The sequence below is a fragment of the Eptesicus fuscus genome, chromosome 19 (assembly GCF_027574615.1).
Source record: "Eptesicus fuscus isolate TK198812 chromosome 19, DD_ASM_mEF_20220401, whole genome shotgun sequence".
In the NCBI taxonomy this organism is placed as follows: Eukaryota; Metazoa; Chordata; class Mammalia; order Chiroptera; family Vespertilionidae; genus Eptesicus; species Eptesicus fuscus.
Genome location: NC_072491.1, coordinates 32,952,501 through 33,158,595, shown reverse-complemented (window position 1 = coordinate 33,158,595; position 206,095 = coordinate 32,952,501). Strand labels below are relative to the sequence as shown.

General features: G+C 42.7%; 1 protein-coding gene across 1 annotated transcript; it reads right to left on the bottom strand.

Annotated features, from left to right (window-relative positions):
• Positions 1–414: 414 nt before the first annotated feature.
• On the bottom strand, positions 415–123,807 carry CLVS1 (clavesin 1). Its single transcript, XM_008143307.3, has 5 exons — positions 123,353–123,807; positions 73,792–73,966; positions 19,914–20,024; positions 18,878–19,113; positions 415–598 (listed from the first exon to the last, which is right to left on the bottom strand). Exons 1-5 carry the CDS (start codon positions 123,805–123,807, stop codon positions 511–513), a joined length of 1,065 nt encoding a protein of 354 aa, XP_008141529.2. The 3' UTR covers positions 415–510.
• Positions 123,808–206,095: the final 82,288 nt, after the last annotated feature.

Below are 206,095 nucleotides of genomic sequence, written 5' to 3'. Positions count from 1 at the left end.
TTGATGCTGGTGATGAGGTCAAAGAAAGCAATTCAATAAGAATGGAAATTACTGGTGATACCATTGTCTCAGGGCTCTGCACTACATTAAACTGGACAACTGTGATGGATCTACTCAGAAATGCACTTAATCTTAAATTGCAAAAACGGGAGAAGGTCTCTGGGCGATGCCTCAGAAAAAGCCTTGATCTAATGCAGTGTGTGCATCAAATTTAGTAATTCATTTAATCCCATAAATGTGGGGGAGGAGAATCTTGATTACATAACTGCCTTGCTTTATCCTCTACCCAATGCCCTCACTGAAAAAGGAAAAAAAAAAAAAAGCATCTCTCAAGTCTTTGTTCAACTTTGGCTGCTCCGACCAATGGCTGGTGACAGTCATTACTGGGTGGCAGGAGTGGAGAGCCTTGGGTCAAGCCGTACCTGTCTGGGGTCATTTGCGCATGTGCTTCCTAGGTGGCTGATACCACCGGCGGCTGGCGATATGCGGGAACCTGGAGTGACTCGGGGTTCAGTCCAGAGCCAGGAGTGGCTGAGTGTTCTCATTCTCTCCCTTCTCCTCATGTTTCAGGGTCCCAGCTTCTACCACAGACTGAGATCTAATAAGATGGGAAGGAAGGGAAAAAGATTCGGTTACAAACAATTCATGATGACAACATTTTGGAACGTTAGAGGGCATTCAGATTTTATATTCCCCTTATTAAGACATTCAAAATAACACTTTAACCCCTCTCCCCCACTTTTGTAGCTCTGCTTTCCTTGCTTCCGGGTCTTCTACACCACATTTTATGGGGAGAGGCATCTTGGAATCTTCTTTGCAGAACACTCATCTCTTTATATTTGCTTCTGTGTATTAAATAGAACTGCTTTGCCTCAGTCTTTGTGGGATGGCCTTATGTAGAAAGTGTCTTGAGGGGTCCAGTGGTATAGTCTCTGTTCACCTGAGCTGGATGCTCTAGGAATGTCTATTGTGTGCGTTATTTGGGCTCTCCTGTTGTAATTGAGACTTCATTGTGTGTGTTTTATATATATATTTTTAATTGATTTTAGAAAGAGAGAAGAAGGGGAGAAAGAGGGAAAAACATTGATTTTTGTTGTTCCACTTACTTGTGCATTCATTAGTTGATTCTTGTATGTGCCCTGACCGGGGATCGAGACTTCATTGTTGATGTCCTGTGTGTGGGAGGGATCTCCCCTCCAACTTATTGCCAGTGAGGTTCAACCCCAATGTCATCGTGCCAGCTGTCCAGTGGTCGGGGACTCCTTAGCCCAGAGTGGGTCTGTCTTGAGTCTCACACCTTGATTGACCCTGTTCTGAGCTGTACTTCCTTCTCCCACAGAGCTGGTCCCACAGGTAGCAGCTGCAGGCATTTAGTGGCGTCCTGCTGGCTTTTGCTTCACTGCACAGTCCGGGATGGGGACCCAAACTGCTGTTTCTGACTAACCAGACCTGGCAAAGACTCCAGACTGACTGGATTCAGCCTGGAGTAGCCACAAGCAGTTGTCCACAGGTGGGGTGAGAGGTTTTCCAACAGCGTGGGCCAGTTGCTTCTGCTTGGAGGCTAATTGTTATTCTCCCTCTCTTAATGGGCATCAGAAACTCTACAGGGTGGGTGAACTGTCATCCCCCAAGGCAAAAACAGCAGGATAGCAAAAGTTTGCCTGAGAAAGATGACCTCCGCAGCATGAGGGAATGATTCAGCACAGGAAACAGGGGTGTCTGCCTAATGAGCTCTAATCCCAGACCCCCCAACCCTGACTCACAGCTCCAGTTCACTCTGCCCTCCCTCTGCTGGAGCCCAAGGTGAGTGGCTGCACTCAAAATGTTGTGTGTTGGCCTTTTAAGAAGGTGTCTGCATTTCTAGCCATTTCTCCCTGGCAGACAGCAACCCTGCTGTTTTTCACAGACGGATGTTATGTGGACACCTTTCTCAGTTCTGGTGCTCTCAGCTAGTGGGCCCAGTTTGGATCAAGTGGGATTTATTACAGCAGTGGTTCTCAACCTTTCTCATGCCGCGACCCTTGAATACAGTTCCTCATGTTGTGGTGACCCCCAACCATAAAATTATTTTCGTTGCTACTTCATAACTGTAATTTTGCTACTGTTATGAATCATAATGTAAATATCTGTGTTTTCCGATGGTCTTAGGCGACCCAGCTAGCGGTTCTCAACCTGTGGGTCCAAAAATCAACCCAAGCCATTACACTCAATACTTGACAAAGGAGGCAAAACATACAATGGAGTAAAGACAGCCTCTTCAACAAAGGGTTCTGGGAAAACTGGACAGACACATGCAAAAAGATGAAACTAGAGCACTAATTTACACCAAATAAGAATAAATTTAAGGTGGATAAAAGACTTAAATGTAAGACATGAAACCATAAAAATCTTAGAGAACATAGGCAATGAAATCTCAGACATCTCATGTAGCAATATGTTTACGGATACATCTCCTAGGGCCGTGGTCGGCAAACCGTGGCTCACGAGCCATATGCGGCTCTTTGGCCCCTTGAGTGTGGCTCTTCCACAAAAACCATGGCCTGGGCGAGTCTATTTTGAAGAAGTGGCGTTAGAAGAAGTTTAAAAAATTTGGCTCTCAAAAGAAATTTCAATCGTTGTAGTGTTGATATTTGGCTCTGTTGACTAATGAGTTTGCCGACCACTGTCCTAGGGCAAAGGAAACTAAGAAAATAAACAAATGGGACTACATCAAAATGAAAAGCTTCTGCACAGCAAAAGAAACCATCAGATTGAAAAGGGAACCCACTGAATAGGAGAACATATTTGCCAATGATACATCTAATAAGGGATTAATATCCAAAATATATAAAGCACTCATACAACTCAACAACAAAAAGACAATCCAATTGAAAAATGGAGAGATCTGAATAGACATTTCTCCCAAGAGGACATACAAATGGTCAAGAGACACATGAAAAAAATGCTCAAAGTCACTAATCATCAGAGAAATACAAATTAAAACCACAATGAGATATCACCTCACACCTGTCAGAATGGGATCATCAAAAAATAAAACAAGTGCTGGAGAGGATGAGGAGAAAAGGGAACACTCGTTTGCTGCTGATGGGAATGCAGACTGTGCAGCCACTCTGGAAAACAGTATGGAGTTTTCTCAAAAAATTAAAAATGGAGCTCCCATTTGATCCAGTGATCCCACTTCTGAGAATATATCCTAAAAACCCCAAACAAACAATATATGCACCCCTATGTTCATAGCAGCGTTATTTACAATAGCTGGGAAACAGCCCAAGTGCCCATCAGTAGATGAATGGATAAAAATGCTGTGGGACATTTACACTATGGAATACTATACAGCTGTTAAAAAGAGGGATCTCTTGCCTTTTGGGACAGCATGGATGGGCCTGGAAAATATTATGCTAAGTGAAATAAGCCAAACTGAGAAAGACAAATGTCACAGGATCTCACTCACTAGTATTTGTGGAATCTAATGAACAAAATGAATTGACCAACAAAATAAGACCTGAAGCAGGGAGGCATAGAACAGACTAAAATACCTTGATGTGGGGTTGGGGGGACGAGAAGAGATAAACCAAAGAACTTATATACTTAGATGCATAGCCTATGGTCAAGGGTAATAGGGTAGTGAAGACCTGGGGGGGGGGGGGTAGGGACTGGGAAGAAGAGGGGAAAATGGGAAATATCTGTAATACTATCAACAGTAAAATGTAAACTTAAAAAATGGTTGAACTAGGCTGGTCCGAGTGCAGTGGTGTCTTACAACTAATTGATCACAGCCAGTTACAGATTTCTTTGTTCCTTCTCCACTCCCACTGCTTCACTTGACTAGCCTTAAAAAAAAAAAAAAAATGGTTGAACTAGATTGTTTAAACAAACAAAAATTTACAAATATGTGTGATAAATGGATAATTCAGGAGGCCCGAGTTGCCCAAAACCTCCACCTTCCAAAGGTCTCAGAAAGGTCTCTTACCTTCCTCCTCTAAACCCTCGGGGCATCCTGCCCTGCCTGGTAAAAGGGTCTCAGACTTTGGGCCATGCCATATAGTATGCTAACAGTGTGATTTATACTGAATGCCTGGGGCTTTGGGTCACACTCTATCAGTTTGACCTCTTGGGATGGAGAGGGGGAGGCACTGAAGACCCAGTAGCTAAGGTCAATCTCACACATACACTGTATGCCTATGTGACGGACCTCTCCTCCGCCCCCTATAAAAGCCCTGGGCACCAAGACATTGGTGAGTTTCCGTGGCCAGTGACACTTTATACACATTGTCACACATCATCACCGAGAGGATTAAGCTCTGTTCGTGTGACTGCACTGGAAGGACAGCTGGGAGCGTGGAACTGGTTCAGTGCAGCCGGACTCCACCCAATGCACCTTTTTCCTTTGCCTGTTTTAACCTGTATTCTTTTGCTGGGACAAACCATAACTGTGAGTATAACAGCTCTTCTGGGTCCTGTGAGTCCTGGCAAATCATTAACCCTGAGGGTGGCCTAAAAGATCCCAAACACAAGCTATAATAACACTAACATTTGTATGTATGCACCTGGCATTACTGTACATTCTTCACATGTATTAACTCATTTTCATGCCCCTAAGAAGTGGTGCTATTGTCTCCATTTTGGGAAAAAACTAAGGAACAACAACAAAAGATCAGGTAGCATAGGAAAAGCAACAAAAATAGTGAGGAACAGGACGGTTTATCACCATCACACCACTCCAGGGTATATCTATGCCTGCAGAGCTATTTAGCTGAAATGTTTAATATTCCACCTCACTGTAAAAATAATTTTCTGCTTAAGATTCTTATCTCCATTCAGGATATGCATGTGCTGTAGAAAGCAAAATAAAGTCAGAAAGCAAATCCGTACAATTGTCCTAAAACAATGGGTTTTCTACTCTAAATATCAATCCAGTCAAACAGTCTAACTTTAAGTATGAAGCCAAACCTTTGGAAATAAAATGGATTCATGTTTTCCTGGGACAGGGAAGAGGAAGCCCCAGGTAGCACTATATATTTTCTGTGCATTTCTCTCTGCTTTAGTTAAAGCTCTGATGTGGGTGGGAGTGGGGGAGGGTGTTAATAGAAAAGCCAAACATCCAGAGGACATTAAAACATACCCAAACAAGCATGGAGAAAACCAGAGCACAGCTGCCTACTCCGGGCAACTCCCTCCAGCACCGCAGACAGCTGCCTAGCTCCTTTCCCCACAGGCCCTGGTGAAAATGAGATGGATGGCCATTCCACTTTAGAGACTTGACACTGTTTTTCTCTTTGGTGCTAGGTGGCTTTATTTTACAACATAGCAAGTGAATCACAGCCACAGAGTTAAAAGGGACTTTTATCTAGAGTAACTCAACAGAAACTATTCACTAAGGGGTCTTGCAGCCTCTTAATTATATCCAAGGTGAGAAACACACTCCTCCAGCTCCTAGAGGGGCAACTCTGCTAGAAGGTTCTTCCTTACATTGAGCTTGCTGTAGACAGACAGACATGAGCAGAGCAAGGACAATGGGCCAGGTACAGGAGGTCATCAGGATGGAAAGCCCCGGGTGCCTAGCAACGGACAACCAGTTGGAGGGTGGGACCTTGCCCCCAGGGTGGCTTTTCCTTCCCCTAGCATATCCCTGGCATGAGCTTTGGACCCCCTGACCTTTCCTCCCTAGAGATAACATCTAGGTCTCAGTTGTATTCTAGCTCCAGGCCCAGAAAAGCAACAAAACCAGCCACTGCTGACAACAGGACCAGCTGCATGGAATAATGACCCCCAGCCCTGGTGCCAGCCAATCAATCAGTGGAGACCACAACCCTGAATGGACACACCTGGAAAACTGTTGAATATTCTATTAAGATCTTTCCCTGGGATCTCCCCTGAAATCTCTGCCCTTAGGATGGAGGACCCAGTGTGCTCTCCCTCCAGGGAGCACACCCGTCCCTGTCCCTTTCCCTTTCCCCTCTTCTCCTCACTCCCCAGGCACATTACCACTAACTTCCCCACTCCCAAGCTCCAAGGGCCCTTCCCTTCCCTCCATAACTTGTTTCCTAAGCCCGTTTCTTCTAGAGATTACTTTTTAACCTCTGTAATTTACCCAATAAATGTTCTCTTACCATTTGGGTCTTGCTCTCAATTATTTCCCAGCAAGAACCCAAGTACTGAGGGTTCTGAACCCAGGTTTGGTCTGGGTACATGAAATCCATCTGGTCCACATAACAGCCCTTTAAGTATGTATCTAGTGCCCTTCAGCCCTCTCCTCACCCTCACCAAGGCTAACCAGATTCCTCTAGTGCCCAGGTTTCCTCTTTTAAGGTTTTAATTTTTTTTTTATTGATTCTTAGAAAGGGAGAGAGAGAGGAAAGAGAAAAAGAAATATGGATGTGAGAGTGGGACATCGATCAGCTGCAGGTCCGCAGACCCAAGCATATACCCTGACTGGGAATCAAACCACTCACTCCTCAGTGCACGGGATGATGCCCAACCTACTGAGCCACATGGGCCAGGACTCTTGCCAAAGTTTCTAAAGCTCACTACTCTGGCACTCTCTGACATCTCTTTATCAACTGGTTGCCCACAGGGTATCATCTCAAAATAGATAAAATTATTGCTTCCTCCCTCCCTCCCCCCTTTTGTATGCTTCTGTTGAATCACAGAAAATACACCTAGAATTGCATTAGTCTTTCTGGCGCTCATATAACACAGCTGAGGGAAAATTTAGCTATATTTCCACGTGCTGCTATTAGACCATTTCTCTCCCATCTTGAAGGTGCTTGGTTGAGTATTAAATTTCATCTTTTAAATTTTGTTTCACATTTCCACTTTATCTCCATTATTTTGAACCTTGAAATTTGTGGTTTTAATGAGTATTGGATTTGTTTCCAAACATCCTCTGCCTCTATTTTCAGGGTTATTATGAAAAAAACAACAACAATCCCACAACAAATGCTCAAATATTGAATCTTCACACAGTCATCTTTTTACATTCACTCATGACAGAAATGTTGGTGAATGTTTCCTGCTGTATTCCAGGGACTGAGCAAATGTTGAGAAACATTTGTTCTTTTGTGAAATTATTGCCCATAGACCCACAAATATGTGTCACTACTCTGATAGTACCCAGAGGAGAGGGTTTTTTTTTTGGGGGGGGGGCGGGGAGGGAGACATTAGCTCTAGGAAGGAAGGGAAAAGCTATCATGCACACAATGACCTCATTCACAGACCCTGTTCAGATGACTCCCTGGCGCCTCCACCTGGAGTCAAATTGGACCTATGGAATTTCTCTCAATACCTGTACTGACAGCAGGCGCAGAATGCAGGCTGTCCTAGCCAATACACTGGATGTCTTGGTTGATGGCAGGGAACAATCAAACAATTCTGAGGAACTGAGCGTGCGGAACTAAACATAACTTTCCCGTCCACTTTTTCCCTGACGGAGAAGATGACTATGGCCTCTGTACTTTCAGCAGGGCATAATTCCATTAACCTGGTCACACAATGAGCATTTTGAGTAAGTAACCCTATATTATGAAGTATTTGAAATTCACTGGGAAACTATAAAGCAAATATTGCTTTTTTTAAAAAAAAAAAAATCTAGTACAAATAAATGAAGCCGAGAAAAACTCTCTTAAATCTTGCCCTCAGTCCATTTAGCTGAGCCAAAGTGCTCTCTGGGAGGATTGATCAACTGCGGGCTGATAAAAATGCCTCCACCCCTTGTAAACAGAGCGCTCAGGACCTGTGCGGTTCGAGTATTAACCAAGGAGGAGCCCTGGCCTGGGGGCCAGCTCCCTCTTGGTGGTAATCTCCCCATTCAGGGACTTGGCCTTCTCACAAGAAGCTTAACACTTTGGCTAAAATAAACATTTTGACTTTTCTCTTGGGTCCTCTTTCCAACACTGAAAGCCAACTTAACCCCAAGGGTAGGCAGGGGAGTGATTTGAGCTATTCAGCCATCATTATCGCAGTGGTGTAGCAGACTACTCTAACAAAGGCTTCATTCTAGCCCTGATAGCCACATTTTGTTTTCCTGCTATGGTCTCATTCTCCCTTTCTCCCTCCCTCTGCCACATTCCTCCCTCCCTGCCTGCTTTTCTCTCTCCCTTTCTACCTTCTCCCTTCCCCTTTTCCTCTCCAAACTTTTTAACATTCCCCACTTCATATCAAAGATCTGTAGCCATAAACTAATTTTTCCTGATTCTAAAGACAAGTAAATTCCAGGGAGAACAGGTGAAAGAGGAAAACATTCACCATGAGTGAGTACATTCTGCAGAATAGCAGTTAAGACAGACATGAGCAGAGCAAGGACAATGGGCCAGGTACAGAAGGTCACCAGGATGGAAAGTCCCAGGTGCCTAGCAATGGACAATCCATTGGAGAGTGAGACCTTGCCCCCAGGGTGACTTTTCCTCCCCTAGCTTATCCCTGGGCACCACAGTTTGGACCCCCTGACCTTTCCTCCCTAGAGATAACATCTAGGCCTCAGTTGTATTTCAGCTCCAGGCCCAGAAAAGCAACAAAACCAGCCACTGCTGACAACAAGACCAGCTGCATGGAATAATGACCCCTGCCCTGGTGCCCGCCAATCAATCAGTGGAGACCACGACCTTGAATGAACACACCTGGAAAACTACTGAATATTCTATTAAAATCTTTCCCTGGGGCCTCCCCTAAAATCTCCGCCTTTAAAACCCTTAGTTAGGATGGAGGACCCAGCTCCCCGCCTTTGCCTTTGCCTTTGCCTTTGCCTTCTCCTTCCCTCCTCCCTCCTCCTCCTCCCGAGGCACCTTACCATTAGCTTCCTCACTCCCAAGCTCCAAGGGCCCTTTCTTTACCTCTATAACTTATTTCCTAAGCCCATTTTTTTCTAGGAATTAATTTTTTCACCTCTGTCATTTTATAAGTAAATGTTCTCTTACAGTATGGGGTCTTGCTCTGAATTCTTTCCTAACCAGAAATCAATTACTGAGGTTGCTGAACCCAGGTTTGGTCTGACCCCACTGGTCAGACACCTGGTACCATTCCCGCCGTCTGGGAGTTCTGCTCTCAGCCAGAGGTTTATTTTCAAAACGTTATTTAGCTACCATACCTCAACAGCTAACACCATGTGTTCTTCTTACTAATGAATTGCCATTGCCTGGCTTGAGCTGTGTGGACTCCAAATCAGGGCACAAGAACTCTGCCCTTCAACCCCAGGCATTCCACGAGAGTGATCAAAGAAGAAAGGCGAGAGCTGTGAGGAGTTTCAGAGTGATTCCATGAGACCCCCATTGAATCAGGTCCCGGAGATCAGCCCCATTACTTCATCAGGTAGCATTCCACAGCCCTGGCTCTGTTCCCCAAAGTCAGCAATCGGCTTGGCTTTGTGGAATGGCACTAAACTTCTAAAAAGACTTGGGCAATGACACAGGAAAAGAGTTAAGCAGCCCCTGGCAGCTTTGAATAAACATTTACTAGTAGAAACATTGGAAGTGAAAAATGTTTTTAAAAGGTAAATTTGTTTGGCTCCTGAAACTAACTGTATTAGGCACATACCGACTTCAGGAAGGACTTCCCGTGTCTTGCCAACTTTTGTCCTTTTTAGTATTTTTATGCTTTTCTAGGAGGAGGTAAAAAACAGTGCTGAGGTAGAGAGATAGGGTATTTCATGATACTTCAAGATCCTTTCTTTTAAATGTATAACATTCAGCCAAATACCTGGGAACACCTCTACAGAACCGCAGTCAGGCAACATGGGACGCTGACTAGTGTGGAGTGAGCAGATTAGACCTCATTGAGGACAGAGCTCGGCTGCCAGAGACAAACGGTCCAGGAACTTGGACGTGAGGAGGAAGGAATTCAGGAAGGGAGCCAAAAAAAGGCCAGCGTTTCCACTGGCAGCTGCAACTGGACATTTTGTTTAATTATTTACACAGGAGTTTATTGGCCTTTATGAGACTATATTCCTGTGATATTAATTCTCAGTTTTGCATCTGTAAAATGAGAGACCATTACCACCTCTGCACAAGGCTGTGAGGGCTATAAGCTGTAATAAAGTGCCCGGCCGGCGTGGCTCAGTGGTTGAGCATCAACCTATGAAGCAGGAGGTCAGGATTCCGTCCTCGGTGTGGGGTGTGAGGAGACAGCCGATCAATGATTCTCTCTCATCATTGATGTTTCTCTCTCTTCCTCTCCTTTCCTCTCTCTGAAATCAATAAAAATATCTCTTAAAAAATAAAATCTCTTTTTAAAAGATGTAATAAAGCGCTTGAAGTTCTCTGAAGAAGAAATGACTTAAATGTGAAGTGTCTCTCATCTTACTAACACCTCCTGAGTGTGAGCAGGAACCACTGACACTGCCTTGTCTGAGAACAGAGACAGCCCATGTCTGCCCACGTGCAGAAAACCAAGGAAAAGACCACAAACTAAAAAATAGCCATGACGGAGGAATCAAGATGGCAGTGTAGATACTAGTAAATGCAGGTAAATGCCAGTACTCGCCGCCTCCCACAGCCACATCAAAACTACAACTAAAATACAAGCAACCACCACTCAGAGCCTCCTGAAAGCTGGCTGAATGTAAATCCTGAAACTAGAGAGGTCAAGAAGACAGCACACTGAGTCTGGGATTGGGGGAGGACAGGCGGAACAGGCTGGTCCGGCACCCACACTGCAGCTTTTTTAATCCGGAGGGAGATGGTCTCTGCAAAGACCACCTGTGAGGAGCAAGGAGTCCCAGCCCCACACCAGCCCCCCAGCCCAGCGTCCCAGAGCTGGGAAGAGAAGTCCGTGTAACTTTGGGCCATAAAACCCAGTAGGGATTGTGACTGAGAGACAAAGAGGCTGCTGGAATCCCAGGTGTAAGGGCCGGCGCACAAACTTACTCAGTCTCGCTTCCTCTGAGCTCCAGCGCTGGGCGTGCCGAGGGACCCAAACACGTACAGGGGGGAACTGGATTGTCTGGCATCAGGACAGGAACTCAAAGGCAGCTTTCTCCCAGACGGGGGTGGCCAGGGCACTGTTCCAGTGCCGGGACCTCCAGTCTAGCAGGGCTGACTAGCAGCCATATCAGCGTGGCCCGCACTGGCTCCGCCTTGGTGATTCCCTAAGACTCCGCCCCATCCAATTTGCAGCCCTGCCCAAGCTGTTTGCAGCAGCTTTTCCGTATAAACGGCCTGTCCTGGCTTAGGCTTTCCTAAAATCTCTCAAACAAGCTGCAGCTGGTGACAGCATGCCCCAAACCTATCAATAAAAGGCCCAAGACCCAGCACTAGCACCAGCCTGCCTTGCTTCACAGCTGAGCCTCGCCTCCTGCATAGCAGCTCTCCCACTGTAGTCGCAGCTGGTCCTCACAGCCAATTGGCCTGGAGGTCAACCCCTTCCAGAGATGCCAACAGCAATCAAGGTTCAACTACAAGACTGTGCACAGAGCCCACACAGGGGTGTATCTAGAGTGTCCAGCTCAGGTGACTGGGGAGGTTGGGCCACTGGGCCCTATAGGACACCTACTATACAAGGCCACTATACCAAGTTCGGGAGACATAGCAGCTCTACATAATACATAGAAACAAACACAGGGAAGCAGCCAAAAGGCAGAGACAAAGAAACATGTCACAAATGAAAGAAATGAAAGCAATAAAACTACTGGATACAGAGTTTAAAACCATGGTTCCAAAGTTTAAAACCATGGTTATTACTCAAGGATCTTCATGAGACTTTCAAGGATCCTAGTGAGAATGTGAAAGACATGAAAAAGGACCAGTCAGAAATTAAGCATACACTAACTGAAATAAAGAACAATTTACAGGGATTCAACAGTAGAGGATTCTGAGGATCAAATCAATGATTTGGAATATGAGAAAGCAAAAAACACCCAATCAGAAAAGCAAAAAGAAAAACGAATCTAAAAATATGAAGATAAGGGGGCGAGATCAACCAAAGGACTTGTGTGCATGCATATAAGCCTAACCAGTGGTCATGGACAACAGGGGGGTGGGGGCACACATGGGGAGGGGTTTGGGATGGGAATGGGGGCATGAGGACAATTATGTGATACCATAATCAATAAAGAAATTTTAAAAATATGAAGATAGTGTAAGGAGCCTCTGAGATAACCTCAAGTGTACCAACATTTACATTATGGGGGTGCCAGAAGGAGATGAGAACAAGGTATTGAAAACCTATTTGAAGAAATAATGACAGAAAACTTCCCATACCTGGTGAAAAAAATAGACTTACAAGTTCAGGAATTGCAGAGAGTCCCAAACAAGAGGAACCCAAAGAGGCCCCACACCAAGACTCTTCATAATTAAAATGCCAAGGGTTAAAGACAAAGAGAGAATCTTAAAAGCAGAAAGGGAAAGCAGTTAGTTACCTACAAGGGAGTGCCCATACGATTGTCAGCTGATTTCTCAACAGAAACTTTGCAGGCCAGAAGGAAGTGGCAAGAAATACTCAAAGTGATGAATAGCAAGGACCTACAACCAAGATTACTCTAGCAAAGCTCTCATTTAGAATTGATGGTCAGATGAAGAGCTCACAAACAAGAAAAAGGAGTTCATAACCACCAATCCAGTATTATATGAAATGTTGAAGGGTATTATTGAAGGAGAAGGAGGAGGAGGAGGAGGAGGAGGAGGAGAACTGCAAGAAATAAAAAATATGAACAATAAAATGGCAACAAATATATATCTATCAACAATCAAATCTAAAAATAAATGAACAAAGAATCTAATGAACAAAATAAACTGGTGAAAAAAACAATCAGAGGCATTGAAGCATGGAACAGACTGACAGTGAATCTCAGAGGGAAGTGGGTGGGGTGGGTGGGAAGAGATTATTTATGGACACAGATAGTAGGATGGTGAAGTCCTGGGATGGGGCGGGAACCAGTTGGAGAGGGCAATGGGGGAGGGGAAAGGGGATGTCTGTAATACTCTCAACAATAAAGATTTTTTTTAAATAGCTATGGAGCAGGAGATTAATTACATGATGAAAGTATTCTTGATTTTACTGAGCAATTTACCAAAGAATTCCCTTAAGCAGAGTGGCCCTAGTGCACCTGAAGTGTGAGAGAATTCAAGGTCCTAACTAGTAGGTTGTGCCCAAATCCTTCATTGGAACCCGGGGTATCAGAGGGAGGTCTAATAGATGCCTTATGGCCCGATCTATACCTGAACCAGTCAACTAGCCTTGGACTCGCTCCACATTCTCCGTGTATGTGGGTCTGCAAAGTTCTGAGGAATGGAACACAGTGCTATATTTATTTTGATGTGGATTCAGGAGTTCTGACACGGTCAGAAGGAGTGTGAAAAATTACGTGTTTTCAACATGCAGGTATTTCTGGAGAGGTATTTTTGCTGCCAATCAGAACTTAAAATAGCACAGCAAATGGCTGCAGGTGCTTGCACCTCCTGCTTTGGATAGAGTCGTATTTCATTAGAATTAGACTGGCACAAAGAGCTGTCAGTCCGTTCTAGCGCATTCTAATTGTTCTTCGTGGTTCTCCTCCCATTGAATTGGTGGTGCACAGCTTCAGTGGAGTGGCTTTGGTAGAGCTAGAATGTGATGTTTGAAAACAGGCAGAAAAACACAAGAAGCTGCCAACAGCTGAGACAATGAAGATGACCCCTTCCGTGGGAGTTGGAAAAGGATGGCTGGTGTTCTCCATGAAAATGACCTTTCAGGGGCCTATTTTTTGGGGTCAACTGACAGTACATTAATGGATCTCAATTCTAACGTGTTAATGGATCTTCTCTGATATTACTAGATTAGCCTGAATATCAATTTTCTTCCTGAGGGTCTGTACCTTCCCTGCCCAGATGGGGTTTAGGAACAGCACATCGCAAGGACAGTGTGATAAGAAATTTGCTTTTCAACTGAGTGGAAAAGACTGGGTAGAATTGAGGCTGGCAGGAATGGGAATGGACTTCATCCAAGAGAGCTGAGCAAATGCAATACCCAAGAAGGTGCTCAATAAACCCTTGTGGAAGGATGGCAGGAAAGGAGGGAGAAAGAGAGAGAGAAAGGGAGGGAGGGAAAGAGGTGGGCAGGGAGGCACAAACAGTGTGATAACAGATGTGATACAGGAGAAAGAATTTGACCTGGAATAAAGAAAACAAATTTACAATATTTTGCTACCTACTAGTTGTGGGTAAATCATTTAACTTCTGTGTGCCCCAGCCACTTTATCTATAACATGGGGATAATAATCTGTTTATTTTATCTATTTTTTAAAATTATCTATTTTTTAAAATATTTATTTTTTTTTAATTCTCAAAACCTGAAAAGCTCGGTTTTCAAGAATCCTCAAAACAAGTCTAGGAAACACCTGTTTCCAGAGCTGGGGAGAAGGGGCTCACAGTGACCATGTGGAAGCAAATGGAAAGCTCTGGAAAGTGGGAAGTGCTAGGAAGCAAATGAATCAGGACAAAGACGTGACAGAGGAGGCCTGGCAAAAAGGGGCCGATCCGACTGAGGTCAGGCCAGGGTGGTGAAGAGGAGGCCGCTTGAGAGACAAGAAGAAAGAGAGGCAAGAGGTCTGTGTCGCGGATTCCTCCTTCTCCTTGGCTTTGCCTTCTGTGTCCTGCCCCTACTCTTCCTAGCCACATCCTGGGTGCAGGGTTGCAAAGATCCTGGCCCGATGCATAAAATACAGCACAGAATGGAATTGGCCAATGTAAGTCTTACTTTTTTTTAAATTTAATTTTTTGTTTTTTTTGTGTGTGTGTTTTTTGTTTTGTTTTTTTTTTGTTAATCCTCACCTGGGGATATCTTTCCATTGATTTTTAGAGAGAGTGGAAGGGAAGGGGAGCGACAGAGAGGGAAACATCGATATGAGAAAGACACATTGATTGGTTGCCTTCTGCACGCACCCGACAGGGCCTGGGGATTAAGTCTGCAACCAGAAGCATGTGCCCTTGACTGGAGTCAAACCGGGTACCCTTCAGTTTGTGGGACTATGCTCTAGCCACTGCGTCAAATGGGCTAGGGCTGTAAGTCTGACTTCTAACCAGGAATTCAAGGCATCTCCTTTCAAGGGAACCAAGCCCAGTCATTGCCTGCTTCTCTGTTGGGGGCTCGGGACTTTTCATCGTTTAGTAGAAACTTCCATTGGGAAAGAAATCACAATGGAAACCCTCATGTACAACATTGGGGAAGAAAGCACTACTTATTGAGCTGTTTTTCAGTGCCTCCTGGGTACTTATTCATGCCTCTGTCATTCCACTCTAACACTGGCCCCCTGGGGTTATATCCACTTAATAACCGAGGAAGCCAAGATGTGGCAGGGTTAAGTGACTTGCCCAAGGTCACAGAGCTAAAGAAATCAGTAGAAGAAAATGGCAAGAACCCACGCGTAGCAAAATTGGGGAATAAAGACAAACAGAGAGGAAGAGAACAGTGTAACCACCGCGTCCGAGTCGCGAAGCATCAGCCGGCAGGCGGGGGTTAGGATGTGGTGACGTGTGATGGCACCTCAGAGGCCTGTCCGAGCAGCAGAGCAAAGTGAAGCAGGGCTCCCAGGATCGCCCGCGTCACAGGAACACAGAGGTTTCCAGGGAGATGCTGGAAGCTCAGCGCACTTATTTGTGGCCTTGGCATAAAAACTCCAACACCACAATGTGGACACGGTAAGCCCAAATGCTATCTACAACAAGGGTTTGCCTAAATCTGAAAAGAAACCATAATTCTGAATGCAAGCAGCACCCTGTTTCTCAAGAATGACACAGCAAAGAGGTTTTTAGCACAGACTCTGATCATTAAAGCATGTAAGAGAGATTCACTGCTGGCTAGATGGTGAGTGGGCATACACAGCATCGGCTTTATTGGAATCCAGCAAAATGTTTGTTTACCAACAGCAACCTGCTCACAAGGAAGAAATGTTCTTTGTTTTTTTCTGGCCTGGACTACACCTCCCTTCTCAAGTGCTTGCATCTGACCGTGGTGCTTGGGCAAACAGGAATCTTTCTCAGAACATACACGGTGCGTAATGGAACTGTTTGAACTTGAAATTGCACCCAAGCCGTGCAGCCACATCTGTCCATTTCCCTCTAATTCAATCTTACTTCCGCTTTGCCAGGAGCTCCAAACACTTTATCTCAGAATCTGCCATGTCATTCTGTGTAGAAAAGAAGAGAAAACATGCCCTGCACACGTTTTTTCCAGCCCCATTCATTTTCTCAGGGACCAAATTCATTGTGCAGAATTGCCTTTCACTCCAACGGTGCGTGGCTGAATCCTAAGGAGAGGGCCCCTTCATTTCTGTCGCAGAAGCGAAAGCTGTGTCTCTCAGCAAGAGTCACAGGCAGCGATGAGGCTAAGCAGCTATTTTTCTTTGTTTTTTAAGAAATATTAACCAATTCCTGTCCAACAACCTGCATAAAACACTGGGCATTTTATGACTTACCCAAGAGGTCTTTGCTTCTAGAAGCAACATCTCAGGCCTTAGCTGCTGAGTAGGAACGACACCCCCAAACTAAGAACTTCCATTCTTTTTCCCTGAAAACCAGCCACATGACAATGAGGGAGCAGCTGAGACTGTGGGTCATTCATTCAGAAAGGATGCATTTTGTAATTTTATTGAACGTAACATCCACACAGGACATCTGTTCCCATGCCACCCAGTAATACGGACCCTTTATGCCCTGACTGCATGGAAGACAAGGCGCTCCTGTTCCCACACTGCCACCCCTCATGCTTTTTGTATGGCTTGTACTTCATGATGATGCATGACTTCTGCCGGAAATGAGTAGTTATCCATACGTGCGCCCCGTAAAAAGAGGGTTTTGGGCGGAAAGATCACTAAGGTCATGGCCGATTCTATTAACAGCTGAAAACAGTTAAACGGACTTTTACTACCCAGGCAGGGACCAGGATGGGGCAACGTGACTTAAAATTTCTTTCTGGCTCAGAAACCTGAACTTAGTCTAGGCTTTTCCCCTATTTTCTCCATCCTCACCCCCAAAATCAGATGGCTCACAATGTCTTTTTGACACCTCACTTCTTATATGTGGGATCCAGGAGGGATACTGAGAGAACATAAGGATGAAAGCACTTGGTCAAAAGGACCAACAGAAATCCTACCAGGCACATGTGGACCAGACCCCAAAGCGCTGGCACCTCCAATCACTGACCACATACGGTGGGATAGGGTGGACCTGAGAATAGGGGCCATGCTTTACTCGAGCCAGTGGAGATGCAGCTTGGGGGTTTTAGGCCCCTTTCTCTATAACTAATTCTCTGGATCTCTGATAAGTTTAATAAATAAGTAAGAGCAGGAATGACTACATATACTCAGCCCAACTTTGTCCATGGTGAGGCTACAACAAAAATTAACCCAACCTTCCTGGTAATTACAAGAACTGAATGTTTTGACTATATGAATGGTGTCATCATACAGCTAGAAAAAGAAAAAAAAAGAAAAAGAAGAAGAAAATACGCACACCCTCTGTCCCGGCAACTTCCAAGTTCCAAGTCTACCCAGAGGGACTTTCCTATGAGAATGAGGAGGCATATTAAAGACAGTCATTGAGCCACCCTTAAATGCCCATCAAAAGGAAATGGCTAGTCTGATTTATCCATGTTCTGGAATGCTATGTAGTATTGAAACAGGAACTATGACTAAATTTACTAACACAGACATTACATAACAAGATGCTACAGGGTAAAGTGTGTCCACCCAAAATCTGTATGTTGAAGTCGTAACCCCCAGGACCTCCAATTCTGTTTGGATACAGAATTTTTAAACAAGTAGTTAAGGTCAAGTGCGGTGGGCCCTAATTCAATATGATTGGTGTCCATATAAAAAGAGGGAAGACTATGTGAAGACACGGGGAGAACAGGATCATCTACAAGCCAAGGAGAGAGGCCTCAGAAGACAACAACCCTGCCAACACCTTGATCTTGGACTTCTAGCCTCCAGAACTGTGAGAAAATAAATTTCCATTGTTTAAGACACCTAGTCTGTGGACTTTGTCACAGCAGCCCTAGCAAACCCATACACTGTACTACCTAGAGAATTTAATGGAAGGGTCTACCCCAGCCTGATAACAGTGGTTACCTATGGGGAGGGATTGGGATTCAAGATAGTGGTTGAAGGGGAATTTAGCCTTAAATGTAAGGTTTTATTTTTTTGCAATGAGAAATCCCTCATTATGTTATTTGTATATCAATTTAAAAATACCTCTTCTATGGCACAGTATGCAGAGATGCAATGTACTTCACGACCTGGATGGAACACTCTCGGGAACTTGAGAACATGTGCACTGTCACCCCCAACCCCTGCATTCCTGTCTGCCTCAGTCAAGTGTCCCATCCCTCTAGTGCCTCCATGCCCCTGGGTGTCCCCTTTGCTTGGAGCCTCTTCTCCCCCCCCCGCCCCCCCTTTAAACCTGGGCTGCTGATTTTCATCCTTCAGATCTCAGCTTGAATGTCTTGCTCAGCAGGTTTTCTCCAGGCCCACGCTCTGTTCTTTCGATGTCTTCTTCACCTTCGTACTCCCAGTGACTAATCAGTGCCTTCAGCTAAGTAAATGCTCAATAAATGGTTCCAAATGCACGGATGACGAGGACATTCTCTAGCTGCCTGCTCTTCCATCCACTGTGTCTCAAAGGTCCAACATTTCAGTCTGTGGCATTAGCAGACTCCTTAGAGACTAAGACTGTAATCATGCCGTGAGTGAGGTCCTAGCCTTTAACAGTTTCTATAATACAAGGGGACAGCTATATTTCTGGGCCAGCCAAGTCCCATTTGCTTCCAATTCTGATGAAAGCAGCTGAGAATGTATCGCAATTTACTTTTTTAAGTTCTGTGCCCGCAAAGGTCTTCAATTGCTTAACCCACAATAGACCCAAGTCAAAAATGCCCGTTGACCTCGGACTGGAGGTTCTGCTAAGCCAGGCCTTACCTCTTCATCGGCTTGGGTGAGCACTCCCTCTCCAGGCTGGAGGACGTGTGTTTCACGTGCATCGCATTGTAGGACGTGTGCGTATAGTCATTTTCATCACTGTAGTCGGGACCGAGTAATGTCCGGGCCCAAGTTCCCATGTCGTAAGGAGGAAGGGTTCCTCCGAATTCAGAGGGCAAAAACTCCGGGTGTATGAGCTGGTGAAGGCTGTTTAAATTGTTCCCGTGCAGGAAAATCTGGAAAGAAAAAGCAGTTAGCAATTCAAAACTCCAAAACGTATGACGGAGTATTTCCTCTGATACACAATGGAGCAATGACGCCTCGGATGCGGCGCCGCTGATCGTGGTACTTAAGGAGGCATTCAATTCTGTGTCTAGAGCTTTGTCTTCATGAAGCGTTCATTTATTGCTCAGAAAAGGGGCTGCACTCACAGTCCTTAAAAAGGAAGTTTATGAACAAATTGGGTAGGATGCGGCCCTGGCCCCAATTTACGGCTACAGGGATCTCCTAATTATCCCTGCTGATGAAGAGTAGTGGTGCAGACCACCCACCCCAGGCATGCTGCACATGCACCTCCACATTGCTCTCTCCTCTCTCCTGGTGCATTCTCTGCCCTCTGCACCCCCCTCAGTACTCCCCTTGACTCCCAGGCCTACACCAAGTGGCGGCTTCTTCCTAAATGTTGGCTATTAAAATATTCCATGAACAGGAAGCTGCTTGACCCCATACCTCCCACAAGCATTGGCAGCAACATGGGCATCTGGTATTTGCGTGCCTTCAAAATTCCCTTTGGTTTGTCACTGGGACTCTGAAAATAACCCAGTGCTACTAAATTATTGATTGAATCCAGGCCATTTGCAAACTCCAGCTGCAGCTCAAACGCTCAGGGACTGCGGAAACGCAGAAAAACCACAGAGAAATAAGAAGAAGAAGGAGAGAGAGAGAGAGAGATTGAGAGGAGGGGCACTGTAGTTGTCCCTCCTCCCCCCCCCCCACCTCCCCCACATTCCCGGCTTTGGGCGCTTCTTGTCATTACCCGCTTCCTGGTCTTGTCTTTAAGGAATGGCTTGATGAGCGTGTACAGGGCATGAATGTACCAGGGCTGGTTGACGAAATGGACTCCTCCAAAGCGGGCGGGAAAGCTGTCCTGGGGGGGAAAGAGAGAAACACACTCAGTGAGCGCGGAGCACGCGTTGCAGGTTAGCCTGGGCCAGCAGGGCCGCAATCCGGAGGACAACCTCGTCTTCTCTCGGAAGCTCTCGCTAATGGTGGGAAAGACAGAAAACACACCCTTCCTATCTGCTGGGGTGTCCTCTGTTCCCCTTGCCCTGACTCCCCAACCCCTTTGACTCCACAACTTAAATATCGTACGTGGGTGCCAGGCCTGCCTTTCCCAAGTCACAATTATGTGTCCACCCACATAGCAGGAGCGTGTGCAGCTGGATAGGAGAGAATCAGAATTCTCTGTGGCCTTAAGGAACCAAGGTTTCAGTTCCCAGGAGCCCTAAGCACAGATCTCCCTGCTTACCCGCATTCTCTGCTCACCTGCTCCAGCCGCCCCCTCCACCGCCCCCCCCCCCCCCCATCCATCACCATGACAATGGCTGTACTTTGTGGGTGAGTGAGGCTCTGTAGAAAGGGGTTGGGAAAGAATTTCAAAGGATCTCGGAATCCACGGACACCAAGGGTACCAGCACCTTTTTCACAGATTACAGAATCAGGTCCTCACTTCATCCAGGGAGCCACACAATAGGTCCCAGAGAAAAGATACTTGTTGATGGATGGGCTAGTGAATTCTCCTAGTGGAGCTCCTCTTTTTCTGCAGATCAACGCATTTTGTAAGTATCCGGAAATACTAAGAGCGTTTTTAAAAATGGTTCCAATTTTGGAATCCAGATCAGGGCACAGGCGTGTGTTTTAGAAGCCGAGAAGCTGCTGTCAGTGCTAATTAGATTCACAGAATAAGGAGCCTTGATCACAAAGTCTGAGCTAGTCCCACAGCACCTGAGGTCCCACTGAAGGGCTTCCCCAGATTGCATGGCGTTCATCTTGGTTAATGGAATTTAAAAAGAAGGAGCATCTAATGCAATTTGAATTGCCAAGTGTGCTGGCAATCAATTTCGGTGCAACAAATGTCTTTGCAAAGGTTAGCAAGATGAGATGAAAGCAGAAGGGGCCTGGCTGTCTGAGCTAAGAGTTCAGGTAGCTTGCTGCTTCCTGCAGGTGTCTGAAATGCCTTGCCTGGGTCATTTTTAGTAACATGGAAAGAGGGTTATTAACTTTTTTTTTTTTTTTTTTTTCAGAACCCTCTGAGTCTACAGGCTCTCTCGGCATCTTTTATACCAAGACCTAGTTTCCAATAAATACATGCAACTGTGCTTAGGGTTGACATTTGAAAAACTTAAAAGTATTTTTGCCTCTATGTAGACATTTTACATAGAACAAAGAAATTAGATATTTTGAAGGTTATACTAGACAATTCCAATTAAAGGTCTTTTATCTTGCAATGTATTTATTTTTTTGTTCTGTTTCTTTTATTTAAAAAAAACTTAATGAAGCCACCAAGTAAGGGTAGAGAGATCATTTATACTAATTTGGACATTTGCCATAATCTCTCATTATTCCAAATCTGAACTGAGAAATAGAAAAGCTCTTAATAAGGTAATCTTTTCCCTTTTAGGAATAGTTTGGGATCTAAAAATTCTTTGCTTCCAAAAAAAAAAAAAAAAAAAGCCATTCCCCCAAGTTTTTCCTTGGCAGTAAGTGCTAAGCACTAATCTTACTCTTTTTGGTCCTTTGCAACTTGTTATTCAGAAGTATAATCCATTATTCCACTCACTAAACATGGGTTCTGAGGGGCTGTAGAATGAGAGGAAAGGGTTTAGCTATAAAACCAGGGCTTTATTGTGTTTTTCTTTTAAATAGGACCAATAAGAAGAATTTTATTTCTGCTGAGAGTCTGTTATATTACACATTTCTAGGTTAGTAAAGTGGAAGAAAACTCTATAAGTAATACTCTAGAGGCAAAAGGTAAAATCTCAAAAGAAAATATTAATCTTTTAAAAATATCTAGAGAGCCTTAGCTTTAGTCTATGGAACCTCCATCATCAAAGCCATCAGAACTGTCTTCTATTTGTGTCAGAGGAGTTACTGGTAAAAGACAAAACACAGGCCTGAGACCCTGTCAGTTCTCTCCAGGGTGGCTCTGGCTTCGAGTCTGCCAGCTTGAAGGCCCAGTGCGTTTTTACTGCTCTCCTTCAGCCAGTGACCATGTGCAGATAAATTCACATAAAATCGTATGCTTCAGACTTCTGGGTTTAGGCCAGAGGAGAAACAGGATGACTTTTCTTCAAGTCCCATCTATAAAATGCAAATGAAGGACCTCCTGTGCAATAAAGGCAATGTGCAAATATTCTGGGTATTCTCAAATGAGCCTGACCATATTATTAATAACTAGAGGCCCGGTGCATGAAACTTGTGCATGGGGTGGGGGTCCCCTCAGCCCAGCCTACACCCTCTCCAATCCGGGACCCCTTGGGGGATGTCTGACTGCCGGTTTAGGCCCGACATCCCTCTCACAATCCTGGAGCACTGGCTCCTAATCACTCACCTGCCTGCCTGCCTGGTCACCCCTAACTGCCCCTCACTGCTGGCCTGATTGCCCCTCACTGCCTCTGTGTGCTGGCCTGATTGCCCCTAACTGCTCCCTGCTGCTGGCCAGGTCACCCCCAACTGCCCCCTCCCTTGCCGGCCTGGTCACCCCACGCAGCCTGCTGTTCAGTCGTTTGGTCATCCCTCACTAACCACCCTGCTGCCCTGGTCATAGGCAGCCATCTTGTGAGGGTGTGAGGCTTAATTTGCATATTACCTCTTTATTATATAGGATGATGTGTGTGTGTGTGTGTGTGTGTGTGTGTGTGTGTGTGTGTGTGATGCAAAGAGAAAGGTGAAGGAGGGAAAATTAGCAGACACAACCCTCTTCCGGGCAATGTCCATCAGTGTTGGTCATGTAGCCTGGTCATGTTAGCAAACTGCCGGTAAAGGGGAAGTCGTCTGCCACACAAATGTCCCCCAGGTCCCTAAGAGGGCCCACCACCCTCAGGGAGGTGCACTTCTTAGGAGCTGGAGCAGATCTAGCTCAAGACTTAAAGGGGGACATATGTAATACTTTCAACAATAAAGATTTTTTTAAAAGATGGTAAGCCTTGATTCAATGACAGTGTAACACTTTGTTGGTTTTTGTTCTTAGCAACTGTGTGTCTTACCATGCTTAGTTAAAACAAATCCCAGGTGCCTTTACAAATCCCAGGTGACCCATCATATCAACAGGTTAAATAGGGAAAACACATGATCATCAATTGTTGCAGAAAAGTCATGTGATAAAATTCAACACCCTTTCTTAATAAAAACAAATAGGAAAAATAGGTCTCTATTTGCAGATAACATGATTACCAACATAGAAAATCTCAAAGAATCTATTTAAAATAAACAAACAAAAACCCTCCTAGAACTAAATAGTTCATCAACATTGCAGGATAAAAGAAAAACATACAGAGACTCCATCATATTACTATATATTAACAACAAACATAAAGACATCAAAATTTAAAATATATCACCATTTAAAATTGCTCAAAAATTTAAATATTTAAGCATAAATCTAACAAGACACATGCAGGATTTGTATGCTGAAAACTACACAATGCTGAAGAAAGAAATCAAAGAAGATTTCAATAAATGGAGAGGCATATCATATTGTAACTCAGAAAAGACGATATACTAAATATGCCAATTCCCCTCAAATTGATAGACAGGTTTAATGCAGTACCTAGCAAAAGCTACTAGTAATTAAGGTGTGTTTTTTTATAGACATTGATAGGATTCTTTTAAAATTTATATGGAAAACATAGATCCTAGAATAGTTAACACTTTTTGAAAAGAAGAATGAAGTGGAAGGAATCAATTAATCCAATTTTAAGACTCATTATACAGCTACAGTAATCAAGACTGTGTGGCATTGGAGGAGGGAAAGATGCATAGGTTAATGAAGCAGAATAAAGAATTCAGAAATAGATCCACACAAATATACCCAACTGGTTTTTTAATAAGGTGGAAAGCATTTCAATGGAGGGAAGAAAGCTTTTCAACTAATAGTGGTGGGACAATTGCTCTTCCACAAGTCAAAAGATGAACCTGACAACCACACATCTCATGCGAAGTTAACTCCAAATGGATCATGAACTTAAATGTAAAACATGAAGCTATAAACGTCTTAGAAAAAAATATAGGCCACAACCTTTAGGAAGTCAGACTAAGCAAAAAGCCTTTAGATGTCTCCAAAAGCATAATCTAGAAAGTAAAAGAGTAATAAATTAGATGTTGTCAAAATTAAAAACGTTTACCCTGTGAAAGAGTAGAAAAGAGAAACTATGACCTGGGTGAAAATAGAGCAGAGTTTTTCACAATAGCCCAAATTGGAATTAACCTACATATCTTCAATGAGTGAATGGTTAACCAATTGGTACAGTTATACCATGGAATACCACTCACCACTTAAAAGGAACATTTACTGACATACACAACAATCTGAATGAACCTCTGGAGAATTTGGCTAAGTGGAAAAATCCAACCCTAAAAGTCTATATGTCTGATTCCATTTACCATATGATATTCTTGAAATGACAAAATGATAGAAACTAGATATTAGTGTTTGCTTGGGATTAAGGAGTGGGTGTGGCTACAGAAGGGTAACATGGGTGATCCTTGTGGTGATTAAAATGTTCTGCATCGCCGAAACTGGTTTGGCTCAGTGGATAGAGCGTTGGCCTGCGGACTCAAGGGTCCCAGGTTCGATTCCGGTCAAGGGCATGTACCTTGGTTGCGGGCACATCCCCAGTAGGGGGTGTGCAAGAGGCAGCTGATCGATGTTTCTCTCTCATCGATGTTTCTAACTCTCTATCCCTCTCTCTTCCTCTCTGTAAAAAAATCAATAAATTATATTTAAAAAAAAATGTTCTGCATCAATATCAATATACTCGTTGTGATATTGTTCTCTAGATTTGCAAGGTGTTACCAGTGGGGGAAACCAACTAAAGGCTCTATGGGATCTCGCTGCATTATCTCTTAAACTGCATGTGAATCTACCATTATCTTAAAATAAAATTTTAGAAGTATGATTATTGTGACTATTTCAAAACTCTCGGTTAATGGGAGCAGCCATTTTTAAAAGTAGGGTAGAAGCATTTCTAAGAATGATCTTTTCGGTCTTCATGGAATGTTCAACAAAAAAATGCCAAGATAAATTGTAGGCGCAAGATACATTGCAGGGCATTCTAAGTGCCTCTTCTTTATTTTCTTCGGGAGTCCTGGGCACCACTAAGAGGCTCTTGCAATCCATTAGAAATGTGTTTCATTATTTAACGGGCACTTTGTTCACACTTCATTTTCGCACGGCACTATTTAAGCATCCCTCAGCTGCCATTTCTTCCGTTCGATCAGGATTTAGGAGCAGCATGATAGAGGCAAAACTATTTCCTATCTTTCTTTTACAATCAGATACAGATGTTACGAGGGGCAGTTGGCGGAGTTTCTTGCTGCATAATGTGGTCTTTTCTGAGATGTGTAATGCCTGCAGGCTAACACCCTTCACGCCACAGTTCAAAACACACCTGACCTCAACATTGCATTGCCCTGTGAAGCTCGGGGAGCTTGGCTGCCCTGTCTCACTCTCCTCCTTTCTCACCTCTTCTGCTCTTCCCTGGAAACTAGAATAGGACAATTCAGACGCACAAATACTGTGAACTCACCCCACCCATTAAGATGCCTTTGAAAGCCAAATGCAAAGATGAAAACAGAGAGAACAAGCACCTGAGCTGTTTACAGACCTTCTCCCCCACTTCCCCCCTCCCCCCCCTCGCTCCCGGTTAGTAGCTACATATCTCCCAGGGCCTTGACTGAAAACATCCATTCATTCATGTAACTGTACGCATGGAGGTCTGCAGGCGGCGTAAAGACCCAAGCATGAAGTTTGGTTTCATCTGTCCAGTTCATGCATGTCTTACTAATGACTCCCATTTCCTACATCAAAGCAGACAGACACAAGCATTTTCAGCAGCATAAATGGGTGTCACTGATGCAAGAGAACCTTCTAAAAATGCTATATCTCATGGTGATGGGTTTCTATTGTCGCATGTGGTAGTCATTAGTATGAAAGTCACACATCCACCTATTTGCAATGAAGTGGAGAGCTTACACAATCCAATTCTACTCCAAATGCTTCATATGAATCGGTAGTAAGCATGAGAGAGAGACAGAATGTGTTTACTAGGAAGGCAGTTGGGCAAGGGCTCCAACTGATTATGGGGCTATTGATTTTCTTCAGATAAAGGCTCCTGAAAGGTACTGTTGATTTCTGCGAAGCTGTACCAACCCAGTGTTCTCTTGAGATGAGGAAGGACTTGGGTTTTTATGCAGGATCAGATCAGGGTGTGCTAGAAGACAAAGTTTTATCTGCAGACCCTAGAACAATTACAGCCTTTTGGCAATTCTAACCACAGTAAGTGAAACTGGCAGCCCAAGCTCAGAACCTTCCCTGGCTGCAGCCCAAACAACGCTCCTTGATCATCTCTCCCATGCTCAGGTCTGTTCAACAGATCAGCAAGCAGCTATTGAGCTCCTTTTCTGAGGGAAATGCAGGGATACGGGGATACATGCGGTGTGTTCCTTGCCTTCGATCAATGCATTGTCCAGTGGCAGCAAGCGAAGTGACAACGCTTTGAGAAAAGGATGCAGATTTCAGAGTTCAGGTTCTGTGGTTCATGGTAGCTCCTCAGAGCAGAGTTCATAAATATATGATTGAGAGTTTTCAAGAGTTTATTTGCCACTAGGAGCTCCTACATTTTGCTTAGCCCCACCGCACTATTTTCTAGGAATAAGCTTACAGGTGATTTCTATCTTTTCCTTTCTTTTCTTTTCTTTTCTTTCCTTTCCTTTCCTTTCCTTTTTCTTTTCTTTTCTTTTCTTTCTTTCTTTTTTTTTTTTGAGAGAGAGAGAAACATGGATCCATTGCCTCCTGTACATGCCCCAGCTGGGGATGAAACCTGACCTGGTATGTGCCCTGACTGGGAACTGAACCTGCCACCTTTTGGTGTATGAGACGATGATCTAACAAACTGAACTACAACAGCCTGGGCAGTGGTCTCTATTTTAAAAAATAAAAACATAAGAAGGAAGAAGGAAGCAATGAAAGAAGGAGGGAAATAAATAAAAAATCATCTCATGTTGTACCCCTGTCCAATTTCTGCTAAGACAACAGAAAATGTGACTATAAATTTAAAGAATATGTTGATTACACTAGTGTCTGCCTCACACCTGGTAAGAAAGCCTTTAGTAACAAGAAAACCAAGATAATCTCATTTGCTTTTTTTACTTCCTATGGTAGAGCTCCAAACAGCAGAACTCCAGTCTTCCTCGGCTCTGGCAATCTTATTGCTGCCAGGCGAGATGAGCCAGGAGGTGGCCATACTCAGGAGGTGACCACTGCGGGGAGGACAGGGGGGTGGAAGGCAAAGCCACAGCCTGGTCACTCTGAGTCAGTGAGCTGAGCTCCAGCAAGGAGAACTTTATCTGCCATAAAAATCACTCCCAGCTTCCTAACCACAGTGACCTGAAAAAAATGGTTTCTATTTGACTATTAAATAGCAAATGCATTGTAGTGAGTATACAATACTTCATCTTCAATTTTCCCGCAGGGCCCCTAAGTGGTAAATAGGTGATTGCTGTTCATTAATTACAAGCCGATTCATGGAGAAACCCAGAGTGCCTGAATCACTGATTTGCACAGAAAATCAATGCCGGAAGATGCAACATTCTTCACATGATTCAACCTGCCTCTTCGTGCAGAAACTCACGAAATCATGCTGTCTCCTAGAGAAAGAAGCATGGTGCAGGGAATACAGAAGTCAAAAATTTGGCAAAGGTTAAGCTTTTAACCACACACATATCTTTGGTCTGTAACTAAATATGTAATAAGCAAGTATAATAAATAATATGTATACAGTATATTTAAATTGCAATCAGTAAAGGTAATTTAATACCTAAGAATTGGGCACTTACTATCTACCAGAAACTTTTATATGTGTTGTCTTATTTAGCATGACAACAATATTATGTAGGTATCATCTATATTATGTAGGTATCATGTATGTAGGTAGATATATAAAATCTATATTATCCCACTTTTACAGATAAGAAAACATAGCCTTATTTAAAATAGTTAGAACCTTGGTCAAGTTCACACATCAAGTAAGAGATTGAATGAAACTGAACCCAGACCTAACAGTTCTGATAGTCATACTCTTATCTCCTCGACTGTATTACTCTGTTAAAGACAGTTAAACTCTGCATCAGCAAAATTTGGACCCTTGACCATCTTCATGAGGGTTTTCAGGATGCATATGCTTACTAATTCAGATCAAACAATAAACATTTCATGCTTGAAATCTCAAATTCAAGTTAAAATGTCCTAATCTTGTTGTAGCTGCACATGCTTTATGTACCTTTCATAACAGGGCCATCATCATGGTTTGAAAGTGTTGTCATTGAAAGAGAGTTAAAGTTGTTATTAGAATAAACAAGTATTTTTAATGTGCACTCTGAAGTTTTAAAGATGAACCTGAATATCTCCATATAAGTTCCAGCCTTGTTGGGGAACGCTTTACTTCATTTGAACTTGGTTTTATTCTGCAGAGATTTGAGTCAGCTGGAAATATCCTTGTACTTAGCACATTTCATTTTCTAATCACTACATATAAACCTCTTCTTTACATCAAAACTACCAATAACCTACCTCCAACATAAACAGCAGGGAGGATTCTATCAGGACAGGCTTAGACAAAGTCATAACATTTATTTGTGGTGCTGCTCCTTCATCCTTGGGATGGAGTTGGTGAAACTCCCAATACCCTTGTCTTCTCCTCTTCCCAGGATCATGGCCAAACTATGTTTCCAGTCCCTTGTTTCAAGGTGAGACATATGACTAAGCTCTGGAGAATGAGCTGTAGGTGGAAGGTCCACCAACGAACATATGTGAATCCTCCATCTCTTTTTACCTTCTCCACATGGCTGGAAGTGAAAGACTCTAAGACCCCAGAAGATGGGGGAGCCCCAAAACAGGAGTCCCAAACTATGAGCCACTTGTTGGAGGAGGGATCCATGCCCAGTAGAACTGTCTAACTGGGGACAGCAGTAGAGGAATCTATGGGCATGAGAAATAAACGCTCATTCTGTTAGCAAAACCAAACACAGCATAGCTTATCCTGTTCTAATGAGACACTAACAGTGAATGGAAGGGAACATCTCGGCTGTGGAAATAACTTGGGAGTTACCAGCTTGTAGGTGAGATTTAAATCCATGTGCTTTGTGAGTTCACCCAGCAAGTGAGTGAAGATAGAGCAGAGGCGAGATCCCAAGACTGAGCTCTCAGGGCTGTCATATTTAAAGGGAAGAAATATGAAAAGAACACAGGACAGGTGGCTGAAGGCATTGGCCTGTCAGGCATTCTTGCAATATCTCAGCACTTTCACAATTGGCAGAGCATTCGATGATGTCAAAGGATCCTGAGCAGCTGAGTAAGATGAAGGCTGAGAAATGTCCCGTGAATGTGGGGCAATGTGAAGGGCCCTGCCTTTAAGGAGGTTACCTTCTAGTTGGAAGAGATAATAACCAAAGTACTAGTAAAAACAACAACAAGAAACAGCTAGATAAGGATGCTACATTAGAAATAAACTAGGGAGAAGGCTAAGGAATGTTGAGGAAGGGGCTTGAATTTTAAAAACTTGGTCAGGGCCCTAGCCGGTTTGGCTCAGTGGATAGAGCACCCGCCTGCAGGCTGAAGGGTGCTGGGTTTGATTCCAGTAAAGGGCACATGCCCGGGTTGTGGCTTGATCCCCAGTAGGGGGTGTGCAGGAGGCAGCCAATCAATGATTCTCTCTTTCTACCTCTTCTTCTCTGAAATCAGTAAAAATATATTTTAAAAAATAAAAAGTAAAAACTTGGGCAGGGACGGCCTCACTGAGAAAGTGACCTCTGAGTAAAGACTGGAGGTGATGTGGGAAGCCAGCCACATGGCTGCCTGGGGCTGGCGTTTCCGGCCAAGGGCACAGCTGCAAACATCCGGCAGCCAGAGCATCCCCATTATGTCGGAAGGAAGGGATGGCCTAAACTAGCATTTCCCAAAGTAAGTACTGCAGAATATTCATTTTGAAGGGTCTCCCCAGGCCAAGTCCCTTCGGAGGTAAAGGGACACATTTACCTATTTAGTGATAGTCTTTGGAAAAGCCCAGTAGCAAAGAAACCCATTGAACTCTGTTTGATCTGTGGTTTCCCACATGATTTAAACCATAGGGCATCTTTGGAAGGTAATCTACTAACCAAAACCAATATTCAAAAAAATCCACAAGAGGAAATTTTGGACTTACTTGCCTGTCTGTGTAGGTCAGAAAACAATGTATTTCAGGGAATAAACCTATCAGACTTGAGTTGACAATGTGACGGCTTAAATATTTTCAGATACTATTTAAAATAAAACTATTATGAAAGTCATATACTAGTAGTTATAGGGGGCCTGCACGTGATTTCAAAAAATCATTCTATGTCTTTTTAAGAAGTACATTTTAGTCATTTGAAAACCTATGTTATTCATATGTTACTCAGCTTGCCCATTTTTAAGCTTTTAGAAAGAGGGAAGGCCAGAGATTTCTTGCTCAAGCCCGAAGGAACAGGGAACTGAATGTCCTCCTGAGCAATCAGCCTATTTTCCACTCCACTTCATTCTTCTCCTGTCCCGGGAAACAGCAGCACCATCCATTAGAGGTTGAATGACACCTGCATTTGAGGTCAGCACAGAGCACAATCTTCCTTTTCAATGGGAACATGCTGAACACTGATTTGGGGTCCTCTTGAGGCAGGACTCCAGCCGTAGCAGAGCCCACAGAGATGACTGGCAGGTCACTGTGACCTGGGACCCAGGAGAAGAGCCGGGGGAGGGGGGAGGGCGGGGGGCTAAACACAACCCCTTCTTGAGTCCAAGAGTCATTTTACACAGACAGAGAGGCCTGCTTTTTACTGCCTAACTATAAGTTTGTTGCTTTGCTGGGTGGAAAAAAAAAAATCCATGCCTTGTACATGGAAGGCAAATAAGGGCCTTTGGGGGTGGGGCGGGGGCGGGGATTTTACTTTCCCTTCTTTTTTGAAAAAACTGTCTCCTACACCTCTTCTTCTTGCTCACCAGTCTTCCATGCAGCACGGGGCCTATATTGTCTTGTAAACACTCCACTATCCAGAGAAAATTCTCGTTAAATCACACCAAACTGCCCCAGCGGTGCCATGAAATTTACCATTTGATGTAAGCCTTTCTGGAGATCTGATGCATTCACATACTTACGATTCAGAAAGTCATCCGCAAAAGGGTTTTGACAAGTATGTGGACTCTACAACATACCGGTCAAAGGGCTTTCTGCACTGACTCATGTACCGCATTGGCCTGGGTGCTGAAAGCACACTCAGCTCCTTCATAAACACGGACCATTATCAATATGTGGAGCCAGGCTTTCATGCAGAGAGCAGCTTACCTTGGTAATTTAAAAAACATGATAGAAATGATCCCAGAGAAAATCACAGCTCACCAAACAGGACTGTGAATTCTGTTTGTGCTTTTAACTCCGCTGTGAGAATCTTGGGGAATTTAAGGGCCAAGGGAAAGAAGATTATTACTAATAAAATTAGATATTTTCTATTAGAGAAAATTTATCACCACCATTGTAATATACCTTGGGGAAGGTGGCTTTCTTGTGTTTTAGTGGTAACATAAATTCTTGTAAGTATTTTATATTAGCAAAAGCACCATGTTTATTGAATACCACAGCATTCAGGTATTCTATTTCAGATTAGAGGCTTTCAGAATTAGCTGGTATCTTCAAGAAAATGCTAGATAATGGTTCCATAAACACACGCAACCACATGGATTTCTACAGGGTAACATCATCAGGGGGCATCTCCATCAGCTCCAAGGGGAAGAACGTGTTGTTTTATGTCAGCATAATTGAAATCTGCTGTCCTAGCCACATGCCCTCCATGGAGTTCATACTAAAGAAACGAGAAACTCACCCCTTGAGGGAGAAGACTCTCAAAAGATATATGACATTTCCAGGGTCTCATTCCGAATATTATAATATTATCCTGCCGCCCTACTTCATTTTATGTTCCCATTCTATCCATGGGGTAAGTGTACTGAAGGAAGGGAGGGAACGGGTGAGCCCAGAGAAGAGATGCTGCTTTCAAACACCTAGCACAGAGCCAGGCACATAGTAGGTGCTCAAACACAAGGCTAGTCCAGTAGTAGTGGGCGCTGGGGCTGGAGATCAAATGCAGGGACACTGTACCACCAGCTGACAGAGGTCAAACCCTCCACTGAACACTCATAAAATGGGAGTGAGTGGGAAAGGTGGTTCAACCTATAGCTTTCTACCTGACCCTAAACCGATTCCACCAATCATCGTGTATGAATGGCAGGAAGGCACACTACCATGTGACAGGACTGGGGTGGGACAGGGGCATGCTGTTTGTTGGTCTCAAGGCAACCTCACTCTATTTGAGAAGATACAATTAGCAAATAATAGAAGTCCATATACAGTGAAGCACAACATCCTGAGCTATAAGTGGCATGTATTGAGGGGACTGTCAGGTAAGCTTTTCCTGAATCAACGAATCTATGCAATAGCCTGATTGGTGTGGCTCAGTGGTTTGAGCGTCGACCTATGAACCAGGAGGTCACAGTTTGATTCCTGGGTTGTGGGCTAAATCTTCAGTAGGGGGTGTGCAAGAGGCAGCCGATGGATGATTCTCTCTCATCACTGAGGTTTCCATCTCTCTCTCTCCTTTCCTTTCTGAAATCAATAAAAATATATTTTAAAAAATCTATGAAACAGATATAAATGTCCAAAAGAATGTTTGGACTATAACCCCCCTGTGGAAGAGGGTGTGTGTAAGAATGATGGATTGGTGTTCATGGACTGTATGCTGGTTGGGTGTCTCCTGAAATAGAGGTAGAATGTGATATGGAATCAAGACAAACATTTTACTTACACACCCCCTGGCCTCCTGATTGGAGCCAGGTTCTAACTCTAAATAAACTTGCAAAAATGTATTCACAGCTCCATAGGGCCAGAGATAGGAACTGATGACATTTTAGCAGTCTACAAGTCTAACTTCATACAAAATGGAGCTGCGGCTGATCTAACAGCAGGCAAGCACAGAAATGAGATCCAGTCTGTATACCCTGAGCTTACTTCAAAAAGTCACCACATCTAACCTGCAGAACTATCTCCTCTCTTTTATCCTAATATCCCAGACACTGTTCAATAAATATTTGTAGAGCAAATGAAATAGAGAATAGCATGAGAGCAATAAACCACCACACCAAAAAGTCCATTGCCTATTCTATTGCATAAACTATACACTCAGCCTTTGAGATGATTTTTGTAATTGAAAGGTAAGCTCATGGGGCTGCGGAGCAGAAGTGCCAGTGAGTAACTACTAATGGGATACAGAGCTTCTATCTGGGGTGAAGAAAATGTTCTGAAATTAGATCGTGGTAATGGTTCTGTGATTATACTACAACCCACTGAACTGTGTACTTTAAAAGGGTGAATTTTGTGGTATAGGAATTATATTTCAATAAAACTGTTATTTTTATAAAAATCACAGTTGAGATTTTTATAAAAATCTTGATGAGATATATCGCAACTCAAGAATGCAAACATAGCTTATTGTGTGTAGTATAATAAAGAAGTTTTATTCTTGAAAATAAGGGGATTTATATTACAAGCCAATGAAAAGTATGACCTCAGATAGAGAAAAATTATTCAGTTGAAAGTGCTTTAAACAGAAGACCTGCAGGCAAATGAGCCTGGGCTCATTAATTTAGGGCTAAAACTACTTTGTGTATCAGAGAATTGGTAAGTGGGCTATTGGGTCATTTGTCCAACTAACATTTATTCAGAAATCTGAGTCACAGTATTTTTCTAGAATCTTGAAAAAGCTAGGTCTCATCACTGGCTAAGTCACTGAGCCCTAAAAAGTTTCCGAATTATCTAAGACCAGTTGAATATACTACATAGGGAGCCATATAGATTCATCCCCAATGGCAGCAAGACCCTGGGACTCTCAGATAAAAGTTGGGAGAGCGAGTTCCACAGCTATAACAAATTGGGTTCATCTTGACCACAAGTCCTTCTGTGAATAGAAAAATGGGAGTTCTTTCCTGGATACTGTGACTTTTCTTAACATTGATGTCCCAGAACTACAATCAGTTCTCTGTCTGTCTGGCATCCACTCTGAGCTTCAACAGACTGCAGCTGATAAGCAGTCAATGCCTATCACCCTGAACTGTCCAGTATGGGTGCCTCTAGGTTATCGATCACTTTGAAATGCCTCTTTTCCAAATTGGGATGTGCTGTCAGGATAAAATACCAAGTGTTGAAGACTTTGTACCAAAAAAATAAAATAAAATCTAAAATACCTCTTTAATCTTTGTAAGACCTATATTACATGTTGAAATGGCAATATTTTGTATATACTGGGTGAAATAAAATCTATTATCCCCTCCCAAAGGTAGCTATCCCTTCCCTGAGGATTAACATCAGAGGAACTCAGTCAAAGAGAGCACAGCCAGTGAAGGAGACCAAGAATGAAATCAAAAGAGGAAAAGAGAGAGACGTGGTAAGACTCTGCTTGCTAGCTTTTTAGAACTGCTCTCACAATTGGGGGTAAGAATGAGAATCAGGCTTGAGATGTTAATCTTAAAGCTGGCTGAAGCCTTCAGTCGTCCTGAATACAGGCACAATTGGGAGTTGAGTCAGAGGTATAGGGAGGATATAAATAGTCATTTTCAAACTATGGTTGAATTACACCACACCGTTTGAACTGTACGTGGATTTTTTTCAATAAAAACTATAATTGTATTTTTTATTTCTTATGATTTTTAAAAATAGAATGTTCTTTCCTTCAGCTTACTTTATTGTAAAAATACAGTCTATAGCCCTAGCCAGTGTTGCTCAGTGATTACAGTGTTGACCCACACACTGTAGGGTCTCAGGTTCGATTCCCGGTCAAGTGCAGGTACCTGAATTGCAGGTTTGATCCCTGTCCTTCTGTGGGAGTGCATGCAGGAGGCAACCAATAGATGTGAGACACATAGATGTTTCTCTTTCTCTCTCTCTCTCTCCCTCTTCCTTCCTCCCTTCCATTCTCTCTCTAAAATATATATATATATATATATATATATATATAAATATATATATATCCATCCATCCTCAGGTGAGGATTAACAACAACAAAAATAAAATAAAATAAAAATACAGTATATGTATTAGATATGTATGTATATACATATGATTACTTATAATACATGAAATACATGTTAATTGACTTTATTTTATTGGTAAAGCTTCCAGCCAACAGTAGGCTATTAGTAGTTACATTTTGGGGAGTCGAAAGTTATACCCAGATTTTGACTGCATACAGGAAGGGAGGGTTCTTACTCTAATTCCTGTGTCGTTCCACTACATAGTCCTAATATCCATGTGGTTAAAGAGCTCATAGCAAGGAGAAAGAGATGTGTCCCTTTGCACTGCATAAAATGTAGGCATATAATCTCCCTAATGTTTCCTTTATGTAAATAGGCCCAATGGGAAAAAAAAAACCACAAATCTTCCAGGGTAATGCATATGTGCTCCTAACTCTTAGCCAGCAATTATCTAATGAGACCCACTGTGTCTGGATGGAGGCACTGAAACACAAAGATAAAGTACTCCTTAGCCTCCCTTGAGAGAGACATGGTTTGGTGGGGGAAAGACACAGGAAAACAAATAGGTAAAGCAATGCTATACATACTACAATCATGATAGTTGATTACTAGTGGATGTAGGAGAACACATACCATTTTATAAGTAATTAAAGGCAAGTTTATGTGCACTGCTATGCAATCAACAAAACTTCTACTGCTGCCTGCCCGGCATGGCTCAGTGGTTGGGCGTCAACCTACGAACTGGAAGGTCACAGTTCAATTCTCAGTCAGGGCACATGCCTGGGTTGTGGGCTCCATCCCCAGTAGGGGGCGAGCAGGAGGCAGCTGATCAATGATTCTCTCTCATCATTGATGTTTCTATCTCTCTCTCTCCTTCTCCTTTCCTCTCTGAAATCATTAAAAATATTTTTTTAAAAAAGCTTCTACTGCTGCATGACCATACATAAATTGTCTGTGAATTATCACATTTATGGAAGTCAGTTCAAGCTACTTTGCTGTCGATATGTGTGTGGTTCTTTGCTGCTGGGGGTGTAGAACAAACACATTAGGAGTTAGCCTTTTGTTTCAGTGCTCTACGCTGAAGGGCTGTCATTTGTCAAGGGAACGCCTATGCTTTGCCCACGACTCTTGGAACACTGGAGGCTTCTCTCTGCAGGAAGGGCAAGACCTCTGTGAGGTCCACGCATTCACTGAGAGGCACTAATGGCGATAGTCACGGCAGACAATTTGGGAAAACAAATGAATGATTACAGCTGACAACTTTCAGGAAAAAAAAGGAGCTAATTAATGAGCTTGCTAATTAGTCCTCTCCATTGAGGTAGTTCAACAGGTATATCATTCTGTAGATAGTGCCAGGTGGCTTTATACAGGGGATGTGTGTATGTGCAAGGGAGGAGAGATAAGCATAGACAAAGATGGTCTGTGTTCTGGAGCCTCATACAAGAATCTTATAAAATGTTGATAAATGCTTCCAAGTCTCTGCAGTTTACTCTTGATTTGTAAGTAGACACCTTTGTTACACACAGAAAATTAGTGTTCTCCTATTGGGACATTAACCATTCCAATCCTTTGATATTGCTCAAGTTACATTTCCATCTCAGTTCAGTCTACCCTTCCTTCCCTGAGAGACACTTTGGTCAAATATGATTTGCTATTAAGTGATGGAAAGGGGACATTTCTAGTAATTTTTGGAAAATGTAGCTGTTTAGTCAGTAAAATGATTCGGAATGTCTCTCCAGCTGTTAGGTAATTAATTATATCAAGAGGCAAGAGGAAAAGGGAAATCTCTCTAAATAGCATTTTAAGGGAGTCTAGATAAATCATTCTTTAAAAAAATATTTTCAAAAAATCTATTAAATTTAATTATGCAAGGAAATTTATTGTTACCCATTGAATTGTTATATATTAGGTTTTGCTTGTGTTTATGTGTTTTGGTGACTAACAAATGTACTTCACAGTACACTCAGGACCTGTATAAAATCTGGGTGGGCAGTACTCACATGCCATTTTGTAGAACTTGGTGCATAGATATATTTCCAATTTTTCCATCCAGGTTTATAATTGCACCCTTATTTTTGACATATCTTAGGTCAGATTTAGAATACCATACTCATGATCAGTCATTCTTCTGCTGAAAAAATATATATTTTTAGAATATATTTTTATTGATTTCAGAGAGAGGGGGAGAGAGATAGAAACATCAATGATGAGAATCATTAATCAGCTGCCTCCTGCACACCCCCACTGGGGATCGAGCCCACAACCTAGGCATTGCCCTTGACCAGAATCAAACCTGGGACCCTTCAGTCTGCAGGCCAACACTCTCTACCCACTGAGCCAAACCAGCTAGGACCTGAAAAACATTTTAAGCACAATTATATAACACCACACAGATTAAACTTTGGAAGATAATTATAATTAGGTGAGAAAGACATGCAGAGTGTCCCCTACATAGAGAAATCCCTATAGAATATTTCTATGCTTGTCCTGCCCTAGAAAAGATGTAAAAGTCATAATAAATTTGTTTTGGGTAAGCTAATTGAAAGTGTTCTTTCTACAAATTAGATAATTTTTATATGGCCTGGCTTTAAGAATGTTTTAATTTTCAGTATTACTAATCTCTGCTAAAGCTAAAGCAGTTTAGATCCTTACTCATATGAGTTTCAGGATTACATGAGCTAATTCCTATCTAATAAAAGGGTAATATGCAAATTAACCATCACTCCATCACAAAGATGGCTGTGTCCATAGCGCCCCGGCCCACGGAGGGATGAAGGGCGGGCACGCCCTGGCCCATGCACGAATTTTGTGCACCGGGCCTCTAGTAAAGAAATAAGTGCCCAGTCCTGATGCCACAGGATGAAGAGAGGGTGGGGGGGGGGATGTCCCAGTGGGGAGGGAGCCTCATATACCAACAGGGCCAGGGTTGGAGGGGACTGAACAGTTCAGAGCATGTTTTGTTCATTGGAGTAATGCTTTGATTCTCATAGTTTCCAGTTCAGAAAAATCGGTGGGTACTGAAGACAGCTGCAGTCAGTTCATCGTCCAAGAGAGCTCACTCCTGGTCAGCCATCCATTGTCAGCTCTCCTGAGGGAGCATCCCTGTCCTGGGAGAATGGCCCTCCTGGGACGGGACTGGGAGGACAGGGTGATGGGTGGTTGTGGCTGCTTCTACCTCTGCCTTCTTTGACTTCTGTCCCCTGTAAACAAGCCGTCTTCTTTCTTTCAGTGCTTTTAAATGTTTCAACTAACTCATGAGAGTAGACTACAGAAGACTCTTGATAAGCAGTTTCCTTTGCTCTAACTTAGTCTTTCAGAGCACACGTGGCTCATTCTGAGTTTTAAAGATGCTTTTCCGTTATGAAGATTCACTATATGATTGTCCCAGTGGTTTATTTTTATTCCACCCCTGGTTTTTCTCCATCTGCTAGCAAACTCTATTCAAGTTATAGACTGCTCTTCGTTGGAACTTCAGCACTTTGAAAACTAGCTCCTGGGTATAAATTAGGCTTTAAAAAGAAAACAGTTGAACACCAGAGACTAATAGGGGGGAAATCTTAGCTAAGGAGCATTTTTAGCCATCCCAAATTACATTAATTTATTTTCTCTTCTTCACAGCACTGAATGTAATCTTTAATTATATATCTGTTTGTTCTACGCTTTCTTCTCCTCAGGACCCCAGTTCCCATGACTCAGTGATCACATTTGCTTGGTGTTGTGCAAATTCAGCCCCCAGGTCAACCTCTGGCTCATCGCAGGAGCTTAGGAAGTAGCCTTTTCCTGGACGTTAAACAGAATGAATTTCTTGGTGACATTCAGCTGGGGCCTATCGAGGGGGTGAGGCCTAGGTGTCCTTCCAGCTATTTTCAATATTTCAAGAGTTTATCTCAGAATAGAGTTTACATCCAAACAAAACACCAACTGCCTCAAACAAACAAGCAAAAACCACTCTACATTAGATGCTAGTTTTAGTTTCTATTTTTCTTAACTTGTATACTCAATTGCATATATTTTTAGTAGTAAATATAAAAATAAATTACTGATAAACACAATTCCTAAAATAATATCAATGTTTTCTAAAAGTTCATTTTCAACCCTTTTTTTGGGTGTTTACTGTGTGCCAGACCTCCTGCTATGTGCTTTTGTTAAATATCATAACAATTTCATTAAAAGGCAATATTATTAGTTCCATTTTAAGGATGAGAAAACTGAGGCTCAGAGAGGTTCATTAATTTACATGAAGACCTATAACCAATATTCTTTGGAGTCAGGATTTGAATCCAGACTGTCTAACTCCAGAGTTCCTGAATCGGATAAATAAAAGGGAGGAAAGTGATTGAGAAGGTATTATAATAATCAGACTTGAATGTATAAATAATTGGTAAGGTCCAGCTGATGTTGCTCAGTGGTTAAGCATCAACCTATGAACCAGGGGGTCACAATTCAATTCCCGGTCAGGGCACATACACAGGTTGCAGGCTCAATTCCCAGTAGGGGATGTGTAGGAGGCAGTTGATCAATGATTCTCTTTCATTATTGATATTTCTATCTCTATCTCCCTCTCCCCTCCTCTCTGAAGTAAATAAAAAATATATTAAAAACAATAAATAATGGGTAGTTATTTGCCTGTTACCTTATTGAGCCAGCCTTAACATGTTTATTTAGCATGACTAGTAGGTAAATAGCAAATGTGAAGAGCGTAAAAATATTCTTAGAAACTCTAGAAGTCTGTTTGGGGCCCTTTAGAGATTATATCTTTAACTGGCAGTTTGCAGAGAGGCAGTTAAGTGCAACGCACAGAGTCCACCCGCATCTAGAATCAGGATGTTATGCCAGAGAAGCCTGGGAGCTTATGGAGATATAAAGGAAGATAATGAACATAACTTAGGCACCCAGCTTTTGAGTCAGCTTCTTCCAGAGGCATATTCCCTGAGGGAGTTCCAAAGAATTATGTTAAACTGTATTAATGTAAGAGGGTGAGAGAGGAGCCTGATTTCCAATTCAGCTTGGAGTTCCCTTGGCTGGTGAAACAATTACAGGTCCCTTGCCATCAGCCTTCAGCGTGTCAACAATTTTTTTTCATTGCTTATTCAAATGCATCCCCAGATGTCTTAGAGAATGTTCCCTGTTTCCCTCACTACTTTCTTCTTTATTTTCACCACAACATTGCTTACAGAAATGGTACTTATTTGTAGTCTTGTTTGTACCTTTGTTTATTCCTTTTTAAATTCATTGTTCTATTCATTAATTCTTCCTATGTCTCTCCCATCTCATCCCATGTTTATTGGTCAGGCATTCTGTACTGTGCTTGGTTCTGGGCACAAACATGGACCAGGTGGCCCTGGCTCTCTTCTTCCCCAGCCCATAGAACCCTCGTATGGCTCCCACTGACACATTCTCCATCAGGCTGGGCAGATGGGGCAACTCGGCATTCTATACACCAAAGTTACTGGCTTCATCTGTGCTCAATAAATTTAGCTATTCCTTCACTCACCTGACCTCTTATGCATGTTAAAGAGAGAAAGCTGATTGATCTAACAAACAAAATGCCTCAAGTCTAATCCTTGCAGAGTGGTGACTACAAGTTACTAAGCTCTTTCATTTGCTCCTCAAAACAACAATATATTGAGTGGGGAAAAAAACCAAAAAAACTAGTTGCAGAATAATGTATATATTATCAATAAATTTTAGTACAAACAAAACCCCTCTTTATTTATGTTTGTAAGAGAAAGGAGGAGGGGATGGAAGGATATGCATTGGGCTGTGTGCATTGCCTATATCAGAGGGAATGGGGAGGGGAGAGAAAATCATCTTTGCCTTCCTACAGGCTTGTTCCGTTAGCATCTGTTTCATCAGGTAAAATTAACATGCATTATTTTTGTAGTTTAAAAAGTATTCAATAGGGAGAACCAAGATGGCGGCAAAGGTAAACAACTAAACTGCCACCTCACACAACAATTTCAAAACTACAACTAAAAGACAAAACGTCTACCACCCAGAACCACGGGAAAGCTGGCTGAGTGGAAGTTTTACAACTAAGAAGGAAAGAGAAAGGAGCACAAACACTGAAAAGCTGAGGTACAGAGGCACGCGAATCGGGCTGGTGGCGGGCGACTGGGTGCACAGCTTTTTTTTCAACCCAAAGGGAGACAAGCTCCCTATCACTCTGAAATCCAGTTTCTGAGGACACGCGGGGGACCCAGATGCCTACGGGGAGAAGCTGGACTGTAGGCCATCGGGTCAGAAAGTGAGAGTGACTTTTTTGCAGAAGTGTGCCCAGAAATCACTGTTTACTGCGCTGGAGCACGGGACGCGGGGACTTGGAAATGTGGAAAGGCAGAGACAGCTGACGGCAGCCATCGCCTTTGCCACGCCCTAGCCTATTGACTCCCTGAGACCCCGCCCCGCCCTGCCCTGAGACCCCGCCCCGCACATTCTACAAACCCGCCCAGGCTCCACACAGCGGCTTTTGCATATAAATGGCCTGTTCTGTGGAAACTTAAACAAATAAACTGCAGCTCCAGTCAGACTGCTCCAAAACTGCCAAACCCCAAGCAAAGAGGAGAAAACTGTAGTTCTTGATGTAGCTCCTGCTGGGTGGCCTCAGACAGTAGCTGACCTGCACCCCATTGGATATCTAGAAACTAGTGTATCTAGTGGTCGGTGTGAGACGACACCAGATTTCAACCACTCTCATAAGGGACACATTCAAGAGGCAGACTCAGTGAGCACCAAAGCCATACTGGAACAAGTCCTGCCCCATAAACATGTCTCCAGCACAGCAATTCTTCCGTTATAGACACAGCGGGTCCTCACAGCCAATTGGCCTGGAGGTCAATTCCTCCCAGTGACACCAACAACAATCAAGACTTAACTACAACAAGGCTGTACACACAGGCCACAAAGGGGTGCACCAAGAGTGTCCACCTCAGGTAACTGGGAGGCTGACCCATTGAACCAATAGGACAACTAGTACACAAAGCTACCCTACCAACTCAAGGAAGCAGCGAAAATGAGGAGACAAAGAAACAGATCACAAACAAAAGAAATGGAGGAGAACAAACGAATGGACATAGAGTTCAAAACCACAGTTATAAGGTTTTTCAAGAATTTCCTGGAAAAGGCCGATAAATTTAATGAGACCCTCGAGGATATGAAAAAGGACCAACTAGAAATTAAACATACACTGACTGAAATAAAAAATATTATACAGAGACCCAACAGCAGACTAGAGGAACGCAAGAATCAAGTCAAAGATTTGGAATACAAAGAGGCAAAGGACACTCCTCCAGAGAATCAAGAAGAGAAGAGAATTCAGAAAGTTGAAGATAGTGTAAGAAGCCTCTGGGACAACTTCAAACGTACCAACATCAGAATTATGGGGGTGCCAGAAGAAGAGAGAGAGCAAGACACTGAAAACCTATTTGAAGAAATAATGACCGAAAACTTTCCCCACCTGGTGAAAGAAATAGACTTACAAGTTCAGGAAGCACACAGAACCCCAAACAAAAGGAATCCAAAGAGGACCACACCAAGACACATCATAATTAAAATGCCAAGGGCAAAAGACAAAGAGAGAATCTTACAAGCAGCAAGAGAAAAACAGTTAGTTACCTACAAGGGAGCACCCATATTATTATCAGCTGATTTCTCAACAGAAACCATGTAGGCCAGATGGGAGTGGCAAGAAATATTCAAAGTGATGAATAGCAAGAACCTACAACCAAGATTACTCTACCCAGCAAAGTTATCATTCAGAATTGAAGGGCAGATAAAGAGCTTCACAGATAAGAAAAAGCTAAAGGAGTTCATCACCACCAAACCAGTATTCTATGAAATGCTGAAAGGTATTCTTTAAAAAGAGGAAAAAGAAGAAAAAAGTAAAGGTAAAAATTATGAACAACCAATACATATCTATCAACAAGTGAATCTAAAAGTCAAGTGAATTAAAAATCTGAGGAACAGAATAAACTGGTGAATATAATAGAATCAGGGGCATAGAACGGGAGTGGATTGATAATTCTCAGGGGGAAAGGGGTGTCTGTGTGGGGAGTATGGGAAGAGACTGGACAAAAATCATACACCTATAGATGAGGACAGCGGTGGGGGAGAAGGTAAGGGCAGAGGGGGGGGGTGGGAACCAGGTGGAGGGGAGATATGGGGGGAAAAAAGGAGAAACAATTGTAATAATCTGAACAATAAAGATTTATTAAATTAAAAAAATAATAAAAATAAAAAGTATCCGATAAAAATTTTACATTTAAAAGAAAACAGAAAAAAAAAATAAAAAAATAAAAGACAAACAGAAAAAAGAAACAATCCTGTGTGGTTTTTATGGGTAGAGAAACAATCTGAGAGAAACCTAGGCCTTCCTCAGGTAATGGGGGCAGAAACAGGCAGAGAAAGGCTCCCACCCAACTCTTCTAGTTGGGTGGACAATGAGATTTCAGCCCACAGCAACTGGTTCTTTTCCTTAGAACAAACACATCACAACTTGTCAAGATTTGGAGAACAGTATAAAAGCAAATAAGTCTCAAGAACTGAGGAATAAGACATTTTGACTAAGGGGATTAATGATAGACCAGTTGGCTCTGGGAATGATGTCCAACACCAGGTTGACTGATTACCTGAAGTTCTTCATAACTTCTTCAAGTTTTCCTCAAGTCCAGAGACCCTCGAACCATCCCCAACTATTATCAAACTGCTCTCAGATTGGGTTTCCCAGTCTCTGGCTTAAGCAAGTCAATTAAAGATGACTCTTATTTGTAGGAATGGACACTTGTGTGAGTTGTGAGAACTTAACTGGGAAACCTTCTCTGTATTGAGTATAGTTTTTAGTATTTGATGCCAATGAAAATAGTGAACAATGAAAGAAAGGGAGAACTGCCTCAGCTGCAGACTACATCAAGGGAGGTTTCCATGACTGTTTGAGATGCCCTTTTCTACTCTTGCATTCCTAGGTGGAGCTGTGTCCACGGGTTACTTGTTCGTGCGCCACTCTTTTGATGGAGATAGATGCAGAGATAAGAACTCAACCTAGTTTATTTCACTTAAATATTTCATATTTTTCAAGATAACAAGAATAAAAATCAAGACCTTGAACTCACGTGAGAGAGCATCTTGGGATAAACCAGTCAAAATTCAGTATTTGTTCTACCTATTGTTTCTAATATTTATTCTATGCATTGGGATATCTATCTATCAACCTATTCACCTATATATCTATTTATCTATCACCATTATCTATCTATATCTTATTCAGTAGAGCTTTTTGGGAAACCAGTGTTGAAATTTAGAATAAAATAATGATAATAGACAAATATCACTATTTAAAATAAATACATAATTCTCAAATTCCACATCTGGGGATAGCTCCAGAAAAATAATTGTTAATCCCAGAAGTTATGTAAAATAAGAAGGTTTGTTATTTCTGATTTTCTTCTGTTACAAGTTCCCTAGCCTTTCTATCCAAGGGCACATCTCCACATCTTGGGAGTTGCTGGGGCTCCTCTTGACTCTAGTGAAAGTGTCGTTGGAGAAATTCCACTCGGCCCACATGCAGCACTAAAGCATCCTCCTACGTATGCTCTGGCGGGTGGTGCAGGGAATTCACCAGGCTTTGGTTTGTGCTGGTCACAATGTAGCCTCCCAATGTAGCCTTGAGATCTTCAAATTTTTGGATAGTGTACCCTTATCCACTTTGACTGCATGGATCAAATCAATGAAGACAGAAAAGAGACATTTTTCTTGCTACACCTCAGTGGGCCATCTTGTACACCACCTGGGCACTGCTAGTCTGTCTCCTACTTAAATAAAACATGTGATTCATCACCTTATGAAAGAGGATAGGTGGCCGCTGGTTGGAAATACTTGCATTTTAGGAGAGCAAAAGCCTGGAGTCTATACAGGCAGCTGTGGAAAGTATGTGAGAGTGACGTTCCTCTCAGGTTCCCTGAATTCTGCTAGTCTGCTGCTGTCCCTCCTGTTAATAGTTGCTCAGGATTTCTGATGAACAGGAGGGAGCAATCTCCTGAATAGCTGATTATTCTGATGCCTTTGAATAAAGTTCTATACCTTGAGATGACTTTACCATTGGAAAGATAATTAAGAATCTCCTAGCATTCATTTTTCCTTGTTACAGATTTCACCTTTTTTTTTTTCCTAGAAAATGTCTTTGACACAAATTTATGACCGCAAAACAAAGAGATTGGGAGGCTGAGAACAGTGCAGCCCTAAGCTCTGAGCTCCCAGAACAGCTGCCCCAGCTTCCCACCTGGGTGACCACTCGGGAGGCCACCACCTTTTTGGCTCCTACCCTCAGGAAAGTGTCAACAGGCAATAATGAATAATGTGAAAAAGGGGCCTGATGTGAAGTGACAAAGCCTATGAGAGCCTAGAAATGCAGAGAGAAATGGTTTGGGAGAAAAGGCCTTAGAATACAGATGAGGCAAGAGCCAGTGAGGATAATTAAGCCCAAAGCCTTGGGCCTTCGCCCAGAGCAGCATTTCCCTCTCCGAAACTTCAGTTACCTATTTCCATTTCCCAACCCCCCAAGAGCAACTAACTTCTGCCTCCCTCTGTGGCTTACAGTGTGGGGTGCAGAGAGTTAGCTAAACCTATGAATCTATAAAATATGCTAATAAATTGTCTGATAAGCAGGTGGATGGTCCCTGACAGAGGCAGCTGTGTGAGGACAGCTGCATGTGACACCTATCCCACTGGCCTGGGGGTGGGGGGAGCCACCTGCCTGAGGTGGTGGGGAGGGTTCGGTTACTGCACAGAGGGGCTCGTTATAGTCATGTCGGCTCTCAGCACCTTAACTGTGCTCCTCTTTCTCTGCCTCTGTAGACGTCTCTTCCTCTCATAGCTTTTCTCGGTGGATTACAGGTTGGTCACAGGGAAAACGAAGGTAACAGCAGGCTCCTTATACTGTCTGGTAGCCTTGCACCCACACCCAGCTCATGGAGGATGCCGCTTCTCCACCTCTTGGACCTGCCATCTCTGCTAAAAATGTCTCATTCTGTCCCCACATTGTGTCACAAAAACATCTCAGCCCCAATACAAGTAGAGGGGGAAAAAAAGTAAAATATGAAAACAAATTTTCTGATCATTTCAAATAAAGCTTGAGTGCCCTCCTTTTCTTCTTCATCTTTTATAACCTAGTTATTGTTCAATAAATAGATCCCACTTGAGTCATGGAGCCTGTCTTGTCTGAGGGCCTAAACTCCCAGGTTATGCATTACTTTCTTAGAGCTTCAGAGCATCTTTATTTTCACACATTTATTTCTTTGCAAGTATTAGCTTATATGTCTATCACTCTCACAAAGCTGCAATCTGCCTGAGGCAGAAGTCCAGATTTATTTCTTTTTCTTCCCCTTCTCATTTTTATTTTATTTTATGATATCTTTTTTTCCTGTGTGTGTGTGTGTGTGTGTGTGTGTGTGTGTGTGTGTGACCTAACCCAGTGCTCAGTGTCTATTGATTGATAGGTCCCTGCATCTAATTTATTAGTCAGTTGTTCGAAACTGGAAATGAAGTTTCCCAAAAGTCCATGTCCAGAATGGCAGTTAACATTCCTGGAATCATTAAAACGCCCTCTAAGCATAAATTTGTGATCAAGGAGACACCCCATATATTAGCTATGAATAACCCAAGGCAAGTCTATTGCAATATTAATGGAGTATATCTTTTGCATTTTGTGAATATTACTGCAGTATATGATTTGCTACATAAAATAAATCTTTGACCAGGAGTTTCAAACAGACCTCAAAGGAGGTTGAGATATCGACCCTGGGCTGAACCACGCCTGCTCAGTGGCTAAGTGACACGCTGCTCCTCGAGGCTCACAAGGCACTGAATTCGAGGGCCGCCGCAAGATGACGAATTGTTTGCCACGGTGATAACTCACACATAGATGACATTAAAATGTTAGTTCCAAAAATGCACAAAAGCTTCTGAATGTAATTTAGTAAGGCAAAAAATCGAAGAGGAAAATATAATTATTCATTACCAGTGGGGTAAGTAATTAGGGAGAATAAAAATGTGCCAGCCCAGCCGACGAGGCTCAGTGGTTGAGTGTCGACCTATGGACCAGGATCATGGTGTGATTCCAGGTCAGGCACATGTCCAGGTTGTGGGCTCGATCCTCAGTGTGGGACTTGCAGGAAGCAGCTGATCAATGATTCTCTCATCATTGTTGTTTCTACCTCTCTCTTCCTCTTTCTTCCTCTCAATATACACTGAGTGGCCAGATTATTATGATCTCTGAATGCATAATAATCTGGCCACTCAGTGTATATCCAATATAATAAAAGGCTAATATGCAAATTGTCCCCTTGACCAGGAGTTCGACCAGCAGGCAGGGCGGCCAACCGTCCATGTCCCCTCCTCCTGGCCAGGCTGGCCGAACCCCACCCATGCACAAATTCATGCATGCATGCACCAGCCTCTAATACACACACACACACTGATTGGCCAGATTATTATGCGTTCAGAGATAATAATCTGGCCACTCAGTGTATATACTAGTAGTATATGCCATTTAGAGACTTCTCTAGTGATTCTGATAAGAAGCTCTAGGGAATTTAGAAACTCCTAATACCAGTTCTTAGCTCTTTTGTGGACATTCAAGACCTGCTACAAAGTAACTGAAACCCAGGTGTCCGCCTCAGTTCTCATTGCCTCCCTTGATGTGCGGCTAGTCTTAACCAAACTGGCCCCTTGCTCTTCCTTGAGCACCCGGCTCTCCCTGCCCTGATGTTACATGACCTCGGGCAGCGGTAGAGGACCAGCAGTCGCTCCTTCCCTGGTTGTCACCAGGATGGAGTGCCACCATCTGAGAGTACGTGGGCTTTGCACAGATAAGTTGGACTCATTATGATGCCATGGAATACACCTCAGCCCCATCCCTCATCCATTCTCATAACCAGTGTAGACACCAACTCAGAGCTTCTGTTATGATTCCACCTCATGTCTGAGGTCTGAGTCAAATCCCTTTCTCACAAGAACGCCTGCGTGGAGATGCCTGCCACGTGGAGTTATTTGGTTTTAGCAAATTTTCACAGAACATCGTTTTGGATCTTTCTTTGACTTGGTCCTTCCCCTATGTTTCAACTGCTTTCAGTGCACATCTCATAGCCTTTCGATGAAAATTTTAACTTTTTAATGTGAAATAACTTAAAATGTGTGTTTCGCTTTCATCATTAGTGTAATGTCACATATTCCACCAAACCATCATTTTGTTTAAGGATAGGACTTTGTCATTCCCATCGTTTTACCTCCCAGGACCTAGTGTGGTGTGAGCTCACAGAGAATTTGAGTGAATATCTGCTGACAAGTGTGATGGGATGAGAGATGCAGGATGATTGCCTTCAGAGGCCTCGCAGCTTCCTCTTCCTCCACTAGTCCTTCCTGCCTGGTACAGGGGATATGTAAATATTGGGTGAATTGTATGAAAACATGTGGATTTTAAAAATAAAAATCGAAGCACTAACATAGCTGCACATCCCAGCCGTGATCAGAGAAGGCTTCTTTTCATTCATCCCTGAAAAGCACTATCATTCTGAGGAAGGCTGGAAAGATTTGGAAGAGAAAGGGAGAGCGGACAAAAGCGTGTGGATGTACCATAGTTTTCTAATCCACTCATCTGCTGATAGGCAGTTAGGCTGTTTCCAAATCTTAGCTATTGTAAATTGTGCTGCTATGAACATAGGGGTGCATATATCCTTTCTGATTGTTGTTTCTGGTTTCTTGGGATATATTCCTAGAAGTGGTATTACTGGGTCAAATACACAATGGAACACTACACTGCTATAAAAAAGAAGGAACTCTTACCATTTGCAGCAGCATGGATGGAACTGGAGAGCATTATGCTAAGTGAAATAAGCCGGCAGAAAAACACCACATGATCTCACTCGTTTATGGATAAAAAAGAACATTATAACCTGATGAACAAAAAGATAGACACAGAGGCAGTAAAGCACCGAACAGACTGTCAAATTACAGCGGGAAGGCTGCGGAGTGTTGGGTGGAGGGGGAAGAGATCAACCGAAAGACTTGTATGCATGCATATAAGCACAACCAATGGACACAAGACACTGGGGGGAGGGGTGGGTAAGGGCATGTGCCGGGGGGTAGGGGAGGCTGGGGGAAGGTCAATGGAGAAAAAAAGGAGACATATGTACTACTATTTGTAATACTTTAAACAATAAAATAAAATTAAAAATTAAATAAAAAGAAATACAAAAGACAAAAAAAAGTGAGTGTGTGGGAGAGGGAGAGGGAGTGGGAGTGAGCATGTGGGAGTGAGGGTGTGACTGGACAAGTGAGAGAGAGGAGAATGCATGAGTAGATGCACAGTGAGTGTGACTGGGGGGCTGGGTGTGTGATAGGGAGTGTGACTGAGGAATAAATTTGAGCAGGAAGTCTGAGTGTGTCAAGTGAGAGAGATGGAGGTGGAGGTGGAGTTTCTTGAGGGAGGAGGGTGAAATACTGAAGAAATGAGATGCAATGGGACCCTGTCAGGAAGGAGAGGGGGGAGGAGGAGGTTCCTGAGTGGGTCCTGGGTGGATGTCAGGATAGGGAGGCAACAGCAACTATGCATTGCCGGCCATCAGAGCACCTCTGAACACCCCCTAACCCCGCAACCACCTCCTCACCCTCTGGGTCTGCCCGGGGGGCGGCGGGGGGGGGGGCGGCCTGGCCTTGCCCTGCTTTCCTGGTTCATAGGGCACTCGCCTGCCTCTCACCACACAGTGTCATGGCAGGAGACAAGGTGAGCTGGGAGGCAGAGGGGAAGGGTGGAGGGGAGCCAGCAGTGTGGGTGCCTGGTGGATCTCGGTGGGCACTCGGCCCCTGAACCCTCACAAAGCCTGCCCTGGGCACTCACTGTGCATGGTTAACAATGGCCTGAACTTGGGGTCGGTTGTGGGGCGGGGGAGAACTGAAGGGCCTGGCGGGGGCTCAGGATGAGGGGGTTGGCATAGGGTCCCCACCTCTGTGACCTAAGACCAGATGTGTGGCAGGCCTACCCCTCCTTAGGTTACCCACAGAGACGCTGGCAGTTTTGGGGAAACCAAAACAAAGGACAACAAAGCACTCACCCTGTACACTAGGACAAATTGCAAATGGATGAAAAATTTAAATATAAAATAAAAAGAAACCATAACATTTTAGGAGAAAATCCAGAAGCCAAACAAAATTGATAAATGCTACAATAAAAATCCCCTTATCTAGCAAAAACAAAACAAAGCAAAAAAAAAAAAAATTCTGCAAGTAAAATAAAAACCAATTGGGGAAAAGAACAACTATGAGGAACATTTGCAAACTGTATCACCAAGAGCTAATCTCTCTAATATAAATTGATATAACCAACAACATAATAAAAGAAAATTGGAAAAGGATAGGAACAGGAAATTAACAGAAAAGGAAATACAAATTCCATTTAAACATATGAAAAGATGCTCCACTTCAGTCATAACGAGAGAAATGCAAATGAAGCTTTCACTGAGAAAAACATTTTTTATTCTATGAGGCTGTCAGAATCCGCAAGTCTGTAGATCCGTTCTGCTGGCAAGGCCTTGGGTAATAGGCACTCTCATACGTTATTGATGGTAGAGGATACGATAATGAATCCTCTATGGAGGGATACTTCTGAATATTTACCCAAATTACTAGTAAAAATGGGTAGTTTTTAATATGTACAGAAAGCCTACTTCTGGGAATTTATCTCGCAGGTATAATTGCACATGTACAAAATGATGAATTAGAAACTTGTTAGTTGTTGCATTGGTTGCAATAGCAAAAGATCACATTTATACCAAGTATTCATTTATAAAGGACTGTGCTAGGCAAACTGTGGTACATCCATGTAATGGAATATTATGCACATGTAATAGAAAATAAGGGGGGAAGTTCTCTATGTGCAGGTACATGATTTCCTTTCTATAAAATGACATGCTGAAATCCCCCAGACATACTGTTTAAATAATAAAGCAAAATATATAACACTGTATAGAGTATCGAATCTTTGAACAAACAGGAGGAGTCAGGAATACATACTTATGTTTCTCTTACACAAGAAACAAAGACACACACAGAAAAACTAAAAAAGTTACCCCTGTGGAAATGAAGGCTAGGAATGAAGTAGAAACATTTTGTTGAATACCTTCTTATATTATTTTGATTTACATGCTATATGAATGGATTCCTATTGAAAGCTTATATATATATATATTATATGTCAGTCATATTGAAATACTTCTGACTTTAATATTATCAACAAAAAAAGTCCTCTTTAGGGAAACCAAAGCAAAACTCAAAAATGCTTCTGATAAATTACCCTGTCTCTCTTCCTCTCTCTCTCTCTCTTTTTTTCCTGTTCCCATTAGGGCTTTTGAGCCTGACATATTTCTTCCTTTGACTTGGAGAAGAAGAGAAATAACTGTGCTGATGAGTGGCTTGAGGATTTGGGGTGTTCTGTCAACAACACGGAGACCACCATTTCCCCATTAACTCTGGATATCTGTCTCGGAGATGCCAGCTTTTCTTAGCACACGGAGTGAGTGTTTTCCTTTATAAATCACTGTTTTCAACCGGCTAGCTGCACCCAAGCAGATCAACAGCTGTCATGTGCCCAGAGCAGGGCTGAAGGCAAAGGCAATGTCTCTCACTGAGATCAATAGCACCAGGGTTCCAGGTATGTGCCCCTATGTGCCAGAGCTTATTTTCCTCGGTTATAAATGATTTATATATTGCTTAATTTACTAATGCTTCCCCTGCAAAATGTAAGAATTTCTAAACGCGACTCTGCAGATGAAATAAGATAAAGTCTGTAACTTGCTGTAGGCATAGGAAGCCTTGCCAGTCCCTGGCCCATTGGGTCAATTTCCAGGTGTGGAGAAGAGATGGATCAGGTTGTAACATCAGGTGAACCCACCTGGGGGAGCTGAGGAGGGGAGCTGGAGGAAGGCAGAGGCTTCCGCTTGCCTATCTTTCCAATCTGATTTTTTAAACTCTCTTCTTCTAAAGCTCTTTGCATGTGCTCCGTCCTCAGCCCAGAAGCTGCTGCCCTAGGCTGAATGCCTGTCTTCTCTATGGTCTAAGCCAGTGGTCGGCAAACTCATTAGTCAACAGAGCCAAATGTCAACAGTACAACGATTGAAATTTCCTTTGAGAGCCACATTTTTTAAACTTAAACTTCTAACGCCGCTTCTTCAAAATAGACTCACCCAGGCCATGGTATTTTGTGGAAGATCCACACTCAAGGGGCCAAAGAGCCGCATGTGGCTCGCGAGCCGCGGTTTGCAGACCACTGGTCTAAGCTAAAATTTTATTTATTTATTTTTAAATATATTTATATTGATTTTAGAGAGAAAGGGAGAGGGAAAAAGAGATAGAAACATCAATGATGAGAGAGTATCATTGATTGCCTCCTGTACTGGGGATCAAGCCCACAACCCGGGTATAATAAAAAGAAACCATAACATTTTAGGAGAAAATCCAGGAATCAAACCATGAATTCATGGTTCATAGGTCAATGCCCAATCACTGAGCCACGCCGGCTGGGCCAAATTTTATTTCTTGAGATGAACTTCTTCTCTTGCTTCCCCATCCCCTCTTATTCAATTACATAATTTTGTTTTATTTTCTTGCGAGCACTAATCATTGTCTGAAATGGTCTTGTTCACCCATTTGTTTACTTACCATTTGTTATTCTCTCCTCCCTACCACCCAATAAACTAGAAACTGCAGAAGAGTGGGACCTGGTCTGTCTTGCCTTCCTATGTATTCTCAGTGCCTAGAACACTGTGTGACCCATAACAAGGTCTCAGTAAGTATTTGTTGAATGAGTAAGTGGAAGATTAGAGCCCAGGTCTCATTGGGTTTTATGCACAAAACCTAGCAAATGAAAAACCTTTAACAAATGAATGCGTGAATGAATAAATTCAAGTAATTTCTCCTTAGAAATGTGCCCTTTAAAGCACTCAATCTGGCAAAAAAAAGACTCTGGCTTGACCCTTGGTTGTTCAGTGATCACTCTTTTCTACCACACTTAGGACAATTACTGAGATGCCTGAAATTCTGAATAGAAGCACAGCTTTCTTTTACAATTCTCTTAATTGTTAAGAAGACCCAATATACATTAAAAGGCTTGTTAAAGTTAAAAGACTTAACTATCAGACAACTTATTTATCATACATGTAATTTCTTTCTTGAGAATCAATGGAACTTGTACTAGACTAAATCTATTTTTCCTCCAAAACTGGTTTAAAAATCAATTGCACAAAATTCTTTAGCATCAGCAATGTAATATTTTTAGGTATCTTATTCTAATTTCAACTGCCATCTTGTAAGTGTTAAAAAATAAATTTTCAAATTGTATAAACAACTAGAGATTATTGATGTGTTGCTTTAGTAAATCCTAACCACAAGGCTACATTGAGAGTATTAATAATTCTATAGACATAGTTAGTTACACTTAAAAATATAAATAAAATCTGTGCTTTTCAATGAGGCTCACACCTCTTTTTATAAAGAGCATTTTCCTTCTCAAATGTATGTCCTTTTCTGATGAGGCAAAATTAGAGATGGTGAGCCAGGTTTCAGAAAGGGGAATGAACATCTATTGTGTGTCTGGACACAATCTAGACAGGGTCCTGGGTATTCTTTATGTGCTGGGACCAACCAAATGTTCTCTGCTAATCACTCGGGCTTTAAGGAGCAACCCTTATGGGATAGAATATGTGGTGTAGTCTCCATTGTGATATGGTCCCTTGGGGAGCGAAATACCTTTGACGTGGGTCCAAGATAAATCTTATTTTATATTTATCACTAATAATAAGGTTCAATATATTATAAACTCCTTAACACTGCAGAATCTTGTCATTTGGTGAATTCTTGATTAAGATGATTTTATCTAGAAGGAATTGTATGCCAGACTTCCTGGGGTTATGTCAGTTAATCAGGAATTGTGTTAAGTTCTCTTCCATTCTGGTGATTATCACGAACTATTTTTGCCTTGGAAGTTTATTATAATGAACATATGCCTAAAAATCACATTTTAGATCAGAGGAACTAACTGATTAATGGTCTTTGTGTAGTGAATTAGTAAGAGAGAGAGAGAGAGAGAGAGAGAGAGAGAGAGAGAGAGAGAGAGAGAGAGAGAGGAAGGAAGGAAGGAAGGAAGGAAGGAAGGAAGGAAGGAAGGAAGGAAGGAAGGGAGGAAAGAAGAAAGAATTTTCTTGCAGCACAGAGGAGGGAAAATAATGGACATGCATTTGTCTTCAACACTATTTCTTTACTTCTCTAAATTTAAGGATCTGCTGTGACAGATATTTTTTTGGACGATAGTTTGGAGTTCACATGTACTGAGTGTCTGATGAGTTGAGAGAAGAAACAGAAATGGAAGAGAAATTACTCTCTCCCTTTCAGACAAAACAGAACCATGAATTACAACTTGGACTCTGTCTTATCTATGACCAGGACATAATGAGGAGCTTGAATTCTGTAGAGACTTTGCTTGGTAAAATGGACTTCCATACATTACAGAGGGAAGTGCAAATTGGTGTGTCATGTCTGAATGGCAATGTGTTAATGTGTATCAGACACCTTAAAACATGTATAGACTTTGACCCAATAATTTCAAGGTAATGAAAGGATTTATATACAGTAGCAGTTCTTAAATTGTAGTCCACCATCCTGCAGGGATCCCTGATACCTTTTTTGGGTGACCACAAGGTCAAAAAAGCTATTTTCATAATAATAATAAGATTGTTTGCCTTTTGCGCTGTGTTGTCATTTGCACCAAACATGCAACATGAACAAAGACAGTGGCACCAAACGATATGAGAACTCATCGTCTCCCACACTACCATGCCCCAGGAATAAAAATTATGTTGGTTCTACTTTGATCAGTAATGTTATTAAATCTTGAGTCTTAAATCCACAGCGTTTTAATATTCTGTGTGGGGAAATGGGAAGTACATGTGAGCGCTCCTGTTGCGCACTGAGGAATGACCCGGTGTCTTGAGGAAATGTCCCTGTGCCATTGTTTGACTTGGGAGTGCACTAGCTGCTTCTTACATGAATGACTGAGAGGCAAACATGGGTTCCGATTTGGGTTCCTGGCAGATGCTTTCTCCAAAATGAACAAAGTGACCCTGTCATTTCAAGAAAAACAAGCAATAGCATTTTCAAGTCAGAAGAGTCAGGGCAAGAGCCATGCTAGTACAGTAATTAACACAGAAATATTTGAAAAGGAATCAGTGCATGAATTTACTGAACCTACAGAGTTCTTTGTAACAGTCAAACCCCGTTGGCAAAGAAAGCAGCAGCCATTTCCCTTTAGCTCATGTAGAGCAGAGGCCTGATGTGGTTCTGGTGGCCAAGCCCTGGGTCAGCGGCAACTGGTTGGTTTTAAGCCACATATGGCTATCCTCCCTATGTTTTTACCTAGTAATTGAGCTTGACATTGAATCTCCTCTCCTCCAAAGGCTGGCTGTCATCTCAGGGGATCTTGTGGGTAGGCTGAACCCAGGGCTCTGCTGACAGGTCTCTGAAGGAATAAGTATCAAATGCCAAAGTTCTTATTACCTAAATGAGCACGTTAGTTCTTTCATCCATATAAGGTATGCAACTAGCTCAGACAAACGGTATAGCTGCAAAGCCACCAGCCATTTTCCTCTAATTAATTCATAACAAACTGATCTGCTCTCTGCCGTCAAGTTTCCAAACGTTTCTCCTCAGTAGCTTGAGGGGTATTGTGATCTCTGTCACTTGGTAGTTGCTATTTTGAAAAATCCTGTTCTCCTCAATCTTTCTAGTGTGCTCTTTATAAGGGAGGCTAATTATAATGGAGCTTTCACCTGTTCCATAAAGACGAGGATTCTTTTAATTAAAACCCCCCATAGGCACTGAAATGAAAATGTAAACAGGAGGTGTGTGTGCATCAAATAGAATTTATTCTTCGAACAAATATTTATTAAAATCTCACTGATGAATCACTGTGGTAGGTTTTTAAAAACCAAAATATACGGTCTTTGCTCCCAAGAAATGTATAATCGAAGAAGGCTGAAAGAGAAGTAAATGGACTCTCAGCAAACCCTGGGAGGGTGCTGAGATAGAAGTGTGAACACTGGCTGTGGAGTGTTTGGGAGGGAGCCTGGACCTGACCCAGGGCCAGGATGGTTGCTAGGGAAGGCGCCTACCCTTCAAGGAGTCTCCAAATCTGGTCCCAAGTCATCGGTCTATGTTTATGCCCTGGTATTTCCAGTAAGGACTCCTCAGCCCAGGCAGGGCTCCCTGCTCACTCTCCCACTCTCCCCATGATTGTTGATGCTCCAAGGATCTTGCTTAGATGTTGCCTATGTCTGGAAATCTCTTCTTATTCTATCCGTAGCCACATTTTCCTGTTGCTTAATGACCACTCCACTTCCAGAAGCTTGCCTGATCACATCAGCTTCCTTCCTACAGGCAGCATTTGTCATTTCCTCAGGAAACTTCCTGTCGGTGCCCTTCCCACATGTTCCCATAGAATCTTGTACTAACCTTGGCTTCTGTACTTATATATTCGGCTGCCGAGGTGATAGTGCCCCTTGTAAGATTTCACATTTCCAATGTGCAAAACGGAATTCCTGATCTCCCGCCCCCATCACCAATTGATTTGATATAAAGTCTTTTTCTTCCTCCCCACCCTTCCCCATTCTCCTATAAAAATCCTGAATTTGTCTTTGACTCCTGTTTCAAAAATCGCATATCCAGTGCTGACTCTAACCTTAAATATATTCAGAATCTGGTATCTTCTCACCACCTGCACTGTTTCTACTCTGATCTCAGCCACGAGAGTAATCTCAAGTCTAAATTATGCCAGTGGTCTCCTAATGGTTTCCCTGTAATTTAGACTGCTCTTAATAGTATCTCAACTCTATTCTTCACAAGCAGCCCAAGGAATCTGTTTAAAATGTAAATTTCATTGCACCACTCTTCTGCTCAAAGCCCTCCAACTATTCTCCATTTTACTAAGACCAACTCTGTACAAGGCCCAACAGAACACTCCAACTCTCTGAGCTCATCTCCCTATAACTGCTCCCAGTCACTTAACTTCAGAACTAGAATATTCCCGGCACATTCTCACCTCAGGACATTGGCTTAACTGTTCCCTTCACCTAGAACATTCTTCCCTCAACAGCTGTATGGTCAACAACCTCACCTCCTTTAAATTTTAGCTCCAAAGTCACCTTCTCAATAAAGCTAATCACAATAACTCTATATTATTTATTTTTCACTTACAGTTGACATACAAAATTATATTAGTTTTAGATCTACAACATAGTGATTAGACATTTAGATAAATTGTGAAATGGTCACCCTGATAAATCTAGTACCCATCTGTCACCATACATAGTTATTGTAATATTATTGTCTATATCCCCTAGTCTGTACTTTACATCCCCACGACTATTTCCATAACTGGCATTTGTACTTCTTAATCCCTGCACCTTTTTTACCCAGCCCCAAAAACCCTCTGCCATCTGGCAACCATCAATTTGACAATAATAATCCTACTTTTAAGCGCAACCCATTCTCATCCATGCTCCAGCAGTCCTGATCGCCCTAATCTGTTTTTTTTTTCTTTTCCATAGTACTTATTTTTTTAACACACTATATAATTTATCTATTTGTTTATTGCTTACCTCTCACCTCTATCTGGGCAGATATTTTAGTCTTTTTAATTCATTACTGTGCCATGAGCATCCCTAGGATACGCTCTATGATGGGTTTTAATGGTATTTTCTGGATGAATAGTTATATGTTAACTTGCACTACTTCTTTAGTAGACTATAAATTCTTTGAGCACACAGATTCTGAGTTATTCAACATTACATACTCACCTGGCATATTGCTAGCACAGGGTCAATAATTGTTCACTGAATGAGTCTTTCCCTCCACTGAACAGCTATTGTCTGTACTGCCCATTTTGACATTTAGTTATTGCTGTTCTTTGATGTCTTACTCAATCTCATGTATGAGAATGGACAATTTGATGAAACTTGGTTTTGTTGTGATCACAGGCTGCAACATTTACTTCTTTTATACATGAACATGATTACCTAATATATGGTCTACCACATTTTTTAGTTAAATAGACTGTATCATAACTGGTGGTAGAGTGAGGGGTGGCAGAGATGAGGGATGAGGGTCCCTAGGAAGCATTATTGATAGAACATTAAAGCAACTGAGAGAAGTCACAGAGAGCATTATTTCCAGGGATTGAGATAAGTTCCGTGGAAACCCTAGATTCCAACACTATATTTTTTGTTCATGTCTTTTTTTTATTCATTCTCTCCTCCTCCCCCCATTTATATCCCACAGGCACTAGAACATTTAATTTACCTTTATGGTGTTTATATGCAGGTTTAGAGTTATAAAACTCTAATCTTAAAACGTGCCCCTGAAGTTTATAATGAAGTGTCTAATTGTATCCCTCACTAGTTTTATGACATCGAGCAAATCATTTTGATTCTTGATTTACTATTTATACAGGAAGGAGCTCTAGTAATGAGTGATTCTCAAAGAGGTGTTCCTGGATCAGCAACATCAGCATCATTTGTGAACGTGACTGAAATGCAGATCCTGAGATTCCATCCCGACCTGTGGAGTCAGAAACTCTGTGGATGGGCTCAGCAATCTTCCTAATGTTTAAATTTTCCCTATGGATCTGACACATGCTAAAGTTTGAAATCCACTGATTTATACCATCCCCAAGTTCTCTTTTAAATCTAAAATTTAGCGTTGGGCAGCACTGATAAACAAACTCAGATGAGTATAGTCGGGCAGCTTATGGTAGCTCATAAATATTGAATATTAGGTTTATGCTTAGAGTTGATTCTTTTCTCTGTATCTACTATACTTGGAGTTAACAAACTTATTACATGCAGCCAACTTTCTTATGGAAAGTGTTGTAATAAGTCACTCACTTTTTAAGGAATTGTGAATATTAAGGAAAAACACAAAAGAACAATAAAGAAATGGAACTTGGTGCCCAAGTACTCAACAAGAACATGCTCTGACCTGAGAGAAGTATTTCAGAATGTTCTCGGGCATAGGTCTATCAAGATGCCATTTCTTTTATAGCTTCAGAGTCAGGTTCTCTCTTTTCTAAATCTCTTTCAGAACTGAGTTTGCCCTTCCAATGTCTTAAAATCCACTTTAATGTTGCCCTGTACTCTTGTTTTTCCAAGAAGATCTTAATTAAAACTTCATTTAGTTAATGGAACAAGTCATTCATAATTTCTTTCAAATCCTTAATGAGTCTACGGATTAAGGCATTACGGATTATTCCTTTCAATTAATGGCATTTCAGTTGAGCTGGCATTAGCTTAATCTTTTAAGTTTTTTTTTCACATTGTTAATAACCTCCATTAAATATCTTCTAATGACTAAATTCTACTGGATTATTATTAAAGCAGGAGAAATTGTCTTTATAAGTATGTATTTTAGAATTCCTTAGTAGTCAAAGGTGTGCCCAATAACTGCCCTGTACCTGGCTGAACCCATCTCCTTTTTCCTTTCCTCTCACGTGGCCCCAAAGAAATACCAATTTACTAGGTGTACCGGTTAATATTGCGTATTTTTTTCAATAGATGGAGTTACACATATGTTGATATACATGTTATTTGATATGTATGCTATTTTATTGTATTGACAACAAACTTCAAAACTTCATATGTCAAATTTGCTGAAGGGGTTAACATCATAGATATTTTTACACTTAAAAATGTCAAATTTCGTGCCCCAAAAAAGAGCATTATGGGAAGTTTTAATTCATTACTTTATTTTGAAGAAAAGTGCTGCTGAATACTTTGAGAAGCTTATGGTGAACATGCTCCAAGATATGTGTGAATGCTGGTTTAAATGCTTTAAAAGTGATGATTTCGATGTGAAAGACAAAGACGTCCAGGTCAACCGAAAAAGTTTGAAGACCAACAATTACAAGCATTATTGGATGAAGATGCGTGTCAAACTCAAAAACAACTTGCAGAAAGATTAAACGTTGCTCAGCAAATAATTTCCAATCATTTAGAAGCAATGGGAAAGATTTTAAAGAATGGAAAATGGGTGCCACATCAACTGAACAAAAGACAAATGGAAAACCGAAAAAGTCATCAGTAAAATGTTGCTTCAATGGCATGAAAGAAAGTCTTTTTTTGCATCGAATTGTGACTTGTGATGAAAAGTGGATTTATTTTGAGAATCCCAAATGCACAAAATCATGGGTTGATCCACATCAACCATCACCATTGACTGCAAGGCCAAATCACTTCAGAAAGAAGACAATGCTCTGTGTTTGGTGGGATCAGGAAGGTGTGATGTATTATGAGCTTCTAAAACCAGGTGAAACCATTAATATGGATTGCTACCAGCAATAAATAATCAATTTAAACCACGCTTTGATCATGAAACAACCAGAATGTTCCAGAAGACACGGCAAAGTAATTTTGCTTCATGATAATGTACCATCACACAATTCAAAACCGTTAAAGACACATTGAAAGATCTTGCTTGGGAAGTATTAACTCACCCACCGTATTCACCATACCTTGCTCCTTCAGATTACCACTTGTTCTGATCGATGGCACACACACTTTCTGAGCAGCACTTCAAAATATACAAAGAAGTGGAAAATTTGGTCTCTGAATGGTTTGCCTCAAAACAAGAAAAGTTTTATTGGGATGGTATCCACAAATTACCTGAAAGATGGGGAAATATGTAGCTAGCAATGGACATTATTTTGAATAAAGCACTTTTGATGTTTCTCTTGAAATTGTCGTGTTTTCTTTGATTACAAAATCCACTATTATTAACTGGTACACCTAGTAATCTTCATCCTGTCCTGGGGGCATGACCAGCTGGTCCCTCCACCAATGCCTCCTTAGAACTCCAGCACATGGTAGGTTGACTACATAGTTGTTGAATTGAGGTGAATCCCATCTCCCCATCCCTTGCCAATTCATATAACTACTCATCTTTATAAAAAAATTGGCACCAATTTCTTACAGAAAGCATTCAATGACTAACTAACTCTGTCACAACTCACCTTAATATTTCTTCTGCACTGATTTATCCACCTTCTAAAATGGTATTAGGACTAATTAAAATACATAAAGAAAAATTAAGTTTGATCCCTTCCTCACATCTTTTCAAATGTAAATTTTGTTAAATTAAAAAAAATTCAAGTCTAGAAAAATATACTCATGAATTTTATATAATATTTGCAGGAGAAAAAGTTTTTAAGTCTTAGAAAATGTAGTTCAACAAACTTGATCCTATAAACTTTTTAAAATGCTTTAAACAGGAACAGCAAAAATAAACACTACTCATTATATAAGAAAATTATGAAAAAATGTTTGTGACATGTGATCAAAGTTCAATTTTCTTAAGTAATAAAAATCTTACAAATCAGTAATAAAACAACATTTAAAAACCTCAATGGAAAAATGGGTGAAGCATATTAACAGGAAATAAACAGAAAAGAGAATACAAGTGCCTAATAAATATATAAAAATGTTCCACCTCACTAATAATCAAAGTAATCAGAGCAAACTAAAACAATTAGTGATCATGTGGTAGAAGCATTGTAGGGAAGTTACAAGTACATCAAGACTTATTTTTAATCAACCCAGTGTTGATTTTTGTTCAAAGCTGACCCTCTAATACATTGCTGGTGAACATTAAAGTATATCCCTTCTGTAGAGCATCTTCAAGATGCATTTCACCTCTAGAAATTAATTCCAAGGAAGTGAGTCACAAGATCAAAAATTTAGCTAAGGATAGATTCATTCATTCATTCGTGTCAACATTTTACATAATATGGGAAAAATTGAGAACAGCCTAAACATTCAACAGTTGGCATTGGTTAATATATTATAATACAATTAAACAATGGAATACTATGTGGTTACAATAAATGATGTTGAGGTAAAATATTTAAATAACTAGAATACTGTTCACTGTGTACTGTAAAGTGAAAAGAGCAGATGTCTAGGTTAAAATATTTATTTCTGAGTAGGGTTGTGAGTAATTTTCATATCTAATATTTATTTATCAGTATTACCAGAATTAATTTTTCTATACTGAACCCCCAAGAGTGGGGTTTAGGGAATAGAAATTGAGGTTAGAGAATGTTACAGGTTTCAATAGCTAGGGGTGCTTAGAGCTTCTACTGCTCTTCCATGTCAGGAAATCTGAAAGACTAGCCTTTAAAGGGCTCTGTCTTGGCAATGTGGAATCTCTTTCCATGATTTAATAAAACATCTGTAGAACTCTCAAATAATTAATAATTTCTGGGATTCCTAAGTTATACAGGTGACTAAGAATTTGTCTCCTATGCTGTAAAATTTTCTATATCACAGTATAACTATTTTTCGATGAAACTCTACTATACTGCCTACTGAATGTGACTGAGACTCTTCCACATAGCTCAGGGTCCCAGCTATGCACATCATAGCTGGCTCGTTGGTAAGTGATGCTCTCAGAGTGTTGGTACAGTCACCTCTATGCTAATTGGACTCCATCATGGTACTTCCTAGTTTCAGGGGTATAAGTTATCTTATATTGTTTCCTCCCTTTCCAACAGCCATTATGTCTTCATGTAGTTTATATGCGAAGGTGGGTTAGCCCCTCCCTGCACCTAATTCTCCTTACAGACTTTTAATATGTGGTGAGCTTGGAAACTACCTGATTAAATCAACACAAATTATGTGTCAAATGAGAATAAATGGGCTCTCAGGGAAAGTTGGAGGGGTTCTCTTAAGAATAAAGTATATAAGCTTAATGCAGCAATTTTGTCACACTTAATTGATGCCACATGTTCTATATTCTAGGCAATAAAATTGGGAGATAATTAAATTCCACAAAGACAATGTACTATTGCATTTCCTAACTTCAATATTTCCCAATAATAATTGTATTTAATAAATGCCAAATATAGACATTAATTGTTTTAGGACCTTGAACAAGTAGTATACCAGGTGTTATACCACAAAAAATGATTGACTCAGTAACAGCTGAACAGGGGGGAAAGTCACCTCATTTTCTTTCATAAATCCAACTGTACTCTGGCAAAACCAATTGGTGTGTCAAGTCAGGATAGTAGCTACCTTTGGGAGTCAGTTTCTGGGAGGGGGAAAGAGAGGCCTCTGGGTAAACTGTAGTGTTCTTTCTCTTGATCTGAGTTTGGTTACCTAAATGCTTTTACTTTCTGAAAATTCACTTGGCTGCACACTTACGATTTGGGTCATTCTCTGAATAGATATCACACTTCAGTAAAAAGGTTCTTATGTTAAAATTAGGTCCTTCTAAATATAAAAATAAGAAACCACACTTTGAAATTTTTTTCTTTGGACTAAAAGAGGTTAACAATTCTTATTGGTTTCTTAGCAACAAATGCTTTCCTTTGGTGAAAAGACTATTTTATCACCTATTTATTCTCACAAAGTCCACCTTCTCTCTTGGTGAGACACAACAAAAAGTTTTGGGTCCTTAGTTGGCCTCCGAGGCAAGTGAAACCTCATTCGGAATGTTTCATGATCATTTCAGTCTTTTTCATGTTTTTGTTTTGAACTGATGATTTGTCACCTGCTCTGCTTGTTAACACTTCTGTTGGGAGGATCAAATAAGACACGATATGCCCGGCTGGCGTGACTCAGCGGTTGAGCGTTGACCTATGAACCAGGAGGTCACAGTTCAATTCCCAGTCAAGGCACATGCCCAGGCTGTTGGCTTGATCCCCAGTAGGGTGCATGTAGGAGGCAGCCTATTGATGTTTCTCTCCCCCTCCCTTTCTCCACCTCTAAAAATCTTAAAAAAAAAAAAAAAAAAAAAGACTGCTCTTTCGTGGTGGTGTGAAGGCTCTTAATATATTCCTCCACTGGAAATCTTGTCTGATGGAGAAGTAAGATAAAATACTTCTTCCACTACCATCTTGTTCTCTCTCCTCCAGTTTCCTTTATCCTCCCACCCGCTGTGGTCTGTGGAACATATTTCTTGGCAATGTCCCTTTCCCCACCTCCTTCTGCAAACTAGAGTTCTCTAGATGCCATCCCCATTGAGACAATGCAACAGTTTCTCTCCTTGAAGCCCCGACTTGCTAGTTTCGGTCAGGAGACCAGCTTCTGATTCTTCTTATACCCCCTACTTCAATGCCTCCCTTTCTGTTTTGTGGGCTTCTCTTCGTCTAACTTGTTCATTTATGTTGCTCTTTACTTGGGTTTTTTTCACACTCATTCTTCCTCACTCCACATTTTTCTCTTTGCCTGTGACTTCAATTACCATCAACTCAATAAATCCACATTAGACCTCTGTCCTTAGCTCAGACTTAATGTAAACAACTAAAATACACAACAGAATCTTAAACTCACCATGTCCAACACTCACAATGTTCATTATCTCCCCATACCTGCCTGCTCCCCACTGTACCATCTCATAGGTTGGCACCAACACTCACCCTCACCCCAGCTGCCCACCTTAGCTTCTTCCTTGACTCCTCCTTCATCACTTCCCTCTCCCAAGTGTCCAAGCACCAAGTAATGCCTTATTTTCCTGCCTATATAGTTATTGAATCCCTCTATCACTCCTAGTTTAGACTCATTATTTATTTTTTTAAATTTATCTTTATTGTTGAAAGTATTAGAGATGTCCCCCTCTTCTCCCCCCCAATTAACTCCCTCCACCCAATACCCTCCCTGCCCAAGCCTTCACCACACTATTGCCTGTGTCCTTGGGTAATGCATATATGCATGTAAGTTCTTTACTTGAATTATTGCAGTTGTCTTTTAATTGGCTCCCCTGCCTTTGAGTTTTCCCTACTCACACTCACCAAATTAATCCCACGTGAAACATAAATCTGTGTTGCCATTCTGCCTCAATATGTTCAGTGGCTTTCAATGTCTGCAGGAAAAGACCATGCTCCTTACCATGACACAGGGACACACCAGCTCCTTACCTGCACAAATCTGCTAAGGATCAGGTGTGACCTTGCCCAGGATGCCATTCCTAACAATTCTTGCCTAAATTGGGATTTTATGAACCTGATGCCTCTCTCTCTTTTTGCATGGGGTACCTCATTCTCATCATAGGTCTGCCTCTGCTCTTGACCGTGACCGCTTGAGAACAGGGGCTGCATCTGTTTACGTTTGTGACCAACTCAAAGGAAAAGCTTAGGAACTGTTACTTGAATGGATGAACCAACGCATTGGCTAGGTCTATAATGCACGGGAGTCCAGGGAAACTATTTATCAAAAGTATGCTGGAGATAGACCTACTTAATTGGAACTGTTTTAAATGGGCCATACTGTCTGCCATCAGGATCACCGGAGTGTCATTAGCTCTAATTAGTTTCCTGAGTTTAATTGATACTTAACAATGTAGAGCATTAAAGGAGAGATTTTATTCCTCTACTATTTTCATAATAACATACTGCATGATTGCAAATTCAGAATTACAGCTTTGTGGCTTGAGAAGGTAAAAAATAGTTTGTCTAGAGGGAAAGTGTTCTTCAAGTATACTTTGAAAATATAAATTAAGAATCTCCTTGGCAAAATACAAATACATTTTTTTCTTTTCATCTGTTCCTATTTAATATTCTTTAATACATGAAAATTTAAGGATCAATAAAAGCACTGCAAATGTTACTGCTAAAAAGAGTCCTACAAGATGAAAATGGTGAATTTGGGCCCCATTAATCACCCAACTGCAAAGGTGTTGGAGGTAGACTATTGGGTGATAATTAGAACGATCACACCCCATGAAATAGAAAGAAAGGGCACCTCTAGTGCCACCGCATGGGCAGGTGACACCAATCCACACACAAGTCATTAACTAAGAAGTGTGGGGAGAGAGTGCTCCCTTCTTCAAGGCCAGTGAATAGACAGCAAGGTCTAATTTTCAAGGATCCAAACCTGCAGAACTGGGGCACTGGAGAGCAATTTCACTTAAGTCTGTGCATTAGAGCCACAGGAGCCCATGGATACGTGCTGGCCTTTTCATTCTTTCACTAACACTCTGTCAGTCAGTGAGCACTGACTATGGATCAGGCAGTTTTCATGTACTATTTAATTTTCACCACAAACCTCTGAGGCAGTACTGTTATGACACCACAAATTTACAGATGACAAAACTGAAGCCTAGAGAAGTAAATGACTTGCTGAGGACTCTAATTGGCAGAACCAGGATTGAATCACAAATATTTGGACTCTGCTGCCACCCACGCCAGAGTGTGGTTGTACCAGCAGAACCAAGCAGCACCTGGGAACATTTTTGAAGGGTAAACTCATGGCCTCTGGTCCAGATCTACAGAATCAGCAATTCTGGGGTGTGGGTTGTAACCAGCCCTCCAGAGGACTCGGATGCACTTGAGGTGGTGGTCCATCACGTTATAATGTAACAGTATCTGTTAGAGCCGTGCTTCTCCAACTTCAGCGTGCATACAAATTACTTGGGGAGCTTGAAATGTGGGTCCTCTGATTCAGTAGGTCTGGAGTAGGCCCTGCCAATCTGCATTTCTAACCAGCTCCTGGTGATGCTGACATTGCTGGTTTGTGGACTACTCTAAGCCTAATAAAATTCTGGAATGTAAATTTCAGGAAGCCAGGTTGGCTTTGTTCTCTGCTGTAATCCTGTTCAGAAGAATCCCTGACCCACATTTTATGTTGAGTGAATGAATACACTGGGAGTCAGTATGTCTGCCTGTCTGAGTTATGGACTGTTGATTTGGTGTGAATGTACTACTAACTTGACAGACATCTGCCCAGCCTGCCTTTTCAAATGTCTAATCACTCTATCCATTTATACTCAGGAACTGTCATGCTGCCCACCGACTTACAGACTTTCCACTGTTCTAATCTTTTGAGTGAATATGTCACTTGGAATTTCCCAAGGGCGAGTGAACATATCATATGTTTTGGGAAAAGGTTGAAAAATTAGGATATAGGAAGGAGGCTAGAGAGAATAGACAGGGTCTAAATGGATGTGATAAAAAGGGACACTTGGAAGATGGATGGTTCACAGTTAGCTGAGCCTCTGAACATTGCTCCCAACCTCCTCCAACCCCTGGGTTAAGAGTTGGAAAAGCAATGGACTGCCCTTTCCACCAGCCTGGCTCAAAGCCGTTGAATCAAAGTTGATATAAATATTATAAAACTATATTTGACAACAACAAAAACAGTCATACAGTCAACCTTGAAGGAAGACAATGAGTTGATAAAGTGATTGGCCAGAGAAAATAACATGAGCGCAGAAATGAGGGGGGAAATCACTGCTTAGATCTCCTCTGGTGAGTGAAAAGCAAGTTTCTCTACACCCTTAACAAATGTCTTGGCCCTAAAAGGAGCACAATATTTTGTAAAAAACTTACAGGGTACAAGGCTATACCTCTTCTTAAGTAAACCATTTCAGCACAGCAAGCTCTGTAAGAATGTATCTGGGCTGGCTGAACACTGATAAATGCTGTGTGTTGGTTGTAATGGTTAGGCTGCAATGATTTACACGAAATAATTCCCAAAATTGATTTTGGAAACATTACAAAACTCAAGAGCAAGACTTTGTTGTGTTGCTCATTCTGCCAGAATTCCCCAGCAGAATTGAGACTAATGCTGTGCTGTATTAAATTGGTGGCATAAATATTACTTTGAGTTTGATTAAAATTTAACAAGTTGTAATGAAGAGATACAACAGCTCTTTTAGGCATTATTGACCACATTTAAGAGATCAAATGGCAGAGGAAGAGAAAATGACTTCTAGGCATTCTCAAAATTCATTTTTAACTAGAATTCTTTGAACTAATATTCATAGAATATTCATGTAACTGGGGCAACTTAATATTCTAAACAATGACATTTCCTCAAAGCATTTCTCTGAAAGAAGGAATATTAGAATTTCATGATGAGCTGTGCTGGTATCTTTTGATATAAAAATCTGATGATCCACTAAGGAGCAGTCTTCTGTATGATTGCTCTTATATCTCATTCATTCAGCCTGTGAAGCGCATAACCAAAGTCCTATGTACATCCTTTTTTTTTTTTATAATTGTTGTCAGAGGCAGTATAATTGCCTATTAAAAATTTAAGATGATATTTTGAGCAGTTTTAGGTTCATAGCAAAATTGAGGGGAAGGTACAGAGTTTTCCCATAAATCCCCTTTTCCCACACATGTATTGCTTCCCTCATTAGCAACATCCCCCACCAGAGGGGTACATTTGTTACAACTGATGAACCTGCATTGACACATCATCATCACCCAAAAGCCATCATTTACATTAAGGTTCACTCTTGATGTTGTACATTCTATGGGTTTAGGCAAATGTATAATGACATACATCTATCATTGCTGTATCATACATCCTCTGAGCTGCACCTATTCATCCCTCCTTGCCCCACCCTCAGTCCCTGGCAACCACTCATCTTTTTATTGTCTCTGCAGTTTTGCCTTTTCTAAATGTTACCTAGCTGGAATTATACACAACATAGTCTTTTCAGATTGGCTTCTTTCACTTAGTAATTTGCATTTAAGATTCCTCTATGTCTTTGCATGGTTTGATAGCGCCTTTCTTCTCAGAGCTGAGTAATATTCCATTGCCTGGATGCACCATAGTTTATCTATTCACCTACTGAAAGATACTTTGGCTGCTTCAAACTTTGGGCAATTATAAACAAAACTGCTATGAACATTCAGGTGCACATGAATTTTCAGCTCTTCTCGGTAAATACCAAGGAGCAAGATTGCAGAATCTGTTTTCTAAGATGCTGCCAAACTGACTTTCAAAGTTGCTGTACCATTTTGCATTCTCACCAGCAGTAAATGTGAGTTCCTGTTGCTCTACATCCTTGCCAGGATTTGGGATTGTCAGTGTTCCAGATGTTGGGCATTCAGGTGGGTAGTAATATTTCATTGTTTTAATTTGCATTCCCCTGATGACACATAATGAGAAGTATCATCTTGTATCCTTAGGTGCCATCTTTGGCAAGGCATCTGTTCAAGTCAATTTTAAAAATTTGATTATTTGTTTTTTTACTGTTGACTTTTTAAGAGATCTTTGTATATTTTGGATAATAGTCCTTTATTAGATGTGTCTTTTGCAAATATTTTCTCCCAGCCAGTGGCTTTTTTACTCATTCTCTTGACATTGTCTTTTGCAGAGCAGAGATTTTTAATTTTAATGAAGTCCAGCTTATCAATTATTTCTTTCATGGATTCTGCCTTTGGTATTGTATCTAAAAAGTCATCATCATGCCCAAGGTCACATAGGTTTTCTACTATGTTATCTTCTAACAGTCTTATAGTTTTGCATTTTACATTTAGGTCTGTGATCCATTTTGAGTTAATTTTTGTGAAGGGCGTAAGGTCTGTGTCTAGATCCATTGTTCCAGCACCATTTGTTGAAAATACTATCTTTGCTCCATTGTATTGCTTTTGCTCCTTTATCAAAGGTCAATTGAATACATGTAATTGCCTTGTGAAGCACAGTAAAACAACTGGTAGACCTAAATAGAAGACTGTCAACAACCTGCTATCCCAGTGCCCATCAGCTCTATATTACCTAGTATCACCTTCACTTTGGGGTATATTGTTTGTAGCCAAGAAAAGAAAATCAAACATCCCGATTCTTTACATTACAAAGATATCCCAAATATCTATTACTTATTACAGTAAATATTCCATATACAGTCAGACCTCCTTCAGAATTGAGGATGTATTCCCTGGAGGCTAGGGGTGCTGCCAGGAGAAAGTTCTTAGATAACAGTGCCCTCTGGAGACTCAAGCTGAAGAGAGCCACATCACCCAAGCTCACAACCACTTCCCAGGGCAGCCTGTACACAATGACTGAACAATGTGGCAATATAAGGCCCAGTCCCTGGGTCCCAATGAGGGACAACTCGGAAGGATCATCTCAGCTTCAGAATGCCTGAGGCTTTCAATGGAAATGCCTGAACCTCAGCTTAACTTCTCCTGCTGCCAAACATTCTTCCATGGCTTCTTTTCTACAAATGTTGACCCCAAGAGCACTCCCTAATAAATTTCCTGAATGTTGATCTCTGTGGCAGAATCTACATCCTGGAGAACCCAACCTACGACAATTAGTAACTGAATGTCTCATGGAACGACTATCTTATCGAGAACTAAGAATGGAGGTAACAGGGCTAAAACTAGGAGTTCTGGAACTAGGTTGTAATGCAGGGTGCAAGAATGATTTTTAAAAAATGACTCTAACGTATCACTGTCGGAACAGTGGTTCCCCACCCCCTACTCTCTGCAGGAAGGATTGTATTAATTATTGGAGAAGGGGCTGTCATATTATAGGGTCCCCAAATTCTTCAAGAGTTGAGCAGCAGGTAATCCTAAACAACTCTGATAAACAGCCGAAACCCCAACCAGATCGCCTAGCCCCAAAGTGATCTGGTTAGTTCTCCTAACAAGGCTACTTACATCTACCCTACAAATGCAGGACAGCAGAGAGAGCAAGCTTGCTACACTGGAACATAGGATCTGCCTGCCCCACAATCTCCCGTGTGTCTAGCAGACACCCTGACCTCCTCTGGTCCTTCTGAGGATGCAAAGGAGGAAGGAAGAGCGGTGGCTTCTCCTCTCCCACGGACACTGGCTTTATACAGCTTTCCCTTTCTCCACCTGCCTATGCCTTCACCCATGCCGGTGGTGAGAAACATATCTTGAATCTTCATGGCTGACACATGGAGGCCTGGATGGGACTCTCCTGTACAACCGATAGTGTGACCAAAGGCATAGATTTTGCTTAGTACCAGTTATGACTTGTTTGAGATGTCAAAAGGGGTTGATGGCTACACTAGGGATGAAAATTATCCCTGCCGTGGAGAAAGTTCACTGAGCGAGCCAGTGGATGGAGTGACCATGATGTCTGATGAATGTCCCAAAAGCCCAAGAGAAGATAGTCTGGTGTGAGAAGTTGTCAGTGGCTGAGCAGAGCTGACTACTCACAGCAGTGACCCAGAGGGCTTCTTCACAGTTGCCAAGACAACAAGCTAAATGTTACAGGGAGTTGCATCCTCATTGGAGGAACGGTGCCTAGGTCAGCACCCCCTGTGACCACTAGCTATTTCTCCTGGCAGGAGGGACTGAATCTCCTAAGTGTCCCCAGGTCTTCAGGGCTTGGGCAGGCAGAGTTCACAGAAAAAGCTGCATCCCCCATCCAGACAGCCTGACTCCAGGATGGCCTGGTCTTTTCCACAGTCGAGGTGAATGGACCTGTCTTTATAAAAGGGAATAAAGGGGCCACGCAAGGCCATGCTCTGTGAGATGCTGGAAGTGTACCCATTTTATTCGCTGTGACCCTGGCCTCATCCATCTCCCCTTCTTCCAGTAGAGGCTACTCCCTAACTAGAGCTATAGGACATTGCAGAGTTCATCCCAGATCCTGCTACATGGTAAGTGAAGGCTCAGACAGCACCTACCTTGCCCCACAAAAGGTCATCTAGCATTTCTTGTGAAAATAATTTATAAGCTTAGGTACATGCACTAACTCAGTAAGCCCCACATCAGCCTAGTGAATTTGGCAAGGGACATATTATATAATCCACACATTTTTCAGAAAGGAAAACTAGAACACAAGGTTGGAGAAAGGACATTTTCCTTCTTGATTTCTGAAAAAAATGTTACAAATACAGAGAACTTGAATCACAGCTACTTATACATGTAACAAATTAAATGAAGCTTGTACTACAACTACCACAGAAAATCCTGGAAATAGGGTCAGCATAATTATAGGGCATGAAATAAACCTTGCAGCTTACTTTAAAACTCCCTTTGGTAAAAGCTTTAAGGGAGAGAGAGGTCACATGTTCAGAAGCTTAGATGAGAGGAGGTGGGAGAGCAGGAGTTAGAGTGAAGAGAAAGTGATTGATAGTAGAGACATATGAGACAGTGCCTGGGAGTTTAAGGGAAGGCAGGGGCTCCATGTAGTCCAGAAATGCAAAAGCAACTTTTAAAATGTGCTTCTAATACACTGCATGACGTGGCCACCCAGGACAACTGCGACTCCTGGGAGCGTGGGGAGTTGCCCCTCCTCTTCCAAAATGCCTGCTCCACCTCCCTTCCTCATGGAGTAGGAAACCATTCAATCAAATAAGGTCCACTCAATAGACACATGTTAATCAGAGGCCCACTAGGTATATACTGGGGGTCCAATAGGTATAGCACCAGCTTAGGAAACAGACCCACTTATTACTCCTCACACTAGAGTAGGATGGGTGATTGAAATGGGATTTTTAGTCTTAAATTTAAAAAAAAAATTATTAATTCATTTTCCTTTCATTGGTTGAAACTTGCACCATCTGCATGTTCAGGATTCAGTTGGAGACTTAGGTGCATAACATTTCATTCCTAGAAGTAAAACCAAAGCACCTAGAGAAACTGGAGTAATTATTGAATTTTTAAAAAATTGAATTTATTGGCATTGGTTCGTAAAACCACGCAGGTTTCAAGTGTACAACTCAACAAAACATCATCTGCACACGGCATCGCGCACCCATTGCCCAAAGCAACGTCTCTTTCCATCCCCATTTATGGCCCTTTTACGCACCTCCCCCTCCCCCCCACCCTCTTTCCCTGTGGCTATCACCACACTGCTGTGTGTCTCTCTGCGTCATCTAGTCCCGCACTATGAAGTGCATGAGTAATGGCTGCTTTATCTGAGAATTAGCAAACAGTGCACTGTCTACATAGCTGCATATAACTGCTGCTCATTGGGAAGGAGGATCGGCCCGCTGAGTCAAGCTTACCACAGAATTAAGAAGGGACAAGAGTTTTATTTGTGCTGACTCGGAATCTCCCTGAACTGTACCTTGATTTTTGAACTGCAATAATGTGTCACCAAGAAGCTAAGCAGCATGGCCTCTCTGAGTGTGGTAACACTTTTCATAGACTCACTGGTCCTTAAAAGTAGAAGGGAGCCCAGAGACTGCCTGCCCTAGCCTTCACACGGCACAGAAAACCCTTCCCCGAAGGCCTGCCGAGTCCGCACACACAGGAGGTAGAGTTTCACGGCTTCCCCTGTTTGCACTGAAGGGATCTACTTTAGTACAAACCCTGCCGCACATTGCATCCTAAGAAGAGGGCATCCACAGGGGGTCTTTCTGGGTACAAAGCTACTTCTAGAAACCCTGGAAAGCTCCCAAGCCACCTCTATATAGGACATGCTCATAAAGCAGATATTTTCTAGCTTTAATTTTTGTAAACTCTCAGGTGAATTAGGCTAAATATCCCTGAGCTTTATTCATAATTGCTACAGTAGGTAATTTGTGCCTGTGGTAACAGTAATTTAGAGTTATTAATGAAAATGAAGTCTAATTTAAAAAAACAAAACAAACCCCAAACATGTAAATTCGGGCCGAGGTAAAAGCACAGAATATCATGGGTGAATTCTGTTTTCTTTTTCCGCTCGAAAAGACAAATATTACTTGGATTGCAATAAGAAAACAGTACATTGTCACACACAGTCTCATGGTGTCCCTTCATTGCACATACCTGCAGCCCTTCGATGGCCAGTCTGAGAATGGAAGGTGTCAGCTTGGAGGCTTGTTTGAAGGAAAAATTGCTCCAGTCTATGATTAAAAGGAACCCGTTGATCTGAAGCTCCGGATCTTCAATGAGGACTTCCAGGGACAGCAGGATGGCCCGCAGGATGTCTGTGAAGGAGTTCCTGCAGCGAGAGCAGAGATGAGAGGCTGTGCGTGAATATGAGCAGGTGATCGCACTTCACTGGTGGCCCACGGGCCTCCTCACTCCACTGCTTCCTGAGCCCCGCCTGCAGGGTAACATCGGTGTTTTGTACCCCAAGTGACCAAAAACGCATTTGCTAAACTTCCCAGGAAAAGGCTCCAAGACTCACAGGCAGGAAGCTTCCCTGTGATCTGACTGCACCAGTACCCCAAACTTAAAGAGGCGTCACTCTTTTGGTCTCCAGGGGTCTCTATACTCTGCCTCCCACCACAGCCCTGATTGTCTTTCACTGAAATGCATCCCTTACTCCTCTCTTCCCACACACAGCTCTAATCTCTTCCAGGGCAGGTACGGGGGCCATAATCATAGTTGTGTCCCAGTACCTGGCTACTCAATGAGTCACTGTGGAACAAAAGAAGTGAGACCTTAATCAGAGGTGCTTATTTTGATTAAACCTCTTATTCCTTTTGTTTGTTTATAAAATCTTGCTGAAAGTGTAAAAACAGCCATATAGTTGATGCTATTTTTTTAGATGTAATTCATGGGGGGAGAAAAATAAATAGTGAAGAATAGCTTATTTTCATTGACAGAGAGTGATTCGGGAAGGAAATGGCTTTGAGTCCGTGGGTAACTATGACAACAGGCAGACCTGAATACAAAGGAGAGTGACAGTTCTCCAGTGTTGTATGTGGTCCTTCACATCGTATATTCCCATTCACTAGTTGATTTTATCTTAATCTTCAGACATGAAGAAATGATGGCATATTCACTCTTCTACTCCCAACACATTATTGGAACTACAAACTTAAGATCTTAGAGGATTCAGCAACTTTTTTTTTTTTTTGTAAGTAGGAAAATATAACCTCGGAGGGCAAAACACGTTACTTCCTTTGGGCTATCATTAAAACCAGAAACCATATCCTTTTGTGATATCAGTGTGAAATGATCAGATTCTTGAGCATTCAAATCTGGTTTGAATTCTAACCAAGTCTAGTGATTCCAGATTTCAAAACAGGAAATCCATGATTGAGCAGTAAACTAGTAAAAACTTACTGAATGCTTATTATAAGCTCAGCATTATCTTTCATACTTGAACCCATAAAATAGTATGTTATATGTCTACTTCCAAAGAGCCCTTAATTTAGTTGGGATGGGATAGATTAGCAAGATAATTTGATCAATACAATTTGAGTAGTCAGGGAAGAGTTTATGGAGGGATGAAGGTTTGGGATAAGTCTTGGAAGATAGATAGGATTTTGATAGATTATTGGGAGGGGGGAAAACATTTTAGGAGAGACACAAGTAAAAAAAATAAAGATATCAGCTCATTCTGTTCCTGCACAGTTCTTTTTACTAAAAATCTATTCAGTATATCAAGCTGACATTTTCTTCCCTTAAACTCACCCATTGGGTGTGGTTCTGCTAAAAAGATAAAAAACCTCAGGTCTTTCATACCACACACTTTCAATGATCTAAATGTAGTGGTCATGATACCCCATATTATCTCTAGACTAAAGAAATTATTAATAACTTTAACCATTTCTCATAGGAAATGGTTTTAATACTCTTCTCATCATTTTTGTTTTCTTTCATTTGTATTCTCTTTTAAGCTTTAGAGATGTCAAATTCCTATTAATGTAGGATAAAGTTTTCATGAGGGCTTTGGTTTTTGTTTTGAATTCATATCAAACATGATCTAAAGACCCAACTCTTTTTTAGAGATACGGTTTTATATTGGAAAGAAACATTGACTTAACAGGAGCATGGGACCAAAGAGTATGAGTTGAAGCAATTCCAAATGGAATAAGGAAATGGCCAGTGGTAAACTAGAAATGATCATTAGGGAATCAAGAGAGCCTGATCCTGGATAAGCTTTCTTAAGAAGAGCACACACATGGGAAAATTCATGACTGAAAGGCTAAGCCTTAGGTAAAGCCTACAGACAGTACTGAGGTTGAAGAAAAAAGAATTGAGGAAATAAAAGGTGAGAGGCTCAAGATAGTATTGAGTTCAAACAGAGGGAGTGTTTCCAGAAATAAGGATATGATAAATTACATTACTGACCCAAATTCTTCACTTTTCTGAGCATCCACAACTAGCTATGTATTGACCTCTTTGACAATAGAGTGTACTTTCCATCCCATAGCCATGTGACTTGATATTACTGATGGCATGTGACAGAAATGACAATGTGCCAATTCTGAATCTAGCTCCTAAAAACCTCAGATGTTGCTAATGGTTCTCTTGTCTTCTGCCATTGCCATGGTAAAAGCATGCTACGGCTAGCATGAACTGAAGAGAAGGATGAAAAACACAGAAAACTAGCAGATCTTCATAAGAAAGAGAGCCACCCAGATGAACCCAGCCTAGATAAACTCCAGCTGTCCCACAGATGAGTGAGAAGTAATAAATTATTGTTTTTTTAAGCCACTGGGTTTGGGTATAGTTTGTTAAACAGCAACAACTACCTAATACCACAGGGTAGATTACCAAGTCAAATACAACAGGAAGATTTAGGAGAATAAGGAAGGAGAAAGTGCCATTGTATTAGGTAACAAGTAAATCTTTGGGGAATTTTGAGACAGCACTTTTAGTTTAATGGTGAAGATGGAAATCATTGATTATAAAGATTTTTAGCAAATCACTTAATCACTATCTCATTTTACTCCTATATAAATGAGAGATAGCACCTCTTCCCATCATATATCCACTTGTATAAATTCCCAGGAATAGACATAAAATTCTTCCTGGAAACTATGCATTTTCAAGACCCCAGAAATCATTTGTTCTGGCCCTGCCAAGGCATTAGGGATGAGTTAATTAAATGTTTGACCAAATATAGCAGGCTAATTTTTAAGTTGATACTTTTGTATGGCCAGTGAATGATGTTATAAATATTCAAATGGCCCTTGGCAGAAAAAGGTTCCCCACCCCTGCAGGAGTTATGCAAAATGACGGTATGAAGGAGCTTTGTGAATTGGAAAGCATATCCCAACTGGAGCCAATATTTGTACTCTCACGAATTAGTGGTCTACCCCTCTTGGTTGTACTTCTTCATGGTGGTAATGGCAGCAGGACAATGGGAAATGTGCAAAATGCAACTGTGTTCTGTTCTGATAAATCTATTTTTTCCTTTCTAAGGCTGAGGGTCTCAGAAAAAATGGTCTGGAAGGGGAATTCTGGTGATATATTTTCTGGTAGAAAATATATCTAATAATTATTAGATACTATATATCTAACAATTCCTATTTGAGTCAAGTTTTAACTGGGTGGTCTCTCCATGTGCAACCAGAGCCCGTGGTCAGCAAACTGCAGCTTGCGAGCCACATGCAGCTCTTTGGCCCCTTGAGTGTGGCTCTTCCACAAAATACCACGGCCTGGGCGAGTCTATTTTGAAGAAGTGGTGTTAGAAGAAGTTTAAGTTTAAAAAATTTGGCTCTCAAAATAAATTTCAATTGTTGTACTGTTGATATTTGGCTCTGTTGACTAATGAGTTTGCTGACCACTGAACTAGACAAATGAATCCATATTTCTTAAAGGGGTAATCCAGGAAAAGAAAAAGAAATGTACTTGTGTTCTGAAAATATTAGATGCAAGGAAGAAGCTAATAAAAATGTTTAGCTTTGCTGTTGTAGAATTAATATTTGCAGGAGCTTAATATTAAGTTTACTACTTAATGTTAGCTGGAAAGTCAAACTAGATAATTACTTTTCTCAGCAGGGACAATCACTAAGAGAACAGGAGCCTGGGAATTAACTCCGCTTCACATGGTTTGATAGTCCCATAATGTCAAGAGGAGAAAGAATGGAAAGAGGAAGAAAGAATGAATTGGGAGTTGAGGGGGAGAGAGAGAGAAAAAAAAACCTTGCAACTGTGCAATTAATTTTTTATTTCTATTAATTTTTTTTAATTTTTTTTTTTGGTGCCGTGACTCGGATACGAACCGTATTTCTATTAATTTTATCCTATTCTGGCTTGTAAAGAAAATTTTTGGATTTATGTTAATCTAAGAATATAATTCCTTGTAACATCAGAATAAATGAGTTGCCTATTGATTTATTATTAGTTGCAATATGGGAATATCTGGCTCTCAAAGTCTCAGCATCAGAAAGAAGGAATAATGATTTTAGTACTATTTAAACATCTTATGACATGCAAGGCCCAGTCTCTATATGTGAAATTCTATCTAATAAAGAGGGAATATGCTAATTGACCATCACTCCATCACAAAGATGGCTGCACCCACGGCTGAGGCCAAGTTCCCATAAGGAGCCTTAACAAGCAATCAGCAGGGAACTGAGGCTATGCCCTCCCCCGCCCCCGTGGGGCTTGACAGGGGACCTCAGGCCGTGTCCCCCACCCTGGCATCAGGCTGGGGGACCTCAGGCCGCACCCCCCGCCCCAGTGTCAGGCCAGGGGACCTGAGGCCATGCTCCCCGCCCAGCAGGGCTTGACCGATGATCTCCAGGAGCACTTCCCATCCTGGTGCTGGGCTAGGGGACCTCAGGGTGCTCCCCCCGCCCCAGCGCCAGGCCGGGGGACTTCAGGACATGCCCCCCACCAGGTGGGGCTTGACAGGGGACATCAGGCCGCACCCCCCACCCTGGCACCAGGCCAGGGGACCTCAGACTGCACCCCCACTTGGCAGGGCTTGACAGGGGACCTCAGGCCGTGCCCCCCACACAACGGAGCTTGACGAGGGACCTCAAGGTGCACCCCCAGTGCTGGGTTGGGAGAACTCAGGCCACGCCCCTGCCCAGCGGGGCTTGACGGGGGACCTGAGACTGTGCCCCCCTCCTGGTGACAGGCCAGGGGACCTGAGGCTGTGCCCCCCCCCACCTGGCAGGGCTTGACGGGGGACCTCAGGCCATGCCCCCCACCCAGCGGGGATTGACAGGGGATCTCAGTCTGTGTCCCCCACCTAGCGGGGCTTGATGGAGGACCTCAAGGCACGCCCCCCCCCCCCGGTCTGGACTGGGGGACCTCAGGCCATGCCCCCCATCCTGGCACCGGGCCAGGGGACCTGAAGCTACCCCCCTGCCCGGCAGGGCTTGACAAGGGTGGGACTGGCTGGGTCTGGATCTAGCCCAATGGGAGGGGGGGTGCGGCTGGGTCTGGGTCTCACATGATTTTGAGGTGCATGTGGGTGGGCGGGGACTTGACTCTGGGTCCCATAGTGTGCCCCAGACTCTGTCAGGAGGAAGGTTTTCATATACATTTTACTAATTTTCTTTCATCTCTGACACTTCTATTATAGAGAAAGGGCAAATAGCAATATTATTTCAATAAGTAGAAATAAATTATTTCTTCTAATTAATCCCCTTTTAATGTGCACCAATTTCATGCACCGGGTCACTAGTTTTAAATAAGGAGCAAGACACAGGATATCATCCTCTCTGAATTTTTGGTTCAGTGTGGGTCACAGAACCTCAACTAAAATGGGTATAGTTTACAAAAACAAGTACTGTAATTTCAAATTTTTATCTCTCTCTACCCTGAATGACAACAATATATGGGAAGAGTATGGAGTCCAACCCACCTTCAACTCAACCATATGCTTATTGAGGACCGAACACAAAGGGTATTGCTCTTGAACAAGGTCCCAGTTTTGAACTAGACTACAGAAAATAGCAGGACTATGACTTCTCACTCAAGTAAAGCATGAAGATAAAAGGCTGTGTCTCTGTAGACCAATCCTGAAAGGCCTACCCATCTCTAGATATAGACACAAGAACGCAAAATATTTGTACCCATCATTCAAAATGACACAGACACTAAAGCTATCAAATTTCAATTTGCCAAGTTCTTTCTTGTTTATATATCTGTGATGAACAAGAATTTAATGTATGTGTGTGTGCACATATAATAATTCACCATTTAGAGTTTCCTTCATTCATTTTTTTTTTGTTTTAAATGAAAAGACAGTTTGATAGATAAAACCAATATTGTATCACATTTGATCTAACTGCTTCTAAATTTTCCCAAGAATTAAAAATAATAAAATTAATACCAAATGCATCTATTGGCTTACTTACACAGTTAATACAATTTCTTATCATTTAATGTCTTCTTTTAAAAATGTTGAAGTATCTGAAACTGGATAAGGAGTCAGGGGACATTTGTTCAAAGATTTAATGAAGTTCTACTTTATGGAAGTAACATAAGATAAGAGGGTATTTTTTAACCTTCCTGCTAGTAGATGGAAACTGGTAGGAGACATTAAAATACATGCACATGGAAAGCGATGGAGCAGTCATTAAAAGCATAAAGCTTGTAGTTAGCAGATTCTGATTTAAATCCTGTCTGCTCTGTGCAAGCTTAGCAAGTCACTTTCTCTCTCTGTGATTTAGTTCTCTCCTCATTTGTAGAAGAAGAATCATAACACCAGCCTCACTGGTAATGATAAAGTAAGAGAATATACACAAAGCCATAGCAGAGCAACTGGCTCCTACTAATCCATAGAAGGAGCTGATGGTCATGGTGGTTTTCATTATTAGATAAGTGAATATGTTATCAGGTCGAAAGTAATAGAGGTTGCAAAGTGTTTGGGAATTACAAGGAGAGATCACTATGGCTGGGGGACTTTGGAGCATCTTCAATTGGACTGTGTAGAATGTGAAAGGTTTGGACACTGGACATAGAAGGAGCCACATAAATAGTGAGATCTGAGACCATGGAGACTACTGAATTGGGAGAAAAAAAGCAAGTTTACCTGTGCCATGGGGTAAGTGAAAAGGCATGTAGAAATAAGGTTAGATTGTGGCCCATCTTTGGTCTGTTTTCCAGGAGAACTACTAGCTATTTGTGCAGGGGAAGAAAGCAATGGCAGTTATGCTTTATAGGAAGATTTGAACTGACAACAGGGATTATGTAAATTGGAGTCAGGAGACTGGAGCAATGTGGTCCAATTAGGAAGAGGCAATTGTAGTGCATTAGGTGAGAGATGAATGGAAATGATAGTGATATGAGAAGAACTATAAGGGACAGTAACCATGACTTAGTTACAGATTAGATGTGGCATAAAGAGAGGAAAGATTGTGGTACTATTAAGAATGAAAAGAACCCTGTTGGGTAGGAAATGAGTCAGAGGTGTTGTACTTGTATCTAGTTCTTACATAATAAGAATCAGCGCCCAGGAGAGCCACACAGAATATTAATATGAATATGACCTGACACGGCTGTCAAGGGAATGCCTAGACATGCATGGTTGTGTGGGGTCTACATTCCTGTCACTCAAGTGATGAAATATTACTATAAACAGATGCCAAGTCTACAGGAGAAATAGTTCCTGTTCCAGTCATAAGAAGGGACCACTGCCTTTGAACCCCTGGAAATTACCTATACCTACACATAGTCGATGCTCAACCAATAATTCTCAGTGAAGGCACAAAGGAGGGCATGTTAAACCAATCCATTGGAAGCTTTAAAAATTAAAAATAAACAAAACCTACTCTGGGAGTGCCAGTGGGTATATCTCCTTCTTCTTCAATGCCTGTTACACTCATTTCTAGGGAAAGTAATGTCTGATGTGTGTCCTTAAGCACATTTCCTATCACAGTTCATATTTATAGAATAATATATTACCGAGTCTCATATATCCAAGAGTTGGAGAGGAAACAAAGCTTTAAGAATTGATTTTAACTTAGGAGAGGGTCATGTCTGAGTTCACATAGATGAGTGTGGAGGTAAAAGAAGACGATAAGGACGTGACAATCTGGAACGGTTAATAATAAATGCTAGATGGATGTTTACAGACAGGAAGGCTGGTATAGCTCAAGATTCTTAGTCCATTGGGAAAGAACTGCCCCCAAACCCCACTTTAAGATAGGCTGAAATGCACGTGAGGAAGGGGATTATTTCATCCAGCTCTCTAGATGGGGATTGGGCCACGGTCTAAAGGGAGCAGCAGCAGCAGAATAAAAACACAGCCCGATGGAAGTGAGCTATGAGCATGAGATTCATCCCTAAATGACTATGAAATATTAATTTCATGCTTGTCTATTCTGGTAACTCCCTTGACTGAGGAGCTACTGAAAAGAAAAAAAACAGGAAGAGTCTCAAGTAGGTGAAAAAGCACTCACTACTAAATATTAGGCATGGAGTTAGAATCAAATCAGCCTAACCAGGGTTAGAAACAGCACGATCTTCCCTGCCGAGGGTGAATGAGTGTGGATGGCCACATTACTCTTACTTCCAATGGAATACAATTGGCACTTACAGGCCTTTCACGGGGTTCATGACAATGTACTAGTCTGTACTTGAGATGGGATATTCTTTCCTCTAGGCCTGTCTGGCTCTTATAACCATAAAAATCACTCTTAGGATAAGAAATTGGACAATAAGATGAGAGAGCAGGCATTTTAGGAAAGCATCCATCCTGTGGTGCTCCATTGCCTTGAATGATTTTGCCCTCCTGAGGTTTTTTCCCTCTGGGTGATATGCTGCAATCACTCTTGCAATCAAGAGGTTCCTTTCTGAAATCACAAATTCTGATAACAGTGTGCAAGGCAACTTGAGTTAAGTAGTGCCGTAGCAAAACAACGCCATAGATGTTGCATTCCATCGGACTTAAGTTGGAATTATATAGCATCTCATAATTTCAATTAATTCATAAAATTGCCTGCCTTCAATGAAAACTCCATCCTTCTGTACTTAATAAAGAGATCAATATATTCTGGCAGGATACAAAGACCTTAAAACCAAGAGAAGTCCCAAGGCTATAAAATTAGTTGCCTACAAATAGGAGTCTCAACCCTGACAAATGTGGGTAATTCACATGAGAAGAGTTAATAGAGACTGAATTTAAAGAGTTTGCCATCTGATTGAAGTTTTCAAAGTTGGTTTATCCTTTTCCCTTTTAAAATTCTAGCCTTTTAAATTATAAGCTACTGAAACATCAGCAAGCAATCAAATTCATGAAAGATTAAAAGGAGAGAGCCACAGGAAATCATTATGTAATGGGAAGAAAAGTCTTATTTTTGCAGGTAGTATATTTGAGGTAGTTTAACAATGTGACAGAAATGCAACTTGTTGGCTGGTTTCCAGGTAGGCATTCTTTTATCTGGTTATCATCACTCTTCAACTATTTCCTCTTCCTCAAGACACCTCAAGGCTATTGGGTTCATGAAGAGGGAAAGATATAAGGTTCTCATGACCTTCACTGCTATGAGCCTCAGGAAGACCCTTACCACTGGTTACAATGTTTATGAGTTTTGGCACCATTAAGGCCAGTCTGATGGGAAGAATTTTTGGTCTTGATCAACCCCTATGATACTTAATGATAGCTCACAAATCACAATAATGACAAGCACTTGATCATCCTTCTGAAACCAGGATAAATATATGCCCATGGCCCAGGGGGGAAAAGCCTCCTGCAAATACCACCTACACTATTTTCCAGAATAGAACATGTGCGTAACTTCAGCAGAAAAGTCCCCTTTGGAGGTTTCCAAAGACAACTGGAGCCTAGCGAGCTGCGCCTATAATAGTTAATTGGCAGGGCCAGGCATGTCATTAAGAGAGATGTGGGTATTCCTAGAACTCTCTTAGCAGAATTTTCCCACTCATTGGGCCCAGCCAGCCCCAATCGGGCAGGTCACGGAGACTAAAGAGTGGGAACGCCCTTTCCCTGGACTTCCTTCATAAACCAGTGGGCTAGGGCCTCTAATGGACCCACTGCCTGAGCCCCAGTCCGAATACAGGCTCCTTACTCTCACCCTAATCCTAGGAATCAGAAGTAAAACAAAAGGTAACATTAAATACATTCATTAAAAAATGAACACGTGCTCCAGATGGTTCACTGAACAACAACAGGATTGGCTGACTTTTCCTACCCAGGGTCAGCGTGCTTGGAGGGCTAACTTTGCCCTACAAGGTCACTTTACCCTCGGAGGCTCTGACAACTCTCCAGGGAATTATTTTATGGAGATGGTTAAAGATAACGTTGGTTTCTTTCATTTAATTACATCAGAGATTATCACTTGGCAATCCTCTAAGCAATTAGAGCCAGTGGTTATTATTTATTACCGCCACTTAATAGGAGCTACACTGCAGGAGATACTGCAAAACATCAACTTATATCTATCTTTAACACCCATCCCAAATATCCTACTCTGAATACAGAACAGAATTTAGAAAATGCATTACATAGATATAACTATATAGTTATATAGGTGTATATAGGTGTATATATAGATATAGATATAGATATAGATACATAATATATATTGTAAATACACAAAGAGAAAATACAACATTTTAGAATTAGGGGTTCTGCTATAGAAGGATTTCATTGCCTAGATTTATCCTAATAAAATCTCAGGGATTGTAATGGACTACTTAGAAAGGTCAGCCATTTCTTTTCCAAAGAGGAAAAGGGGTCGGGGTAGCTTGAATGCTCAGGCTCTGGAAAGTTCTATCTCAAATTTGTCCTCTTGCTTTAATCCATTTCTACAAACGGATGGGCCGTTGCTGGACCCTTTTCTATTAACCAAGGCACAAGGAGGGTTTTCCTCACACAGAACAATTCCAGAGGAAAGAAGTGGAACTTTCTGTCTCTTTCACCCAATCGGGGATGGTACTTACACTTCCATAATTCTCTGGACCCTGAGTGGATTAGCATGGAGGCTGGTTCTCCCAGAATGGGTTTATAATTCACAGAGAAGGAGACAACTGAGAGCTGGCAGGAAACGTTGTGATTACACGGTGGTTCTCCGCTGAAGGTAGGATCCCTCCTCCCCATTTGCGGGACATCTGGTAATGTGTGTATGGCGGGGGGATCATCACTGGGTTTCACAGGATTTGGAGAATGCACCGGCCTTTGTTGGACAGAGGCCAGTAATGCTAAATACCCTGCCATGTGCAGTGCAGTCCCCTGAATAAGATCCCATCCCAAATGCTAGTAACTTCCTATGTTCACTAATGAAGTTCGGGTCCAGAAAAGCTCAATGAAACCACATGAGCAGTAGTTGCCCAGTAGTAACAAGGTTCTGGACTCCTCAGTTCAGTGTGCCTGTCACATCTCTGAGACTCGCAGAACATGCAAAGGAAGAAATACTCCGTTCTCTGCTCCCAAAGCTGGGCTTTGTATGACAGCCAAGCACACCTGCTGGCCCACATCTTTGTTCAGCTTTACAGTTCAGAACGGGAATGAGGTGTCATGTCTGGAATGCTGATTGGATTCAGGACTTATCCTTGGATAAGACCTACCAGTGGAGCAGCCCAGAGCAATAGGAGCAAATTGGCTAGACCTTGGGCTGACAGACTTTGGAAAGAATACAGAGGAAAGTCAAATATGACTCAATATTGAGCAGGGAAAGGCTAAAGAGGCTGCACACAGTGTGTACAACAGCACACAGTATACAAAGTAATTAAGTATTGATTTGACTTGCTGGAAATGACCTGCTTAGAAAAGGAGGTAGGAGAGGGGCAAACAAAGAATGTTTCTCAAATATTTGAAAAATTCTTTTCCAGGCTCATTCTCTCTTTCCAGGGTCCAGGAAAAAAGAGGGAATATTTTATTTTAAAGATGGATTTTTAAAAATATATTTTTATGGATTTCAGAGAGGGAGAGAGACAGACACATCAAAGATTAGAATCATTGATCGGCTGCCTCCTGCACACCCCCTACTGGGGATGGAGCCTGCAACCTGGGCATGTGCCCTTGACCAGAGTCAAACCTGAGGCCCCTCAGCCCACAGGCAACGCTCTATCCACTGAGCCAAACCAGCCAGGGTGCAAGCTTTTAAATTACTGTTTGAAACTTGGAAGACAGATGTGCTGGCAGTCAGGATTGTTCATGATGTGAATGTATTACCGAGAGATTTAGAATCAACTTTTCTGGTGACCTTAAGATAGTTTTAGAACTGTTGCAAAGCTTTCATCTTTATACATGAGAACAAACGAGGCCCAGAGGACACAGCTAATAAATATCAGAGCCAAGATTTGAACTTTCCTGTCTGAATATCAGAGTGGGAAGGAAGCTGAAAGATCACCCAGTCCCCCGAAGGTCAGCAGAGAGTGTTTCCCACCGACGCTTTGTTAAGAAAATGTCCAGGCAAATAGAAAAGTTGAAAGAATACTACAATGATATGCCCATTCTCTGATTCAACAATTGTCAACATTTTGCATAGTTGCTTTATCTGTCATATGTGTCTATATGCATATGTGTGTATAGCTGGAAGTAAATTGACAGAAAGTTCAATCCATCAATTTTTTTTTCATGATTTCCATGCCACTTGTTCTATAAAATGTTCTATGCCAGTGGTCAGCAAACTCATTGGTCAACAGAGCCAAATATCAACAGTACAACAATTGAAATTTCTTTTGAGAGCCACATTTTTTTAACTTAAACTTCTTCTAACGCCACTTCTTCAAAATAGACTCGCCCAGGCCGTGTTATTTTGTGGAAGAGCCACACTCAAGGGGCCAAAGAGCCACATGTGGCTCGCGAGCCGCAGTTTGCCGACCACAGTTCTATACCATACACTGGTCTGTTGTTTTCTCTTTATGCCATTTAATTGTTCCTCTTTTGAACTGGGGCGAAGTCCACTGGCTTGTTGAGAGTCAGATTAAATAGTTCTGGAGAGAATGACTTATATAATGATGCCAATGGGCTTGGTTTCATTGCCAAGTCTGACAAATTGAGGGTTTCTGCAAGAGCTCTTGCTGAGAAAGAGTGGAAGGGTTTCTTAAAACTTAGCAGAAACTTATGCCAAGAAGGATTTGCTGTGGGTACTGGTGGATATGCAGACAACTCCATATTTATAAGACAAGGGGAAGGATAGAATCTTTAAAAATTGAGCAAGCTGTAGTCATTTGTTTGTGTGTCTGTACGTATGTGTGTATATAGTTCTATACAACGTTACCAGGTGTATAGGCTGGTGTGTCCATCATCCCAGTCAAGATACTGGACCAACAAGGATCCTACATGTTGCCCTTTTAATAATTCCCTCCTTCCATCCCTAAAACCTGGCAACCACTAGTCTGTCCTTCATTTCTAAAATGTTGTCATTTCAAAACATGTTACATAAATGGAACATTATGTTAAATAACCTTTTGGGATTCACTTCCTTTCATTCAGCGTAATTACCTGCAGGTTCGTCCAAGTCGTTACATATATAGTTGTGCGTTGTTGTTGTTGTTGTTGTTGTTGTTGTTGTTTTTATTGCTAAATAGTATGCAATAGTATGGATGTACCACAGTTTGTTTAACCATTCACCTGTTGAAAGGTATCTGAGCTGATTCACACCCCAGGCTTCTAAAAATTCCCTTCAAAGCCATCAGTTAGATTTAGGTAACTCTACCCCAATCTGTTAACACAACCTTGAACCTTGGCTTTCCCCTCCAGCCTTAAAAGATAGAAAATACTATTACGCTGTCTCTGAAATATATATATATTTGTCAGAAACAAAATTCTGAATCCCAGAGAAAAGTCCATCTTAGTGACATTGGACACAAATCCATGTGGACTGCCTTTCACAGAGATACAGATTGAAAGAGCTGGCCCTCAGAACAGTACCAGATGGTGGGTGTGGAATTGGCTAGGGGCCTCCTGATAGATGCTGGAGGAAATGAACACGGATGTGAGCTCCCCGGCCTGGGAGCCAGGCCTCGGATTTGGAGCATGCATGTTCACCAATGCCCCCAAAGAGAACGGACAGCCCGCTACAAATGCATTGTGTGTGCGGAAAATGGCTAGGGAGGACGATGAGTGCAGGGCGGGTGGCCAGAGGACCGCTCCAGACGTTTTAACACACGTCTATTATCTTTAACAGCTTTGGGCTTCCATCCAATTTCAGTCCCGGCGCAATTTTCAGACCTGGTTCCCTCTAAACAGAATGATGGACTCATCAGCGTGTGGAGGAGAATTCATTCTGTTGTGGTGACTACATATGAAAAATGCTGCAGCAATCACCAGGCTGAAAGGGAAATGTTTTCTATTGCTTACCTACCAGACATACTTTTTTCTTTCTGGTGCATTTTAACGGTACATGTTTTTATCAACAATACTCTTAAGAGAAGGCCATTATCTTCAGCGCCTGTATCATGCCTGTGATGTTTACACTATGGGTGAAAAAGGGGCCACATACCACACCTGCCAAGCTCAGGGCGGCCTGCATGGCGGCCTTACAGACTCCGAGAACGAAAGTAACCACACAGGATGGTCTGAAATGAAAACCTGCTAACTAAAAGCCAGTCATGGCAGGTGGTTATGTCCTAGGCCGCTATCTTCCCTGACAAGAGTCAATCTTTACCTTAACCGAGCCTGTCCATTATCTTTTTTTGCATCTACGATAACATACTTTGGAATGTCAGGATAACGTTCTTTTTCTAGACCCCTCACTGCACCAGAGCAGAGACCACAAAACCTCTGGTGGTGTTCATTGCTAACTGCTAACTAACCACCAATGTGAAAGAAGTATGTGGCTATTCGTTGTACCTTTTACCGAACCCCAGAGATCACCCCTGCTGCTTTGCTTTCTCCCGCCTCCCTGATCTATCGCCAATGCATTTCATGTAATCCCTTAAGCCTCCTCCTTTGATTCTAATATATAAAATAAGGTGTGAAACTGCCATTCTCTGGAGCATTTTCTCAGACCCTTGAGATTTTGTTTCCTGGAAATTGTCATCAGTTTGACTCAAATAAACTCATAAAAAATTCTCTAGAGATTTGAACATTTTTTAAGTCAACCACACTGAGCTGACAGAATGGTCAACGTAAAACAAAAACAAAACAAAACAAAACAACAAAGCTAAAACCAGGAAATACAAATTGTCTTCTCGCTCCCAAAACAGTCAACCTGAAAATATTCTACTATAGAGTCTTAAAACCATTGAATCAGTTAAAAAAATATTACTCAGAAATAAAATTTCGGTTTGCATTCAACAATTCAATATGGAAATTCACCCAAACTAGAAATGTACTCAGCACTGCTAGAAAATTAGAAGCGCCTTTTTTTTTTTTTTTTTTCTTAACCTTCCATCAGCCTGCCTGACATCGATGCTTCTGAATTCCTGTTTGCTATGAGATGCGGGCCAAACATCAGTTTGGTGAGGCACCTTCCAATCATGCCGGGGGCACCGGGCCCCTCGGTTGATGCCCTGTGAGAGACAGTGGCAGGGTGACCTTGCTGGGACATAGGACACAGGTGACAGCTGGAGCTGGGCCACTTCAATACCTCACCCAGGGCTGACAACTGCCCATGGGAGGTCAGGCGTCAGCCTGTTTCTTAGTTGCTTGAATATAACGATCTCTTGCATCCTAAGCAAAATTCCCACGGCCTCAGAGGCGACGCCTAGGCCATCTGCCTTTCTGCTCTGCCCACTTGGTTCCGTTCACTATGCAAAGTGCTCAGATTGCTGTGGGGGAAAGAGGTCTGATGCACGTTTTCCCTGGGTCACCATGTGCCCTGTTTCCACGTACAGAGGATGAGGAGAGAGTCGAGAGGGCCCATTACAGCAGCTCGTGCTGGCACCCCAGCCCACGAGCGGCAATAGGTACAATGTCCCCCAGTCTTCAAGGACCCTCGTGATGAGTCATGCTCTAGGGAGCCACTCCAGCACGCTCGCCTCCCCCATCTTCAAAGCATCCGCAGCCCCTCAGAATAAACACATACACACACAAAACACTTCCTTTCCCCACCCGCCCTGGGAGAAGGGGAGGGTGAGCGGGCGGTGGATTAGACCTTGCCCCCCTCTATGCTTTGACACTGGGGCTGAACACGCCAGCAAGCAGGCAGGGTCTCCGCCAGGCAGAGGAAGCATGAAATCGGAGCAGAGGTCCCTTTGTGTGGTTCCCACGCCTGGACCTCGGTTCCCACACCAGGAAGGAGAGGCATTGATTCGCCTGCTCCTTGGGAAATCTGCTGCTTATGGAAGAATATGATCTTTTAAAAATTAAAGTACAGTTGATGTACAGTATTATATTAGTTTCAGGTGTACAGCATAGTGATTTGATATTTGTTATGTGACCACCATGATAAGATGGAGACTTTATCCTTTGAAAGGGAGTTTGAATGATGTCAGAGCAACTCAACTGCTGGGGGCATCTCTGGGTGGCTCAGGGCAGGAAGAGGGTCCAGCAGGCACGCAGGAGCCCCTGTCACCCTCTTGTTTCCTCTCTGAATCCTGCTCAGAGCAACCGTGCCTCTTCTCTCAGATAGTGCCCACCTGCGCCCTGACCCTGTCCCCTGGCCCCTGACCCGCCTAAGGTGTCCCTCGGGCATCACATTGGCTAGGCCTATGGGTTACGTTCTGACACACAGACAGGTTTCCTTCCCACAAGCCATTCGGACAGGAACACCAGGCCCAGGGAGAGGCCTGCCCTCCTGGGGGGCCTGCTCTCTGCCCCCGGGGCCCTGCTGCCTGTCTGGAATGTGGGAAGAGAAATGTCCTTTGGCTCAGCCTGTTTCTCAGAAAGAGAAAGGTAAGAGCTGGCACCTTTTAGAGCATGTAGTTTGATGCTGGGAGTCAACAAAAGCCTTACACTGAAAAATAAACTCTAAATAAATCACATGCATTACCTAGGTTTTGACCACATATTTACAAATAGACTCCTACCCTGAGAAAATCGTTATACCACCCCTAAGGAGGAAGAAAATCTCTCCTCAGCCAGACAAAAACTATTTCCCCGCGTCCACGTGAGCATAAGCTTTGCTGCATGAAGTTCACCAAAATAGCACATTTGCCTTGGGGATCTGGGGGGCGGGGTGGGGGGAGCTTTCCTGGTTGGGAACTGATGGGCTCCACCCGACTAGATCCTGGCCATCCGCTCAGACCCAGCTCAGCTACTGCTGCCAGCCCCTCCCCCCGCACAAGGTGCCGCAACTGCGCTGCCATGGCAACCTGCATATTTATTTATCACGGCACTTACTACAATGTACTGAAATACTTTACTCGGTTATTGCCCTCAGGAGCCGCTTAGTTTTCAGGGGGAGCCATCTTGCTGATTTCGATGGACCGTGTTGAAATTTACCTGATTGATCCCTGTGATCCTGGAAAACAGCAAAGGCTAAGAAATCTCCCATCCTTTGTGTTCCAGGAAGCAGGGCGGACTGCAAAAGCCAGGCCTCCCAGATGGCTTAGGCCAGGCTCCCACAGAAGCCCCCTCCTTTGTCCACCTGTGACAAGGCCAGACAGGACCCTCCAACTCCCCCTTCTTTATTGTTTGCTGCGCTGCTGGTCCCCAATGATCAATGGGATGAAAATGCTTGTTAAACACATTTGGTGGAGAATCTCTCCTTCTCCTTGGCCCTGAATGTTGGCTTATCCTCACCTGGTCTCAGGGTAAAGCATTCTCTGATCTGTGCATCCTGACTCCTGGCACTTTTTTTTTTTTTTAAGAGAGAGAGAGAGTGGAAGGGAGGGAGAGAGACTGAGAGAGAGAAAAATCGATGTATCTCACACCCATTGGTTGCCTCCCACATGCACCCCAACCAGGCACATGCCCTTGATCAGAATCAAACCCAGGGCTCTTCAGTCTGTGGGTCAAATCAGCTAGGGCCATCGTGACATCTTTAATCCTTCCCACAACCTGTTCTTTCTGGCCTGTTTACTCCTCCCTATGAAAGAAAACTCATCTTGCCTAAGCCTCAGACACTTGCTGATCTTATGTTCAGAGTGTTCTCTCTATTGTAATAATCCTCCTCTCCCTAATGCAATAGTGGAACTCAAGGGAACTCAGGATTTCCCCACAGTGCGTGTCATCTGTGAGTAGGAGTTACTTCTGCAGAGCTGCCCACCCCAGCTCCGCCTGTCATGGGCTCCAGTGGCTTCCTACAGACTGGATGGGGTGGCTGCGTGGTGCAGACCATAATCCAGGATGTTTTCTTTTTCTGTACACATTTATTTAAAAAGAAAAAAGGCAACTCATTGAATTACCTTGCAGTGGTGTGCGTTTGATTCTTTTTTTGACTGGCTTCAGCAATATGAAAAATTTGAAATAAGAAACATAGCTTAAATTTATATAGAGAATTATAAAAATATTTCTTTCCTTTGCAATCATCTTGAATAAAGTCTCATTTTACTAAGTCCAGATTTGTTTGTTTCTTTGACAACATATTTATTATCACACAGTAAGCACTTGGTAAAAATGTTAAGCTGTTGTTGCATTTGTTAGTTTTGAAACTCAAGGTTTCTAATTAATAATTAATCCCAAAGTTTATTTTCTGTTTTATTTTTTCTTGCAGGCTCCAGTTAGTCATGTCTTTATGCATCAACATCTCTTATCACTGAGATCTTTACAGGACTCTGTTAAATGTCACAATTAGATGATTGGGCTTTGATTTCTAAAGGAGTTTTCTGATTGTAATTTCTTCTTACTATGATGTTTACCTATTTGTCACTGGATATATGTAGATACTGAATTAAACCTTCAAATGTTCCTATATTTTATTCTTGCCCTAATTTTAAGTGAATTTGAAAACTTTTTTGCTCCCTAAGCAGTGTAATAAAAAACGTAATTAGTAAATGCACAGGAAACTAAATTGACTCAAGAACTTTCATGGCATAAAAGACAATTCATAGGTATTTTAAAGCTCACATTATCAATAATAGACTTACAGGAAAGTATAGAGAAACTATATGAACAAAACTAAATAATGTTGGTAGAACTTCCATTTAAACATGGCATATTGAACATATGAGTTTATTTCTTCTACATTTGTATGTCAACTGTAATTGAAAAATGAACTTTAAAAAGGTGTTGATTTAAGTCTCAATAAATAAAGCTCATTTACAAACGAGTAAAAGACTTTTTAAAAATGTATAAGCCAAGGGAACAAAGAGAACATATGAACAGATGGGAATAAATGAGAGCTATCAACAAATTGTGGAAGTTGGCAAGCAGGTGGACCAGTGGCTGCTGACATACAGGCCAGAGGAAGAAAGTGAGCAAGAAGCAAGTCAGTTTGCACCACAAACTCCTGGAAATGCTCAGGAGATAAAGTCTCCTCTGAAGGCAGGGACAGGTGGCTAAAACCAGGAGCATCCATGGAATGTGTTTAAGGGAGCAGTTAGACACCCGGGTGCCCACTCAGCAAAGGAGGAACAGTTGACTCTCTGGGGGGGTTGAAACAGAGAGAGGCTGCAGGGAGCCCTGCCCAGCTCAGTCCAGGGCCAAGGGCCAAACGGGGGGTTAGGGAAAAGTGTGTTTCTGAAACTGCAAAACCAACAGCCCCCGCTCCCCACCCAGCTCCCAGAGAGCTGGCAGCCACCCTTATCCCTGGCAGGACATTGGGAGGACTTGCTGATGTGCTCAGGAAAAAGGACCTATAGATACTGAGATTTGGGAGTCCTTCAGGGCAAAAGACAGCCTGCCACCTTGTTGTGCCACCATGGAGTCCATCACGTTCACGTTCACAGCCATCCCCACGCATGCAGAACTTCCAAATAGGTCGTTAGTGTCCCCACTCTTAAGGATGACTTGGCCAAGGGTTGGCGACAAATGAGGAAACAAACAAGGAGAAAATAAGACAACGTAAGAAGGAGAATTATAATTTAATCCTCAGAGAGAGTATAAAAATGCTGCATCTGGGGGAATAAAGGAGTAAGATGCTATTAACAGCAACAATCAAGAGCACTCTTAAGAGAAAGTGTGCTGTCATAAGTGAGAAATGCAGAAAAGGATTATATTCAGAACGTTCAAGGAAATCTCAAAAAAATATATATATATATAATGTGGAACAGCAAAAAAAATAAATAAAAGTTAACTCCTGTAAATCAAATATTCAAATAACAGGAGTTACATAAATAAAAATCAGAGAAAAAAGGAGGGGATTTAACAACAACAAAATAATAATAAAGTAAGAAAGTCTCCCTGGTCTTAAGCACATGAATTTTCAGATTGCATGGGCTCATTGAGTGTTTAACTGAGCAAATAAAAAAGACCCAGACCAAACACATCAATATGAAATCACAGAACGCCAGGAATTCTCTCCCGAGAGAGGCTCCAGGAGAGAAGAAATGGCTTCTGTGTAAGGAACCAATGATTAAAATATTATTGGATTTAGCAGCACTTCTGGAAGCTTGAAGACAATAAAGCAATACCTTCAAAATTCTGAAGGGAAACAATTCCCAATCTTCAAATTTGATATCAAGCTTAGTGTGAAGATGAAATATAATATTTTCAACCGCCAATGTATCTCCCATGGGCCCTCTCAATGAAACAATGAAATAACCAAGAAGGAAGAGGAACAGGGATCCAAAAAATAGCAGAGACAACACACACAAAGGAAAAGCAAGGGGTGGGGGGTTCCCAAAAAGCAAAGAAAGGAGAGGTGATGGATGACAGCTTGCAGTGAGGCTAGTGCTTGGGATAACTGTGAAAGGAGGGACTTCTCTAAATAAATAAATAAATAAATAAATAAATAAATGAATGAATAAATAAATAAATAAAAGGACGGGGGAGATATTAGCAGTTGTGTTTAAGGAATCTATAGGAGAATTAATCCAGTCATTTGTTGGGGGTGAACTATAGTAGGTGCACACACATTGGCATCTAACATTTGCAGACCAGGCCAAGAGTATGATGGAGCCTCCAGCCCACAACCCCCTCCTTCTGCCCCTGTTTCCTTCCTCTACCACCACAGGTCTTGCACAAGTCTGTGGCCATCACTACAATGCCTACTTCTTGGTCAGCCCTTAGCCTTAGAGTGTGTACACAGCAGCACCATCTGCCTTTGTAAGGAAGGACCTGAAAGGGACTTGGGACCATCTGAGCAGTGAATTCTGGAGTCCAGGGTTCCAAACAAGGTCCAGGAGGGCAGAGTGGCCCAGGTTCCAGGTGGGCATGACCCAGTCCCCTTCGCCTCTATGGATCCCGTGACATGGAGGAGTGAAGAGGGGGGAAAGCTAGACTCTGAAGCTCATGGCCAAGGGCAGAGGACCTTGCTGCCTGGGCCTAAGGGCAGGACTGGGTGCATACAACATCAGGTACATTCTTATAAAAGCAATTATTAACTTAAGGGATAACAAAATGTTGTATAAGGAAGAAAATGTCATCATCGTTTATTACTGTTTTTAAAAAACCTTTAAAAATATAATCAGTAGGGGAGGGAGTTAGAGAGTAACCAAAGGACTTGTATGCATGCATATTAGCATAACCAATGGACACAGACACTGGGGCGGTGGGGGCTTGCCCGGGGTGGGAATGGCTGGGGGGAGGGTGTCAATTGGGGAAAAAGGAGACATATGTAAAACTTTAGACAATAAAAAAAAAATGCAGCAGAAGCAGTAGGAAAAAAAATATTTAAAAAATATATATAATCAGTTTTTAAATATGGCTCATATATGAATACTATTTATATTGTTATAATAATATAAACACTAACTATTGATTTTGCCCCAAATTATGCTTTACCTATTTTGAGAGTTTGGGAAGAAGAAAAATTTATGTGCAAGGTGTGATTAAGCTTTCATAGGATTACTAAATAGCTACTAAAAGTAAAGTAACTAACAAATAGCTGCATATGCATGTCAGCTGAAAATATCCAAGTAGATACAGTTAAAAGGTTTGAAATCATCTGTCTCTGAACAAGGGAATAAAAGAGATAGGGAGAGATAGGGCAATGATGCCTCTGTTTAAAGGCTATCGTTATTTAACTTTTGAACTATTTATATTATTACCTTGGCAAAATAAAAATTAAATTAAAAGAAAGAAAATCATTAGAGGAATATAATAGGGGGGGAATGAATGGTAAAATATAAAATCGTCAAAAGGGAGGGACAAAAAAAGTTTTTTTGGAATAGAAATAAAGACAAAAAGTAAAAGAATGCACAGGTCTAACTTGCAGACATAATCACGAAAATTCTATTTTAGACACAGTGCACCATTCTGCAAAGCTTTCGTGGATTGCCATTTATTATTTTTATTGCCTTAATTTATTCCTCACAACAAGCCTGAGTGAGTCTGGCGGTACCATTTGCCAAATACCCAGTGTAAACAGAGTGCAGGGTGAGGATGGAGGAGCATTAATGACAAAAGACAAATCTGTGTTTCCAGGAGACTCACCTCCTGCCGAGAGACAACCAGCATAAGTGGGAAAACAGGAAAACACAAATTAGAGGCACACAGAAATCCATGGAAGGCAGATTAGAAATGCACACGCATGCTGGAGACCTTCCGAGGTTTCGGGGAATTTGCAGTCAGGAAGGAGGCCTTATGGAGTAATGGATTTGTAAGCTGCATTGAGTGGAGGAAGAAAAGAGTTCTCAGGTGGCGATCAGGGAGGTGATATGAAAGAGTAAGGCTGGCCAGGACAAAGTAGAAGGGGGTAGCAGGCAAGCTGATAGGATAATGTGCCCACCTTGACCCAGCTTTGACTTGCCCTGTTAATCCTGCCCATCCTGTGTGTCCAAGTCGACCCCCACCTTCCAATTCAAGCTCAATCTCCACCTAAGCCACAAAACATGCCCTTTTAGAGCAGGTGACAGTGATTTCTCTCTCCTCCTCACTGTTAGCTGGGGCCCACACCTCCAGTTTGGGCACTTTCAGGATTTTCTGCTGTGTCCTGATCCAATTTTCCCTGAATAGGAAGCCAGCCCAGAAAGAGCATGGTCTTTGACACCGAATTTGAGTCAGAATCCCTGCCTTACCATATTTACGAGAGTTATGGCGTCAGGCAGGTTCACAAAACTCCCCGAGCCTGTTTCCCTACCTGCAAATTAGGCATAATAATTGTCTAACTTGCAATGTTTTTGGAGAATGGAGATACTGAATGTAAAGCTCTTGTCAAAGAGTCGGTGTGCAAGACATGGTAGCTGCTATTAGAATTACTAAGATTAGTATTATTTAATAAATATTCTTTTCTCCATTAAAGTACACATAAGTTGAGGGCAAGGACTTGCCTTTTCCCTCCTCCTGGTGGCAGGCACCTGCTGGATTCTATTGAATCTGTGCAGATTGATCAAGACAGGGATGGCACGGTGAATGCTTAGAGAAGGAGAATCCCACGCTATTAATTTAAGTAGTTCTACATGCTGACGGTTGGGGGGAAGCCATTGACCTCATCCCTACCACAAAAGCAAGGTCACTTAGGTGTGGGTTTGGTGGTCCAATTCTGTTGCGAACCCCTTTAAATGATGAAGAGAAAAATGCCTTAGAAAGTATCTGAAGACCATTCCTTTCCAATGTGTGTGTAACAACAAAACATACAGGAAAGTTGAAACATGAAAGTCATTGTTAGAACTGAAACTAGAAGCTCAATTTGATTTAATTCAGCTTACATATGGAGGGGCCAACTAAATGCAATGCTCTGAGCTAGACACGAGAAAGTGGACAATCTATGGTCTTTGACCTTGAAGAGCTTATTGAGGCGAGAAAATATTTACACTACAAATAATTCTCGAAGTGGTTGGAAATTTTCTGTTCCCTGTTCTATCCACTGAGAAGTGGAAATGCAAATTAAGGTTCTGGATCTTACACAAAAGAGCATCATCATAACAATGAAAACACTAACTGTGCAGATATCTGTACATATTTATGCTCAACACGGAGCATATTTTAAATTGCTGGGAAGTAAAGTCATTTAGAGTATTGCAAGATGAAATGTATTGCAATATATAGAAATAATGCTTTCCCCCTTTTTTTTAAGCTAAAGAGAAAAAATTAGTTTCTTCCTTAAAGGGCTCATTTTGAATTCTCTTGTGCTCTCTACATCTAATAGTTCCATTTACAAAGACTTATCTGATGAGATAGATTCATGTGTGTGAACTTTTTTTTTTTTTTTGCCTCCGATAAAAAGTGATCTACTTTGGCTCACCTTTAACAATATCCTGAATATTGTATTTGGGAGAGTTGTCAAATCGAAAATCCTTTAACTGAACTGAACCATGTTTTTAGGGTTTTCAAGTATTAAAAGATAAAATCAGTATTTTTCTGGCTACATTTATTGTGTGCAATGAAATCCTCCTAAATCATAAGAAAAAAAAATTGCCTTTGAAAGTGTCTGAAAATGCCAAGTCCATTTTTAAGAGAACATCAGATCTGGATTTACTGATCTCAGTTCTTCTTTCACTTCAACGAATATCTATTAGGCACTTGTTTGTGATCTGCTTGGTGCTCTAAGGAATACAAAAATGAACAGGACTTGCTTCTGTGATTCGTTGTTTAATGATCACAAATTCCTCCCATCTCAGGAGACCTCTCCCTTTGTAATGTGACCATGTTGCTTCCCTCATCCAGAGTCCAGAGAGAGTTTCTGCACCTCTTCGAGGCAGGCTGGTCAGGTGATGTTGACAGTTAGAATGTGAGTTCCTGAGTCTAGGCTTCACTAGACCTTGCAACCTTTTGCCCTTCCTCTCTTGGACCTATGTGACCACCATACCAAATAGAAGCCCGTGATTCAAGTATACTTGGAGACAGAGGGCTGCTCTCCAGCTGCTGAACTGAGCCTGACTTACAGCTGACCCTACAGCCGAGTGCAGCCAGTGAACCCAGGCAAAACCAACGAAGAACCACCATTTTTTTTTTAAAAAAAAAAACAAGGTTTGGTTTTTCAACTTGGGTACTATCAGCCTTTATTTATTTATTTTTTTCAAATATATTTTATTGATTTTTTACAGTGAGGAAGAGAGAGGGACAGAAAGCCAGAAACATCAATGAGAGAGAAACATCGACCAGCTGCCTCCTGCACACCCCCCACCGGGGATGTGCCCGCAACCAAGGCACAAGCCCCTGACCGGAATCGAACCTGGGACCCTTCAGTCCGCAGGCCGACGCTCTATCCACTGAGCCAAACCGGTTTCGGCAGAACCACCATTTTTATCTCTAATGTAGGTTGTTTTTCTTTTTTTGCAAGAAATGTCATAAACATCTTAACATTTTTTATGTGAAGTGGGGTCACTCGGGTAGGAGGAAACGCATGGACATGCACAACACTATTGCTTAATAAGAAACAACAAGAGAATAAATGGAAATGTAGCGATATAAGACGTATTCCCTCACAGAGGGAAATACTCTGGTTGGAAAATGTAGGATGTACATTGTGTTCCAAGATAACAAAAGGCCAGGATTACAACCACCCCTAAGCATAACAAGGGAGGCTTTCTTTTTTCAGCATCCGAGAGGAGGAGAAGGAAAGAGGGAAAATAGGAGGGCATCTTCTAGAAATCCAGAAGAAAAAAGTGAAGGCACCCAGAAAACAAGCCACAACAAAATCAGGCTGTTCTCAGGCTACGCAGCAAGTCATAGTGCCAGAAAGCAGGCTGGCAACCACAGCAGAACCCTGGCGCCGAGGCCCCTGAGCCTAGGCCGTCAGGCCCTCCTTCACGTGTGTGAACAACAAAAGCATGTCGTCTACTTGAGCACACCGAGCTCCACCATGAGGGCCTCTTCCTGAATAAGCCACTGGGAAAGCTATGCCAAGACAACGAAGCACAGGTAAACACCAGCCTGGAATGGAGGATTCTTGGTAAAAGGACAGGTGCTGAGCAGAGAAATGAGTAAGATGCAGAGATGAATTTAAATGTTTGCTCTAAATGGTTATAGTCAATTTTGACTACTAAAAGGTATTTTTTAAATGAATTAAATGATTACTTTTACTTTTAAGATAATGGAAAGCAAATGATGGTACCCATGACCACAGAGTTATGAGGCAAATCTAGGAGTAGAGTGGTGGAGTGTAAAAGGAAACACTATTTCATTTCTTAGCTCCCACAAGAGATGGTTTTCACGGAGGAACCAAGATGGCGGCATAGTTAAACAACTAATCTGCTGCCTCACACAACAATTTCAAAAATACAACTAAAAGACAAAAACGTCTACCACCCAGAACCACGGGAAAGCTGGCTGAGTGGAAGATTTACAACTAAGAAGAGAAAGAAGCACAATCGCTGAAAAGCTGAGGTACGGAGGCACGCGAATCGGGCCGGCGGCGGGCGGCTGGGTGCGCGGCTTTTCTTCAACCCGCAGGGAGACAAGCTCCCGATCACTCTGATATCCAGTTTCTGGGGACACTCGGGGGACCCAGGCACCTACGGGGAGAAGCTGGACTCTCGGCCATCGGGTCGGAAAGTGAGAGTGACTTTTTTGCAGAGGTGCGCCCAGCAATCATTGTTTACTGCGCTGGAGCGCGGGGCGCAGGGACTTGGAAACGTGGAAAGGCAGAGACGGCTGACAGCAGCCATTGCCGTTGGCCACGCCCCAGCCTAGTGACGCCCTGAGACCCCGCCCTGCCCTGAGGCCCCGCCCTGAGGCCCCGCCCCACACATTCTACAAACCCGCCCCGGCTCCACACAGCGGCTTTTGCATATAAATGGCCTGTTCTGGAGCAGCTTAACCAACTGCAGCTCCAGTCAGACTGCTCCAAAACCGCCCAAGCAAAGGAGGAGAAAACTAGCCCTTGCTGTAGCTCCTGCTGGGGGACACACAGTACACAATGGTACACCAAGAGTGTCCACCTCAAGTAACTGGGAGGCTGACCCGTTGAACCAATAGGACACCTAGTACACAAAACTACCCTACCAACTTAGGGAAGCAGAGAATATGAGAAGGCAAGGAAACAGATCACAAACCAAAGAAATGGAGGAGAACAAGCGACTGGACATAGAGTTCAAAACCACGGTTATAAGGTTTTTCAAGAATTTCATGGAAAAGGCCGATAAATTCCATGAGGACCAACTAGAAATTAAACATACACTGACTGAGATAAAAAATATTATACAGAGACCCAAAAGCAGACTAGAGGATTGCAAGAATCAACTCAAAGATTTGGAATACAAAGAGGCCAAGGACACTCCTCCAGAGAAGCATGAAGAGAAGAGAATTCAGAAAGTTGAAGATAGTGTAAGAAGCCTCTGGGACAACTTCAAGCGTACCAACATCAGAATTATGGGGGTACCAGAAGAAGAGAGAGAGCAAGATGCTGAAAACCTATTTGAAGAAATAATGAACGAAAACTTCCCCCACCTGATGAAAGAAATAGACTTACAAGTCCAGGAAGCGCACAGAACCCCAAACAAAAGGAATCCAAAGAGGACCACACCAAGACACATCATAATTAAAATGCCAAGAGCAAAAGACAAAGAGAGAATCTTACAAGCAGCAAGAGAAAAACAGTTAGTTACCTACAAGGGAGCTCCCATACGATTATCAGCTAATTTCTCAACAGAAACCATGCAGGCCAGACGGGAGTGGCAAGAAATATTCAAAGTGATGAATAGCAGGAACCTACAACCAAGACTACTCTACCCAGCAAAGTTATCATTCAGAATTGAAGGGCAGATAAAGAGCTTCACAGATAAGAAAAAGCTAAAGGAGTTCATCACCACCAAACCAGCATTATATGAAATGCTGAAAGGTATTCTTTAAAAAGAGGAAAAAGAAGAAGAAAGATAAAAATTATGAACAACAAATACATATCTATCAACAAGTGAATCTAAAAGTCAAGTGAATTAAAAATCTGCGGAACAGAATAAACTGGTGAACTTAATAGAATCAGGCATAGAATGGGAGTGGATTGATAATTCTCAGGGGGAAAGGGGTGTCTGTGTGGGGAGTATGGGAAGAGACTGGACAAAAATCATACACCTATGGATAAGGACAGCAGTGGGGGGGGAGGTAAGGGAACAGGGGGGGTAGGAACTGGGTGGTGGGGAGATATGTGGGGAAAAAGGAGAAACAATTGTAATCTGAACAATAAAGATTCATTAAAAAAAAAAAAAGATGGTTTTCAAAATTACTAATTTAGTCTTTGCCGTGAGCGTTAATTTAACACAGGTCTAATATTGTCTTTGGAAAAATCTAAGCTAACCATTATTAAAATTAAAAGCACAAAGCTTATCTCTTAAATTATTGCCAGAAAAATAGCAAATAAATACAAATAAATACAAATGTATACAGCAAAGTGAAGAAGCAAAAAAAAAAAAAAAAAAAGAAAAGAAAGAAAAAAAAACCCGCATATAAATAACAAAAATAAAAATCATTAAACAGTAACAACACCATTCATAACAATTGGAACATATGAGAAACACATATAACACAAAATTACACAGAGAAGCTTAAAACAATTAAGGTGATCAAAAGCAGAGCAGATAATGGCAAAGGAAGAGAAGAGAGGCAGGAGGTCATGGTTCCATTCCTGGTCAGGACACAAGCCCTGGATAGGGGCTTGATCCCCAGTAGGGGGTGTGCAGGAGATAGAAGATCAATGATTCTCTCTCATCATAGATGTTTCCATTCTCTCTCTCTCTCCCTTCCTCTCTGAAATCAATAAAAACATTTTAAAAGCATTATTTTATAGAGATAAAAGATATAATCAATGCTTCAGATAAAATGAATAATATAGTACTTATAAAATGCCAATCTATCGAGGTATAATGGAAGAATTTGACACAATGCTAGCAGTCTATGACAGAATCCATAGGCAGAAGTGAAGATGTAAAAGTTGTTGATAAAAATAAAGAACAAACTTATCAGTATTTTTAAAATATGTGATTGTGCCCTAACGGGTTTGGCTCAGTGGATAGAGCATCGGCCTGAAGATTGAAGGGTTCCAGGTTCGATTCCGGTCAAGGGCATGTACCTTGGTTGCAGGCACATCCCCAGTAGGGAGTGTGCAGGAGGCAGCTGATAAAATATATATATTTTTAAATGTGATTGTATTATTAAAATCTTACAGTAAATAAACTTAAAACAAATATACCAATATTTATATGTTAGAAATTCTGCTTATGATGGTAGAATAGGCTGGAGGCAGGAAGCAGCACCTTTTCACAACCACACAGAAATGTGGGATAAACATAATTTTTAAAATGTTAACTCAAAGATGAAGTCAGAAATAAGAAATTTCTAGGACTCACAAATGAAGCAAGAATCATCAAAAGGGATGAGGTTTTGGAAGTGTTATAGAGCAATTGAACCAGATCCATCTCTTAGGGGCCAGAGTGTTAATGCTTCTATGATAATATGGTGGAAGCCAAGGCCTTGAGACTAAAACTAGAACTGTCTCCCCACATAAAACGAGGAGCTGGAAAATGGGGAAATCCTCCTTGTAACAGGAATAAAGAAAATTCTGTCTGCTTATTATTGGGCATGACATCAAATGGGGCTTTCATCTAAATCCATGGGGATGGGGGTACAGAATCTTCGCAGGTGACATATTATAAACATTAAAGACTCCACCAAAAAACTGTTGGAACTAATACACAAATACAGCAAATTTGTAGGATAAAAAATTCATATAAAAATCAGTTGCATTTCTATACACTAATAACAAACTATCAGAAAGAGAAATTAAGAAAATAATACCATTTAAAATAGCACCCAAAAAATTAAATACTTAGGAGTACATTTAACTAAGGAAATGAAAGATTTGTATACTGTGAAAACTATAAAATATTGATGAAAGAAATTGAAGACACAAATAAATGGAAAGATATTCTTTGTTCATGGATTAGAGTAATTAATATTGTTAAAATGTTCATGCTGCCCAAAGCAGCATGCAGATTCTGTGCAATCCCTATCAAAATCCCTATCAGCACATTTTTGAAAGAATGATTTTAAAGATGGGTAAGTTCAGAGAGACATTAAAGCATTCTTTCTTTCCTTGTCCTGGATGAGAATAGAGAGAGTGACTGGTTTTTGACTCTAGGAAAATCTGCTAGTAACGCATCCATAGAAACATTTAGAAAATAACATGTAAGCCCTAACTGGTTTGGCTCAGTGGATAGAGCATTGGCCTGTGGCCTGAAGGGTCCCAGGTTCGATTCAGGTCAAGAGCATGTACCTTGGTTGCGGGCACATCCCCAGTAGGGAGGTGTGCAGGAGGCAGCTGATCGATGTTTCTCTCTCATTGATGTTTCTAACTCTCTATCCCTCTCCCTTCCTCTCTGCAAAAATCAATAAAATATATATATTTAAAAAGAAAATAACATGTAAAATAATATAAATAGATAACTTACAAACCCAAAGTGTGGAAGTGAGGAGGAGTAGAAAAAAATAAAGCCGAGCACACCAACAAAAGAAGTGCTGAATTGCATTGTGAGGAAGGGAGATGGGTGCTCTCCTAGACTGATGGGAACAGAAGACAAAATAATGATGGGACTAGAGACCAACACAACCGTCTGGGAAGCAATTTAACTATATGTACCAAGAGCCATGAAAGTTTTCATTGCTCATTAATTCAACTTCTGAATTTATCCTTAGGGGGAATACAACTAAAGGTGTGGTGAAATATTTATATAGAGAGTTGCTCATTAAACCATTATTTATACTGCTCAAAAATTGAAAATAGCCTAATGTTCAGAATTAATTGAATTTCAAACTATCCCTTCATAATTTTGTGCTCAATGCATACCTAGTAAACTAATAAAGTAACTATAATATAGTTTTAAGTGAAAAAAGCAGAATAATAAAAAAAAAAAAAGAGTTGCCATTTATTGAGTACTAAATGTGGGTTGGTCATTTTTTTTTTTTTTAGCTTTACTTATGTTAACTCCTTTAATTCTCATTACAACCCTTTGAGGTTGATACTATTATTCTCATTTTATTGGTGAGGAAATTTAGGCACAGAGTGTTTAAGTAACTTGCCCAAGCTCGGTTAGCTAGTAAGTGGTGAAGTTCTGACTCATACCCAGGGCACCTGAGCTCCTTCCCACTGTGCTAACAATCCATTTGACAGCCAGTCTATAACTCTACCCAACAGGATACTTGCCTCCCCGGGACATCACAGAATCATACTCATGGGCTAACCAGTAGCAGTCTGATCCAACGTGGTGGTCCGTAAACTCCTTTGGGTTGTGAACCTCTTGAGAACCTTCTGGAAGCTGGGTACCTTTTCTGCCAAATGCACATGTGTCTAAAATTTTAGGAGATTCACAAATTCCCAGTAGCAAACTCTAGACCAAAAGTCTCTGCCCTCAGGTTAAGAACAAACCAGGCACCCTAACCAGTTTGGCTCAGTGGATAGAGCATCAGCCTGCGGACTAAGAGGTCCCAGGTTCGATTTCGGTCACGGGCATGTACCTTGGTTGCGGGCACATCCCCAGTACGGGGGTGTGCAGGAGGCAGCTAATCTATGTTTCTCTCTCATCGATGTGTCTAACTTTCTATCCCTCTCCCTTCCTCTCTGTAAAAAATCAATAAAATATATTATAAAAAAAAAAAAAAGAACAAACCAGGTTAAGGTACCTCACTTAACCAGCAGCTTCCACTACCTAGACCACTGCAGAGAACAGGAAGAAACCTGCTCCCAAGTTTCTCTCCCCACCTAAGGTGACTTTGACGGGTTGTTCCTTGCCAGTGTCCCTGCTCCTGTCCCTTCTGTGGGCGACTGGATTGGGAGGGGTCACAGCAGCAGAAATTCAAATCAGTTAATATAAAAACTGTGGCCTTGGTAGTGAGCCAAGGGTCATATGACAAATGGGAAGAGGGTGGTAGCTCAGTTGAGGAGACCAAAGAGAAGGGGCCCAATGACCATGCTGTTTGTCACTCCATTGCTTTAGAGGAGGCATGGGGGGAAGACAAGGGATATAGTAAAAGATAAGCAGGAAAATAAGCTACTTTATTTTGCCATATATATATATATATTTGATGAGAGACAAAGGCTTAAATAACTAGAAAAGTCTAAAAATAAAAATACAAAGGATACTCACCACTTTGTCAAAACCAGTTTTTATCCAAGTACAAATCAAGATATGGGTCCCTTGCTGTTAGGCTGAGGGACGTATTATAGAGAAGGGAGACACATAAGTCAGGGCATGTAGTACATGAATCCAAAGTTGGAGAAATCTTGGGAGAAAAACTGTCCAGGTTTTCAATTTTGCACAGTTCCAAATAGATGCTGCGGTGGAAGGGGCTTCGTGCCCTGCCCGCTGGTGCGCTGAGCAGAACTAGAGTTCTGAGCGTACAGTGAGATGTTAAAAATGCAGGCACTGCTACAGCTCATTTACTTTATTTCTTGGGATTCCCCAGAGGTCCTCACCCAAAGCATATAATTCAACAAGCTCAGTTTCCTGGCTTCCTAATCCATAGAAAATTAGAAGGAGAGAGGCTTTTAAAAGCAAGCCTGCTAACAGTAACAATTAACAGCTTAGAGGAGAAAAAAGTACTAAAAAAAAAAAAAAAAAAGATCAGACGTGCATATAGCATGGCAGTATGTGCCATGTAGCATGGGGACAAAGTCCATGTGCCCCAAGAAGTCTCATCCTGATAGCTATTTCCCAGCCCAGGGTACAATTATTTATATTCATCATAGTCACCATTTATCATGAAGAAAGTATAAGATTATATTTAATAGGGTAGGGAGTACATATGCATTCTTGGTGTGTGTGTTTTTTTTTTTTTTAATTCTTCTTCTTAAACAGACGGGAATGTAATAAAATTTAAAAACCAGCCCTTAAAAAGCAGCCTAAACTACTTGAAGGTTTAATGTCTCTGACGTTCCCTATTCTTTTACAAAGATATAAGGTACATGAAGTATTACGGTATTATTCTGGGAAATTTCACAGATCATATATCAAACTGAAACACTCTACCCGTGGTGTGTGATATACTAATCAGTATGCATGCTATAAAATTATATGATGGATGAACGCATCAGAAACTCACAAGAAGATGTGTGATCAACGTCTACACCAACCTGTCAGGGTGAGGAGAACACTGAATAGATACAAGAAGACATTCACTAAAATTGAGGCAAAGAATCAGGTTTCCAATCCCTGAGCTCTGCACGGAAGGCAGCACCCTGAACAATGGAGGTATTTATAACAGGAAACCTTTTCTTAACTCGGTCTTATGCACCATAGAATACAAAATTCAAGAGTTGAGATAAAATGATGGTAGTCGTCTACCTTGATCATTATTAGATGAGGAAATTGGTATCTGACCTCATCACACAGTGAGTAGAGCCACTACAGCACACACAATGTTGACTCCCTGGTTGCCCCCTCCCCACGGGCAGTCTTAAAGTACATCCTCTGTCTCCATTATGTCATGCTGAGAATTGCTAGGCAAGGGGTAGACAGAGCATCCTAGTTTATCCCTTCCTCATCCCCAAATTCAACTGCACACAGCGCCAGGCTCCTCAACAAGAATATGATCATTGGAAAGAGTCTAGGGAGAACCGCTCTCATTTGGGCTTTCCATTGTCCCCAACTTCTCCCCACAAGTCAGTCCTTCAAGAGGACGCCACTGAGCCCCACTCTGCACCCATGGGTACCAAGGATAAAAGACATGGCATACTGCCTTCCAGGAGTTTCCCTGAAGCAGAAACAGGATGCAGTCAAGAAGATTCGTGTGGCTGGCATTCGGGGAGGAACAAAGGAGGAGATCAGTGCTGTCCCAGCCATGGGCAATGCTTCTGAGTGGGGGGTGGGGGGTGGGGTGGGATATGAGCTTCCAAAAAAGAGTGGGGCTCAACATGTCCTCAAGCACGAAGCCCAAATTCCTTATGGCAAGCAGAGCCTTTCATTCCTGGCCTCCGCCGACCTCCCCCAGCCTCACCTTCCTCCATGTGAGTCCTTATATTCTCTGTGCAATGGAACCAACGGGAGCTCTCCCAACGGGGCCAGCTGTTTCTCCCCCTGGATCACGGCCTAGTGTGCTTTTTGTCTCCAACAGCCTCCCTTACATTTCCTCCTCTCCACTTGCACCGTCTAACTTCTCCTTCAAGTTAGAAAATGTCCCCAGGCAAGTTTATCTGAGGCCTCGGCTTCCAGGCTGGGTTAGATGCCTCTTATCTGTACTCCAGTAGGGCCCGTCACCTCACCATGGGAATGCAGACTGAGTAAAAAGGTCAGGAAGAGCTGGGAGGAGGGATGGGGAGAACGGGGAGAGGAGAGACTCATTTGACTCAAGTGGAAGATGATCTTTGGAGAAAGAAACTGATGCCAAATTCTTAAGCTTTTATATGGCAAAATGTATGGTAAAGAGACTGAACCCACTTTATTAGGGGACACTAAAGGTTCCCAAGCAAGGGCTTTGCAACAAACTTTGAGGAACTGGAGATTAGGTGGCACAGTCAACAGGAGACCCAAGCCTCATCAGGCATCATGAAGAAGGAGAAAGAGAAACGCTCAGGATCAAACCACCAGCCAGTCCTGTGATTTTTGTCCAGATGAAATGGCCTCTATTTGAGATGAAGATAATAATACACCTTTCAAATACTGTTGCGAGGCTTAAGCAAGGTAGCACAGGAGGTCCCAATGCCTGGGAGCATTGCTAGTACAAACATTCTCTGGCCCAGAAAGACCCTGGGTGTTATCCGGGGAAATGCCCTACTTGAAACTAAACCCAGAGGCACTATGCGGGGAGTGCTGAAAATAGAGGCAAAGAGAAGAGAAAAATGATGACAAACAGAGAATGTGCAAAGAAAAAACAACACATCACTTTAAAACCTTCACAACAAAATTTACCCTCTCTTGATTTTCCTGTCTGATGTTACGTGTTGCAGTATAGTAGCAATAACTTCTACAGCTTTATAGTAAATGCTCTGAGGGTGATTTACACCCTTAGTGTAGTGCAGGCATTAAATCACTCCCCGCAGCTGTTTAAGTCCCGGAGATCATGGGGAGGAGGGATTATCCAGGAACCATATTTAAAGGGCAGGAGTACAGCTCTGAGATTCGGAGCTGGAGGATTGGAGGGTTTCCTTCTCCGCTCTGTAGTATCTCCTTGTAAAGAGACCAGAACAGGCTTCCGGGCTCCTTGAGAGCTCAGGAAAGCTGTCAGTAGCCCAGAAGAGCCTCAAATCCTACAGGAAAAGGCCCCACAGCTTGCAATGCACTCATCCAGGAAGTCAGCTGTGCCCATGAGAAAGTCTAACAGTGAACGCAGCATGCAGGTAATGCCATGTTTAACACTGCCCTTCTCTGCCCGGCTGGTGTGGCTCAGTGGTTGAACACTGACCCATGAACCAAGAGCTCGCAGGTTCAATTCCTGGTCAGAGCACATGCCTGGATGGAGGGCTCCATCCCAGGTGGGGGCTGTACAGGAGGCAGCCAATCGATGTTTCTCTGTCATCAATGTTTCTCTCTCTCTCTCTCTCTCTCTCTCTCTCTCTCTCTCTCTCTCTCTCTCTATCTGTCTAGAAATCAGTAAGAACACATTTTTTTAAAAATTGCCTTTCTCCATGCCTTTTGCTGACCCTGGCCTTTTAAAGAGCAGACACAGGCCATGCCCTCCCTGCAGCCCAGTTTCACGCGGAGGCATTGCGAGCATGCTCAGCACTGGCTGCGGTCTCCAGGCCGTGCCCTGAGAAGGAGGGAGTTATTCTTATCTGCAAGGTAATGGGTGCCCTATCTTTTAAATTCCTGTGTTGCAAGTGTGACCTCGGGAGGAGCAGCTGGCCTGGAAAGGTATGCTGTCAATCAAAGCCTGCTCTCCGGGTCCCGTGGCCCCTCACCACAAACCCCGCTGCCTTTGTAACAATATCACAAAAGCCATGTGACACCTGGTATCTTCCCGAGGGCAGCCACCGGGTTAGGCGGGGACCTACACGCTGTGCTATCTCGGAGCAAAGACCCCACTGCTCTCCCTTCCATTCAGTCCACCTGGGGGACGGCGGCTAGCAGGCAAGCTTCCACGGGCCTGAGCTCCATCGAAAGGGGATGCTGACAGTGGGCAGAAAGCAGCTGAGCCAGGGCCCAGTGGCATTCCAGGGTGAGCGCTGAAGAATGTCTGATAAGGAGTTTCTGTGGGGGAAGACGGGGATTTAAAAGAACTATCTGAAGAGCTATTTGGTTGACCCACATGACAAGCGATATACTGGTCCAGTGGGGTGAGGGAGCAACATAAACTGTACTAACTTCATTCCCTCGACATCAATCACCAGCTTTTCAGGAGCACATGACAGAGGTATATTCTATTTTATGAGATCTTTCAGCTGAATGAGAAATCGTATCTTGGGCATTTTAGACTGGATTAGGTGGAAGTGGGAAACCACCTGAAGGATGGAAGAAAAGAAATGGCTGTCTGTGTGCCAGGCCCCTTCCCTATCTCAGATCAGTTAATCCTCCCGGCTCGAACAGGCACACAGGATTATTACAGACAGAGGACACCGAGGGTGAGAGGAGGTACGCATCTTGCCAAGGTCACAGAGCTCATAAGCTGCACAGCTGGGGATCTGCTTGCCAACTGAAGATCTGCCCTTGAACACATTTTATTTTTTTTAATATATTTTTGTTGATTTTAGAGAGGAAGAGAGAGGGAGGGAGAGAGAGAAACATCAATGATGAGAGAATCATTAATTGGCTGCCTTCTGCATGCCCCACACTGGGGATGTAGCCCGCCACCTGGGTGTGTGCCCTGGCCGGGAATTGAACTGTGACCTCCCAGTTCATAGGTTAATGCTCAAACACTGAGCCACACTGGCCAGGCCCTTGAACACATTTTAATACAGCAATGGGTAGGCAAAGATGGAGCCTTCCATCACTATCTTAAACCAGACTCATATTAAGACCACTTTTTGTAACGTATTACAAGCAACATTCAGATTCTTTTATTGGGCTGGGATTTTTAATATTCAAATTGTTGTCAAATTATTAGGGCAGAGAGAGGCTGGATAGGATTCTCAACTTCTGAGTTGCCTGGTTTCTGTGAGATTGGGGTCTGTGGCTACAGGATTTGCCTTTTGAGCTGAGATCCTTTTCCAGTCTGTTGAGACCTTGAGTGACTGGTGGAGGCTTGCTTCCTGAAACCTCACTGAGAGAGCCCTCCTGAATGTCTGATCTACTGACCCCACATTTTGGCAAAGGGGGGTCTAGTGGTGAGCTGTGCAGCATGGCATTTTAACTGCAGAGTTAGCTCCAAGATCCAGTCCACTTTAGCCACTTACCGGCTGTGTGACCTTGGATAAGTTACCTAACCTCTCTGAACCTCAATTTCATCATCTGCAAAATATGGATATTAATAGTGCCCTTTGTAAGAGCATTACTGCCTGCCACATGGGAAGCAGCTGGGAAGCGCTCAATGTTGTTTGTTTTTGTGGTTTTTAACAATCCTCCTTCTCTTCAGTCCATTTTTTTTTCTCATTCCTCAACTCATAACAACTAGAAAACCGATCCAGAACAATTCTGGGAATATTTCTGTGGGAAGGACAGATGGCTACACATTTTTTTTAAACTTCTATCAATACGCCTTGGGGTTTGGGGAGGAGGATCACCTCATGGTGCTGGTGAGAAGCATAAAACCCACTTGGCTTGCCTCTCCTCTTTTTGCCTCACCAGTATTTGCGCATTGGTACGTCAGACATCTGACCCCTTTCTTATCATACGCTCTTATACTGAGGACAGTTAACTGAAGGAGGCACAGACTCCCTGCTACTTGTAAAAAGCTCTTTTATGCTCTTGCAAAAGCCAAAGGTGAACCTCAATCAACCAGCCTATTTATAGTTTGCAGAGTTATATCCCACCTACTGCCTCGGGGTTCTAATCAGAAGACAGAACCTACGTCAAGCTCGTCTCCCACTGCCAACGCACACCACCGAGCTGTCAGGGACGTGTGCCACGTCAGCCCGCTGGCGGTTGCCACAGGTCAGCAATAACGGGTGACGTTTGAAGGAGCTGCTATCGCCAGCATATCCATCAAATAAATTACTACCTGGCGTGAGGGGACAAGAAACAGCTGAACGCTGTGCCAGAACAAATGCTCCCCCCGAACAGACAGACTCCAGGTTGCTTTCTGCATTATAGAGTAAACATGACAGTGTCCTTGCTTTCAGAGCTGTGAAGGCAAGACGATCAAGTACCCCAGTAACATTCATCTTCCCATCATTCAATGCCTGGAGGGACAGGGGACGACCGGTGTGAGATGCCATTCTGGGATGTTGAGCTCTGGTCCAGGAACGTGGCCTTTGGACCTTCAGGAACTTGCACAGAGCGAGCTGACTGTAGCCATTCAGTATGTTTAGCGAGTGCAAGAAGGAATGAATGAGGTGTGGATTCATCCCACTAAAGGATAACAAGAGTTGTCTATTGGTCAGCACCCCATCCACTTTCTCATTTGCTCACACTGAAGCTATAGGTCCCTCTCCACCTCCTTTTTTTTTTTTTTTTTCTGCTCATATTAGGAACTAAACAGGCCCTCAACACTGAACCTCCACAATCATCTCAACTTGCTGTGCACCCGGCTTCTAATGCACATTCCTCACTGTCCGAGCCCCACAAGAATGGCATATTGTTTACACTGGGCCTCCCTGGGTCTCTTGGCTAAAAGACTGAGCTGAGGGAGGGTGTGACAAACCTTGAATTTGGACCCTAAGTCCATTTTGCCACTTAGCAACATACCACTGATTCAGCTTTTGATAGTAAGAGGCTTCAGGAGCTCTGAGTTCAGTGTAGGAATGAGACTGTAGTTTGGGCTTTGTGGAAAAGCTGTCTTCACATTCAGACAGACTAGGGAAGAATCCCACCTCTGTTATCTATTACCTGTACACAATGCAGATCCTTGTGGGACTATGGTAGGGATTAGGAAAAAAATATATAAAGTACTTGGCACAAAAGCACTTAACAAAGGGTAGTTACTGACATCGGTGCTAGGACCTTCTAGACAATTCCCCCCCCCCCCCCCCCCCCCACCCCCACCCCCAGCAAATCAGGGGTTCTCAAAGCATGCTCTGGCTCTACTAAGGACTCGGAAATGTGACGGTGGTCTTTTAGGTCATCACGATGCCTGAGGGAGGGACTGCTAAACATTCCACAGTGCTGGACACAATCCTCCACATTAAAAATGGAGCAGCTCCAAAGCCAACAGCATTCCTTTTGAGAATCATTGCCCATGACCTTCAGGTCCTCTCTACTGTCTCATTGTATGCATCCCCACATTCATCCACCACCAAGAAGTCCACTTGCAGCCTCTCAGGAGCTTTATGGGTATTTTGAAATATCTAATCACTGAGGGGCTGAGCAGTTGGCTCCAGATGTATTTGGAATGAACTTGAAATTGGAAGCCTTCAGTCTGAGCCTATGTTTTTCCATTGATGAGTCATATAGTTCCCCAATTAGAAAGCACCTTCTCCTCCTCCAACTTCTTCTTTATCATCTGTCACTTAGTGATACTAAAACTCCACAATGGTTATGAGAATTGAACCAGAAAATGTACATGGAAATGCCTGGAAACCATCATGTCTTGGGCAGCTGTATATGGATGTACAGTATTATCCTAATATATAAAAAGCCAGGGGCTGTCACAACCAAAACAACCAGACAGTCAACCGAACAACAGGCTGAGTGGGGTGACAAGGCAGGCAGGGGGGTTAGTGAGGGACGACCAAATGACTGAACAGCAGGCTGCGTGGGGTGACCAGGCTGGTGGTGGGGTGGGGGGGGTTTATGGGGGTGACCAGGCCAGCAGGAGGGGGGAAGTAGGGGGCAACCAGGCTGGCAGGCAGAGGCGGTTAGGGTTGACCAGGCTGGCAGGGGGGACAGTTAGGGGCAATCAGGCAGGCAGACAGGTGAGCAGTTAGAAGCCAGTGGTCCCGGATTATGAGAGGGATGTCCAACTGCTGGTTTACGCCCCATCCCCAGGATCGGACATCCCCTGAGGGGTCCTGGATTAGAGAGGGTGCAGGCTGGGCTGAGGGGACCCCCCCCATGCATGAATTTTGTGCACCAGGCCTCTAGTGTACTATAATATAATTGAGTAGGAGCCAATTTAAGGCTCTTTCTTCTCTTGGGAAAGCTGATTAGCCCAAGCAGTGCTGTGCTGAGCTCGTTGGAGCATGAAGCACAAGGAAAAATCAATAATCCTTATCCTGCCTTCTTAAAAATGTTGATGTATTATTCATAGAAATTTTTTGAATTTTTATTTTAAAAAATATTGTGTGATTTTTTTAAAGTCTTATTTATTTATTTATCTATTTATATTTTTACTAGAGGCCCAGTGCACAAATTCATGCACGGGTGGGATCTGGCTGGCCTGGCCCCAATGGGGCCAGATCAGGGCCAGGCTGGCTGGGGGGAGGGGCCACGGGCGATTGCCTGGCAGGCTCTGCCCCCAATTGGGGTGGGGGGCTGATTGGGGGCAGGGCTGGCTGTGGGGAGTGATTGTGGGTGGTGGGCCGGCCAGCCCCGCCCCCAATTGGGGTGGGGGGCCCTCGGGGGCAGAGCTGGCTTGGGGGAGAGGCCATGGGCTGATTAGGGTGGTGGGGGCTGATTGGGGGTGGTGCCAACTCTGGGGAGGGGCTGTGGGCAGTGGGCCAGCCAGCCCTGCCCCTGATTGGGGTGGGGGTGCCAATCTGGGGTGGGGCTGCAGGAGGTTAGCCAGCCGACCTCACCCGCTATTGAAGTAAGGGAGGTGATCAGGGGCAGGTCTGGCCAGGGGGAGGGGCTGCAGGCCAATCGGGGTGGTGGGGGCCAATTGGGGGTGGGGGCCAATAATACTACCAGCCCAGGGGAGGGGATGCAGGAGGTTGGCCGGCTGGCCCTGCCCCCTATTGGGGTGGGGGTGATCAGGGGCGGGGCCAGCTGGGGGGAGTGGCTGCCAGAGGTTGGCCAAATGGCCTCAACCCCACATTGGCCAGTTTGCTGGCCGCAGTGGGCATCATAGCAACCGGTTTTTCTGGTCATTACAGCGTTCTGGTCACTGGCTTTTTATATATATAGATTTATTTCAGAGAGGAAGGGAAAGGGAGAGATAGAAGCATCAATGATAAGAGAGAATCATTGATTGGCTGCCTCCTGCACGTCCCACACTGGGGATCAAGCCGGCAAGCTGGGCATGTGCTCTGACCAGAAATTGAACCATGACCTCCTGGTTCATAGGTTGACTCTCAACCACTGAGCCATGCTGGCCAGGCTGTATGACAATATTATTTACTTTGATTCCTGAGTGATTTGGTGGCCTCTTAAATTTTTGCATCCTAGGCAAATGCCCCACTCCCTCACCCTTGTCCTGATTCTTAATCTCCAATCTAGTTGGTTGTGCTTTTTTTGCTTTTTTTCAGAGAGGAAGAGAGGAGTGGAAGAGAGAAACATCCATGTGAGAGTAAAACAATGATATGCTGTCTCCTGCACACCCCTACCAAGCATCAAGCCCACAACCTGGGCATGTGGCCTGGCCAGAATTAAACCAGCAACCTTTCAGTGCATGGGGACAATGACTGAACAACTGAGCCACACCGGCCAGGGTGAAGTTGGTTGTGCTTTAATACAAACCTTTTATCCCTGGTTCTGTATGGTGGGAAAAGAGCCTACTGGATTAATTGCCTCCTTAGAGTAATTCCATATATTTGTCAGGAGTAACCAAGTTACCGAGTTATTCATCAGCCCTTTTTTTCTCTCCACTAAGTTATCCTAACTTAGTTTTTCCTTACAGTGCCTCGGCTTCCTTACAGAACCAACTTTCCAAATAATTTTCAACCTAGCTGCTGATTTCTGAACTTTTAATTGCGATAAACAAAAAATACCCTGACAAAAGAATCTCTAGTGTAACTTTATACATTGTGATTTGTTTTTCCCCCACTAAAGTACTTGGAGACAAGCTGTTCTACACATAGCACTAATGGATGCTACTGTTATCTGTTGTGGGGCTTTTATTATCTGGACTCCCCAAATGTCTTTCTTATACCCTAAGAATATAATAAACACCCTAAGATGAGGTGATGTCTCAGAGCTACATCTGAGCTAGCTTAGAGAACTTTGGAACTCAGTGGCTTGAAGTCTCAGTTGCAGCTTTCATATTTGTCCAAGTAGAGAAAAGTTGGTTATAGCAGCAAATCTTGCCACCCTTAGAAAGTACATCTTGTGACCCATGATTGTAGGTATTGGCCTGATTTGAATTTTTTTCTTAAGAAACATTGGCCATTTATTGAACACCAACTATACTAGCCTATGATCATCGTCACCCCCACTTTACAGGTGAGAAACTGAGGGTAGTAAAAATTTAAGCCACTTGCTCAGGATCACATGGCTGGTTGGGAGGCAGCTGAGATGTGAAGCCAGCCATCTGGCTTCAGAGAGAGGGCATTTAGTCACGATTCTATTCTGCCTCTTGGACACCATGAAGTAGGGCAATTGGGGTTAATCCTTGCAACAGTTCCCCAGGCCAGATATTACACCCACTTTCACTTGATGAAATTGATGTTCCAGAAGGGAAAATAACTTGACCAAGTTTACCTCCTTTTAACTGAGTGAAATCCATGGCAAACGTGCTCATACTTCCCTTTCCATGGGAAGCGCGTTCCTGGGCCAGTCAGGCTGTATGACCAAGTGCAAGTGTGCAACTCAGAAAGAAGTAAGAAACAGATTTCATTTTTATCAGATCTTAACAAGAAAATTGTGGATTTTTGTCAAGGCTGATAAGAGTTTAGGTGAGAAAGATCAAAAGGCTCATTGAGCAATAGCATCCCCTTTGGTCACTATCACATTCCAAGCTGATGAGCTGAAATGTAAACTCTGCTGACCTTGAAAAGCTTCATTTTATGGATGAATATGTGGGTGCTGATTTAATCTAATGCATTTCAGTTCGTCCTGGCAGCCTCGGAAAACCATGGAAGTCAGACAGCTCTCTGCTGTGGCCCCATTTCTGGAGGAGACCAGTTTGTGCTCCATAGCCCAGAGCACTCCTGCTCCTCAGTTGGCACCCCTAACCCAGGCAGATGGGGCCCTGCCTGTGCCTCTGGATGATCCTGCCTCCCAGCCCTCACCATTAGACACTTTTGTTCGTGGTGTCTGGCTCTAGAAGAATGAGATTTACATAGTTTTATAAATATTAATAGCTATTTTAATCTCAGTAAACCTTTTGTATGAGACATTCAAATCACTTCCCAGTCATCACAGGCCCCCAGCGAGAGAGAGGTAATCATTTGGCAAAGCTGTGCCAACTTCCCCAGGCCTTTAGGGCCCTCTTTAGGCTGGGTCTGGGTAACAGGGGACATGTTTGGGGAGAAAACAAACAAGTGCTTCGGACGGGTGTGCAAGCAGATGGCACCCATCGGCCCACCCCATTTTCAAGCATTGTACTCCTGTCTACATTTTTAATTTATTTACCATCTATGCTCTCTTATTTTTGTAGTGGGATGGTTTATAATGTTAATGATACTACCAAAAGCTAATATTAAGGGCTTGCCATGTGCCAAATAATGAGCTGTGTTCCTAAAAGCATTATCTCATTCAATCCTTCCAATTACATTATTAGACAGGCATCATTATCATCCCCATCTTCCAGATGAGAAAACTGAGGCCCAGAGAGGTTGCTTGTCCCAAGTCATGCTAGTATAACCAATAAATCACATGATAGTGTGACCACATTCTAACTGAGATTTGTTTGCTTCTAATGATCTCTGGCTGTCAACGGCATAGTTTCATCACTCACCTTCTTATGAAAACCAAAATACTTAGAACAAATAGTATTTTACAGTTTGAAAAATATTGACTCATGTAGACCCAGCCTTGGGGTTGGGGGTGGTGAGAGAAAGAGAAAGGGAGAGATTACTTCAAAAAGCTTAGTGGATTAAGAGCCTGTAATGTGAATTTTAAAATCCCTTTCCATTCACAGCTTTAGGCTAAATGAGCTTCACACTCATGGAGCCATTAAAGCTGGAAAGTAACTCAGGAAGTACCTCAAGCTTCTTATTTTACACTTGAGGAAACTGAGGAACAAAGAAATGAAGTAGCTCATCCAAGGCTATCATAATCGTAAACATTTGGATTATTCTCTTAAAGACTTGCTTCTTCTTACTATTTATTATTCTTAAGGCATTCTGAGATATATACACAGGCCAAATGCTAATAGAAAATAAGATATTTTGCTATGTCTTACTTCTCTATGTGTAAATCACTACATACTGGCGCCTGTCTATGCATCATCTGCCTTAGCAGATGGAGGTTCTAGAACACTTACAACTAAGCACAAATGAAGTCAGCTTGATTATTCTCCAGAATCATCAAACAATTTCCTGTTCTCAAATCCAAATGTTAACGCGCCATTCTCAAAAGGACAGCCATCCCGTCTAGTTTAAGACTGACGTCCTATGTTGACAGGCTGTGTCACCGAAGGAATTCTCTCATGGTAGACAGGAGTTAGCAGCTTACGTGTTTGCACCATTGCTGGACAGTGGGCTGCACAAGGACCTTATGTTTTCACCATTGTCCTCAGTGCCGAGTACAAGCTCTGGTGCAAAGTCTATCCCAGTGGTTCCCAACCTTTTTTGGCCATGCCCCACCTAAGCATCTCTAAAATCCTGATGCCTTCCCTGTGACATATACTTCTTATTATTAAAAAAGTGAACTCCTATTCACATGGAGGAAGCCTAAAAGGTCATTAACTTGGTCTAAGCAAGCTTCCAAAGAATGTGGCATCCATGACAGAGAAAAATAAAATAACAAAAGGACAGTTGAAGTACTGAGGAAGAAATCACTAAGAAATTGTTAAAATAATAATAATAAAATAATAATAACAATAATAATAATATGAAGTGATATGAAAAATAGCAAATAAAGTTTCAAAACATATCATAGAGAACTGAAATGTGTAAATATGCCACAATACATATTTATATAGTGTATATGAGACCCCTAGAACCATAAGAAATGCAAAAACATCACTGTTAATAACTCATTCTCAAATTGCCCCCCTTAAAAATCAAATTGCCCCAGGACCAAACCAGAGACGGTCGAGCCTGCATCGTCACTGTTTGTCCACCATCCAGACATCGTTGCTGACATGTACACATCAGAACTTTTGCACATTGAAACTTGGACTCAGAACTTTTGGACATTGAAACTTGGACTCAGAACTTTTGGACATTGAAACTTTGGACTCAAACATATTTTGTTCTTAAATGTTTATTTCTGGTCTGTAAATGCAAGATTTTTTTTAAGGAAGGAATTGGGGGGGAGATGCCGGAAACCGACCATTGTCTCACTAATAGAAAAGATGTAAAAGGCTGGTCAACCTTGAAGCTCTGAAAGGTCAGAGCCAATCACTCCCTATTTAATTGAGGCAATGGTAACTGAGGCAACTTCCCCATCTTGTAATCATGTAAATCCTTACTGATATGATAATCCACTTATTACCTGCCTAAGGGCTATGGGTGTATCCCATAGTCTCAATAAAAGGCATAGCAAGGCCAGAGCCTAGTGGTAGTCCTCCCCCTAGAGGTGGACTCCCACCTGGCCCCCCATTTACCCCCCCCAAAAAAAAAATCCAATTGCCCCCCTGTGGGGTGTGTGCCCCACATTGGGAACCACTGGTCTATACTCATTAAATGTTTGTTGAGTGAATGATGGATAGGTGACTATAAAAATCTGGAAATCTTTCTCATTAATAACGCTTTGGAATGAGGGGGTCATCATGAACGCTTATGGAACAACAGAGCAGAAACACAGACAGACAGGCCAAGCTCAACTGCAGACCTAACCAAATTCTAGACTCAGAGTGTGAAAATATCCAAAACCCCTTTCAGGGTGAGCGTGCCCTGTCCCAATCCATTAACCAGAAAATAGCCAGTGGCTGCTAAGGTGTCCTGTACTATCAACATATTTAAGAGGGGGGTAGTGATAGGAGACAGTGAAAGGGCACCCTAGAAATACCGTTTAATTGTATTGGGGAAGGGGTTCTTTAGTACGTTTTTAAAGTTATTTTTATTTTTAACCCTGTGTCTCCCCACATAACAGAAACATTTCAATGATGACACACATTTCAATTGCTTGGGCAAGCTCAAGCCACAGGTGAAGTTTTGGAGACTGATTCATGCATTTTTTCTCATTTACCATATATAGGCCATTGTGCCATATGCCAAGCGGGAAACATGAAAAAGACACACTCTCCTTCCCTCAAGGAACTTGCCGTCTTGGAAGGAGGGGGTGAAAAAGAGCTCACAAGTAAACCCACAATTACAATAAAGCTGGGTTAAGACAACTCACTCTCAAGTCAGGTTACCAGGGTTCAACATCCTCTCCATATTTTACTAGTTGTGCAACAGCTTTGTGTCATCAAATGTAAAATAGGGATAATAATAATTCCTGACATGCAAAGTTCTTGGTGGGTTAAACAATACATATAAAGGCTTCGTAGAGTACGTGGTGAGTAGGCAAAATATTAGCTATGGTAACAGTGGTTCTTACACATCTATTTTAAATGCTTTAATGGCTACATGAACAGAGGAAGGGCACCTAACTAAAGATAGATGGTTGGGGTTTGGGGAGATACAGACTGCCTTCCTACTCTAGCTGGTTTAGCTCAGTGGATAGAGCATTGGCCTGCAGACTGAAGGGTCCCAGGTTCAATTCCGGTCAAGGGCACATGCCCAGGTTGCTGGCTCAATCCCCAGTGTGGTGCATGCAGGAGGCAGCTGATCAATGATTCTCTCTCATCATTGATGTTTCAGTCTCCCTCTACCTCTCCCTTCCTCTCTGAAACCAAATATATAAAGACTGCCTTCCTGAAGAAACATAAAGATGAATCTGAATCAGATTGTGTCCAGGGTTGTTTGAATAGGGACAAGAAGTGGTTGGCCTCTCCTTCAGGTGTCTGATAGGACAAGTCCAAAAGCTTAGAGGCATGTAGAAGCCTCAGCTATTCAAAGAAAGGCTTATACTTCCAACAAGCTGGACCAAGGAACAGAAGAAGGGCAGAGGGTGAAGTGGAGACTGATAAGATGGGTCATAAGAGGCCTTCCTTTACTTTGCAGAATTTTAATCAGGAAAAGGATGTGACAGAATTTTGTAAGGATCACTCTGTCTGCAATGTAGACAAAAATGGTCCAGAAGACACTAAACCAGAGGCAGGAATGCCAGTTAGGAAGCTGTCCCCGGAATGCAAGTGAGCAATGGTAAGAACCTAAACTAAGGCCACAGCAGTGGAAGCAAAAGGAAGAGATTTGAGAGGCTTCTAAGAAACAGAAAGGACTTGGAATTAATTGGATGTGAGAAGCAAAGGCAGGGAGTAGCCAGGATGATACCTAGATTCCTGGCTCCAGAGACTTGATGGATGGAAGAGCAGGTAGCGCAGGGAAGAGGACACATTCAGCTGGGGACATGTTGAGTTAGTGGTTCTTTATAGGATTTTTAAAATGATGGAGGGGATCCAAGAAATTATTTTATGTGTTGAAAACACTTGATTTAAAGCTATCCCATGAATCCAATTTTGTTGTGCTGGTTAAAGAGGAGAACACTAAAGACAAAATATATGGTTCTTCTAGAAGATCAGCTTTCAATTTTGTTAAAATGTATGACTCACTTTAATGAAGAAACTAGTGACCTCTAAGGTGTCTTACAATTCTAACACATGATTCTGTTGTTCCCAAAACAGCCATGAATCTGGAACTACCTTTTGATGACAGTAAACTCGTGGCCTGAAAACTTCCTTTGTGGGTATGTGAAATATCCTAATATATAAAAACCCAGAACCCGTAACATCCAAAATGACCAAAGGCTCAACCGACCAGAAGTCAGTCCTGCAGTTAGTCCTGGGTTGCCGTGGAGACCCAGCACTGACTGCTGCTGCTGCGGGTGCGGTACCCAGCACTGACTGCTGAGGGGGCTGCAGATTAGGCCCAGAGAGGGCCCAGGGAAAGAGAGGCAGGGTCTGATCTGCAGCCTCCGTGGCAGCTGTTGATCAGCCCTTGCCTCTCTCTTTCTCCCTGAGCTTCACCAGCAGCCACACCTCTCTTTCTCTCCAGACCTTCATGGGGGCTGCTGATCAGCCCCACCTCTCTGATCAGGCCCAGAGATAGGCCTGGAGACACTGAATGGCATAGAAACCAACCAATCAGATCCAAATCTGGGTGAACTGTGAGGTGCCAATGGCTGCCTAGGAGGTGGAGCTTTTGGCACTGACTGGCATAGAAACCAACCAATCAGAACCAAACCTGGGTGAAGTGCGAGGAGCCAATGGCTGCCTAGGAGGCTGAACTTTTGACGCTGACTGGCATAGAAACTGACCAATCCGAACCTAATCTGGGTGAACTGTGAAGGCAGAACCTAAAGTAGGGGCAGAAGAGGGGTTTTAAGGGCAATAGGTGTTTGGTGTAAGGTGTAAGAAAGTGGTTCAATTTTTTAATGACCAGTTTGGCTGTATAGTGCATATGGCTGGCTATCAGTCCAGATATAGGGATTATGTATTTTTGTCTGCCAAGAGCATCTCCATCTGCTGAAAAAGGCTTCCCCAACTCCCATTTAAGCAATCCTATCCTATATAATCTATCTTTATAATAAAAGGGTAATATGCTAATTAGACCAGGTCGACTGGCCACCTTCCGGATGGCCAACTTCCTTCTGGACAAAGCCATGGTGGTAGGGGCCGAAGCAGAGAGGGCAGTTGGGGGCAAGATCAGACCAGCAGGGGAGGGCCATTGGGGGTGAAATCAGGCTGGCAGGGGAGGGCAGTTAGGGGCGATCAGGCAGGCAGAGGGTTTAGGGGCAATCAGGCAGGCAGGCAGAGGCAGTTAGGGGCAATCAGGCAAGCAGGCAGGTGAGCAGTTAGGAGCCAGTGGTCCCAGATTGCGAGAGGGATGTCTGACTGCCGGTTTAGGCCCACATGGATTGGGCCTAAACCGGAAGTCGGACATCCCCCAAGGGGTTCCAGATTAGAGAGAGTGCAGGCTGGGCTGAGGGAACCCCTCCACCCTCCATGCACGAATTTTGTGCACCGGGCCACTAGTCTATATATATAAAAAGCTAATATGCAAAGTGTCCCCTCAGGAGTTTGATGAGACTGGGAGTTTGATCACTTACTATGAAGTGTGCTGACCACCAGGGGGCGGTGCAGAATGAAGGAAGGTCCTGGCCGGCAGCCAGAAGGCCCCCATCAGCCCAGATTGCTGGCTAGGCCTAGGGACCCTACCTGTGCACAAATTTCATGCACTGGGCCTCTAGAATCCTACATAATAAAAGGCTAATATGCAAATCAACCAAATGGCAGAATGACTGGTCGCTATGATGCACACTGACCACCAGGGGGCAGATGCTTAACACAGGAGTTGCCCCCTTGTGGTCAGTGCACTCCCACAGGGGGAGCGCCGCTCAGCCAGAAGCTGGGCTCACATCTGGCAAGTACAGCGGCAGTGGCAAGACCCTTTCTTACCTCCACGACAGTGCTAAGGGGTCCTGGACGCAAGCCAAGCTGAGGGACACTACCTCCATACCCCCCCCCCCCCCCCCCGTGCGTGAATGTCATGTACCAGGCCTCTAGTATATACGTAATTTACTTCAGAGAGAAGGAAGAGGGAGAGAGAGAGAGAAACATCACTGATCGGCTGCCTCCTACATGCCCCATACTGGGGATCAAGCCTGCAAACCAGGTATGTGCCCCAAATTGAACTGTGACCTCCTGGTTCATAGGTTGGCACTCAATCACTGAGCCATGCCTGCTGGGCTGGAATATATATATATATTAATGAAAGCCTACTATCTATAAAGCCATAAAGCCCCAACATGCAATGGCTATGCTTATGAACAAGAAAAAACAAGTAAAGACGCTATCTACATTTACCTACTCTGGTCCCAATTGGCTGCAAACAGCAGGAGAATCTTCCTGCCGTAGTGGTCGCGGTTTTCCAGCACTCCAGGGAACCCGTCGATGAGCGCCCTCTTAATGCCAGGGTCATCAGCCTTGAAGTTTTTGAACATGTCCAGGTTTAGCTGGCGGTACTGAAAGTACTGGGCCAGGAGTCTAAAGGCATCTGCTTGGTGAAACTTCCTGGCTCGGAGAAATCTCAGGATGAAGGCATCATCTGTGCGTAAAAATCCAATGTCAGGCCTGGTGATGATCATGTCCCTGACCTGCTGAATATCCTGATGTAAAATATCTGGGTTTTCATTCAGTTCCAGGCGAGCTTTCTCTATAGTCTCTGGACTGAGTCCAGCCTGTAAATGGGTCATCTTGGCCAAATCTCCTTTCCAAGTGTTTAAATGCTGATATTTGGGAAGAAGAGAAACTGGTCCCATTCACGTGATAGTCTGCTGAAACCCTGGCCCACTCCACAGTTGTTTTACTACCAGGCGGCCACGGAAACAGACAGAGCAAGGGTCTTCGTTCTATTCCTGGGAGACAGTAGGACATCCAGGTCCTATGTGGTGGTAGCGCTCCAAAGGAGAAGCAGAACCGAGGCCATTGCCACTGCAAAACAAGAGAAACAAAACAGAGATGATGGGCAAATGAATGGATCTGAGATAGAAAAGCAGTGCATTCTGCTTCCGGTCTGATTAGATTAGGTATCCAACGGACAAAGAGTAAATTATCTTCACAAGGGTATATTTGGCATAATTTTATTGACAAACTGAACGCATAATATGCAAGTGTTTGAAATATGTTCGGGAATTTTTCAGTTACATTGACTGGTTAACATAATAGTATGCAGTCGGATTAGTAACAGATTGCACTTTTATTAATTGCCCTGAGAGAGAGTAAGAAGAAAGATCCTTTTCTGCTACAGCATGCTTTATGGGGCTATTCACAGGCCCAGCTATGGCAGAGGAATTATGGCTGCTGAACAATTTACTGCTTCCCATTAGCCTCTTTCCTCAAATAGATGTATCTTTCAAAGAAACCCCCTCCCCTACCTTTTTTAAAGGCAGCCATTTCTATCTTAACAATAACAAGGGACTGTTAAAAGTCACCCCATCCTAATTCCAAAGGTACCTAATTACTAAAAACTGAACTAACAACAATGGGGGATGGGGAGGGAAGGGCAGCCTTATAACTGGAAGCTTGACCTTCAATAATCAAACGCAACAGCATTGGAGAAGGATGCTTCCATGTGGACATTTACAAGGGGTGTTATTATTTGTCTTTGTCAAACTTCTGCAGGGAAGGCAAAGAGACTTGAAACTCTATGTTGCCTCCCTACCTAATGCAATATCTATACGGGCTTAAACATGATTCCATTTTATATACATTGTTTGTTGCTCTGAGATATGACTTTATTCATAACAATGATTATTTTAATCATCTCAGATACATTTTTTATGATTTCTCCACTTAAATGGTATACAGAGAGGCACCCATATCTTTCTCGTTTTAAGTATAAATGTTTAAACTCAGACATCTGTTTCTTCTAACCTGGAAGCTCCAAAAATCAGAAGACATAAATGAACTTGGATTTTCCCCCTAGCATTCCTAAGACAACAGTATCTCCAAAAGGAGGCAGAATATTTACTCCCAACCTAAATATTATTGCTAATGCTTTATCATACAAAGTAATTTAAAAGCCAAAGTGATGCTTCTGCTTAATTTAGGACTAGCAGTATTTTCTTAAGCGAAATAATCAACTTACACATTTCTGCTTTATACTGCCTTTGCAAAACAGCATTTAGCTTTGTAATGTGTGGAGACAAGAAATAGAACAGATTCTTGATTCTCAATGATTTTAAGGGAAGGAAAGGAAACAGTAACAGAAAATAAAGCGATGAACTATTCCCAGGACTGGAAGAGACTCAAAATCCATCTAGTTCAATGACCACCTGATGTTAAAATTCCCTCTCTAATAGCCTCACCACACCCCTTCAAAAAGTTCCCTTGTTTGATGTTCCCCTCTTCCAATTCATCCCTACCTCACTGCAATTAATCTTGGATTGCTCTTACCAACCAATAGCCAGGATGATCACGTAATTTATTATTCAAATTTAGATGCTAGGGGGCACTAATGATAATAACGCTGGAACAATAGGTATAAACTGGGACAGTTCCAAGCAAACCAGACAGATGGTCACCCTACTAGAGAATGACCTTTCTGTTGCTATATCCAATAGACGAGTTTCAGTGCCTGCTATGAGTGACCTCTATTAGTATTTGATACTGATGACTTCATTCTTCTTGAAATTCTCCCTTCCTCCTCCTCTTTTCTCTGACTCCACAGACCCTGATTTTTCTCTTAGCCTTCTGTCCTTTCCTGCTTAGTCATCTCTGTGCTCACCACTTCAAATCAATGTGATGTTTTCCAGGCTCCTGCCCAGGGTTTGATCATTTTACCTGGATCTCTTCAGTCCATCGCTATCTCCTGATCTTCAGGCTATTCAACTGCCTACTGAACACCTCCACTTAGATGCCCCAAACTCAATGTGTTCAAAACTGAACTAATCATAGTTTCTAATTCTTAATTTGCTCTTCCACCTCCGTCCATCTCTCAGTGACTACATCATCCTCTGTACAGCTTCCCACACTAGACACCTGGGAGTCAGCTATTATTCCACCCTCTCCCTTACCACCCACTTCCAGACAATCACTTCCATATTTCTCAGATGTGACCAATGTTCCCCATCCGTTTTCACTGCCTTTGTTTGACCATGTTGCTCCTCACCTGTTTAGTACTGCAACATTCCCCCCTGTGGTACCCTTGATGCCAGCCTTGCTTTTTCCTAGTCTATTCTCTATATTACAGTTGAAATCTGCTCATGTCACTCCTTGATTGACATTGATCAATAGCTACCAATTATCCTAGGATAAAGCTATGTAACATGGTTTCTAAGACCCTTCATCATCTGGTGTCTATCGGTCATCATCTGGTGTCTATCGGTCACCATCCAATCATGCAGCACACTAAGCCACTGCAGTTTCTTCTTATTTCTGTAGGCCTTGGCAAAGATGCTCTCTCTGCCTACAGTGACTACTGGTTAACTCCCCTTTTCCCTTCAGGAGTCATCCTGGAGATCATTTTCTCCAGGAAACCCTCAATGATCTTCAGAGGTCATGAGTAGCTCCAAAGTCCCTACCACACCACATGTTACTGCCTTCTCCCTCTCTCCCTCTTTTCTCTGAACTCCTTGCAGAGAAGAGCTGGGGCTCATCCATCTGTGCATCCTCAGCACAGTGGGTGGTACAAAGAGGGTCAGCTTCATGAACAGAGCGACTTTGTTGTGTTCATTTCCTATTCTCGGTGCCTAGAACAGTGCCTGACACAGAGTAGGTGCTCAGTAAATCTATAGAGAGAATAAATGAATAAAGTATCAAAATATTATTGCAGGGAGTGAGTAAATGGTTTCCCCTTTTGTTTGGGAACATCGGGACCCAATGAGGCATTGCAGCTGACTTTTCATTTCCTCTCTCATTTATAAAGTATTTTGCTCCCTGAGAGAACTTAGCCTGGGCACATTGTCCTTCAGAGAATCACCCCTTGAAGCATCCTGGGTGATGTTCACAGTTCTAAGCCATGTTGCAAAATGCTTAGCACACAAGGCATAGTACTGGCTTGTCCCCTGCAGAAGATTTAAAGATACTGGGAGTAAGTTACTTACTTCACAGTTCAGGGGGCTCAACAATGTTTTTGAGATAAATTACTGTGGGTTCAAGGGGAGAGTTGAGGTTGCATTTTTCATGGCCCACTTGCACACATAGCTGTGCCTCCAACCTATACTATCTGAAATAAATGTGCTTCAATCTATATCTTTATACTGTGCTCAGCATAAAGATATAGTGGAAGCTTCTGGAGAGATTACCAAGCCAGGGTCACTGGGCTTCGTGCTTAAGATAAAATAGATATTTTTCAATAAAGGAAAATCCTTTATTTCAGAAGTCTGAATAGATTGCTACTTAAATAAATTCAACTGGTAATATTTAAGGCTCTAAAAATGTTATGCCATATAAGAATGTTCCCAGAATATAGCATCTTCAATTGACTATACTCTTTTGTTCATGTAGAGGACTTGGTTCTCATTTATCTTCTCTGAATTGGTCAAGCAAGTATAAAAGGATACATTATACTTGGTTATCACATGAATAGTTTTCTGTCCTGGTGGCATTAATGATAGCTATGATTTATTATTTATTATAACTGTGTTTATTATGTCCCAGGCACTTACATACTCTTCTTTAATACAGTACATTATTTAATATAGTCAACATTTTTTAGATGAGGAATCTGAGACAAAGAGAGGTTAAATGACTTTCCTAAGGTTACATAGCTACTAAGAAGCAGAAACTGGGTTTAAGCCCACGTGATCTTTCTCCAGTCCCATGCTCTTTTTACTACTAAGCTCTTCTGCCTCTTATATATAGCAGCGAGGTTCTAATATTTACTACTTACAATATTTAAGACTTATGTGACCTTCAGAAAGAACTTCCCTCTCAGAGCCACAGTCTCTTTCCCTAAAAAATCCATTCCAAATTTACCATTCTAGAAACTTACCTATGCCTAAGAGGTTAACAAGACATTCCTAGCGCCCTAACCAGTTTGGCTTAGTGGATAGAGCCTTGGCCTGCAAACTGAAGGGTCCCAGGTTCGATTCCGGTCAAGGGCATGTACCTTGGTTGCAGGCACATCCCCAGTAAGGGGTGTGCAGGAGGCAGCCAATTGATGTGTTTCTCTCACATCAATGTTTCTCTCTGTCCTTCCCTCTCTCTTCCACTCTCTCTAAAAAATCAATGGAAAAATATCCTCGGGTAAGGGTTAAAAAAAAAGTATATTAATTCAAATGAAATCTCTTTTGGTTATTTTATAATCTATTATTCTCATTTATTTCATTATCTTCAGAAACATATTAAACATAGTGAGGAACAATCAGAATAATAACCATGTCTTGTCTATAATTATGCATGTACGTAAGTATTATTTAAAAGCATTTTCTGTCAAATTTTTTCATTGTTTCAATGATCCTGCAATATGCAGAAGAAAGATAATTCCCTGGAAGATGCTGAGGATTATGTGAAATAATCTAAGCAAAAATGCTTTGGAAATGAAGAGCTCCATTTTATATTTACTGTAATATTCCTGTTTATATCATTATTTTGTTGTCTCCAGGTAGACAAAAGGATACTGAGGCCCAGAACAGCTAAGCACTTGGCTTAAAGCGGGATAATGAGCTGTTATTAAGTTGGGGGGAAATGCAAAAAATAAGTACTCATTGAGTACTTGTTATGTGCCTGGGGCTTTGAGGTTATATGATCTAATCTCTATACTAACCCTTTAAGCTAAGTTATTTAGTAGCTGAAAGGATAAAACTGAGATTTAGATAGTTTAAGTATAGCTGGAAAAACAAAGATTCCTACCCAAGCACACCTGACACAAAGCCTTGTTCTGTTCATGACCCCGCCCTGCCTCCTCTCAGAGTAGGTGCTTTGCCTACACCATCCTGGGTACCAGTGCCCTCACAATCACTTAGGCACACAGCAGGTACACACCCACACCTCACCAGTACTAGGAAAGATTATTTAAGAAATGCTATAAAATTGGCCAAATTGGAAGAGGAAAAAGTACATTGTTGTTATGACCAGAAAGAAAAAACCTATAAATATTATTTGAAATACGGGAGCATCAGTAACTAATTAACAATACTTCAAATGTTTTACTTCTGGGTGTTCTTGGTAATACAAAGAACAATTTTAAGGACACATAACTTTAAATTAATACAAATATAAAGTGATAAATTATATTCATGTTTGTTTTGTGGGCTTCTCTTATAAGAAAAAGATGAAAAATGAAACTCAGGGATAAAACTTCCCACATGAAGGTCTAGTCAGCTATTTCCAAGAGTAACTGTGAAAGTTGTTTACACATTTTAACCTATTGAAGTACGTAAACCCCATGGCTTTTCACCTTTCTGAAACCTCACTTCAAATATTTTCAAATGAATATTAATTTTTCCCTCAGGAATGCTGAAAGGAACTTTTATACTGAACAAAATAAAAATAGATGCTGCCAATACATCTAGACCAAAACTGAAAATCACAGTGACCAAAAATATTTCTTTTTCAAGTACAGCTCTATTTGAAATCTTTCCTGAAAAATGACATGTTCTCTTACTGCCAGTGGTGCCTACGTGTAATTCATAGAAGTTGGTTAATTACAACATTCTTTAGTGCTGACCAGAAAGGATTCTTTTTTCCACATGGCGAATTTGAGATTGACCATTAGGGCTTGTAGGACTTCTCTGCATAAGTGCTGGCAAAGGGACATAAGCCCCGTGTGTAACAAATTGGCCCCCAATCCATTGACTTTCTGTCTACCATTAGTCAACTTGTAGATATGAACTATCTGTACTGGGGCGGGGAGAGTAGACTGGAAAGATAAAGGGGAGACCTTCAATCATCTGCAAGTGTAAAGGAACCAGAATTTAGCCCCTGGCTTACAGCCAACTTTCCATCACCTTTAGCTCAGTACTTAGGCTTACCCTTGCTATATAAATATTCATTGTGTGGACTCCCTGGGAACCCTTTAAAATAGTAAGTAAACACAGAGTCATCTGCTCCCAGTTGTTCTTGTTCTTAACAAAGATAAAAAGTAAATTGAAATGAGTTTCATCAGAGTAGAGACTCTGAGAACTTCTACCCAAAATAGGTGCCAGATCAGAATTAGAATATACTGGGACTCAGATAAAGGAGACCTATTTGGCAGAGGAATTCTAGTGTCCTCAGTTCTAGAACAATCTATAAAACTTCTATTCTTTTCATTTGCTTTGGGACAGATGATGCAAAGACAACTTGTAAGGAAGGTGTGGGTTTGTCTGCTGCCTCACCATATTAGGTAGAAAAGTTTTCATTTAAAGAAGTCTTCAGACCGGAATATATTTTATGTCATTAAATCATCCTCATAAGAAGTCATTGGAAGTCAATGTCCCAATTTTAAAAACACATTAATTGTGCTTCTTGGAAGTAGCACTTGAAGGAGAAAATGGGAAAACATGCAGAAGAATAAACTCTTTTTGAGGAAGAGGATCCAAAGGACTATAAGAAAGGCAGGGATTACCCAAAGGTGGCTACTAAGTCCACCTGTCCCCTTTCCCACTGTTTTTCCCGGCACAGCTATGAGACTCTTCTTCTGGATATGATTGGGCAGATAACAGCAGCAGGTATCCGAGTTAAGAAAACTGCCTGGTGAAAAAGGAGATGCAGCAGGATGTGTATGGGTGAGGTGGGAGGAAATGGGCTGTTTGTATAACTTGCCCCCAACCAGAGCTATGATTTCTGAGGTCTTATTGCCTCAGAAATTGGAATGGCTTTTGTTTTGTTTTAGTGTGAGTGCCATTATTTAATAAGACATGAGGTGGGAATGTTAGAAAAGAAGAAAACTGTTCTTTGTCTTTGCTTCTGAAAGTATGGTCTGTGGATCAGCAGTGTCAGAAGCACCTAGGAGCTTGTTAGGAGTACAGACCGTCAGGACCCACTCAGACCTGCTGAACAGGTAGCAGAATCTCCAAGCAATGTGTGTGCATGTTAATGTTTGGGAAGCAACGGTCTAAAGAGTTTGATGAACCAAGGGGTTGAGAAGGTAAGTTAATTGCCCCTGAGGTTAGCGCTTACACTCTCTATGGACAACAGTGCTACTATCCAAGAAGAGAATAAAAACACCCCAATATACTCATTCCTTTTGGAGTCCTGGCATTCATAATAGCTTCTCAGATCACCCCATTAATTGTTTACACAGCCAACTTTCCATCACCTTTAGCTCAGTACTTAGGCTTACCCTTGCTATGTAAATACCCTTGCATGCTCTATAGTCTATCAACCAATAGCAATGAAGAAAGGAAGGATGGAGGAAGCAAGAGAAGGTGACAGAGAGGAAGGGAGGAGTGAAGGAGGAAATGAAAAGAGAGACTAATCTCTTTTGTTTATTGTATTTTATTTTTGACCATACATCAGCCTAGAGTCCTTTTATTAATAGAGTCTGTGATTTGAACCCCTAACTGCCACTCCTCACTGCCATTCATTCCCACGACTTCTCTTCTATTGCCTCCAAAAGCACCAAATAATGAACACTGAATATACTATGTACTTGGCACATAGAAAAGTGCGGACCTTTACATGAGACATTTGAGCAATAACAAAAGGTGAACTGATGCAATGTTGTTTTAAGGAGAAGAGATGGAGAAGGTGTCTGTACAATATCTAAGAATTGGAGATTTGGCTTAAGGGGTCCAGCAAACAAGAGTTGATCATCTCAAATACAATGGGGAAATCCCTGATGGCTCAGAAGTCAGGAAGAAGAAAATCTCATGGGAAATTAGCCTCCCACACAGAAAACTTCCTCTGTCTCATGAAAACACAGCCAGAGAAGCTATAAGAAAGGCCTATGGGAGGTAGCAGAGGTAGTGAAGAATAATGAACTTATTACCTGAATAAATGAAAGTTTTTATTGAGAGGAGAGTGACCAGTTCATTTCCACATCCACGAAGAATCAAACCAAAGACAAACTACTCTTAAGTAAAAATTAAGCACAGTTTCCCTAGAGAGGTATAACACTTGGGGCTGATGTTAGGAGTTGTAGACTCATAGTAACTCACACTGCATAGTCTCCTGAGACAAATTCATTCCAGTGAGATATGGATAAAATGAACCATAACTAAAATAATTAAAAATTTTTAATTATTTGAGGGAAAGGTTGGAATGGGGGAAAAGATCTTTCTTGGCAATGTAGGGGGCTCTTTCTGGGCTAATTGCATGTGGCCAACCCTCATGTTTTGCATACCCATTCTGCTGTGTTAACTTCTCTGTCTAAGCCACTGTGTAACAGGAGAGCAGAGAAGATCCAAGTCTGCCTGCATCCATTTACTAAGGATGGCTGTGCTATGAGGCTTTGTGTCAAGTCGTGAATAGACTTCTTAGGGTCAATAAGATGTCCCTTTGGAAAGCTCGCAGAAATAAGCAGACACCACCTGTTCTGAAGAGTTATGATCCCCCCTTTGGGAAATGAAGGACCTTCCAGCTTTATGCTCCATGATTCTCAAGGCGTGTGCCCCTCTGTGAGCATGTCTATAAAGGTGTATGATGCCCCTCTGTTGAAAAAAATCTTTCCTGCTCATCTGTAAATCCACTATGAAGATGAGGAGGTTCTATTATTGAAGCCATGAAAAGGGTAAAATAGCCCTTAATAGAAAAAATAAAAATAAAAAGGAAGCCAGGGTGGCAGCACTGTATAAAAATGAATAAGCTCAGCATATTTCAGTCAGAGAAAGGCTCTGCCTCTGAGACAGATGCCTGCAAATCACCAAAGCAGCACTGTTTTGAAATTTCCCAGCCTCGGGAAATGGTATGAAGCCCAGGAAGATGGTGCATTGGAGGCCTCCGTCTCTGGTTCGCAGGAACTAGAACTGGCAATGTGTATACCTTTAACAGTTGCCTGGGCTGACCCATTCTGTGAATACAGATATGTGAGTTTTAAGACTCTTGTTGGTTGGGGACTTACGAGATCCTATTTACTGTGGATACTACTAATATAAGGACAGTAACTGTACATAGATGACTGAATTTTCTTCTCTAAAATCAATATCATCTCATGTTTTCACTCGTTTTCTTGGTTTGGGTTTAAAATTGAGTGAACGTTAGAGGCAGGTAGAATCATGCCAATGTTTAGTAGTAAGTAACTTTTTGACATTCAAGAAGAATATTTGGTGTGAATTTTTTCTCAGAACTTCTGCCAGAATATACTTGTTTGTGACTATTCTTTATTTTTGACATTGCCTCTAATGAGGAGCAAGCTGATTTCGACAAAAACTGTTTTATTGCCTCTTTTTCTAAAGGCAGGAGAAATGCACAAGGGGAGTTTTTAAATGAGCCTTTTCTGTGCTCTGGTTTAAACTTTGTTGTTACATGTGAGCTGACATTATCTTTGTATGAAAATTTGATCCGTCTCATTTTTAATTAAGATGTTGATTTTATGGAAAAAATTGCAAACCACCCCCCCTCAGTACTTTGCAATTCAATCATAATAGATTATATGGGAACCCACCAAAATATTTTTATTTATGACAGGAGCTGGTACTTTTCTGATGTTTGTTAGCTCTTAATAAACAGAGGATCCTGGCTCAATTATAGAGGTGCTATAACTTGGGCTTGGATCTTCAAGATATGTGAAAGCTGTTCTAACTTCCCTCCAGCTGAGATAGAAAATGATAGCTCTCTAAAAGCAGAGCCTGATGGAACAGTTACATAAAATGTCTTTTCAATTTTTGCACTCTATTACCCTTTAGTATTATAGGAAAATGGTGTTATTGCCGATTACTGAGAGAACACGCAAAAAAAATCTCTCCTTCCAAATCTGAGTCAGTCCTTGCCTAGTGATGAACAAAGCCAGGCCATCTGCTCTGAATATCATTACTACTTGGCCGTTTGGGCAAGGGATCGATCTTCTCTGCTTCCAAGAGAGGTCTAAGATCGGAAATTTGAAAAATGAAATAAGTCGACAGGAAGAGACGTTGGAACAAACATCACTTTCCAATGAGAGCCGCATTTGTGAGCTTATGATCATCACCATCATTTTTAATTTTCACTCTGGCCACAGAGTTCACCTTTTGGGGTTTCCATTTTACAAACCATTTCAGAAAAAGAAAAAAAAAAAACACACACAACACACAAAAAAACTTAATTTCCGAGTTTCTGCAATAAACGCTTAGGCAGGAAAACGGGAGTGTGGGTGAATATGAGTCATCAGTCACCCCCACCCTGCTTCCTGGCGGTTCTCCATTGGGAAGCCAGACCACGGGTGGAGTTTACATGTCTGTTTTACCGGAATAACACGATGCCCCAGGCCATGTTCATTTCCTGAATTAAACAGTCCCTAATCTGCTGAAAGGCAGCTCGCTAACTGCTGGTGTCTGGCAAGTGCCCCATCTGTCCCCCTGCCCGGGGTCCCTCTCTCTCTCTCTGGTCTCCACTTTTCCTTTCTCCCAAGCAGGCGCCTCTCTTTGTTTTCAGAGGTGACGTCCACCTGAACTTTCCTTCCCCTGCCTGAAAACTTGGGCTCTTTTCCTCTACCCTGCGGACCTCGGGCTTTGTCTAAGGGACCAGACACACAGTTGTGTGGACTGTAGTTTCGGCGCTGGTGATGGTGGCGATCATGAAGGCGATGGTGGAGATGGGGGTGCTGATGGTGTGAGGGGGTGCAGGCTGAGCGGGCGCGGGGAGGAGGAGGATGGACGCGGGAGGCTGGGGAGAACAGGGTGCGGGAGGGAGAGAGGGATTGCAGATGGGAGCTGTCCGCGCACCGAAGTGCTGAAACGCCGCAGCCATGGCATCGCAAGAGTGGGAGGAAAGGCGGGGAGGCGCTGCGAATACAGAAGGGAGAAAAAAAGGCAAGAAATACCTTCACACGGCCGCCCAGCCTGGCTTTGGGAATGTGTTTCTGCAGGTGTCCTCGCTGCTGAGCTGAGTAGGTGAGATCCCCTATGCTGGCAGGTTCGGGCTCAGATTTCTCTAGAAAGCTGTGAATGAGAGCCCGGCTTCACTGGGCTGTGATTTTGGTAGGAGGCGTGTGTGTGCGCGCTGGAGACTCTATCCTTCTATACCGAGCCTGGCTTTCCCCTGGGTCCTAAATGCCTCCGCTCCATTTCTCTCCCCAGGTCCGTCAAGACAATACTAAGAATTATTGTAATTTTGCCACAGCTGGGACAAAAAAGTCCCAAGAACCATTACACACAACCCCCTAATCCCAAAAACAGAATCTTTCCATCAGATTAATGCAACTTCTGAAACAGATCAGAGGTATGTGTGTGTGTGTTGTGTGGGGGGGGGGGGTAAATATCACAGACCTATGGGGGAAAGAATAGATTATTTTACTAACAAATGTGGTAAAAAAAAAAAAATGAACGATTTGGAAAAGACTCAAATTAAAGCCTTCTCGCACCATAATTAATCCCACATAGATTAAAAGGCTAGATATAAGTTAAATTATTTTTAAAAACTAGAACATAAGAAATATTTTACTGATCTTAGGATAGAAAAGGTTTTTAAAGCACAATAGGAATAGAAGCAACCACAAAGAAAATAGATCAATAGTTTGAATGCATAAAAATCCTTTTGAAAGCAAAAATATCATAAAAGCATAAATATAAATACTACTTGGAAAAACTGCAGCAAATATATGTTTCACACATGAAATACCTCATATATCAAAAGAAAAGCACTAATGGCTTAAAAGGAAAAGAGAAGGAAAAACAAATGACAAGTACTTCACTAAAGAAAGGTGAATGCATAACAATAATATTTTTAAAAATCAACACCACAAGTAAACAAAGATATGTAATTTAAAATAGCACTGAGGTGTAGTTTTATCTAAGTTCTACATCTACTTATTTTCTCATATTATGTGATAATAGTGAGAAAGTGCAAGCTTTCTGTAAGTCTATTTCACAATATATATCAAGTGTCATAAAATGTACAAACATTTAGACCTAATAATTTCACTTTATGCACCTTATGCTGAAGATATAGTCAGCTATGCAGATAAATATTTATGTACATAAATTAAATTCATGATCATTGAAATTGTTGAAAACAATGAAAGCACTACAATTCTTGTATATAGTCTGTAATATTGGCAACTATTAAAAACATATTTTGAAGACTATTAAAAACAAAGAAAAATGCTCACAAAATGGTAAGTGAAGAAAATCAAGATACCAAAGACAGTACTCTCTCCCTATTGTCAAATTGGTAAGATTGTAGGATGGCAGGATGAAATTATAGGTAAATTTGCTTTTTATCAACTTGGACAACTTGATTTTCTTCTTTGTATTTATATAAAGCAGGGGTCCTCAAATTTTTTAAACAGGGGGTCAGTTCACTGTCCCTCATACCGTTGGAGGGCCGGACTATAGTTTAAAAAAAAGCTATGAACAAATTCCTATGCACACTGCACATATCTTATTTTGAAGTAAAAAAACAAAACGGCAAAAACACCCGCATGTGGCCCCGCGGGCCGTAGTTTGAGGACGCCTGATAAAGTTTCCATATTTACTAGAAGAAGAAAACTTATGAAGTATTTTAAAACAATCTTTTTATTACATATTTTATAGACTTTAAAGTTGTCAGAATTCTTCCAATGCTGGTGTAGCATTACATATTTACTTGCCTGTTTATTCACTTTCTCTCTCTCTCTAATAGAATGTAAGCACCCTGTGGTAGAAATGTTTCTGTTTTGCTCACTACTGCCTCTCAAGCACCTTGAGAGGAGTTAAATAAATATTTGTTGAGTAGAAAAATAAATTAATGGATGGATGACATAACCCTCTCACATACAAATATAATTTTAAATATTTTATAAAACTATGAATTTCTTATAGAATTGTTACTCAAAATGTCAAGGTACAACAAAATAATCTGAATTTACCACTGAGTTTTGATTACATATAAACTCAATTAAAGGGACCTCTTCAATGGTATAGTTAATCATGACTTGCAGTGGCATCAGGTATAAATTTTTTAAAACAAAAATATTCTTCAATTAATTTCCACTCTAATATTCCTCATTTCTTCTTGATCCTGATCTTTTTAAAAACTTTGACTTTCCTTTTTTCTGAGATGTTAATGCTAATTATCCTATTTCTCTTCATCCTTTCCTCTATTCTATAAACATAAACCAAGAGCAAGACCTAAGTGATCCATAAGCTGATGATTTAAAAATCCTTTTTCAAAATTTAAAATAAACTTGGATAACTTTGCCCAGATGGTGTTCCCTTTCAGTTTTTATTCACTATTAATTGTGACTTTTGAATGTCATCAGTGATAACCTAGCCAAGTTTTATTTGTATTTTCTAAGCTGAGGTAGAAAAAAACATACATTATATCTATATACACATATATGTAGCTATGTATAAATAACTATGCTTATATATGTGTATATATGTGTGTGTATATATATATGTGTGTGTGTGTGTGTGTGTGTGTATATATATATATATATATATTCTCCTTCCTCAGAACTCTTTATAGTGGAAAACTATTTCCACCTATATGAGGCTGAGACATAAACCCAGACTGCTCTTCCTTGATCATGTGATAGGACTCACCTAATATAATTACAAAAGGCACTGGCTGCCAAAATACAGTCATATATTCTAAAAGTTTTACAAGCAGTTTTTAAATTTACTCATACCAATTAGAGTGAAAAATTAGTTTAAAAAAGTCACTTTTATTGATGATTAGAACAGAGATGCTCAATATGTTAAAATATTTACTTTTTCCTAAAGTGCCAATGGAAGTGTATCATTTCTCTTTATGTTCATGAGCATGTGCCCTGTGTTGTGATAATATTTACCTTTCTATACAGTTTAAAATTCCTGTGTAAGAACTATGTCCCTTTTCTGAGTACATGTGTCTTCACTGTGCTGAGTCGGTTCTTTTGTTTCCCGGGACCTAGATTGTCTTTGCTTAAAGCTTTGGCCTTTAAACTATAAACCAGAGACTTCCGGATGGATTTCTTTTCTTAATCACTCTGATTGACATTGTGCTGATACTCTGCACAATCCACTCAACCTCCACCTCAGCTCCTCACGCTACAGCTGCCTATGTATTTGTTCTTAGGATTCCTCCAGGTACCCCTTTGTGTATAAGCAGCCAAAGCCAAGGGTTAAATGACAACAAGCTGAAGACATCTGGGAGTGGTCAAGACAGAGAAAGACTGAGTAATTCAGAGGTTCAGTTTTCACCTAATATAACCTACTTTTTTAAAAAAGCTTGCTTACCCACATAAGCTTTTGAGGAAATAAATGCTGGAATTTATAAATGTTTCACCATGTGGTTGTGTGGTTTCTTGAGTGCATATTGCTACTCAAAGAACTGGATGTTTGCTGTGACCCAAGTAAAACAGAAATTGAAAACTCAATCTCAACCAAGAGCATATTCTACACTTTTCATTTTATATTTGGCCAAGGAATATAATGGGGAGGAAAAGCAAGAACTTCTCAGAGTCGGTGCCACGGGTCTTGGAGGACAAAGGAATAGGAAGCTTTTCCCAGAGACTAGAGTGAGGCCTTAACCAAAAAAACAAACAGACAAACAAACAAACAAAAAACCACACACACACACAAAAAAAAAAACACGAACACAAACACAAACAGACAAAAAACAACAACAAAATCCTCTTACCCCCACTGTAGGAGAGATTCAGGGAGCCAAAGTCACCATTGCTCCATCATTGATGTGGCAGGTCAGGTGTTTCTCCCAGCTTGGAACTGGATGGTATCAATACACCTCACATTCTATTTATTCAAGTTACCACATTTAGAGTTGCACCATTAAGTTGGAATTACCCTAAATTGCCATATTCTACTATGTCCTGGGCAAGGGTAGCTATATGCTTAGTAAAGTAACCCATTTCCTTTGGAGTGACATAAAAAAGTGTAAGGTCAAATTAAGTTCACATCTAGCCAATTTCCCATTTAGGGTGGGTGTATACAATATATATATACTAGAGGCCTGGTGCAGAAATTCGTGCACTGGGGAGGGTGTCCCTCAGCCCAGCTTGCACCCTCTCTAATATGGGACCCCTCGGGGGATGTCCAACTGCAGGTTTAGGCCCGATTCCTGTGAAATCGGGCCTAATCCTGCAGTTGGACATCCCTCTCACAATCCAGGACCACTGGCTCCTAACCGCTCACCTACCTGCCTGATTGCCTCCTAACTGCTCCTCTGCAGGCCTGATTGCTCCCAAATACCCTCCCCTGCTGGCCTGATCACCCCCAAGGCTTTTATTAGTATAGATATGACCCTGCACAGAAAATTTTACTAACCCTGCTTTACAATAAGGGCTTGACGATTGAATCATTAGGACCAGACACCAAGATTTCCTTTCTTTGAATAGTGGAGGGAATACTTATCTTGTCTTTAAGTTGCCCAGAAATTAAAATGAGATAATGACTTAGAAAAGTATAAAAGCACCATATAAAGACAACTGTCTTTTTAATGAAGTGGCAAAATGAAAAACTTTTTATTCTCCCCTTCCTTCCTTTACAGCTTTTATTTAAACTTTGAAATTTATAAAAATTTCACTCCAATTTTCATTTCTTTACATTCAACATTGTTTTGTATTGGTTTCAGGTTTTATATTAGTTACAGAATAGTGGTTAGACAATCATATACTTTACAAAGTGTTCCCCGATATTTCTAGTACCCACCTGGCATCATACCATCATTACAACACTACTGACTATATTCCCTATTTAAGTGACAATGGGTTTACAGGTTCCTTTCAGTCTTTCTTTTGTGTTTCTTGTCCTTCCTTTTCTTTCTCACTTCTTCCCTCATTTTCTTTATATAGTATCTCAATTGGCCATCAAAGCTCAGTGAAGGCACTGGGACACGCTTCATCCATTTTACAGACCAGGAAACTGAGGCCAATTCCAGTTGGCTGTGGAACTTGACTCAGCACACAGGAAGCCCTCAGAGCCATGCTCTTTGCGCTTCCTAAGGGGCAGCGGCCCAGCAAACAGAACAAACCTTCCAGTCAGGCTTCCCAGCCTCTTTCTCAAGCACCTCTTCATTGCGGATGCTCCACATTCTTTCCTCTCCCCCCATTCTTTACTGCCCCCCCTTCTCCGAAGCAGGTGGAAGGCTTCCCACTCACTGCCTAGGCATGCTCTGCTATGGGGCAGGGTGTTGCGACCTTGCTTTTGGGTCAAGGCAGGAGCAGTAGTCACTGCCTCTGAAGTGTGAAGGCCGCCTGAGCGAGGCCCATTAGCACTGGGAGCTTCTCTGAATCATGTCAGTCAGTCCAGTACCCTGCAGTGCAGCACCCCTTCACTGAGGTGGCTCCACCCCTTAACCCCTGCCTCAGGGGTGAGGGTCCTTGCCCCTCTGCCAGGAGTCCTTCCATGCCCCTTGATCCCTGGCTGGGCCCACCCACGTCTTGGGGGCACTGCAGAACCTCTGTCTCTCTGCAAATGAGGCAGATCCCTGCCCTAGGTCTCCACAAAGCTATGAATCTGTGGCCAGAGGCCTGGTCTGGGTCTCAGCAACCACATGCCTGCAATGTTCCCAGGGGCCCCCGGGAGGGGCTGGGTGAGTCCTGCCACACACCCCCAGGGTGGCGATCTCCCCAGCGACCCCTGGGGAGTGCCTGGCTGGGCCCGGCCACACCCCCCCAGGGTGGCGATCGCCCCCGGGACCCCCCGGGAGCGGCTGGCTGGGCCTGGCCACACCCCCCCCAGGGTGGTGATCACCCCGGGGACCCCGGGAGCAACTGGCTAGGCCCGGCGACGCCCCCCCAGGGTGGGAGCGGCTGGCTCGGCCCGGCCACGCCCCCCTAGGGTGGCGATCGCCCCGGGACCCCCGGGGAGCAGCTGGCTGGTCCCGGCCACGCCCCCCCAGGTTGGTGATCTCCCCGGGACCCCCAGGGAGCGGCTGGCTGGGCCCAGCCACGCCCCCCCAGGGTGGCGATCGCCCCAGGGACCCCCGGAACTAAGAGGATTGGGCGCCGCCATCTTGGTCTTCTCAACGGCCGGATAGGCCACCCGGAGTCCCGCCCCCAGCCTCTCACAGGCCCAATCATGGGTTTAGTGGAGGTGCGGTCAATTTGCATGTTTCTCTATTATAAGGTAGGATCATCTCCTTAGGGGTTGCAAGGGTTTTCAGTTCACTTCATTTTCATAGGAGATTGGGGGTCCACGGGTTATTTCAGTTATCTAAGGCTCACAGGCTTTTTACTCCAAGGTCATAATTCCCTTGGAAGTATAATTCTCTGAAGTCTGTAGAGGAGTATTGTCTATCTGAAAATCAGTTTCATTTTTCAGTAGTCACACTATACTTTTTTGGAAACATAGACCTTGGATCTACTATATTTATTTGTGTGTGTTTTTTATACCCAAATTTTTCTCAATATATTTGAGCCTCTCTGGAGTAGTAAGTGGTAAAGCCACATTCTTCATCTGATTTTTCCTTCCATAAATTTTAAACCAGTGAGAAGTTTAAGTAACCATGAAGGTCACATCCTTAATCTGATTCTTGCCAAAAATATTTGGCTTTAGTGAACTTTTTCTCCAATGCTTTCCTAATTTTATCTGTTTCTTTGGGAGCAAAAATGAATTGGATAGTCAAACATGACAAGGTCTTGGATTCTTGGAAGTCTCTATTTTCTTTTATTTCTACTTATGAAATCACTCATCTCTTTCTTTTCTCTTTACTATTTTGAAAAATGCATCAAATAATAACCTAGACATCCTACTAACACTTTGTTTTTCACACACTTCCCCCCAGAGATGTGAAATCCTTATGTATACGATCTAATTCCTAAGTTATCATAAGTGACTATTTTACCAAGTATTTTACCACTGTATAACATGGAAGTGTTATCTTTCCTACTTTAGATAACAGTCTCCTAAACACATGTTCCAACCATTAAGTCAGCACTACACAATTTATTTTTTAATACAGCACTTCATGTCCAGGAGATAATAGGTTATGCTTCAATAATAAATAAACCCAAAGTTCTAAAAGGCTTAATACAGCAACGTTTTATTTCTCGTGCTGGAGGTTCAGTGCCAATTGGCAGGGAGACAGGGTGCAGGAGAGATGGAAGGCCTCTGCTCCACAAAGTCAGACTTAGGGAAGTGCTATCATATGGAAAGCCATGTGACAGGGGAACGGATACATGAGAACTCACACTTACTCTTCTTTCTGCCACATGAAAGTGCTACACATGATATATTTCCATTGAGTTGCATTTTTATAGAACCACCATCTGATTGGCTCCTTTAGTTGTTATCAAATAAGGAGTGTCCTCTCAGATAAACTCTTTCATAGGCAGCATGATAGGCTGTCTTATTGCAAGTTGTCTTTTGCTCAGGACCAGCCCTGCTCTAATTGGTTGTGACCAAAGCGATGTGGGAGTAACATAGTTGTAGTGGACAACCAATAGACACTTTTCTCTAAAGGGAACATGAGAAATGTTCAGAACTTCATGGCTTGTTGGTCATTTGTTGCTGCATGTTCATAAACATCTTTGCAGGTATTACTTTAAAATATGTGATATTTGTTAATGCATGTATTTAATGATCTTACTATGTTCACTTATTTTTTTCTATTTTAACATAAAACACATCCTATCTAATAAAAGAGTAATATGCAAATTGACTGTACCTCTGCTACCCCACAAGCCACACCCACCAGCCAATCAGGAGCGAGTATGCAAATTAACCCAACCAAGATGGCTGCAGCCACAGAGAGAGCAGGAGGCTTGAGTTGCCCCCAACGATGGAGGAAGCCAAGCTTCCTGCACACTCTGGCCTGCTGTGGACTCCACTCAAGGGTACAAAGTTTCAGTTATAGAAGATAAATAAATCCCAACAAAAATGGCTGCGGCCACGGAGCAAGCAGGAGGCTTGGCTCCGCTCAAGGCTACAAAATTTCAGTTATAGAAGATAAATAAATCTCAGATACCAGGGCCTCCGCTTGGGTCGCTGGGGGGTGTGGCCAGCCTGCAAACCACCACAGGCCCCTTGCCCAGGCCACCCCATGCCCCAAGGGAACCCCCACACTGATCTGGGACATCCTTCAGGGCAAACCAGCTGTCCCCCACCCCTGCACCAGGCCTCTATTTTATCTAATCCTATCTAATAAAAGAATGATATGCAAATTGACTGTGACTCCAACATACAAGATGGCTGCCCCCATGTGGACACAAGATGGCCGCCAAAAGATGGCCAGAAGGGGAGGGCAGTTGGGAGGGACCAGGCCAGCAAGGGAGGGCAGTTGAGGGTGATCAAGCCTGCAGGGGAGGGCAGTTAGGGGTGACCAGGATGGCAGAGGAGGGAAGTTTGGGGGCAACCGGGCCTGCAGGGAAGGGAAGTTGGGGGGGTTACCCAGGCCTGCAGGGGAGAGCAGTTGGGGGGGACCAGGCCTGCAGGCGAGGGCAGTTAGGGGCAAACAGGCTGGCAGGGGAGCAGTTAGGCATCAATCAGGCTGGCAGGGGAGTGGTTAGGGGGTGATCAGGCTGGCAGGCAGAAGCGGTTAGGGGCAATCAGGAAGGCAGGCAGGCAAGCAGTTGGGAGCCAGCAGTCCTGGATTGTGGAAGGGATGTCCGACTGCCTGTTTAGGCCCGATCCCGGTATGATCGGGCCTAAATGGACAGTTGGACATCCCTCGAGGGGTCCCAGATTGGAGAGGGTGCAGGCTGGGCTGAGGGACAAACACCCCCGTGCACGAATTTCATGCACTGGGCCTCTAGTTTTAATATAAAATTCATGATGAAATAGCTATTCAATGCCAAATGTCAACAGTATGATTTTAAAAATTGGATTTGTCAGAAATTGGACATTATTTTGAATTCTAAAAGAAAAAGTCTAACAAAAGGAATAAACTTTAGCAAGTGTGTATTTAATTAGGTTTGTTACTTATTTAAATATATTTAAAGTATTTATTTAATTTAAAATTAATTCTTTTTTCCCTGTGCTTTGAATAATATGATTAATAATGTGTACAGAAAATAATTATGCTGAGTTTTTGTCCTATTTAAAATAGGCCTTTTAAAATTCACTCTTGTCTTCTACACATGCAATTTTATGCTTCCATGAAAAATATTATCATGTTAGATGAGGCCTCATTTCTTCTAATGAAAATTAATTAATTTTAAAGTTATCAGTATTATTTCTGAAATTCATATTAATCTTACTAAAAATTTTATTAAGACTCTGAACCTAGGTAAACTAGCTACTAGGTTTTGTATTCAACATGTTTAATTTATATTATATACATATATTCCATAAATAATCAACTAATCAAACATCCAATTGACATGTATATCTTATTTGACTGAATTCATATTTACATTAATGAGTCAGTTAATATCACAAAAATATAGTTCTAGTCCCCTAATGCTTTCAGTGAATATCATAATAGGGGATCAGAGGAGAGTATGATTTGGGAAACAGGTGCTACAAATGGGCTCTAAATGGACTCTAGGCACTGTGAGTTCAACTGCAAAATTGGATACATGTGGAATTATTTTTGCAGATATTTTCAGCAACTACAAGAGTTTGGTTTCTAAGTCTACAACTTGCAAGTCCTTTCTCTGGGAGATTATTGGAAAAAAAGAGAACTGGGAATAGGAGAAAGGTAAAGCAAAAGGTAGAGAGATGAGAAAGCTAAGGTACCGCTGTGCCAAGAGTTGCCAAGCTGGAACTAGGATGCAGAAGAGGAGCTGGCTTTGAGCAAGGACGTTAGCATGAAGTCAAAACAGACAGAGCTTCATGTTAGGAGGCGGGAGATTGGGGTTAGAAAATACAATTCATATTTTCTCAAGCCCCAAGTTTTTTCCATTCCAAATATAACCTACATGCCCTGCATCACAAATTCTAAATACCTAGGGTCTCCTACGTTGCAAAACAATTACTTAACCATTTCTCCCCAAACCTTGACAGTAGGAAGTCTACTCTTTCCCTGCAATGTCCAAGAATCCCAGAAGCTAATTCAGTCCAAAGGGGAGGAGCTGGCCTTCACATTTGAGACAGCTAGAGTGCAGTTTGATTGGTCCATTTCTGCCAGTGTTTCTCCCAGTCATGTGCTGTCTCTAGGATCCTGTTCTACACAGGGGGTGCCAGTCCTGGCAGTGAGGATGGGACCCATTACTGCAGCCTGTGTCCCAAGCTCGATTTCTCAGTGCTCCAGGGCTCAGCACCAGCCTGGCCCAGAGGCCCCAGGAGCATAGGTTTAGGAAGGTGACAACTATGCTTGGGATCCAGGGGAAAGCCACCCTTAGTGATTCCAAGATGATTTCCGCTTCTGAGGGAGACTCACTAAGTCATTCCAAAGGGCCCGGTCCTAGACTTGAGAGGGTTGGAGGGGGAAGTTGCCTTTACTGATTGCAAAGCTCCTGTTTCAACTGAAGAAGAGAATTATCCTATATAATAAAAGCCTAATATGCAAATCGACCGAACGGCAGAATGACTAGTGGAATGACTGGTCACTATGATGTGCACTGACCACCAGGGGGGCAGACGCTCAATGCAGGAGCTGCCCCTAGCCTGCAGACCCCAGGCCAGCCAAGGCGGGTGCCAGCAGGACCCTCCCCCTAATCACCCTGCCGGTCGCCCCACAGATTGGCCCTGGTTGTCAGCCAGGCCTAGGGACCCTACCCGTACATGAATTTCATGCACCAGGCCTCTAGTATATATATATACATGAGGAAGATGTTCCCATCAGTGAAGTGACAAAGGGTAAGGAACATGTCACCAGAGGAAGGAAAGAACTTGACAATGGTAGCCACTCTACCCTCTGATCTACTTGGATCATTGGACTGAAGCCAGCTCCCCTTCCCTTGATGGCACCAGCTCCTATATAAATTGTCCTCCCTGATTCTTCCAACTCACTGTGTCTCTTTTCTGTGTTTTGATGTATTAACTAAAACTTTGATTTTTTTTTTTTTAAAAAGCAGAACCCTATTATTTTGTGTGGTTTTATTTCTTCCTTTTTTTTTTTTCTTCCAATAATATCACATGGGCCAGGAATACAAATCTGATTAAGACATACTCCTTTGTCCTTGAAGTGCATAGAGTCAAATAATAGAGTTGAATATCTGTGTAAAAACTTATAATGCAATCAGATAAGTGCTGAATACAGGTATGAAAAAAATACTGTGGAGCACAGAGAGGTTTAAAAACAGTCTAGTTTAATTAAGATCTAAAACCAAACAAGGGCATAGTGCCAGAAATACAACCTTACTGGCTCATGAATGCAAGGGTTTCTTGAGCAATCTTTCTAACTCATCTAGACCTCCTGCTGGGACTGTCTGGGAGCACCCAATGGAAGACAAAAAGGGGATAAACAAAGAGAAGAGAATGGTATGCCAAATCCATTGATCACGTGGGGACTAAGATATTGGAAGGGAGGAGACTGAAAATAGAATGCAAACAAATGGTGTATACTAATGGCACTGTTTGGACCAAGAATAATGGGAGAGTGTACTTTTCATTCCCAGTCGGGACTTTGTCCTTCATTCTGTGGGCACCTTCCTTAATTGTTAATGGCTTTTTCCAAATATGGTAGAAAACCACAAGAATTATTGTTCTCTTAATGAATGGTTAGCTCTGAGTCAGAAAGTGCAAAGAACCCAGAATTCCCCTACCAAAGCCTTTCTTTCTCCCCTTTCATGCTTCTCTGGTGCAGTTGTGGCCCTTAATTACCCCGTTAGTGGCAACTTAAATTAAGAAATATTACTCCTTCTTTTGCAACCCAACTGATCTTTTTGAAATGAAGTCCGGTTCACATATACAGAAAAATTGCATGATGGCTAATAGAAAATAATTTCCGAGCATGCCACAGAGTTTTACTTATTTATTTTCATCCAGGGGTTGTTTTTTGAAAGAGCAATGGAAATGTAAAGGCAAGCACTTCTAGAGGTTTATTTGGAAATTGTGACTTTCAGCTTACAAAAGGAAATGCCATAATGTAGCCACTGGCTGCTCCTTTGGTTGTGCAAAACAGGCAGTAAGCCCAGCATGAGTGGGGACTGAACACAAGATTCAAAAAACTCCAGCTTTAACAAATACCATATGATCTCACTTATATGCAGGCTCTAAAGAACAAAATAAACAAACAAAATAGAAACAGACTCATAGAGGCAGAGAACAGACTGACAGTTGTCGGAGGTGAGGGAGTTGGGGGTCTGGGTGGACAAGGTGAAGGGATTAAGAAGTACAAATTGGTAGTTAGAAAATGGTCACAGCCATGTGGGTTGCAGCATAGCAACATGGTCAATAATACGGCGGTGGCTATGGGTGGGGCCGGGTGGGTGCTTGGGTTGTCAAGGGGACCACTCTGGAGGATGCATGGCTTTCTAGCCACTGTGCTGTGCATCTGAGACTGTTAGAGTGGAGTTGAATGCAAACTATAATTGAAAAAAAAAAGTTATACAAACTAAAGGAAAAATAAATGAATAATAAATAAGTAAATAAATAAAATACTTGTGATTCTGGAGGAGGAGGGAGGACCCAGCTGTCTTCCTCTGCTTGGTCAAATTATTCATTCTCCTGAACTAAGCTTCCTTTTTATAACTCCTTCTTCTAAAATACTTGTGTGATTTCATACAAGTATAAAATGTTGTATTAATGACCTAGATTTGAAGTTGGTCCTGACTTGAATCTCTCAGAGAAATATAACCACGCACGAAGTGGAAAGGACTCTCAATGAAGAATCAGGTATTTGTGAGGTAAACAGCATACAAAACACTTTGCTCGTCAGCTACCGTGAACAAATCATCTACCTCAGAGTCTTCTCATTTCCTTACTGTAAAAACTGGGTCACAGAGTGAACTGCGTTTATGTGCCAGGCAGGTGCTGTGAATGCGTGAATGGGCTCAGCGGTCAGGCTGTGACAATGGTGGACCGCATGGTGGTTAGAAGATAGGTTTGCCTTTCCTCAAGGCATTGGAAACCAAAGTTAAAGAAATAAAAATAATCTGTAGGCCAGATCAAACCTGGAGGTCTCCTGTTTACAATCTCTGGGTTAGGTAATGTTTCCCTCCCTTTCCAGTCCTCATCATTTCATAGTCTTTGTTTCTTTGGCCTGAGGTCAAAATCTCTGGGCATCTTAGTTATTCTCTGTTGGCAAATTGGGCACCTTAGAAAAATTCATTAATATTTTGCACCATGAAAGAGCCCTTCCATGAATTACTTAGTTGGTTGCATTCTTTATGTATTACTCAATGACAGCAGTCTTCAAAGCTGACAGCCCTATTTGCACTTAGAGAAATGAATGAAGTCTATAATATAAATTATGAAGGTATAAAAGACTACAAGTGTTAATCAATTTAAGAAATAGCACCAAATTTTAAGGAACTTCATCTGGAGAAAAAAAAGATGTATTTTAAGGCAGTTTTAAGCACCCCCCCCCCCCCCCCCAAACTTCAGAATAACCAGTGATTGTATAATTCTTTGCCATGATGTATCTTCAAAATAGAGATAAATTCTTAGGACCTGAAAATCAATGGCAGTGTGATGAAAGAGGGAAGTAGCAATTCCTCTGCTTCTATGAAAACATCTCAAATTTGCTACGTGTTAAAAGACACCCAGGTGCAAATAGCAATAAGCTCACGGATCTTAACTTGAAGATGGAGGAGGAAAAAAAGGAAGCAACAAGAGAAAAGTTTAAAAGAATTAAGTATGCCCTTGATCAAGTGATTCAGTGCACTAGAGAGATGGCATTATCAATAACTGTCAAGAAGATTAAACTCAGGGAAATAGAGCTAATTTCAGCTGGAATCAGTGAGTACATCCAGCAGCTATTCAAGGAAAATAAAGTCAAAATGCTTAATCTGATCTAAACAAATGGCAACAAAATAAAATAGATCTCTTAAAGCAGCACTGAAGGAATGGATCTCATACCCTTTTTTAATCACTCATTGGTGCTTAGCACAACTCTGGGCACAATGAAAGTACTCAATAAATTACTGTTGGTTGTCTGACATCCTGTGAAACATTTAAAATAACCTGAGCGTGATTTTCAGGAATTCATATTCATTAGCCATTTCTAATTCTACAAGTTCACAATGACTCTCCTATCACCAAACAGAGGCATCAGGACTTCTATATTGTGCTGTGTAACCACCAGGGCCCATGAATGGCCATCTCTTTCCATGACCAACACATCAATAATGAGTTAATTAATGCCCTCTTCCATGCCCAGACCTAAGATAGATTCCTGAGTAGCAGGGAGCAGAATTTTCTTAAATAAATTAACTCAAAATGACAATACAGTTACAATAAAATAGGCATATTTTATGGGTCTTGCAACATAATTATACTAACTTGGAAAGCTCATATTTGTTATACATATAAAAAGGCAATAAACTCAAATTAGCTATGTACCGCAGTCATGATTATCATTTAACATATTTGCAATTGAGAAGGATGCTTAGATTAGTCACAGGAAGAGGAAAAAATTAAACTGGTATGAAAAGTTGTTTGTTTAATCACAATTGTTTAAACAGTATAGAGAAAATATAGGAGTTATTCTATCTTTTCAGGCTGAAGATAATCCTATATAGTAAAAGGCTAATATGCAAATAGACCAAATGGTAGAACAACCAAACAACCAGTCGGTTGTTTGCGCTGACCACCAGGGGACTTGTGTGGAACATGGCCGACATCGGCAGCAGGTGGCAGAGTGCAGAACATGGTGGGCATTGGCCATGGCGGGATGGTGGAGCAGGTGAGCGGGAGCGCCAGACCAAGGTGGGGCGTCAATCGCTGTCATTGGAGCGAGCCTCTAGTGGTTACTGAAATTTCTTTGCTCCCATGTGCTGTGGTCCTGCCTGGCACTCGCACCTGCTTCTGGCCCTGCTCGCACCTGCTGTCGGCACCTGACAACGGCCCCAATTGCTTGGTGCTGTCAGCGGGTGTGAGCAGTGGCTGCTGGCCCCGATCGCCCCTCAGAGCTTCTCCACCTCCCCCTGCTCCTGAGGGGCGATCGGGGCCGGCAGCTGCCTCTCACACCTGCTGCTGGCACCAGTCCCACTTGCACCTGCAGCCGGAGCCACTGCCAGCGCCCAGCGCTGGTCCCAATTGCTCAGAGCCATCAGTGGGTGCGAGCAGCGGCTACTGTTCCTGATAGCCCCTGAGGGCTTCTCCACCTCCCCCTGCTCCTGAGGGGTGATCGGGGCAACAGCCGCCACTCACACCTGCTGATGGTGCTGGCCCCAATCACTCTGTGCCGTCAGCAGGTGCAAGTGGGGCTGGCGCCATCAATGCATGGGAGCAGCAGCAGTGGGAGCAGGGCTGCCAGCAGACAGGAGACTTGGGCTGTGGTGGAAGGAACCAGGTGGGGGCGCGGAGGATAGGCCAAGATCCAACCCTGTGCCCACCGCAGCCTCGTGGCCCACAGTTCCTTTCAAGGTGCACGAATTCGTGCACTGGGCCCCTACTTTTCCCTATAAAATTATATTCAGCTGTATACTTCATACAAAAGGATGAGAGACTAAGAATGGGCAATCTAAAAAAAAAGAGAGAGAGAAAGGTTTTTAAAAGATGGCTGTGTGTATGTGTGTGTGGTAGGGTAGTGTTTATGACTTCTTATATTTTGTTTTGTTTCTGTTAGGGGCAGAAATAGAATATTGGGGACTAGCTATAATTATAAGAAATAATAATCATGCTCTGTTAACTGTGAATAAGGTGGGGCATCCATGAGTCTTATCTAAATCACTTGGGGCCGATGGTTCTTTGCAAGTAAGACATTTCTCAGAACACAAAGAATGGATGATTTCTTAGCCTTCACTGTTTTCTAGGATCACAGGAATTGGGTCAAGGTCAACATTGTCAGGACACAGCAACAAAATAAACGAAGTGGGTCCCCACCTAACATGGGTGGGGAGAGATGAACAGGAACGCTTAGATGCGATAATATGCTCATTTCAGATTCTGTTAAGCCTCTGAATAAAAAAGAAGCCAAAAAACTGGTGGGCAGTGACTGGTAGAGGAGGCTTCTCCTGACTGTGAAGACTGTGAAGGTCTGTGGCAAAGTGGCCATTTGAGTTGAGAATTAAACGATGCAAAGGAGCAATCATGGCCAGCTAGATGAGGTAGAGAGCGGCAATGAGCTTAGAAAGGTAGGCAGGTCCAGAGCAGGTAGGGTTGGCAGGTCAGGAGCCTGGATTCTGGCTGCTCTGCAGAGGATATCCAGGAGCAGAGGGAAAGCGAATACAGGAGGCAAGTTAGGAAGGGCCCAGAAACTCAACTGGATAGAATGATGGCCTGGCCTGGGGTTGTGGTACTGGGATGCTGAAAAGTAATCCAATTCAGGGTTTGCTTTGGGAGTAGAGCTGACAATACTTGCTAATGCAGTTTAGGTGAGGCATGAGCAAATAATACCAACAACAAACCCTCACATAGAACCCAGAGTGTGCGAGGCACTGTTCTGAGTGCTTCACACATATTAACACATTTAATCTTCATTACAAAGCCTGAAAAGATAGGTACGTATGCAAATTCACAGAGCTAGTAAGCAGCAGAGCTGAGATTGGAACTCTTGTGGCCTCCAGTGCAGAGTCCAGCATGTGTGGTTTCTATGATTTTGGCCTGAGCCATTGGGTAGAGGGTTCTGGCTTTCTTTGAAATGAAATAAGACTTGGTGGGAAGTGGATTTAAGGGGAGATTAGTGCTCCGTATAGGCCATGCTAATTTTCTAATGCCTCTTAGACAACCAAGTGAAAATTGAAAATTTAATTGGATGTGTGTTTGGAACTCAGGGAACGTTCCAATTTGTAGCTGTGACTTTCAGCATCTTCAGCATATTGATGGCATTTGCCATCATGGGACTGAACGAGATCACCTGGAGAGGTTGAGAGACAAGAAAAAGACAAGGTCTGTAGCCAGGGCATGGCAGTGGTTTAGCAGCAAGACTGCAGGCCTTCCCCCTCTGGTCCAGGTTTTCTTGATTTCAGCATGAGGGTATCTGTTCTGATACCTCCTGTCATACTACTGCAGCTTGAAGAGAAACTAGAAAGCATGCTGTGAGTTAATTTGCAATTATTTGAGGCAGAGTACCACTTTGTATGCAGAAAACCCCATACTCAATGGCTGTGAGAATTACTGCCTCCTCAACCTAGGACACCACTTTGTTACCATGTAGGACACTTACTAATACTAGAGCCCTAGACTGTTTGAAATATACAAGACCGCATTGCAATTTACTCGATGTTTTCCTATCTGCCATCTGTTTGACCTTCCTACCCACCCCATGAGGTAGGCAGGATGCTGACAATGATAACCTTTTACTGATGAGGATCTACTACTTAAAGAGACTAAGCGACTTGCTTAGGACTATATTGTTAAGTAGCAGAGCCGGGTCTCAAGCCCACATCCTGCACTACCACATGCTATGCCCTTTCTGACACACCATGCCTGCTCAGCACCCGCAGTGTGCGTGCCTCCTTATAACATTTGCAACACCCATTCATTTTGTCAAAAGAAAAAGGGAGAAATGCAAACACATAACTTTCCTCTCTCCTACTAGTTAAGTATCTTAGGGTCGAGAATGTTGAATCCCAAGCCCTCCTGGATTATAGATGAGAGCCCATGAATGGAGTCGTTAGGAACTGGGCCGGAGTCCCCTGGCGGTGGGAGAGCTGCCCAGTGGGGCTTCATTATTTTGTTGTTCATAAATTCTCAACACATGAAGCACACCCGTTTTCAGATGTTAATACAAAACTACATTTAAAAGTGAACTAAAAATAGTTGTGGATTTTTTTTACCACAATTGTACACTTGCAATATTAAAAATAATTGAGAGTTGATATTTCACAAAAAGCATGTGGGTAAAAGGTAGCAATATGTGAAACCCTGTCCTCTGGGTGCTAGTGAAACAAACAGGGAGTTTCAGCAAAAATCTTAAACTATGGTAAATATGCACTGGTTTCCAGTACCTTGTGTCAGCCCAGAGGACTATTTTTTTTTTGTTTGTTTGTTATATTTTTATATGATTTGAGAGTGGAAAGGAGAGGGAGAGAGAGATAGAAACATCAATGATGAGAAAGAATCATTGATTGGCTGCCTCCTGCATGATCCCACTGGGGATGGAGCCCACAACCCCGGCGTGTGCCCTGACTAGAAATGGAACCGTGACCTCCCAGTTCATAGGTGGATGCTCAACCACTGAGCCACACCAGCTGGGCCCAGAAGGCTATTTTATCAGAGACTTTCATGGGTAATTTTTTACCTGTCTTGCTCCTCCTCTTCAAATGCCAGCTGAGTCAATCACTAAAATGCTCATGCAGCTTCCTGCCTGGGGACAGTGCTGCCCAGCAGGTTTAACTAAATTGCCAACAAGACCACATTAAACCAGTGGCACCCCCACCTCCTCTTGTTCCAGCACCTTCAGTAGCAGTGCATGTGTGACGGGCTCCCTGAGTAGCAAGTGCTCTTTGCTGCACTAGCTCCGGACCTGTCAAACACGAGTCAGGGCAGGGCAAGTCAACCAGATGGGTGAGCGCATCCCGGGTGCCTGCCGCCTTGTCGCTGAACACTGCCTGCAGCCTGGGAGGTGGGAAGTAGTGTGTCAAGGGAAAACTTGCCCTAACACAGGATGGGTTTGGTTAGCAGGAGAAGGGTGTCTGACCTCTATCTTTACGTGCACTGAACTCAAAGACAAGTTCAGCAGATGCACTTTCGCTAAAGCGGTGCCATTCTCCAGTCTCAGAACAAGGAACAGAATCCTTCTGGTCACCAGATACGCCTAGTGGTTATCCTGTTGGGGGGAAAAAGACATTTTTGGAGGCTAGCAATCTGAATCTAGTCATTGCCCCTTTAATTGTCTGGTCCTGCAACACCTGTTCACTCCCATTTTAGAGAGGCCATAAACCTCCCCCAGATGAAGTTATCAGTGCCGGCACCAGGCCAGGCCTTTGGTTGAGGTCTCAAAGCCCCAGCACATAGGGCTCTTTAAGAACTTGCAAAGGGGACTGGAAAACCCCATATTTGGGAGACAAAGGACTGAAAAAGATATAAAAAGGGACAACTTCCTCCATGTTGCTGCTCAGAATTTGAAAGATTTTTTTTTTCCTCTAGGCCCGTGCGTAATAAAGTAACTCCATTTCTCTAAGCGTTGCTTGTTTTTTCTCCGGTCTTCTGTAACAATCCTAGACAGTCAAGCAACATTCCTCAACATGCTTTAAAAACACAAGGCAGTGAGAACAGCTGCCGAAAGAGGGGAGGAAGAAAAGAAGCAGTGATTCCACACAAGAAGAGAGCATCCTTGCCTGAGCATGTGAACCGAGGCGTCCTGGACGTTGGGATTCTTAGAGTGGATGAGGATATCGTGGGGGCGGGGGGGTGTCTCTCTCCTGCATTTCAACCTGAACCCAAACACTATCTGTTCTTTGTCTTTTAGTTCTGAAATGAACCCTTTTATTCAAGGGATTGTTAACCTGAGTGGAGTTCAAAAATTGTGTTTCTGAGCCAGCGTGTCACTGCTGTAACATCAGCACACTCAGAACAGACAGCAGTGTTTGTAAGGCGCAGCAAGGTACGTGGGTGAGGCTGGTGGAGGGTCACCCCTCGCTACGGGTCCCCAGGCCAGCTCTGAGAAGCAGCATCAGAGCACACGTCAATTGGAAGGGCTGACTTAGGTCAGGGACCTCAAGCCACAGGTGTTTGATTCTTTTACAACAGGGAAAGATATAAGACTCACATTTACAATATTATCAGAGCACCTCTGTAAAATGTAGATTCTGGGATCCAACACTTCCACCCCAGATCTACTGAACCCAAATTTCAAGGACTTAGGGAAGCCTGGGCATTTGAATTTAAACACACATCTCGTATCATTCTCCTGCACATTAAGCTTGCAGACCTCTGTGTTTTGGTGTCTCTATTCCCACTACCCTTACTACTTCCCTAGCATCCTTATCTTCCCGCTCCCTTATCTACTTCCCAGGGAGCTGGCATTTATCAAGTTAGAATAATAGAAAACAGAGGAAAGAAAAGAGACAGCATAATTAAACACAGGGCTTGGGCGCGGAGAGGCTGTCGTATGTTTGGGCTGGACCAGGAAGGACCACTCATGCTCATCACCTCCTTTTTATACACAAGGCCTGAGGGTCCTGAAGATCTAAAGACCCTCCCCCAGCTCCTTCTATTAGCTAACAGCTTCACCAGAGAGTTAGGGAAAGAAACGACGGGACCCTGGCATGGGGAGGTGGGAAGCAGAAAGAGCGACAGGTAAAAAGACTTCTTCCCACTCAGCTGGTATAAGGGAAAAAGAGGAAGACGGAACAGATGTTTGCTGGCAATCTCAACGAAAAAAGCAAAAAGAAGTTGTGTTCCTTCCTTTGGATGTGTGTTTGCTTTATCACCTAATAGTTGGATTAATTTAGAGGCAAATAGACTTCCAGATGTTCCTGCTCTTTCTGATGTGATAGCGATGGGCACCACTATGAATGTCAATGGGCAACCTCAAGCACTTTCCCATTGCTATCCTTGTTTATAAAGGAAGCAGTGAGACTGAATAACATCCAATAAGTAAAATCTAGCACAAAAGTGCTATGAAGGAAACAGAAGAGACTGGAATAGAGAATGATAATGGCAGGTGACTGCCATCCTACTTTAGATGGGTGGCGGGGGTGGGGGGCAGGGAAAAGGTGACATTTAAACTGAGAGCAGAAGGCGGAGGAGAAATCAGTACCAAGCTTATGGGGGGTGGGAGATCGTGCACTTTAGGCAAAGGCAACATTTGTGGGAAGAGAGGGATCATGCAGCCCTGGCCATACTGCAACAGCTGGGCCTCAGGCACCAGCTAAAGAGGAAATACAAGATGGTGCCGTGCCCCTCCCCACCCCACACAAACTGGTGCTGCACCTGTGACAGCTGGGTCAGAGCAGCCCTGCACACAACACTGTGCCAACAGCTGCTATTAGTCACCATGAGCTGGGGATGGGGCTGAGTGCTTGGGGGCCCCAAAGTCAAAGCTAGAAGGTGACTTCAAATGCATAGATGATGCCTTATGAGCCATATTACTGAAATCTGTCTCCACGTGATGGGTATGAGCAACACACTACCTGTATATCATCTCATTCTTCTGTTACCACACCTATGGCTTTGCCCTAGACACCTTGGCTGCAGTTATTTTTTTTAAATTACTTTATTGATTAAGGTATCACATATTTGTCATCAACCCCACCCCCCATTCCCATCCCAAACCCCCCCACACGCATGCCCCCATCCCCCTGTTGTCCGTGATCACTGGTTAGGCTCATATGCAAGCACACAAGTCCTTTGGTTGATCTATCTCCCTTGTCCCCACCCTCCCCTACCTTCCCTCTGAGGTCTGACAGTCTGATCAATGCTGATCTTGTTCTTCAGTCTATGTTGTTCATCTTTTCCCCTAGATGAGTGAGCTCGTGTGATACTAGGAATACACTTATAGGAACCGAAAATGAGACAAGCAATAATGGTTATGCTGAGAGGCAAATGAATCAGTCTATAGTGAGTTTCTTTCTGGGCCTTGGCTGCAGTTATTGACGTGTTTAACCAAACTCCACCCAGGACTGAACCTGATAATTGCCTTGGAACAATTTTCCCAGTAAGGAAGCTATCTTGATGGTGATTCCTACATGTAGAGCATTGTCCTGTCACTTAAGGGTTACCTGACCTGCTGTGGTTTGGAACCTCTGATATACCAAGGTCAGGAACTCCTCTGATGTTGTGGTGCATACACCAGTGTGTGTACCTGTCTGCCATTATTGCCATAAAAGTGTCCCCCTATGAATGGTGCGACCACTCATGTCAGCCCTTGCCCAAATGGAAAGCCCACCTAGGAAAGGTATCTAAGTAATAGTTATTGTATCTCATTTTTAAGACTGAAAATGAAGTGTTTTTATTTTTTTATTTTCAATGCACTCTGAAGTTATTTGCTAATGATATGCTGTAGTTTTTTAAACATAGATGATGCATTAATCACTTTATGAGTGGTTTTTTAAAAAACATATGCTTTGGTTAGAACACTGAACTAGTTTGGCAGTAGAATTTTTGCCTACACCTGACCAAGGAATTTTCAATATGTAGATTTTGAATCTTCAATATGTAGACTTTTTAGACATTGGAACTTCTTAAATGTTTTTGTCCCTACTAGACCCAGAGTTAGGGAATATGCATCACCCTCCGCTCTGGGTTTACACTACAGTATCTCTGCAATGTGGAAAATAAAACCAAAGTTAAGGTTGCTTTTGCTCAAAACATTCCATTGTGCAGAATAAGCTCCTATGGGAACAAGAAGGTTAATTATGTAATAATTTCACTAGACAAGTAAATAGAAGTTCTAATCTAAGTAATGCAGAAATTCACTTACACCCCCTTTTTTATGACATAAGCTCAGTGGCAATTTTGAATCCACGTATGAAGGATGTTCTCTGTGGTTTAGGTGGAGGCCATTCAGCGGCTCCGGGCCAGGAGAACGATAAATAACAGCGGTGTCTGGGCTGGTGTCGAGGTATTATGCCCTGGGTCACAGGGTGAGAATTGATTCTTCTGGCCTGTGTTTTGTGAGATGCTCTGTCTCCCAGTCCCCACTCCTCCCCCTGTGCTGCCTTTATTAAGTATTTGGCTCAAGTCTCATTCAGAAATGTCCTCTTGGTGAGTATTTGCTTAATAATATGACAGGACACTTTCTTCTCTCCTTCTGAGGTGCATAGCACTTCTTCACACTTTCTAGGATGTAGGAATAAAAGTAATATTTTAAGAAACAAAATAATCAATTCTTTGGGAAACTGAGTCAGTCTGCTTTCTTGTTGAATGCTATTATCTTGACCACTTGAATATCAAGATTTTTTTTTGCATTCAGTTGATTACAATTCTGCAAATCTACTTCTAATTGAAGCATAATCTATACATATAAAACCTAATTGAATCATAATCTATACATATAAGAGGGTAATATGCAAATCAACCAGACGGTGGAACAACCGGTTGGCTATGACACACACTGACCACCAGGGGGTAGACACTCAATGCAGGAGCTGCCCCAGCCCGCAGGCCCCAATCGCCCAATCGAGACCTGCCGGCCAACCTCTCAGTCCCTCCCCCCAGCTGGCAGGCTCTGATCCCCGAGTGGGAACAGAGAACCAGGGGTGGGTGGTGGCAGACTTGGGCAGTGCCGGGGCCCTGATCGCCCCACTGATCACCCCACACACAGAGGGCGATCTGCGGCAGTGGCGGCAGGGGGTGGGGCCAGCTGCCAGCAGCCAGGGAAGATCACCCTGATCCCAGGCCAGGCCTAGGGACCCTACCTGTGCACAAATTTTGTGCACTAGGCCTCTAGTTGACAAATAAAGTTGTAAGATAAAGTGTACAACGTGATGATTTAGCATACATATACATTTAATATACATATATGTGTACATTGTGATAGGAATCCCCCCATGAGTTAATGAACACATCCATCACCTCACATATTTATAGTCTACCTTTTTTATTTTATTTTATTTTTGGTGAGAACATTTAAGTTATACTCTTTTAGTAATTTCAATTGTACAGTGTTGGACAAAAATAGGTTTACAGTTGTTCATATGAAAAATAATACAATAATCTACACTAATAAAAGAGAAACATGCAAATTGACCATCACTCTGCTACATCCACCAGCCAATCAGGAGTGAGTATGCAAATTAATCCAACAAAGATGGCAGTGGCCATGGAGCTGGAGTGAGCAGGAGGCTTGGGTTGGCCCCGGCAATGGAGGAAGCCAAACTTCCAGCACGCCTTGGCCTCCGCTGAAGGAGGGGCTAGGAGGCTGGGTCGCCGGGGTGTGTGGCCAGCCTGAAAATGGCCCTCAGCCCCTTACCCAGGCTGGTCATACCCCCATGGGGTGAGGGTCCCTGCTGGGGGCTTGGCCAGCCTGCAAACAGCCATCAACCCCTCACCCAGGCTGGCCAGGCACCCCAGCAGGAGCTCCCACCCTGAAGGGGGTGTGGCCAGCTTGAAAACAGCCCCTCACCCAGGCTGGCCATGCCCCCCCCCCCCAGAGGGGACCCTCACCCCATAGGGGCGTGGCCAGCCTGCAAACCACCCAGGCTGCCCCATGCCCCAAGGGAATCCCCACCCTGATCTGGGACACCCTTCAGGGAAAACCAGCTGGCCCCCACCCGTGTACCAGGCCTCTATCTATACTAATAAAAGGGTAATATGCTAATTAGACTGGGAGACCTTCCAGGAGACCTTCCGGATGTTCCTCTGGACAAAGCCATGGTGGCGGGGTCGAGGTAGAGGCAGTTAGAGGCCAAGAGGGGAGGGCAGTTGTGGGTGATCAGGCCAGTGCGGGGGGGGGGGGGTGTAGGGGTTGATCAGGCCAGTGGGGGGGGGTTATTGGGGGTGATCAGGCTGGCGGGGGGGGCCAGTTGGGGGTGAGCAGACCAGCAGGGGGGCCAGTTGGGGGCAAGCAGGCCGTTAGTGGGGGTCAGTTGGGGGGGTGATAAGGACAGCAAGGGGGGGCAGTTTGGGGTGAGCAGGCCAGTGGGGAGGGCAGGTGTGGGTGAGCAGGCCAGCAGGGGGGGCAGTTGGGGGCAAGCATGCTGGCATGGGGGGCAGTTGGGGGTGATCAGGCTGGCGGGGGGGTCATTTGGGGGCGAGCAGGCCAGTAGCAGGGGGCAGTTGGGGGCGAGCAGGCTGGCAGGTAGAGTGGTTAGGGGCAATCAGGCAGGCATGCAGGTGAGCAGTTAGGAGCCAGCAGTCCCGGATTGCAAGAGGGATGTCCGACTGCCGGTTTAGGCCCAATCCCTGTAAACTGGCAGTAGGACATCCTTCGAGGGGTCCCAGATTGGAGAGGGTGCAGACCAGGCTGAGGGACACCACCACCCCCGTGCACAAATTTCGTGCACCAGGCCACTAGTTAATAAATAATAATACAAGAATAAACTCTGTGTTTCATGTACTCACAACTATAAACCTACTTTTGCCTCACCCTGTTCAATAGTTATCAACTGTAGTCATCCTGTTATACGTTAGAGCCTCAGACTTTATCTTATAACTGAAAGTTTGTACAGTTTACCAAACACTTCCTATTTCCTTCCCCCACCCCCAGCAATCACTTTTCTACTGTCTCAATGTTTCATTTTATTTTTAGACTAGAGGCCTGGTGCACGAGATTCATGCACTCAGGGGGGTCCCTCATCCCAGCCTGTGCCCTCTTGCAGTCTGGGAGCCCTTGGGGGATGTCCGACTGATAGCTTAGGCCAGCTCAAGCTGGCAGTCGGACAGTCTTAGTGCTGCTGCGGAGGCAGGAGAGTTTCCTGCCACCGCCACTGTGCTCGCCAGCCGTGAGCCCGGCTTCTGGCTGAGCGGCACTCCTCCTGTGGGAGTGCACTGACCACCAGGGGGCAGCTCCTGCATTGAGTGTCTGCCCCTGGTGGTCAGTGCGCGTTATAGCAACAAGTCGTTCCGCCGTTCGGTTGATTTGCATATTAGCCTTTTATTATATACTAGAGGCCCGATGCACAAAATTCGTGCAAGGGGCTTGGCCCTTACAGCCCCGGCTTCATCCAGAAGATTCTCTGAATGGCTGTTCTACCATTCAGTCTAATTAGCATATCAGCTCTTTATTATATAGGAGGATTCCACATATAAGTAATGCCATGCACTATTTGTCTTCCTCTGTCTTATTTCACTTAGCATAGTGCCTTCTAGTTCATCCATGTTGTCACAATGACAGGATTTCCTTCTTTTTAAAGCCAAATAATATTTCACTTTATACATATCACATTTTCTTTATCCATTCATCTGTCAAGTGACAATTAGGTTGTTTCCATACCTTAGTTATTATGAATAATGCCAAAATGAATACAGAAGTGCAGATACCTCTTTGAGATAATTATTTCATTTCGTTTAGATATATCCCCAGGGGTAGGATTGCTAGATCACATGTTAGTTCTATTTATAATTTCTTGAGGAACCTCCATGCTGTTTTCCATAGTGGCTGCACCAACTTACATTCCAACCAACATTGCACAAGGTTCCCTTTACTCCACATCCATACCAGCAAATCTACTTCTTGTCTGTTATTAAGCTCACTATAAATGAAGGCTTTTGCATTCAAATGAGGTTTGTCCCCATCTAAAGAGAAAAAGGCAAGAGTGTTTGCAAAACTGAAATGTGGCCAGTGGGAGCAGAGCAGTGTGGCAGGATTGGCTGGCTGTGCCCTGTTAGCAGATTCTGCCTCTAGCTTTTCTTCATGCCCTATTTCTTCCTGTCTTGCCTTTCCTCCTGTTACCAGCATTCTCCATAAAAATCATCATCATCACCATCACCATTAGCAACCATAAATACATAATTAATAAAATAGCAATGCATAGCAAGTCTCCTCTGGTAGAGAAACAAGACACAGGAGTAAAATATGCATCATAACCCAGGATAGCAAGAGCCAATGATTGGCACTTGGGCATATTTACTTTCTAAAGTAAATATATTCATTTGTAAGTATAACATTGAAGACTAGCCTATTTTTTTCCCATTAGATTCTGCTTTCCTGTTTTCCCATTTTTCTTCTCTTACTCAATCACCTCTTTCTAAGTCTCACAACCATCATCCCTTTAACTTGCTGAAAAATAGCTCAGGAAGCACCCTAGAACCTGGGTACCCATGTTACTGCTTCTGCACCCTGTGGCCTGTGCTAGTGCATTCAGAACCCACTCACTTCAATTTTGTGAGCAGACAGGAGCATTTCCGAAGTCAATTTTATTAGAGGACAAAGAATTGAATACATCCAAAACCATTTACCCAGCCTCTTCAAATGTGCTCAGATCATATATAATTTAAGTGTTCTGGTTTGGAGATAAAACATATTTAAGACTTATGAAATCTTAAAAGACAAGATTTTAAATGTGTGGCTTTGCTGAACATAGATCAAATTTATAGGCATTGAAGGCCTGCCCACCATCAATTTAATGGATGACAGAGCAGCTAAAAATGTTTTATCAATATTTGTTTGCTGCAAAGGAAAAAAAATCTGTCCACTCAATTAGCACATAGAGAGAAAATGAAAGTGATGCTGTTAATGCATTTGTTGGAGTTATCCCCATAGCTAGGTTTTATTTAAATCAAATGGTGCAGCTGTATTGATTTTATCCCATTTTAAAATGCATGTGTTATGATGAATCAAACCATTTTTTGTATTATTTCAGAGAGGAACTAATTTTTTTTAGAGTAAAAATTCTGATTTAATTATTGAGCAGGCCATTCCAATACAACAACAAGGGTCAGTAAAAATATAAAATATTCATTTACAGCTGTAGATGATAGGGAGTGTGGAAGTTTCCTAACTATCAGCCCATTATCCTGTAGCTTTTATAATAAAAGGAGCATTAATGTCAGACTACAAAAGTTTGGAAAGCTGAAAAATAACTCAGCTAATGGTTATTAGCTGATAATCTTTGACATATGACTAAGATTAGTTTCAAAGCACATAAAGTTACGGGCAAACTGGGCTGATTGAACAGGAGCAGCTCTGTAATCTGAAAAGGTATCATTAGCAGTGAGGTACCGTGGGGCACGGGGTGGCAAAGGACTGAAGTAGTCTATGTGCCAGGAGTGGGTGGGAACAAGGCTCTGTGCAAAGGGACTATCTTCGCCATGCAAGAGAAACACGTCAACTTTGACAAGAGTCACAAGCCTTTAATGCAATGGTAGCCTCTGCATAAGCAGCCCCCGGTCCTTTCCTTTGTGTCTAGTTTGGACTGGTGGAAGTGCTGTAGGGAGGAACTGATTTTGAACAGAGAAATTTTTTTCATTTGCACCAGAAACAGCACCTCGAACGCACACAATATAAGGCCGAAAGCTCTTATAAACTTATATTTCCAACTAGAAAATCCATACCAATGACATATAAGTGGCTAAGTCGCTTTTGGTTCTGAAACTTGACTTCTTTACTTCACTTAGACGCCCTGCATGACATGAGAAGTCTCTAGTTATTTGTTTTGTTGAAATTTTCTTAAATTGCTCCCTTCACTAAAATGACCTCACAGATTTAATAAGCAAAGTGCATAAAACCCACATTCAATAACAATGATCAGAATAGTTACTTGTGCTAGTAATTTACTATTTGATTCATGTAGAGAGTAGGTTAGGTTTTTAATGTAATATTTTAAAATATTGTATGATTCCACTTATGCAAGGTACCTAGAGTAGTCAAGTTCATAGAGGCAGAAGGCAAAATGGTGGTTACCAGGGGATGGGGGTAGGGTTAAGTAGGGAGGTATTGTTTTATGGGCATAGAGTTTCAGTTGGGGATGATAAAAAAGTTCTGGGATGATAAAAAAAAGTTGCACAACAATGTAAATGGTTTTAATGTCACAGAAGTGAGCACTTAAAAATGTTAAAAATGGCAAATTCTGTTATGTATTTTTTTACCACAATAAAAAATAAAACAAAATATGATTTTAGCTACTTTGCTCTCAAAGCAGTAATAGCCAATTAGTGTGACAGGAAACTGAGTCATGTATTCATTGAGCCAAAGACTATACTTAGGTTTTAAAAGGAGACATACTAGTATGCCCCTTGTTCAATAGAGTCTACTTTTTATAGTAGGGTCAACTTTCAGAATTTTTTAAATTTATAACTATTTCAGTGGCAAAACTTTATTATAGTAAAAATGTGCTTCTTAGAGGTTTATTTGGCCTCTCCTTTGCCCTACTTGAAAAGATGTACCTTGAAACCATGTATCAAACCATTCTATGCCTAAGAGAAGAAAGGTAGAGATCTACTTAAAGAATGGGAAGAATTATAGGAAGTTCAGAAAGGAGATAGAATAGCACTTATCAATACCTGAAATTATAGTGTACCTTTGTTCATCTATTTTCTCTCTTTTACTCCTCCTTCCACACATATAAGCAAGAATTTGACTTCTGTTGGCACTGAAGTTCTATCCATGGTGTTCCCTATATACCGTCAGCATCTTGCATGGTTATTAGCTGGTTAATAAATGTTTGCTGAATGAGAAAATAAATGAAACAATAAGTCTGGTGATATGAAGGTACTAGAATTATGTCAAAGGTCAGATTTCTAGTACTTGCTTTGGCACCACTATTAATTGTAAATTGAGGAGCAGCTAGACAATATCATCGATAGAAGGGTTAGCAGCTGATTAATATAGCTGAAAAGAGAATCCGTAATGAGAACAAGGGCAACATAAAAATATTCAGAAGATAGCATGTAGAGACAAAATAATAGAAAATAAAGAATAGAAGGTAAGAAACATGAGATACACTATAATGTATTTCCAGAAGAAAAAGAGAGTAAGAAAGAGATAGAAATGATATTTGAAGCTAATAATTATCCAAAACCAATCCACCAAACCAAAAACATCAAGCCACAGATGGAAAAAACAAACAAACAAAAACCACAAAAAAACCCCTAAAACCTATTAACCTAAATCAGATAATTACAAAGTAAACCACTTTAGGCTTATCATAATAAAACTACAGGATACCAAGAACCAAGAGAAAGTCTTAAAAGCAACCAGATGGGATAGCAGGGACATTATTTACTTTCAAATGAGCAACAATGAGCTAGCTGACAGTTGACTTTTCAATAAAAACAATGGAAGACAGAAAATCATGAAATGATATTTTTAAAGTGGCAAAAAAAAATAACTGTCAAGCTAGAGAAAGTATATATAAAAAATGAGAGCAACATAAATATAGTTTTAGACAAACAAAACAGAGTATTTTTACAGATAAATGGAAAACTATACAAAGTATAGTTTTGCCCTAGTGTATCAGTAATTGTAGTAAAATAAAGACTATTATAAGATAGATCGTCTGACTTTATTATAATTTAACACAACTACATACTCCTTACAACAGACAGATATAATACAAGATGTCCCCAAGAATGTATACAACACACATTTTAACAGCTGATAGCTTAATTTTGGAAATGAAATGTATTTTAATAAACACTGCCTTTATAATTATTCAAAGTAGGTGTATACATTTTGGGGGACACCTTATATATACGGATACTTTAAAGTTGAAAGTAAAAGAATGAAAATAAATACGCCATAAAAATACTTAACCAAAAGGAAGCCAGTATACGGGAAAACAGTCATTAAAGAGAAATACTGCTAGAAAAAATACTGGCGTATCATGTGAGAACAGGCCAATTTACCAGAAAGATATAAGAATTCTGGTTATTTATGCACTAGTTTTATAACCTAAAAATAAAAATAAAATAATTCTTGCAGGACTGTTGGAAAAATAAACAAATATATAATCATAAGGAACACTTTTGTATAAAGGGCAATCCAGGCAGAGGGAACAGCCAGTTCCAAGACCCTAAATCAGCAATGAACTTGGCCTGTTAAAGAAGCAGGGAAAAGGTCCATGTGAAGTGAGCACAGCAAGCACAGGGTAGAATGGAGGGCAGACAGGAGGAAAACAGGTCTGATCGTGCTCATCGGGAACTTTGATTTTATTCTAATGGGATGTGACGTTCTGGGAGGGTTTCAGCAGAAAAGAGCACGCTAGCCTTTCTCCATCGTTATCTCATCTTTATTTTTCCTTGTTTGTTGGTCTAGTTTTTCCTGCGAAACTTAGGCTTTCTCTCCAGGGTGGAGGGATGTGGCTACGTAACAAAGTAAATCCCAAGTTATAAAAAGCATGGAGGCCACATGGCTGACCAGGGAACAGCCCTGTTGTTGGTCATGGCCAAGGTCTGTGGCTCTGCAGCGTGCTGGGCTCGTGGCCTGGGCAGGTCACTAACCCTCTATGTCACAGTGCCTTCATTTTCTGAACAGGGACGTGATAAGGGCACCCATGTTGCAGAATTGATATAAATGTTAAGTGAAATCTTGCATAAAAACTTAGCACAGGGAATAGCCCAGAGGAAGCACTTTCAAAAAATTAGCTTTACTATGATAAAGGTATCTTAGACTGAAAAGTCCATTTACTCATTCAAAGCAGAGACTCCCTGATCACCCCTAGTTCAAGTCTGTTCCTGAGGCCCAGCAGCAGTGTCTCCTCTGCTGCAGGAGCCCAGCTGTAGCCTCTTAATAAAGAATCTCTAGCCCTGGCCAGTTTGGCTCAGTGGATAGAGCATCACCCTGTGGACCGAAGGGTCCCAGGTTTGATTCTGGTCAAGAGCACGTACCTTAGTTGCAGGCTCCTCCCTGGCCAGGCCCTGGTCAGGGTGCATGCAGGAGGCAACCAATGGATATGTTTCTCCCACATCCCAAAGACATATTTTTCTCTGTCTTTCCCTCTCCCACTCTCTCTAAAAATCAATGGAAATATACTCTCGGGTGAGGATTTAAAAAACAAAATGCCAAGAATACCAAATAACTTTCTTTTTTTAAAAAAAATATATAGTATATTTTTATTGATTTCAGAGAGGAAGGGAGAGAGAGATAGAAACATCACTGATGACAGAGAATCATTGATTGGTTGCCTCCTGCACACCCCTTACTGGGGATCAAGCCTGCAACCCAGGCATGTGCCCTTGACTGAAATCAAACCTGGGACCCTTCAGTCTGCAGGCCAACGCTCTATCCACTGAGCCAAACCAGCTAGGGTCCAAATAACTTGCTTTAAAAAAGAATCTCTGAGGGAAAAGAGAAGGAGGGCCCTAACCGGTTTGGCTCAGAGGGTAGAGTGTCGGCCTGCGGACTGAAGGGTCCCAGGTTCAATTCTGGTCAAGGGCATGTACCTTGGTTGCCGGTACATCCCCAGTAGGGGGTGTGCAGGAGGCAGCTGATCGATGTTTCTAACTCTCTATCCCTCTCCCTTCCTCTCTTTAAAAAATCAATAATATATATATAATATATTTTTTTTTAAAAAAAAAAAGAGAAGGAGGGAAGGAGGGAGGGAGGGGAAAAAGTAAGGAGGGAGGGACATGATAGTGGTAGGTCCTTCCTTAGTGTTAGAATTCTAGGTATTTTTTGTTTCCCTTCTTTTATATTCATGGCACGGTCTCACTGATCTTATAGCTTATTCTCTATACCTGTTCAGACCTTCTGAAGGATGCCCTGCTCTGCCAGGAAGTAGTGTGGGGTGTGATAGGAGGAACCCTACGCATTAGGCCCTCTTCAACCCAATTAGGCTCTCTCAGCCCAAACCAGTCATTAAACTGCCTCTTGAGCTAATTGGGTCTCTGCTGGATGACTCGGGTGAATAAACACCCAGCACGCGGAGCTCTGCCCTCTCCAGGCTCCTCTTCACGGAGCGCCAGGATAGAGAGTCGTGGTTTATGTGACCTGATGGCGGCAGGTCACCACGCAGCCTCTGGGTCTCACTGCCACGGAGTCCGACAGACTCTGGAGAAAGGAAGGACACGTCTCAAGTCTGGACGCCTCTCATGCTGCAGCTTCCTCGGTGTGACCACGGGCCTCTGTCCCCATGGGCCCTCCTCATGTCTCAGTTTTCTGTGGGATCCTGTCAAACCACGGCCCAGGGCGGTGGCTGCTCTGCTGGCCTGTCAGGTCCTGGAGCTTCATCAGGGCTGGGGAGAGAAGGCACTTTACCTCTCCAGACCTCAATGCCCTCAGCTCTTCGCTCACGAATTGAGGAAGTCTGAAAAGCTGGCCCCTGAGTCCATGTCGGTGCCCCCTCGGTTACTTGGAGATGCTCAGGATGGAGAGCTCATGTTCTCCATGGACCTCCTTCCGCTCCCACTGCCTCCCTTGCAGGCATTTCCAACAACCCCCTTAGCATTGACTTTATGGCTCTGGCCAGGGGCTTGCGGCCGAGGCCAGTTGGCCCGAAACAGGCGTCATCCTGTGATTTTACTTTAATTCACTAGAATTCTCTTAGGTTTGGGGACAAAGCCTGGGTTAATTAAAAAATATTCTCTTTTGCCTTACGGATCAGTGAGTGTCCCATGGATACATTCCTCTTAGGGAATCCACGTGAAGAATTGATTAACCAAAGGCAGGATTTGAGTGTTTCTGGGTCCTCTGGCCAAACTGCTCATGACAGCATATTGATAGCACGTGCTGAGACTTTGTCCATTAATGAGTTGCACTCCATTCCTCAATTGCCCTCCATCCCACCGTCCTCAGCCCAGGAAGCTGAGGAGGCAGGTGCTGGCTCCACTGACCTCCCACATCCCAAGGGAGGGCTCATCCATTGGCGCTAATCCCCCTGCGCTCGCCTCCCGTGGCCACCATCTCCTCATTTGTGAAATGGGGTTGGCGCACTAGATCATCTTCCCAGTCCTTTTTATCTAGAAAGCTGTCATCTTTCTTGCTTTCGTCAATGAAGCCCAGCTGGACCTAGGCCCTGGGGAGCTATTCAAGAGCAGAACAGCTGCTGAGCCTGGGAGGAGGGATGGGACACCACAAAAAGAAAAGGTCCGCCGAGGGACAAGGCCACTGCGCCGCTTGTAAAATTTTACTCTCAGCTCCAGAGCGCTGTTTCCGGTCCCATCTCTGGGTCCCAGAGGGATGTCTGAGCCAGCGGCCGACTCTGTGAGCGAGGCGAGCATGCCCCGTGCAGGCTGAATTTGGGAGGGGGCTGTCGTCGCTGGGCCTGCTGCCACTGGAAACAACCCTCCCGCCCCCGCCCCCCCCTCCTGCTCTCACCCTGGACCCCGGGCACCAGCTGAACACATGCATCTCTGACTGCCTGCTGTCGCCAGTCCACTGCCTTTCTGGGCGCAGTGTCCACATTGTCACATAGCCTTCACGGCTCTCGTTCACCCTTCCTCCGGCACAGACGTGTCCTGTGCATCTCTCATGTCCTTGGACAATGACCCGTTCTCTCTCTCCCCTTGGCCCCGGCAGCGCATTGCCTCATTTCAACGTCAGGTCCGCAGAGCCAAGATGAATGGGGGGAAGCTTGGCTCAGATGCCTGGGGAGTTACGGCGCAGCCCACGCGTCACGCACAGTTTTTGCTTTCTCAGCAGCTATGGAAAGCGGTCCAGGAGCCTCCCAGAGCACCCTGACGTCAACAGTAAGCCTCAACAAGAGAGCCTGGCTGCTTGGTGGTGCTATCTGACCAGGTGCCCGATGACACATCGCTTTGGTTGCCACAGCTTCCGGCTTGGAGACGGGGTACTCTTAACAAAGCAGGAATGTCTCAGATCTTGGCCCCAGTGATCTCTAGCCCAGCAACCAGAATTGGCTTGTACATTCTGTTTTAACTTCAGGACACAGGGTGTGCCAGGGAACAAGGCATTCATCTATTCACTTTCAAGTCAAATCATCTGATATTTTTGGGTGCCGACGTCCTTACAAATGAGGGTGCCCTTTCTTAATGCTGCTGGTGAATATCAGCTCGGGAGGGGAATTGTGTACAAACAACAACAAAAAAACTGTCCTTTTCTCCTACGCTCTACTTCCCGGAAAACCTTACCCTCAGACTTCACAATCCTGTTTTGTTTTTGTGTTTTCATGGACAGACCTGTTCAGAAGCTTTAAGAAAGTCAAGTGGTGAGTTTGGCTGAATATGACTAACACAAAACAAAAACTACTCTACAAAATGCCTTCCCTGGTGTTCCCTTTCCTTGCGCCTTAATCGTAGTTATTGATAACAGCACAGAACTAGGTGACTGCCCACTCCCTAAAACGATTAAACACGGGGAGGAGGGGGCAGGAGGCATTTCTTCCCTGCAGCTCAGATGGGCTTCTGTTGGAATTCTCTCTCCGGTTTGCAGGCCGTGGGTCGTTGCTCTGTCCACCTCGGGGACAGCCACAGAGCCTCCTGCTACCGGAACTTATTTGTGTTCTGCTCACAGGCTTGGGTTTTGACTATGAAGCCAAGTCCCTGAGATGCTCTTTCCACACATTCTTTCAGCTCCTCCCTTTACCCAGCTCCCTGGACTTCATAGTTCAGTGGCTTCCAGGCTCACCTAGGCAATAGCCTGGTCCTGTTAACAAGTGGCATTCCTCTCACTCTGGTTAGGGTAACAGCAGTCATTCGGAAGTGGCTTAGAGTCACGTGTCCCTTGCAGAGAAGACAGCCTGCTCCTCGGAGACCTAGGGTGGAAGGCAGCCACTGCGGCCATTCCGCCAGCGCTGATTGTTTAAGAACACCTAACTATGAAGACTAGGGACATCGCGTCATTTATGCTGAGGTCTGCAAGCTCCGAGCATCCCCATTTGCCTCCTGGGACCCTTGTCTGCTAAGCTGGTAAAGACCTGCCATCACAAGGGATAACAGTTAACCACAAGGCCAGAGACCAGGGACTGACCCCTGGCCTGTCCTTGTCTGTGTGATTTGGGGCAAGCTATTTATCCTCCTATGATTTAGCTTTCTCATCTGAAAAAAAAATAGGGAAAATCAAATTACTTAATCCCATTGGGTGGTTGTGAGGATTAAATGGAATGATGCATGTAATGTAACCGAAGATCTTAATATGTGCCCCATCTTGATTGGGTCTCCCTGACTTACAGTGACTAGATTTACACTCCTAGCTGTCCTCAACTTGAGAACAGAGACAGTGTGGACAGGCTGTGCACCCTGAACTCCTAGCACAAAATCCGGCACATAAAAAGCGCCTGCAAATGTAAACTATGATTATTCATAAGAAATGTATTAAGGTGAGGCCCAGCTGGTGTGGCCCAGTGGTTGAGCATTGACCTATGAATCAGGAGGTCATGGTTTGATTTTCAGTAGGGCACATGCCCGGCAGCCGATGAATGATTCTTCTCATCATTAATGTTTCTTTTTCTCCCTCTCCCTCCCTCTCCCTGCCTCTCTAAAAATCAAAACATTTTTAAAAAGAAATGTACTGAGGATACCACTTCCCACCTGATGTTCCTGGGCTCGCTCTGTGAAGGTTATGTCTGTGACACTGAGGACTGCAGATGCTGGCACGCTGTCCTGGGGAAGAGTGAGTGACTGTTCTCTCCACTGCAGGAGCGGGGACAGCTGACAGCAGTGAGCATGACTTGTCATCGATGCTAAAGAGTTCTTCCTAAAGTGCCAGGACCCGCCTTCCAATCACACGTGGGGCTGCTGGAGAAGCACGCTCTCCCTCCTGCTCGAGAGGCTGAGTGACAGCAAAGCTCACATGTGCTTTGGGCCCTTGCCTGTTTGGACTCAGATGACAGGAACACATGAGCTCCATAGATACAGATGGGCCCAGCAGGGATAATCTCCTCTTCTTTTGGACTAATTATCTGCGGTGACTTATGCACAGACACTGGGATCAGTCGTGTGCCCAGCTGACTCTCTAGCAGGAAGAACAAGATAAGAAATGACAAGCGCTAGTTAACTCAGACTCTGTCCCTCCAAGCCAGGATGCTCACACTGTCCAGCCAGCCCCAGGACAAGGTCCAGCCATCCTCATTCTCCATTCCCTGGTCTGGTGAGACTTCCGCCCCAGGGCTAGTATGCCCTGATGCCAATGGCCTGTGGAGAGATCCTGGATGGAGGCCACCCAGGGGAGCTGGCACAGGTAATAGGATTCTCAGTGGGCTTGTTTCTGTTGCCTCAGATGAGTGGCTGAGACACAAAACTAAAGCATGGGGTATCACTAGCTCCCTCTTCTCAAGGAAGCCATACATAACTGAGGTCTAGACCCTCCCTCTGTAGGTTACTAAGAAGCAACCCATCAACTCTGCTATCCATCCAAAATGCCAGGCCAGCCCCTCTCCTCACCACTTCCCAAGTAAAGTATGAGAAGAAGAAAAGAACATCATCTACCCACTAGGGCAAATCTTATAACTAGTCATTTTTTTTTTCTTTCTCTCTTTGGGGGACTCCCCTCAAAAAGAAAAGAAAAGAAAAGAAAAGAAAAGAAAAGAAAAGAAAAGAAAAGAAAAGAAAAGAAAAGAAAGTCTCCAAGAAAATCAAGCCAAAAACACAGGGTGTGCAGAGAGAAGGAGCTGGCATCTCATTCTGTGGGTGGATGTCAGCATGTGTCTCTCTGGGCAGCAGACCACTCCACCCACCAGGCAGAGCATGGCGTGAGGGGCAGCCCCAGGTGGGGAGGATGGGCACATCTCTATGCTGTGGAGGCGTTCTCCAGCCAAGAGCACAGGGAAGGAGATCTCGGTGCTGGGGGACTGGGGGTACCCCACTGGGAGAGGCAGCACAGGGGGCATGCTTGGAAGGGGTCTGGCTCTGGGAGAAGGGAGAGAGATAAGCATTAAGCCAGAAATGAGCTTGAAGTTTTAAACTAGACTAAACTGACCTGGATTTTTAGATAACTGAAAGTTGTAAAAAAAAGCAATGGATTCTTCCTGAGACTTCATTAAGGAATGAGAAATAGAGAGTTGATAGAGAATGGCTGACAGCAACAATGGGGAGATGAATCCATCCTCCATTCCATGTTTGTGCCTCACCAAATATCATATGTGCAAATGACAACTATCTAGCAATCCTGAGACCCTCACAAGGCAAATGGATTCAGAATAATATGTTGACTCTGTTGAAATATAAAATTATAAGCTCTTGCTTAACTTCTCTGGTAGAAAACTAATACCTCCTATTTCTTAATTTTTTCACTTATTACAGAGAAAGAAAAATGCACACAATTCCCTCTTAAGCGATTTTCCTTTAAAGGTTCAAACCTTCAGATGTTTACATGTCTGCTAGAGTTTGTCATTTGATTAATAAGTAATGTTATTTGGAAGATATTGGAACAAGTGCTATTTTCTTTGGACATGCTAGGAAATAACCATAGTATTTTACCCCCTGTTAAAGCTATAGATGGTTATATAATTTTTATATATTGTGTTACTTTCTAAACTTTTAGGAAACCAAGCCCAAAAAATGAAGAAAACTCCAAACATTAATCAAAGGGCCAAAGAGGTAATCAAATGTGGCTTGTTTTCATGCAAACTACCAATATATAACAGAAGTAATGCTCTTACCCTTTGCTCAAGAGGCCCCACTTATCCTAGGGGGAGAGAGATACAGCTAGTGCCAGACAGTTGCCATGGTAACTGCTATGTTCTTGATGTTGGGTCAAAAAGTCCAGGGCAAAGGATATTGAAAGATTGATATTGTGGTTGTGGGGAGGATTTTACTAAAAAAAGTTTCTTGATTTTTGAATGTTCAGATATTAAAGAGGCTATGGATTATATGGTGGTGGCCTCCAGAAATGAACTCACCACTTGCAAATCTGACCAGCATCCCCTTAGAATTTCTTTTCTAGGTGAATCTCTCCAGTGTAGGAAACTAGCCTGGGAAAATGTGGGGGTTAAAAATAAGACTTATTTTGGCCTCGGATTTTTATTCCATAAGATCCACAAACTTCCCCAGCCCAGAAAGGTCCCGAATGTGGCTGACCTCGTCCATGTACAACCTGGAGGTCCTCAGTGCAAATTACACTTTAAAATTAGCCTAAAATCTTTTCAGGGCTCCTTCTTTGGCTGCTCTTTTGACCACAATGATCTGTAAGCATCCAAAGTTACCGCAGCAAAATATATGTGTAGACACCAGTGTGACTGCCTCCCCCACGTCCACCCCCGAACACCCCCACCCCCACACTGCGTCACTCTTGTATGGTTTGCGTGAAGCGATCCTTCCCGCGTGTCTAGTCACGGGCCCCTCCTGATCTAAGCCAGCGGTTCTCAAACATCAGTGCGCACGAGCCTCACCAGGAGAGCTTCTTCAGTTTCCAGTCCCGGTTTCTGGTCCAGCTGCCTGGGGTGGGGCCTGGAAATTTGCATTTCCAACAAGTTCCCACGTGATCCTGATGCTACTGGGTTTTCTGTTATTTACTGCCCACGGCACCTTAAATGATACACTAGGTCAGTGGTCGGCAAACTCATTAGTCAACAGAGCCAAATATCAACAGTACAACGACTGAAATTTCTTTTGAGAGCCAAATTTTTTAAACTTAAACTTCTTCTAACGCCACTTCTTCAAAATGGACTCGCCCAGGCCGTGGTATTTTGTGCAAGAGCCACACTCAAGGGGCCAAAGAGCCGCATGTGGCTCGCGAGCCGCAGTTTGCCGACCACGGCACTAGGTGATTTCCCAGAGTGCTTGTGTTACACTCAGAGGATGAACGATCTTCTCTGTGTGCCAGGGGCTGGGGGAGTGGGGTGGACTGCTTTAGAGCAGTGAGACTTAAGCTTGACAACACATCAGAATCACCTGGGGATCTTTTAAAAAAAAATACTGAGACCTAACCCTTACTCTCAAGGGATTCTAATTGCATTGCTTAGGCTCTCTCCTGCTGCTGCTTCGATCCTAGGCCCTCCCTTGTTTCCCTGTCCCAGCTTTAATAAATGTGCTCTCAAAACCACCTGTTCGCACGTGAAATCTTCCCTGCAGGAAGGGAAGAACCCACGCACCACTGGCCCCCCTGAGGCAGGCCTGCTCCGGTTCTTAGGGATGGTAGCTTTTCTGGGTTCTGCATCTCTGAGTAAAGGACATTGTCCAGTTTTGCATACTGAGCCAAGTGGTTTATCCTGTTCAACTCAAGTAGGAAACCTGAGTAGATAGACGGGCAAGAGGAAAGGTAAACACAAAACAGCACATTATAAAGTACACAATAAAGAGTCGTTTAAGTAAGAGAGATAGTATTTGCCTCTACAATACACTCTGGACAGGGATAATTACAGGTAATAGTTGTATGGTACTCAGACTCTCCCAGTGCTTGTATCTTCCACCTAATGGATTCCTCTTAATGACCTCTGAGGAAGATGCTATCTGGATCCTGATCATTATATAACTGAGATGACTGAAGCTCAGAGAGAGGTTAGTCACAGGTCACAGAGCCAGGGAGTGGGAGAGCTGAGATCCAGACCTGGACAGTCTGGCTCCAGAGTCTGTGCCAAACACTGTGCTGGACGCTGCCCTTCTGTTAATACTGATGCTTGGAATACCTAACTCACCCAACAAAAAGAAGTAGCAACAGGCTTGTGGTGGTCTCTGTCTGGCCTTACCTTCTCTCTTTTTTTTTTTCAAAATATATTTTTTATTGATTTCAGAGAGGAAGAGAGAAGGAGAGAGAGATAAAAACATCAATGGTGAGAGAGAATCATTAATCAGCTGCCTCCTGCACACCCCACACTGGGGATTGAGCCCACAACCTGGGCATGTAACCTGACCAGGAATCGAACTGTGACCTCCTGGTTCATAGGTCAACCCTCAACCACTGAGCCACGCCAGTCGGGCTGGCTTATCTTCTCTTTTACCCTAACTCCCCTTTCTCCACTCCTGAGGCCCCTCATCACAGTTTGGATACTTGTCATGGGGGCTTCTTGGGTCTTAAGGAGGCATGTCAATTCTAGATGGCTCATTGTTTTCCTCCCAGCTGATGTAAACATTAGGTAAGAGGACCCAGGTAAAGACTGTTAGAAGTGTGCCAGGCATGGTGTGAATGCCCTGTAACTCGGTCACTCACTGAGTCCAGGCCTTTGCTTCGAGGATCAGAACGCTTCTACTACCAGTCAGGCATAGTGTCCCGAGGGCTTTTCTTTCAGACTCCCCGGGGCATAAATCTCACTGTTCTGCCTTGGGCAAGTTACTTTGTATCTCTGAGCCTCTGTTTCCCCACCTAGACAGTGGGGCTGACAAAGAGATTCAATAATTAGAGATATTCTGGGGATCGAATGAGAACTTTGTGGCGTGTTCAGCATGTGGTAAATGCGCCGTAGTGACCAGCGTTGCCATTCTGAATAGAAAAAATACTCAATGAGTGAGTAGATGAGACAAGTCACTTAGGTCTTAGTTGCTTATGGAAATTCAGGGAACCTGAAAATATACACTGAGTGGCCAGATTATTATGATCTCTGAACACATAATAATCTGGCCACTCAGTGTCTGTGTGTATGTGTGTGTGCGTGTGTATGTGTGTGTGTGTGTGTGTGTGTGTGTACATTAGAGGCCCGGTGCATGAATTCGTGCATGGGTGGGTCCGGCTAGCCTGGCCAGGGGGAGGGGACATGGGCGGTTGGCCGGCCTGCCTGCTGGTCGAACTCCTGGTCGAGGGGACAATTTGCATATTAGCCTTTTATTATATAGGATATACACTGAGTGGCCAGATTATTATGCGTTCAGAGATCATAATAATCTGGCCACTCAGTGTATATTTCTCAGAAAAGACACTTCTCTTTGTAACTTAACTCGGACCCCACGGACCTCGTTTTCTAAGGGTCCCAGTTTTTGTGTTTTGTTGTTGTTGTTTTCATCTTCACAGCAGTGCTAGTATTATATTTTGTGTAATTTCTTTGTAAACGGGAAACACCTCCTCTTCCCACAATATTTCTCAGACTTGCTCCTTACTGCTCCATTATTCTACTTCCTATCTTGGCACGAGGTTGGCCAACAGGCTTGGTTTGTCCAGGATTTCACAGTGTTAGCGCTAAAATTCCTGCCTCTAGGGAGACCCCTCACGTCACCCTATTTGGCACTCAGACATGTTTGGATGACAAAAACTTAACATTTGGGTACCAATCATTGCAATAGAGAATGTCTCAAAACGGCTCATTCCTTTGCAACTGACCTTTGCCATCAAACGAGGTAAGCCCTCTCTCTCAGTGTCCTCTTTTGAATATGACCACAGCAAAAGGGTAAACATGAGGATGACTGTGTCTCACTTATGGAAAATAAATTCTAATTTTTTTGGCAGAAACCAAAATTGGAATTAATATAAAAAGCATGACTCATGTCCCCTCAAGATATTTCCTTTTAAGTTGGACTATTTAAACAGAAGGAAATGTGACAAAATGCTTATAATGAGGCGGATAACAGCGCGTTCTCATGAAAACGTAATGGTGTGTTTTCAGCTCAGGGTACATCAAAGGCTTGCCGGAAATGTGATCAGATAGTTTCCCAGCATCAGGTTCTACAGCCGTGTGCCTGATCAGAAACGTGGGACAGCCACTCCCATGGGAAAGGAAGAGTATTTCTCACCTAATCCTTGGAAGGCTAGTTCCTCATGACCAGGCGGATGCCATCCTTAATGAAAATGAATTCAATAGAGCACTTCCTGTCTGCGATAGGATCTTGTTTCCGAGGCGATCTGCCTTGGTGTTCATTTATTAGGACACATCCAAGCAGCTCAGGAGGCACATGGATGTCGTTGGCCTATTGATGACATTTGTTCTGTAGTGTACCTTTCAACCCCTATCAGATCTCATCTATCAGAACCAGTCATGGATGTAATATTGAACTGTTTTGAAAAGCTAAATGCAACGCTGAAGTGGAGCAACAAAAAAACAAACAAACAAACAAACATGTTTGCCCTAGCTGGTTTGGCTCAGTAGACAGAGCGTCAGCCTGCGAACTGAAAGGTCCTGGGTTCAATTCTGGTCAAGGGCACATGCCCGGGTTGTGGGCTCAATCCCCAGTGGGGGACTTCCAGGAGGCAGCTGATCCATGATTCTCTCTCATCGTGGATGTTTCTGTCTCTCTCTCCCTCTTCCTTCCTCTCTGAAATCAATAAAAATATATAAAAAATACACAAATTAAAAAAAAACACACATTTTTTATAATGTGGCAGGTGTTGTTATTATAATTCTAAAACATCATTCTCATTCATTCTATTTGCTTTCCAAAGGGAAACTGTCACACCTCAGCGAGGCCACCTTGAGACCTCAGTGCCTTCTGATACCATCACTGGACAGGCATGAATTATCATTTACTGACACCAAACCAATGATCACAAACAGGAACCACTGATCTTTCCCCCACCTTCACTCCCAGTTTGACCCTCCCTCCTTCCCCAGCCTCAGTGCTCATCTGAAAGGTTCACTCCTCAGGGTGGCTGGCGTGTCTGCCAGGGAAGAGAAAAGCTAATTTTGATCTAAAAAGTCAACATGGAAGACTGAGAGCTTATTCTTCACTATAAATTGTATTGACTATAAGGGAAGACTTAGTTCTGCCACAGGTTTTGTTAAAAGAAGACATCACATCAAGATGCGGAAGTGAAGAAATGGATATTTCTTCACCTACTCTTTCTGATCAGGTTAAAACAAAGTTAGCTATGTGCAAAAGTAAGGTGCTGGATGTGAAAAACATCTTCCAGTTTTAAGGGCCAAGGCTCAAGTTAAAAAAACTTCATGGGGCTTACATGCCTGAAAATTTGTTTTTGTTTAAAAACAAACAAAAAAAAACCCAAAACATTTTGACCATTTTAAGCCCAGAATGCAGTCACTCTTCAAAAACACAACTTCTAACAGTACTTTGAACAATAATTTGTGGGCTGATTTTTCTTTTAAAAGTGACATTCATTATTCGCCAATTGATTTAGCTATCTTGAAAATAGCCAGTAGGGTTAAAAAAAATTACTTGACCAGCTTTTGCCTTTTCATTTCTGGAACATATTAATTTTGCTTCAGTAAGCACCTCTGTTCCACGTACAACACTTCTAAAGCTGAAACAAACCTAGTGATTATGTTCACTGTAGTCAAGGTTAGTTGTTATCAACCACATATTTCCAATTGGAAATTCAAAATTAGTTTTTCTCCTTCTTAAAAAGCAAACATGAAATGTCTTGAGCAATAAGCAAAGATGACTTTTTAGGGATAGTATTAAAAACCCAATGGTTGCACCATCTTTCTTGGTAGAATTGGAAGGAAATACTGGACATGACTTTCCCTGTGTACTACATTTAGCAAGTGCTACCCAGGAGGAAACACTACCAGGAGAGGCAAATGCATCCTGGGGATTAATGACAGCCCGAGATTGCCAATGGACCGAGTTGACACCCAAAGTCCATTAATTCCAACTAATCATTTTGCCCTAGGATACGCTGTCCAGTTTAGTGGCTCAGCCTACTGTAGCTTGTGCAAATAGCATAAAATAAACACACTGACGTACAGTATATATTCCCCTTCCCCCTTCTGCCGTTTGAATTCGGCATTCTGCACAGAAAAACATAAATGTGCTGCTTCTGGGTCAGGTATCACACTAGTGGTTCATTCCCTGTAAAATCAGCAAAGGAAACTATGATAGAAATTTAGAAAAATCCCTTCAGAGTTGGAACTGCCTTACTAGGATTTGAGAATCCAGTGGAAAATCTCGCTTTCAAATCCAACCAAGTTCAGAGCATTGCAGCAAAAACAGTACAAGGCTGTATTGTTCAGATTTCACTTAACAAAACAATGTGTGATTTTTTTTTTTAAACCCAGTTCCCAGGATTTGATAAGTATAAGTGGTGGTCGATCATAGTTAATAACCACTGAGCATCACACTTTTATGCTCTTTTTTAAAAAATTCTGTTTTCAAACTATAAAATTACTTTGGTAAAACACAAACACGGCACACATTTCTATTTCTCCCAAAGCTATAGAGAAGTTCGGGTGCCTTTATGGGGGATTAGAAAGAAAATGTTCTGCAGTCATAAGCTAAGGATTGCCCTCCCCACTTTGCTCAGTGAACATTAACCCCCACTGAACATTAACCACATTGCAATGAGGTGCTCTCTCCCACCCCCAGAGACTGTGAGCTCCTAAGTTCACCTGCTGTCTCCTGTTGTTTTTATATCATCTAGTGCCAAGCCCATGGCCTAGCACACAATAGGTGCTTAATTAAAGTGTGTTGAACTAAAGTGTGAGGTTAATATATTCAAGAATCTTCTAAAAGAGAAGCTAAATGGTGACTTGAGACATATATTTGGTCCAAAAGGCAGTATTCACAGCATTTACATTTTGGAAGAGGAAAATATTAGCATTTTTTTTGCAGGCTGCTTCCCTTCCCCCATTAGTTGTTACTCTTCTTCCCTCAATGTCTTTTAGGAAATAAAATGTAAGACAAACAGCATTGTAGGCCCCTTCCTTTGGCCCCTCCCATGCCCTTCTTATGATTCATGGGGCAAACATATGTCAGTGAACTGGAAATATCAGAAACCCAACTCTCTGATCTGTAAATATGAGAGAACTTCTGTAAATTAAAACCAAATCCACCTACAGTTATGAGATGCTATTTATTTCCAAGTATTGTGATGCTTGGGAAAGGACAGGAAAACAGTGGGAAATCTCAGAAAAGATAATAAAACATTTCAGAGATTTCAAGGAACTTAGGTTATTTAGGAGAGGTTTTAGAAAAGTGAGAGAATAATCTAAATCTGGAGTGATGAGCAGACATTTGCATGGTGATAGCTAAGGAAGGTTAAAAATGCTTATATCTGGGCTTTTGTTTTGAATGAACATATATTTAGAATAGCCCAGAGGTGGAATGTATATTTTTTTAAAAGATGGTTGTGCTGACATGATAGAAAAATGCCAATGAGAAGTCTGCCCAAATATCTGTCAGTAACTGTCCACACTAGATTGCCAGGATCCATGCCAGGGCCTATCTCAGGGGCAGCGGCTGAGCCACGCTATCCTGCCTCACTTGTGCAGGAGCCGGGTCCCAAATGTCTTGAGCAACAAGCAAAGATGGCTTTTAGGGATAGTATTAGAAACCCAGTGGTTGCACCAACCTTCATGGTAGATTTGGAAGAAAACAGTATCTTTTTTCCTATTATACGAATCCTAAATCTATACATCTAGTCCAAATTCCTTTACCTTTGATGTAACCTAAGCATGGGAGTGGTATCCCATCACCTTTGCCATACTCTAGAAACAAGTCACAACTCACAGCAAACATAGTCAAAAGAAGGTTACACACGGGCAAGAGAGTCATTGAGAGTCCTCTTAGAATTCTAACACACGGACCTTCAAATTTACCTATCCAATTGCCTCCTAGATCTCAGTATCTGAAACATCACAACTATCAACAAATTATGTCCAAAAGCAGATCAATAATCTTTGCTTCAAAACTTGCCCTCCCTCCTCTTTTCCAAAGCTCAGTTAACATTAACTTAGTCACTCGAGTCAAAAACCATGGCAATCATCTTTGATTCCTCATTTCTTCTCACCATTCTGACACCACCAAGTTGAACTGATCCCCATTTTCATCTCTACTGAGTCTGCGTTTATCAGGCCATAGTCTTTTACCTGGACAACTATAATAATCCTTAAGTCTTTAAGCTGGTTCCCATACTTATATCTTGCCCATTCAAATCTACACTATAGTCGACGTTTTATCTTAGTTCAATTTAGCTCCTTTTGCAGCTTTTTGAAGCTCTGGAGAAATGTGGCAATGAGCACTTTCTATGAGGACGGGATAGAACTTTCAAAGCTTTATGCAGCCAGGCCAACAGAACAAGCTTAGACAGCCTCACAGCTGGCTACTGAGCTTTGAGGCCAACCTTGGATATTAATAACTGGTCTACACATCTGTCATTCATTCTATTCATTGTGCATCTTGCTTAGAGACACCAGGTTGAAAATATAGTCAGTGCCTGTAGATCACAGATGTTATTTTTGCAATGTTTATCAAAATAACCGCCAAATTTAGGAGAATTGACAAATTCATGCACTGCCCTATCAGCTAGATCATCTTTCAGAAATCACTTAGCCTCTTCTATCCCATTTTTAATGAGACCATTCACCTGCCCATAGCTATCTCTTAGAAAAGCTAAGAGGATTTGTGAGGAAATTTCTCCAATCCTATTAGAAAAATGGTGTGTAGTCAATTCACTAAATTATTTTTTTCATATCAGATAGATATGTTCTGATAACTTCTACATTTCGTTGATTTTCGGGTTTGAACACCTACAAAATACCTTAGTAACCAACATGAAAAATCCACCTCAGCTTTGCAGTTTCTTTAGGCTAATTTCTTAAACTTTTACAGCTCGTGCCAAAAAAAGAATGTAATATTGTTCTGATTTATCTCATATTTTGTCAGAACCCTTTCTTCAGAATTAATGAGCCAGATACCTTGCTCCAAAGTATGTGAAAGGCATGGTTTTTAAGGAATTCTGCCACAAAGTTGAAACTAAATCAGCCTGTGTGTCTGGAAAAAAAAATTATCATTCTGTGAAAGCAATAACTATCCCTTTCTCAGCAAATGTACTGGGATGGATCACAGAGAAAAATTACTTGATCTATCTGTGCGCAATAAAATAGTTGAAGGCATTTCTATTTTCTGATTCCTCCTTCCAAGTTCTGTTGAAAGATCAAGACCAGTAGATGAATGGTTATGGGGATGGGTCTGAGTTTCCTGAAGAACTACAGGCTGTGGTGGCTGAGCCCACTGTTCTCCCCTTGCCCTTCCTTACCTGTGTTAACCAGGGTGTGTCTGCTCCCATGACTGGCTTGGCTCCCTCAGCAACCAGCCTGGACTCTTTTCCAAGGACCTCCAGGTACAGAAAGCTGGTACTTCAAGACCAGCTTGACAGGCTGCCTGGGGAGCCGCGGGGCTGAGCGATTTCTCAACCTCCATCTGCCTTTCCTGTGAACAAAGAGAGTTGGAGCTGAGAATCATAACTGTGCAACAGATCTTGAACCATCTATCTCAAACATTCCGCGCTGCTGAAAATGGTGTCAAATTATGAGCCAAGAGCTCCACAGTCACTTCCTCTTCCTCAAAACCCAATATACAGATGAGAAACTGAGGCAAAGAGCTGATAGGTGAATTACCTGACGTCACACATCTGGTCCGTGATGAAGCCAGGTTTGAGCCAGGTCTCTCTCTTTTTCAGTCGCTTTCATACCTAAGTGTACATCAGACTCACTGAGGGGCTTTTAAAAACATAGATGTCTGGCCTGGTCCCATAGTCCATGTGGCCCTACAATCTGTATTTTAATGATCTGTCCCTGGTTATTGTGCTGTGTCTCCAAGTTGAGATTTCAGCTTCAACAGACATGCATTTGATCAATGACTTTTGTGGGGATATTATTTTCTCAGTCTGGCTTAAGTTTTGATGGTACAGGTTAGGGCTTAAACAAAGATAACCAGTCTAAGAATGACAACTTGTAAGCAAGTATATTTCATAGTATCCTTAGGACACTGTTAATCCAGGATCTGGTACATGGTAGATGTTCAATAAAGTTTGCTGAATGGAATGGAAATAAATTAGAAGTGAATTCAGGGATTCAAACAGATTCTTGTACATCCATGTTCGTAGGAGCACAATTCACAATAGCCAAAAGGTGGACCCAACCCAAATGTCCATTAATAACTGAATGGAGAAGCAAGTGTGGTATATATACACAATGGAATATTATTCAGCCTTAAAAGGAAGAAAATTCTGACACATTATACAATATAGATAAATCTTGAAAACACTATGATAAGTGAAGTATGCCAGTCACAAAAGAACAAATATTATAGGATTCCATTTATATGAGGTGCCTAGAGTAAACAAATTCATAGAAACAGAAAGTAGAGAAGAGGTTATGGTTTCCTGGGACTGGGAGAAAGGACAATGGGGAGTTATTGTTTAATGAGCACAGAGATTCAGTTGGAGATGATAAAAAAGTTCTAAATTTCGATGGTGGGATAGCTGCACGATAGTAAGAACTTTGCGGAACTGTATACTTCAAAATAGTTCAAGTGCCAGATTTTATGTTATGTATTTTTAACCACAATTAAAAATTTTTTTAAAGAATTCTTTTCATTACGCTTAAGTAATTCCCTGTGATGTATGAATTCATGAAACTTGGCAGATTTTCCCATTCTTTTAACCAACTGAACAATTCTATCCACCTCCAAAATCTCTTTTTTAAGCCATTCTTCTTTATGGAAAGTTCAACTATTTTCTCTGGCTTAGGCAACAGATTCTGAAACAGATACATCCTCAAGTTGTGGTTTGCAAATTTGACATCCATAAACTATTCCCATTTTGTATTTGTTTGGTTTGATTTTTGAAATCTTTCGTGGCAAAGAGCTCTTGAAGAAAGCAAAGGAAATGTGCTAAGTACTGTAGGTGATCTATCGGTGGAATAACTTGACCTTATGGATGCTTAATGAAGCTGGACTGCCATCAGCAGTGGAAGTGGTTTTAATAAGAAGGCAGCTATACGAAGCCATATGTGGCACTGCACATTTGTTTTGTTATATTAAATCGATTTTTTCTTTTTTTTAATGAAGCAATAATGCACTTAATGTCATCTGCAAGATGTTTAGGGAACCTCATATTTCTTCCCACATTTAACATTTTCCTGCAGAAACAGTCAAATCCTATAGGAATGCTAAAAGCCCTTGGTGCATTAAGTACCATGTTTCTTAATAAACAATTTATATGTATAGCCCCTGAAAATTCTACTTGGCTATTTTGCCAGCAGAAGACAATCACAAGTCCATTCGTTTTTTCCCTGAAATCCCATCAATTTTGGTGTGAGTGGGAAGGCAACCTCTCTTTTCCTGTTTTAAAGCAGTCCTTGCCCAAGAACATAGACACCATGGGGTTTGGTTAGTAAGAACTGCCAAAATAATCAAGCTTGTCTTTTCTCAGTGTTCCTGAATAAGCTTGTCAGTGACGATCGTTCTCCTCTGTGCAAAGCTCTCCCGCCCACGACCGGGTTGTGTTGAACAAACCCAGGAGGAGTGTGACGCTGTGAAAAGAGCACCAGCTCTGAAGCTGGGAAACCAGAATTGAAGTCCCAGCCCAACTAGCAGTGGAATCTTGAGAAATCGCTGAACTCTTCCTGGTCTCTGTTTCCTCATCTGAAAAATGGGCCAATATGACCTACCTGGCAGGATGACGGTAAGGATTAAATAAGATATATCTTATGTGGAAGCACCTAGCGCGTCAACAAATATTAGTTGAATCTTTCTGTAGGACGGTTTTGTACAAGTTGGGTGAGACAGGCTCTGAGTCCTGAAGCATTCCCTATGGCTTGTCCTGCCTGAGACACTTCTTGGAGGAAGAGGGGAGTGAGGTGGCATCAGCCTTCCAGGATGACTGGGGTTTTGATCATCAGAGAAAAAAATATAGGGCACCAAATGTAACTAAAGCACCAAACACTTAAAAAGCAGGATCTCATCCTGGCCAGTGTGGCTCAGTCGGCTGGACGCCATCCTGGGCACCGAAAGGTTGCTGGTTCGATTCCGGGTCAGGGCACATGCCTGGGTTGTGGGTTTGGTCCCCGGTATAGGGCATGCGGGAGGCAGCCAATCGATGCCTTGCTCTCACATCGATGTTTCTCTCTCCCCTTTTCCCTTCCTCTCTCTCTCTAAAAATCAATTTAAAAATACCAAAAAACAAAACAAAACCGAACACAAACAAACCACAAAACCCACACACAAGCAAACAAACAAACAAACAAAAAAACAGAACAAAAAAGACAGGATCTCTTTGGCCCACCACAGCATTGGCCATAAATGTAACTTTTCACATTCCTGCCACCTCTACCACCATAGCTGTCCTACAGAAGATACAGTAAGCCCTGCGCTCTCCTCTTGGCTCTTGAGAATTTCTTTACTTTTGGTTTCTTGTTTTTATTTTTGTGAAGAAGGCACTGGATTCATAGTCAGATCTGGGTCCATGGCTTTCTTTTCCACTGGAACTCTGAGAGATGCATTTTCCCTTCCTTGCACGCCCTTTCCTTACCTGCCACTGCACGGGACTGGCTGTGCAGGTGCTGCTATTACCAATTTGGCTGGGGCTCCTGAGCATCCCCTCTTTCAGGGTTGCTAACCCATCCTCATGACCTCACCCCTTAATGATAATAGGCCCCTGACCTTCAGATGACCAGAGAAATATACTAAGGACAAGGTTGGATTTAGCAAAATTATTGGATAGATTTATTTCATTCCTCTGAAGTTTGTTTTATTTCCTTTGTGAGGTACAGAGATAAACAGTTGAAAAATAAGGCAAAGGAAAGATCGCAATATAGTAAATTTCACATGATTGGTTGTGGCTAGTAACATCTTGAAAACATTTTCTAACTCTCAAACCTTACTATGTGTAACCAAATGTTAAATTACAATTGAGACTCAAAAGGAAATCTATACTAATAAAAGGGTAATATGCTAATTAGACCAGGTCAACTGGACATCTTCCGGATGTCCGACTTCCTTCCAGACAAAGCCACGGTGGGAGGGGCTGAGGCAGAGGTGGTTAGGGGCAATGAGCCCTGCAGGGGAGCAAGCAGTTAGGGGTGATCAGGCCGGCACAGGGGAGCAAGCAGTTAGGGGGAAATCAAGCCAGCAGGGGAGGGCAGTTGGAGGTGATCAGACCAGCAGGGGAGCAGTTAGGGGAAATCAGGCAGGCAGGCAGACGAGCGGTTAGGAGCCAGCTGTCCTGGATTGCGAGAGGGATGTCTGACTGATGGCTTAGGCCCCTGTGGGATCGGGCCTAAACCATCAGTTGGACATCTCCTGAGGGTTCCCAGATTGGAGAGGGTGCAGGCTGGGCTGAGGGACACACCCACCCACCCCAACCCCCCGTGCATGAATTTCATGCACCGGAACTCTAGTAAGTATAGCCAAGTGCCCTAGACTTCCCAGGCAAGGTCCCTTCTCTTTGCTAACGCAGACTTTAGAGAATGGTATATTAATAAGGGGACCAGGCCACACAGAGGCAGAACATGAGGGGGAGGACTTATCTGAGAAAACAAGTTGCTCCACATAAATAGAAAGGGGGGTGGGCAAAGCAGCTCTGGGAATGAAGGAGACAGTGGGAGTTTGACATGAAAGATTTCTTCAGTAGCTCTCGGTGCAAACAAAACAAAATCAAAGAGGAAGGAGATTTCAAGAATATAACTGTGGGTTGTGTATTAGATTACCCTGGATACCCATCAAGAAACACAAAGACAGAATGGAATGGTACTTTGGGTTCATGGTTCTGGGTCTTGAAGGCAACTCTGAAAAAAACAACATGGACCACTGGATTTATTGAAATGTGGAAATATAAAAATATTACATTATTTGAGAGAGAGTCTAGAAAGCAGGTCACAAGAGAGCACACTATTTTTATACATTCATATGTATGTTTTTGCATAAGCAAAATTCTAAAAGAACATAAAGTTAAAATTGTACACAGTGGTAATAGCTAGCTAGTAGAATTTCAGTGCTCTTTCTGTTTCTTTGAATTTTCTAATTGTTTTTACAATGAATATATTATTTCTGCAACCAAAAGGAGGAAGAAAATAAAATACAATTCAGCCTAGTGGCTTGGGCACAAATGCTCAGTGTTATACTCTGTTCAGGATTATGTTTCGGTCTCCCCCTCATGATATCTCCTTAAAGAAAATTCTTACTGCCTCTTTCCCACACATGTGTCCAGGCCGTGTTTGATTCCCATGTGTGAGGCCACCACACTCGACCATGCACTTGGAATTCAAGGCAGCTCCATCTCTGGTGGTCTCTGGGAGGTCACTTGTATGCAAGCTAGTTTTGCATTAAAAATTAGCTTGAGTAACAGGCTTCCCACTGCACCAGGTGCTGAGGCCAGCAGCTTGAGTGCCATTTAGCAAGCCTGAGATAAATGAAGCATAGCCAGAAGACTGGTAGACAAAACACATTATTCACCATACAAAGAGCTCCTCAAGACACAGCAATTTGCAGTGGTGTTAGGGGAGAGGAAAACATAAGACACTAGAAAACCACTTTGGGGTCTTTAACTCAAACTATAGGAAAAGAAAATTAAAAAATGTAATAGAGTAGGTATATCATTTATCTATATACGATTTCATGTTTATACATGCACACTGAGGGGAAATCAATAAATTGTAAGTAATATCTTTTCCTGAGTTAACCTGAGATTTATACACAGTCATATTGCCATCTTCACTGGCTAGCAAGAAATGTTTGTATTTAAAGAAAAATATGTAATTGAGCAAAAGAAGGCTCTATTGTGCTTTATGACTTTTGACCTGGAAAGGTAATGCTCAAGGGGAAAATGATGACTATTATTCCCACTACAAACCTTTGAAATGGGAAAAAACTAGCCTTTTCAGCTCTACTTCTAGGTATGTGCTTGTAACAAGTATTGTTTGCCTGCCAAGTGCACCACTCCAATTTTACCTGTGAGCGTCAGCCTTCCCCACTCCCAGTCAAGGCTGCTCACAAAGAGTCCATCTCGGCCACCAGTTACAGAGCTGAGCTACCATGACAGTGAAGTTCAAGCATAAAGCAGTTAGGTGACAAAGTCCAGAGTTGGCAAGAGATCCCAGACACACAGCTCTCTGCTCCACACAGTGATCCAGGGGTCCAGGTTGTTTTCACCTTGCTATATCCTCACAGTCTTTCTCTATTCTCCCAAGCATGACATACAACTAGTATCATTCTAAATGCAGAAGAAAGAGCTTATGCATTATAGATGATGAATGCCTGAAGGCATTAGGGCTTAATGCTTTCCTGGAATTCCAGGTTGAGAAAGGCTGCTAGAATACTATCTGCAAAGATAAAGCAGATACAACCAGCCCTGTGTCTCCATTTCAGCAGGTGGAAAAGGGACAGAGCAAGCAGAGGGCAGGTGATGGTTCAAAGTGCTGCAGGAGTTGCACATATCATGTCCACTCGCATTGCATTGTTGAAAAACTGGCCACTCTTAGGTCAATGAAGGCTGAGAAACATGTTCTCTAGCTAGATGGCCATGTGTCCAGCTAAAACTTATGGTAATTGTATTTCTAAAAGAACAAAGAGGAAAATATGTATTGGGCGATAAGTAGCAGTGTCTGCTTCAGGCCCAGTCACCTAAGTAGCAATCAACAAACTGTCCCCCACCACACACACACACACACACACACACACACACACACACACACACGAGCAGAGATAGTGCTTGCTCTCCTGGAGACTATCTCCAGTAGTGGAGAAGGGGAGACACATAAAAGCAAATAAACCCACTGACATCCTTCAAGTCCCCAAGCCAAACTGTCCATAAGCTGCCTGTGGGCTTCTAAAATACACAAGCAGATATGTTGCTTCTTTGTTTAAGCCCATTTCAGCTGAGTTTATACCTTTTGCAGCAAAAATGTGTCCTGACTAGAGAACAACATCCCTGTAGGCTGACATAAAATTGTGATGACGTTTTTATTATCATTAATAATGCAAATCTCAACCAGCATTTATTGGAACTTTATAATGAGTTAGGCACAGTACGGAGACGCTTTCAAACACCTTCTTTTCATCTGCATCACAACACCCTATCACCACATAGCATGCTTCACAATCCCGCTTCTCTATGTAATTTGTTACCTGGTTGGTATTTAATAAAAGACAAATTCTATGATGACAGAGACCTTGACCATATTTCTAGGGTCTAACACAGTGCTGGCACATAGTAGTTGTGCAATTAACACTATGCATTTGCATCTTAGGTCTGCTTTAGCTGCATCCCACACATTTTGAAATGTAGTATCTTATTTATCATTCATCTAAAAACACTTCCTGATTTTCATTATGATTTATCCTTTTAACCTGTCAGTTAATTAAAGTATATTTTGAAATATCAAAACATGGGAATTTTATAGTTTCATTTTGTCATTGATTTATAGCTTAATAGTGTTATGATCAAAGAACAGAATAGTTGCCTTTCTCTTTTTGTTGTTACATAAAATAATTCAATCTGAAGGCTTTTTCATGGGGGAAGTTGAGCATAGGTGGGGTGAGATCAAATGTTGGGTGGGAGAAAGGTGACCTGAGCTGACATTCTGCATAATAATCAAAGCAATAGGAAATTTGTTTTCTGAGAACAGATCTTGTGCTACTCTGAGCTGGAATAAAAATGGGATCATCTGGTGTGCTGATATGGATAGTCATCCTGCTCCCTCTTCTCTGCCTATAAAATTTCTACCTTTTACAGTCCAGTTCAAATGTCCACCTCAGAGTCAAAATGCCTATTGAGTAAATGAATGAATAAAACTGTTTATCAGTTTTCTGTGGGAAAAAAAAATATTTTAATGCTTTGCAGAATATGTATAAACACTGATCACTATATTATTATTCTCAATCTTATACTTTCATAAAAATTATACTTTTTATACTTAGGCTTCCATTTCATGCTGCCAGTGACACATGAAATTAAGTCCAGCTGCGCACCCCAGGGTGGCAGGATTTGAATAAACCCAAAATGGTCTTGAACTCCCTTTCATCACCCTCAGCCATGTCCACATTCAACATTACAGTGCACTCTATCTTTAAAAGTCCCGGAGAAGATAAAATTTGTCTCAGTACAACTCTCCTTTCTGTTCAAAATTCTTCCTCACACCTCCGTTAGTCCCTTCTGAAACTACAGAGATCATTGAAACATGTTTGGGGTTTTACATTTATAAAAGCCCAGTTACCATATCTTAAGCTTTCTTTTAAGGCATCTGCTGTGACTGCCTTTAGTTAGTTCTCCCTTTCTTCCTTCTCTCCCTCCCTCCCTCCCTCCCTCCCTCCCTCTTCCTTCCTTCCTTCCTTCCTTCCTTCCTTCCTTCCTTCCTTCCTTCCTTCCTTCCTTCCTTCTCTCTCCTCTCCTCTCTCTTTCCTCAAATAGTTATAGTTCCCAATCTCCAGTGTTCTGGTGCACACCTCCCACCTAGCAAAGCCCCAGGGGGTGCATATGAGGAAAACTAATGTCACTGACTCTGATTCCAAGAAGGCAATTTGTCTGCCATTTTCTTCCCTTTCTCATCCCTGCAACATTGCATGCCACTACCCGCACCCCCCCCACGCCACCCCACCCAGCATCTTCAGACACTCGTTATCACTTTTCTCCTCCATGTTTAGAATTCTTTCAAATATGCAGAGAAAGAACAAAAATTCCACCTTCTCTTGAGGGGAGTTTGCATTTGCATTACATTTTCATTTCATTATGTGTCCGCGCAGATCTACAAAGATATGACATCAATTCATTGAACTGAACATTTTAATTTCACCAAAGGTAAATGCCAGCTGCAGACAGTGCCTTTAACCCATTTGCCCTTACTTGATTCTCTTCTTCAATTCCAAGCATATTTATGGTAATGAGTTAGGCTGGCTGTGCGTCTCTCTGACCCTTTTCCCCACAGGCCATGCCGTGTTGGTGCGAGATGTCAGAGACATAAATTCCCCTCACGGAGATTTCCAGTAGAAGGCTTGGACACCTCCTCCTGGTCTTGATAGCTCTGCAAAACAGCCTCACTTACACTGTCTTTATCCCCATGGCTTTCACAGGACCAAGGAATGGCAGTTAGACTTCTAGTGGTAACAAGATTTGGAATCGTGGCAGTAATACTAACAGCTAACATTTGTTCAGCCTTTACACCTTGCAAAGGACTTTCGTATTGGCCTATTAATCATCACAGTCACCCTAGAAGCTAGGTGTTGGTGTGATTATTCCCATTTTACAAATAAAGAAATTGATCCCTGGAAAGATGTTATAAATAGTCACAGATTACCCTGCCAGTAAGTAACTGAGCCTGGTCACTAAATTCGAACTTCTGACCCCAGAACCCACGTTCTTATATTGGACTATTAAATCAAAATAGTCTTTAATATAATCTACATGGCGAGCAGTTGGACAGTAAGCATAAAAAGCCTAAAATGTGTGTATATACTGTGTATACCTCTCCTAGAAACTTATTGCAAGAAAATACTCAGAAATATACATAAAATATATTCATAGAAATTTCTGTATAATGTAGAAATGTCATGAAATTAAAAGCTAACTAATGTTTAAAAGTAGGGGGTAATGTAAAAATATTATACTACATTCATAAGATCTGATACCATCTTGCCATTAAGACTATATTCTCAGATGTCATTTAAACAAACAAACAAACAAACAAACAAAAAACAGCATCAAATTGAAAAGGGAACCCACTGCATGAGAGAACATATTTGCCAATGATACATCTGATAAGGGGTTAATTTCCAAAATATATAAAGTACTCATACAACTCAACAAAAGGAAGACAAACAACCCAATTGAAAAATGGGCAAGGGCCTAAATAGACACTTCTCCAAAGAGGACATACAAATGGCCAAGAAACATATGAATAAAATGCTCAACGTCAATAATTATCATAGAGATGCAAATTTAAACAACAATGAGGTACCACCGCACATTTGCCAGAATGACTACCATCAATAAGTTAACAAACAACAAGTGCTGACGAGGATGTGGAGAAAAAGGAACCCTAATGCACTGCTGCTGGGAATGCAGACTGGTACAACCACTATGGAAAACTGTGCAGTTTCCTCAAAAAATTAAAACTGGAACTGCCATTTGACTTCTAGGAATATATCTTAAGAAGCCTGAAACACCAATCAGAAAGAATATATGCACCCTTATGCTCATAGCAGGGTTATTTTAGAATAGCTAAGGTCTAGAAACAGCCCAAGTGCCCACCAGTAGATGAGTGGATAAAAACTGTGGTACATTTACACCATGGAATACTATGCAGCTGTAAAAAAGAAAAAAAGAAAAAGAAGGACTTCTTATCTTTTGAGACAGCATGGATGGACCTGGAGACTACTATGCTAAGCGAAATAAGCCAGTCAGAGAAAGACAAACATGCCAATCAGCTGCCATCCTAGAGGGAAAACACTAAATGCACACACATGGCATCTGAGACAGAATTTTCCAAGTTTGTCACAAAATCTGTTTCCTCTTCTGACTGGACACATGGCTAGAATATATTTCCCAGCCTCCACTGAAGTTCTAGCCAATGGGATACATAGGAAGAAGTGGCTTGTGCCACTTCCAGGCATGGCCCAAAGAAAAGTGCCCTGCAAAATCCCCCAGGCTCTTAGTTCTTCCACCAGCTGATGCAGACGAGTGTGGCCACCTTAGAAGTCAGACTCTAGATGAAAGATGCCAGGTCCTTGAATCTACCTTGGAGGAGGCTGCTCACTGATCAGGAGCGCAGTATGGTGTTTTGTATGAACAAGGAATAAATTTGTATTGCGTTTGAACCACGACACAGACAGTTTGTTGCAGGAGTTGACAATAGTCTATGCAATGAAACCTTGAAATGCGGTGCTTTGTTTACATTTTTATAAAGTAATTGAATCAAAAGAAAATAAATGCTCACAATGAGTGCTATTAAATTTTAAAACTCCTTAATTTTCCATGTTTTTTATTATTACTTTTTCTGCTTTTAAAGTAATACATGCTCATTATGTATTTTGCAAAATTTGCTGATCTTTGCAAGTGAGAGAAAAGTGAAAAAGAGATAATAGCAGTTTTCTGTAATAAAACACTGCAAGATAACTACAGTTAACTTCACCAAATGTCTTAAAGTCACTTCAAACTCAACCTATTCAACACTGAACTCAGATCTTTCCCCAAAAATAAGGTCTTTTTTAAAGCATTTCTTACTTCACTGAAATAACAACACCATCCCTCCAACTGCGTGAGCCAAAAACCAGAGTCATTCTTAACACTTGCCTCTGCATGTGACCTTTCAATAACCAGCAAGATTTTGCTAATATAGACAAAAGGTGCAGTGATTTGTGAAATTGAACAGCAGATTGATGGGTTGGTGCGATGGATGAAATACAAGAATTCTGTCCCAAGACAGCTAGGGATCTGGAGGAGCTGCAGTGCTGGTGGACTGGGAGAGGAAAACACGATCAACAAGATTTGGAATTCGAAATGGGATTTTATTCTCTGATTTTGCCATTCTCTATAGTCTTCTTAATGAAATCCAACCCCAGGTCCAGTCAAAAATCTACCTCTTGCATAAAGCTTTGCAATCCACCTCACTGTAACCTGGCTCTAGTTCAAAGTAATGTCTCTGTCTCAAGGAAGGAACAACCTAAGACAGGCACAGTCGCAGAGGGGCCATCAGGAGAGAATTTGGGGATCAACAGAGGTGGGGCACAGACCCTCACCACCCCCCCAACATTGCAGGGGCTTGAACCCTATCCCCTTCTGAGGGAGGTTTCCTGCCCCCATGGCTGCTTCGTGCCTCCCATGCCCAGCTCAGATCAGGACCCAGGTGACCGACAGAGACTTGGCCAACAATAGCTGCCCTCTTACTCCAACAAGAATAGTTTGAGTTGTCTTATACCCATGGTGTGGGGAAGTGGGTTTACGATATCTAAATCCAGCCTACCACCAGGAATGCTCAGGACCTACTCAAGAAGGCAAATAATCCCTTCCACTAATATTTACAGGGTAAAATAAGATTGTTGTTAGAGTAACAAATTTGACAGTAAAATAGTAGTCAAGTTTTCAGGCAAATTTAAATTGGCTAGTTGAAACAAGCGAATATTCTAGAAAAATTAATTGTACTGGACAAAAAGGTGTTCCTAAAGTGTTAACTAAAATTCTTATTGGTACTTCATCTCATGATAAAATTGTGCACCATGTAATGAACCTAAAACAGTAATACTATAGAGCAAAAAATTAAAATGTAAAAGCCATCAAGACTACATTATAAAATTTTCAAAAGCCTCCTAACATTTAAATCAAAAAAGGAGGGTAGAGTAGAAGAATATCATGCAAGGAAAAATAACCTATAAGTAAATTACAGCTAGAAAATTAATACTTCAGAAAATTAATTGTAAGGCTAAAAGCAAGACACCCATAAAAAACACACAAGGTGTCAAAACAAGCCAGAGGAAAATCATTTGGGCAAAAAATGAAATAGGATCCCAAGTCAAATTTATGGAAAATATTCCTTTATTAACTTTTGGTCGAGAATATGTTTATATATTTTCAGAAAACAACTCCGAGACCATGTGGATTCCAGCAACAGAGAGGAATCGACAGGACTACTCCAGCCATGAAGACAGAAGAGAAGCAGTCCAGTGATGGAAGACGCTGACTTGGTCTTCCCATACTAGCAGTTAGCAGCTGTGCATCACTGCAGGTTGCCCAGGACCAAACCGGGGAGAGTCGGACCTTCATTGCCGCCATTTCTCCACCATCCAGAACTGTGGTGTCAGTGCTGACATGTACACATAAGGAACTGTTGGACATTGTAATTGGGTCTCAAAAGAACTGTTGGCCCAGAGAGAAACTCACTACAGACTGATTCATTTCCTGTCACCATGACCATTATTGCTTGTCTCATTTTCAGTTCTTGTAAGTGTATTTCTAATAGCACATGATCTCGCTCATCTAGTGGAAATAATGAACAGCATGGACTGATGAACGGGAACAGACCCGGAAACAAGGAGGCATGGATCAGACTGTCGGGCCTCGGAGGGAGGGGAGGAGAGGGTGGGGGGTGGAGGGGAGAGATCAAGCAAAGGACTTGTGTGCAAGCATATGCGCCTAACCAGCGGTTGGGGACAACGGGTGTGGGAGGGGGCATGTGTGGGGAGGGGTGTGGGATGGGAATGGGGGCATGAGGACAAGTATGTGATACCTTAATCAATAAAGAAATTAAAAAAAACACACACAAAAAAAAAAAACAAAAAAAACAAAGTAATGTCTCTGTTACAAAAGTATTTTATGTCCATACTGCTCATGTGGCACTTATTTTTCGCCACACACAATTGTTTAGTATTTAAATGTGGATACGCATAGTTGCTCCTGGTAGAACTAAAGGTATAACTCTCATGAGATAAGGACAGTGGCTTTATTCCTTTCTGTATTCAGTCTATTACAAGGCCTGCTCCCCTAGCATGCTCATTTTAAAAACAAGAAAGGACAAATGCCGGCTAACTTATTTCAGCCTTATGTTGCCCTGTGCTAGAGTGTCAACCAAGCCCTTGAGGAGTAAGCATGAATGGAGAGTAGCTCTGTGAGCCGCCCCATCTCCTTAGCGAACAGAAGGCAAATGACCAGGTTTCCTAAGTAGGCTATTTGCATTCTGACCACCGCCTGGAGCTTGTCTAGAAGACCAAGACTTCCAAGATGATATTTCAGTAACATCAGAAAGAGATGAATAACCCTGGCTGTGATTATTTGTCATTTGCTAATAAAAAAAAAATCCATTTAAGTTGGCGCTCTTCCACCACACTTTTTATACTGATTAATTCCTCTCCAGCCTTGACCTACTGATCTCTTCAACATTCAAATTCACTATTTCAATAATAATTCATTTACTTGATTTTTGTATTGACCACAAGACCTGGAAAATGTTTTTCAAATTTCTTGCTGATCTGTTCAGTGATGATTGTGCTGGATGAGAGCCATGGCATCCAAAACCAGTGCAGCGGGGGCCAAGGAGAGGCTGGGAGACTCACACTTGGCTTGACACCTGGGTGGTTATATGGAGACTTTTTAAAAACTAATAACATCTAAAAGAGTCATATCTTTTGTTCAAGAGGATTTCACTGAAAATAAATTTACAAAGAAGGGCCCGGCTGATGTAACTCAGTGGCTGAGCATGGACCCATGAACTGGGAGGTCATGGTTTCATTCCTGGTCAGAGCACATGCCGGGGTTGTGGGCTCAATCTCAGTAGGGGGTGTGCAGGAGGCAACTGGTCAGTGATTCTCTCCCATCATTGATGTTTCTGTCTCTCCCTCTCTCGCCCTTCCTCTCTCTGAAATCAGTGAAAACATTTTTTTTTAATTACAAAAAAGGAAATTAATCAACATGTTGACCACTTCCAATTTTCTCTAACCCTTCTCAACACTACTGTATTTCTGGTGTTCCATAAAGTGTTTGCTGAATGGCAAATTGAGTTCTGGTATGTATATTTATTGACCTGGGCAGAAACTACTGCATGCTTGAAAGATAAAAATTATTGCTTAAAATTTTGGGCACTGTACCATTTTCAAAATTGCCATGGTGTCTTTAATAATCACAATTATTTTTGGAGTACTGGCTATTATCAAGTATTGTGCTATGTGATTGTGCCATGTGGTCCTCACACCAGTTCTGAGATGGGCATCATTTCTCTCCATTTGCTCATGAGGATGACAAGGCTCAGCAAGCTTGCTAAGATCATCCAGGGTTGCTCAGTAAATTTGAAGGCTGGGGTTCAAAGCTGGGTCAGCCCGATGGCAAAGCTGAGCTCTTAAGGGCCACTTGCTTTAATTATGGCACCTTATTTATTTATTATTTTTTAAAATATATTTTACTGATTTTTTACAGAGAGGAAGGGAGAGGGATAGAGAGTTAAAAATATCAATGAGAGAGAAACATCGATCAGCTGCCTCCTGCACACTCCCTACTGGGTATGTGCCCACAACCAAGGTACATGCCCTTGACCGGAATTGAACCTGGGACCCTAGAGTCCTCAGGCTAACGCTCTATCCACTGAGCCAAACCGGGCATGGCACCATATTTAAAGCGTTTGTTACAGTGACTTGCAATACCTATTAGTTATAATTGTCATTGTTGTTGTCATTATTATTGGTTTAGAATGACAGTGTTGAGCATCTAAATATAGAGCCATTAACACATAGTGGGTGATCAGTAATATCAGAGAAAGAAGAAGACAGAGACAGATAGAGGGAACAAGGGAGAGGAAGCAAGAGAGACACATAGGCTGAAGGTGTGGAGAGAGAGATGGTTCTGAAATCTTGCCAACATGGCTTCAAGTCCTGGCTCCTCACAGAGCATCTGCGGGACATCATAGAAATGAAATCAGTAGTCTTATCAGTAAAATGGTGTGATTAATAGTTTCTTTTTAGCAGTAGTGATAATGCTTATTATCTTGATGGTGGGGATGATTTCACAGGTGTAGACATATGGCAAAATTTACAAATTGTACTATTTACATGGGCACAGTTGGTTATACTCAATAAAACTATTACCAGAAAAATAGTACTGCCAATAGCTCCTGCATCATTAGGTTACCATGAGGATTAAAGTTAATGTATAGTTAGAGGCTACATGGAGCAAATTCTCAATAAACATAGTTCTTGCTATTATCTGAAGATTTATGTTTAAGTTTACCTCCTTCGGAGCTATTTCTTACTCCTCTGTATTAAAGGACATTTGCAACATAAGACACAGCAAAGAACAGTCCCTCCATAGAGTGTCTCTTACTAGTAGGTCCAAGAAATAAATCCCATAAACCATGAAAGCTTCATTTTCTTCTTCAATGTTGGGACAAGAACCTGCCTCGGTGTTGATGGAGCGAGCAAGTGAGATTATTCATGTCAGCATCTGTTTATCAACAAATCTTCAGTGAGAGAAGTCGGGGTTCCTGACACCGTTCCGGTGCTGGGCAGACCTTAGCGGAACAGAAAGACAAAGTTCTTACCCTCATGGAGCTCTCATGCTGCTAAAGAAAAATTATTCTGACTCTTGTTCAAACAGTAAGGAAGACTATTATTCAAGACATCAAAATAGATGTTAAGACGATCACAATAGGGGAAAGAGGTCAGACAAACTCTGAATACAAGGACGAGTGGGATTTACAGCTTAGATGGGTGTTGGGATGGAGGGGTGGATGAAAACAAGAGGAGGAGAGATCAACCAAAGGACTTGTATGCATGAATATAAGCCTAACCAATGGACACGAACACCAGGGGGGTGAGGGCATGAGTGAGGGGGGTTGGGGGGTTAATGGAGGGATGAGGACACATATGTAATACCTTCATCAATAAAGAAATTTAAAAATAAAAAGAAAACAAGAAGAAACATCAAGGCTTGGAGACTTCTTGCTAAATCAACTTAGCAGGATTCTTGCTGAAGGCAGGCCAGGGTGATCAGTTGTCAAGGGTGGGGTAACTGTCTGTACAATGACTTAGCAGGACTCTTGCTAAGACTGGGCTCTGCCTGCTTGGCAAGGACAGAGGCCACGTGCTCAGAGGAGCCTGGCTACCATTTGGTCTAGAAGAGGGTCTTTGTCAATTCCATCCTTTGAATATTCAACTGGGCTCCACAAACCCTTTTGCAGAGCAAATGCTCATTAAAAAGGGTTATTTGTTTTTATCTTTTATACCTGGTTAATTTATCTGATATAAAGGGAAGCTGGTGGGAGAGGTTAGGAGGGAATCTAGAGGCACAATCTGGGAAAGGATGGGTGAGGCAGCTAGAGCCCCTGAGGGCAGAGAATTAAGTAAATCTTTCTCTGCGTTTCCACTTTGCTTATGTTAGTGGAATCCTGAGGGCGTGCTCTACAGGGCTGCCTGAGTTGGCTGGCACTAGCAAGAATCTGGATGTCTGTCTGTTGGCGTGGGGCGGGGTGGAGGTAGTTGTTTTATTTACTAAATATAAATTCTTTGTCATAGTAAGGAATCATAATGTGTAAAACAAAAGGCTAAAAAAACATTCCTCACACTGTCAGCAGATACTGATTTTAGGCTTTTTAAAAAAATGACTTATTGACATAATATTGATACTGGCTTTAGAGACACTGCAATTAATTCTTGTAGTCAATATGCATTTTTAAAATTCAAGGTTAAAATCCAACTGAATCCAGAAGTTTCCTCAGGGACCTCCCAGCCTCATCTGGAGGCCCAGTCTGTGCTCTGCTCCTGAATGAGACCTTCAGTTCCTTCCACAGGACGGGGCAGGTGGGGTGGGGTGGAGAAGAAATGGAAACCAGTGAGCAGTGAGGTCACAAGTCCAACCTCAGGAGGTGTCAGTCACCTACAGTGTCAGCAAGGAAACAAGTCTGGATGGAAAGGAACCACAAATAACTCCACGGGCCTCCCACAAATGGTTGAAAAATTACCAGGAAAATCAAGCTGAGTCTAACCGCTCTGAATTCCTTTCCCGGATGTAGATGATGGTTTGATTTCTCCTTGCTCCTGCCCCTTTGGGCTTTGTTCAAGAAACAGCTCACTTTTCTTTCTGTCACACATGTGACAAAGCCCCAAGGGGAGTCACGTTGGCCTTTCTCGCTCATCCTGGCAATCAGTTAAAAGCAGGAGCCCGACTTTCTCTAATTCATTTAGGCCCATGCCTTGACTTACAAGCTACGGAACTCATGATGAATGACTTGGGTGCCTGGAAAGGAGCTGCCCCAGCAGGAAGGACTGGCTAGCTTGGGAGGCTGCAGAACTAAAAGTGCTTATCTCTGACCCAAATCCAATTTGGTTAATGGAGACAAGAGGCTATATTCTAAAAGCCACTCACCATCAGGGAAGAAGCAGGTTTCTCCCACACCCAGGAATCTTTGCAAGGTTCGTTCCTCGGGCATTGTGATGGAGTGTTTGTGTCCCCCCAATGTATATGTTGAAGCGCTAACCCCAAATGTAACTGTACTTTATGAAAGTAAAGTTATATAAGGTCCTAAGGGTAGGGCTCCAATCTAACAGGATTCATGTCTTTATAAGAAGAGCCTGCCCTCCCTCCATCTCTCTCTTCCTCTCTCTCTCCACACAGAAGAAAGACCATGTGAGAACACAGTGAAAGGTAGCTGTCTGCAAGCCAGGAACCGAGGCCTCACCAGAGACCAAAGCAGCCGCCTACACCTTGTCTACCTTGATCTTAGACTTCTGGCCTCCAGAACCAGGAGAAATAAATGTGTGGTATTTTGTTAGGGCAGCCTGAACTAAGACGGGCATAAACCCTGCAGCATCCCTTTCCAGCATCATCTCCTTGGGCCTGCCTCTGCCACTTGGCCGTTCTCATGCCTGCCCAGGACTAGCTGGTTAGGGCAGGAAGGTGAGTTTAAAGTGAATAAAGTAGATATTAAGGTAGGAAAGAAGGCCCCTCCAGAAGAACATGCATTCAACCAGTACTCACTGAGCATCAATGTCACTTAAGCCTGAGGGCCCCAAGACAGCAATTCTACCAGCCAATCCTCTCCAGATGTTATTGCAACATATTTCTTTATGAGTCCCGCCATCATTTGCAGGCTTTCAGAATCCACTTCAGATAGGCAATGAGGTCTTCCTCCTCATCCCCTTTCCTCACCATCCTTGCCCACCTCTGTCCCAGACTCAGGTTGCTGCTGCACCTGTAGGTTAGGCCTGTGGGAGGTGCTCGGTAGCCCGGGCCAGGAGCCGCTCATTAGGCACGGCCTGTCCTCTTCAGCACTTACAAGCTAAACAAAGCTCTCTTTTGCTACCAATAATCAACATGGCATTATTCTGGCTGTGGCTTTTAACTCTTCTCACTGGTTTTATTGAGATAAAGTTGATATAATCACTGTAGAAGTTTAAGGTGGACAGGATAATGGTTGGACTCACATATATTGTGAAATGATGACCACAATACATTTACTTAGCATCTATCATCTCGTATAGATACAATAAAGAAAATTTTTTTTCCTGTGATGAAAACTCTTAGGATCTGCTCTTTCTTTCAACAACTGGCCTATAGATCACACAGTATTGTTAACTGTAGTCATCATGCTGTACATTACATCCCTAGTATTTATTTATCCTACAAACTTAAAGTTTCTACATTTCAAGTTTGTACTCTCCCACCACCTTCCTCCAATAACTTTCTGTTCTTAATTGAGGTTGAATTTACACGTGATGAAATGCTCAGATCTTAGGCGTGCTGTCCCGTCAGTCTTAACAAATGCGCATCGAAGCAGAGAGCACTGCTGCTACCCTTCCCCCTCAATTCCTGCTCCCCGGAAGCAGCCACTGATCTGATTTCCATCACCGTAACACACTTTACCTCACTTATAACTTTACACGTGTAGGGTTTGGGGAGTGGGGAGGTCTGGCTTCTTTTCCTCAGTGCAAAGTTTTTGAGATGCATCCATGCTGTTGCGTATATCAGGAGTTCGTTCCGTTTGTGTTGCTGAGTAAGATTTCACTGAACACAGTTTGCCTGCCCATTCCACTGATGATCATGCAGGAGGGTGCCAGTTCGGGGCTGTTACATGTAAAGCTACAAACATCCTTGCACATGCTGTTTCCATTTCTCTTAGGTAGATACTTAAGTCATAACCTTTCAAACACTGCACAACAGGATGTACCATTTCATGCTCCCACTGCCAAGTATGAGAGCTCTGATTGCCCCTCCCCTACTCCCTCTCTCGCATGTTAGCCATTCTAGCATGTGTGTGCAGCGCTATCTCCCTGTGACTTTAATTTGCATTTCTCGGAGGATATTGTATGCTGCTTCATGTGTTTACTGCCATTTTATTATCATCTTTTGTGAAGGGTTTAAGTCTTTTGTCCATTTCTTATTTGGCTGTCTTCTTCATTATTGAGTTGCAGGAATTCTTTATATACTAGATACAAGTCATTTGTCATATACATGTGTTGTGAGTTATTTTCCCCAGCCTGTGACTTGCCTGTTAGTTTTCTTGAGGGTTTTTGTTTTAATGCGCAGGGATTTTAATTTTGATGGCCTAATTTATTAATGTTCATTCTTCTACGGTTTGTGTCCTCCCTAGAAAAAACGCTCCCACCTCAAGGTTGTGACTCTATCTCTGTGTTTTATTCTAGTATCTTTATCATTTTTAGCTTTTTCAGTTAGATCTGTGATCCATCCTCAGTTGCTTTGGGTGTATGGTGTGAGACAGATCAAGGTTCTTTATTTTTCCGTGTGGATATCCAGTTGTCCCAGTACCATTGGTTGAATAGATTTTCCTTTCCCAAGTAAATTGCTTTGGTGCCCCTGTTAAACATTATTTGAATGCCTGGGTGTGGACTTAGCATCACTTTAATGTGTTTCTGCAAAAAAAAAAGAGTCCCTTCTCACCAGTGGTCAAGGTAAGGAGGGGGGAGGGGAGGGAAGGAGACAGGGAAGCCTACCTACCCTACCCCATATGCAAGGATTGTGCCAGGTCTGCTACGAGCCCAGGGCTGCGGCTCCCTGCCCTCAGGCTATGAAAGGACCTGGGGCGTGTGATCGGCATGAACCAGGGAGACTTTCCACCCGAGACCTGATTCTCATGCCAGTTTTTCAAGCTTTGTGATGATCAAAGGAGAAACCTAAGGGAAAGTAAGTCACAAGTGCGGTTGCCATTTGCAAAGTACGGAGTCCTCCTTCACTGCCCACCCAAAGAAGAGTTACCCATGATGCTTCACGGAGGCCTGCCCTGTGGGGCCTCTTACTCCAAAACACAGTCGTTCACTCCCATTTCTAGAAAAATGCCTGGAAATCTCCGCAGTGCTAGGGCACTGAACACATATGCTGGGAGTTTTATTGAGCCCTAAATCAGAATTAAGGAGGCAGTAGCCTGACCAATTTCCACCTTCCTATTTCCCCTTCATAAATTCTTAAGTGATTTTTATCACAGGGAAGCTGACATTTTAAGAATAGTTGTTGTTTTTTAATCTATGGCAGATATGGCTCTTTGAGGCTTTGTTCAAAAGTCTTCCTTCCAATTATCATTGCTAAAGTCATGTAAATATTCACCGAGTCCTCATAAGTGCTCATGAACGGAACTCAAATGTAAACAAAACACACAGACATCCTCTATAAACTGTTCTGACTTTTGAGAACGTTGCTGAAAGCTTTATTCTAAAATAAGGAGAATATTCCCAGTGGCATAAGTAAGTTCATGACTACAGAACAAACAGCTGCATAATCACCACTGAGTGGCCAATCAGAACTTCACCCCAAAGCAAACTATGATTTCAGGGAGGGAAGCATGGATGCCTGCTGTTACCTTGGACAAGGATTCTCTCCTTGACAAACTCTCTCAGGCTCCTCTGAGCTCTTTTTCAACCAGGCCCTGGCCTTGAGCATATCCTCAAGAGCTCAATTTTAGCAAAGTCCTGCAAAGTGCCTCTAGCCAGAGTTTTCCACCCTCCACATCTGACTGAACGCCTCAACCCCCATGATCCCTCGGGTGACATCTGATCTCCGGGGCATGCCTTCAGCAAGAATTCTGTCAAATCGGTTCAGCCACCAAGGGCTGAGCGTTTCCTCTGTGCCTAGCACTGTGCTAAGACCTTTACACGCAGTATCTTCTTGAATGACACTGCCACTGTGTGAGAGAGGCTTGTATCATTATCTTCCAGGTGAAGACACAGAGGCTCGGGGAGATTTGATCACTGGCTCACGGGGCTCGTTAAACCTGAATGTGAGCGCAGGGCTGCCCAGCCTCAGTGTGTGTTCCTAACCATGATGCACTCTGGTCCACAGCAAACTCCTCGCTGCAGCTCTGTGTTTAGTTGTTTAGCTTTGTTTTTTGGGGTTTTTGTGTTGTGTTTGTGTGTGTGTGTGTGTGTTTGGCAAATCAAACCACATGTTAAAACAAAACACCCTCCCTCCCCCAAATGATATAGCGCCCTCAGAGGCTCCAGCAGCTATACCTTTTAAGGTCAGAAGGGTGACATGGTTGCTTCTGATTTTTGAGTTGGAATGTTTGTCAGAGAAAAGATATTGCACAGTGAATTCGATTGTGTTGCTGAATAGAGCCACTTTCATTTTCGCTTCATTCAGAACAGACAAATCAATTTCTGCCTACCTGCAACATAAGGCGACACGCTCCACCAGGAACGAGACAGACCTCGGGTTTCATGTTAGTACTGTCCTGTGAGGAGCGAGGAACGCCAAAGGGGAAGGCAGACCGGAGGAGGGGAAAGAAGCCACAAAAGCAGCGCCGCTGCTGGGCCTCTTGAAATCGCTGTTTTGGGTTTCCTTTGTTGCTTTCTTTTCTTAGTGGAGAATTTTTTAAGAATGCATATCTGATTTGTAGGTATTTTCCCCAGCTCCCTGCATATTCGCTCTTAAAAACCTAGGGCTCTAGTATAAAACGCTTGTAAACATCTTGAAAGGACTAGTTATTTTTTCACAAACTCCATCTAACCGTATTGGTGCAATTTTGCATGAAAATGCCCCCCTAGGGCACCTGTTTGAGGACCAGGCCAGGCAGCCTAAGTTCCTCCCTTCCCTTGGTACCCTGGGAGGACCTGAAACCCAGGACAAGCCTTGGAACCATCGTCAGGCAGGAAGAGATGCAGAGCCAATGCGAGGCAGGCGTCCAGCACACAGATTTATCTCCTCCACAAACCTTGAGCCCCGAGGCCACCAGGCACCTTCCTGGGGTCACACGGCTCCCCCACTGGGCCCCCAACCAGGTTACAGTCATTGTTATTGGAGGGTTTTATTTTCGCAGCTACCCTGGCAGCTGCCAAAAACAAAGCACAGCAGCACTTCTGAGGCTCTTCGCGCCCTCTGACCCGGGAGGAATCCCTCACCTGCACACCATCCGGGAGAGCCATTTCTGCATCTAACGGGCACACACTTTCAAAAAGCCTCGGAGGGCAGCCGCTGGGCACAGCCCCGAGCCTGCTTCCCTGCAAACACTGAGGTTTCACATGTTAATTGCAGCCTCTTGATTAGGCATGAACAGTCCACACTGGAGCATCTGAAATGGCTCCGGTTTCTGAAACGCAGATCTGCCCATTCCAAGCGCTTCTTTGGGATGATTACTGTACGGAATGTGGACATTTGCTCGCGCTGTGCATAGAGAAAATGCTTGGGTGGTTAACACTAATTATTCGTAGTTTTAATGTTCACGATGTTCTGATATCTATAGATCATCTTAGCCCCACACCAGCGGATAGAAGAAGAAGAAAAAGGAAAAGGAAGACAGAGGGGGTATTTGGCGATATGTCCTCCTCCCACTGCCAGTGCCCCAGGCCGAGGGGCAGGAGCAGGTTTGGAATGATCTGCCCTCCTCTTTGAGCTCTTGAACTCATTCCTCCCACGGTAATAAACATCTCAGATCTGAAAATCAGCAAGGAAAGGGCCTTGCTTTCTAGGGCATCCCCCCCTCTTGAGGGAAAACACAAGAATTGGAAGCCGTTCCTTTCGGGAAATATTTGGGAACCACTTGCTATAAGCCAGGCGCTGTGAGAGGTCACATGAAGGGCCTGTCCTTGGGGCACTGGGGAGCTGAACCGCCCCCTGAGTTTAGAACCTTCCTTCCTTCTTCCTTCTCCCGGCTGCACCACCAATATCTTAGAAGCCCAGCTCTTACTTCTCTCCACCTCCTACACATACGTACGAGAGTTTGCGTTCCTCTAACCACTGGTAGCCAATGCATTAGTCAGGATTTTTTTTCATTGCAAAGAACAGAAGTCTAATTTGTTCAAACATCATCTGGGAATGTATTGGCTCCCACAGCCAGAAAGTTATATCCTGATTCTTCCAGCACGGCTGTGCCGTCACCCAGCTCTGTCTGGCTCCATTTCTCGTTCCTGCCTCCCTCTGTGGGTTGGCCTCCTTCTCCCCTGCTCCAAGCGGCTTTTAACTCGTGGCTAGGAAAGATGGTTTTCAGCAGCCCCAGATTTTACTCCATAAAAAGTGGACTCATCACACTCAGAATCCACACGCCAACTCCAGGGACCAGCCCCACCTGGCCCTGTCTGGGTGACATCTTTGTGGCTCTGAGGAGTGAGCGGAGAGAGGCAGGACGCTGTGGCTGGGACTTCTGGGGGGGCCACGCAGAAAAAACGGGAGTCAGATCGTCTAAAGGGCAGATGTTGCCTAAACAAACACAGCACAGCAACCACGGCCTCACCACACAAGCTTCAGAGGAGGCCCTGCAGGACAGGGTCTGGCTTGCAGACTCTGAGACAGGGAGCAGGCACTCGTCGCTGCCCCTCCCTGGGTGGGAGGTGTGTTGGGGGGCTGGGGGGTTGGAATGGGCAAAGGGTAAAATCAAAGCCAGGTTTCCCACAAAACCTACAGAAAGTATAGGACACAGAATGGGACAAAGGCAGGTCTCCCCCAGCACCTGGCATCGGGTTG

What these genes read in the sequence shown, in the direction of transcription:
- CLVS1 (XM_008143307.3), bottom strand. Translation starts at nt 123,807, where the DNA reads ATGGGACCAGTTTCTCTTCTTCCCAAATATCAGCATTTAAACACTTGG. An exon ending in TGGCCATCGAAGGGCTGCAG is followed by an intron (nt 20,025 to 73,791) that starts GTATGTGCAATG and finishes TTTCCCCCCCAG; the next exon opens with GACAGCTTTCCCGCCCGCTT. An exon ending in AAGACAAGACCAGGAAGCGG is followed by an intron (nt 19,114 to 19,913) that starts GTAATGACAAGA and finishes TTTTCTTTCCAG; the next exon opens with ATTTTCCTGCACGGGAACAA.